The sequence below is a fragment of the Paramisgurnus dabryanus genome, chromosome 1, assembly GCF_030506205.2.
Source record: "Paramisgurnus dabryanus chromosome 1, PD_genome_1.1, whole genome shotgun sequence".
Taxonomy (NCBI): Eukaryota; Metazoa; Chordata; class Actinopteri; order Cypriniformes; family Cobitidae; genus Paramisgurnus; species Paramisgurnus dabryanus.
In genome coordinates this window covers 9,407,738-9,696,095 of record NC_133337.1, presented here as the reverse complement: position 1 = coordinate 9,696,095, position 288,358 = coordinate 9,407,738, and the positions used below count along the sequence as shown (strand labels likewise).

Below are 288,358 nucleotides of genomic sequence, written 5' to 3'. Positions count from 1 at the left end.
ATACATGTGTCTGTATCATGATACAATACAATACATTGCAATAATTTTTTATCAAAAATAAAAAATAGAGCTGAATTTTTTTTACTTTTTTTAAGCCAAAGTCCTTCCACACGTCGGCTTTGAAAGCTGCAGGTGTTTTTAAATTTTCTGCCATTTTCTCACTATCAATATTTTTGCACAGCCCTACTTGCAGCCAGGGCTTGACATTAACTTTTTTGCTCACCAGCCAAAGTGGCTAGTTGTTTTTCAAAGTTACTAGCCCCTCAGCATTTTCACTGGCCACAATTTTGTTGTTGGTAAAATACATTTTATATGATTAAACTTGACTTTGGCATCATAAAATGACTTTAGAAAATACTAGTAAGGTATAAATAGATTAACTTCTAATGAATATATTAAACGTGAAGCAGGGGTGTAGAAAATTAACTGAAAAGATAAACACAAAAACCCTAGACAAACATTTTAATATTTATTGACAACAGCAGTAAATTTGATAAGCTTGATCGTGGTTTCTGTTAAAGGGACACTTCACCCATTTGCATAAACCTTTGCATAGTTAGTACCCCAGTCTGAATGGTCATGCATCGTTTTCTCAGTTGCCACTGAGACAGGAGAAATACAGATTCCAGTGTTGCACTTCCTTCTTTCAATGATGTAAAACTCATCATTTTGCATCATTGAAAGAAGGAAGTGCAATATCCTTGTTGAGGGGGTGAGACTATAAAGACCCCTTTTCTCGGTCAAATAGGCACCAAATTCTAAATGTTTGTTACATTTCAACTACAAATATGATCCACTTTCAATAAAGATTAATGTTTCTACGGGTGAAATGCTCCTTTAAAAGTTATTTAAGACTTTTAATTGCAAATGTCGAGAGGACATTAATGTTGCACAAAGTAGCCTACATTAAAATGATGCACAAACCTCTCCACTGGTGGGTTTCCTTTAATTTCGGACAAAACTGGGATGTGTGCATTCAGGTTTGCGCTATGAATTTCTCTTTGCTCTTGCCCAGAGATCGTGCATGCACTTTAAATCTCTTCAATCACTTCCAAGCTATTGTTTTATCTTTCCCAAAGTGTACGTGTATGCGCTCAGACTGCGTCCTGTGCATTCGCAAAACCATCAGCTCTCTCTGGTAAAAAGGTGGCGCTTTGGTCCGCAACGCAAGCTTTTTCAACAAACGGTCTCAGTACGTTGCGATGGGTGAATTGAGTGCTCATGGGAGTTGTAGTTTCCCAGCGTCATTGCGCATTGTTAACAATTTCGTATAACTTTTAAGAAAACTACAATAAAAAAAAAAAATTCAACCAGCCAAAGTGGCTAGTGGGATTTCATGTCTTACCCGCCACAGCCGAAAAATGTTAATGTCAAGCCCTGCTTGCAGCATATCACTTGGTGCTCTCTGCAAGTGTGTCCACCACAACAGATGCAAGTTCTGACTGTAATTTTTTTGTTCTGTGCACCACTTGCATGTTTCCCTCTTCACTTCTGAGCTGCTGGTGTCTGTGGATTTGTGTCTGGAGGGACAGCTACAGGAGACTGAATCTCTCTCACCAATGCAGCAGCAACTGTTGCATGAGGGAGGTGCTCCTCAATACTAACCCTACACACACACACACACACGCACGCACGCACGGCCGCACGCACGCACACACACACACACACACACATTCTGTTTTCCATGTTTTGTGGGGACCTTTCATAGACGTAATGTATTTTATACCATACAAACTGTATCTTCTATTCCCCTTACCTACCCCATTCCCTAACCCCAACCATCACAGAAACCCTCCTCCTACTTCACACTTTCAAGAAACATCATTTTGTTTGATTTATAAGCTTCAAAATGTCCCCACGAGGTCACAAAAATACTGGTATGGTTTATGGTGTCACATGGTGAGCAAATAAAATTTGACAAATTTGACATCTTCGCAAAAGGAAAAACCAACAACAATCAAGAATGATTTGTCATAGCTTTGCAATCAAAAAATGTCATTATAATCAATGGGGCAAAAACATCTGATGCTGCACAAAAACTAAAAATGTATTAAAGCCAATGTTTTTACCAATCTTTGACATGCCCAAAAATATCCAGTCCAAAATCACTTTTTATATTGGCAATTAAAGAATTAAAAATCAAGGAATTCTTGTAAACTTTTGGTAGTTTTGATCAGTACTGAGGTTGATTAACAGATTTATGCAAAAAAAAAATCTGGTACATTTTTACAGCTGTTTAATTTAGTGTCTGTTTTCATCCACAAGCAACCCGAAAGGGTAGTGAATTTGACTAACCCAAAATACCACAGGGCGGTTGAATGCTTTATTCTGTTTGGTTGAGAAATGCTCCACAGGTGTTGATAATTTTTCTGTAAAATGCATACCTAACCTGTCAAAGGTCTTAAAATAACCACCAGAGCAATGTTTGTGGTAACCGTGTTGTATAAGCAGAATCATTTATAATAATAAATTAAAATAATTCTGATGCTTTTAATTATTTGAAAATCATGCAAACCCACATTGTGCTGCATTACCACCTTGGGTGTGCATTATTTTATAATAATTTAATGGCCCATCATCAATTATTCCTTGCATATTTGCTTCTTTGATTACACTTCTCATATTTTATCATCAGCAGCCACCCTGCTCTCTAGTCTTTTTTCATCAGTGACAAGCTGTGGTCACATTGTAGTAACATTGAACAGAGGTAGACAGAGGGTGTGTCTTAAATGAGGTCACATACCGGGCGAGCAGAAACCAGAGTCACGGTTTGTGTACATTCATAGAAAATAATGTGTTCGATATTTAGATACATGTCGCGACACAGCGCTTCTCCCCCAGTGTGCAATCTCCTTTAATCAGTTCCCTAACTCCCTAGTCGTGAATGAACAGGCACTGAATCACTATACATTTGGGAGACTTGATGTCTAATTTCCAGTGACTTGACTATTCAAGCACGTTGTAAAACACCACCACTCATATTTATCAGCAAAAGGCAGAACCAATATCTCTCTGACTTTATTTTTTTTTTAAATTGGTTAAAGTTCACTATGAAAAACACATGAATTTCTTTCATTTAGTAAAGAGAAGAAAAAAAACAAGTAAAATCTAGTCATTACAAAGGCAGTGCTCTAATACATTAAGATAACATAGAAAATATTATAGAATAATATTACATTTAGTATGAGTTATCGAATTTAACCGTTTAACTTTTTAAATCAAAACAATAATAACACTGGTCTACAAATTTTGGGAAATGATCGACCTCCGAAATAAAATGTGTTAATTCTTACATATTTTGATTTGATAAATTAGGAAACAGATGAAACAGTCCTGGTTGGCTAAAGTTTTCAAGGAATTTTATGATAAAGATTATTATTTATAAATACACAGACAAGTATATTTGCCTACAGAGGGGGAGGCAAAGTGGGAGGGGGTGTGTGATGATCGTGATACTTTGTCAAGGTTACCTCAACAAAGTACGTAGAGCAATGAAAATAGAAAGTGAAATGTGTTCATAAATTTACCTTCACATTGAGACTAAAGATTATTGCCTAACTGTAATTTATTGGTATTTTATTGCAGAGGACATGTGTCTCGGCCAGATCTATGCATCACAAGCCCTTTTCACACAGAGATTATGGAAAATACACGGATAATGCATCCAGGTTTTTCTGGGATCGTTTGATTTGTGGTTCATTCACACTGCCAATGAATTTCCGGAATCTGTGCATGCATCACACACATACCATAAAGATCCCTTAAAGACATGTGATGTATTTTCTCCACAGCGTCTGAAGTTTGCTAATTATCCATGATTTCTCTTGTTAGAAACCATGCGCATGCATTTTAGTATATGACAAGATCATAAGGAGAGGGTGATGCGCTTTTTTGTCATGCTGGTGAATGATCTCAGCTTCAGCGCAGATGGTGACAAGCTCCCTGATCTCTGCTTCAGTCCAGTTTGCTGACATTTCTTAACTTAAACCACAACTTCTGTTTGCGATGACACGCGCCTCCATACTACAGCACACCTCTTACGGTATTGCTTCTGCATCTTTGTCACACAGAATGCTTTCCGTGTATGTTATGGCAATGTTACTTTTTGGTTTTTTATGTTTTGCCTCTGTGCCAATTTTACAGAAATTTTCTCGGCCCAAAGTGCTGTGTGAATGAGGTCAGATTTGGTGGCTTGTGAAAGTTTCAAGGAACAGTCCCATTGTTATGGATTTGCCAGGTTCCCAGATCACACTCCCGCAAAGAGCACATTCACCCGAGTTCTAATCACCATCACTTGTCCTTCATTATCAGTGCACACTATAAAAGTTAGCACCAGTCACTCACTCTTTGTCCGGTCTCGTTAAAGCATACATCTCTACCGAGTGTATTGTGGATACTTACCCGACTCTACTCACCCTGTGAAGTTATCCTTGTACTAACTGTTGTTATCATTGTCGTCATCATCTGTTCTCCTAAAGAAGATAAGGAAAGTTCTTTGTTTGTTCACCCATAACTGTCAAGAAGTATATGTGTGGAGTTACATGTTGTCACCGTTGTCATCTCATCATTATTCATCTGTTTACAAATACCATCTGTCTGTGTGTCTGCTCATTTATAATAAATCAACTAATCTGTTTTACCCCTGTGTCCTCTGGTCTATATACCATAACCGAAGACCAGATCAACAACAACAAAGTCATGAGCACAAACACCCTCCCATTCTTTCCAGGAAATGGTTAACACACTCCGTCAAGCCCTTCTCCGCATTCCCACTACACCACTCACAGCACTGTCTCAGGCTACCGTAGTCGCATCTCCCATGGCTAACACAGCACCCTATTCTGGTCTGTTGGAGGAATGTAAAGGTTTTCTATTGCAATGTTCACTCCTAATCGGAAAGGCATTGCAGTAAGTTGAATCCATCTGGCAGCAAAACGGGCCATTCCTACAAAGAATCTCTGACTTCATGGAATCCATTCAAGAGGCCAGCCAGAAACCTCCTCTCCAGAACTAGAGACCATACAGCTGGACATGACCGACATCCCACTGTCAAAACATCAACTGCAGCTGACCCAAGAGCTGTACATGTATTGAGCTTCTACTGGACAAGCTATTGGCGAGTGTCCCATTCGTCCTCCACAAGCTTTGGTGAGTATTGTTCAATCGAATATTACATTAACAAACTACAAAGGTTAACCCTCTGGGGTCCAACCATTTTGGGACACTGGCAGAGGTTCTGACATACTCTTACATTTGGTCTTTTTTCAGATGCTTTAAACATATTAATGGCAAGTGTCTCTTAACACTGCATTCAGCACAAACTGGGCTACAATATTATATGAGCTACATGTATGTACATGTTTGTATTTTTGAGAGAAAAATGTTTTGAAAAAGCTAAATTTTTAAGTCACTGATATAAGTCCACAAAACCCATACTAAACATGTTTTCACAAGACTTTTCTAAACAGAATCTAGTAGTCTAGAGTTTTTCTTTAAAATGATGTAAAAATAATACTGCCCACTCATTCACATAAAAAAATATTTTGATTTAGAAATTGTAAGACACTTTTTTGTTTAGAGGGGCAGTATGCGAGAAGGATTGATTGACAGCTGAGGAAACAAAAGACTCGGATAATGAGCTGCATAATGAGCCTTTAAGCATGAATGTGAGAGGGAACTACAGTAAAGAATGTGAGGACAAAATAAATGTATACAAGTTTGTTTGTGGTTTATTAAGAAGTTAACAATATAACCAAAATATTTTATGGTAACCACCCAGGACAACTTCGAAGTCAGAAGTCCCAACGGCCCTCATGAGCGAACAGTGTGGGGGGGTACTGTTACCGATTCACCAGGTTTCCAGCTCACTCTCTCATTAAGAGCACAATCACCAGAGTTCTAATCACAGTCACCTGTCCCTTATTATCAGCGCAGACTATAAAACAGGCAGAAAATCCCTCACCTTTTGACGAAATTCCCCATTTTAAAGCAAAAACAGGTGACCCACGTGAATCTTGTAGATTCAATGAGAAACTATTTTTGTGGGGTGGGGGTGTGTGTTTGCGCCCGTTGTTTGTTAACGCGCCGTTCACCTTCATCCAACATGTATCCCAGACATTAGGTTAGTTTAAGTATATGCCGCGCTGCAAAAACGACATCAAAGTACCACGAGAGTGAATCGAGACTCTGCTTTCAAACAGCTCTTGAGCTACTTTGATGTCATTCGTCTTTTCTGTGTACTTCGTCATATGCTTCACATGCTTCGGGACGTAAAGTCAAGTGTAAGACACAAAACGCTGTTAAACTTTAACTGCAGAATTCTGAGGTGTAAATCAATTAAAACAACATATATACACAGACTGACACTGCAAAGTGACCTGAAAGATTTTTTTATTGGAATGTATTGGAACGAATGATGGACATACTTCTCGCTTGTAAGTCACCCCCCCCCATGGTTACTGTAGTAAAGCCATATTAACTACAAAATAACCAAAGATACTAAAGTGATTTGTTTTCGGTGTGCATATGCGCACAAACTCAAAAGCCCATGCACTGAAACGCATTTCAAAAATCATGCGAACACATAATTTCTTTGGGCTTGACAGGAGATATATGCACAAATTATCTTGTAATATCACAGTCTCTGCAAGTATTCTCATAAAAACAGTTGTTTATTTAAGTGAGCAGTTGATCATATGTGTCAGTGTATAGATCAGCGCTTCTCTACCGGTGTTAGCCTCTTATGGAACGGCTGAAAATCCACAAGGGGGCGCATTTGTTCCTCAGACGTTGCACAATAAACATGACATCCGAATATATTCATTATAAATCGTGAATGAAAAGTGAGATTCGAACGAATGTCTGTTAGTGAACTTATTGTAAACACTATTTATATCGTAATTCGGTCAGAAACGTCAAGATTGTGAGATGAAAAAATCGTTTTGGATTAAAAGGCTTGGATATTCCATTTCCTTGGACTTTTGGGGATTTATGAACAATTTGTTATGGACAATTTTACCGAAGCGGATAAAGGAAAGATTTTGAAGGTAAGTAAATATCCTAAATCGGCGCCGCCCGGTTCAGGTAACTAACAACTAGATTACAGTTTTATGACAGCTAAAAATCATATTATGCTTTCTGTGTGCGCTTAATGGAATCCCGAAAGTCTAAGCTTTACAACGATGTGCCGCATGACCGTATATTTTGAAGATTTAATGCTTCAAAGTTACAATGACGTAATGCAGCCTCACGTGCAAGGGAGGGGGTGTGCCGTGTACGGCACAGTGTTCCTTATCAGGTTAAAGGGACGGTTCATCTTATAAGAAAGGCTTATGTTTGTGTCACTTTGTTAATCAAACTACAGAAGACAAAAGGAAAATCACTTCTATAGCTTTAAAAAAATATATATTTAGTTTATAGAATGAAAACAGTGTTATATTAATTTGATACTGTTTCTCTACCTGATCAATACTGATAGATCTTACTTTACTTGTAACTTTGTTCTTTTCGATTTTATATGCTTGTAATTTCTTGATTTGTTCTTATTTTATTTTCCCACATCACTTTTTTGCCGATCTGAAAATTTTTCAACCCATGACTCAAAAATCATAATGTAATTGATTTAACCAGTACTATATTGTAAAATTAAGTCATTTTAAATTACATGTAGGCCTTCAGGTCCACCCTATTCCAAGGCCAACTTAAAATTGTATGGCCTTGCGACTGATGGTCAGATTATGGCAAAATAAAATTATTGCAGATGTAAAAATAGTAAGGGAACGCTACTTGTTACAGCTTTCCAGATTTATTAACCCATTTAATTAAACATGGTTTCTGTTACTAGTCAAATGTTTACATTTGAAATTTACAATCTAAATTTTCCGTCAGAGATAAATAATTGAAATAATGGTCATAATGTATTTTTTTTGCTAATGGTGTTATGTTTTTTTTGTTTCTGCTGGGATGTTGGGTTCCTTCCTTCTTTTTTGTCCTTGGCCAATCACATGCCTTAAGAATAAACAAGTTAAGTTACAGCATGTCTCCTAATGAGGCGGTAAAATTTATTTTGGGGGAGACCTTGCGGCCCCATCAGAGGCCACGTCGCCCCTCGAGCACCCTTCTCACCTTTTTCACCCCTGACCCGTTTTCATGCCTGATAAAAGCCACCACAATTCACTCACTCTTCGTCCAGTCTTGTTAAAGCATACATATCTCCCGAGTTTATTGTGGATACTAACCTGACTCTACTCATCCTGTAAAGATTGTTATCCTTGTTCAACCTGTTGTTATCATTGTCGTCGTCATCATCTGTTCTCCTAAAGAAAGATAAGGAAAGTAATTTTTTTCACTGTGACTGTTAAGAAGTGTATGTGTGGAGTTACCCGTTTTCACAGACACCATCTCATTCATCTGTTTACCAATACCATCTGCCTGTCTTTCTGCTTATTTATAATAAATCAACTAATCTGTTTCTCTCCTGTGTCCCCTGGTCTATATACCATAACACGCATTAAATATTTTTCCTCAGAAACAAAAAATCTTGAAAATCTTACATAAAAAACAATAAAAGAACAGAAATTTATGTTAATGGTATCAGTTAAAGATAGATTTATAATAAAATAGCTTATTGCTATATCACATTTTGCTGAAAAGTTATGAAGCATAACTGCCCTGAGGCTATAAATTGGAAACTGGAGCCAATGAAAACTCAGGGCTTAGTTTTCCTTTATTACTGAGCCAGTTCAGATCAAATTTAGCTACTTTCAATTCCAAAGCTATCAACTTGTAGACCAGTGTAACCAGACATGGGCAGTATTTCAATTAAATGTATTTTAAATACGTATTTAAAGCTGTGGTAGGCAACTCTTGAGAATTGGGATGATTTTGAATGTTTACAATTTTCATGCCCGTCCCACACTACCACTGAGCAACCTCCATTCGAGCTCGTCCTTGTCAGTGCATGTGCAATAGTATTTTTGTGAACGCATACTTAGCAAGCATTACTTACATACTTAGATTAGACAAGATTACTTACAGGGGCGGAGTGGGACCCAAAAATCTACCGGGAAATTTCATAGACCACCAGCCCTCCATGGTCAAAAAAAGCAAATTCTGAAATCTAAAATTACAATAAAATGACTGCACAACAACATGAAATACCAAGTGTTATAACTATTATTTAAAAGATCTTAAAGTCAACAACAGTTCCCTAGTTTTAGGTAAGATTAAGCTTACTATGGTTGCAAAGCAGTTGCTTATAAAATTATTAAGCCTGTTTGGAGAGAGATGTTTTATGTGACAAAATGTCAGTCATCGTGTGATAACGAAAATATAACGCAACTTACATGTTCTGAGCAGGTGTTGTCAGTGAACAGGCTGTAAACTGTTAACTAAGTTACATACACTCGTGAAAAACTGATGCTGATTATCTAGGAAACATTCTCTAACAGCAGTCAAGTTGTCATGGTTTGTGTCAAAATTGTGCATTTGTTGTAACATTAAAACAGGAGATCAGACTTAGGCTACTCTGTGCTGCTCAAAGTGATGCTCGGAGCTCCATTCCTCGATGGGTGTGTGAGGCTATGCTTTTTTTTGGTTCCTATGCTTTTTAACAGTGCTATTTTCTGATTGGCTATTGTGAAGCCTCTTTCTTTTCTTTTTTTTGATTGGCTGATAGAACTCCAGGGGAGACGGGCTTGATAGAGAGAGCGGTGCGGCCAGATACATTTTGAGCGCTGAAGCATATTAAATATATGATAAATAGTTTTTAGGGTGGCCGGAGTGCACGACTAAAGACTGAAAACACGGCTATTATCAGACCGGCCCTCGCGGCCTTAAAACACTACCGGCCCACCGGGAAAAGTCCCGACTGTCCCGATTGCCACTCCGCCCCTGATTACTTACATAACACTCAGAAATACAATCAATGGTTGATAAAGCACAATTACTTGTCGAGAAGAAATGTGGCAAGCTCTGCATCCAGCTTGAACCTTTAAAATCTCATAGATTCCTCCTCCTTTCAAATGCTGGTCCGATATTGATCCTAGTTTTATTACCGTCATGGTCGCTTTCTATCTTTGTTTCCTTCTTTTCCTTGGTTGTTCTCCTAGCTCTGGTTGTTAACCAAATAATTGGAAGTTTGTTAGTGAACACCGTGAACTTCAGGCAGATGCATGTGATATTGTAACACGCGCGGGGGGATCTGTGGCCCGTGCAGGAACTGTGATTGACAGGCAGATTTTACACAGCCCTGCGCTGGTTGGACCAGATGAACCGGCCTGCGCTGATTGGACCAGACTGACCGGGAACGGTGGATTTTTGCAAATCAAATAAGAGGCTCTAGGTAGAGGTAGAAGCACGGATCTTTTTCTTAAACAGTCTGATTTATGTTGTTCTATCAGAGCATAGTATCGGTTTCAGCGAATATGATAAAAAATATCTTACCAACTGCAGCTTTAATTATTTCATCCAGATTTAAGTGTGCTTGCAAAAAGGCACACTTATTGATTTTCGTAAGTTTTCTTATTATTATTCCGCCCTAATTTTTGGCCAGCTCCTGCAACGAGGCCGTTTGACACAGAGACACAGTTTAAACTTTTAAACATTCGGGTAGTTCCGGATTAAGTTGCTTGAGGACATGATGTCACGGATCCATTTTTCTTCCTTCCGCCATACTGGATTGAACAGAACAAAAAAAGATTCACAGGTCACAAATTTTGTCCGAACTTCACGAAACTGAACGTACATGATCCTTGGACCAAGCCTCATAAAAGTTACTAGAAGGATTTTTGATTTTTGGAAGCGTTTGCCCGTCATAGCCCAAATGAAATTTGCATTGAAGCCACCAAAACAGGAAGTAGTTCATATCTCAGTAATGCTTTCACATATTGAAACCAAACTTTGTACATGAACTTGGGTCTCCAATGTGAAGATGAAAAACATAAAAAACGACATAATAGTTTTTCCCAGCTTTATATACAGACAGGTGTCCACAGGCGGTTCAGTGTTGCTGGCAGGGTGGGGGAGGGGCAGCCCTCTGTGTTGAGGCTCTGTTAGTGGGGGAGGGGCAGGAGAGTGTTAAACCTCTGAAGGACCAGTGCAGCGATTTCAATAGGAAAAAATGTATTAACTGAAATTACAACAACATAATTTTCGTTATGCATTATGAGTTTTGGCTGTTTAAAATTATGTAAACATAGGGACGTGGCAAAAAAGGCTTTGCAGTACAATACGTAGGAAAGGTAGTCACACATCTGTGGCTAGAAAGTGTTAAATTCAGGGCACCATATGAAAAGACACTATAAAAACAAAAACAATATTACACAAACAATATGGGGAGTGGACAGTCATCACTCATCACCATTAGTGCTTTAACTGATATGATAGGAACGCTTTCACGTATTGAAACCAAACTCTGTAAATGAACTTGGGTCTCCAATGTGAGGATGCACAACATAAAAAAACATTCTAAAATTTTTACGCCGACAAAAGGAAGTCTTAGACTTATTTAGACTTCCTGCTTAACGGAACGCTTTCACATTTTGAAACCAAACCTTGTACGTGAACTTGGGACTCCAATTGGAGGATGCACAAGATAAAAAACAAAATCGGTGACACCAGAGCAAGCACACTTTCGCAGTTCCTCCGGAAATGCAATTCTAGTTTTGGTCTTATGTTGGCAATGGCAATGTCCAGGTTAGATGAACAAAAGTCAGGTGACACCCTGTAGAACGGGCTCCCACCAAGAAGTGAATGAGTTTTGAACACAGGAGAAGTGGTGGCGCTGCTCCTCTTATAAATGGCATTAAGGTAAAGTGTTTTGTGAAAAATATACAGTCTACACACACATATTGCACACTGAACGGCATTATAGAGAAAATAATTATGCCTTATGAGATCAATGCATGTGTTGATCATAAAATCATACCTATTATGAAACCACACATCTGTCATAACTCCACTGAAATCTCCATGAGAAGCAAGCGTTCACAATATAACATCCATCTGCAGTTTTACACATTTTTAAACATATAGCATATAAGAAATATTGATATAAAATAATCATCAATCCTATTGTTTTTTCAATAATTGTGCACACAGCGCGATTCTACTATGGAAAAGGCATACGCTGTCAGGGCAGTTAGAGTCTTGTGTGTAAAACAAACCCACACATATTACGATTAATATGATTAATCATATATATTATGATTAACTCTTTCACCGCCATTGACGAGATATCTCGTCAATTAAGAGAAACCGCTTCCCCACCAATGACGAGATTTTCTGTCTCTCCGCAATACCGCTATTATCCATCACTTGAAAGGGAAAGAACTCCGTGTATGTTTTAAAGATCGCTCTGCATCTGATCTCTATCAAAAGTCCTTTACAAAAATGGAATTATCTCAGCTTTTTGCTCAAAATTGGGTGTTTTTGAAGAAACCTACCCAGGTTTGATAGGTGATTACAAGAGAACTAATGAAGGTAGGATGAAACGGTTTTTTTTTGTTTGAAAGCAAAGGGTCTGTTCTTTCATCTGATATATTGTTTGTTTATATATTTAAAGAAGAACATTTTCTGGAAGGCGTTAAACTTTTGTGAAAATCATGAAAAATGCTGGCGCTGGCTGGCAAGTTTTTTAAAAAATGCTGGCGGGGAAAGAGTTCAAATGGAATTTTGATTTTGTGACGAAAATTCTCCGTCTGTTATTTTTCCCCCTGGAGTACTAGCATATCCCCAACATTTTCTGCAATAACGTTATAAAAAGACTTAAGATTATTTTGGGAGTATTTTTGTATTTTCAAAATACTAATTATTTGTATTTTATTTAAATATTTTTCACATTAATATTTTGTTTTTTTATTTTGTAACATTTTTATGAGCCAGTATTTGTAGTTTGTAACAAAATATTTTTTATGTATTTGTGCCTACCCCTGTGTCAGGGTTTAAAAGGAGGACAAGAGAACCAAAGCACAGACGATGTCGGGGAGTGAACATTGAACATTTATTAACATTAAACATGAAAACAAAAGCCCACTTGGGGGAAAAACTACATTTAACATGATAATACAAAACACTGACATAACATGATTGACAAGAATCTGATGAAACATTAAACAGAATAAACAATGGAGACTACATTTCATCACACAACTGAACACAATGAACCAGCACAAGTCAAGAGACAAGAAGATATTAAGGCTATGTTTACACGTGGGCGGTTACTTTCATAAACGGACATTTCAACCTCTCCGGTTTCAAAAATAATATCGTGCACACATGTCAGTTTTCAGAAAAGTGTTTATTTACACGTACCCGTGAATATATGCCGTCAAGAGAAGCTCAAGCCCACGTAAGCCAATCACCGGCAGCGCTGGTGGTGACGCGAACTGGTTCTTCATGTTGGAGGGAGGAGTTGTTGCAGTAGGTGATCGATGATGTCAAAGTACCGCGAGAGCGAGTTGAGGAATCATACGTAGAGGTCTAATTTCGAATCACTCTCGCGGTACTTTGACATCATCCGTTGCAGCGCCGCATGAAGTCAAACACGCGTAAAATTGCTGACCTCAGAGCACTCGTCTCTGCTCCTCGACATAATGGAGCAGCTGTATTTGCAAATACAAACACACGAAACATAAATGTGATCTTGGAAGCGTTCAGAGTAGCAGTCACATGTAAACATGGGTTGCACTTTTGACGTAGGTGCGAGCTCTGGCGCATACTCTGTGACGTTGCCTGCTTAAACATCCGTTTGTCTCACTTTACATGCAACCGTGCAACCGAAGATTTTCAAGATCTCCACTCTGGCCGGAGTTCTTAGAAACAATCGGTTTCAGAGGCGAGTTCTCCGTTTGCGTGTAAACGAGGGGCACAAACGAAGGTAAATCTCTCAGTTTTTAAAAATAACCATGTACGTGTAAACAGAGCCTAAATAGGGGAAACTAAACAAGATAACTAGGGCAACACAGGTGAATGGGATAAACTGATAATGAATAATTAACAGGGAGAACAAGGGGGCAGGGACTAGGAACGAGACACCAGAGGCACATGACCTAATATACAAGGCCATGAGCCTCCACATAGAACATGAGGCTGTCAGAACCCTGCCATCACGATAAAACATAAAGGATCCAAAAAGTCTCTTATTGCAGGATCCTGACACCCTGAGTGTAATAAATTACAGACTTATTATGAAAAAAAAAACAAATAATAGATTAATGAGAATAAAAAAGACTGGTTAGAAATACTCAAAATGAATTATATATCTCATGTTTGACCACCAGACAAAGATACATCAGAGCAGCAGGTGGCAAATTTCAGGAGTTGCCAAGATTAGGCTGAAAACACTAGCACTGTCCGCTTGTTGATCGCTTGGAACTTACATCTCTGAATACATCTAAGCAAACTTTTAAATAGGCACCACCTTCACTAATCAATAGTTAATTTGAAGATTATCCATCTATATTCTCACCTAAACTAATCTTAAAACTACATTTTAGGACACCATAACAAAAATATTAAGAAACTGTTATTATGTCTAACAAGTTATCTCTGGAATTAGGGAACAAATGTTCCAGTGCACTGTAAGGATTCTGCGTCTAAGACTACGTTTACAGGTGGGCGGCTATTTTCATAAACGGACATTTCAACCTCTCCGGTTTCAAAAATAACTTTGTGCACACATGTCAGTTTTCAGAAAAGTGTTCACTGACACTGAAGCTCAAAACCAAAATCAGAATCCTGAAAACAGCAACAAATCACTTCCTGTTCCTCTTTTGAACAAGGTCGCACTTTTGACATAGGTGCAAGCTCTGTCGCATACTGTGACGTTGGCTGCCTAAACATCTGTTTGTCTCAGTTTACATTCAACCGCGCAACCTAAGATTTTCAAAATCTCCACTCTGGCCGCAGTTTTTAGAAAGAATCGGATTCAGAGGTGAGTTCTCCTTTTGCGTGTAAACGAAGGGCGCAAACAAAGGGAAATGTCTTTGTTTTTCAAAATACCCATTAGGGTTGTGCCAATAGACGTTAGTATCGTGTAACGACGATCTTCAGACATATCGCCAATGGCAGGCTTTCATGGTGATAGTCATGACGATAGTTGGCGAATGGTTGTAATTATCATCATAGTTTTACATTAACATCCACATTGCATGCTTTTCCTCGCATGAGGGTTTGTGGGCTTCAGTTACGAGGAGAGCTTGTAAAGAGAGAATTCCTTCTTGCATGTACCTGCACTAAATGCGCACGTCTTGGACTCCTTCTAGCACTAAATCCAGCTGCGCTTCTCTCTGTCTCACATGCACGCGCTCTCGCATCTGTCCGAAGTCTAAACATAAACTAAAGTAGTAATCCTTATGTATTTGTTCAGTTTAATGCGTTTCATGCGAGCTGAGGCAAACTTTCTTTTTGTTTAAAATATGACCCGCTGCATATTGGCGCCTCTCTCACTCTCGCGTACGTGCAGAGAGCTGCGCTCTGTCCGAAGTCAGATCACTAGGTATTAATCCTGTTTATGATATGCATTTCAATGAGTTGTAGCAACACATCCCTCGTGTTTAAAATATGATTGTGTTTAAAATATGATTGTGTTCCGCTGGACCAATGTGTTTAAAAAGGCACCTCTGAGAGCACCACTGCTTGACACGTGTAGCCTTCTGCAACAGCACTAAACAAATGCATTGAATTGTTTGTATGTGCACACACGTGTGTGTGTGTGCGCAGATGCATGTTTTTACAGTTATTAAGTACTCATGGTTAGGGTTTTAAGAAGGTTGCGGTCATGATGGTGTTGCTCTTGTTCTTTTTGTCCACCAATCAAGTGACTTGTTATAATAAAAATTAACAAATAAAAAAATGAGTAAAATACTGCCCCGCCCCCCGATACTATACTCCCTGATCAGTGCCTTGACTATGGAACAAGGGAGCTGACTGAACCCACACCCACAGACTTCAGGTAACATCTCGTACCCAAGTCACCTGTGGCCAAATTCGGCATCACTCTCAGGAAGTTAATAGGTAGCACTGGTTTAATTCAAGTGAGAAAATCACCAAATCACTAACTCCTTTGTGTCTTCATCACCACAAGAGTGCTATGTGGGATGATAATGGGAGTGTCAGGACTCTACAGGCAAAAAAATGATCTGATAAGTGAAGTATAAGAGTCTCGGTGGAGCCATTGTCCAAGAATACATTATAAGATGTGGATGGATGTGTCATATTTCAATGTTGCACCATGTAGAGAGTAAAATTCTCATTCTGAAAGGCGAGAGGTGAAAGGAAACTGAACAGCCCAAAGGAAACACCTCCAGTCATAACCAGACCCAGATGTGTAGTTTGACCAAAAACACTAAAGGTGAGAAGGAGGACCATGACAGGAAAGACGGGGAAATGTGTAGCATTTATGCACATTACATTATTTATTGTGAACTACTAAAACAATGGTTTTTGATAAAAAGATAAAAGTACAGTTAATTCTTATCCACAGAGATATTAAACTACTACTTTTTACAACGTAAGCAAACTGCTGCATTTTAGAAACACACATATACAGGAAGCACATGCACAATAACACTCTTATTCAGCCTTGTCTTTGACTGTTATAGCTGATGTGTTAGGTCTCTCCAGTGTTAAGGTGATAATATGCTCAAGGGGAGTTGTATCGAAATGGTGTCAGTCATTCCCATGATGATATTGTCCATTTCTTTCTACAAGGAGTGGGGCTATGGGACATACAGTATAACAATGAAGAGACCGACTGACCCTGCTTTGCTTTGTATGTCTCTTAAACACTCCTCACAAAAACAAACCCCGGTCCCTAAGCGACACAAGTCAATAGCCGAGACAATCTGAATAAACGTTCTGGCCTTGCCCTGGCCAAAGGAGTAATAATGGAGCGTTGTCCTGCTGCATACAGCTTTAACACATAAAGAAATGACAACAGCCTGTTCTTAAGTTTGGTCTTCAGTCAAATAATGTCCAATAGATTTACTTAGTTTTGGTTTTGTGTGCAGTATAAGTGTCGTCCATGTTTTGGTTTCAATGCTGGTTAACAACGGTATTACTATTACTAGAACATAAGGAAAAGCTAAATGTTCCTGTTCTACTTTTAAATAGGTTATTGCAAATTTAGGGATCCTATCCAACAGAACTGCAGACACTCCCAATGCCCTCTGTCTGGTTTCTGTTCAAGCAAGACTTAGGGATCAGGCAAGAATTTTTTTCAAACAAAGAGACAAACGTTTATTATTCACACATTACATTCAAGTAGACAACATGTATGTTTAAATTTAAAGGGGCTTTAAAGTTATTTACGATAAAAAAGCCATGAAAATAGCCTTTGGCACTTTGCACAAAGCGTAACGTACACCATACAGTCTACAGCCGCTATATGTTGGCTTATCAGGAAATAGAAACTCTAGGGACAGTCATGGATCAAGCCCAGTTATGGAACAGAATAAGATATTAAGCAAAGTGACTTGTTTTCACATGACCACAGGAATACTCTGAAGAAAGGGTAATTTAATTTCCAGTCTAGGTTTTTAAAGCCTCTTAGCAATATCTGGAGCGATTCCAGTGCTTCCACTGCCAAGATACTAGTATTACAGGCCTCTAGCCAGACATTCCTAGAGGGAAGACCTTAGAGAACAGAAGCATCGTTCTCCAGACCCAGCGGTGCACATGATCCTACAAAGAACAGGTCCACTTCCCCAACAAGACATTACAAGCATGTTAAACCTTACTGAATGAAATAACCATACTCAAGGTCATTTTGTACATAAGATGGCGCAGCTTGTACCCATGTATGAGGTAAGTTGAGATTGCAGAGTCTGTGTTTGAAAATGTCCCATTGTAGTTGAACATCTAAAGAGTTATATATTTGAGACAAGGGCATAACCTTGTAATTTGAGGAGGCCCAGAAGGAGACTGCACTCATTGAAGCAAAAATACAGTGTGTGATAAAGGCTATCGGGTTGACAGTCTGTGATTGGCAAGTCATTTGAATCCATTCTTGCATGGTTCCCAGCCACTTTGTGAAATTTATTACATCTGTGACATATCAATAGGGTATGAAAACCAATTGGGCTTAATCAAAAACACTGCAGAACCTGTGGCACTCTCAGGGTTTTACAAAGCTTGAACTTGTCTTCTCAAATTAATGCTTCAGTGACACTCTTCAGAGTTGAAGTAAATATACATCAAGGGTTATTTCAGGTTAACCACAGATTATTGTAAAACATCCCAGTGGACACACTAAGATTAACTATGGAAAATTAGAGCAGTCTAATTAGGAGAGATAAGAGTTTGAACTCCCAGAAACATTGACTACAGACCCCAAAAACAGGTGGTTGGAATTTGGACATGTCCAAGAAAAACCTGTAATAATGACAAGCAAAAGAAGTGAAACTGCGGAGAAATATCCAAGCATGTGCAATGCATTAAATTGCCAAATTTCTTATTTGCTTATTTAATGTGATTTTATGGCTTTATTTTATTTTCATAAAAGAAGAATATACTGTATACTGGAGCATCTGAATGTGTTTTTCATGTGTTCTTAAATCATTGCTACAGTTAAAATGGAAAAAAATATTTTAAGGTTGCTACACAGAAGAGTTTATGTGTAGGATAAGCTATAACAAAGACTTTACCTACCAAACATATCAAAGCTTAATCTGCATTACATCCCAGTATTCATTTATTTAGGATAACTTGGCCATTTAGTTTGGGTTTAGGGCACTCTCTTTGTCTGGCTGTAAGAGCTCTAGAAGAAACAAGCAAGTGGTTTTATACTGAGAATATTAAAAATGATAAAAGGTTCCCAAAGAATTCTCAAAAATGACTGGGTAAACCCTTAAGCACATAATGCTTATCTCGATTCACACACTTCCCAATATTAGCATGTAAACCCTCCTGTCTCCTCTCAGTCAATAGCCTCAAGTAATATAGATATTACTTCAGGTGAAAAAAACTGAGTATTTAGCAACAGTGCAGGTCAAACTGACTCACCGAACATTCTCACAGAGGCTAAAACAGGTCTTTTCCTAACATGTTCGTGTTGTAGAGAGGCCTGTTTTATATTACCACCCCTTTTGAGGCTTTTGGTTATTCAGCGTACTTACTCCTAATCAGATCCATACTCACCCAGTAGTGGAGCCAGATAACATATGAGCGCTATATACTAATCAACAGCCTGTCAAGTCTTGTGGGAGGAAGACCTCATGCCCCCCTGAACTTGGTTTGGACAGTGCAAGCAGCTGTGTGAACTGATAGTTTGGCATTTTTTTCTTGGGGAACACATAAGTAAATCACGTCTCACAGTAAGACTGTGCTTAACCAACACATTGTAAAATGCTAGGATTAGACCGTTAGATGCATCAAGTCTTCTACTCACATATGTTCAATTTTACATTTTTTCTTGCAGACAATTACAGAAGATCAATTTGTTTCCAAATGTTCTTTACTAACTCAAAATGTTAAAAAATAAAATCAACATTGAATCTTAAAGTGATAGTTTACTTCTAGTAGTAAATCTTTCTTTTTACGAGGCGATGAAAATACTTTCTTTTCTTCCCTTACATTTCAGTCTCCGACACGTGTTCAAGGGAGCATCACAAGCATGCGCGTGGTGCTGATAACAACTTATGCATGTAAAATGACAGCCATAAAAATATACAAGTAAATAAGACAGTTGCAGTTTTACTGCAAAACAACACCACACGGATTGCAGCAATGGACCAAATCGCTCAGTGACCCCTCTAGGCAATAATTATGTCTATGTGCATGTGGTGCTCGACGCAGGAATTGGCGTTCACAAAGACTGACACAGAAGAAAAGAAAATGTGAAATAAAGCTCTGTTGAGATTTTTTTTGCACACAAAAAAGTATTCTCATTGCTTAATAAATTAAAGCTTGAAATACATGCAAATGGACTATTTGAACAATGTCTTTTAATTTTTTCAAATGTGGTTGCCTTAAATAACTTTGCTGCGCCATTTGATCCCAAAATCCCAGACTACTGCTTGAATAAACGGATTGATGTCCTATATAAGGGCTTTAAGGTTTGAAAAGATACAATTAAATACTTTTTTTGGGAACTCTAATTTTGCTAAATCTATACCTTTTTTGGTCTTCTTAAATATTTCTAAACTAATACAGAGATTCTAATGACAATAGCGTAATACAATAAAAAAGTCAATACTATTATATAACTGATGATTAAATATGAAGAATTTTACTCATAGGCCTCATCTTACAGAACAACTGTCTCCTTTTTCAGTTAAGTACTTCCTGTCAGGCTATTGCTCCATGGGCAGAACGCTGATCAGAAACAGATGCAACAGTAAGTGCTATTCCTGTTTTAGACAATGCCATCTTAATGTTGTGTCAAGCATTCATTAGTTTCATCTGCTCCTAAAAGGTCAGATATACAGTGATTGTCTTTAACAGTCTTCTTTGGACCCTGACCCTCAAATAAGAGCTTATGGAGAAAGTACAATTGTAACGTGTATTTTATATTTCCTGGAACGATATATTATGTAGCTTAGATTTAGCATCTTTCCCACCATCAAAATATACCCCCATTAACTGCACTGGGACTTTCTGGAGCAGATGTGATGGCAGGAGCTTGAAAGCCTTAGGTTGTGCAAATCTCATGGTTAGGGGGCGAGGTGAATCTTTGATGTATGTTCCCCTAGTATTGGGTAATAACGCTGATGTCTTAGGAAAAAGGGAGTTAGGAGGATGTGAATGGTAATGGCTCCTAGGAGCATTTACACCTGGTATTAAGATGTGTTTCGTGCTTGGTACATCACACATTAGATCAATAGGCTGAGAGTAAAAAGAAATCCGGTCGAATCCGTTTTTGGATACATCTGAATGTGGTTGAAAGGACAGTTGTACTTAGCGTCCACTTGTGGCCTGATCAACCAAAACACATCTTAAGGTCTATTTATACCTACCGGTAGTTTTAAAATACATTGAAAAAGACAGAGAGATTCACATTCACACTGATGTACAAACTGACGTATTTTTCTTAAATTTTGGTTCACTAAATGCTGAGTGACACTAAACAATCTAGTGGGAGTGTAACTCCATTACCGCGTGATCTTACCCCTATTACAAATGTAATTGGTTAAAAAAGATCTGAATCCCTAATAACCATAATCTCCTCTTCCACATGGTAACTTCAATCAACTAATATAACAACTTATTTTAGCATGAACTTTATACAAACATGCAGAAGGGTAGTAAACAGGGTGAGTGCTCAAAACATAGCCAGACGGCCAGAATCTTTATCAAGATATATCTGAATCTAATCCAAAGCTATTATAAGAGTTGGCTGCTTCACAAGCGAAATAATCAGGTCTGCACCTCAGAACATGTGGTCAACCCTGACATCTGCCCTTTAACCAGCCACTTGCAAGAGTTGACACATTCATATTTCACAGTAGAAAATCTTAAACTATGATCATCCATCACTCTAGTTCATGGGAAACTGACGGTTTATTCATCACAATATTGACATATCTCTTCATGCATTTCAGTGAAGGTCTGCCTTTTCCGCTCAAATGAGAATCTAAATTCTTAGAAGTTTGCTACTGACCCTTGTCCAAAACAAACAAAATTAAATTATTACTTCCAGCTGACTTGACAATAGATGCAGAACGGCATAGGATAAGGAATGGCCCATTTGTCCAGGGAGTGATGCAATAGCAAGAATGTAAGTTTCCACTTATCAAAGCGAAAAAGGAAAACACAATGGAGATTCTTTAAGCAGCATGATATCAACCAGCTTGGCAGCACGTAGTCCTTTTTAAAATTGTTCTGCTTCAACTAGGCTTCACTGGGATGGATAGCAAATCCTTAGGAGGAAGCGCGCAAGAGAGAAAAAGCCAAACATTTGCATCTCTTCCATTAAAAACCCCGATAAACAAACCCCACAGATCGAACACAGTAGGGTTCATCCCAGTGTCAGTTTTCCCTCAGTGCTTTAAACTAAATATTAGCAAAAACATCAGAGGCGGCAAAAAATAAAAAGCTTTGAAACATGAGGTTAACTCTCAAAATACACAATGTAGATGGTGAGCATGTTCCCACAAAATCCACAGAACCCTGGCAAAAGCCCACATGGTACAAAAGATAGCTACAAAAATACTATTCTAAGTCAAATGAAAGGAAAACACTGAACAGCTGGCACACTAAACTCTGGCCAAAACTACAAAACCCACTGTTCTGGAAATAAACTAATGGATACATGAAACATTGAAACATTTCTCTTGGTCTGCTGAGGTTAGTCTCAACAACAACTAATCTCACGTAGTAACATAACATCAGGATTAGGGGCAATTTACAGAATACCGTTTTTGACTTTTATGCATTTTGGCTGTTCGTTTACACAACAATTGCATTTTGAGGTAAAAAAAAGAACTTTTGAAACGTTTTCAAACACAACAACGTTAATGTTTCCTTGTAAATGACAAAAACACAAATCTGTGAAAAGGGTGTATACACGTTCAGTCTTCAGGAATGTTTTAGTACTAGACAACCATAACATCAATGGCGGCCTACAGTTTCCCCAACAAAGTTAGCCAAATTTTTACACTTTATAGTCCAGGGTCACTTAAATTATGGTACATTTATACAGGACGTAAGCGTTAACGCGTTGGTGCCGCATCAGTGCTGTTGCTCGCGGCAGAAATTGAACATTTCTCAACTTTTCGAGCAGCAATGCGTGCGTCAGCCAATCACATTGCCTTATGCAAATAACCTAGGCAGAGCCAGCCAATTACATTTATGGACGACTGGAGCATGTGCTGCGGCCGATCAATATCTCTTCTTTCTTTGCAACTTCTTACTGAGCCCTCTTTGGATTCTTTGCTGACTCTGCCATGACGTGGGTTTTGAGACTTGCATATTTGTTTGTTTCGTCCTATAGTTAGCTGTTGGCTAACTCCACTACAAGTAAAAACGTAACGTTTGCAATAAAGCAGGTTCCGGTCTCCACAGGCTGGGGGTGGGCAGGGCTGTGTTTTCCAACCCAACCATGAAGCTTACAGAGTGTGGTTGTAGCTGCTAAGAGACTGCTCATGTTGCAGCAACAGTAGGATTTTTTAATCCATTTAAGAGTTGTTCGAACACTGAAATAATTTTAGAGACATTATTTTAAAGTCAAAAAACTAAGTGTTGCTTAGATTGTACCTCCAAACAAAATTGCTTAATGCTTTCGTTGTCTTACATGTGCGTGGTGTTTCTTTACAAAGCAACATCGCCAACTACTGGCCTGGCATGCATTATACATCGTTTTTAGTCATTTTCGCAAATCATTTTAAATAGGAATCGTTTTAACAACAGTGTGCTGTGTACATAAAAAACTTCAATTATTAACAACATCGTTGTCGTTTAAATGAGTTCTTAGTCAGTCCATATACCAACATGCGAAAAAGGATCAATTTACTGTTACCAATAAATAAAACACAACATGCCTCACAATATTCTTTATAGAAATCTGATCCCACACTTTCAGAGAAAAGGTACAAATGTTGTCACTGAAATGGTACCTTATTAAAAGGTACTAATATGTACCATTTAGGTAGCCTGGTCCAACCAGACTCTAATACATTCATTTCATGAGTCTGGCCACGCTCCATTGCATAGCGTTACTTCCGTTAAAGAGGGTCCCCTGTTGAAGTTTAAAACTATTGGATCTGCCCAGAGTCACTCCGAATCTGCCATAACCAATCGCTAACATTTGGTCGTGACGTATGTAACTCAGTCTGGCGCACAACCTCAACGTAATTGTTCTTAGCCACCCCCCTCTGTTCGCTGATTGGACCTGCAGATTTTTGCCGGAGAAAACGAAACTCTACTACACAGCAGTCCCAGACGTTGTACTGAAGCGAAATGAAAATTAAGCGGAAGCACTTAGGAGGGCGGAGACAGGCTACCATTTAGGTACAGATAAGTACCAATGTATACTTTTGAGGTACCAAAATGCTAATTTTTCTTAAAAAGTGTACTTTTTGAAAAGGTACCGCCCTAGTGTAAAGCTTTTTTCTGAAAGTGCATTGCATCATTCAAAAGTGTATATTAACTATTAGTACTGTAGAACTCTGTAATGTATGACTAATCTGGAATGTGTAACCTTCCACGTAATAATGTACATTAACACATACAATCCTGGGATCTGTACTCTGACCTTTTCAGCTTTTTTTTCTCTCCTGTTTTTGTAACAGCATGTCTTCTAATTAGGCATATACTTCAGACTAAAGAATCTCTTGACTACCTGCTTTTTCCTCTCTACATTTACACAAGGTTGAAGACGACAATGTCAAGTTTTGGCAGTAAATGACCACCAGCTGAGAGGTGAACAGGCATAGGGTTTATTCACAGAATTCCACCATAGACACACACAATGCACTGCAAGTATGTGAATGGAGTGTCCTTCAGAGTTACAAACTGTAGACTCTTTCTAGCATTTTTTTTTCATTGTGTTGACATAAGCATGATAAATTAGGGGCTAATGAAGGTCAGTCTGATAACAAAAACAATGTCACTTTAATAGCTTACATCATGTCCTGACGTACGAGCCTGTCAGCAGGACTATTTCTTATCTAAGCATATGCTTTCCAGGCAAGCATCACCAACTCCCCTGGTGCTGATGGCATGTATGAATACAAGATATTCAAGTAGATTTAGGATAAAGAGTTTGCTGGGTTTATTTTTAAGTATTATGGAGGAATTACTTTTTTCATTTTAATGTCTCTTGTCTGGCACATACCCTGGTCTACACAAATCTTGCAGACATGAGAAATTATTCAAATTAAATGTTTAGCACATAACCCTTCTTATACAATTATACTACCCCCTATTGGACACTTCAAGCACAACTGTAACAGGTAAACAGGTTTTTGCAGTAGTTCTGTATAGACAAATTTCTTTCTGTCATACAAACAGTGACCCCAAAAAAGTATCTGTAAGCCACATATTTCAATATATTGAATGTCACTGCGTTGACGCGAGCCAACTCAATAAATTTTTATAAAGGCAAAGTTTGTTTAAGTTTTAATATAAACACACATGGCTAGGCAGGAAGGGACCACAATCTACTTAATATTTAAATGTAATATTCCTCCAAAATTATGCACAGATATGTAAGAGAAAAATGAAAGCATTTTTCATAAAATACTTTAACAAGTGTTTAAAAATAAAGTCAGAGAGATGTTGGTTTTGCTGGCTGTTGATGAATAACAGCTGTGAATTATCACAACCCGCTTAAGCAGCCACGTCAATGGAAAATAAGTGAACTGTGTCCCAATGAGAAGTGAGCTAGGGTCCTAAACAGTGCCCCGAACCTGCATACCCGATATACTGATTTATGACCTCAGGAGCTACGGAGCTGATTAAGACACAACCCATGATGACATCTGGCAGGTGTTCATTTCCTATAAGAGACATTTGCCCTATGGGGTGTCACAATGAGCAGCCCTCCAATAAAAAACCTATATACTGTAATTTTTGGATGTAATTGAGAGCTGCAGGGGTGATGTATTTTTGTAGGCAAAACCAAAAAACTAGCATTTTAACACTTCCGGTTCTATGGTTCCGAAGTCCATGGGTTTTTCCAAATAGAGTTTTGGTAAATAAGATATTTTAAGATATTTTCACGTTTTATACTATAACATAAAAACAGCAGTAAACCTTCTTTTTTTAAGTTCTTACATGTCTTAAAAAGGCACATGCTAACAAGTTGGTACATGGGACTACAGACTACCCACTGGTCAAAAGAATCGATAACATGAGACATGGCTGTCTAATTTCACAAACAGGCACTGAAATAGTATGAATTACCATTTCAAAACATTTGCTAACAAAAACTAAGTTCAAACCCAATCGACTAAAGTGGCAAAGACGACAAAAAGACTGAATGCTTTCATTCCTAGCCTATGAGCTCTCGGGAGTCTAACGGCCATTGTGTTGACTGGGATGTGCCTTGCATGACATTAACGCTAATGGGGCCACTGGATTTCAGCTGAGCGTATGCATATATTTGCCTCAAAGAGAGAAAGGTGTAGAGAGATATAGACAAAGAGGAAGTGAGTGAACGAAAGGGTACATGAGGCTAGATGCTGGCGGATGTAAAGAGTCCGGGCAAAGAAGGCAAGAAAGTGAGAGACAGAGAGAGAGAGAGAGAGAGAGAGAGAGAGAGAGAGAGAGAGAGAGAGAGAGTAGAGAGAGAGAGAACTGCATTGAGAAGCCAGAATCTCCTGAGGCTTTTCCAAAAGCGCATTGATTCTACAAATGGGGTATCTGCAACTTTGCACGTATACCCACAGCCTCTCCAGTCGCCTGACTTCAGTGTGGGAGCGGAGAAGAAAAGGATTGAGAATGAGAGACAGCGAGAGCAAGGGTGGGTAGAGAGGGTGTGAGGAAGGGAGAAAGGATGAAAGAGAGACATTTGTTGCTGTGCGGATGGGTAAAATTTCACGTTGTTGGCAGTGCGCTATATCCCAGATTTCTGATCGGAAGGGGGTCCGTGAATACACATTGTGGATATTATGAATGCTATCATTCATGTATCACCCCATCTGGATTCAGACAAGCAAGGAAGTGTCTGAAAAGGCTGTTGTGATGAATGAGGTCTGTGATACAACACCGTTTGAGTGCGTGTGGGATTGCATGTAGTAATATTGGATGTAAAATGTCCTTGTAAATGTTCATGCTAATTTTTGGCTGAAGAAAACTAGGGATGGGTCGATAAATTGGCCGATGATGCTTGCCTGGCTTCTTAATGAATTACGATGAAATGCCGCAACATCCAAAAGTCAGAGGGCGTGAGAGGCTCTCGTGCAGAAACTCAATATAGGCCACAGAAGAAAAAACATTTACACACGCATCTCCAGGAAATGGCTAAAGCATATACTGCGGCCCTGTCCCAAATGGTACACTTCATCTGTCATTTTTAGGCTCCGAAGTGTGTTCATCAGCGTCCCCTTTGCATCCTTGATGCGGTCTTCGGTGAAGCCCGCACTGCAGCAGGCTTTGTGAACTTAACCAACCCAGAAGTCCTTGCGAAAGAGCAATCAGACGACAGTAGGAGTTCACACTGATTGGCAATTTCTCTTTCTATTTCTGGTGCGATGCTCGAGTCTGTCCCAAAATACAACTCCAGTGCGCCCTTGTGGACTCGCGTCAAGGGTCCCTAAAGTCTGCACTACATGATGTCATCAAAGTGTGGATACTGAGGAAGTCCATAAGTCCGGAGTGTGCCATTAGGGACAGGGCCTATATTTATATTGCTTTTCTTTAAACATTTTCAAGTATTTTCATGATAATAAAGAATATGTATAATGATTTGAAAAGTGTTACTTTTTCAAATGCATGTTATAAAGAACTCAAACTACCACTGATTTTACGATAAGGACTTCCTACTGATCAAAAGTCATAATACATGATTAAGCTATACATAATATCGGCTGTGCGATTCAGAATCACTATCAGACAGTGTGTATCAGCATTTATCATCCCGTCCCTACATTTAAAGTGCGTGTACTAGTGAAGTAAAAGTGTGTGTTTATAGAGCACATAAATTTGCTTAAAATTTAACAAAAATCAAAACATCTAGTACATCATAGCATATCTAAAAATGTAGGATTATCATGCATATGGCTATTTTTCCAGCTGTGATTTGTCACCGTACAGGAAAAGGGAGATTTCCTTATGATCAGCGTTTTAGATCCACAGGCCATACTGTTGTCTGCATCAGCGTTTTTATATTGTCTATGACCTCCACATGGCTTTTCTTCCAGTAATGTTCATCACCCCCCCCCCCCCCCAAATGTTTCTGTATTGCTAACCTCCTGTGCACACCCATAACTTTTCACAGTGACACTGAATCAACATGGACCCATTGTCCTGCACCTCTGTCTATGGAGATGTCAGAAACACACTTTTCATCATCTGAAATTGAATTGATTTAGTGTCATTGAGCTTGCCTGGCTTTGCAGAGAACTCCATGTTTCATTTAAATATCAAAGCACATGAAAAGGTGTCTGGTCACTTTAAATGCTATTAATTTTCTATAGCACTTTTGTCAGGGAATGTGAAGGCTTAGAGGATGCAGAGCAAAAAAAAAAAAAAAACGGGTCAGGAGAAACAATGCTTGCTTTGTCGAGCTTAACCACCATCACACATTCACAAAATACTACAAACCATGACGAGACATCCTCCTTTGAACCTCCCTGCCTGCTCCAGCATTCTTGATCCCAAAATAGGCTAAACTTTAACTATCGCTTCCAAGTTCTGGGTCAAATCCAAGAGACGTGTATTTACAGATCCATATCAGATGTGCTGTAACACACTGTTCTTGACACAATTCTTTCCACATAACATCACATCAGATGACATCACGAGTGCTCAAATAATACACCTACGGTATCTCCTTAACAAAAGTCCAATTTAGAAACTGCTGCTAGAGTAGAAACCACATTTGAGGTTCAGTGAAAAAGGTTTCCCACCATTCCACACGCATTTTCTTCCCACGGTATAATGACTTTTCATAAAGCTAAATTGCTTTATTAAAACTCCTCCCCTTTACTTTTAGGATATCTTGACCTCTTTCAGAAACTAATGACGTTATTTTCATCAGTAAATCACAAAAGAATGGCACAATAACAATCAAAGGGTTTCAACCAGGCTACAAGAGCGTTCAGAATGACCGGTTTTGTGTGAAAGTACAAGAGGAGCTGTTATTCACACACTAATAATTTCAACAAAGGTGGCAGAAATTCAAAAGGCCTACCAGATCCAAGGGGCGCCAGTCTACAAGGCTAATAACCATCCGTGTGAATTTATGAGCTCGTTCACTAAAGAGACGACCTTGTTAACTTCAATTTACATCCGTGCTATTGAAATATCTGCCAAGGACTGTGCGAGAGGTGGTCGGGTATTCTCATTTCCTTTAAAAATGAGCTGACAAGAATTGGAAGTCTTTTTACGTAACTTTACTAAGTTGTGTAAAAAAAACGTTTATCTTTGTGAGGGTATGAGGTGAAACACAAACCAATTTATGTGCTACTTTATCACCTGCTGTTGGTAGGACTAACTTTTCCTTTTGGAGATACAAACCCCATGCTTCTTTATGCAATTGAGCTCAGACTGAATGGATAGGCGTTTAAATTGATAACCTCTTGATGTTTATTTTTGTAATTTTTATAATGTGCACAATTTAATCTGAATGTTTTGTTAAAATATGTTTACATAAGAAACATGGGGGTCAGAAGAGTATATACTATGGCAATAAAACAACGCAAACATAAGGCAGAACACAGAAATTAGGCAGCTGGAGAAATTTACAGCTTATCTGCATCATTACTCTGCTGCATAACTAAACATCATTTTAGGCTTAACATCTAAATAATATCTTATACCAACATGTGTTGATTGATATCCCATCAAGAAACTGTCGATATATTATTTCCCTCTTAAAGTAAACATATCAATGAATTTTACACATCTGGAAACATCTGGCAGAATTTTTTTTCCAGACGCAAGCCCTCATAAATTCAGTGGGAAGTCTTGGTTTACAGGAAAAAATGTAACCTGAATCCTACCTCTCTGCTCTGCTTGATTTATGAATATGATTTATACAAGTATTTAATGCAAATCTATAAAATGACAGTCATACACTTGTTTTCAGTTTTAAAATCCTGAGGTCTCAGGTAAGTCTATGGGTGATGTTTTATTATAGTAAAAAGCTAACAATAATTTTTATACTACCAGGGTCATAAAACTACATAAATTCCTGCCTTTCAATGTTTTTCCCTACACTATGTGGGACATGCTACATACTAGGTTTGCAGGTGTTGTTATATGAACCATATGGTATTTCCAACAGTATTTGATACCTGTGACTGACTTCTGCTAATGAATCATTAAGCCTTAAGAGTATTTCAAACATATTACAGTAAACATAAACCACCGCACAATGTTAAGATAGTTCTGAAAGACAACTTTGCATAAATAAAGCATTTCTCATATAATTTGACTTCTTTAATTTATAATTTGCCTCTAATCTTTTGTTCGTTTTCATCAGTGTTGTAGTACTCGAGACTCGGACTCGGTCTTGGACTCGGTCTCAATACCATATTTTAATGGTCTTGGTCTTGTCATGGACTCGTGAGCATTTTGACTCGGTCTCGACTCGTACTCGAATACATTTGGAATCAGACTTATTCTCGAGTCCACACGAGTCCCTTTTAAAATATATATTACTGTTTCTATAGACTGATGTAAGATTGACATGGACAGTGATTGGTGATTTTTTTGCGCGTATCAGACTGGCGTGAGGTCAGACGGTCAGACCTGAGGTGGTTTTTGCACTGCCATGACTTTTACCTCATGGCAGTGCAATAACACGCACCCGTCCAGTGAGATTTAAGCATTAGAAAAGCCGATGTTACCCAAAAAGAAGGTGGCGCTAAAACACAGAGTGGCACTTCACATAATTCCAGCAGTAAACGAGTCAGCACAATATTGTAAATTTTGTCTACATATATTTCTGTATTATTTATATTTTATTCTTGATTTATATCTTAGAAGAGAAATTATTATGTGGTTGGTGATAATTATTTACGCAATACCATAATAACATTTATTTATTAATAAAAATTATACAGTATTGTTCAAAAGTCTTAGGCCACCATGCCACAATTAGATTTGTTTTTGTTTTGTTGTGGACTCGGTCTCGGACTCAACCCTCTCTGGTCTCGGTCTTGACTCAGACTCGATTGAGCTGGTCTCGAATACAACACTGGTTTTCATTTATCATCATCTCTCTAGTGTAAATTTTTTTTCCTTGTTGGCTCCTAGCTTGATTCACAAATTCACCCAAAACACCATATTCATTTGATAACATCATTGAAGTCAATTTTCTGTGTACTTAACATTAAACATTTTAACAAACTCGACTTACTGTTTACACATCCTTTCAATTTGGTATAATTACCTTTTGACGGTTTTACCGCCGGTAATAAGCCGCCATAACTGTTGCTTGATGAATATCTCAGGTTATCTTGTGGAAATGTGATCATACTGCCACAACAAAAAGTTAATTAACATAAGTTATCTTATTGTAACAAGAAACCGTTAAAGTAAGGCTTTAGTTTATCGGCATTATTAAATTAAATTAAATTAATCACCCTGTGGCGCATTTGTTTACACCGACCGCCAGCTTTGGTCCGTTACTGCGATAGGGCAACAGCGGCGCCATATTGGGAAGGTCAATACTGTCCTAAACACAGAATTAAACGATGCAGTTGTGGGTTTGTTTGTTTTATTTATTTATTGTTTATAAGCACTATTTGTAATTGTAATGATTTATATTTTAAGTGGTTTAAAAAAACTTTTGTCTCTAGTTACACTTGTTATAAAGAATTGTGAACTCAAGCTTGTCAAGCAGTGATTTGGCTTATTTTTGGTCAATAATTGTATAAACTTATGTAATATAGTTGAAAGAACGTACAAACAGCTATACGTTCATTTGTTTGTTTAAATGGCAGTCTTGCCCTCCCTAATATGGCGCGCACACTTTGGCATATGATTTCTACTACGTCATCAAGCAGGAAGTGAAGGTCAGAGAAAGCATGGCGACGCGCAGTGTGTTGCAGTCCGTAAGGACAGCACTGAGCTCTTTTCAAAGCGATTTTATCCAAAGGGGTCTTTTTCAAAGGATAGCAGTTTGGGGAAATGCGCAAACACGTGGACTCAGACACGGTGAGTTTGTTGGTGTTTTAGCCTGTAGCTATAAGAGTTTTGCACAGCATCGTTCACTGTAACTGCCCTAAATGGTAGTAAGATATACTTATACTGTAAAATCATTACTGCTTTGTGGACAATTTCGTTCAAAACGTCTACATTAGAGAATATCATAAATTCCTATATGTTATGTTTTGCAGTGGTGGAGCAGAAGGAGGGCAAAACGACAGTTGTAAGTAACTATACTAGTGTTGTCTTTGGTATTAACAACTACAATACAATACGCTGCATTATTCTGCAGTCCTTGAGCAACTAATGAAAAGTAAACTACCAAGGAAACTTTCCATTTCTTATATGTGTGAGGCTATATTATTATATCTCTTTGATTATTTTAATAGATAGAAGGTGTTATAGAGCCTACATCGGAGGTACCACAGCCCCCCAATCCCACTGCTAAATGTCCCATTTATAGATGGAACCTTCAAAACAAATACAACTATACAGTAAGTGTCATGAATCATGTGATTGTGTATTGTAGTTCTGGAAGTCATGTAAAAAGCTTATCTTACTTTCATGTGACACAGGATGTGCTGCTGCTCAGCCAGTTCATTCGTTCAGATGGTGGGATGCTGCCGAGGCGAATTACGGGTCTTTGTGCTCATGAACACACCAAGGTTGCAATATGTGTGCAGATGGCCCATCGTGCAGGTGAGTTTTTGCCTGAATTAGCTTTTTTATTCACTTCATGTTAAGTAAACCTAATTTAGGATGCAGGTTTGCCCATTTTCTCAAGCTAAAAGTGTGACTTACTTCAACAAGTATTTTATTATTATTTTTAAATAACTATGTTACAAATATAAACAGATATTTAAGTCTTATCCTTGTTTTGAAATTCATATGAATAAATATAACAATGACAACTAAACCAATTCCTTTATCAATTACTTTCCAGGTCTTCTACCAGATCATAGACCACGCTTGCCTGAAGGCCACGTTCCAAAACCCAAGCCCAACCCCCCTCTTAACCGGTATGATATCTACTGTAGTTTGCCTTATATTGTTAGCTTACATGCATCCCACTAATCAAAGTATCTCACGGTCTCTTGCAGGTATCTGACACGTTACTCTGTGAAGTCTGTAAACCCTATCTACAAAAAAGGGCTGAAGTGGTGCAAGAAAAGAATGCCTGTAGGACATCCTGCTTTAAAAAACAACATTAGATACGGTCCGAAGCCACTTTACATAAAGCATTAATGAATAGAACTGTTTATTCAATCAAAACCCTGACACATGCTTCATGGAAGGGACAGAGAGGATTTATGGCACAAGATCTGAACTCTTATTGTTGCTAATGGTTACATGAATGATAATAGATCCAGAGTTGATGAAGATGTACATTCCTGTAATGTCCTAAGATGTGGTTACAGCGTGATTTTGGAGAAAGCTGACATTTATATTATTGTAAAGATGAATGTCTAAATAAAATAGCTGTGTTTACTTCATCAGCAGCTGTTTCTGCGTTTGCATGTGTTTGTTTCTCAGAAAAAGCAAGGTACGGTTTCATAATTGCCATGGGTGAAACACCATTACTTTGACTTTCCAAACACATTAACAAGTTTGTTTATGTTTACCTCAAAGACAATATAAGAAAAAAAATACAGTTACTGTCAGAGTAAATTGCATCTCCACGTCCAAAATACATCAATGTGCCAAGTCATTTGGCTGCTATAACATAAAGGGGAGATCGAGGTTCATAAGTCCATCACCCATGTAGATGTATCCGTGCTGAGGGGTCTGAGGAACGTGGAAGAAAGTGAGACCCTGCCACAATAAACTGCGCAATACACAAACAGTGCCTCCCCGCTCCGACTGCAGACTCCATGACCCTATGATGAGAACACACAGTAAGTGCAGTGCCTGAAAAAAGACTAGCATTATCCTATTCTGTATGATCAAAGGGAAAAATGGACAGAACGGATTTAGCATAAACTAAACCTGGATAATCAAGCGTTACACATAACCACAGACAGAAAGCAGACTCTTAAAGTGCTGAGTAAAATCTGGAAAAGAAAACTGTGTGACAGTGAGCTGGCTCTGCTATGGATGACTATTATCACAATAGTGTATAAAGAAGAGGCGTTATGGAGTCTGTCTGTCTGGGTGGCCCCTCAATCCATCCAGCTGCTGTTATTGGATAGCGACCAGTGCTGCGAAAGCCTAAAGTTCTGAAGTCCTGAAAACGAAATACTAACAATGTTCAAAATAAAACATTCAAATGTCAACAATAATGTCCATTGTCAAGACTCCTTGCATTATATCCAGTCAAAATATTTATCAAGCAGCGGTTCTATAGAAGTATCACGTAAACAGTTTAGAGAGATCATGCACGCTGAATTGCACTTTGAACTGCAGATTTTAAACATGTACATATACTCCCTAAGCACAACAGTTTTAAGTCACAGACTAAAGGTGGGATTGAAAAATTGGACAAGGTCAACTTTCATCTGCATTGACTGAAACATCCCCATCCATCCATTACAGTTTGACTGTAGAGTCATGAGGTTGTACAATATTTTCTTCCTTTCCAAGATCTTGTGAGATCTCTCCACTATTTCCCATTAAGGCCAAATTTATAGAAACCCAAGTGAAGTCGAGGGTGGAGAGCGGTAAATACCTTTCCCAGCCTTCCAAATGAACCCATCCACCTCTGCAGAGATGGTATTAGGTTTTGTCCACCTGATCGGTCAAGGGGATAAAGAGGAAAATGCTCACTGTCTGAGCCAAAATACCTGCTTTACTTTATCAAAGCATTTAGCTTCTAAAGACAAATCACATCAACTTGAGTACTGCCTGAGGTGAGTCACCATCCCTTGGAGAGAGAAATAACATCAGCTCATTTAATGAAACAGCTGAGATGTTTCTAACACACTGGAAATCTGGGCATGTCTCCAGCATGGTGACCATGTCATCGAACTATACAGAGAAACCGCAAGGCTTCATTTGCCGATATTCCCATGAGGAATATTCCACAGAATTCTGAGTTGAGGTGTCTAAAGACATGTTTTTTGATAAATGTAGGGTTAAACCTCTAGTAATCAGTATGTTAAACAACTCAGATTGCATGTGGTTAAAATTCCGACTCGGTCGAACCAGATATTCCACTAGGAACTTTACAGCTGCATCAATATAGCTGTCTATAGCTTGTGCAAGCAGCAGGCAAGCTTCATAAAGCATGTTTGATGAATGCCTTTCAACAAGCTTGTGATTTCGCAAAGAACACCAACGAATGGTTTTTGAATAACGTTTTTCTTCCTTGCTCCCAACTGAGCAACATGGCAGGACGGCGCACAAAGATGTATGAGAATCCAAACCAATTGTTGATGTGGAAACTGATTCTGCGCGAAAAGAAAACAAAAAAGCGAACAACGGAATCATAGTTTTGCAGAAGAACACCCCAGATGTCTACTTGGCTTTGGTTGGGCCTCGGGCAGCTGCCAAATCATATCTGTCATTTGCCCAGGGAAATCCAGCACACATGCAAACAGAAGGTTTTTTACACCCTCTTCATATTTCCCACCACTGCTGAGACTCTCTCTCAATGCAATTTGCATGTCAGCATTGATTTTTGGGTATGCTGCTGGTGTTAACAGGTGTTGTTCACCTTACGTTAAGTCTACGTTGGAGACGAGTGTTCTTGCTTGGATTAAAAAGCAATTTTGTGTGTAAAATTTGGCAAGAAAAAAATAATAGCACATGAAATTATACAAAATTAGAATTACCTTTAGGAATGTCTTCACTCAAAGGGTCTAGGAAGTCAACCGCCGGGTTTAGCTCCGCCATTTCCAAGATGGATTTTGTCTTTAGGTTAACCGGCTTGCGAAAGTGCAGATAGTTGCGCAGTTTTGCGGCTTCTGTGGGTCGTAGACCTGCGATCATGTTTGCAAAAGTTAAAACTGATCTCAGGAGTGAACATCCAGATTAAAGAAAACATGAACAGAACGGCTGATCCCAGATCAAAGTTCCTTTCAAACTGACTGATTAAACATCAATCTTTGGAGAATTATGAATGATGGGATCTTTTGTAATTGAGACTAAGATTTCAGGACACACATCTCAAATGATGCCATATGACCATTGCCATATGATGGGAACATAGTTTTAAATACACACAGCTGCAACTGATTTCCAGTGTATACACACATACACACACAGAAACACACACACTCATATGAACTGCCAAGAGTTTGGCTGTAAGCAAACCTCCAAAGCTTGGGTTTGTCTGCACTTTGCCGCTGGGAGTTTTAATAAATGCTCCTCGTGGCACTACAGATGCATCCTTATCTATGTTAAACACTGTCGTGGCCAACCTGCTTTCCTCATTTACTTTTACCTGTGGGAAAGACAGAAACCTGTTAAATGCGCCAATATAAACATGACATTCATCACTTTTAGTTATTCCATGCCCTCTCTTGTCTACCACCTGTTTAGACTTTATAAAGACAAAATATCTATTATGTCTTTGCATGTTATTGCAAAACAGACACACCCTAATCCTGTGATGCAGAAAAAAATATAGATAGATCATGCACTCTCAGAAAAAAGGGACAAAAGTTGTTGCTGGGACGCTACCTTTTAAAAAGGCTCTAATATGCACCATTTAGGTACAGCTATTTACTTTTGAGGTACCACCATGTACCCCAGAAAATTTAAAGTGAAAAAAGACAAAGCAAAAATTGTGAAATGTCTAATGTAACCAATTATTTAAGCTTTATAATATCACAATTACTATTGGTCTATCACAGTTTAAATGTTTCTTAATACAAATAGTGATATATATTTTAGGAAAGGGGTCCCTTCCTAAAGGTTCATCATATATGGGGGTCCCTGCCATCAAAAAGTTAACCAATGTCTACCTAAGCGGGATCACGATGCACCTTTTAGGTACAAAAGTGGACTTTTAAAGAAGGTACTGCCACAGTGAAACGTTTTGTACCTTCATATACCTTTTTCCAAAAATGACAGATGCTTATTACACCCTTTCTACATCCTATATACCATACGCACCCACCCCTTGTCTCTCACCGTGACCTCTTCCTCTTTAGTTTCATCTCCCTCTCCCTGGGTTTGTCTCTCGGTGTGCTCGTACTCATGGGACGGGTCACCTGTAAATCGCCCCTGTGCTGCAAATTCTGCATCTGCGATCATGGAGTCAGTGGCGGGGGGAAGCAGGTGCCAATCCATGCAGTTCAAACTATTAAATAAAAAAAATGATATAAAAAACATGCTTTTATGAATATAGCACTCTGATAAAAATCACCAAATATTGGAATATACAAGGGAAATGTTTTTAATAAAACAATAAATAAAGTCAATGCTTTTTAAATTATAATTATGATTTAATACTATATAATAGGTTATTTAATTCACATTTCTTTCTGTATATTTTATGATCTGTATGTGTTTTGAGTTTATGTACATGTTTAGCTAAAGACCATTACATTACAATACATTAAAGACAATCACAGTTAAACTTTAAAGAACAGGTATGTGATTTCTTACCTGTATAAAGTCTTTTTATGGTTCATTTCATCTTCTCCAATCCCTTGGGCAATGAAATAATCACCTTTTATGCCCAAAATCCTCCCCCAGAATAAAACACGGCTGAATTTGTAGTTCCTCTTTAGTATGACGAGAGAGGTTTGAAGTGCAGCTCTCTGCTCACTGCTCAAAGTCAAACCATTAATGCAGTTCTAAACGTAGGTTCGGGAGGAGCCTAAACATTCAGGCCTGTCAATCATCATCATCATGGGCGTATATAAGGCAGCCTTCAGGCCTTCCTGTCCAGCTGCTTTCTTTTCCGGATTTTGGCCCCGCCCGTTTCCGGAATCACGTCTACACAACGAGCTCCAGCTCCTACTAACTTGGGAAATATATTTTTAAATACCAATGCAGCAGCTTTTTTAGTACCCGCTCTCACTACCGCTGTAGTTGATGTCAGGGGCTGTGCTCAATATTTTTGCATTTCGGATGTTCTTTTACACGACAACCGCATGCTCGATTGCAAACGCTGTTTGTCAACGGCGACGTGACATCATGCGCTTCTGTTAATTCCGTCTACGCATGCGCGATCGACCCAAAACAACAATGGCGGCCCACAGGACTGTGTTGCACTTGTTTTCGCGTTTATTAATCCATTTTCCATCAAAGCTAACAATTATCGGAGCTTTATAATCCAGAGTTAATCGTAGTGAAACCTACCTTATTGTAAATTCAATCAAACTGCTCGTTTTTTCGTTCTTCTCGATAGTTTATATTTTTCTCACAGCTCTGTAGAAGAATTCGCTACACGCTCCCGCGTTCTTCCATCCAAGGCAACACCGCATTCCACTGGCCCCGCACGCATACATGATATGACAGTCTCCGCGGACGGGCAAGGATCCCACGCAATGGTCTACAACGAGCCTCCGCTTTCGCGCACACGAAGCCGAAAGTATACTAGGGACGTCCGCGTATGCGCGCCGTCCGCATGACGTCATTTTCGTCATCGAGAGGGTCCGCGGCCGCGTGCAGCCCAAAAGGCGAAAGGCATGACGCGCTAACTGATGCACTTTTCTTTGAACCGACAGCATCGAGCAATTGAGTTCAAAAAACCCAACACAAAGCTAAGGATAGAAAAAGTCGTCTGTCGGAACAACCCTATTGTTGTAACACAAAAACTTGACACATATAAGAACATGAACAAAATAACAATCTCATAAATATGTCTTTATTAAACTTTCATTTCATTTACGTTTTTACTTTTCAAGCAATGCAGAAATCGGATTGTAGTTATTTTCCTCATCCAGGGTACATTCTTTATAAATATAAGATAGCCTATCTCGTGTTTTAAATGGCACGTTTCTATACTTCATAGTAAAGACGCATATACATTAAATAGCATTGTATTGTATGGATCAATCAAAGAGATTTGTTGCAGGCTTGCCTGCTCACACGGGCTCGCCACGAGTCCGGTTAAGTATTATTTAAAGCTGATCTTTCTGTCGCTTCATCTCTACCGCAGTAGGGATCTCCGTTTCTCTCCGTTACAGAACCGCCGCTCGCACTATCACGGTAAGCTAGTCCACTTTCATCAACCTAATAAGCATATAATGTTTATTCGTTAAATATATTGCTTCTTCATTGCTTTAAATATTATTCATAATTGATTAGAACATCTCAAAAAAAACGCGGTTCGGTTGATGCTAATTAGTGCTTAATTAACAGGCGACCAAACCCCGGTCTCATTGCTATTCACAATTTGTCCAACAGCCAAACCACAGTGTTTATTAAAACATTTAAACACGCTTCGCAATTTGAAATCGTTCTTCGGTATTGTCTCTCATCGCCGCACCATTAAATTGATATCAGGTCATTAAATATCACGCCGCGGAGTTATGCCAATAAACTTTATAGACTTATGGACTAAAGAAGATTTGTCTGTATTAACTCACCTCGTAACCAACTGCAGGACTTCATCCCTAAACGCCGGTTTCTACTAGAAGCGCACATAATTCTTTACCATCGAATAATTTCCACCTGTCTCACCTAAAGTTCATTCCCTCAGCCGCAGCAGCAACCACAAACACCGCTCCCGCACTTGATTTCATTTTCAATCTCAAGGCCAACAGCAGTTATCTGATCAACCGCAATAGCGCCAGTTAAAATCCATTTCTCACTGCCGCAGCAGTGTTCCCGGACTCCGATCATTCACCAGCCCCAGTTAAACTTGATATTTCTCCACCTCAGTAATTTCGTCCTCTCACGATACTTTGTCAGAGAAAATTGTCAATTTTTTCTATTTGCAGTTGTGATCCCGGTTTCGTCCTATCACCCAGCTTTTAAATTAATTTTACCTCATTGTTTCAGCGATGAATTCAGCCACTTTCACAATAATTCGTCAGAGTAAATTTACAATTTTTCTTCCACAGTAGTGATCCAGCCTCCATCCTAACACCCAGCTTTAAATTTATTTTACTTCATTGCCGCAGCAATTATTTCGGCTGTTTCTCCCTTGATAATTGTCAGAGAAAATAACTTTTTTTTCCCACCACATCAGTGATCCAGGTTTTCTTCATCACACCCAGCTGATTAAATTATTTTTACTTCATTGCCGCAGCAATGATTTTGGCTGCTTTTACAATCATTTGTCAAAGATAATTTTTATATTTCTTTACCGCAGCAGTGACTCCTGTTTTCGTCCTCACTCCCAGTTTCTAAATTAATTTTACTTCATGGCCGCAGCATTTATTTATTTTTCGGCTGGTTTTTCACTATAATCTGGCACAAAATGTTCTAATTTTCTCTCCCGAAGAAGTGATTCCTGTTGGCGTCCTCAAACCCAGCTTTTAAATGAATTTTACTTCATTGCCGCAGCAATGATTTCGGCTGCTTCTTTCACGATTATTTGTCAGAGAACATTTTTATATTTCTCTACCGCAGCAATGATCCTCGTTTTCGTCTTCACACCCAGCTTTTAAATAAATTTTACTTCATTGCAGCAGCAATGATTTCGTCTGCTTTTTCACAATAATTTGTTAGAAAATGTTTAAATTTCTCTACCACAGCAGCGATTTCTGTTTTCGTCCTAGCACCCAACTTTTAAATAAATTTTACTTCATTGCCGCAGCAATGATTTCGGCTGCTTACTTCACTATAATTTGTCAGAATTTTTATTTCTCTTTACCGCAGCAGATCCTGGCCTTCGTCCTCACGGCCAGTTTTCAATAAGCTTTAATTTAAAAAATGTTAGGGGCGAGAGGGAACTTTCCCCTGTCGTCGACAGTCTTAAATATAGTTTATGAACTTCTAGCTCCGTTCTTGGATTTTTTGTTTTGTGTAGCTAAACTTTACTTTTGAGAATTGATCACAGATTAAAGATCAATTGTTCACAAAACGAGAGCACCTTACGTTTGCAATCTAGGGCACAGTCAAAGTTACAACAATGGCTGAGCCGCAGTATTCATGTATGTGGGTGCGTCTCCGTGTACCGGTCGATAGTCTGCAAACGAGCCGCTTGCTCTTGCGTTTGTAATAATTTTTTCATATGAGAGTGCTTCTACATTGCTGATAGCACACATACACGTCTATTTGATGTCTACGCTACATTTTCACCTGCAATATGTAATTTTTGATGATTAAATTGCACATCTGCAATACATGACTCGCCCTTCTCAAATTTCTCACTATACCCGCTGCAGAGATGTTGTGCGTGCGCGACGCGAATGCTCTGCTCGTGAAACTGATCAACGATTTTTCTATTGAATGCCAAATTCGGAAAGTTTGACTTTGGTTCATAAAAGCAAAGCGGCTGGCTGGCAGCAAGCCAATTTGGCGGCAGGCTGCCGTGAAATTTTATTCCAGGTTGTTATGAGATGTTTACTCACCCAAATTTTTTTTTTTTTCCCCAGAGCTCCAGATCCTTATCATGCTTTTTCAGTCGTACCCGTGCTGTCTAGGTGTCCAGAGGTGTCATTTCAAACGCATCCCTGATAGCACACGTACATCTCGAAGATGTCTATTTGATGTCTGTGTTTACATCTGCAAGTCACATTATTTAGATTGTTTGCTCATCTGCAATACGTCTCTGGGACGTTTCCTAAAAGATGTCATAGACATATTAAAGATGTTTTTGATTTATAATGTATGTAAAGTGCTCATGTAAAGCAGCTCTTTCTAAGACCTTTATAAGATGTTTTAACACACCAAATGTATTCCACTTCTCCAGATCTTTATCAGACATCTTACAGTCGTACCCGTGCTATCTGGGATTAAAGGGTGCCGTGCTAGCTGCAAAGCTAAGTGGATCACGTCTTTGGACTTTGATCTCACGTATTATAACAATCGAGAAACACTGCTTTTTTCCCATAAACTGACCGGCCGCAGATGCATATTCTATAACGTCCATATATTTTTTTGTACATATTCACGCTTTTTCAATTTATGCATCGCCTCGCAGAGCCATCTGCAAGGCGATGTAACAAAAAATGTCAGTCTTCCGTTCCAGTTTTAATTTTATTCTTATTCTTTATTCTTTATTCTTATTTGTTGACACTTATATCAAAGAGAAACCCTGGGACCACTAGCTTTTTTATCTGCCCAGTCCCACCCGCAGCAAAGGTAAGCTGCATGCTCCCACAAGGTTCGAGTTGGGTCCCGCTGGTCCCACCGGATACCAACCTCTTAACACAGTTCTCTAAAGTAAGCAGACGAGCCCACAAAATAGTCACAAGATGTTCTTATTTTGCGTTTTTCCTCCTATAGAAATTTATCCTAAATAATATAGTCCGTTGCTCCAAAAAACGTGTTCACGATTGTTTCCAATGTTCGTGTGTTTTTTGCGCAGTTATTTGTCAACAAAAATCTAATGAACATGTTGGCTAATTATCAACCACAATCAGCCTCTAACAACCTTTCGCTCGATACGCATTGATTTCAGCAGCGATTTTGTCCCGCTCATACTACCACAGTATTGATCCCAGCCGATCGCGCTCTTATTTAACAGTTGCCGCAACCTTTTTTCTCACTGCCTTAGTAGTGATCTTATCCCGCTCGCTCCGAAGCCCCAGACAGCGCATTTCCTACTCCCGCAGGAGTTATTATTTGTTTATTTGACAGGGACTATACAAGCAAACACAGTTACAATACATAGCCTGTAACTGATGCGTAGCATATAGTGTCTATAGCTAGAGCTAAAATAAGCCCAAATTTTGCACATTTTTTCCGCATAACTTTGCTCACTGCCGCAGCAGTGATTTCATAACGCTCGCACTCCCGCAGTAGTGATTCAGCCTTGCTCCCCTTTGAGCCCCAGTCTGTTCGCTTCCCAGTAACTCCCGCAGGAGTCTAAAGCCAAACATTTTGCACAGCTTTTTCTGTATAACTTTGCTCACAGCCACAGCAGTGATTTCATAACGCTCGCACTACCGCAGTAGTGATTCAGCCTTGCTCCCGCAGGAGCCCCAGTCCGTGCGCTTCCCAGTAACTCCCGCAGGAGTCTTAAGCCAAAATTTCGCACAGCTTCGTTTGTATAACTTTGCTCACTGCCGCAGCAGTGATTTCATAACGCTTGCACTACCACAGTAGTGATTCAGCCTTGCTCCCGCAGGAGCCCCAGGCCGCACGCTTCCCATTGACTCCCGCAGGAGTCTTAAGCTGAAACTTTGCACATCTTTTTCTGTACAATTCTTTCACTGCCGCAGCAGTGATTTCATCTTCGCTCTTACTACCGCAGTAGTAATTCAGTAAGAGGAAGAAGAAATGGTTTGATGATATTCTACCCATTTTTTGGGGGGGAGAGAGAGGATAAATCTTACAGACCTTAATTACTCGCAGGCTCCTGCTCAACTTGCTGTCCATCAAACACTCTTTTGGGGGTTGAACTTGTGGCTCGAGCCCCAGCCTCAGGTTCGCTCTCTCTGAAGGTTCAGAGCTCAGGTACAGAGCTCCCTTCGAGGACAGCAAGCCAAGTTTGTTTACCATTAATCATTAAGACCTGAATGCGCAGGCGAACTAGTGAAATGCAGTTCTAAACGTAGGTTCGGGAGGAGCCTAAACATTCAGGCCTGTCAATCATCATCATCATGGGCGTATATAAGGCAGCCTTCAGGCCTTCCTGTCCAGCTGCTTTCTTTTCCGACATCCCTCCTCCTCCCCATCTCCTCCTTCACTCTCTCCTTCTTCCTCTTTGCAGTTCAGTTGCAGGGGGTTGAACTTGTGGCTCGAGCCCCAGCCTCAGGTTCGCTCTCTCTGAAGGTTCAGAGCTCAGGTACAGAGCTCCCTTCGAGGACAGCAAGCCAAGTTTGTTTACCATTAATCATTAAGACCTGAATGCGCAGGCGAACTAGTGAACCAGCTGCTAAATCCACAAAATAATGCAAAGCATCAGAATCCATTTCTTATCAATCTATATTTTCAAAAGAAATACCATATGAATCTATATATAGCCTAATAAAACTGTCAGAAGCTTAGTGTTTATGTTGTGAGTTAACTAAAGCTAGCGAGCTCATTTGCCTGCGGTTGCTAGTGTAAACAAAAGCCCTAGTCAGCTGTTGCCATAGCAACGTGTAGCGAACTACAGAACTCCACGATCTCAAACTTTTGAATCTGTCTGTGTTTACAATAATACTATAATATACATAATTATAATAATACATAATAAATTGTGTATGTTTACTATCGCAAATACATTGTATGGAAAACTGTATATGCATAATTTATAAATAGCATGTGATTACCTACAGACAATTATTTTCACAGTTAGTATCAATAAAGTACATATTTTGTGAAATAATAAAAGCATGTATTCTTTGTATTTTCTTATTTTATTTATTTATTTATTACTATGCTATTTACTGTGAAGCTGATTTGCAGCAATTCAAAACTCTGAAAAGTTATAGAAATAAAGTTTAATTAAACTTGTGAATTTAAATATTTAAAGTTAACATTGATTAACAATGAGCAATAATTCTACAGCAGTTTGTAATGTTAATAAATTACTAATAAATGTACTAATAAATAGGATATTTAAAAATAATGCACAATAAACACCCATTATAATAAACTTAAATAACTTTAACAAAGATGAATAAATGGCTGCATATGTTGGATTAGTTAATGTAACAAATAACATATTAATAAAAGAGACCCTATTTTTAAGTGTTACCCAAATTACACACTGTAACATTTTTTTCCAAATGTAAGCAGACGTCTGAAGCGTTACAATGTGATTTTATTGGCTTCTCAACAGAAAAATTAAAACAGGAAGTGCAGACACAGCTGGCAGGATGTGTGTTCAATATGACCTAATACCCCTTGCGTGATACCAACAGATTTACACGAGACACGTAAACTACAGCAACTATAGGTGATGGGAGAAATCAGCTGCCTGTTCAGAATGAGCCCAGCCCACAAAAAATATGGGTTATGGCTGGGTCAAAAATGTACATTTTCTAGGTTAAATACACCCAGCGGTTGGGTATATTCATAATTTAGCCAGCCATGGGTTAAAGGGTTAAATCTGAAACTCATAATTTTAATACATAATATACTTTTGATAAGAAAGACGTAAAGCAACAAAGAAGCATTTGTTGTACTTGCACAAATATATCTTTAAAAAAATGATGGGATATTTTCAATCCACCGTTGGGCATAAATTACAACCCAACGTGTTGGGTTCTTTTTGACCCAAAACTGCTAAAAATGACCCAGCATTTATTTCCACATTTCCTTGTAGTCACACTGAGGCCTAGTCCACACGGACACAGTTATTTTTATAATTGGAGGTTTTCCTTTCTACGGTTAAAAGAAAATTTCCCTCCACACATTTTCGGTTTAACAGAAATCTCTGCCTACATGAACACGCAAAAACACGTGATCACGCACTGTCAAGAGCATGCCACACCAGTGATATAACTCAAATCGTAACGCCACCTTGGCCAATCAGAAGCCTAACAAAATTGACGTCGCAAGGCAAATACCCGTTTACACAACACCACCGCAACCACCGTTTCTTAAAATACTCACCCTGGCAGGGGTTTTCAAAAATGTTCTGTTTCAGTGACGTCATACTGCGTTTCCGTGTGGACGAACGGCCGAACCACGTAAATAAAGTAACAGTCAAAATCAATACTTTTACTTAATTAAATTTTTTAAGACAAAAACATACTTTTTACTCCTTACAATTTAATTTACAATCAAAAAGTACTTCTTTTTTAGAGATCACTTTATTCTACCCATTCCTTGCTCTTACCAAACCAATTGAATTGCGCTGATGGCCAGTTTAATTTAAATCTTATTTATTCTGGAGCCTTTAGACCACACTAAGGAATTGGCCAACAGTTCATCTGATGATGAAGATTTTTTTCTTTGAAACCGACAACACATGAAGTGTGTTCCCATGAGACACGTTCCCTACTATTTGTAGCATCTCTAACATGACTAAGACCTTGTTCACACTGTCAGTCCAAATCTGATTTTGGTGCATATCCAATTTGACAGACTTGCTGTCCATATTAACTGTTCAGATCCGATCTGTGCGTCCTGTAGCGTGCCGTTTTCCAGATTATCTGCACTGTTTCTATGGCAATGACGTCATACTGGCACGAAAATCTGCCTCAACGTCTGACGTGTTTAGGATTTATGTGACGCAACAGCACAATGTAACCAAAAAGCTGCCTGTGACAGGCTTGATAGAGCTTGAAATTTAAGTTAAATTCGAGGTTCTACAAACTTTGAGTAACATGTTGCATACTGAAATTAGTTAATAGTTTTATAGTTTGACAAATAAATGGTTCATTCACTTCATGTTTTTAGAGATTAAAAGCTTAAACAAGAATCTCTAGTTTTTATTCTTCCTGTTACTTTTACTTTTTAGTACAATTGTAATGTGTACTTTTTTACTTTTACTCAAGTATGATCAGGACAGATACTTTTACTTTTAATTAATTAAAATTTACACTTAGTACTTGTACTTTCACTTGAGTAACATTTTTGAGTACTTTTTACACCCCTGACTGTATGTCAGCTGACTCAGCTCCATAGCATGACCTTTCTCTTGCACTTTCCAGCTTTTTCCAAAAACCTTGACAAGCAACATCCGCTACAGGTGTCAAGTACTTAACAGTCTAGTGCTCTTGAAGCAGGTCCAGGGTTGTGAGTGTCAGCGGGCTCATGTGTCTGCATTATCGTGATTAGTGATGGTACTTCAGCGCTGTCAAAGAACGATTCGACACAAAGACCCCGTTGAGTTAGCTATGCAAAAGTGCAATGCACACAGTGGTATACAGACACATGCACTCATTCACAAGAGATTAGCAGCAACAAGATCACACCCGCCTCTGGCTATAACTCACAAAGCATAGGCCTCTATGAGAAGCTTATAGGGTGAAGATTTGGGACAGGAAAGAAATGCAAGGATGAGGCAGGAAGAAAAAATGCGTTGGACACAGTTTTCCATGGTGGTTAGACATCATGTCATGTTTATAGATTGTAGTCTTACCCAGGGGCACCAATGTTAACATCATTTTTGGTATGTGTATGTTTCAACAAAACGTTTTAAAATGTGGATGCCACATTTGAATATACAAAAATGATATATGAGATCTACTGTATGAGAAATTGAGCAAAAAATGATTTAATAGTATTTCATAGTATGGCTTCCAACCAAAATGCATGTGTATTCTGTTCTTATAACTTAACAAGCAACTCAATCTGTGAATTCTTTTTTCCTCATTTCTTTCTGTCCTCAGGCTGCCTCCTCCTTACAGAGTAAACCTTACGAGATGCCTGGCAAGGAAACAAAACGTTCCTAATAGATTTCCCTTAAAGGTTCAGTCTGGGTGAAGTGGAATAAGTTTACCCCCTGGGCTTGGCGAGGGTCTATTACTTTCACCGCGACGCTGCCTCCAAGAATGTTACCTTACGGACCACCAGCGTTGCCATGGGAATAATCCCTGCAGACAAAAGGGAGGGATCAGGAGGGGAAATCAATGCCGTCCGGCTTTGTGGTTGGCTGGCATAGAGATCAGTCATACATACTCGGGGGTCATGAGGTCAGAGGCATTCATCATGGCATGGAAAAAGAGCACGGATCATATAAAAGAAGGAGAGAAGAAGGGAGGATACAAGGAAACAGGATCGTTGGTATAAATGGGGGATGAATCATCTTTGGAGGGATTTTGAGGCACCATGTTCAAGCGCAACAATAATTTGTTCCTGTAGTTTGAAAGACCAAACCCAGCTGGAGATGAGCCATTCACAATATGATGTGGTGTTACATTACAGAATTTAAATCTTGTCCAAAAAGGCCTTTTTACAAGGATGAATAATGCACTTTCTCTAAAAAAAGAAAGGTTTTCTAACTCTCTTAATGGGCCAGTCTTCAGCAGCTGTTTCTAAAATCAGAAATAATAAGGTATTTCTGGATTCGTTACAGCTGCCAACACTTGACTCACTTCACAACTAAAAATGCTCACTACTTTGGAAGTTTTTACAACAAATTTGAATCTCATTAAGCTACACTGAAGTAGGGACCTGAGCTCTATCTAGAGACCAATCAATATTTTATGTTTAGGATTAGGCCCCTTCACCAGGACGGTACCCTTTTAAAAAGTACAACTTTGCACCTAAAGAGGTTATACTTGTACGTCCGAGGTACAGTACATATTGGTACCAAATGTATACATATTCAGTGTTTGAATTAGGTCAAGATTTTGAGGGGTCGCCCAGTTAAGACCCCATCCCAAGGTTGTCATGATTTCACAAAGTAAAAAGTACACTTTATTCAAATCATTACCATCTTTACCCATGAAATAAGTGTGAAATAATAGTTTGAGGTTATTTTTTAACGCCCCTAGCCCTAGAGTTCAAGTCTAACAATCTGTTAATTCCTCCAGAAACCAGCATGAGGCGCACTTGGGAGTAGTTTACATTTATTTCAGACAGAAATCTTTTGTATAAATTTATTGTAAAATTTGGACAAATAATAGACAGTATTGATCTATGGCAGTTTAGCACAATCATTTTAAATTCATGTGGTATTTTAATAAAATTTTTGTGCTTGATAGGGGGCCAGGACCACCCCAGCCCCCTTCAATTCGAACACTGTACATATCTGTATCTAAATAAAATGCATTAGGACTTTTTTAAATGGTACATTTTGGGACCATTTTGACCTTTTTTCCTGACAGGGCAGCTGTCAATCTTAACAATTACCCATAAGAATCTGGAAATTGCTTTGCAACACATCTCGAGTTTATAATTGATTGACCAATTTCACTTTCATTTGTTTCAGAAAATATAAAAGCATTTTATAAAACTCAAATGCACAAAACTGTAAGTTGAATGCAGGTGAAAGTAAATCAAAAACAGATTTAAAAAATGATTTAACCTGAAGGTTTATAGAGGTGCAAACATTGAATTTCACAGAATAAAAATGTATGTATGCTTTATATTCATTTACATGGTAAGCATTTGGTTTTTGGCATTTAGGTTACAGTAAAAATGCACCAAAAATTATTGTGCAAAAAAAAAAAGTAAGTAAACCAGCTGATGAGTACCAAGTAGTCCCATGGTATCATTATCAGATCGGTTTCTGTTCTTAAGAGACTTAAAACCCTTGATTCTGGAGTTTGTAATGGGTAACTGCAGAAACAAGAAGATTTTGCGCTGTCCTGGAGTCACACGAAATCTGTGATTTTCATTCATCCATTATTAGGATGTTAAAGACAATAGACTCACTGTATGGTCTATGAAACGTAACCAGTCATAGATTACAATTCCTTTTTGGGTCTTTCATATGAAGAACATATCAAAAATTACATAAAACACTTTCTTCTCTTTACATAAACAAAAACCAGACATTAAAATTTTCACTTACAATACTTTACATTGCATAACTGTTGAATTTCTTACAGTAATGACAAGAGAAATATATTTCACTAGTCCCATATGACAGAATTAAAGGCTTTTCCCAGCAGTTCAGAAAGCAACAGTGCCACCTACTGATGATGAGCTTTAAACAGCAACTTATCATTCTATTCAATATTCTCTCTCTCAAATAAGTCCTAACCCTAATTCTTAACCCAACCCTAACACAATTCAAAATCCAAACCTAAACCCAAGTCTTCCCCTCAAAGAGCCCTTTAAAGGGGCAGTACAGTTATCTGTAAGAGAATCGGAGGGAGGACAAAGAGAGTAAAGTGAGGACATATTGGCTGGTCTTCACTTTACTGTATTTGTCCTCACTCAGATGGCCATACAGATAGCTGTACTGTACAAGTAGACACACAACAATCCTATGAAATGTTTTTAATTTCTCAGTCAATATAAACATATTTGTATAAAACTTTGATTTAAAACAATTACATTTTTATGCATAACCTGTATGCGAGTTCTCTCAGAAACACACACATTTAGTTTTACACTTACTTACAGTTATAACGTAAAATAAATTGTAACAAGACACCTGAGAGTTCACGTGCACTTTTACACACTAGACCTACCTTGTACTCATTGGTAATGCCGCTTTTGTAAGGAAATTAACATCAGCATGTTGCGACAGCAACACGTCTGTGACAGAAAAAATTATTTAGGATCATTAACAAAAATAATCTAAAATCTTTTGTGTCTGATTTGTTTCGCAAGACTTCCTGTCTGTGTTTAATAATAAACCATATATATATATTCCCACAACTAGCAAAAAAAAACTGCACCTTCCAGCTTTTTGGTCATTTTCTTGAATTAGGAGAGCAGTTGTGGAGGTTGGCAGATGTGGATTGATGGCCTCTGATTGGTTGTGTTTAGTGATTTCATTAGGTATTTAAGTTAGGAGAGTCTTCCTCAGTGCTGAGGATGGACGGGTTTATATCTGTCGTCCCGTATGACTGGTGTGTGCTGCACCTTTCGGGGGCATGTGACGATGAGTCTGGGTTTAGAACTTTGGGTAGATAAACCTTTGGAAAGTCGAAGAGATACAGGTACATTTGAGTCATTTCTAATGTTCAATGCAACTTTGTGCATGACCCTTTTAAGTAATACAGAAATTACAGACAAATGTGAAGCATACCAATGAAGATGAGCTCTCTGTAGCATTTTCATCTTCCTCCTTTACCTAAATATAAATAATAGACATACATTGCGATGACAATAACACGGTAAACAGAAAAGCTATTGGAGAACCTTATTATGAGAGACTGTATTAGTATAAACAACCAGACACACACACACACACACACACACACGAAACCAATGTTAACTTACATTGTAGTTGTGAGGGCTGAGATATTTGAAGTGTCCGAAGCAGGTGTAACTTATACAGATAAAGATGGTCAAGCTCAAAACCACTAATGTAAACAAAGATGTGACTGCCATGAACCCTGCATATAAACACACAAATCATCTGTACCGTACATATCAATGTATAAAACAAATCTTTAAAAAAAGCATATATTTGATCATCCGGTCATTGCATAGTGGGTGTTACCTTGCCGGAGCACAGAGAAGAAGTAAAGCCAGAACAAGCATATGATTGGTGCAGCCAACGCTTGATTGACAGCTCCCAGATGAACTTTACGATCAAGGCAGGCCGGCAAGTAAGCAAAGTACAGGTTGTGTTTGTCCACCAGGTGTTTGAGTAAGAGATACAGCAAACCTGCATACGCAATCTGAATGTTAATATAATGTCATCTACAGTAAGGTAGGGTACAAGGATCTAGATAGATAAATAAATCAGACCAAAAGGGACGATGACAGGACAAGTGATGCTGTAGGCCATGATGACAGTGAACACACACAGCATCCATCCGTACACGGCTCCGTACTGAAACTCGTAAGCCTGATGCTACAGAAAAAAGAGAATGCAAGAAGGGATGTTATAATTCAAATGTACATCAGTTTAAAGCAGTACAAAGAAAATGACATAATTTTCATCAAATTTTAAAGCCACAGCCCAACCTGTTTAACGTATTTCCTCTCTGCAGCTGAATTCGCAAGTGCCAGGCGCACAATGTATAGCAGTAATCCTGGCAAACGCAGCAGCTCCATCCCAGAGCCCACCAGCGCTGCGGCGATCACGTAATTCACAAAGAAAGACCCCTGATCGGGTAAAAACACACACCTAAGATGAGAGAGAGAGAGAGAGAGAGAGAGAGAGAGACAGAGAGAGAGACTTATTTTTAAATTGAAACTCAAGTGTGTTTAACAAAATAGATTTTAAGCTAATAAATTGAATAAAAAAAACTCTAAAAAGACTGACACTTACTCCAACCTTAAACTCCCCTTTGGGTCAAAAACCGAGCGAAGAAACACGTCCAGACTGAGGGGGAAACACAGCAAATGTGAATACTGGTTGAGACAGATCACAATCAAAGCTGAAAGTCAAAGAGAAAGAGAAAGAGAAAGAGAGAGAGACAGAGAAAGTTGCGAGGACTTGTGTCCCTTGTGAGCCCTTGGACTTGAATGGAACCCAACGGTGGCAGCCACATGCATGACACTGCCTCCTTATGTGTGGTTCAATTTTGTTCAATTTTTATATGTTAACTTTCATCATTTGCAATGTTTCTAGTTGCATATTTAGTGATTTTGAGAATAGAAGTGGAGTTTTATTTCCAAAAAAGCTTGCAAATGCTAACACATTGAGGGTTTTGCAACAAAAGGCCGTCAAATTCTTTAAATACCAATAAAATGACTAATGTGACATTTGTGAAAATAAGGCATTTCAATTACTGACTAATAACCTTTTCATTGCCATTAAAGTGAAATTACTGAACCTAAACATAAGTGCCTGACATAGATTTGCAAGATAGCATGTCAGATGCAATTCTGTCATAATTTTTTCATCCTTATGTTCTTCTAAACTGTATGAGTTGTTTTTTTTTATATATAAATAAAATAAGATATTTTGATAAATGATGGTAAGCACACAGCTGATTGTAACCACTGACTTCCATAGTATGATAAACAAATATAATGGAAGTATTGTGATAAATGATAAAGATATTTTGATAATGGATGGTAAGCACACAGTTGATGGTAGCCATAGAATTCCACCTAATTTTATCCTATGGAAGTCAATGGTTACAATCAGCTGTGTGCTTACCATCATTTATCAAAATATCTTCTTTTGTGTTCATCAGAAAAAAGAAATTCATACAGGTTTAGAACAGAAGAGGATGAAAAAATTATGACAGAATTTTTATTTTTGGGTGAACTATCATTTAAATTTATATCTTGCTATTTTTTGTTTTCATATATCTATGTATCTTACTATTTGACTTTTAATTTTGCACTAAAAACATCTTTTCCTTTTAAATTGCACAGACAGACAGAGCGAAAGAGACAGGACATGGAGAGCAAATATTATAGAGAGAGAGACATATAGAGAGGACGAGAGAGAAAGCAAAAGAGATCTTTATTGTATGACTGGTGTGTTATCATATGTTTCTTGTTTTATGTATAATGTTTAGGAATATTGTAAGTACACACAATCATGCCAATAAAGTAACTTTACACTGAAACAAAAAATTGAGAGTGACCTTTTACCTGGAAAGACCGAGTGATGGCAAAATCAACACCATGAAGATCAAAAAGGTGTAAAGTTTGTACAGCATGCTCATGTTCTCACTGGATCTACACACACAAACACACAATCATTATTGAGCATGTTTGTTCACATGTCTCTGTGTATGCAGGTTTAAGTGGTTTACCTGGTCCAGTGGGCTTCCCATAAAGTAGAGTAATAAACTACCGTAGGCAACAGGGAAGAGAAGGTCCACAGAAGAAGGGTTGGGAAGAACTGGCTGATAATGGCATTCTGAAAACACACAGTCTCACCATCACTTCACTTACTCTACCTGTACATACATTTATGTAAATGTTCAGTCACATACATTCAGGGAGGCAATGGGCTTGGTAACGTTAAACTTGTCCATGGTGCTGATAATGATGGAGGGAGTCGTGAGGAAGAGGAGGATGATAAAGAGAAAGCTATTTAGCAGCAGGCAACGCACCCACCATTTCCAACCCCGTATGGACAAATTCTCCCTGAGAAAGAGAGAGAGAGACAGAGATTAATAAAACGTAAATTTAAAAATATTTTTTAAATAACCATATTTATCTTGAAGGATTTTGGTTGAACTTACCAGTAGATGTTGTATAGATGAGGGGCGTACCTCACTTTCCATCTTCGCACCCTCAGCTCTGTGCTTTTAGAGGATGGCTGAGGCTCCCGCCCACACCCACATGTAATTACTCCACCCATTTCTTCTCCCACCACACCCCCAGCACCGCCTCCACAATCCAGCGCATTAAAATCTTTTAGAATACTAAGAAAATAATCACAAGCAAATAAGATGCCATCTGACATAGCAACATGCCTAAGTTAACAACTTAAAACTATAATATTTAAGGGTACCTCTACTTTAAGGGTAACTTAGACTCAGTTAGCACAATCATAATATTAGTCTCATTGTAGCGAAATAACTAGCAGTTTAGGTCAGGCTGCAAAAAGAGAGGTGCCATTTCAACATACGTCACACACTCGGTTGCTCTGATTGGTTGTAGGTCTATCCAATTGAGTGTAGAGGCATTTTTTATCCTGGTTCGGTTGAAACACACCCCATAATCACAGCCCAATGGAGCAGTATCAGACTTAAATTCTGACTAGAATTGAGTATGACAACATCAGGCTAGCTGGGGGGCATTGTCCCCCCTCCAGATTTTTCCTCTGCCCCCAAAAATGTCCAGCCACACAAATAGCTTCCCTTGTTGGCAAACACTATTTATATTAGCTCCCACCCACCAATGTCAATTTGTCAAATTGCTCCCATAATGTTCTCATCAATAGATTATTTAAGCGTTGTGCTCTGTTTTGATATTTCAGCATGGTTGCTGCAGAAGCATGTATGATGAGGGTCAGGCATTCATAAAAATATAGCCTATGTGACTGTAACGTTGAGGTTGTAATATTAAATTACTTCACCAACATCTGCCATACCTTGGCTTTCATCATTATCACTTTATCATATCTATACAAAAACTGTTATAATTCGGGGGGGGGGGGGGGGGGGCAGCTGGTACTGTGCAAAATATCTTAAGGAAAAAGTCTCCTATATCGTTTTTTTCCCTCTTCACTTGCCAACAATGATAAGACACAGAATATAAATTATGTATGAGGGAGACATTTAAAGTAAAACCTTCAGATCCGTTTCATATTTATATACACTCACCTAAAGGATTATTAGGAACACCATGCTTATACTATGTTTGACCCCCTTTGCCTTCAAAACTGCCTTAATTCTTTGTGGCATTGATTCAACAAGGTACTGAAAGCATTCTTTAGAAATGTTGGCCCATATTGATAGGATAGCATCTTGCAGTTTATGGAGATTTGTGGGATGCACATCCAGGGCACGAAGCTCCAATTCCACCACATCCCAAAGATGCTCTATTGGGTTGAGATCTGGTGACACTGGGGGCCATTTTAGTACAGTGAACTCATTGTCATGTTCAAGAAACCAATTTGAAATGATTCGAGCTTTGTAACATGGTGCATTATCCTGCTGGAAGTAGCCATCAGAGGATGGGTGCATTTTGGTCATAAAGGGATGGACATGGTCAGAAACAATGCTCAGGTAGGTCGTGGCATTTAAACGATGCCCAATTGGCACTAAGGGGCTTAAAGTGTGCCATGAAAACATCCCCCACACCATTACACCACCAGCCTGCACGGTAGTAACAAGGCATGATGGATCCATGTCCTCATTCTGTTTATGCCAAATTCTGACTCTACCATCTGAATGTCTCAACAGAAATCGAGACTCATCAGACCAGGCCGCATTTTTCCAGTCTTCAACTGTCCAATTTTGGTGAGCTCGTGCAAATTGTAGCCTCTGTTTCCAATTTGTAGTGGAGATGAGTGTTACCCGGTCTTCTGCAGTTGTAGCCCATCTGCCTCAAGGTTGTGCGTGTTGTGGCTTCACAAATGCTTTGCTGCATACCTCGGTTGTAACGAGTGGTTATTTCAGTCAAAGTTGCTATTCTATCAGCTTGATTCAGTCGGCCCATTCTCCTATAACTTCTAGCATAAACAAGGCATTTTCACCCACAGGACTGCCGCATACTGGATGTAAACCCTAGAAAAAGTTGTGCGTGAAAATCACAGTAACTGAGCAGATTGTGAAATACTCAGACCAGCCCATCTGGCACCAACAACTATGCCACGCTCAAAATTGCTTAAATCCCTTTACCTTCCCATTCTGACTTTCAGTTTGGAGTTCAGGAGATTGTAGTGACCAGGCCACACACCTAAATGCATTGAAGCAACTGCCATGTGATTGATTGATTGATTGATTAGATAATTGCATAAATGAGAAATTGAACAGGTATTCCTAATAATCCTTTAGTTGAGTGTATATTGTACAACTATTATGGCTGCCCACCCAAAATTCCTAACTGCCCCCCAATTCAGCAAGCCTAGTACCAGGCCTACATCTATGGTGCCTAAAATGTAGAAAGAAGTACATTAGATTGACTTCAGTCAAGTCTGATTGTAAAGCACTTACTAAGAGGCCATATATTCAGTCTGCAGGGAAACAAAGGCCATGCCCAGAGAAGACAGTTGTTCATTTTCCTTGAGTCTATTGATCTCCTCCACCAGAGCAGCTTCCTGTGAGCTGTAGTAATCTATAGCATCAACCTACACACAATATACAATGCCAATTTAAATCAATTTCATTTTGAAAATCAAATATACAGCGAATCTTCCTCACAACTTACATTTTCACAACTCTGACAATGGCAACAGCAACACAGGTGGCTGCAGGGTCGCGGGTTGATGAACTCACGCCGCCCGTACCGCTCCAGGATCTTATTGTAATGTTGCAGGTTTTTTTCTGCATGCTTTCTGTTTTTAATAAATAACAGAAGAGGTACATCTATACAAAACTTAAAGTAACACTAAGAAAATTTGACAGGAACAAATCTGAGTTCTCACCTATTTCTGGCGAGTTCGATCAGTTTGGCAACATCATAGCACAAGTTAACACTAGTCACTTGACAGGAAGGGTACGCTTCCCTACATTCAAGTAAACAAGACATATGTTATCATTTACTTTCTGAATGAAACAGTATATTTAACAGACACAGATATTAAATTTTTTACTTAAACCTTTTATGCATATTTAAAAACCTTTTATGCAATATGAACACATTCTGCTTTCTTATTGGTGCTTTGATCTGTCAGTAACAATCTTTGAAATACAAACACTGAGGTGATATGGTATGTAATGTGGTAAATGATTCAGATAGGGGAAAATATATATATCTGAAGGAGCGGTTAAAAATTTCCACTTACACAAAGTGAGTTTTTATACTCTCATTACTGGCTTCGGTGGGAACAGATCTCACAAACAGAGTATTTCTAGCCTAGAAAAAATTATCTTGTGTAAGATTGACAGTAACCAACTGTGTATATGAGAGAAAGATAAACTAGAAAGCAACTCACATTTTCTTTTTTACTCCCTTTCATTTTAGATGTATGGCGTTTCAGGACTGCCACCGTGAGTATGAGATACAGAACAGCAAACACTGTGTGTAGCCAAAGCAGATTATCACTAAGGACGCATAATACAAAATCAGTTTAAAGTCTCTTACATATACAGTTATATATATATATATATATATATATACAAACAAATCACAGAAAGTGCATATTGTACCCTTTCTGAAGATTCGCAATGGTGGTTCTGCCAAAACTGTATGGATTATTGCCTGAAACAGAGAAATCGGTCGGTCTTTAATTTTATTTCAAGTATATATGCAAATCAAGTCAGGTATAAATATATTGCTTTTTAACAATAATGCATTTCTTCAAAGCATCTTTACAAGGATAAAAAGGGAGATAAATTAAATATATACTATATAAAATAGAATATATGGTAGAATGACATTAAAGGGCACATATCATGCCCATTTTTACAAGATGTAATATAAGATGGTCCTAGAATGTGTTATATTTATATATATATATATACAGTCTTGTTCAAAATAATAGCAGTACAATGTGACTAACCAGAATAATCAAGGTTTTTAGTATATTTTTATTGCTACGTGGCAAACAAGTTACCAGTAGGTTCAGTAGATTCTCAGAAAACAAACGAGACCCAGCATTCTTGATATGCACGCTCTTAAGGCTGTGCAATTGGGCAATTAGTTAAAAGGGCTGTGTTCAAAAAAATAGCAGTGTCTACCTTTGACTGTACAAACTCAAAACTATTTTGTACAAACTTTTTTTTTTCTGGGATTTAGCAATCCTGTGAATCACTAAACTAATATTTAGTTGTATGACCACAGTTTTTTAAAACTGCTTTGACATCTGTGTGGCATGGAGTCAACCAACTTGTGGCACCTCTCAGCTGTTATTCCACTCCATGATTCTATAACAATTAATTCACATTTCTTGGTTTTGCTTCAGAAACAGCATTTTTGATATCACCCCACAAGTTCTCAATTGGATTAAGGTCTGGAGATTGGGCTGGCCACTCCATAACATTAATTTTGTTGGTTTGGAACCAAGACTTTGCCCGTTTACTAGTGTGTTTTGGGTCATTGACTTGTTGAAACAACCATTTCAAGGGCATGTCCTCTTCAGCATAGGGCAACATGACCTCTTCAAGTATTTTAACATATGCAAACTGATCCATGATCCCTGGTATGCGATAAATAGGCCCAACACCATAGTAGGAGAAACATGCCCATATCATGCTCCATGCTTCACTGTCTTCACTGTGTACTGTGGCTTGAATTCAGAGCTTGGGGGTCGTCTCACAAACTGCCTGTGGCCCTTGGACCCAAAAAGAACAATTTTACTCTCATCAGTCCACAAAATGTTCCTCCATTTCTCTTTAGGCCAGTTGATGTGTTCTTTGGCAAATTGTAACCTCTTCTGCACATGCCTTTTTTTTAACAGAGGGACTTTGCGGGGGATTCTTGAAAATAGATTAGCTTCACACAGACGTCTTCTAAATGTCACAGTACTTACAGGTAACTCCAGACTGTCTTTGATCATCCTGGAGGTGATCATTGGCTGAGCCTTTGCCATTCTGGTTATTCTTCTATCCATTTTGATGGTTGTCTTCCGTTTTCTTCCACGTCTCTCTGGTTTTGCTCTCCATTTTAAGGCATTGGAGATCATTTTAGCTGAACAGCCTATCATTTTTTGCACCTCTTTATAGGTTTTCCCCTCTCCAATCAACTTTTTAATCAAAGTACGCTGTTCTTCTGAACAATGTCTTGAACGACCCATTTTCCTCAGCTTTCAAATGCATGTTCAACAAGTGTTGGCTTCATCCTTAAATAGGGGCCACCTGATTCACACCTGTTTCTTCACAAAATTGATGACCTCAGTGATTGAATGCCACACTGCTATTTTTTTGAACACACCCCTTTCAACTAATACCCCAATTGCACAGCCTTAAGAGCGTGCATATCATGAATGCTGGGTCTTGTTTGTTTTCTGAGAATCTACTGAACCTACTGGTAACTTGTTTGCCACGTAGCAATAAAAAATATACTAAAAACCTTGATTATTCTGGTTAGTCACATTGTACTGCTATTATTTTGAACAAGACTGTATATATATATATATATATATATATATATATATATATATATATATATACACACATTTCAAATTTATAAATTTATATACTATATATATATATATATAGTAGTTCAATCTAATCAAAATGTTTAACTCCAACATCACACTGTAATAAAGTCTTGTTTTTGACTTTTATTGACATAATGAAAGCTATTTTGGTGCATGTAAGTGACACCTAAAGAAACATCCTACATCATTGTTATCAGACAGCACTACATTTTCTAGTGTGTATGTGTGTATGTATACAGTATGTGTGTTTGTGTGTGTGACAGATACCCAGCAGTTCACCACTCAGATTGACTGGGAGGATGATGGCTACAGACAGTAAACAGATGACACACAGCAGAAAAATCAGGTGCCTCTGAAATGACAGATAATGTATCGCATCCACACCACATCTCTCCTTGATCATAGTTTCACTGTAAACACACACAGAGAGTTCAGTTTTACTTCCCTTATTTAGATTCAACTTTAACATTATTTCACTTATTTGTTGCTGTATTGAGCGTATGACATCACCTTCAACATCCTTAAACACAAAAGCTTTTTGGCTGAACATAGGGCATGTAACAAGTGTGTATACATACAGTGTAGCACCGTAACATCACTTACTCCATTCTGGAGTTAGTCGTTAACTGGAATGATGTTAAACAAGCGCAATTTAACCACAAGAAACAGCTGTTTAATATACGAATTTTTTATTTGAATAGAGATGTGTTTTTTAAATAAAATAACGCCTCTCCTTTTTTTTTCTTTAATGAATAACTCCTCTCCCAGGAGCTCAAGGGAAAGTCAAGTCATCAAAATCAAACTTCAGGATCTTGCCAGAAGTATTAGGTCATCTGGGTACTTTTTGCCTATTGTTTTACTCTGAATACTATGAATTTAAATAAACAACTCACCTCGCCTACGGCTTTTTGCCTACTATAAGGGGGTCGAACACCGGACGAGAAGCACAGCCCTTATGCAACAAACATATATTTCTCAATATATTACATGACAATATATTTAATGTGTCTCCATATATTGTGAAATTTACAAAGTAATATATATCATGATATATTATATAAAAATATATTATATATATGTAAGTGATATATTGCAATATATTATACAATACTGCAATTATTGCCGTTTTCATATATTGATTAAATACATCTCATTATACTATTTAATATATCCCATAATATATTGGAAATATATGAAGTAATATATTGATGCATATATTCTAAATGCATGTAATATATTGAAGTATATATTGGCAATATATGTAGTAATATGTTGATAAATATACTCTTAATGCATGTAATATATTGCAGTATATATTGGCAATATATGGAGTAATATGTTGATAAATATACTCTTAATGCATGTAATATATTGCAGTATATATTGGCAATATATGGAGTAATATGTTGATAAATATACTCTTAATGCATGTAATATATTGCAGTATATATTGGCAATATATGGAGTAATATGTTGATAAATATACTCTTAATGCATGTAATATATTGCAGTATATATTGGCAATATATGGAGTAATATGTTGATAAATATACTCTTAATGCATGTAATATATTGCAGTATATATTGGCAATATATGGAGTAATATGTTGATAAATATACTCTTAATGCATGTAATATATTGCAGTATATATTGGCAATATATGGAGTAATATGTTGATAAATATACTCTTAATGCATGTAATATATTGCAGTATATATTGGCAATATATGGAGTAATATGTTGATAAATATACTCTTAATGCATGTAATATATTGCAGTATATATTGGCAATATATGGAGTAATATGTTGATAAATATAATCTTAATGCATGTAATATATTGCAGTATATATTGGCAATATATGGAGTAATATGTTGATAAATATACTCTTAATGCATGTAATATATTGCAGTATATATTGGCAATATATGGAGTAATATGTTGATAAATATACTCTTAATGCATGTAATATATTGCAGTATATATTGGCAATATATGGAGTAATATGTTGATAAATATAATCTTAATGTATGTAATATATTGCAGTATATATTGGCAATATATGGAGTAATATGTTGATAAATATACTCTTTATCTATGTAATATATTGCAGTATATATTGGCAATATATGGAGTAATATGTTGATGCATATATTCTTTATGTATGCAATATATTGCAGTATATTGTAAAATACATGAGTAATATGTTGATACATATATTCTATATATATGTAATTTATTGCAGTATATTGATAAATATAAATAATTGTCGCTTTTAATATATTGCACGTGAATATAATATATGTGTTTATATATCTCAAAATATGCAATATTATATTTACAAATATCCACCATATTGTATTCCGATTGATATGCAAAAATGTATTAACAATATATGTACAGATATAGTGTCACATGTATGTTTACTATATTGTAGAATATATTTTAAATAATATGTAAAATTATATAGAAATATATACATAAAAATATGTACACACATTTATACCACATATTAACACAGACTAATGGATAATCTATCAAAAGCCACCTTTATTTTCTTTTAATCAGGCACACATACTAAAACTAATTTGAGGTAGAGAGCTAAACAGACCTATTACAACCACAAGAGATTTTGCACATGGTCAGACAATGTGGTTTGCTTTACATTACATAAATGTCTTGCATTACATTAACATAAATTACATTTTAAAAGAGTGACATAAAACAGAAAATATACAAAATATAAATGAAAGCAATTTAAATTACAAAGGTCTATTTATTTCAAACTTTCAGCAGTGCCGTTATACAGTTAAAAATACAATATAAACAAAATGCACAGACAATAATAGATATAAACAAACTTTCAAGGAGCTTTGGCAATGTGAAAAAGCAAAGACATAAATTACCAAAAGAACAGGCCTTTATCCTGGCTAGGAGTCCATCTTGGCTCTTCACTGGTTTAAATTACTTATATACCCATGCTTTTGCACTTCACCTGGTGTCTTAGCTCGCATATTCTACTGTAGATGGATTTTCTAACATCAGCTTTGGCCGTGGAAACTGGTTTAAAACAGCATCTGTGGAACAAAACAACAACGATTACTCTCTCCCTTCTCACTCCTTCCCCTCTGGTTCACAAAAATCTCTCCTGGAAGAGATGCAATCAAAACTGGAAAGCACCACCTCTGAAAACTATGTACCTTGTAAAGCTTGAAGTTTTTCCTGGGTTGAGAGCATGCCAACGATCAGTCTCCTTCTCAAGTTTTACTGGTGGTTAGCAAACAACTTTTAGGTGCATTACCGCCACCTACTGATTAGGAGTATGAGTTAGGACTATAGGTCAGGACCAGAGATGTATAAAGTACTAGGGACCCAGACTTGAGTAAAAGTACAAGTGCTCTATCAAAAAAGTGACTTGAGTAGAAGTTGAAGTGCTCTTTAAGCACAGCACTTAAGTGGAAGTACTAAAGTATTAAACATGTTTTGTACTTAAGTATTGCAAGTAGTTTATTTTAAAATATACTACTCAAGTACTGAAAGTAAAAGTACAAGTATTGTGTAATGTAGTTATTAAAGAAAACAGTCAAAAGTTTGAATATAATATTGTTTATATTATTTCAAATGTTTTAGCTAAAGGACACTCACAATTCCTTTGGCTGTAGCAGGAGTACAAAGACAGGACTGTTCAGATAATTTAGATTAATTTAACCAAATAATTAAATATTAGTCGATATAATGGTAATAGGTACAGTAAAGGTACAAGGTGTTTCAATGAACTTAAGTTTCCTTCTTTCACGCACACTCGCCCTTTCTCACGCATTCTCTCTCTCTCTGTCTTTCTCGCGCACTTTGGTTCTCTATTTGCTTCACTTTGTCCACAACCCCGGCTCATATTTGGGAGTGAGAGGGAGGGAGGGGTCCGCCCTTCACTATCTCCGATTGGTTTAGAACACGATCTGTGTGTGTTTCTAATGTGTATCACCGCTCTGGCAGTGATAATGTGGGTTTGGAATGATTCGTAACATTTGAGTGTAACGAGTAACTATGCAGCACATAAAAAATGTATCGGAGTAAAAGTATTAAACTCATCGAAAATATGTACTGAAGTAAAAGTGGAAGTAGGAGAAAAAATATATACTTCAGTAGAGTACAGATACTGTCTTTTAGTACTTAAGTACAGTAGTGAAGTAGTTCTACTTCGTTACTATACATCTCTGGTCAGGACCTATCAGCCTCATTGTTGCTAGTCACAGGTATGTGTCCTTGTCCTCTCCTCGCGCCTGAATCTCAGCTTCCTACTCAAGCATTATGCTCCATCGCCTTTGGCACGCATTCTGGTTGAAGCAGTCGGTGCTGAGTAGAGTACTGACAAATGTAGAAAATGAAAGAAAGGTCTCTGCTGTTTCAATAAAACTGTTATTTGTGTAATGCAGATTTTTGTCTTTAATATTTTCTTTAGGCTATATGCCATGCATATTCATGAATATGCTGTAGTTGTTTATTTGGAAAGAAAAAAAAATTGTTAAATCATATATACATACATACATACAGTGGGGCAAAAAAGTATTTAGTCAGCCACCAATTGTGCAAGTTCTCCCACTTAAAAAGATGAGAGAGGCCTGTAATTTTCATCATAGGTAGACTTCAACTATGAGAGACAAAATGAGAAAAAAAATCCAGAAAATCACATTGTCAGATTTTTTAAGAATTTATTTGCAACTTATGGTGGAAAATAAGTATTTGGTCAATAACAAAAAAGCAAGATTTCTGGCTCTCACAGACCTGTAACTTCTTCTTTAAGAGGATCCTCTGTCCTCCACTTGTTACCTGTATTAATGGCACCTGTTTGAACTTGTTAGCAGTATAAAAGACACCTGTCCACAACCTCAAACAGTCAGACCCCAAACTCAACTATGGTCGAGACCAAAGAGCTGTCAAAGGACACCAGAAACAAAATTGTAGACGTGCACCAGGCTGGGAAGACTAAACCTGCAATAGGCAAGCAGCTTGGTATGAAGAAATCAACTGTGGGAGCAATTATTAGAAAAAGGAAGACATATAAGACCACTGATAATCTCCCTCGATCTGGGGCTCCACGCAAGATCTCATCCCGTGGTGTAAAAATGATCACCGAAATGGTTAGCAAAAATCCTTGAACCACACGAGGGGACCTAGTGAATGACCTGCAGAGAGCTGGGACTATACTAACAAAGGCTACCATCAGTAACACACTACGCCACCAGGGACTGGAATCTTGCAGTGCCAAGCGTTTCCCCCTGCTTAAGCCAGTACATGTCCTGACCCGTCTGAAGATTGCTAGAGAGCATTTGGACGATCCAGAAGAGGATTAGGAGAATGTCATATGGTCAGATGAAACCAAAATATAACTTTTTGGTAGAAACTCAACTTCTCGTGTTTGGAGGAGAAAGAATGCTGAGTTGCATCCAATGAACACCATACCTACTGTGAAGCATGGGGGTAGAAACATCATGTTTTGGGGATGTTTTTGTGCCAAGGGACCAGGATGACTGATCCGTGTAAAGGAAAGAATGAATGGGGCCATGAATCGTGAGATTTTTACTGAAAACCTCCTTTCGTCAGCGAGGGCATTGAAGATGAAACGTTGCTGGGTCTTTTAGCATGACAGTGATCCCAAACATACCGCCCGGGCAACGAAGAAGTGGCTTCGTATGAAGCATTTCAAGGTCCTGGAGTGACCTAGCCAGTCTCCAGATCTCAACCCCATAAAAAATCTTAGGAGGGAGTTGAAAATCTGTGTTGCCCATCTACAGCCCCAAAACATCACTGCTCTAGAGGAGATCTGCATGGAGGAATGGGCCAAACTACCAGCATCAATGTGTATAAACCTTGTGGAGACTTACAGAAAACGTTTGATGTCTGTCATTGCCAACAAAGGGTATATAACAAAGTATTGACATGAAATTTTGTTATTGACCAAATACTTATTTTTCACCATAATTTACTAATAAATTCCTTAAAAATCAGACAATGTGATTTTCTGGATTTTTTTTTACATTTTGTCTCTCATAGTTGAAGTGTATCTATGATGAAAATTACAGGCCTCTCTCATCTTTTTAAGTGGGAGAATCTGCACAATTGGTGGCTGACTAAATACTTTTTTGCCCCACTGTACATACATACATAGCACATCCATATATTCATGGGCATTGCTAGATATAAAGCTCTACTGGGGCACAGGCCCCCCATTTTTTGCTGACTTTTTTGAAAGCCTGCTGTGTGCAAGAAGTGTGCAACACTTCTATACAATGTCCTTTGCTCAACCCACTATTCTACAGTTCAACAGTTACTGCAAAAGATACATATATACAAGTATAATCTTCGTTATACCTAACATTATTACACATTTCTTGAAACTATGCCTCATATTCTCAAAACAGTAAAGACAATTCCATAAAGTCTCACACAATACTCCAAACATCATATTTTCAGGTCAAAATGAAGCTCTACACTCAAAACCATTCACTCTTACTGAAATACCAAACTTTTCCCTCAGACAACACACACAAGCTTTCAAAAACACACACACTACAATATAGTATTACACACTTGTGCAATCAATTCAAAACAATATATCCAAAACTGGTAAGTTGCTTGTGGTTCTCCCCCTCAAAAACCTTTTCACATGACCAAAAAGACACAATCAATGTATGCATTTTTATTCATTCATGTGCTATACACAGCACAACTGTACATTGTAATATTTCGCCTCAACATCCCGTCTTAGTTCTGGGTCAGGCCAGAGAATCTCATCCACATCACAGGCTATATTGGTCCTAGCCAAACAGCAAGGGTAAAATCCTCTTGCCTGATCCACCCCTTGCATTCATCTGCTGATATGTCTATCTGTATGGAAGGCAATTTGATGCATTTCTTTATTCCAGTAGCATAGTCCAACAGTGTATGCACACTAAAGTTACTGTATAGAGCAGTCTTACTGTAAGTACACCTATCTGTTTTCCTCCCTGAAGGCTCTGAAGATGGAGGCATAAGTAAAGCGACTCAAATTAGGCTTTACTCGTTGCTCAGCCTCCCTCATAGTCATACCATGGACCAGGACATGGTCAACTAGAGTGGCTTGTATTTCACCTTGAAATTGCTTGTCACCTTGCCCTTCATCTCCTTCCTCCTCTTTCACCACGTCCTCCTCCTCTTCCTCCTCCTCCACTATGCCCTCTTCCTCCTCCTTCACCACGTCCTCCTCCTTTCCCTCCTCCTCTCCCTCCTCCTATTCCTCTCCCTCCTCCTCCTCGACCTATTTCTTCATCATGTCCCCTCCCTCCTCCTTTACCATGTCCCCTTCCTCCTCCTCCTTCACCACGTCCTCCTTCTTTCCCTACTCTTCTGCCTCTTCCTCTCCCTCCTCCTCTTCCTACTCCTCCTCGACCTATTTCTTCATCATGTCCTCTCCCTCCTCCTTTACCATGTCCTCTTTCTCCTCCTTCACCATGTCCTTCTTCTTTCCCTCCTCCTCTTCCTCCTCCTCTTCCTCGACCTATTCCTTCATTTCTCTGTGGATCCATTGTTTCAAAGCTCAATGAACAGATTCAGGCCCTTTTATGTATCTATTGAAGGATCTGATTGCTGTGTGTTCAATTTTGACTTTTAGTGTTTCCAGCTTGGTAATTGTTTGCTAAGCTGTGCTGACTTGAGTGAACAGTATTGAATGCTAGTGCTTTCCATATGACCAGATGGTGTAAGCACTGAGAAATGTAAGGATTTGTGTGTAGAGTTTTGAAGTAACAGTTCACCAAAACTGACTCATGTGTTAACCAAGGTGAAAAAGTAGTACACTTCCATAGTGTATTTTAAGTGCTTTATTTTCGCACACTAATTTTGTACTTAAGAAGTACTAAAGACAAATTTTTAGTATATTAAGATGTTCTTAAGATCATCTTAGTGTACTTCACTGTGCTATTTTGAGACACCATAAATATGAACTAAAATGTGCTAAAAATGTATTTAAAAAATGTATTTATGTACCACTTGTAGTAAACTTGAACCCATCTTTGTATAAAAGTTGTGTTCAAGATTAATACAAGTGTTAACTAAATAAGTTTTTTTATACAGAGATAGTATGTTAAAAGTGCATGTTAGTTCATATTCATGGTGCCTCAAAATAGCACAGTGAAGTACACTTAGATAATCTTAAGAACATCTTACATCTGTCTCAGCAACAATTCAATTCTACAGACTTGACAAGGTTTTCCTGAGATTTTTCCTCTAATGTTTCAGACCTGATCGGGTGAGGATGTAGTTTGTCTTACCTCCTTAAAACTCATCATCTCTCTTGTCTGCTTCGCTTTCCCTGCTTTGCACAAAACATGTTCATCTAAAGAAGCCAATAATGATCGAGTCAAAATAAGATTATTATTATTATTTAGAAACTTACTTTAGTCTGGTCATGTTTTCATAAGCTAAGTCACTCGCGTGGCATCACCTTTTGAATGCGGTTGTGTGCAATGCGGATGAGCGCAAGACGTGCGCGGACATGGATACGTGCGTGCACGAGTCAATGCGACTGCTTCGTTACAAGCGTAAATTGGGTAACTACATTGCATATAGATCCGTTTTTGCCGCGATTATCTTTGTAAAGGAATACACTATTTAACTGCTAAAATTTAAACTTGAGATTTACACCGGGGCACAAAAGATTTACACTGGGGCATGTGTCCTGGTTAAAGGGGTCTAGCGATGCCCCTGCATATATTGCAGTATATTAAATCATATAAAGACAAACTATTACATGGAAAAACATAGTGCCCTTTTTGGTCTTGGTTACAATATATTTTGTATCAATATGTATGGTCTATTCATATACTGCAATATAATGGAAAATATACATATTAAATCCTATATATGGGAATATACTGCCTAATATATGACATGATATTTTCTATGCATATATTACAATATATTGGGAAATATAAATATTAAATCCGATATATGGTAATATATTGCCTAATATATTACATGATATTTTCCAATATACTGCAGTATATGTTTGTTGCATAAGGGAGTGTCGCGTTAAATAGTGCAAGCTTAGTAAGATAGTGTCTACTTCTTCATAATGCAAAATATACGTTAGCAGCCAATGTCAATCGCTAACGATTTGTAACAAATATGATGTTATTTAATGTTAAATCATGTGAGTGGCGCGACAGGGATTTGGGCAGAGTTACAGCAGACAGCCGCCACCGGTTTGCGTACATTCATATAAAATAATGTGTTCTATTTTTAGATTCATGGAACGACACAAAATTGCGCTTCTTGAAATTTTAACATGAAATTAGGTGGTTTCGACTGCAGCGAAAGTCTTTTTTGTTAGCGCTTTTGGTAAATGTAAGCTTATTTGTTTAATGAAACTGTAGTGTGATTTTGGCAGTCTGATGTATTCAGTGTAGGGCTGTTCCGATTAATCGTGCAAATGCGCGTTTTCTCAATGAATGAATTTGAATGAATTCAGTGAAATGCCGCCTCATCCAAAAGCCAGAGGGCGCTCTTGTGTAGAAATGCCATTTGTGCCACAGAAGAATTAGCATTACAAACGCTTTTCCAGGAAATGTCTAAAGGGATATTTATATATCGCTGTTCTTCAGATTGTTTCAGGTATTTTCATGATAATAAAAATATTTTGAATGATTGTGTTTGACGAGTGTTGCTTTTTTGTATTCACATTATAAACATCTCAAACTCATAATGATTTTAGATTGATAAGGACTTCCTACAGATCACAGACAGTGTAGCACCGTAACATCACTTACTCCATTCTGAAGATAAAGGAGAGCCAAGAACAACAACCCTGCAAGACATGAGGAAGATACATTTTTAATGAGGATGATGATGATTATGTCATTCCTAAATGAGGAAGATACATTTTAAACCCACCCTCTCGTACTCTGGCTCATCTGTGCTCATCTGTGACGTCATTCTGCTGTAGCGTCGGTTTTTGGCTGTGCTGAACCTGCAGTAAACAAAGTCAAAGGTTTTATGCATTAAATGTTTCTTTATTTTCATTTGTTTAAACCGCATCCATTTTCATAGTAGCATGAATGCTATGTGTGTTTACATGGTGACAGAAATACTATTGTCTTCATGTGGCATACCCTTCGGTTTCTGCAACAAGCGCAAGTCTCCCATAATCCCACAGTTTCCTTCGGATCAGAGTGAAAATCAACAGCAGCACCTGCGCAGAGGTACACAGCACCACCCAATTACATCACACTTCCTAATTTACATAAACCAATCAAATTCAACTAACTAGTATTTCTTACAATATGTTTAAACAAACTAGGTCTCTCTGTCTTGCGTCATGCTTTCATACATGCATGGAGGAACTTACCAGGAAGACTATGAAGTCAAGAAGCAGAACTATGGGCACTCCACCAAAATTTACACCCTTCAGTACAGTGCTCTGTGTGGAACTGAAACAGCTGCTGTTGTCTTTAAGTTCAGTATCATTGCCCACCAACATTGGGAGGCGATCCCACAATGTGGAGGCCATCTGAAAAAAAAAACACACAGTTAACAGGATCGAACAGTACAATACGGCCAGACGAACTGAATCATGTTCTTAAACAGTGACAAGACATTAATAAGAATATTATTAATTAATAATCTTATTTATTAAGAGAGCCAGTTGTATCTACGTATAACAAATGCTTTCCTATAACCTGCCCAAACTGCCTAGTTTTATGGCATTTTATAAAATATATTAATTTATCATAAATTCTATGTAATAAAACCTTAAAATCAGGCTAACAAACAGCACTGCATTGTATGATTTAGTATTTTATGTTTAATTCCAAGTTTGAGATTGTTTTATGTCATGAATTTTCTTTGGGGGGGGGATGCAGACCTCACTGTAGGGGAGAGCGGGCCACAAAGTAATGCTTTTTGGCTTTGGCTCAATCATTCAAAAAATATTTAAGTTTGATTATTTATTTTTTACACAATCAACACACACATCTCTGTTACAAATGAATTTGTTTGTGGGATCTAGTCTACTGTTATCGTACAATTACACCGAGAGTGACAGGAGTGGAAACGTTACAACTTACCCCACAGAGGGTTTGTTGTCACACCTGCTAGAAAGTTATATTTAAACACAATTCAATAAACTTCTGTTTATATACCAAAGGTGGATATTGTTTATAATCTACCTATAATAGATAGATATCTACACATTCATCCATCCATAATCCTTGTATTATGCATTAATGCATAGATTTTATTGAAAGGGCTACACAATTAAGACCAAAAAATAAATTATTAATTAAAATAACTATGAGTTATTACCCCTGATATTGTATTAATAGTTATAATTTTGATGAATACTATTTATATTGTTTTCATTATCATTGTATACCTGCAACTTAATTGTACTGTAACACAGTGTGACAACTTACCACAATGTGTAAAATGTTTTCAGTCCCAGCTATCAGTTACTAGCAGTTGCTGACATGTTTCAAAATAATGTTGTTATGTTTTAAGTAACAAGACAGTGATTAAAATAATATAATGTTGGATTGGTGACTTACACATAAAAAACATCAAATGAAAAAATATACTTTCATGCCTCCGAAACACGCTTTGTTCAATATCTTAATGAAAACACATCAAAACATTTCACAAATTCACACAATTCTAACAGTAAGAGAAAAAGACCAAAAGCACAGATTGCTCACCCTGTATAAATATGAAAAGCAACTGTGTTACAATTAACCCCACGTTAGTTTGTGCCCTGCTCACACCTACTTTACAAATATCCAGAGAGGATTGCAAAGTGTGTCATCATTGCGCCTTACAGTGCTTTAAAGTTGCATCATTTTTTTCAAATCAAATATTCTAGGTGACACAATAAAAAACTGGTGGCAATCAGACGATAACACAAGGCTTTCTTTGTTTCATTTTGTCCTTTAACATAACACCAGTACGTTCTCTATGTGTTTCGAAAAGAAGGGGTGAGCAATGTACTGAGTCAGTGGTTGGAATTCGCAATCTCACTACTAGATGCTGCTTAAATGAATAGCATGATCATGCAGAGACTGCAGTTTTAGGACAGGACCACGGTATTATGACCCTAGTTTTTTGTGACCGTGCCACCTGCCAAAGTGGCTGAAAATGACAGATGAACAACAATCCTGAGGCCCTGCAATTGAAATCACATACTGTGATACTGTACCTAAAACAGTAGTTACTATAGCATAAATATTGATAGTATGAATGAATTTGGATGTACATCACGACATATGTCGTCATAACAACAAGTTAGTCGTTAACTGGAATGATGTTAAACAAGCGCAATTTGACCACAAGAAACAGCTGTTTAATATACAAATTTTTTATTTGAATAGAGATGTGTTTTTTAAATAAACTAACGCCTCTCCTTCTTTTTCTTTAATTAATAACTCCTCTCCCAGGAGCTCAAGGGAAAGTCAAGTCATCCAAATCAAACTTCAGGATCTTGCCAGAAGTATTATGCAAAATATACGTTAGCAGCCAATGTCTGTCAATCGTTTAATTTTTTCCCAAATTCCGTTTTCTCCGTTTTAATTTTTGCAAATTCCGTTTTATCCGTTTAAATTTTTGCTAATTATATTTTTTACCCTTTACTGTTATTTTAGTCATAAAAAGAGTGTGCCTTTAATGTGAATGATTAAAATGTAAATGATTTGGGGAAAAACTGGACAACAGGATTACTTAATGACTATAAAAGATGCATTTACACACGCACATACACACGCGCGCGCGCACACACACAACTCAATTCAATGCATTGTTTAGTGTTGTTGCAGGAGGCTACAACAAGGTGTCAAAGCAGTGGTGCCTTCAGAAGTGCCTTAAACACATCAATCCAGCGGAACGCAATCCATATTTTATACACAATCGCTTGAAATGCATAACGTTATAACTTTACAAACATACACAGGATAGTGATCTGACTTAGGACAGCATGAGCACGCAGCTCTTTGCACGTGCGAGCGAAAGGGAGACAGAGAGCGGCGCCATGATGCAGATTATTATATTTTAAATGCGAGGGATAGTTAGTTTGCCTCAGCTCGCTTGAAATGCATAAAACTGAACAAATACATGAGGATTTGTGTTCGTACTTCGAACAGATGCGCGTGCACGTGTGAGAGGTGCAGTGAGACAGACGTGGATGAGAGAGTGCATGTATCTTTGCGCTCACCGTGAACAGAGTGTTGACAAAACTTACAAAATAACAGTTCTCCGGTCACATAAAAGTCATGTGAGACCTGCTCGGAACTAAGTGCTTAGCGTCGAATTTCTTAATTTTTTCGCTGACGAAAGCAGAGTCGTGGAGAGCCGCTTCGCCATGGTTTCAGTGTTTTGGAGGGGGTCTGAAACGACGGGAGGGGGCGTGTCGCCCAGATTTACTTCCCCCGGTCTGCAGTTCCCCCAGACGTTCGTCTCCCACACAAAAACATAATTTTATTCAAAATATGTAAAATTCCGCGAAATTCCGCGTTAATACTAGATTCCGTGTTAATAAGCCAATTCCCGCGATTCCGTCTGCGATTCCGTGATCGCGGAAATTATAGGGCCCTATGAGTGGCGTGACAGGGATTTGATCAGAGTTACAGCGGAAAGCCGCCACCGGTTTGCGTACATTCATATAAAATAATGTGTTCTGTTTTTAGATTCATGGAACGACACAACATGGCGCTTCTTGTCCGGTGTGCGACCCCCTTTAACATGAAATTAGGTGGTTTCGACTGCAGCGAAAGTCTTTTTTTGTTAGCGCTTTTGGTAAATGTTAGCTTATTTGTTTATTTGTTTAATGAAACTGTAGCGTGATTTTGGCAGTCTAATGTCTTCAGTGTAGGGCTGTTCCGATTAATCGTGCAAATGCGCGTTTTCTCAATGAATGAATTTGAATGAATTACGGTGAAATGCCGCCTCATCCAAAAGCCAGAGGGCGCTCTTGTGTAGAAATGCAATTTGTGCCACAGAAGAATTAGCATTACAAACACTATTCCAGGAAATGTCTAAAGGGATATTTATATATCGCTGTTCTTCAGATTGTTTCAGGTATTTCCATGATAATAAAAATATTTGAATGATTGTGTTTGACGAGTGTTGCTTTTTTGAATTCACATTATAAACAACTCATAATGATTTTGATTGATAAGGATTTCCAACAGATCACAGAGCCATAGTACACGCACAATCTGTGCATGAAACACAGATTCTGAGCCTTGCGATTCAGAATCGATTTTAGGCAGGTCTTTTTAATGTGGAACGCGATGTATCGTCACAGCCCTACTTCAGTGTGAACTTTTTTTTATTCTTTTTAATTTATGCAGTGGTTCTCAAACTTTTTCGCCGTGCGACCCCCATTGTGTACGGTGACCCCCACTTGTGCCCTTCATGGCCCCCCTAAAGAAAATTTATGAGATAAAACACTGTAAAACATAACATTTGAATTAACCAAAACTTATTAAAATATACATTGTAGTGATGTTGGTTAGTTTTTCTGAGGTTAAATTACACAGAAATCATGATAAATTAATGCATTTCATAAAATGTCATAAAACTGCCCCCCCCGGTACCATCTCAGGGCCCCCCCGAAGGGCCATGGCCCCCAGTTTGAGAACCCATGACTTAATGAGTATACTCATATGGCCGGAAAAAGATTGCAGCGATTCTCAACTAACAACATGACCAAAACTTACAACGATACGAACGTTCGAACCATAGACTGTAAAAAAGATGGACAACGCGACGTCGCCTCCCACTATTGTAATGAGTTGAAGCCAAAAATGTCTGACCACGGTCGCCGCCATGTTACGTAAAAACGTCAGTTTGGAGCCAAGGCATGCGCAGAAGGAATCGTCCGTGAAGCCAGAGGCGGAGCCGCGGTATGCCCAAATGCTTGCGCGACCAATTCAACCACGCCAATCATAACGACACACCCCGTTTCTATAGCATCAAATTACAAGCTAAAATGAAACTTACCACAATAATAAACACTTGAACATATATCAGCGTGATAACAACTACTTGAATAGACCAAAACCATCTTTCGGAAACTTTTATTGGAAGTGTAAATAATTTTTTCTTTATAGCAGAGTCCCATTCGGGTGAATGGAGAGGGCGGGGTTTATGACTTGTACTGCAGCCAGCCACCAGGGGGCGATCAAAGAGCCAGAGGCTTCACTTTTCAATGCTTATGGGGCACACCCGGTTCGAGCTCGATGGACAAATTCACGTCCGCCCTTCCCCCCCCCCCCCCCCCATTTTATAAGCCGTTTCACTTGGGGGCAATAAGACAATCGCTCTTTGTGACTTGTGATACAGTATAATATGTGTTATAGGTTCTCTGTAGTAGTACATGATTCTACGGACTACAAGGTAAGAAATTAATGTTTCCTTTAATTATAATCTTCTCCCAGCCCCGCCCTCCTCAGATGCTCTGTAACTTTTTTCTGTCTTGTGACTCGTGACAGACTGAAAGAAAACTAGATTAAACTCACGAGATTAAGACTTCTCTCCCTGTAGAAACATAACTTTCTGTAGAAACATAACTTTCTGTATATTTTCAAGTTATGCATTACGCTTTACCGGCCCTTTTGCAACACTACTAATCTACAGTAGTATTATACAACAGTTTTGTATAATAGGAAACAACTTTACAAGGCATAATTCATTAATTTTCTACTTTCATTTTCACATGGAAACTTCTCTGTATAAGGTTTTCATACTGTACTATTCTATGCTCTACTACCCATGTGCAGTATCCTCATATATATTTTTGGATGACGTGCAATATGTTAGGAAACATACACAACGTATGTTGTATCTTTTGCCAAACTGGCAGCTGGGGACCATAACAGGAACTTTGTTGAGTAACTTTATTACTAAAAAGTCAACATCTGCTAACCTACGCTTTGTTCTACGCAAACACACTGTTTTCATAAACACACAAGACAAACACAAACGTGTCGAAACTGACAGGCATGTATCGACACGCGTGTCCTGTGACAGGGACTATAACACAACATTGTCAAAGTTACAAACTTTCATTCAACTTTCATTATACGGCAGGCACTTCTGAACTTATATGAGTAAAATAAGGCAAAATCATACCTGGGTGGATTTTACTTCTTGATTCTCTCCTCAGACATTAAGCTGTGTCGAACCACGGTGAAAAAATTTTACTTTACAAACTCTTACATCCGCACATGCGCAGAAACACTAAACTCCGCCCAGAGTCTTATTATCATAGACACACAAAATTACACTTTTCTCAAATATTTTATTAACCGGTGCATTTTTCATGTAAAATGTATCTATAAAATTCAGTAAATATAAAATGAAAAAAGCACATTTATTGGTTTCTATTAGAAAAACCATGAAGAATGTTTTTACCATTAAAATCATTACAAAAGTTTCTAATGCGTTTTCTTATTCTATGGGATTTAAATGCGTTTTATTGACACAACATTCCTCCATATGACCAGTAAACACAGACTATCTTCAATTAAAACCCGTATTCTCAATAAATGCATCCATTACAATTGCTGTGATGGTTTCTATTTATTTTCAGCAGAAATGTAAAAAGTTATTGGCCAACAGTACAAGTGCAATTCAAATTGGATATCCTCCAGATGCGTTTATTATTTATACCAGCGCAATAATACTTTGCTTTCTGTTGTTGTTAATGAATAACCAAAATTTCCAAGCAGTCTGATTTAATTGGCGCATCCTCGCATTTATTTTAAACAGATTATGCGAGCCCTACAGGGAGATGGAAATGAACAGCATCTCTAAGCCTTTACAGTGAGTCTAAAGTGATTGACAGGGCGCCTATATCCGTGCAATATCATCCAGCTCACGTTTTCATTTTGCCCTTCGCGACACCATCTGACGCCCAAATTAACCCCCGGCGGCGGCTGCAGGAGGGCGTCGGGTTTCCTAATCAGCTGCTGATTGCGCGACGGCGCTGCGGGAGCGCGCAGCGGTGACCGTCTTTACGCATGCTTTGATTGTTTTCAGTCAGTGTGACAGCTTCTCATCAACGTGGTCAACAGACGGCCACAAGTGCCAAACGAACAGTCTGCGCGCATGCGCACCCGCTCACACGCGCAACCGGTTTATAAAGGTGGTTTATCTACAAATTGCCATAAAGAAGTTACTTATGAGGTAAAGAAGCAGACATTAGTAAACATTGTGACAACACACGAAGTGAACTTTCTGTGTTGGCAGTGTTAGCTGTAAAACTTTATGCTCCTTCCTACATCCGGGCAGAATTTTACAGAAGAGGATGTTGTATGAAATCAACAGCAGGTTTGTGCAGTGTTACTCATGCAGACGTGTTCAAACATCATCTAGTAGGCCTATAGGCAGTATGAATAGAGCTTTAAAGATTGAAGGTTGTGTAGATGTTTGCCTTTGTGTATTGTTTGAATACTTTATTGGTTTGCAGTGGGAATGGAAGTATGCTTGTGTATTTATATTTACATAAATCAATACAATATATTATAGACACGCCGATAGGTAGATAAATAGATCGATAGATGGATGGATGGATGGATGGTAGTCAACCAAACACGCAATGACTAGTTGTTACCACTAGATGGCAGCGCTGCACTTATATATTTTTGGCCCCATTCAGCATCTTTATGATTGTGTAAAGAGCTACAATTTATCATTCCACAAAATATATAGTTTTCTTTCTTTCGTTCTTTCTGTCTTATATAGTCCTATTTTTTATTATATGACCTTATGTTAGATACAGATAATTGATGGTTATTCCACTTTAGTCATCTGCATGATATTCGTAGTGAACTGTCTCTATTTTAACAGCAAGGCGTTCATATACGCTTAATACAATCTGAAATAATTGTTTTGAATAATTGTACAGTATCAGCACAATTTATCATCACAACAAAAAATTATTTATCACAATTCTTAAGAACTTGAAATAATTGTTTTTAGCTGCTATTGTATGTATTTGTTTGTGGTATTTTTACTGTGTGTGTTTTTATACCAGTTTATCTTGTGTATGTTTTTTATGTTTATAACATGTGCCTATTTGACAGTTGCACTGTCAGGAACATCCCTCCCCTGCTGAATAGCCTTGCCAAATTAGCATATAATTATCATATTATTACCATTTCATTATCATACCAGAATCAGCATTAGTAAAAGTGGGTGCCTTACATCCTCCCCCCCCCTCTCTCTCTCTCTCTCTCTCTCTCTCCCTCTCTCTCTCTCTCTCTCTCTCGTTGTCTTTCCTTCTTTCCTTCAGTGTTCCAGTTTCTATGTTTTCTAGATTTTGTATAGCAGCTGTATGTCTGCCCTGTATTTGTCTGTTCAGGCCGCTGGTCACTGTGTCTCCTGAATGAAATGGTTTAATAAAATCAGTGTCTGTGAGCTGTAAACAGGTCGGTTCTGAGGCCATGTGAGTGTATTACACACCTGCAGGTGGTCTAACATCTCTCCAGCAGTATAATTACTTCCCGGTGTTCACAGAAATCACCTCAGACTTACCTCACACCTAAAACGTTTAACAGAGACACCTGCATCTTTCTGTTCACATTCATTGGAAAGGTTAAAACGGCAGTGTAAACATTCCCATATTTTCCTCTTAAAGCTCATATGTATATTAGATTTTATAGAAAGACCCTGGAAGAGTGTCCTAGGTCCAGTTCTCATGCCCCCCTCTCTCTCTTTCTCTCTCTCTCTCGCCTCCATTTCAATATTAAAGACAGTCTTATTTAAGCTTCGACTCTAGGGTGGCCACGAACTGGAATTTTCCCCAAAGTGCTCCAATCCATCACAGGGACAACTGTGGGCCAACCATCCATATATCATTTTTGAGCAGGGAGGAAGGCTGGGGGTTGAACGGAGAGGACGAGAGGCAATGCGGGTGGGTTGATCTTGCCAGTAGGGGGGTACAGGAAATGTGAGGTATAGGATATCATAATCTAACCGCTGATTTGAATTTGTCATAATAAATGAAAACACTCTCTTCCCTAGCCCATCAAAAGCTTCAGAGATCTGAAGCTTTTGATGGGCTATCAATCTATTCTACATATCAGGCACGTGCACAGGTAGGGCTCAACCTGTGCAGAACACATGCCCTTTTTGGAGTTTTTTTTTTTCTTCAACAAATCAATGCTATTGGTAACCCTTTACATCTGTTTGTCTGTCTGTTTTACAATTATATTGATCAAATTAAAGGTATAAAAATTTTTTTTGGATCTGCTAAAACTGTCAGTCAAACCTTTTAACTCCGCCCCCTGAGTGCAACGAATTTAAGCTTCACAGCAGAGCAGCTGAACGTCTTGCAGTTAAAGGCGCTCTAAGCGAATTGACACGTTTTAGACCATAAAACATTTTTTGTTACATACCGGAAACATCTCCTCAATATCTGCTTGCTGCCTGTCCGCTGATCAAACTGTAAAAAACCGCGATCTCTGTAGACAGCCCAGGCTTCACAAACAGCAATATCAACATAGTGGCCAAACCTAGCACCACAAAACAAAACAAAGTATTCCAGCCAATAAACGACAAAAAGGATTTGGGGGTGGGGGTTGGGCGCATTCATGAAAGCACGGAAGGGAAGGGGAGGGGGAGGAGTTAGCTACGCTCCGTCTGTTTGAAAACAGTTCAAACGTCAACAATAACTAACGTCTCGCAAATTCGCTTAGAGAGCCTTTAATAAATATCTTGTTGTTTGAGTACAACATTGTCTTTTTACGAAAGAAACACTAGTATGTCTGTAACGGCTCATGTGTTATGAATTCGAGCAGGGCCGGATTGTCCATATAGACGAGATTGGGCGAGTGGGGACCAAGGGCTCAAAAACTGCGACCAAATGGAGTTTTGATCTTTAAAGGTCCTGTTCTTTCTGTGTTTTTGATGCTTTGATTGTGTTCACAGTGCACAATATGTTCATGTTTGAAGTGTAAAGAAACGCTGTATTTTTCACACAATTTACTTATCTGTATAGCGCTGTTTTCACTGTCCTAAAAATGGGCTGAAGTCTTCCTTGTTATGTGAAGTACCTCCTTCAGAAATAAGTAACGAGTTCTGATTGTGTAGTTTGTTTAATGTGTTGTGATTTGACAGCTTAGCATGCCATTAGCTTAGCTGGCGACTGACGTATTCCTGTGGGCGGAGTTTAGTCAAAAACTGTTCTACTGACATCATTAAAGCAGGAAGTAGAGGGCTGTAGTCCAAACCGGCCGTTCGCTGTAGGCTTTGACAGGCGGATTCTGTTAAATAAAATATATCGCCTGGCAGTGAACTTTGAGCTTTATCATTTTACAAGTATTATTTATGCTATTATAGCAACATTACACACTAACTAGGGTTTAAAAATGGGATCAGAAAGAATGTGACCTTTAATATCCCCCCTATTCCCCCCTCTTCTCAATGATATACATTTACATGTTAACCAAATATATAAAAAATTAGCTCATAAAACCAAACAGAATAGCTAAAACATATTTTTCTTCAAACATACTTTTATTGAACTTTATGTATGCAAAGCAGAGAAAAATGAAAATTAATATATTACACAATTAAATAATAGGGAGTGCAGAAGAGCATTTCACAAACACATGACTCTACAAATAATACAGACAACCACACAGGATGCAAATTGTTAAAGCCAACTTTACATCTAGAAGGCCAGATGCTTTGCACTGTATATTGCCACCCTATCATAAAATGTCATTTTTCATTCATTAAAAGTGAGTGTTTCAATCATTAATAGTGAATAAATATAAAGCTTTTGAGATGATTATTCTGTGCTAATTATTTGAAAGGGGGGTCCCCTTTTTCAGTTTCAGCACATACCACTCAAAAGGTCTGTGCATGGCCCTGTATTACATGTGTTTTGAGCAATGCAGATAAGGGTGACACTTTACAATTATGTTGTTAACATTAGTTTTTGCATATTAGCATTAACATGAACTAACAATGAGTAAGACTTCTGCACCATTTATTAATTAATTTAAGCATTTATTAATACATTTTTAAAATCAAAAGTTGTAACTGCAAACATCAGTTAATGCACAATGAACTGACACAAACAATTGTATTGGCATTAACTAACACTAACAAAGATTAATAACTGCTGAACAATAAATTGCTAGTTCATGTTAGCTAATGCATTTACAAACCAATTTGTAAAGTTTTACCCAGATAGCAATAGCACAGCTGTATAAGTATTGTTATTACAGGGTGCTTGCAAACATCACCCTTAAATAAATACTTATGGACTATGCAGTGTTGGGTGTAGTTACTGTAATTTAATAACTTATTCATTAAAATGTAAGGTATTACTCTTATTTTTCAGTAATTTAATTGCAGTTACTTCTGATGTAATTGAATTAAATACATTGTATGGACTGTAGAACAATTATATATAATACAATAGTGGATTTAACATCAAACTTTAAAGTCTAACATTAAAATGCATGTTTTGAGCTCTCACTTTAAATACTTTGGTGAGTTAATAAGAATAATGATAACAGTTCTTACTATTAACTGGTTGGTTATTAGCATTAATAAGATATTGGTTGTTTATCAATTCTTAAAAGCACCTTTAAAAGTGTGACCACAATAATTTATGTACTTTTATATGATTTATTCGAGCTGTTTTAAGCCTCTCTTTGTATATCATTTACTAAATATAATTTAGATTATAAAGTAATAAGTAAGGAAATAGTTTTTGGAGAGAGTAATTTGTACAGTAATCTAATTACATGATTGAAGTAATCAGTAACTAATGAATCACTTTTTTGAGTAACTTACACAACACTGACTGTATGTATGGTTAGGAATTTGAACAAAATGTAAAATAGTGCTAGAGATCATATCTCAATTTGTGTTGCTTGTTGAGTAGACTGAGATGGATTCGGATTTTGGATGATAACATATAGGAAAAACATATAGAGTTTCCAGTAGGGGTGTGCCAGAGTTTACAAATAAAGCTCAAATAAAGATCCATCCACCAATAATTTAATAAAGAGAAAGGTTGGGAATCAGTAACATAGACTTACATTAAAGAAGGACATCAAGGATTGTGATATCATGGAGACAGCTGTTTTGATTTCGGCAAGCAAACAACTACCTAGAAATGCATTTTTATTTGCATTTTAGAGATGCTTTTATGTGACTTACAGGCATTAAATCAAACCCATGACTATTGCACTGCTAATGCATTACCATAGAAAACCTCATGGCAACACCCTGGCAACCACCCACAACTCTCTAGCATCATAAAGGTGACTGCACATTTTCATTTGGACTTTTAAGAAGAAAATAACAGTTTTAATAAAAACCACAATGCCTATATGATTGACAGGCATCACAACAACAGTGTTTGGGTAACATCTCTTACTCTCTGTTTGCAAAACATGAGCATAAACAGAAGGCTGCGCGGGATCAGGTCGCTGTGGTACAGATGTTTTAATTGCGTTTGTGTCAGTGTGAAACACGATTAGCGTTTCTGCTCATTAAGGAGCTGATGGGCCCCTCGTTCCGACACCTCGCTAATGCGCTAACACGCTAACACCTCACACATCACATTCAGACGCAAAGACTGAAACAAAATCTAATCAGAGAAGACAGCAACACATATACTTAACCCACCGCAGCAATTAGATGATCATTTGCTGAATTCTTTGTGTCTGTGTGTGTGTATGTGCTGTAATTACATAATGGATGGTTGAATAAAGCTGCATTTGGTGCGGTGAGGTCCTCAGGCCCCCACTGCAATGAGATGTTTTCTTCTTTGGGTAACAGCTACACTTATGTGAATTATATGCATGCAATTTGAACTTGGTGCTTTTTCCACACTGAGCATTCTGTTTTCATCTTCCAGGACAGGTCATGAAAAGCTGTTCAGATGATGGCTGATATTCTTCAGTTCTTTATCAAACCCTCAATGATGCTGAACGCAAGGTCAGATTCCTTAAATCATCATTTCCCAGGTGTAAAAGTGCACGAAAATACACTTTATTAGGTACACTAAGGGGCGGTTTCCCGAACAGGGATTAGCTTAAGCCAGGACTAGGCCTTAGTTTAATTAGGAAATATAACTAGTTTTAATAAACATCCCTTACTTAAAACATTACTTGTGCGCATTTTTAAGCAAAACAAAGGGTACTGATCTTGTTTTCAGTTTGGACAGCTTTAAAAAAAAATTAAGTCTTAGACTAGTCTTACCCCTGTCCGGGAAACCGCCCCTAAATGTACTATTTTCACACACTAATTTTGTACTTAATTAGGATTTTTTATTGTCATTCCAAAACATGGTACTTGACCTTGAACAAAATTAGTAAGTGAGGTCCGGTTAAAACCATTCACAATAAATAACTAAACTACACATCAATAAATACAATAAATATAAATACAAAGTAATTAGGACAGCAAGTTCAGTTTGCCAGTTCTGAAATTGGCAGTGTTAAAAGTCTCACGCCTTCTGGATAGAAGCTGTTTTTTAACCTTGATGTTCCCGGTTCTGAAGCTACGCAACCTCCTTTCTGAAGATAGAGGGTCAAACAGTCTATTAGCAGGGTGGGAGAAATTTTTTAAGATGCTTAATATAGACGGTTTCAGCAGTGACAACATAAGCAAGCGGCTTTAGTGCAAAACACGTAACTTCCGGTAAACTCGGCTAAGAATAAAATCCAACAAAATCTGTTTACAGTAGTTTATTTATATAACAAGCAAAATAAACAACACGTAGATTACCTAGGAAACCAAAACATTTGTTATTATCAATGAGGTATTTGTTTAACAGTTCAATTTCAGCAACTATTCAGACCATTAAACAAACAGAAACCAGAAGTAAAGTTAGGACCAGACGCTTGATCGCGTCACCGCACGTGTGTCTGATGAAACGTGCGTCTATACAAAAAATTTGTATTTAGTACAATTTAAAGGATCATTTACTCACCCTTAAAGAAAAACACCACTGTTTTCAATATTTTACTATGTATACCTCAAATTAGACAAATTAATACATACTTATCTTTTTTTAATGTGTACACTTAATCTTTGTATAACGCGTCATGAATGTGTTAGCATTTAGCCTGTAGCCCAATTCATTCCTAAGGATCCAAACAGGGATGAATTTAGAAGCCACCAAACACTTTCATGTTTTCCCTATTTAAAGACTGTTACATAAGTAGTTACACAAGTAAGTATGGTGGCACAAAATAAAACTTGGCGATATTTTTAAGCTGATAAAAATGAGAACTATGTTGCATATATAGGCATGTATTAATTTGTCTAATTTGAGGTAAGAACATAGTAAAATATTGAAAGATTGTGGGGTTTAAGTTGTTATAAACCTGTCTGAATTTCTTTGTTCTGTTGAACACAAATTAAGATATATTGAAAAATGTTAATGACGAAACAGATCTGGGCCGGGTTTCCCGATAACGATTGAACTTAGCACTTAAGAGCGCTTTCTACGAGCTACTTAACGAACATTCGTTGTTCATTTACGTGCGTTTCCCAAAGATGCACGTGAAACGATCGCTCGCAGCTGGGTTTTAAAGGGACACAAGGCAGCATTTTTATGTTAATAAATCATCTTCGTAAGTCGGTATATGGTTAAATGACTCATTACTGTACGAATGAAGACTCTCTCGCCCGCCCCTACCGTCTGTAGGAAGAATACCCCACTTGCAAGTTCGCTGTATCCGACCCGGTGTCCTTCAGTCTTAGATAAAGAACGCATTTACTCCCAGACACTAGGGGGAGCTAGGAGAGAAATAATACTCAGACTTGCCTTGTGTGCCTTTAAGTGCTACTTACGGGTCGCTATCCATTTGTCAAGTGCTGAAATGTCACCAATAGAATGACTTGAATTTGTAGCTGAAGCTTGTTTAGGCTAATGATCTTCAGCCGATGTGCAGTAATATTTTTAATAATATATTTTCATTATTGTTCAATGACTTTTTAAATGTTTTAATAATTTATTTAATATTCTTTTCCGTATTTAGTTAGGACTCGTCGCACTGCAATGCCTTCTGCTTTCTATTATAGTTTAGATTATTATTATTATTTGTTGCTTATTATCTATGTTTATTTATTATTATGGATTATTGCATTTTACCGTAAATATTTATTTGGTTTCTTTAATTAGATACCATTTCCCTTCAAAACAATGTTTAGATTAATTATAGCAGCAATCGGTATGAACCATTTATCAATTTGCTAAACCAACTTTTACCAAAATACAAAAAACTTTTACCAACTTGTACAAAATACGTTTTCCTTCTTTATAAATGTATGTTTAGCCATTTAAATTTGATTTCTCATTTGAATTTTAAATATATTATATTATATATTTAATATAAAATAAACAAAGACGAACCCAATAAATAAATATAGCCTACATTGAAAACATTACATTATCGTCATTGCAGGAGTGCAATTTGCTGGTTGTCCTGTAGGTGACTTTGTAACTCTGTTGTCTTACGATGCACTTATGAATGAACGATTACTCCAGACCACTCGTAGATCTACGATGATTTTCAAGTGCAACTTAAGTAGCACTTGAAAATCATCGTAGATCTACGAGTGCTCTGGATTAATCGTTAATTCACAAGTGCATCGTAAGACAACAGTGTTACAAGGTCACCTGCCAGCAAATTGCACTTTTGCAATAACGATAATGTAATGTTTTAAATGTATATTTATTTATTGGGTTTTCTTTGTTTATTTGTTTAAATTACTTTAATATATTATATTTAAAATTCAAAAGAGAAATACAATTTAAATGACTAAAATAAATTAATAAAGAAGGAAAACGTATTTGGTACAATTTTGGTAAAAGTTGGGATAGCAAATTGATAAATGATTCCTACCAATTGCTGCTATAATTCATCTAGGCTACAGTAAAAAAAATGTTTTGAAGGGGATGGCATCTGATTAAAGAAACCAAATAAATATTTATGGTACAATGCAATAATCCATAATAATAAATAAACATAGATAATAAACAACAATAATAATAATCTAAACTATAATAAAAAATGCAGAAGGCATTTTGCAGTGGGACTAAATATGGAAAATAATATTTCATTATGAACAATTTTAAAACATTTAAAAAGTCATTAAACAATAATAAAAAATATAATAAAAAATATTAGTGCACATCGGCTAAAGATCATTAGCCTAAACAAGCTTCTGCTACAAATTTGAGTCATTCTATTGGTGACATTTCAGCACTTGACAAACGGATAGCGACTCGTAAGTAGCACTTAAAAGGTTTTAAGTTAAAACCCAGCTGCAAGCGATCGTTATACGTGCATCAGATTTGCTTGTTTTAAGATAACTTCAGTTCATCAAAGTGAACTTAACTGTTTAAAGCAAAATTTATTTTAAAGCAACACTATGTAGTTTTTTTTACCTTTAAATAATGTCTCTTAAATTATTTCAGTGATAGAACAACTTTTAACTGGACAAATTGTACTGTTGCTGCAACCTGAGCAGCCACCTAGCTGCTACAAGCACACTCTGAAAGTGGCGGTGGAGGGTAGGAAACACAGCCCCGCCCCTCCCCCTGCCTGCAGAAGAGTGTCTGATACCAGGCACTGTTGTGCTTTTCAACCACATGGGGGAGCTGTAAGTCATTTTTACATTGAAACTACATAGTGTTGCTTTAATACATTGTTAGAAAAAAATATATAAAAAATGCACCCTAGCTGTCACAGGTGCGGTACCCTTTTAAGTTTATACTTCTAAAAAATTCAACATTATATTAAAGTTTATATTAGTAGCTCAAAGGTATATATTGGTACTAAATTTATGCATATCTGTACCTAAATGGTACATATAAGGACCTTTATAAAGGGTACTGCCCAAGTGACAGCTACCATTTTTTGACCAGTTTGTCTGACAGTTTATTTAGTATACTTTAAAACAAATATAAATAAACTTTTATTTTGTACATTTGCCGTGTACAACTTTTACACAAAACGTTTGTGCATAAAAATAATACTTGCTGGTATTTTAAGTATATTTTTAGTACATTCATGTACATTTAGTATATCCAATTTTAATTGGATTTTAGCTTGAGGTGTCCTTTCTATTTTCTCTCGATAGTTGTCATCAGAAACATGAATAAATTGAATATGACAAAAATATGTTTACATTTAGTTACAACAGGGTTTCCCAACCTGGGTTGTTACAAAACTGCAGGGGTTTAAAACCTCAGGAATCATTCACATTAGTCATTATAATGTCAGATTGGGTACAAATTATCTCTTTAAGGTGCACATTTTTACTCTATAGAATGCACACAAATCTTAGTTTTTGTAATTTAACCAATGCTGGGTTGTTTCAATGTACACACAAAAAAAATGCTGCTTGTAATTTAAAGGGGGCATATCATGAAAATCTGACTTTTTCAGATTTTCATCCCAGTAACGTAGTTTTGTTAAACTATTTTTTGTGAAAAAATAGGTCATTGAAATTTGGCTCCCCTGTGATGTCAGAAGGGGATAATTCTAGGGATGCACCGAAATGAAAATTCTTGATCGAAAATGAGGAAACCAAGGCCGAAAAACCGAAACCGAAACACCGAAATAAATTATTATGCCAATTATTAGTACAAATGCATTTATGGCTATCACTGTGTACTAACTTTACTAGGGGTGTGTGTCAGATCACAAAACTCACGGTTCAGATCACATTACAGTTTTTGAGGCACGGATCGGATTATTTCTCAGATGAGCAAACAGGGGGTGGGGAAAATCTAATAATAAATAAAGAAATTGAAAACATTTATAAAAAAGAACAAAGCTGCACATTAATAAGGGCTAACATTAGCATTAGGTACAGAAATCGAATTAAATGAGTCATAACACTGTCTTTATTGTATAAATTAAATATATTATTATTTTTAGAGCTATTTGTCTCTTTGTTAGACTTAAGTAGGTTAATTGAGACTGGTTTATGACTGTAATCTATACATACACTTAAGACATAAACAAATGTTTTTATTAGAAAAAGAATACTTTGGAGATAATTATGTTTATATGTGCCCTGTCAATAACAGAAAGATTTTACGTTCGCTTGTTTGCGTCTCACTCGTGTGTGCACTATTGAGGGCACTTAAACGCGCGCGCACACAGAGAACGAAGGCGAATCCCAAACAGCGCAGCATAAAAATGTTATGTTGTTTTTCATTGCTTTATTCGGCACATGTAATGGACTATACAGTATGAGACACATTTGCGCGACTCTCTCTAAAGTTTACACATCAAGAGTTCCGATCTTTGAAGGGAGTACTCATTGTGATGATCACGTCTGGACCGGACACAACCGCATGTGCCTCTGTGCGTACTTTAGCGCCTTTTGCGGTTAAATACATCCACGCCGCATACATGATGCTTCAGACAAGCACGTGCAGGTCGCGGACTCGCGGTTTCTGTTTGTGTCATCACAACATTTCGGCCGTATTGTTTCGGTGATAAAAGTCATTCGGTGCATCCCTAGATAATACCACCCCTTAATCTGCACTAACCAACCACGACACTGCCATTTAGTGCAGAGAGAAAGAGAGAGAAAACAACACAATTTAGTTTTAATTTCAACAAACCACCATTATGGTGATCAGTGTTTGCATTTCATCAGCTCATTTGCATTTTAAAGGACACACCAAAAAACAGCAAATTTTTGCTCACACCTACAAAGTGGCAATATTAACATGCTATAATAAATTATCTATAAGGTATTTTGAGCTTTAACTTTACATACGTAATCTCTGGGAACACCAACTATTTATTTTTCATCTTAAAAAAGTCTTGTGAAATGTCCCCTTTAACTTTTGCTTTCTTGTTTGAGCCCATTTGTTTTAACGCATTGTTGGATCAAGTATAAAAATGTTTTAACTTAGTTTAACCCTATGGCTGTGTTTGTCCCATTTTGACCCAACGCTCTTTAGAGTGTAGGCTTACCAATGCGTGACATGGTGTTCTTGTGGTGTTCAATGGTAGAGCATTACGTTTGCATTGAAAAAAGTTGTGGGTTTGATTCCCAGGGATCACACATACTGATTAAAATGTATTGCTTGAATGCACTGGAAGTCACTTTGTGTGACAGCAAATATTGCTAGGATACTTTATTACAAATAAGAGCAGAAGCTGTTTGAGACCCTGTAAAAACTTACCTGAATATTATGAATGGCATGCTGCCGAATCTTTCTTTTGTTCCCTTTCTTATCATATCTTTTGCGCCAGATTATTCAGTTCCAGTGTTTCAAGCAGGGAAAGAAATAATACAAAGGAGCTCACAATAAGTAGATTTGCTTCGGCCTGTGTGTGTGTGTGTGTGTGTGTGTGTGTGTGTGTGTGTGTGTGTGTGTGTGTGTGTGTGTGTGTGTGTGTGTGTGTGTGTGTGTGTGCAGGCTGTGGCAATGTGATACGGGTTGAATACACACTCTGAAGTGGACAGATATAAAGAATGACATTTAAAGCGTTGCACTGTTTGTCAGTGCTCTCTCTCTTTCTTTTTCTCTGTAAAGACTATAAGATGCTCGCCCCTCTGTGCAGCTGTCAATCACTGGCATGTCAGACCTGCGAAGACGAGGCAGCTATGTTTATACTGGCAGATGAAACTAAACAAAAACCAAAAGGAGCAAACAAGAACCGGATAGAAAGATGAAGGGGGTGAGGGGCATAAAACGGCAAGAGGGTGTATCATAGACGCAGTGAGGACTCGAGAGACCCGACGGCCTGTCTCTCTGTCTGTCTGTCTCTCACCTGCGTCTCAGCCGTCTGCGGCGTGTTTGATTGACAGCTCGGCAGAGATCAGTGTCTAGCTGATGTGAGGGTGGCAAACCTGGAAATTCAGTCAGAGGGTTTATCAGCGGCGCAGAGAGAGGAGGGGGTGCGGGGGGAGTAGAGGAGGGCAAACAGAGAAAGGAGTGTGAAAGAGCTACATGGAAGGAGAAAATGATGAAGGAACGGGAGGGAGAGAGAGAGAAAGAGAGAGAGCGCACTGTTACTGCCGGTGTAGAATGTGACTGGATTCTTAAACAGCCATACTGAGACTGAGAAACATAGACCACCTATTCATCAAAACAACACATACCTGCACACACACGAGTGAATTACACTAAAATATGTCATGTTTTACCCCAAAAATACGCTATATTTTCCTTAAAGAAATTAAGTCTGTTTTTAGGACCTTTAAGATGATTTTGCATTGTGACATTGTCATGACAGCTATCATAGATGTGCCTGAACATTTTATTGTCACTTAATATTATTAGTATTTTTGTAATTCAGTAGTGTAAATCAATCTAAAGGCACTCTAAAAATTCTGGGTTATTATCAACTGATGGTTGAGTCAAAAAGAGACAAATCCAGTTGTTTTATCTGACCCAGCATTTTGGGTTGAAACAAACCAGCATAGGTTATAAATCACAACCCAGCGGGTTGGGTTCGTACCTTTTTGACCAAACGCTGGGTTAAAAGTAACCCAGCATTTTTTTAAGTGTATAAATGCTTTTAAAGAAATACACTAGTCAGCATTTGAAGTGGATCAAAACCTTTCCTTAAAGTTGTCTTAAAAACGATATCCAATACCCGTTCTTGTCTTAGGACAACTTTGATGAACGTTTTTGATTCACTTCAAATGTTGACTAGTGAAGATATTTTATATAATAATATTTTTGAGTAATGCAAATAAGAATTCATATATAATAAGACTTGGAAGGGGCTTTGCCTGGCTTTCATGAAAATAAGCAAAAATTCATTAGTAGTCAAAATTGCATTTTATTAAAATAAAGTTTTAGATTTTAAGGTGAAATTTGACATTGATATATTCTTGACAGATTTTGTGCGATTTAACCAACACAACCTCATGGCAATTTGCATGTATTTTACGAGGTGTCTAATGCGTATTAGTATGTACAACCACGTCCATATGTTTTTGTGCAATTTGCTTATTTACCCCACAACGGGGTAGGGATGGAATTTCAATATTGTTTTTTCCCTAATAATCGTACATTTTTGGGCGATTCACTTCATACAAATTTATACAAATCAGCCAACTCATGAAAAATGTTACCTACACATAAGCCTGGATTGACACACACACCCATATACATGTGTCTTGCGTGTGTGTTTATGCATACTGTATGTACATATGTGTTTTATTGTGTCATTGTATTTACTTAAATGTACACATAAACATCTGTTTAACAGTCATTTGAAGCTCACACATTGTCTTAGTACAGGATCCTTCCCTGGCAATCACCCTGAGTCTGTTTTATGGCCAATAAAAATCTTTAAACAGCAACACTATGTCTCTGCTTTAAATGGCATTGCCTTTTTTTAAACGGCAGCTTTATAGCACAAGCCATAAAGGCTGTTTAATTCAGATGCGTGTCGCTGATGCTGATGTTGGCATACTGCCTCCCTGTCAACAAATGATGCTTGTGCCATGAAGGGCGGAAGAGAGAGAGAGAGAGAGAGAGAGAGAGAGAGAGAGAGAGAGAGGAAAGAGAGCTTTTGCATTGAATTACAAGCTGTGCTTAAACTCTATGCACTGAAATAAATTCCATTATGGAAACACACAAACCTTAAGTCCAGCTTGTGCCAGAACTTTGATATGATTGCATCTTAGATTAAATAAATGAAGAACAATTTCAATACTTTGAAAACATATCGGCCAACGGCAGAGATGTCATTAATATTTTGTGGAGTAATTTTTCTCTCAATTGGGATTAACTCCAAAAGCGTTTCAGTAATATCATGAAATATTTAACTATGAAACATAAAATAACACCTGATGCTAAAATTAGTATTTTATATGAACTTTCCCTTTAAGTGATAAAAAATGACTATGTAAGGCAAAGATGAAAGACATCAGTGGCGGCTTGTGACTGCTTATCCGAGGGGCGCAAACTCAAAATAAGTGTTTGGAGTGCCATGTGTGTTGCTTGTTTTTTCAAAATAAGTGCCTGCTGCACACGCGTCAAAACCTTTTATGATAAAAGAGAAGCTCATGTTCACAAAATAAATGCAAGACACTCCCTTATTAGTAAACTCTGATTACGCATGAGATTATGTGAGTATCTGGCAAATACGAGCGTCTCTATTATCATAAACCCTCTAGATGTGTCTGCAGCAGGCACTTACTTTGACAAGACACGTGATGCACATAGGATCACTCGAAGCGCAGAATACATACTTTGAAATTGCGAACCACACACATGACGGGCTACATACATGTTGTGACGAACTTCGCATTGAGCGCCCTTGAAAAATAAGTCATCGGCCACCACTGAAAGACATTGAATGAACCTAACTGTCAACACAAACCTACTGTATCTCATACAACAGAGATCAAGTCCAAACATAAGAAAGGGGGCAAATTGAAAATTTTTATTATAGATACACTTTTTAATATTTTTTTATAAATATGCAACATTATCAATATTACATCATACACAGATGTTGTTGATGATGATATGATGTGGTATGGTATGGTATGGTATGGCAATACAATTCACAGCGATACGATGCGGTACCATACCATATCATATTTCATCATATTGTAGTCCGAGTTTTGCTAGAGCAAGCATCCCTCACATTTTCTTCAGAAAATGTATGTATCTATTTGGATGTATCTATTTCGCTTTGGATAAAAGTGTCTGTAAATAAATGTAAATATAAATCTAGTATTATATTATATTGTTTAAATTTTATCCATGTATATAAAATTTGAAAAGTGAATGAGGTAAATATGCAAATAAAGCTGAAAAGTAAAGTTTTGCATTCACATTGCAATACAATTAATAAAAGCCCAGGCTTCAAGCTTTTCTATCTTTTTGTTTCTCTCTCTCTTTCTCTCCCTTCACCTCTCCTCCATTTCTCCCATCAATCGCTTGTCTGTCACGCTGCAGGAGCAGCCAATCTATCATGGGTTAGAGTTTGGGGGCACTGCGACTCTGAGCAGTCAAGCGTCTCCTCCATCATGCTTTCTCTCTCTCTCTTTTTCTCTCTTTCTCTCTCTCTCTCTCTATCTCTCCATCACTGTCTCTCTATCAGGCAGAATGGGTGAAGAGGGTTGATGGAAACATTTAGTGTGTATTTAACGTTTAGTGTTCCTCATGAAGGTCCAGGCCATTTCATGAGCGTTACAACTGAAAGTAATGTGCACACTGTGTCTTCTGGGGGAGGGCACATTTAAACCCAAGCCACTGGGGCTGTGGCGCTGCTTTCACTCCGTATGTGGAGAGTCGGGCATTGGGGATTTACTGGTCTTCAAATCCTGCTTGAGATCTGAGGGTTTTATGTGGGGTTGCAGTGGGAGGGGGATGCCTGTGTCTGTGTGGTTGAAATGAATGTGATATTGAGTCTCTCACCTCTTCTCTGGCCTCTGATTACAAATTGAATTTGAGGGATGTTTTGGGCGGGACTCCGTCCTACCATTCAAAGCCACATCAATTACTATTGGCGACAGAGCAATTGATTTAAAAATCACACTGCATGCAGACGTGCGACATATAGGGGTTGGTCTTAAACACACACACACACACACACACACACACACACATAAATATAGCAATGTATGTATCGCACACACCTACTCAAACCTACATTGACTATGAGACGTCTTTGACATAGAAAGTCAAATAGTGAGTATATATGGATTGGCTTGATGTTATTTAAAAAATATTTGAAGAATAATCAATCAAACCTTCTAGATAAATCCATCACACACAGGGGACAACAGGTCAAAAGCCGAAAGGGGGTCACGACCCTGGATGGTGACCCCCGATAAAAACCACAACCTCTGATTTACACCATGCCCCAGACAGGCGTATCGGTGACCTTAACCATGACCGTAACCATGACGATCGGGTCACTGTTGCCGTGCAGGATAATGAGGCTGATCCTGCATCAGTGCTTTGTGTACACACGCACACCCACCTGATGGGCTGCAGTAGACGTACAGTTCAGTGTGAAGAGTTGATCCCAGATCGACTGTCCTTGTCACAGCCTTGACTTCACTCTATAAGAACGATATCAAAAGCCAGAAGAAACAAAATTAAGTTTTTTCAAGCATGTGTGACAATAAAAATTAAAACACAAACATTCAGAGACACACAGACAGTCTTAAATAAATTTCAGGATCATATTAACCTAAACACGCTTAACAAAATTTAAATAAAAATTATTATTAAAATTATAATCATATGATTTAAATAATAACTTTATTTTATTTGACTGATATAATTATAAAAATAAATAAATATAGAGGAACCTTTAACATCTGTAGAAACTTTCTGTTGCACAAAAAGGTTTGATAACGCTTTACAATAAGTTTGTATTAGTAAACATTAGTAAATGCATTAACCAACATGAACAAACAAGTAACAATATAGTTGTTTAACATTTATTAATTTGTGTTAATGTTGTTTAATATCAATACAGTTATTCATGTTAGTTCATGTTGCATCAATTAATGCTAACAGTTACAACGCTCAATTTTATAAATGTATTAGTCAAAATAAACATGAACTAAGATTAACAAATGCTGAAGAAGTATTGTTCATTGTTAGTTCATGTCAACTCTGCATTAACTAATTGTTAACAAATACAACCTTCTTATAAAGTGTTACCAAAGTTTTTTTCAAGTGTAGAAAGGTTCTTTGGACCATTAAAATGTATGGGGGTTTGGGGAACCAAAAATGGTTCATTGCATCGCTGTGAGTAACTTTATGTGGCAACTTTGTTTTTATGACTGTATAAGAACCCCAGTAAACAATTCTGTGTTTAAAAGAAGTTCAATAGCCATCCAAACACAGCCCAGACGTCTAGGCCAAAACAAGGCAAACTTTGGGCTGTCAGAAACAATTTATAGTTGTCTAACCATAGCCCAAAAATAAATGAAATAAATAAAACCAAACACCTTGTAATCACTGTTGAATTTGCTTACATGTTGTGATGTCATACCTCTTGCAAGTTATTTTGTTAAAAACGAAATGTAGCCAAATTCACGTTTATTTTGGCTAGAAGTGAGTTACTAGACAATCAGGTGAATAGTTAACCTAGATCAGGGGTGGGCAAACTTTTCTTACTCGAAAAGGTTTTGAAATAAAAGAGAAGGGCTGCACACCATTAACCACAAATGTAGCTTTATTTATTCCAAATCAACACTCAGTACTACTGTACTATATATACTGTATAAACTTTCATCTACATCCAGAAAACCACCACAGGTTTTTCAATGCCATCAAAAGTATTATTTTGTTTTTGTTTGTTTACAGGAAGTACAAAGTAGATGAGGAAAACTAGGATTTTGTGTGTATTCAAAGTGCCGCCATTATTGTTTACAGTGCGTGGAATGGTGCGCTGTGATTGGTTAAGCGGATTTATTGCATTCTGCAGAGTAGGAGGACTGGCATAAAATAAAGAATTGACTTTTTAATACTGACCAGATACAATACTGATTTTGGCGGTAACTACTTTTTTTAAAATTGCGTTTATCACGCTTTGGAACCAAACTCTTCATATATACAGTTCTGAAGAAAACATCATAGTACAGTCTTAAGTAATGTATTTTTACAGTTATCACCAAAAGGAAGAGTAACCATGGTTTTATTAGTGTAGTAACCATGTTTTAACCAGATTAATTCCCATTTGTATTACCACAGTTTTACAACAAATAAAATATCATGGTAGGACCACAAATATCACATACCGACTTCTGTCTGATGTTGGTGAAGTATTTTGCTGTCCATTCTGTTTTAAACATGCAACATTCAGTATTTTCCAGTCAAGTGTTTCAGCGCTAGCGACATCTTTGGACGTTGTTTGTATTCCTTTAAAAAAGTCATTCTGGACCAGAATCCTACATTGTTTAATATAATTATAAACTGCTTTGCACCATTTGGCACGCGGCCCTACGTTTGGTCACCTCTAACCTGTAAAATGACAGCTATTGCTTGTTGGGACAGCACTACTGTTCAGTCTCTTAACAATATAATACGGTGAGAGCTAATCTGGGTCAAATTCAGCAAGTTTGTACATCATATATGGATCAAAGTGCATCTGTTTATGTGTTAATGAATCTCAGAACACAATGTTCTTCTCTGAATAATACACAGACAAATACACAACCTCAGCAAGGGAACAAACACAAATGCTACACACTATTTCAACATTTGCATCTTTTACCCCCTTAAGATTCTGCCTGTAACTAAAGTGTCTTGTTTTCTTCCCCCCTCTCTGTCTCTCTCTCTCTCTCTCTCTCTCTCTCTCTCTCTCTCTCTCTCTCTCTCTCTCTCTCTCTCTCTCCAGGGTAATAAGTCGAATCTCTCATTCCATCACACGCTGTGCTACATTGATCAGGCCTGCAGGTCAGATTCAATAGGAGCTGAGAGTGACTTGAGTAAGACCAACACACACAAACAAATACAAATAATTACACATAAACACACGTGCATTCATGTTTCTCATTCACACATTCGAAGTGCTGTGTATTCCTCTTAAGAGGTCAAACTCATGGCCCGTGCATCTTGTAAACAGAGCCTGAGCGCCTACTTCATTAACATTCAAGCACACAAACAAACACTCAGAGACGGAAGCAGAACGTTCAGTGCGTGATGTTTGCACGACTAACTGTGACACGGACACACAAAACTTCAATGATCTCTGACGCTCCGTCAGTTTTCTGTTAGCAAACGCTTAGACTGTAGGACATTGACCTCCACAGCTTCTAATTTATCCCAGAGAGAGAGATAGTTAATTCAATCGTGCTTAAGCGATCAGTGCTTTGGTGCTTTATGGGATACATTTTAGCAATAAAAAGACTTAGCATTTATTGCTAACGCTGAGGGTCATTATGAGACACGCTGACCTCCACAGGCACGCAAATGAATTCATGAAGTATTCTCACGGTCGTCGTAGACACGCGCATTAAAACACAAGCGCAGTCTCGTGAAATAGCCCTCGGTCCATTTGCACTGAACCATGGAGAAGCGAGCACATCTGTTAATACACAAAGTAATTACACTTTCATCACACACACACACACATACAGCTTTTCATTAAACACACTGTTTTGGGCAAGAGAGCCATCTTATTAGCCACTGCTGAGAGGGACAAGATTATGTGTGTGTGTTGGAGAGAGAGAGAGAGAGAGAGAGAGAGAGAGAGAGAGAGAGAGAGAGAGAGAGAGAGAGAGATTATATGAACTGGTTTGTGTATAAGAACATAGCCAAGAGCTACTAGCATGTGCTTCCATTATTGCCATTTTTTCAATTCATTTAATTTCTTTTTGTTTGACAAAGACAAACTGTATCGTCCAACAACCAATATACCAAAGCACCAAAATACCTGTCAAAATACCATAGTTACTACAGTAAATTAAAAAAATAGAGTGAAATGATGTCATTTTGTTCCTTTTCGACTAAGAATTTAATTTCACGAAATAGCAGACAATTACACACACTTTAAACATTTACTTTAATGAATCAAATACTTTAACAAGTCAAGATTTTGCTATAATTCATCAGCAAAAAGGTTCAATGAACGTGTAGATGTTTAAGGTTCTTTATGAAACCAGACAGCTGGAGCAAAAATTAAAAAGTTTAGATTCTTTATTTATGTAAGTGTAAGCTATAACAATAAAATAATGTTTACATAGAGAGACCTGCAATTAAAGGCTTAGTGAAGTGCCTGGAAACGCACAGCATTATTTGATGTAATTTCAGCTGAAATAGGAAGTTAGTGCGGAACCATTGAGAAAACGCTCCTGCTTTTAAAAACAACCAATAGCGTTTAGGTTTTGGCATAGTCCACATGTGACGTAGACGTAGTAAGCTGTTTGTAATACATCGTTCTGTGTAAATGGATCAGATATCGGTCGGATTTTTGTACATTCACACTGGACCTGAGCACAGTGTGTGCGTCTTCCATGACAGTGACACATGTTGTTTTAAACCTGTATGAGTTTCTTTATTCTGTAGAACACAATAGTAGATATTTTGATAATTGATGGTAACCACACAGTTCACAGTACCCATTGACTTCCGTAGTAAAATAAACAAATACAATATATAAATGTATGTATGTATATTATGTATATATATCTTTAAAGAGCACCTATTTTCTGATCCATGATCTTAAATTTCTTTTGGTGTGTAAGTGTGAGTTAGTGCATGATAACTATCCGCAAAGTTACAAATCCCAAAGTATACGATGACGTGAGTTATCATGTCCAACTGAAATCTTTTTGCTTGGACTACAATAACACAAGGATTGTAGGCAACAGTTTTTTTCCTCAGCCGGTTGACATGATGCACATTATCAAAAGTCCACCTGCTTTTGACTCACAGCCTGTAAGTAGTCTATGTTTTCATATTTAAAGAATTTGCTACTGACTATTTAAACCATGACTCGCACGCAAGTTTTGAGCATTGTAGAGTAGTGCTTGTTTACATTTACATTTAGTAATTTAGCCGATGCTTTTGTCCAAAGTGATTTACAAATGAGGTAACAATAGAAGCAATTATATTCGAATTTGATGCTAGCTGCAATAGGAAGCCAATGTAACCTGACAAAGAGAGAAGTGACGTGCACCCTTTTTGGCTGATTGAAGACCACTCTTGCCGCTGCATTCTGGATCATCTGTAGGGGTTTGGTTGTGCAGACTGGGAGTCCGGCCAGTAAAGCATTGCAATAGTCCAGTCTGGACAGGACAAGAGACTATAAGTTGTATAGGATGCTCCGATAGGAAAGGTCTAATTTTCCTAATGTTGTAAAGGATGAAGCTACAAGAGCGGGCGGTGGTATAAACATGCTCTGTGAAACTGAGCTAATCATCAATGACCTCTCACAGGTTTTACGCGCCCCTGGAAGGCGTAATGGTCGAGAAACTAGTTGAACGGAAAGATTGTGATGTATATAGCGGCCATTCCCAAACTGTGGTCCGTGAGGGTACTGCAGGTGGTCCGTGTAAAGGCAAAATAAAATATAAAATAATATATTTTTTAAGAATATGTTTTAAGAATCTGTTGTACTGATGTAATGACCCGTTATAGTTTTAGTGCTAGTAAGCCTATTGAGAGGTGCAGATAAATTCAGGACTTTGTGTAGACATATTTTATTACGAGTATTATGAGGTGGTTCGTGAAAATTCTTGATTACAAATAGTGGTCCACACACACAAACAGTTTGAAAACCCCTGGTATATAGTACCTATGAAGAACTATACGGGGGTGATATAGCACCGCTATAGCACCAAAAATGGTTCTATATAACACTATAGGGTTCTACTCAGGTGCTACACAGGTGTTAGATAGGTGCTACATAGCACTTAAAATGGTTTCCCTATGATTACGAGCCAGTGAACCACTTTTGGTGCTATTTAGCACTGTTTGTTTTTAAAGTGTACGGACAGATGATATGACAAGCAGTTCTGTCTTTGTGAGTATCAGCTGGAGATTATGATCCTTCAACCAGATTTTACTCAGGCATGCTGAGATGCAGGCAGAAACTGTGGGATCGGCAGGCTGGATCGACAGGTGGTGTTGTGTGTCAACCACATAGTAGTGGTAAGAAAAGCCATGTTTCTGAATGACAGAACCCAGGGATGTCATATATATAGAAAAGAGCAGTGGTCCAAGCACTGAGCCTTGAGGTACCCCAGTACTGAGATTTTGGGGTTGGGAGACGTCACCTCCCCAGGATATTACAAATGACCTACCTGAGAGGTAAGACTGAACCATAGTAGCGCCGTTCCAGAGACACCCATAGACTTGAGGGTCGACAGAAGGATTGACAGTGTCAAAAGTGGCAGATCGATCTAGTAGGATCAGTACAGATGATTTGGAGGCTGCGCTTGCCTGCCTTAGGGCTCATTGTCTGTCATCACAAATGCAGACATGGTTTAATGTTTTAGTATCCTAACTTTACCAATCTGTTATATTCTGCACAAAGCTAATTGATCAGCTTGGTCATCTGCATTTCCTAGATCAGATTCCGGCTCACATTGATAAGGTATTGTGTAGTAAACAAGATATTAACTCCTGTCAGGATCGGATTTGGATCTCATTTTCTAAATATGGAAACAAGCGCCACATTTCGGCCAGATGGTAAAGGTATTTGGCCAATCACAACGCACTGGATAGCTGGCCAATCGGAGGACACTGTGCTTCTCAGAACGATGAGCTTTGTACAAAATTGACGCGTTTCGGAAAGGTGGGGCTTGGAGGAGCCACAATAATGTACTGTATGTCGAAATAATGTGTTTTTTAACCTCAAACCATATGAACACATTACATTACACCAAATACACAAAATAATGTTCTTTTAAGCAATGTAATAGGGATCATAATTACGCAATTATACTAAAAGAAAACAAATTGTGGGATTTAATATGGACATTATGCTTAATTAATGCATAATCAATTTCATTCAATTAAAATTTTAAATAGTAAAAGCTTTCCATGGTGTTGCATTGTTGCAGAGCAGCTTTACAGAAAATTATTTGTTGCTATTTAGAAAACAATAATCTAGAAGGAAAAAAGAAATCATAGAAAACAACAGAATTATGAAATACAAACATACTTTAATATTAATTGTAGTCGCAAAACTACTGTTTTGACAACTTTAAAGTATGTCTGCTTTTAAACCCTACAAATTACTCGACCAATAGACATCTAGTGAATGCATTACAAACTGAGGGATCTGTTTGGATGTTTTAATTGTTAATCCACAGTAAGCCGCAGATGCTTTAAACGCGGCACCCATTTCTCAAACAGTTTAGTGAGAAACACACCAGACAGGGAATTTGGGTAGAGATCAGAGGTCTAAGCGGTTGCCATGGTGCCACAGGGTCACAAGGGTCACAGCTGCAAGAGGTGGATTTAGGAGATCTCACACAGACGCACACATACACAAACTCAAACACAACACTGGCCACACCACAGACCGGCCACTCAGGCGTTCTCTCCCTCACCTCTTCATTCTCAAATCTTTCACCTCTTGCCTCTCTGTTGGGCCAGCGAACCACTTCACAATCCCACCCTCCTGCTTTCTCTTTCTCTCTCACACACAGACAAACACCACGAGATGTCCTTGGTCCTTTATGGTAGAGGACAGATGGTGTCCTGCTCTAAACCACTCGATTCTTTTCTCTTTCTTTCACTGGTTTTTATCTGTTCAGGAAGGGGGAGACCAGACTCTTGGGAAAGTGACCTAAACGTAGTCAGCGCTTTAGTGAGCCTGGAGTGGATTTAAGACGGGGGACAATTTGATGTTTGTTTCACAGTTGGTAATTCAGGCTTGGTCAAATAAATATATGCATTTAATGTGCATATGTTTATATAGATAAAAATAGCCACACGTATGCATATTAAAACCCCCGACCCACCAGTTCCCCTAAACACAAAGCACTGAGCCCCCGCTGCCCAAACAAAGGGGTATTATTCCTTTCTGATGTGCAGTTGGACTGATTAGCACACACACACACACACAAATATCTACACAGGTTACCGTTTAGCAGGCTTGCAGATCATCTGCTCTCTGTTCTGACACAAGTTTCACTCTTAACCGGTTAGCTGGTGACGTTATATTCACAGATTTAGCCGTCCTTAGCTGTTAGTGTGGCCATTGGTGTTGAACTTGATAGATTAAGAGCCGTTTTAACCCCTAGTTCAGACAGTATTGATCTGGACTGATATACTTCTGTAGAAATCCCCAGTGTAACTAAACGGGTCGATTTAGTCCGGGTATAATCTGAGGGTTGCCCGTCTCTATTGATCCATAACAGCTTATGAGATGCTATTGTTCTAGAACAGTGGTTCTCAAACTTTTTCGGCGTGCGCGGTATGGTGTGTATGGTGCATCCCTTTTGGCCCCCCTAAAGAAAATGTATGACATAAAACATCCCAAAGATTTGAAATAAAAAGATATTAAATTATACACTGTGGTTTTGTTGTTTAGTAGCCTTATTTTTTTGAGGTTTAATTACATAAAATGTATGATAAATTAATGATTTTTAAAAAATGTCATTAAACTGTGACCCCCTGGAACCATCTCAGGGCCCCCATGGGGCCACGGCCCCCAGTTTGAGAACCACTGTTCTAGAACAAACACCATCTCATAACGATTCCTATACTTATTTTTTGAGGTGGTAGATGGTTAATTCGTATAAATTCGTTTGGCTGTGACATTGGGGGAAGGGTTAGGGGTACTCTTAAACTTTTCTACAATTCACTTGGAAATATTTCAACTGAATTAACTAACTCATAAAATGCGGATTCTGTCAGAATTTTTTTTAAATAGTCCCTAAAAATTATGTCAAATCAAGAACTTATTACAAATCAAAACTTAAAATAGTGGGTTGAACCAAAGGGTACCACCCTAGTGATATCAAAGAGTGCATACCTCAAAGGTACATATTGATACCAAATTTATGCATATCAGCACCAACACAGTGCAAAACTGGACTTTTTAAAGGGTACTGTCAGTGGCAGCTTGGGACCATGTTTTGAACATTTCTACAGCAATATACGACTGTAAAAATGTTTTGCAATGTGGTAAATTAGCTTCACTCAAATCAAAACCATTACGGTATACACAGTCACTAAATTATATTACACAAACAATTTTAATCTTTAAAGGGACACTGCACTTTTTTGAAAATATGCTCATTTTCCAGCTCCCCTTGAGTTAAATATTAGATTTTTACTGTTTTGGAATCTATTCAGCCGATCTCCGGGTCTGGCAGCACCACTTTCAGCATAGCTTAGCATAATTCATTGAATCTGATTAGAGCATTAGCATCATGCTAAAAAATAACAATTTCGATATTTTTCCTAATAAAAACTTGATTTTTCTGTAGTTACACTGTGTACTAAGACAGACGGAAAATTAAAAGTTGGGTTTTTTCTAGGCTGATATGGCTAGGATCTATACTATATTATTTCCGGGCACTCCTTTGGGCCTCCTGCAGCCATGATACAGCAGCAAAGTCCTTGATTATTACACCAAAGTTTTTTTACGCGACAAATGCCAAATTCCAGCTGTTTTTCAGCTGAACGCCAGTTTTATTCAGCTCAACACTTTTGTAGCTGTTATACTTGAGCTGTGAGACAGTTGGTTGTTGTGATACTTGTCCCGCCCCTTTTCCACTGTGATTGGACGGCCGTGTGAGAACTGACATTGACGAGCGGAGCTTTTTACACAAAGTTGAATCTCTTTCAACTCTCGACGCTCAGTGCTGGGCGCGGAAAAAATCCACCAGCTGCTGGTTGTTTTAAAAAACGCTGCACTTCCATTAGAAACAATTGAAAACGTGCGCCGTCCATGGGCATTAAAGTGCATGCCCCCTAAGAGTATAGTTCCTAGCCATATCGACCTAGAAAATTGCAACTTTTAATTTTCCGTCAGTCTTAGTTCATGATGTAACTACAGAAGAGTCAAGTATTAAATTGAGCACAATGCTAATGGTATTATCAGATTCAATGGATTGTGCTAAGCTATGCTAAAAGTGGTACCCCCAAAATCAGCTGAATAGATTCCAAAACGGTAAAAATAAAATGTTTAACTCTAGGGGAGCTGGAAAATGAGCCTATTTTTAAAAAGTGTCCCTTTAAAGGGTATCCAGTTAAATAACTAAGCTACAACTGCTTGAATCAATGCAGTTTGAATGTAAATGTAAAAATAAGAATTAAAGAAGAAAATTTAAAGGCACAGTGACCCTCAAAACATGACCTCATATTTACACTTTTTCAGCGTGCGAGAACAAAATCGGCTGCTGGCAAGATGAGAAGAAACTCCCATGTTCCTTATTTAATGGTCTGTTGCAAATACTGTAAAATCCAATCAGCCATTAAACTCCTGCGGGGGGAAAGCCTTAAACTTGCTTTTCCTATCATGTCATAAAAGTTCAGGGTACGAGGGAATCAATCTAACGCTATCAGGCTGCGATTTAGCCGCCTTCCAAAGATCTTTGACAATCAGCTAAATATCTTAATGACTGCGGATTTCCCCATTACAGTTTTATCATAACTGTCTAAGCCTCTCAGACAAAGATTTACACCCATTATCTAAATAATACCCATAATTACTGTGTTCATTATATTCTCCCACACAAAGCGAGAGACACGGGCACCTCTGGATTACATACTTAATCTGAAGACGAAATGTCATTTTCCCACGCAGTTACACTAGTGCCAAATGTTTGGACAGAAATGTGTAATCCGTACAAATGCACCAAAATTAGAGGAATGTCGTACTTAAGTGTATGAGCTTTAAAACCACAAAAATCATAACCAAATCTCACACCCTATGAAATATGTATGTTATCCGCATTTGTTGTAATAATGGATATACCTGCTGGGCTTTAAAATTATACATATTTAAACATCAGTCCAGCAAAAATAAGGGAAATGTTAGATCTGTATAAGAGTGAAAGCGTGACAGAAGGTGAGAGAGCAAGAACGAGAGTAATTACAATAAAATGTTTATATTTGCACATCTGCAATTTAGTTGAAAGCTGTTGTGTTTCTTGGTACTGAAATTAGTTTTTAAGGTAGCACATTTTATATTAGTAAAGTACAAAATTAGAAATTTGGTTTGCTATTGGTTCAGTGAAAATATTATATTTGGTTTTCTACCCTTCTGTCAATGTAACATCAGTAAATCATAAATTTGCCAAATCCTCACTGTACATGTTTCATGACAATCTGTCAGACACAGATTGTGTTTTTTATGAAAACATTATTCAAATGACAAGATTAGCTGTTGCTTCAGAGTGTTTTATGTTTACAGCCATGTAAAACAGGTGGCGTATATAAGCCGTTGTATCGAGAGGTCAGATCGAATGAGATATGTGATACTATGTATCGCGCCAGTCCTTCTGGTGCATGTGTATGTGTATGTGTGAGAGAGACACCGCAAATGTGTGTTTGGGGTGGCGTTGACCCCAGTTTTGCTGCGCGCGGTGGGAGCTCTGATACAGAGAGCTGAACTGCCCCTCTTTTATTTGGAGCATAATAGGCATCCGCTCACAGCTGACCAACACTATCAAAGGGAGAAGAGGCATGAGGGATTACAGATTTAACAAGCCCTTTGTGCAGACTAATTACATGTGAATGAGGGTCTGTAGGAGCTCATCCACCCCTTATATCTACCACAGGTGAACCCACACACACATTCAGAGTCAAGCATCTAAACACAACATACACAAGTAAACAAAAAAAGTACTTTTACCATAAAAAAAAATAAAAAACGGCACCTGCGGTTGCCAGAAATATTTTGTTAAAATACACTGTAAAATATATAAGCTGTAGTAATGCAGCTGTTTGCCAGTAACTTACTTTAGATTTAAATGTATGTTATTTACTGGGTGTTTGTAAATACTGTTTGTTTGGAGTTAAATGAAGCATTTGTTTTTACAGAATACAACTAAAATAACAGCCTCGTGCAGAGCATTCTGGGAATCAGAAATCCTCATCAGCCTTTTTTTGTTTGTTCCTTCAGATTTTGGTTCCCAGAATGCTTTGCATGAGGCTGTTATTTTATCGTTTTATTTTTTTAAAACAAAGACTTGTTAATGTTTATTATTTTCATTTAACTTTGATCAAACTGTTGCCAGTAAATATCATCATTTTTAATCTACAGTAAGCTACTGGCAGTAAAACTGTAACAGTAATACTGTAATTTCTACAGATATTTTTAACACTGGTAAGCCTGTAAACACCATAATGCAAGTTTTTTGCATTATGGCAAAGTTTTGTATATTTTACAATTCGTAGCCTATACATATTTCATTAAAGAAGCATTATGATAAAATGAACAAAATTATAAAACTCTGTTTTGTATATAAGCCATTTATTTAAGTACATAGTGACCTGTTTCGTCAAAAATTAAGATAAAGTTTTCTTTTAAAAAAAAAAAGTGCTATAAAAGTTTCTAAACACCGATGCCATAGAATTTTTTTATGGATGTTAAAGGTTCTTTAGGGAACCTTTAAGGGACCTTTATTTTTTAGCACTGCAATGACTTAAGAGAACCCAATTGAACCATGAGAAATGAAGTAACTGTTACACAGAGACTCTCTATAATTACTGCTTATTTATTGCTCAGATTATTCACCATTAATTCGTATTCTCTTAAACACAGATTGGTGTAACTATTGCATTGACATAACCGTTTAATAATACTGCAGAAGAAATAAACTGGGCCTGTTCGTCCCTTTAACGGGTCTAGCATCGTTTATGCGCTATTAAGACGTATAATTGAACAGCCATAGTTTGCATATTACTTTATTAAGCTAATGTGTTTTCTGCTTGGCGGTGCACGGTTACGTTTAAGCTTCTGAATCTTAAAATTACAACTCAATTAACATGAGCGCCTTTTCTGTTTCACCAGATCTCGAGCGCTCTTGGCAATCTATCCATTCATGCATTTTCACTTTTCTTGCTATCAACTCTAAATCATGCAAATATTATATCCTAAAGTCAAGGGCTTTTACGGGTTGCAGTCAGCAACGTGTTGATAAATTACATGCAAAATCAATTACCCATTGTATAATTTTAAATTGCATCTTGGCCACTGTGGTATTTGCATTACATATTAAAATACTTTAACATGAACCGTAGAATCTTTGGTTTGACTTATTGAATAAAAATAATATGGGTATAATTGATATCATTATCATATTAATACCTCTGGGTAGCAATATTATAACTATATATCAATGATTGTGTGAATTTTAACCAAATTATTGCAGAATGCATATACTGCACACACTGAAAAGACAGAAATGCATTTGAAGTGATGCAAAAAATGTGCAAGGGTTTGCAAAAAACGCATGTGGGTGTATGTTTACAAAACGTCTTAGCTGGGGTGGAGGTAAAGTCTGCATTCACCTCTCACTGCCCCTGCGGCCCTGTGATGCCCTGCATGCGCTTTTCAGGCTTTGAAATGGGCTTTATGTGCGCGGAGGGAGAGAGAGAGAAAAGACTCGAGCAGCTGTGACGTGGGCGGCGTTGTTTCATTCACCTCTCGCCATGGCAACGGACAGGGGCGCGAGAAATATTCCCCCCTCCTCGAAGCCATGAAAGACAGGGAAAGACTCCAAAATTCCCATCAGAACAGAGTTTTCAGAAACATTAAGTAATCTGTATAATTTAGTAATTTATTAAATATAACGTAATATTGTGAAATATTAATGTTGGGCATATAGTTTACCAATTAGTGTCTCCATGACACTTTAATATTTAAATACTGTTTTAAAAAAACTAAAATAAGACTTTATTGAACTCTGCTGCTCTTAACTCGGAATAACGCATTTAAAACATCTTCTTACCTTTATTCATCATATATGAAACACAATTTTTAAACGATCAAAGTTTTACCATCTGTCTGTATGTGTATTTAAATCTAGTTGATGTGTTAAATTTATTAACTCTAGTACAATAAAGTATTGTTCTCTTTTAAGAAAAATATTAAAATAAAGTAAAATACAGGACACAAACATATGAAACAACCAGAATCTAATTTTATCCAGAATTAATATAACAACCTTGAGATTCCCTGTATATAACTAACTTATAAAGACATAAAAACATATTAAAAACTAATAGCAAAATGAAAGTGTGATTTAAATGAAATGTTAAATTAAAGGCAGGCTGGGGTACCTTTGGAGTAAAGTGGCCCACTGCGCCCTGTCACTTCTGATACCCCTGTGAGTGTTTTCAGATAAGCGCAATGGGATGGGGAGTTCCGTGTTGAATCTACTGTGACCAATGAACGCGCTGCTGTCAGTGGCAACCGCATCTGTCAAGCCTTTCTGGCCAATAAACAGCAGCGCGAGGCGGATCTCAGGTGCGCGCATCTGCATCCTCGCGGCTCTGGCGCGCCGGGGAGCCGCCTGTGGCACAGAGTGGATGTCAAACGCGCGCTCGCGAGCACTATGGCGACTGCGGCGTCCAACCACTACAGCATCCTCACGTCCAGTGCGTCCGTCGTCGCGCACTCGGAGCCCGGCAGCATGCAGCAGACGCCGCCGGCCTATAGGGACGCACAGAGTCTTCTGCAGAGCGAGTACACCACCCTGCAGAGCAGCGGGAGCACGCTCAGCCACGCGCACCAGTGGTTGACGGCGGCTCTGTCTCACGGGGGAGAGGGATCGCCGTGGCCCGCCAGCCCGCTGGGCGAGCAGGACATTAAGCCCACCCTGCAGGGCGACGTGGACGAGTTGCGGCATTCGCCGAGTCTGACGCCCAGGCAAGCGCATCTGGTGCAGCCTAGTCAGATTCACGACGCGAGCGCCTGGCGGGCGACGACCACCGCTCATATGCCGAGCATGACCACCTCAAACGGACAGAGCATGATTTACTCCCAGCCCGGCTACGGGGAGCCGGGCATGCACCATCACGCCCTCAGGGACGCGCATGAGGACCACCACAGCCCGCACCTCAGCGAGCATGGCCACCCGCAGAGCCTTCATCAGGGACACCACGAGCACTCGGACGAGGACACGCCGACCTCGGACGACTTGGAGCAGTTTGCCAAGCAGTTCAAACAGCGCCGGATCAAGTTGGGTTTTACGCAGGCGGACGTGGGGCTGGCGTTGGGCACGCTCTACGGTAACGTGTTCTCCCAGACCACCATCTGCAGGTTCGAGGCGCTTCAGTTGAGCTTTAAGAACATGTGCAAACTCAAGCCTTTGCTTAACAAATGGCTGGAGGAGGCAGACTCCACCTCGGGAAGCCCGACCAGTCTGGATAAGATAGCCGCGCAGGGAAGGAAAAGGAAAAAGCGCACCTCCATCGAGGTGAGCGTTAAGGGGGCCTTGGAGAGCCATTTCCTCAAGTGTCCCAAACCCGGCGCTTCTGAAATCACCTCGCTAGCGGACAGCCTACAGCTGGAGAAAGAGGTGGTGCGGGTCTGGTTTTGTAATCGGAGGCAGAAGGAGAAGAGGATGACGCCGCAGAACGGACCCCTGCCCGGTAACGAAGATTCGTACGGGGAAACATCGCCTCACCACGGGGCACAGACACCTGTTCCGTGAAAGAAGGGGCATCTGCGCACTCAGACGGCGACCTGAATCGATTGTCTCTTTGTCCTGGTCACAAGTCCGTTCACGGTGGACCGACGGTGGTGATGCGCACCTCAGAGGGAGCGCAGCGGGCATTGTTGCCCAAACAATACACGGGCGCGAGCGCGAGAAATGCGCTCCGGTAAACTAAGGCGTTACGCTGCGGGTGAACCTAAAGTGCGAACGTTTTAGACGTAAATATTCTTCTTTAAAAAAAAAAGGTTTTATTCGAAGTCCGAGGATCTGTGAAAGCATTTTATCACTTCCAACCGAAAGCTGTGAAAAGGCGTCAGGGGCGCAAATTCTCCAACGCCATCTTCCCCTCACGACCACAAAAGGTTAAATACTGATTTAATTTAGTGCAATGTCTGAAACGTATTCTCTTCCAAATATGAATGGCAACAATTATTATTATTATTATTATTATTATTATTATTATTATTATTTAAGGCTGCATTAATATAGTTACAAATATAAATGTAAATAGCATGAGACATTCAAGGGTAGTACATCCAATGTTGATTAACAAAGGCTGCCAAGTGCTGCTGTGTGTTGTGCAACCCAAAACAACTCAATTTCATGCAGATCACGGATACACACTGCTGGTGCATAACAGAGCGTCCGTCCAATACGAGGCCTGAGGAAACATTAAAATCTTCTGTACTGCACTGCACCGTGCATCACAGCGAATTATTTGTGGAAATAAATGAATAGCAGGCCAGGTCTATACATTCAACCCAACCTATTGGGCTTATCCTTAAAATTAGATCACATAAATTAATTTGAATAAGAAATGATTGACCTAATGATTACGCATTTATGTTGCGTTTAGTATTTGCAAGGAGCTTTAAATTGAAAATGATTTTGTAAAAAATTTAAGGCCTTTCAGTTTCCACTGATTTAATTTAAGGGAAAATCTAAAAGAAGCTAAACACAGGATATTTTATTTTACAGTAGGCATACAGAAAAAAACAATGCAATGTTTTTTTGCAATCAATGCAGCAAATATTAAGATAATGATAATAGAAATAACAACAAAAACAACAACATAATAATAATAATAATAATAAAAATAATAATAAATGTATCAGCTACAATGGCCAGTTTTTTCTTCTTTTCTGCTGTCTCCATCTCACTGAGTCTTCATTATTATATTAACACATTGATTTTGTGTGTCAGCTAAACGTGTAAAAGCCTCAAAATGTTTGTAACAGTTTGATATTTTGGTTTATTTTAATAATCGTCTCTGGCTTTCTAAAACTTGCGTTTGTTGTTGTCAGCTGTCGCGCGCATTTTCTTTTACGGGAAATATAACACCAGCTGTGTTGCTATTATTTGATGACCTGCATCGAAAAAAAGGACACTGTGCGTAAATGTTTTTATTTTAATTTTGTATGGCTTTGTGAATACTTGTATATTTGTATATTTGTGCACCTAACCTGGTACTGCCAAAGCACAACCTGTCATTGTGCCCTATTGAGACCCTTAATGTCTTTGGTTTTGACAGAAAATATTGCACAGTTTTTTAAAAGACTTTTGTCATTAAAGGAATACATTTTTATATGAAGAAGTGCATCTCGTGAATCTCTGCCATGTGGTTAATTATAGCGAGGAGAAAGATCCGAAAGATAAATCTCACAGATTATGTGACCATTAAGGCAAGTGGAAGATAATATTGCCTCAGGATGACGTGGAGTTGTACGTCCTTTGCAGCATATTATAATTTCTTAGCCTCCTGTTCAGGCACAACCGTTTTACAATTTTATCCATAATGATGACAGATTAGATGGTTCAAAATGTACAGGAAACAGATAGGTAAAAAGGGTGAAATCTTTTGTATTTTGTGGATTTACATAGCGTTCTGAATCAAATAATATATCTTTTTACAATAGTTTATCATTCTGAATCATTTAAATTTTACACAATAAATCTGTTAATATTTTAAATATGTTAAGGCTTCAAAATACATTTAAAAAATGTTAATAATATTTGTGTAGCGTGTATTATTAACAGCTTTAACAAAATGAGTAATAATAAATCATAAAATATTTGTATTATTTTAAAATTATATATAAATAATTTTAGACCGTTTTTTAGAAAATTACTGATTTTATACATTTGAAAGATAGATACATTTGTCTATCAAATCTGTCAAACATCCTCCTCCACTCCGTTTAAAATAAATTATTTCATCTTTTCTGAATCCGTAGGACCGAAACTTTTATTAGATTTCATTTATATATTTTTTTTTGTTTCTTTGTGTATAACGATTTGTGCATCTCATGGCCTTGTACATTTGTACTGCCATGGAAAATTCTCATCCGAATCTGTGAATGTGTGTGTTTGGGAATCAGTGGGTCACTGGCGCATGTGCAGTGAGCGCCATCTAGTGGTCATGGGCCCTTCAATAAGCTGCAGAAGAGCAATGTCCTACACACCATATCAAAAAAGATTAGCTTGTCTATTTAATACGGATTTCATTTTATGATACATAAGGCATATGCTGCAGACTTTGAGGATGTAATCGAGCAAAATATTTTCAGTTAACTGCGGTAACTTTATTGTGCTTGCGCTGCTTTTTATTTTAATAGTTACTTAAACCTACACTGCACATAATTGATTTAAATAGTGTTTGAAAGAGATTCTCACCTTTAAGGTTTTAGTATTGGAGCTGATGGCACATATCTGGCTTTGATCAATTAGTCAAGATTGCTTAAGAAAATCTATATGTATCAATTTAAAAATACAGAGATCCAGTCATGACTGGACCATGACATGGTGGAGTGTATTTTAAATCCTTTTTTATACCACTGATAAGTTAAATTAACTTTACAACAATCATTTATATGGTTTTGATAAATTAATAATTCTCTAATAAACCCATAAAAATATATTATGAACTGAGTAATGTTTTATGTAATGAGTTCATTAAAATAAGCTAAAATAAGCTAAAAATATTGAAGTAAACATCTACATTAAAAGCTGCCAATGTAAAAATGGGTTGTATAAAATTTGGAGCCCAGCTGTTGGGATTAATTTAACCTATTGGGTAAAATATGTACATTTTCAGGCTATTTTAAACCAACCATTGGGTTTACCAAAGCACAGACCTTTCATATTTTAGTTTGTGTAATATATTTTGGACAATGAATTTGATGACCGTAATTACAAATCACAAACAGGACTTAAATTATTACAGTTATATTTCATGAAATATACTTTTGTCAGACAAGTTTAGTTTCTTATGTTACAGGGATCAAAAGTTCATGTACACAAGTCCTCCCACAAGACCTGTTGTGTACAGCACATAATAAATCCATAAAGCCACCAGGTCATGATACATACAACATTGATTCTGGAATACAGCGCAACACAAACATGTGACACAACAGACACGAGAGATCAGAGACATTTGGATCTTGCCCCATCTTTGCATTCCCAGTTTATCCCGTTATTTTTCTTTATATGAGTGGGGTTCTTAGATTGTCATGAATAATAAAACTAGAAATGAAATCTAAGAGACCCTTGGAAATTTGCTAGCAATTGCATGTATTGAGGATTTTGTTAATGCTCCTCTGGTGATGTATACCCTTACAGTAACTCAGTTCTGATGTTTTCCTAATTTCATAAAAAAACAAACAGCAAATCTTTGTAAACCAAAACTACAGATATTTACAAAAAAATATACAACTTAAGAATAAATAATTTGTTGAACATAACATGAGGTCACAAGCATATAGTAGATAGATATACATAAAAATAAAATTCAAATAAAATTTAAAATGTTTGCTTTTGGCATCAGACACAATTAATAAACAAACAAATAAATAAATAAATAAATAAATATATATATATATATATATATATATATATATATATATATATATATATATATAAATGATAATAAAGGTTTTGTTCAGCTAACTGTGACTTATAATTTTTAATTATTATTATTTGAAGTTTCCATGGCATTTGCATGGCACTTTTTATTTGTAAATGACATGCAGCCATTTTTTAAGCCACAGTCATTTTTTTCTGATAAAGCACCTTAGTGTAAAAATCACATAGGCTACATGATCAATCAATGAATTTTGATGTTTGTCTAACAAGGTTTTTTCCTACAAGGGTCCTTTGTGTTTCCATTTGAAAATATCAACACACATTCCATTTATCTTATAATAAGGAATATGGATATATTTAAAATATAAAAATAAATGTAAGGGCATTTCATGTATCAGTAAATATGTGTGTACTGTTTCCATCTTGCTACAAAACGGAAAAAGCAGCAGTCTCTGGTCTTGTATATGATTGGCTGTGTTTGAACCCCTATGAGATCACTCAACACAAAAACATCCTACAGATTTACTCGTGTGTGACGATGACTCGGTGACTCACTCATGCAGCAAACACACACACACACACACTCATGCAGCAAACACACACACACACACACACTCATGCAGCAAACACACACACACACACACACACATGCAGCAAACACACACACACACACACACACACACACACACACACACACACACACACACACACACACACACACACACACACACACACACACACACACACACACAGCATAAGCTCATCTCCCTTCTTCTGTATTCTGTTATGCACCTCCCTTCTGTGTCCGCTGCATTTTTATAGGCAAATTCATTGTACTCTGTCATAAGAATGTTGTGATGGTGATGTAGTACACAAGGGGGCGCTTTTGCATAACACAATGACAAAGATCTGTCAGAAACCAAGTGTCTGCTGTTCGACAAACACAAGCTATGTTTTGACCTACACATTCAACACACATAACAGCTGTACACACATACAAAAGTCATGTATGATTAAGATTCTGTAACGGGTCAGGCTGCATTAAGCAGGCAAAAATAACTTAAAATCTTCTGTTTTACATTGGTAAAAAATAATGCTGATATTTGTCCTCTCCTCTTAATGAATAGTTCACCACGTGAGACATAATGACATCACTGATATCAAACCTGGCATGAGGTGATGAGTTTGAGTATGGGCTTGCTGAAATGAAATTTGAGAATGAAGAGATTAATAATGAATATTTTATGTTTTGTCTTTTCCCTCACATGCACACATCATATGGTTTCAAAAGGCTTATAAGAACATAACACACATTGTACTGATAACTTCAACTCAATTAGTCATTTTGACACCTCCTGCTTACTGCTTTCATCACAATATTTCACTTTCTGTTCAACGGAAGAAGAAAGTCAGTTTAGGAATGACACGAGGATGAATAACAGACAATGGTTGAATTTTTAGTTGAACTTAAGACAATGAACAGAGCTGAGCATGCTGACTACAGTACATAATGTTTTCCAGAATCAGATCTCGAATTATGTCAACATAGATTTAATAAATGTCCCTTCGCTGCTAGTCTTTACTCGTTAAAATCATATCACTTCTCCCCCTCAGCGTCTTTTCTCTTTGGAAATCTGACTGAATAAAACTTTACACATAGATATGCAGTCCAGATCAGTAAAGGCAAAAAGTGTTTTTAGGAACCACACAATATCTAACTACATTTTATCAATCATTACCTAAAATCCTTCTTTTGCACTGACTACCCGTATTATAATAATCATATGTCAGAACGAACGGACACATAGTGGTCACATGTGGTGATGTCATTGAGCACAATGATGATGTCACACTGCGGCAGGAGTGATTCAGTAGAAACGTCATTCACTCCTTTTCATTTCTTGATTGTTTTCTGTTTGATGATTTATTTTTTATTTTGTGCATCCTTACGGATTGGATGTTCCCGGGTCTATTTAATAACATTTCTTTCCCTCTTTCCCCTAATTTTTCATAATACCTTCACTGTCCGCTTTATTGGTCAGAGTCTGGAGAAACCGCTGCTATTTCACCACAGTGACGTCTTCATTTGACAACCCATTGCACTGTTAATGGGTTCGTGGGAGAACGAAAGGGGCGTGGCCATTATCGTAAAGGGGTGTGGTTAACCCTTCAGCTGCTCCATTTCCGACACGTCGGTGTCCATGTCTGAATCAAAAAGAGAGCGTCCAGTGTTGTCGCTGTCTGGAGTCTGTGTTGCGCGGTGTGAGGGAGGGCTTTCCTGCTCCTGGAAGCTGTCGCTGTGTGAGTAGAGACCCAAATCCGGAAGCTGGGAAGGAGAAGCCGGTTCTTCGCTCAGTCCGTCATAATAAAGGTCGTCGACGTCCACGAACCATTCTGGCCAGAATTTCCGGCGGATTCGTTCGCAGTACATGGCCAGGTTGATGAACTCACCTACAGCAGGGGGGAAAAGTCATTTTGTGTGCTTAAAAATTGAAGTGTAAAAATTGTTGATGTTAATATATTTACAGTAAAGTTGAAGCAGCTCACCTTTGATAAGCTGTTCTGGGCGTGTTCCAGGAAGAGTCCACATGGCCTGAGCGAGATGACCAAACACAGCAGCGTCTACAGTTGAAATCTCAGGGCCCATTAGATACTTTTTATTGCCTATAGCAGAAATAAATAGCAAAATAAAAACAAATATTATAGACAAAAAAAACAAAATGCCGGCTGTTGCTTGTTCTCACACGATAGCATCAGGCTTCTGTCATGCTAACACACTGACCCCAGGGAATCTTATGAAAAACTTTCCATTATTTTACTCGAAGTCAACGAAAAGGGATGCTAAACAATTAATCGCGATTAATCGTTAGCAGAATAAAAGTTTTTGTTTACATCACATATGTGTGTAAACTGTGTATAATAAATATGTATATATATAAATATGAACACATTCATGTATAATTTTAAGAAAAAAATATATATATATTTAGTATTTATATTTATATATAATATAAATTATACATAAATATACAAATGTATATACACATGTAAACATTTCTAAAACATATACATGCATGTGTGTACATTTATTTATACAAAGTTATTATACACAGTTCACACACATATATGATGTAAACAAAAACTTTTATTCTGCTAACAAATAATCGCGATTAATCGTTAAGCATCCCTTCACCAAAACATTTTACAGCTGATCACTGTCAAAAAAGTTCAGCGACAACGTCCCAAGGATGACAGCAGCAATGACAGTGTTCCTAATATGACAAAGTGTTTTGATTAATGCCATTAATGTTTATTTTTTTAATCAGTGTATACCAGTAGTCAACTAACCATATAACATGGCAAAGATGAATGCACATTTATATATTGATTCAATAGATTTATAGCATTTTGCGGAAATTTTTTTTTCAGTTTTTATAATAAATCTTTGAAAATCTAATTATGGATTTGAGTTTTTAATGTTATTATAACCTAATGATGCTATGTAAAATGTTTGGGATTATTATGGGGGAAATTGGTCAAAATGGATTTATTGGGTTTTGGAACCAAGATAGTTAAGAAAATACAGCCCACCTTCAAATCTCATCCCTAAGTTTGACGTGTGTTTCCTTTGATATCTTTGGAGATATTTTGCACATTTTATCATCCACCAAAAATAATAGCTTGGTGTCCGTGATGTGAACAATCGGGCAACCCGTATAAACTAAACCAGGGGCCTCCAACCCTGCGACTCTGGCGAGCTATTCGCCCTGTCCCAAATGGCACACTCCGGACTTGTGGTCCTCCTCAGAGTCCACACTTTGATGACATCACGTAGTCCAGACTTTAGGGACCCTTGATGCGAGTCCACGTGGGTGCACCGGAGTCGTATTTTGGGACAGACTCGAGCATCACACCGGAAATAGGTAGAGAAGTTGCCCGTCAGTGTGAACTCCTCCCTTCCGTCGTCTGATTGGTCTGATTGCTCTTTCGCAAGGACTTCTGGGTTGGCAAAGTGCGCGAAGCCTGCTGCAGTGCGGGCTTCGCTGAAGACCGCATCAAGGGGGCAAAGGAGGCGCTGATGAGCACACTTCAAAGCGTAAAAATGACAGATGGGACACCCTACGGACTCGTGGACTAAGCGAGCACGCGCAATTTAAGGCCACAAGACCGAAAGTCAACATGAAGTGCGCCATTTGGGACAGGGCCATTGTCCTGCAAATTTTAGTTCCAACCCCAATCAAACACAGCTGAAGCAGCTAATCAAGGTGTTTGATACAGACAGGTATGTTAGAGCTGAAGTAGGTAGCTCACCAGGAGCAGGGTTGGAGATACCTAGGTTGCATTCAGCCCCGACAAAACGTTGCACAACGTTTTTTAAACAGAAACGATGTATTGAACACCCTGTTCTGATGATGATGCAAGTGTTGCAACTATGGTAGCTGAGAAGGACATTCTTTGTGTTCTCCTTTTAATGTTTCTGGAGCCTGATGGAATCGTTATAAATACGTGTTTAATACTGTAAAATACCCTTAATGTTACAGTCAATGCCCTTGCCATCCAGAATGAAAAACATCATTCCAACTTCAATCCATTTTGCAAGCTTGTCTCGTTAGTACCGCATTTATTTACATGTTGCTGCTGATTGGACTGCAGTTCTGACACACCCAGCAAAAAAGAGAAAACGTATCTCAAATCCCGGTGCACACCTTTCCAGGAAACATGTCGTTCAACCCGGAAACTGTAGCAAAACATTGCACACCGTTTTGAAATTGAAAGTGCTCCAGGACTGAACTAATAGTGGTGTTTAGCTTATAGTTGCATTTTGATCTCTTAGCACTAGAGGGCAGCACAGATTCACTGAAGAATTATTTTGTTACCCTTGTTTACAAGCATGAAATATTAAAGGTGCCAAAGAATGCATTAAAAGAATATGTTCAATTTTTCTCTGATATCTACATAGACGGTATGTGGTTTTATTAAATGCAAAAACCTTCAGAAACAATTTTACATTTTATGTCCATTAACAACCCAAGGATTTCTCTCTATACTGAAAATGGCTGTTATTACCTTATTTGGAAGGGTCATAGATAAAAATGTTGAGCTCTGCTTTGATTGGCTGTTTCACAGCATGACTCATGTTAGTCAGTAGCTGGTAGCCCTTAAAGGAAAACACCACCGTTTTGTAATATTTTATTATGTTTTTACCTCAACTTAGATTAAGTAATACATTCCTCTTTGTTCAGCGCTTCTTGAATGTGTTAGCATTTAGCATAGCCCCATTCATTCCTATGGCTCCAAACTAACCATATGGTTTTATTTTGTGCCACCATACTTTCTCGTGTAACTACTCATGTAACAGTCTTTAAATAGGGAAAAAATGGAAGTGTTTGGTGGCTTCTAAATTCATCCCTGTTTGGATCCTAAGGAATGAATGGGGCCAACACATTCACAATGCACTGTTCAAAGATTAAAAATGCACCATTGATAAAAGATAGGTATGTATTAATTTGTTTAAGTTGAGGTAAGAACATAGTAAAATATTGAAAAACGGTGGTGTTTTCCTTTAAAGCAACAGACCTTATATATTTGAGTCTGTATTAGAAGATGATACAGATTTTTAGCAATAAACAATTGTTTAAAGATTGGAAATGGACCTTTCTGAGTGGTAAGTTTGTGTTTTTTTATAAACCTACAATTTTATTTATTTAATGTGTAATTTAATGTTGGGCCATACATCTCGACTGTAACGTCACACTCAATGTTATGTTGAGATTGGCCTGTTTTTCAACGGTCTTTTGCATGCCGAGCTCTTATTCATCTATGGTACCTTTAAATCAAACAGTAGTTAATTGTACTTAAACAGCATGAAATGTTTCAACAATGCTCACAAACACAACAAGGACTTTCACAACATACCAAGTAGTGTGGCAAGTGTGCGCATGTCTTTCTCCATCTGGGTGTAAACCTCCTCTTTAGAGAAGCGTCCGATCCCGTGGCCGTACATCTCCTGTTTTACGATCCCACCGGTCACCTGACTCAAGATCCACTTCAGCAGGTCACTCAGTGGCCCGTTCGTCGCCAACATCTTCTGCGTCTCCTCCACATTGTCAACCCACTGACAGTACGCGATCGTCCTACATCAAACTGGCACACTTACAAACACATTCTAACAAAAAGTGTTAACAAAAGCTTGACTTGTATGTACTACAAGTTGTTTTGGATAAATGTGTGAATGTAAATACCTAAGAACTGTTTGAACTGAAGTTTTTGTGTAAATGCACAGAAGACCAGCTGTGTCTCACCAGTAAAAGTGCTCCTCCACCATTTTGGTTATGGCACGCGAGATGGCTTTCTCTTGAGGACTCAGGCTGGAGTTGAGATTCACGCCGAGCTTCTCCTCCAGGAAGTCAATGATGAAATCTGTTCCACACGCCTGCTCCTGATTATAAGCGATCCATGGCATTTTCCCTTGAGGAGACAACTTCCCATCGAAATAGTTCTGCAGAAAAAAGCCAAAGAAAATTATCATCTGATTTTCTTATCCTTGTTGTATTTCCCGAAAAAACTTTACTGTGTCTGGGTTGGATACCTGGTAGGGCAGGTCTGCCATCCGAAGATATGTTTCTATCTTGAGGCAGAAGGGGGACAGGCTAGGGACTCCGGTGTTGGGTCGGGCAAACTGATGTAGAATTATGGCATCTGTAGAGTCCAACTCCTGTTCCTTTCTACAGGCCAACAAAGATGGATGATTATCAGAAACATTCATTTAAAAAACCAAATTAAACAACTTCAATTATACATTTCCCACATGACAAAATACTCAACTGTGGTAGTGCTCAGTGGTAGATCATTGTGTTAACATCACAAAAGGACACCGGGAACACATTCTGATAAAAAGTATAGCTTGTAATGTGCTGTAAGACCCTTTGGATGAAAGTGTCTGCCAAATGCGTAACTGTGATAACTTAATAAACATGCAATATTATAATGCGTCAAGTTTGTAAAATCAAATGAATATTTTTATAAACTTAAAACTTTATAACCAACATACATTTCACATTTTTGTTTTTGTATATTTTAGATATTTCAGTAATTTTGCTTTATCTTCCCAGATACAGTGATTTTAAACCTTGTCATAATAAATAATTAAGTATAGTTTCAAGTCAATATAGTTAATATTGCAGAGTACTTTTGTATGCATTTACAAAGTGTGGTCATCACTAAACAATTTTTAAGTATAGTATATTACAATTTACTACAGTATACTACCTTTTTTCTCAGTCGCTTTGGAGCATTTCACAAATCATTCTTAAAATTAGCAAAATAATGTGTGCACTTCTCAGAACCATTTGTACAAACTGTTTAACATCAGCAATAGCCTGTAACTTGTTCAAAATCCTTACTTCATCTCTCAAAGTACATTGTTATTTTAGTGAACATGTCAGTCCCTTCAAAATGGTAAGTCCTTGTGTCATTGTTTATGAACAAGACAGTCAAAATGTTCAGCTATTTTGTCAATATAACAAGAGTAAACAATTGTAGATGTTTCTATTTTTTACGTGAACTTTACGGCTGCAGTTTTGATAATGATGATACAGTTTTGTAAACGAACATGGCTGCACTTTTTCAATTTCAACTGTATGTAGTTATTAATTTGTGTATGTCGAAGAGATTGGACAGAATTCACATTTACACCTTTACTTTTTCGTAAGAAAATACACAGATTATGGTATTGAATAAATCATATTTTAAAGTACAAATACAAAATAACAAAACTAGAAAGGTTCACTGTATAATGTAAAAAAAAAATTGGATTCTTATCCACATCACAACAGATATTTTTCCTTGCAGTGAAGTAGGGTTGCAGTACGATTAATGGTGACAAATCGCAATTTTGCAGAATAAAAGTTTTTGTTTACATCATGTATGTTTAATTATGTATGGTATATATAACTACACACAGATACAAGTATTTATTTAAGAAATATTTACATGTATATATACAAACAAAGTGTTTTGATAAATACATTTCTGATCTGAGAAATGCTCCATAGCGACTGTACAGTATTTTTTTCATATGGGCTGTTTCAAAATGTATCAGAAGCATATTTAGGATCATGGTAAAATGTAAATTATTTTGGCATTTAGTCGCTGTCCGCTTTCTTGGTGTTGAAATTTCCTGTTGTCTTTTATAAATTAATCTCTTTCTTGTAAAATCTAATGATGCTTAAACCTAAAAAGTAATCACATTTTATGCTATTTCTGTAATCAATATCTAACCAGTGAGAGCTTTCCAGGGCCTTGTGTCTTTTAAGATGTTTTGCTGGGAGCTAACAATTGACATTTCTGCAAAGGTCAAAGATGAACCCAGGATTTAAACTCAGACTTAAACGCAGAATTATATTAGCAGATCACAATTTACACTCTCTCACGAGGGGTCAAAAAAGGTCATTCTGCCACAACAACACTATTAAACATGGAAGGCCTAAATGGTGTCCTTGAAATAGCACAAATTAACATGTCAACATATTACCTTGTACCATGCAGCACTTTCACTATTATATTAGCATCCTGGTCAAATCTCATTCAGTTGGCAGGTGTTCATGTATTCCTCCATCAACATAAGTGATGGACCACAAATGGACCGCACTGTGTTTTCACTCATCTCAGACATTAATGTAGCTTAGATGGAAACTTCCATCAGCTGGCGGGTTACATGAGACTCCTTTACCTAACAGAGCCAAATGCTCCTCTTAACACAACCTGAAGGTGTCCGATTAAGTAATTTGACACAACCACATAAACAGTTTCAAAATGACATTGAGATATATGAAGTGGTCAAAAATTATCAAGATATTTTATAACTAGCATATTTAATGACATTGATAGAAAGATGGATATAGTCTTGTGTGTACACAATTTAGCTGACATACAACCTAACTGATCTACAATCTATAATACAAACTACAAGATAGATAGATAGATAGATAGATAGATAGATAGATAGATAGATAGATAGATAGATAGATAGATAGATAGATAGATAGATAGATAGATAGATAGATAGATAGATAAATAGATAGATAGATAGATAGATAGATGATAGATAGATAGATAGATAGATAGATAGATAGATAGATAGATAGATAGATAGATAGATAGATAGATAGATAGATAGATAGATAGATAGATAGATAGATGGATAGATACTTCACAATCTATATCAATATGTTACATACCCAATATGATCTATATGAGCTATATATAAATAATGTAGACAGGTTACATAAAGGTTACCGTAGATAAAGTATAAATACCTGATGACTAGTAGCTCGTGTAGTAAATATGCAGCGGCGGCGAGCAGCGCGCCCCCGGTGATGTAGAGCGTCTTCCTCCACCAGGTGTCGGACACAAACGCAGACATGATCCCTCCGTACTCCTGCAGCGGATAAGCGATGATGTACCCATACAACGACAGATGCTCCTCGGACCCGCATAAGCTCAGAGAGAAGCTCTTATTCCGGCCCAGCTCAAGCACGCACGAGCGGGTCCAAGCGAACCCGATGCGCCAGTACATCCTCTCTCTCCTCTGTCCGCCCTTCGGCCCGGTTTCGGTTCGACAGGGGAGGCTTCATCGGTGCCGCAGGGTGTAGGTGGGGGTGATGATGATGGTAGCCGAAGGTTTATAGAGGACAGCGGGCATGTCGCCTCAGACCCGCGGTTGGGTCGGCATCCTTCCGCAGCCGCTCACCGCCGCTGTTTACCGCACACAGCGGATTGCGTGACGTCAGCGGGGGTTTGGATGCTGATGCTGCGGGGGGCGGTACTAGTAATTAGATTCCACACTGTTATTGGTCGCTTTCATTCGGGGTCGTGTGTCGACTTCAGCGGCGCTGCGAAAACCTGACCGGCCTATGACATCAGGTATCGCGAGAGCGATTGGAAAGCTTTGCTCTCTCGTGGTACTGTGATGTTATACTCCGATCACTATGCGCAGCGCCACAAGGTCAAACACGCCTACAGACTATGGGAGCAAAATGTTTAATAATTAATCGCACAATATTTAGATTTTTTTTAAGGAAAACACTATATACTTAATATGCGTGTTTATATTGACGTTTAATTAATTAGCTTAAATTGTGTAAGTACCAACACTGGGTAATGATGTGACTATCTTATTCTTGTGGCGTTAAACAATAAAAATGAATAAATTAATGGTTCCTTACACAATGTATTATTGACTTTTATGTGGAATATTATGTTTGTTTGTTTTTTTAGAAAAATGGTATATACATAAATTGTGGGCACTTTGCAAACCAAATTGGTCAAATAAATGACTTTATATAAATTATGCATAAACACTTTGAACAAAAAATACAAAAGTAAAATTATCATCTCATTCCCCATACACGTTTTTTAACTATTATGAAATCATGAATTATATGATTGTGATTGTTACTTCTTACATCCACTAAAAAATATTTTGGATAAAAATCCCTAGCATGATTAGTTTGCATATGTCACCTCACTTGGTAACGCAATGATTCCCTTTTAATAACAAAAAGTCAAAATCAGTTTTTTTTCAACAGCAGCTTTTATTCAATAAGGCTTTCAAGCTCCATTAACATACAAACAAAACCCAGTCCTCCCAGTGCTACGCCATCTATTTACAAGTAAACAATACAAACATGGCATCACAGAAAGAGATCTGCATTTATGCAAGTACACTCAGTAAAGATGTGGTAATATTTTAAAGCACTTACCACAGTGAATGACAATGGAAAAACAAATTGCATTCAGGAACACAGGACCTGTCTGTCCATTAAAAATCATTTTATGATACGTGTTCATCATTCTGATGATCTCAACATGGAGGATGGGAATTATGATACCACACCCTTGAGGGAGATGTCCACCACTTCCTCAAACAATCCATAAATTTGGTCATCAATCTGACCAAACCCCTCAAGATTTTTTGTCTTACCCTCCATTAAATTTAATAAGTACAGATCTGAACCATGTGTACTGAAGCTAAATATACATCTACTGTTAAATTCAAAAACAACAAATGAAAATAAAATCAATAACAAAGTACAACAATGCATATAGCACATAATCATACAGTAAATTTATAATAAAAGAAACAATACTAAAGTCAAGGGATAAATGAATGAGAAAAGCATATTTACAAATGTAGTTTGGGAGGATGATCAACTTTTTCACATGTGCACTTCAACTCGCAGTGCCATTCGCACTTACTTAAAATAAAACATCCAATCAGGATTTGATAACACAGTACAAGGGTTCAAAAAGATCGCAGTCATAGCCCTGTGGCCAAACAGTTTACAGAAAGCCACTTTGTAGGAGGACTGATCCGTTTCCCTGAGGAATACAAACTGTGATATGGTCAGCGAGAGGCACACATACATCTGCGATCAAACACACAAACAAACACATACATACATACAAACACATATACACACTCTATTCATTGCTCTCAGACACAGAAAATGATCAAGTTTTCTTTGTCCCCATAGAGCATTCGCTTAAAGAAAGCTTCATGGGACTTTTCAAGGAAGTCAGGACCATGGACTTTTTAAAGATCTGGGAGAAAAAAGCTATGCCTCACACGGAAGCAAGTTTGTGTCTCCATTAGTACAAAGTGTACAACATCACAGCCTTAAACCTGGCAACATATTCAAAGCAGATGTCTTACAGGCCCAAAACCATCGGTTCCCTCCCACCCCCAGAATGATGCGGGTTGCTGTGACTGGTTGAGGGAACGTGCTGGCATCATTTCGTCTGCTCTGATTGGTGGAGGAACCCCGAGGCGAGTAAAGAGAGAATGTGTGTGTGCCAGTAATCTGTTTTCCACTGTCCTCTATGTCTAGATGTCACTCTACCTCCAGTCCTTCACCAGGTGGCGCTCTAAGATTGATTGTATGAGCTGTTTTGACTTCCATTTGAGCTCTGGTCATTCTCACTAAAATAACAAACAAAATATGAATGGGAAAAAACATAACAGTAAATAACAAATTATGACACTATTTCATCTAGATGATGAAATAAGTTTAAAAAAACATAATGAACAAAGAAATTACATTCACTACATACTTCACTAAGATTTTATTTATCTCCAGCCCATTCACATAACAACGTTTTCATCCAAAAATAGGAAAATGTTTATGCGGTTTGTAAACTTTAAAAGTGCAAATCTGTGAAAGACAATGATGTCATGCATACTGCACGTTCAGTCTACAGGCATGTACGAATACTTCACAAACAAAAGAACAATGCCGGCCTACAGGACTTTGTTTGTGTAACTCAAGATGTGCTGTTGCATAACAATGACAGTTGCAAGTACAATACAATAAATAAGGAAACATATAACAAATATTTGGCCTGGCACACATGATACAGCATTTTTAATACACATCCGTGTATACGTAAATCGTTTTGACAACATTATTATGTCTATATGACATTTTTTAAAAACTGATAAACTTTTTTTACTTAAGCCTGAAGTTTGGTACTTGTATACGGTGCGTGTGACACAAATTTCGTTATCAGAATACTACGTGCGCACTGGTGGATTTGTTGGACTTTGTACACTTAAGTCAAATATACTATGCTTTGTAAAGGCTGTGGGACCATACGCTCATGTACACGTAAAAAACTAACTATACTCCAGGCTTAATTCCGTGTCGTGTAAACATTGCCTAAATTTCACTAAAACAACTGTACTACATCATACCTGTTTGGTGGGGGTTTTGGTTTGGGCACCTTGTTGAGCACGGTGGCCATTTCCTTTCTGTCATCAAAGTTCTTCCACTGATCATAGAGTTTCAGTATTACCCTGATGATCTCCAGAATCTGTTATAAAAAACTTGAACAATGAATTTACAGCAGCAATAAAGGTCACGTACTGTTTAAATCTACATCACATGAAATAATATACCAGACACTAAACCTAAAGAACCTTACAGTGAATTCAGGACTATAGACTATAAATGTGTGTGTTCCTGGGATTCGAACCCATGACTTTATAGTTGCTAGCACAATGCTCTACCAGTCCTTATATCAGTTGATAATACATTAGCATTCCCACCTTCTCCATGTCAACGGACAGCTCGGCAAACCACTGCCTGGCATCTTTCTGCTGTACCACACACGCAACATGCAGGCAAGCTGCAAAAGATAAAAGATGTAGCCCCAAGTGACATAACCACAGCATCATATATGCTACTACACTACTTTTCCTGTAATATAGAGCATGCATAATGGTCAGGATACTGACTGTCTGTATGCAGGGAATACCTAGATGGCAATATACAAGTATTTCATTTATTACTTTTATACATTTGGCAGATGTTTTATCCACAGCGTTATTACAGTGCATTACAAGATATTATTCAGTATGTGTGTTTCCTAAGATCAAACACACAACCTTTAGTGCTGCTAACACTATGTTCAACCTCTGCACTACAGGCACACTATTTTATTTTGCAATTCATTTCAAACACAGCCTAGCTCTTAACAACTGAAATCATAATGAGATTACAGCTGAAGTGGAAAAGTAATGTGTGTTTTTTTACCCAGTGCAATCATAAAAGGAGGATAAAGGAGACAGAGATCCGTCCTGTAGGTGTCATTGACAATCCTCCTGCACATATACAAAAACAACTTTAACACAATAGAAATTCATAATGCTCAGTTATGGAAATAGGATGTTAATGTAGTTTATAACATAACTAATGAGCTTTTAAAGCAACACACACATCTAAATGGTCAGATATCACCACATTTACATATTTAACAATTACATACTAAATGTGTCTTAAGTTTTGCCTGATTTAACCCAATTCCATGAACAAATGTAGTCTAAATGTACACAAGAAAAACAAATATATGACCTTTTTCATATGAGTCAATGTGTGTGCTTTTGTTTTGTTTTTTGCCTAAACGAAAACACATAGTCCTCACCACGCCAGTGGCAACAGCATGTCTTCCTGTCCCATGTCCTGTACATACTGCAGTAAAGGTCTGTATGGGTGATACACGATCAGGCAACAGTCCTACAATAAAACATGAAACATCCATCAACCACATTGTATATACGCAAATACAGTAAATATATACACCCTTATGTACTTAGGAATTAGTACAAACCATAAGCTCCAGTAAATAAAATTCACACTCCAAAATCTAAAAAAGAGAGAAAGAAATGAGTCAGGAGGAGCACATGAGGTCACCGTGAAATGTGTCACACTAGTGTGCTAACTAATGGCTGTACGCTGTCAATTATCATCTTCCCACCCATGCTGATCCATTATTGTTCCTCCAGCGCTTTGGACAGCGAAGATGTTTCCCTTACAACGCCTGACTGCCAGTGTGCGATACAAATAAGCCTGCTGGTAATCACGCCGCACTTATCACCAAAGCGCCACATGACCGAAGTCTTTTACCACAGTGACGAGACTTTCCTATGAAAGTGTGAGGGGGCGTGGAATGTCACTCCTGACTGAGTGTCAGAAAACCTGGTGACATGCAGGACGTGACTGAAGACCTTTGAATCACCACAAACGAACACTTAATCCTATTTTGGCACATAAGCCACTGTTTCCATCACACAAATCAGACGGTTACATATTCTGTAGTTATTATTTAGTGGATCTGTAGGGTTTCCAAAATCTCAAAGCTGTGATTAATGTAACAAGAACTCTTCTGAGTGATGAACAAACACTTTTGATTGTAATATTAAAGCCATCTGGTATATGTCACAGTCCTGTTCATGCCAAATCTGTGTGTCATGACTCCTCATGTGTGCCAAGTACTGAGGTTTGACTCACATGGTTCATTCTGAAGGGGAACTCCTTGGGAAAGGCATAGGAGAACCTTGTTTTCACTGTAAAAACATTTCCAAAATGTATTTAGTTGACACGAATAAAACAAATCAAGTTTAAAATAACTGTCATATTAAAAAAACATTAAAATGCAACTGCTTGACAAGTTTGCCAGCTATAACATTTACTTACATACAGACGTTGCTGCTGAAATAAGGCGCGTGTTTGAAACCACACCAAATTCCTGTTGAGAACCGAAAAGACTTCATTACTCTCTTTTATCGGTTAAAGGATGAGAGAAATATTGGACAGCAGACAGTGTGTTTACCTCTACTTTAGAGGCAAGGAACACACATGTGGGAGCCATCAGCACAGGATCTATGCTCTTCAAAGAGTATCTAAACGAACAAGTTTGATTAGAAAAAAGTACTTGATCGAAAGAACAATGCATTTAATCTATGACAAAATAAAGAGGATCATCAATCTAGCAGAACATCAATCTTTTCTGTAGAAATTAAATTGTGACTGGTTGTCTTAAAAAGCGGAGGCGGTAACCATGGCAATGGTCCACTCACCTGGCATAGAACCGTTTGAAGTAGACAGTTGCCGTGGCGATGACCTGCTGCCTGAGTTTCAAGTGTTCCCCCAAGGCCTGAATCACTGCCACAAGATGGCAAGTTAAATTTAAGTACATGCAAACGAGCCTTGCATTAATGTTTATACAGTATGCTATTATATTATCTTCATATTTATTTTATATATATTGTATACATACATATATATTCATAATAAACTGACCGTACGCATTTTCCCATCAAAATAATCCTAATCCAAAATTTGATGAGGCTGTTAATGCATTACAATGTATCCAAAGACATTTGGCTTCGCAGACCCCATTTCCTTTACATTTAACTTTGACAAGATGATGATAAACAAATAAGCTCCATACCATTGGCAAAAAATATCTGTAGTTTCCAGTACTCCTCTTCGGTGAGGAACTTCAGATCTTTCTGTCTCTCCTTCATCAGATCCTGTTTGTCCAGAACCCACTGGAGACTTTGAGAGAACAAACCCATCAAAATAACATTATAATAACAACAAACATTATTAAACGATAGCAACCAATACATCTTCATCAAAATAACCTAAAATACACTACAACAAACATAGGCATTTTACTATCATAATAAAACATCACAACTGCACTATAAGTAGTTATAGCAATAGTTATTATTAATATCATTTAAAGAGGTGAAATCGGATACTGATGTGAACAACAGTCAGGCACATTTATTATATTTACAGTTTATCTATAGACATTAATTCATCTGACGTTTCTCCAGTCTAGAACCATTAGCAAGTCGGCTAAAGCTAATAACACACGGATTACTTTATTTAGACAATAAAACGCTCGAAAACTTATTTCTGTATCACATCATTTACATAGATTTAGTGAATATTTCTGCTAAAAGAAGTTTGCTTTTTCTGTAACCGCTCCGTTGGTAACAGACAAATCCTCAAGAGAAAGATCAAATGTCCGCATTTTAGCTCGTAACTAGCGCTTTACTTACTAATGTGAACTCTGCCAGAAGTTCCCTGCCATCTTGAGGCTTTTGAGGTAGAAATAACCCTTAATTTAATGTTATTTTATGATGAAATGAAGATAAGCTCTGATTAGGTCGGACGAGCAGCGCGACACAAAAAACACTCCGTAGAGTTTAAGTGTGCAGATGAAAGAAGTTCGGGCGGCAACAAAAGCACCTACGCAAAAGTTCCGTAAATTTACGTTGCATGTATAAATATCGTAAATATCTAAATTTGTAAACATTTTAATTTATAAATATTTGCTGTCTCATTTGTTTCAGAAGAATTTTGCATCGTTAAAACCTTTGTTACAGTCTGTATTACGATGTATGTAACTTAGGCTAACGTTACATACAAATATTTGCATTTTAGGGGCCTATTTAAAGTATTTTTTAATAATAGCCTATTATGTAAAATTATATAATTATATTTTTTGTATATATAGAAAAAATTAATTGAATAAAATATATTCTAATAATGCACAATAAAAATCTCGCAATATTTTATTGTAACAAATTATTTGTTGCACTTTATTTCTAATCACGAATACTTTATTTTACAATATTTTTGTAGGCTACATTTAATGATTATTGTAACAAAGAATCACTGCTTTGTATTTACAATATTATTTGAACATTAAAAATAAATATCACCTGCAAAAAAAAAACAATTACCTGCATTTTGGATAGACATATTATTATTTAATTTCAACTAATGATTTATTACCTGCACCTACAAAAACAGACAACCAGATGTTAACATATATTTCACTAATAATCAGAAGCTAAATTAATCTTGATGGTTTTAGACAGTTTAACTGCAGAGAATTTATTTAATAAGAGACTCAGGTTTGTCATCTAGATTAGGAAAGCGCGCTCCTCTATTTTTGCTCTTCGCGTTGTCCCGTCAGATGACTGAGCTCAGGGTTCGATTGAGGTTCGACATTCCTGCTCGAGAGGGCCGGATCACACGAGCAGGTATAAAAGCATCATCATGATTGAGTGCGCACAGAAAGGAACTCTCCTGACTTCAGTAAGAGCTGCACGTACCCGCCGCATTCATCATGAGTCGCAGTCCAGAAAGGTTGTCATCATACCGCCGTCACTTTGAAGATGCCATCACCTGCTCTTCCACGCTCCAGGTGCGCCTGTCCAGCCCTTCCCCTACCCGAAGGACAGCGCGTCACCGCTCCGCGAGTTACAACCGCAGCGGAACACTTGGGCGCGGGGCGCAGTCTGCCACCCGCAGATCTCGCATGAGCAGGTTTGTAAATTGTAGCTTTCATTAATATATAGTCTGACAGATCCTATATATTTACATTAGGCATTTAGCAGACATTGTTTCCCAAAGTGACTTCCAAAAGTCAGTAAAACTTCTATGGCATTGCTGCGAAGCATCCTATAGCCTTTTCAGTAGCGTAATTAAATTTTTAAGCTTGTATGCCTAAGTGTAGCAACCAATTCAGATGTACAAATTAGTTGTCTTTAAAAAATTATTTTGGATTTTGCAAACCAGATTATCTGGTTTGCAAGATTATTTTATCTTTGTAAACCTTGCGGTTCCCATATACAGCAGTGTGAGTATGGGAACACTTTGTCTGGGACTGGGGGTAGCTGGACGTGGTGTGGACCTGGACGCTGCAGCTGCCGAGAACCAGGTTTTCCTCAGCACTCGTACCAGCGAGAAGAAGGAGATGATAGCCCTCAATGACCGTCTGGCGGCCTACATCGAGAAGGTAGGATACACTTACATCTCTCCATTTCCTCTAATCTTCCTCTTGTGAAGACCACCCTGTGACTGGGTTTGTGATCATTGCAGGTACGATCTCTGGAGCAAAACAACAAACTTCTGGAAACTGAGATCGATGCCATTAAGGGCCACTATGTGAAACCTTCTGGCCTACGAATGCTTTATGAGGACCAGCTGAGGGAGCTGAGGAGAATCGCTGACCAAATGAAAGTTCAGCGGGTGAGAGAGAGAGTAACACACCCACATCTACACCCTCCACTCTTTTAACAGACAGACATATAGGCAGTTCAAGATAATAAATGACACTTACAAGGGTTGTCTTGGTAACTGCCACTCATCTGTACCCACTGTAGGACCTGGCACTTGCAGCACGGGACGCCATGGCGGGTCAGCTGGAAATGCTGAAGGTGAAATATGAAGAAGCTGTGGAGGCCAGGAAGAAGGCAGAGCTTGACATAGAGGCTTTCAGGCCGGTAAGTGGGAGGAGTCTTATCTTAAATGTTGATTGTGATCATCTTTTTAACTCTGATTAGTAGAAATAAAGGAAACCAACATTTCTGATTTCCAGGATGTGGATGCAGCGACGTCTGCCCGAATTGCTTTGGAAAAGCGACTGGAAAACCTGGAGGTGGAGCTTGAGTTCCTGCAAAGAATTCACAAAAAGGTGCAGCCCTTGACCTGTATATTATGTTAGTAACTGAATTATTATAAAAAGAAAGAAAACTAGAAAGACTGAGATACACAATGTATATAAATAGACAACATTGCGAACATTGACGAAAGCTAGCAGCCATGTCTTTTGTTGTAATTTATCAACCATTCTTCCTATTAATGGATCAAATAGCAAAATTCACTGTATACTGACAGTAAACATTGTTCCTAATATCATGTCACATTCCTTTTTGTCAGGAAATCGAGGAGTTGATGGCTCAGATTTACGGAACTGTTGCTAAGGTAGATGTGGCCTTCTCTTTGCCTGACCTGTCCAGCGCTCTTAAACAGATACAGGCTCAATATGACAGCATCGCCGCCCAAAACCTGCAGGTACTTGGCACAGACAACAAATATGCTACATCATCTAAACATGCACTAACCTTCAATAACCTTCACCTGTGCTTTTAAACGGTCTTCGCTAGGACATGGACGCCTGGTATAAAACAAAATTTCAAGATCTAAACAAAACAACATCACGGCACGTGGAAACAGCCAGGAGCGTCAGAGAGGAAATCACCGGATACAAGAAAGAGGTACCTGAGCCTCTTAGCCTTTCCCATATAACCGTAAACTTCCTGCATAGCCTTACAAATGTAACCATGTGATTATAGATGCTGAATAAGCAGAGAGAGTTGGATGCTCTTCAAACCAGAAATGAAGCTCTGATGCTTCAAATCCAGGAAGCCCAACAGAAGTACAAGAAAGAAGAGGAGGCGCTAAAGGTGAGGACACGCCCCCTTAGATGTAATGACATATTTAAATAGAAAGATGGTTAAGTCGTGTTAAGACCTATTTGTCTCATAGTTCTCGGCACGTTTCTTAACACCTTACACCATTCACATTTTCAAATTTGTTTTAATGTCCAACTAAACCATATTTCAGGCTCGTATAGAGGAACTCAAGGAAGAACTGAAGTCTTTTAAGGGAAAGATTGCATTGCTGCTAAGAGAATATCAGGAACTGCTCAATGCTAAGATGGCGCTTGAGATCGAAATCACCACCTACAGGTACTACTGACATCCCTTATAGTAATCAAATCTGCAAAAGCTGTTTTGGTGACCATCCTATCTGGTTATGATCTTGTAGGAAGCTGATAGAGGGAGAGGACAGTCGACTGTCCAGCATGGTAGCCACTCTGTCTCTCATGAGCAGCACCTTTAAAACAGGAACGCTCAGTGTTGCTTCCGGAGCTGCGTCCGGCTCTACTGGGGTGGCTAGTAGCCGGGTGGTCAATGGATCCGTAAGCTCAGCTGTTTCTGAGAAGGTTGTGTCATCCTCGAGCAGCTCTGAGGGCAAAACTGTCAATCACGATCATCAGGAGTCAGTTGAAGAGTTGACAGAGGAACAGGCCGTGGAGATGACGGAGAGGAAAACTGTCCTCATCAGGTACAGGCGATTATCTATCAAAACCAAATTGCATCTGAATGTGTGTTGCTCTTTAAACTAATTCCCAATTCTCTTTGGTTTCAGAACAGTTAAGACAGATGAAGACACGATTCAAAAAGACACGCAGGAACGCACCATCACCATTTCAGGCGCTGCAGATGAAAATGACTAAATTCGACCCTTGGAGTCCCAAAGCCTCGCCATTGACAAAGTTCTTTCAGTTGTTTCTTTGTTACTTAGAAATGGCGGCAATTACACCAGCGTTTATACTTGTTGGTTTCACTCATCTTATTTTAAACCAACAGCTGGACAGAGAGCCAATGGCAACATTGTGCAGATCTTAACAGCGATCACTCTGTCCAGTGCTGCTTTGACTGTAGTGCTAAATATTAAAGCATTTAACCTCCTGTGTGTCATTTGACATAACTCGCATAAAATAAACTCTTGACTGCATATAAGATGTGTCGTAACTGTGATTCTTTGATGTTTTTTGTAGACTTTGGGTTGTTTTAAACCCATGGATGGGTAAATATCAAGGGGCTACCTTCTGATCTCTCTGATGAAACCAACACAGAAGTGACTTAAACTGCAATTCATCGACTGGCTGCTAGAGGCTGGCTCCAAAAGGGATTCAATTCCCATAGACTCCCATGTTAAAATGCCCAACTTTACAGCAGCAACTAATATGTTTACAGCCTGGTACAAAAAGTGATCTTGGTCTATATAGCTAATTTTGCCCTTCTTGACAACGGTGAGGGGTGCATTTTTTGTAACTCTTCCGATTCAATTATATTAAGCCTTAAAGTTCTGCATAATTAAGGGCGTGGCCACTTGAGTGACGGGTGAACTGCCACTGCTGTCACTACAGTCGAGCCAGGCGGTGTGGTTTAGCAACCAGCCACCTCAGCTTCCCCACGTTCCGCCTCTTTACCCATTTTCGGTTTTCCATGAGTGATACGATGCCAAGATAATGGCAGGCCATGCCAACTATTGGCTTTAAAAAAGCTCTTCACAAACCTAGGTGTGACGTCACAGACACTACGTCCAAAGTTTTTACAGTCTATGGTAAATATGCATTTATATACATTTATGAATTTGGCAGACACTTTTTTTCGAAGTGACATTACAAGGTATCTATTTTTATCAATATATGTGTTTCCAGGGTCCAAACCCATGAACTTTTGCTTTACTACTGAGCTACTCATGGATGGATAACAACACCCCAGCATAGGTTTATTTTGAAGCCAACGTTTTGTCCAATATTGTTTTTAAATGGCACATTTTATGCAAAATCCACTTTGTTTGGACCTTTTTTAATCCCCATTAGAGCAGTCTCATTAGACTTGCTGGTTTGATTCTCTTGTTAATGTAACATCACACTGATAAAGCCCCAGCCACTGACTGACTGATTATTTTACCCAAAAGCTTTTCTAAATGTGTATGTTAGCACGTTGTAGCGATAAATGCGGCTTAATATACAATGGTCTCAGACACAGGAATCAGATTTATATCTAAAAGTGCTCATTTTCTATTGGTAAGGGAGTAAGGAGCTGTAGCTGTTTTAATTTGACAAGTTTAAAAAACATTATACACTGCAAAAAGTGAAAAGTTGGATCAACTTTAATTGGTAACACCTAAAAAATTTAAGTAATTTTTAAGTTGTTCCATTTTTCTGAAGTTTTTTTAAGTGTACAAGAAAGTCCATTTAGACTAATTCATACACATTTCAAAAAAAAAAAAAAAAATATATATATATATATATATATATGTATATATATATATACACACATAATATATGTGTTATAATATACACATAAAAGCCATAGGCTCAATTTCCATTGTGGTCCTCTTCATTTAAAAATAGCAAAACAGATCATAAACGGAGTAAAATCAAATTGAGCAACTCGCAATACACATTTATAAATCAATCATGAAAAAGCAATCTTTTAAACGTACTCTTAAAAAACTTTCCACTTGTATTTGTTTTACAACAAGGTTAGAGTGCAGGAAATGGTTAACAGAGCTATGGTTTAACAATGTTAAATTGACATTTAAAACTGTTTTTGTATTGGAAAGTATCATCAAACCAAAAGAAACAATGATGTTATGTAAACTTTATTATAATTGTTTATAAAGAACCCTTTAGTGCAAATTTATCTAAAACATCACAGTTAAAACTAACAAAAACAATCTTCATTTCATACCACATCCAATCCAGTTTTCCATAAGTAGACTTAGTCTAGTTTACCTAGTATTTCTACTTTTTATTTATTGCAAACTTTCATTTTTAATTCTTACTATATTTTGCAATTTCTTTCTTCAACTTCATTTATATGTACTTTTTTTATTAATTTAATTTTGGTTGCCCTTCCACCCTATGTAAATAAAAGTAATTATGTGCCTAGGTACATATAACAAAAAATCTTGAATCGTAAATCTGAATCTCATGCATACAGTATTAAACAGGCTTGTATTGGACAAAGATGCTTCCATGTAGATTTTAGATTTGACAAAGATTAGCATTCATAGTAGGATTGTAGTCTCTAAAGTTTAAAGGCTTGAGATCAGCTACATCTCACATATCATGGTTTAAAAGTTTGGATACAGCCATACACTTTCATGGTCATTCATACATTCATTCATGCATACAAATGTAAACTGTAAAATAAGGCATTTCCAAACAAATATTTGTGCCACAAAACCTGTAATTTACTGTAAATATACAGTATTCATAATATTGACATTTTTCAGACTATTTCTATGATTCAATGTCTTAATTTAGAGGTTTAGGCTCATCACCCACTCCACCGGCAAGGCGATACACAGACAGGCTGACCTCATGAGCCAGACTATCAGCACTTTCCTGCAAATAAACATGTTGATGGTTTAATTATTACAATCATACTGGAGAAAGTCAGCATGATATTGCTAACTTTTTGCTATATACATGTTTGTTTACCTGTGTGTCTGCTTCTGCATAGACCCTGACTACATCTTCTGTTCCCGAGGGTCGAACGAAAGCCCGAGCCTGTTTGTACTTCTTCACGAGTGAGTCAATGGCATCTTGCAGACCCTCCGGTGTTACGGCTCTCCTCTCTGCGTCTGTTGTATCGATGACACGCCTATCCGACACCTGAAGGCAAGCCAATCACAATGGTTTTTGAAGTAAACATACACACAAATTCATTTGTGTGCAAACCTATTTTCTAAGTCCACACCTTAACTTTAAGCTGGCGGTTTGGCAGGTCGGTGTAAATTGCACCCCAGTCTTGAACAGACATCCCTCTGATGGCCAACACAGCTTCGATCAGCAGCATATCTGAGATAGCATCACCTACGGTCTGCAGGAAGTAACCAAAGTTTTATTGTCAAACAGGCAAAAATACAACAGCAGGGGTATTTGCTGAGTGATCTAGTTTAGACCTGGTTAATCAGGTTAACTGTATTCTCCAGGAGTTTAACCGCTCGTTTTCTCTCATCGTTTGCGTTTGGATCTTTTACGAGCTCCAGAATTTGATTCTGTGCTGCTTTGCTGAATAAAACCTGAAACATATTCAGAAATAAAACATCAAATGTCTGCTTAAGTTACGACCCGAAAACCTTTTGACTGAAACATAATAAACTTACAGTTCCATGTCCATTGGCCTCAAAATAAACCCCGATGTCGTACTGCTGCGCAGCGTGATGTAGATGCTTTACGCCCGTTTTCGTACAGCATACAGTGACCTGTGAAGCGTGAGAGGTGCTGTTTACGTTACAACCTTGGGTGTGTATTATTTTCGAATACTTCAACGGTCCGTCGTTAATTATTCCTTACATAAACCACAGAGCATAACAACATAGGAAAGTCAAACCAAACCCCAAAACTTTACCTTCATCACATCCTCCAAATAGCGAGTGGAGCTTCCGTTGGCATAGGCCGTCTGAACAACAGCAATCTGGAGGTCCAACCCTGCCTGCACACACATGAACAATATTAAAACTCATACTAAATGAGTACCTGCTTTATTTGTTCCTGTAGCAACTAGAAGAGCATTGCATTAATGGCGAAAAAAGTCATGGGTTCGAGACCCGGGGAACACACATACTGATAAAATGTCTAATTTCTAAATCCAATTTTTAAAATTATAAGCTTTAAGGTTTGATTTTAGTCATTGATTTCGCTTTAATTTGCAATCTTTGATTCAATCAATATTAAAGATCTTTAAGATTATATTTTCTCAGAATGTCCTTTACATTATGTAAGATGATTTTATGTAGAGTAAATCACAAAAAATGGTAGGGTCACATATGTATATAGCTTAAATGCACAGTAAGTCGCTTTTGATAAAAGCTTCAAAGGTTTGTGTGTTGAACCTGTGTGAGCAGCTCTTTGAGATACGTGCTGATAAGGGTGGCAATCTTGTCTCCATCCAGGAGCTGGAAGCGTCCATCAGAATCGGTGTAATAGTAAACAATTCGATCAGCGTCACCGTCAAACGAACAACAGCGCTCGCCTACTCCCATAGTTAAACCTGGAGAACAATGTTGCATTCATGAGATTATTCAGTAAAAAGCTGTTTTTTAAACCAAACTCAGGGTCGCCCTTACAGCATCATCTAATAATGCAAGCACCAATGTTTAACTCTTTCTTTAAAAAGCTCTTTCAATTCTAGATAAGAAGCTCAGTTTACTAGGAGATATCACACAGCTTTAGTTTTGACACACCTTCAGGGGGTTTCTGTTGGACTTTGACATGATCGGCTCCACACAGGTGATTCAGTTTTCCACTACTGCCATCGTTTGAAAGCACCACCTGCAGTTCGGAGCGAATAAACGGCTCCATTTCTCTCATCTTCAATGCTCCAATGCCATTGGCTCCATCCACCACCAGCCTTTTCTGGTCATCAGTACGATTCAGAGCCTTTGAATAATAATGGAAAGGCTGTTTGTCAGTTACGACAGGGGCAATTTATATTTATTACACAGCTCGTTGGACAGTTGATTCTGATTGGCCGGTCGGGACATTTGCAGGTTTGTTATTCCAAGATAACAATCACTCAAAACTAATAACACACGGTAACATGGATGCTGCAAAACATTATGACAGGAACAGTATAATATCAACAAAAATGAAATATAAATGTCTTTTAATAACATATAGGTCAATATATTTACAAATGATTAAACCAAATAGTGTGTTTGTTACATGTGAACGTCATTGTCTTAGGCTATGTTAAAACCGAAAGTAAACGGGTTTTCCTCACCAAAGGTCTGCATTTGTTAAAAATGAGTGGGTCGCGCAGTTACTTTGCTGTAGTAGTGAATGCCACGAAAACCTTTCATCCCATTAACTCGTTCCCCACCACTGACGAGTTATCTGGTCAATTAAGAGAAAACATTTGCATGAATAAAAGTGTTCCGTATTATGTGAATCGGTAATACCGCTATGATCCATTAGATGGCGCACTTACCAAATGTATAAAAAAAACTGAAGCAAAAAAATTATTTACTAATTTTAAACTCTGTATATGTTTTGATAATCATTCTGAATCTGATCTCTAACAAAATTCCTTCACAAAAATGCAATCATTTCAGCTTTTTGCTAAAAATTTTTTTTTATGAAAAATACAGATATTTAAGAGTTTATAAGCAGAGAAAAAAAATATAGATAGGATGAAAGGTTTTTTCCCGTTTTGTTTGTTTGAAAGCAGAGGGTCTGTTCATTCATTTGATATATTTGTATGTTTATATATTTTTAGAAGAAAATTTTCCTGGAAGGCATTTTGTAAAACTTTTGTAAAAATCACAAAAAATCCTGGCAAGCAACTTTTCAAAAAAAGCATGGTGGGGAATGAGTTAAAGATGATCAGTGACAATGGTTTTCATATATTACACAATTGGGCAGTTTGACATTTTGATCAAATTTCCATTTAATTTATGCAATGACAAAAATAAAAGCAACTGTTTATTAAAAGAGAATGAATGTGTATTTTTTCCCATATTAAACCCCTGGTATACAAAAAAATGCTGGGTTGTTTTAACCCATTGTTGGGTCAAATATAAACATGATATGGGTAAATTTAACCCAGTGGACGGGTATTGTCCCTTTCTGACCCAACGTGTGGTTTAAAAATAACCCAGCATTTTTTCTCCCATGATCCACTCAGACAGGTGTAATCTACCTCAGGACCCAAAATACAGTAAATGTGCAAAACAAGACCACTTTTTAAATTCAGTATGAATTGTAAGCAAGTTGTTCTTACGTTCTGTGTGAGTTGAAGGAAAGCATGTGAGAGTTTCTGATAGTAGCCCTCTACAGTGGCACTGCCATAACAACCATGTGTGTTGCAACAGCACACCATATAATGAAGCTGAGGTGTGGTGACCAGACCATAGTCTAAAAAACACAGTTAAAAGTCGATCACCGAATTATTAACAGTGCAATTCAACAACCTTTGTACTGTTCTATATCAATGCAAACCTAGTTTACTTGTACTGTAAAACATGTAAACGTAAGACATCTTCCATTAAGGTATATCCCATTATATATGGTGTAAATATGTTACATTGAAAACTGAGCATTATTCTTATAAATATATTTTATTCACTCATCCTTATTTAAATTTTTTATCCTTTCTCATTTGTGTATCTATCCTTAAATTATTTTTAACCCAGCATTCGGTCAAAAGGCGCCAAACCTAGATGTTAATATAACCAAAAAATGTTTATGGTTGACCATAACAATGAGTTAAAACAACCCAGCCTTTTTGTGTGTGTGTGAGCATACTTGGTAAATAAACATTTATTCATTCTTATATTTGAGCAATATTGCACTTTAACAACTTTTTGTTGATACATTGATGGTTTTAATATTAATATATCCATGCCCTCACCATGAATTTTGCCTCCCAAACATGAAACACCGTCCACAACAGCCTGAGACAGACTACCACTGCTTGGCCTAATAAATCAAACAGAAAACAAAAACAAAATATAGTACATGTTACATACTAATATGAATTCCTATAAATATACTAGTTGTCCAAACACTTAACCCGCCATTTAACAAACCCCTTGGCTGACTAATCTGTTTGATTTACTTCCTGATTTACATGCTGGGCTACTATGGTTTTGCCAGTTTCACTTTTCTTTGAATGCAGTGCACTTATGAAATTCTCTTTTCATTATTTTAACAAGTTTGTTCATTGATGCTAGGTTACCTGGTGTCTTTGCCGATGTAGACGCTGGCTGACTGGCTCATATCGATGGCCTCCTTTTCGATAACATCTCTCAGTGCTGTGAGAAGAGAGTCTTGCTCTGCGTTAGCTAACTGTGTGGCGTAGTCCTCCCACGATGCTGCTACCATCTCTCCCATAGGGTCAATGAGCTTTACCCCATTATCCTCCTGAGGAAGACAACATTAGCCAGATGTCAGTGTAACCGCTGCCTTAAAGATGACAGTAAATATGGACAAATCTGGATGTATTTCATACAGTACCTCTGGGTTATGGGAGGCAGTGACCATGACTCCAATAGTGGATTTGGTTTTTTTGGACCTCAGGGTGGCCAGTAGGCCCATGCGAAACATGATGTGGTCCAGGTGTTTGGCTTGCGTGCGAAATCCTGCCGTGCCGTACTGCAGCGTCAGTCCTTCTGGCTTCGGATGCAGCTTGGACTTTTGGGATACTTCTTCAAACTGAGCCATTTCTTAAAAAAACACACAATTTAACCTTCAAGACCTCAGACCTCTGACTTTCTTTTTTTGTTGATTGACATGAAAGGAAACCACAAAAATGTTTTTTTTAAACAGGATCTGTGTTTTAATTATAAACACTGCAAAGCTGAACTATAAACAATAAACATTACAGAACAGTTAAGCAAATATTTTGTTCAAACATTATGGCACTGGAATAAAAATGAAACATGCAGTTCCAAGTCTTAATAATTAGTATAAATCAAGATACTTAAAAACAAGTAAAAAAATAAGATATGAGACTGTTACAAACATTTCTCAACTACAGTAGCATCTTTATGTATTTCAGCCAGTTCACTATGAGCTACACTGTTAAGTGTAAACATAAATGTAATCATGACATTAATAAAACAAAAATTCAATAAAGTAAGCTTATATCCGTGTTAGAAGTGAATGAATGAAAGAAAGAACAATATCAGAATCAGTCGATATCAACACGTTATCCGAGCGAACGATAGCAAACCATGCAAATTAATGACATTATTTTACTTTTTTTTAAATAGCGTATTTGAGCACAGTTTACTAAATTTAAAACTCACTTTGCTGTCTTTCGGTGCTCGACACTTCCTGGTTCTTCGCTTACGTGGCTGCGGTAACGTCATTTCACCACGCCCACTACTCTGACGTAGACAATATAGTTTTCTTTTGACAGAGTAGTTAGTAGACCGTAAAATAATTTCCTTTCACAAGTAAGACTCAAAAGTTGTTTCTGCTTGTGTTTCATTATAACATTATTTTGATAGCTAGTTGGCAACTACAGGCAGAGTTTTAATAGCTAGAGATATCGATATTAACTAGCTATATGAATGGTAGGAGAATTCACAATGTCCTGCCATATCTTATATTCAATTCACATTTTTTTATATAGCGCTTTCACAGTTTACCCTGTTGCAAAGCAGCTGTGATGGGTATAGAGACCAAGAAGAGACTTAGCTTTGGTCACAATAAACATTTACAGATTATGAACATATTTACAGAATAAGGAATTATATACTGTAAAAATGTATATCAACCCAAAACATTTGAGGAAACAGTTTGCCTAAGTTTAAAAACTTAAATGTGCATATGACTCAATTTAAGTGCATATGTGCATATGGCTCAATATATTTACAGCACTCATACTATGTGTGTTTTAAAACTTAAATGGTTTAAGGCAATTGGTTTCCTCAAATGGTTTGAGTTGAGTTAACGCATCAGGTTTTACAGTGATATCATCTGAGTTTAGAAGATATTGCACTATAGTTGGAGTATCGCAGAATTATGAATTTACAGAATTATCCACGATATGAACAAACATCAAATGAGATTTGAAAATATTGCATTAACTAGTTGGAGTATTGCACTTGCAGGCATATGTCATAGAAGTGATTTACTGTTCATAAGAGAAATGGCCTGAGGAAAGAAACGGTTAGATGTTTTAGTGAATCTCCGTCCGGATGGCAACAGGACTGGTGGCGTCCAGGGTGAGTGCAATTTCCAATCATTTTACTTCTTATCTGTTTATCTGTTTATTCTTGTAAATATAGCTTCACCATCCATTATTTTTATTTTTTATTAGGATTTTATTATTTTATATTTCTTTATTCATAAAGAAAAATGGCTTATCTCCACTTAATTTTCCGCTTTTTCTTTATAATGTGCAAGAGATGTTTTAGAGTGTGTAAATATTTTGCAAGGTCATGATGATTTTTGTATTGTTATTGTGATACAACGAATTTTCTTTTCCTGAATATAAATATATTTATATGCTCTTATACGTTCTGCAATAATAAAAAACGCGGTCTAGGTATTTATTTAATGTCTGTGGTTAAGTTTTGTGTGCAGTGAGAGAAGTTCAACCAATATGACAAACAAACAAAAAAATCTCTGGCCAAAAATATGTTTTAAATATATGCTAAAAGCATTTTGTAGAAAGTAAAGCTTTATTAAATATATTTTTGAATTGGAAAATATATTTAGTTTTAACCTTCATTAAAATATATTTCAATATGTATTTCAGGGGCAATAAATAAATTTCTAATTTTACCACCTATTCTGCAAAAAATATTTATTTGTCATGGCCAAAATAAAAATATTTGTATAAAATGTATAAACTACAGGTAAAATATAAAATTATAAGGATTTTTTAGTATTAAGTATTATAAGTATTTAATTGTAACATTTTCAAATCGGTTATGTTGGTATGCTTGTAACATACTAAGTTTTTCTTCCAAGGCGACGTGAAAATAAATGCTTTAAAATATTTTCTTTTTAAAAATATATATTAAATATATATATATATTTGGTCATTTTTGTATATTTTAAAATATATGTTTTGCCTCTGGGAAGTGGCACAACCGAGTGTAAACCCAGCGGCAAATCACAGAAAAGCCGTTGAGTTTTGCATTGTTTTGCATGTCATGGCACAACACAAATATTCCAAATTAATTATCAGACTGAAAATTTCTGTGTTGCAGACATGCACACAAGGCGACGAAATATATTTGTATTGAACTTTATTTATTTGAAATTATTTGATAAATTTAATTTAATTTTATGCTAAATACATATCTGAATAACATTCGCAAGCTGGTTAACATTACATTATAATAATCTGATTATAATATGCAGATACAAATGACTACAGAGAAAACGTTTAATTAATTGTAGTGACGGGCTGTAGTTTGAATGTTTATCGACTGTGCAAACACATCCTGCTGCTGCAGATGTTTGAGCTTTCCTTCCATTTCAGTACCCTATTAAAGAATCGATCTTCAAATGCCATATTTGTATTAATGCATATGCATACTGGAAAACCATTGCAATGCCTTTCAAAATGCACAGCGTGTAATAGGACTGTGTAATATTGAAGAAACCTGTAGGCTAGACTAAATAACGCGGTGTGGCATTGAACAAAAATGTGTTTTGTACTTACTTGTTGATGATATTCAATAAAGAAATAAATAATAATAAATAACGCGGTATTCGATATGGTATTTGTTTTTCCTAAAATCAATTTATATATTTATTATTGTTGAATAAAAAAGTCAGACATTTTAACAATGTAAACAAAATAATATATCTTAACATTCGCGTGTCAGTGGCTCTAAAACTTTTTTGGAGTGCGCGACCCCTTGTTTGCCATGGGTCCTTTCGTAGACCCCCCCCCCCCAAAGAAAATGTATGACATAAAACATTCTAAACTTAAAATTAGAATAAAACAAAACATATTAAATTATACAATGTTGTGCTGTTAGATTGGCTAGGCGAGGTTTAATTAGACAGAATTCATGATAAATTCATGTTTTTATAAAATGTCATAGTGGCCCACCTGGCAACATTTGGCGGCTCCAACTGCCATAAACTACATTATCCGCATCGACCTGAATCGACCTTCGAACTATTAAAATTAAATAGCTTATTTAGAGTAAACCATTCACGTGCATATCGCGATATGCACATGTGCATTGTTGCTGTAAACTCTGTCTATATATTTTGCAGACCTGGGGCACGTTCAATCTCACACCGGTGCGCAACGTTTTGCTACGGTTTCCGGGTTGAACGACATGTTTCCTTGAAACGGTGTGCAACGGAATCCAACAGGTTTTAGAAGCGTTTTCTCTTGTTTGGTGGGTGTGTCAGAAATGTCAGCCCAATCAGCGGAAAGATGTGTAAAACCACGCGATAGTAAAGAGACAGCTCTCTCAATGAGTTCAAGTTGGAATGTTGTCTTTCATTCTGGACGGCAAGGTCAGTGACTGTAACATCGAGGGTATTTTACAGTATTAAACACACATTTATAACGATTTCATCAGGCTTTAGAAACATTTAAAAAAGAACACAAAGAATGCCTCTCAGCTACCGTAGTTGCAACTCTTGCGTCATCACAACAGGGTGTTCAATGCATCACCGTTTCTGTTTAATAAACGTTGTCCAACGTTTTGTCGGGCTGAACGTAGCCCTGCTGTGCAACAGAACACAGAAAACAAATACGAGGCACTTCACAATGCGCAAGAGATTTTAAAGGTCCCGTTTTTTCGGTGTTTTGAAGCTATGATTGTGTTTACGGTGCGCAATATAACATGTGATCATGTTTTGTGTGTAAAAAACACAGTATTTTTCAAACAATTTACTTATCTCTATAGCCTGTTTTCACTGTCCTAAAAATGGGCTGATGTCTTCCTTGTTCTATAAAATCCCTCCTTCAGAAATACGTAATGAGTTCTGTTTGTGTAGTTTGTTTAGTGTGTTGATTCGACAGCAGCTTCGCTTAGCCAGAGCCATTTGAGCCTATAGCTGGCAACTGACATAGTACTGTGGGTGGAGCTTAGTCAAAAACTCTTGCTTTGATGTCATTCAACCAGGAAGTAAAGGTCTGTAGTCCAAACCTGCCGTTCACTGTAGGCTTTGAACGGGGAATTCTATTAAAGGAAATATATCGTTTGGCATTGAACTTTGAGCTTTATAATTTTACAAAATCTAACTAAAGTTTGAAAAATGGAATCAGGAAAATGGAACCTTTAATACACGTCTGATGTTTGATTGAATGGAGTGGACAGAAACAGTAAAATAGAGAATGAGAGACATAATCATCCTGCAGGAGATGTGGAAAAGACATGACGGACCCACCGGTTGCCCTACCGGATACAGAGAACATCTCTAGTTACTATCGTAACCTTGGTCCCTGAGAAACGGGAATGAGACATTGTGTCAAAGCTGATGCTATGGGAACTCCTCCGTCTTTCGGATTCTCTGACGCTTTATTGAATAACACCTTGTACTTGCCAATGCCGATTGTGACGGTGTATAGGGGTGCGACGTCTGCCACTTTATAGTCCGTCTGAGTGGCAAATACTCAGATTCTTTCGACTGAATGAGCTGATCTGAGCATTGACACGGCAGCTTATGTAATGTCTCGTTCCTGTTTCTCAGAGAGCCGTGGTTACGATAGTAACTGGAAACGTTCCCTTTCAACATTGACCAACCAAAAATAGTAGGATGTGCATTCTGCCACTTTATAGGGAACAGCGTTGCACACTGTAAACCTGTGTGGCGCTAAACAAACCCCGCCATTCCCGACATGGGTTGTTGCCTAGAACGAGAAAATAGCACCTGCACAAACCATTCTACTTCTCGTCAAGCACAAACTCTATTACCTGTTCTCAATCTCCAGACTCAGTACCGGCATACAATACCAATAATGTTACAGGACTGCACCAGTTGGGGGGGTCTGTGTCAGATTAAAGCGGAAGCTCACTTCGAGTAATAGGATATAAAAGTACTCGGGATAAAGCAGGCACTCATAACTGGCTCTCCTCTCTATCACAGACGGAGTGCTTCACCCCAATACTACGCCATCCTGGTGGAGACATGCTTAGCCAAAGGGAGGAAAGTTAATTGCTGCACAGGGTAAGGTTGCAGCCCCATAGTAACATGTCTTCAATGGCTTCACACATATGGGTCTCTATTACAGTATATGGTGTCACCAATCATGGGCAGACTCTGCGAACCCATGACATACAGTAATTTGCGCAGAGCGTGTCATATGTACCTTGGGCTGCATCTGGGCCACATGGGTTTGTGTGCTCAAGCAGCACCAACAGCTTGAAACGTCAAACCTGTCACAGCTCACCACTTTGGATGGCTGGTGGCCGATATAAGTGAAAGAGTCGACTCCACTCTGGGTCCATTCACGGTCTTCTTTGCTTACCACTATCCCTTGAGGAGCCAAGCTCTAAATGCCTCAACGAGTGTAAGTGACGGGCTTTCTGTCCATCACAAGTGCGACAATCTACGGCGACACTTCAGTATCCCGGTGAAGAAAAGAGTATTTGCTGCACAGATGTACTATATAGTGATGAAAATAACGCCCCTGTACGCCGTCATGGTCGGCATTGGCCAGTACACTGATATTATTCAATAAAGCTTCAGAGAAACTGGAAGAAGGAGGAGTTACCATAGCGTCAGCTCTGACGCAATGTCTAGAGACCGTTCTTGAAAGGGAACTCATCATCCCATCCATCAAACTGCCCGGAGTTACTCAAGGAAGAGACTCAAATTCAGGGAAATCTGTTATAAATTGGCATAAAAACTGGCCAATTCTAAATATGAATAGAAATTAACAGGACCATCACCTCAACGGAGAAGAACATCTACATGTGTGCAACCTACATCCCTCCCTACTTCAATGAAGACACTTTCAACATCTTAGAAAAGAGACCAGCTACTTCCATCACATGGCAGTGTACTGATCTGTGGAGCAGTGGCGGCCAGTGACTTCTTTTTTCGAGGGTGCTCATTGCGAAGTTTGTCACAACATGTATGTGTGTGTGGTTCATAATTTCATAATATGTGTTTTGCGTGTCAAGTGATCCTATGTTCATCACGTGTCTTGTCAAAATGAGTGCGCGTCTAAAGGGTTTATGATAAAGGAGACGCTCGCGTTTGCCAGATACTCGCATAATCTCATGCATAATCAGAGTTTACTATTAAGGGAGTGTTTTGCGTGTATTTTGTGAATGTGAGCTTCTCTTTTATCATAAATGGTTTTGACGCGTATTCAGCAGGCACTTATTTTGACAAAACACGTGATACACATGGTTCACATGACGCAACAAACACATATTTTGAAAACAAAAGCAACACAAATGACACTGCGAACACTCTTATTTTTAATTTGCGCCCCTCGGATGGGCAGTCACGAGCTGTTACTGCTGTGAAGATTTAAAGCGGCTGTTTTCATGATCTCATTTTCCAACTATAGTTGGCGTGTAAATTTGCTGTTAAAGCAAAAATAATGGTAGCACAATAATAAAGCTGAAAGTTCATTGCCAAGCAAAATATTTTCTTTACCAGGATTTGCTTTTCAAGGACTACAGTTAACAGCCGCTTTGGACTGCAGCCCTTTACTTCCTGGATATATAAGGTCAATATTCTAAGTTTTTGACTAACCTCCACCCACAGGGATACACCAGTCACTGGCTAAACTAAGCTGCTGTAGAATCACAACACACTAAACCAGCCACACAATCAGAACTCATTATGTATTTTTGAAGGAGGAACTTCATGGAACAAGGAAAACATCAGCCCGTTTTTAGGACAGTGAAAACAGTGAAAAATACATCATTTTCACACATAAAACATGAACATGTTATATTGCACACCATAAACACAATCAAAGCTTCGAAAACACAGAAAAGACAGCAACTTTAAATACCAGAACAGGCGAAGTACCATTCACTCTTTACTCCCAGGGAGACAAAGGTGATATCCTCTCTTCACACTCAAAAAGACTCAACTATGATAAAACAACAAACAAAAAACGGAACACATCTTCTTTATCTGTGTCAAACACTACGTCTGTACATAATCAATTGCAGATTGTGAGGAGATTCGTATGGTAGAAACACCTATAGCTCAATGCTAGGAAACAGCACAGTAGAATTTCATCATCCACCTAAATCCAAACTCTCTTGTTAGTCCACTAACCCCACTGTCAGACCATAGTAAAATCACGCTTTACTATAACAGATCAAAACCTAACCCAAAGATATCAAAACAAACCCACACATGTAGATGGAAACAAAATAGTCCAGATACATATCGAAGAACCAAAAGTCCAAAACCTATAAAATAACTTCTTAGCTACGTCATTCCTATACAACAATGTAGGCATTATTGTAGCAATAGACATAATTAACCAAATATTTGCCATCTCTGCAAGCTTATATAGCCCAAAAAACACTAATAAAAAAACAAACAGGGAGCATGTAAACGGAAAATGGTTTGGCAATGACTGCAAAAATCTTAGAAAAGAAGTGAGAACTCTGTCAAATCAGAAATATATAGATACGGACAATGTAAACACGCATCAACTTTACCACAAGAAACGCAAACAATGTAAAAATACCCTAAGAAAGAAAATAGATAAAAAAGAAAATCAGGTTACAGAAAAGTTAAAGAGAAATTTAACAATCTCTAGAAACAAACCACTTCTGGAAAGATTGAAATTCAATAAAAAACCTAACCATGAAGAATTACCCATATGGTTTTATGTAACAACGTTAAACTGTAGTTACCCAGATAGAGTTTAGATTAATCCAGGACTAGGTCTTATTTATTTTAGGACATTTAAGGACTTATTAAAAGCTTTGTTTAATTATGTTTTAATTAATAACTGTTAGAATTAATCAGAAAGTATTACCTTTGTGCAAACGGGACAGGCTTCGTTTTATTTGAATAAATTTGTTTGTGTGTATTTGGGTTAATGTGGTTTAATTTATTTATTTGAATAATCGAGAATGAGTAGTGTACTGTGTAGTAGACCTTATTATCAGATCCACCCTCCTGAGCAGAGGGGGCGGTAATGCATCTATAAGCTGTATGCAAACCGCCGTTAAAAGAGAAGAAGAAGAAGGCTTACGTTGATCGGATCTGGCGTCTGATGGAGCAGAAGCCAAAGGCCACGGTGCTTAAAACTGCTGATGCAGATGTTTCGCATGCCGTGGTGCTCTTTAGGGCTACTGCTGTAGGCACAATAGAACAGAACGGAGCGATGCCGGGTGTTTTCGACAGGTTTATGCAGCGGCTTTATGTGTCTTACATTGCATGTGTGCCACTAAAGCTTTTGTGCCCACTCTTCCGAGTTTTAAAACATTCTTGCAAAATAAACAACGGACCCCCTACGCTATGGTATTTACCACGGAGCACAATCAGGGTTAAGTAACATGTTTTCATTAACTGTGCACGTCTCCATAGCTAAAACTCACACTTTTCTCCATTTGCTTATACCCTGTCCACGCACTTTAGCGAACTCCCCGCAAACTTGTCCATTAGATGGTAATGCCTGACACATAACGGACATGTAAAACAGTTAACGTTACAATCTTCTTGGCGGTGTTGGTTGGACAACATTTTAAGACCTTTGATACGCGGATTTAAGACATTTTAATGCTAATTAAGGCCTTATTACTATTCAATTCAATTCAATTCAATTTTATTTATATAGCGCTTTTCACAAAAGTCAATTGTTTCAAAGCAGCTTTACATAAATAGAAGCAGTGAAAAGCACAGAAAACGACAGATAGCACAACAGAATACATGATAGCATGAGCAGTTAAATTTGCTGCGGCTATGACTCAATATTATAATTGCACGTATTACTAAAGCAACGTATAGAAGAGGAAGCTAGGTAAAGCCCAAAAAGGCTGCCTCCCCGGGGTGAAAAACCCCCTAGGAGAAAAAAAAACCCCGGGCTTTTATCCGAGGAAAAATAAGTCCTAGGAGGGAAAAACCCTTGGGAGAACGGAAATGGAGATTTAGCGGAGATTAAGCGGTTCTGCCGGTGATCGTTGGTCAGGTATCAGCTGGGCATAACGTTGAAGGACAGCCAGTAGATCAGAGGTGTGCCGACTTTCACATCTACCGGGACTGGGTCTGTTTGTCTCGTCCTCGGGTCGAGGACGAGACAGGGAGAGAAAAACAAAATCGTATTAGCGTAGCGGCCGTTCATATGTATTGAAGTGTCACACAGTGATGTGGTTTAACTCAGCTTAGTTCCAGACAGACTAAATATTGCGGCATAATTATGTTATCCACAGTTGAGGATTTAGCAAATTGGGGGCCAAATGCGAGGGTATATATGGTAAATAAGGGTCACCTTCCGATCTTTAAGAGAAAATGAAACCTGACGACCCGTTTGACTAAGGCCTAAAGCCCCACTGTCGTCGTTAATGCAGGTTCAGTGGCAAACGGGTCTATATTGTATACCATTTACAGGACCAGGAGAAAACGCCAAAAACATCGCAACCCGACCATACGTGCTAACCCGTTTGACTAAGGCCGGAAGCCCCACTGTCGTCGTTAATGCAGGTTCAGTGGCAAACGGGTCTGTATGGCATACTATTCATAAGACTTACGATAGCGCCAAAATCGCAACCCGACCATACATACCAACCCGTTTGACTAAGGCTTGAGGCCCCACTGTCGTCGTTAATGCAGGTTCAGTGGCAAACGGGTCTGTATGGCATACTATTCACAAGACACACGAAAGCGCGAAAAACGCAACCCGACCATACATACCAACCCGTTTGACTAAGGCTGGAGGCCCCACTGTCGTCGTTAATGCAGGTTCAGTGGCAAACGGGTCTGTATGGCATACTATTCATAAGACTTACGATAGCGCCAAAATCGCAACCCGACCATACGTGCCAACCCGTTTGACTAAGGCTGGAGGCCCCACTGTCGTCGTTAATGCAGGTTCAGTGGCAAACGGGTATGTATGGCATACTATTCACAAGACACACGAAAGCGCGAAAAACGCAACCCGACCATACATACCAACCCGTTTGACTAAGGCTGGAGGCCCCACTGTCGTCGTTAATGCAGGTTCAGTGGCAAACGGGTCTGTATGGCATACTATTCACAAGACACACGAAAGCACCAAAATCGCAACCAGACCATACGTGCCAACCCGTTTGACTAAGGCCGGAAGCCCCACTGTCGTCGTTAATGCAGGTTCAGTGGCAAACGGTGGCAAACTATTTAATGCAATTCATTTTAAGTGTTCATGCAGAAAAGGTTTTTATTTATTTATTTGGTTGGTCTGTGTTATGACCGTGAGTGCTTTGTTCCGTGAAAATAACTATTGCGAGTTAAGAACCTTTACTAGACAAATTATGCGAATGCTTTGTTGAAGAGAAAAGTTTTAAGTCTAGATTTAAAATGATCGACTGTGTCTGATTCTCGGACATCGGTTGGTAAATCATTCCAGAGCTTAGGGGCTAAGTAGGAAAAGGATCTTCCACTTTTAGACACTTTTGATAGTCTAGGGATAATCAATAGGCCAGAATTTTGCGACCGTAGTGTGCGTGATGGATTGTATTCTGATAGTAATTCTCTAAGATATGAGGGTGCTAAGCCATTTAAAGCTTTGTAGGTGATTAATGATATTTTAAATTGGATGCGATATTTAACTGGTAGCCAGTGTAAAGATGCCAGAATTGGGCTTATGTGGTCATACTTCTTAGATCGAGTAAGTACCCTTGCAGAAGCGTTTTGAACTAGCTGAAGCTTGTTGACCTGATTTGAATGGCATCCCCCGAGTAGCGAGTTACAATAGTCTATTCTAGAGGTCATAAAAGCATGAATAAGCTTCTCTGCGTCAGATGTAGACAGTATATGGCGTATTTTTGAGATATTTCTAAGATGGAAGAATGCTGTGCGGCAGACGTTGGCGATATGACTATTAAAGGATAAGTTGCTGTCGAACATCACACCTAAGTTCCTAACCGTGGAAGATGGCACCACAGTACAGCCATCTATGTGCAATTTGTAATCTGACATATTATGTTTGTAGCGATTTGGTTCAATAATAAGTACCTCTGTCTTATTGGAGTTGAGCTTAAGAAAGTTATGTGCCATCCAGTCACTAACATCGCTAATGCAGTCTTTTAGTTTAGAAAACGTGTGTGTTTCGCTGGGATGCGAGGAGATGTAAAGCTGGGTATCATCCGCATAGCAGTGAAAACTTATGTTATGTTTCCTGATAATGTCTCCTAGGGGTAACATGTATAACGAGAACAGGATAGGACCTAAAACTGATCCCTGCGGTACACCGTATTTAACCAGGGAGTGATATGACTCTTCCTCATTTACATAAACAAAGTGATAGCGATTGGTTAGATATGACCTAAACCAGGCTAGCGCCTGACCACTGATACCAACATAGTTTTCTAGTCTATTGAGTAGGATTCTGTGGTCTATTGTGTCAAATGCTGCACTAAGGTCTAGTAATATAAGAATTGAGATTTCACCACGATCGGATGTTAATAGGAGGTCATTTGTAACTCTAAGCAACGCTGTCTCTGTGCTATGGTGGGGCCTGAATCCTGATTGGAACTTTTCATATGTACTATTATTTGTCAAGAATGTGCGTAACTGGCTTGCCACTACCTTTTCTAATATTTTCGAAAGAAAAGGGAGATTTGAGATTGGTCTAAAGTTATTAAGTTCTCCTTGGTCAAGCTGTGGTTTTTTAATCAGCGGTTTAATAACTGCTAGTTTGAAAGCTGTTGGAACGTATCCTATTTCTAGCGATGAGTTAAAGATATTTAGAACCGGGGTTGACACTACAGGGAATACTTCTTTAAGTAGTTTTGTGGGAACGGGGTCTAATATACAGGACGATGATTTGGATGATGTGACTAGTTTAGAGAGCTCATCTATTGTAGTAGGTTTAAATGAATCAAGATGTTCGTATGGTAGTCTAGTGTTAAGTGAACTAATGGGTAGAGTGGTGGCTGCCTGGGTAGCTACGATGTTTTCCCTAATAGCCGAAATTTTGTTAGAAAAGAAGTTCATGAAGTCGTTACTGTTGTGTTGAAGTTTACTATTGGTTTCTGTTTGTTCTTTGTTTCTAGTCAGTTTCGCAACTGTGCTAAAGAGGAAACGAGGGTTATTATGATTCTCATTTATAAGCTTGCTAAGATATGTAGATCTGGCGGTTTTAATAGCCTGTCTGTAGTGTTTAACACTCTGTTTCCATGCTGCGCGCCATACTTCTAACTTTGTGCTTCTATAATTTCTTTCCATTTTTCTAGCTGCCTTTTTAAGAGCTGCTGTGTGATGGTCATACCATGGAGCTGGCGGTTTTTCTTTGAATCTCTTTTTTCGAATGGGAGCAACGGCATCCAATGTGTTAGAACAGACATTGTTTAGGTTTTCTATTTCAATATCTAGATCGTCACAGTTATCTGCTACATGTTTCATTTGGGACAGGTCTGGAAGAGTGCTAATAAAGCTATCTTTAGTGGTGGAAATTATTGTTCTGGCTAGTCGGTAGCATGTTGTAGATTGAATGATCCTATCTAGAAGTACAGTGTATGACACAAGGTAATGGTCAGAAACTGCATCACTCTGAGGTGATATTTCGACGTCATTAATATTGAGTCCGAGTGACAGAATTAAGTCTAATGTGTGATTACGAGTATGCGTTGGCCCTGTCACGTTTTGTCTAATATTGAGAGAATTTAGAACATCTATAAACGCACGTCCTAATGCGTCTTTTGGGTTGTCCACATGGACATTAAAATCACCAACAATAAGAGCTTTATCTACAGTGACTACAAGCTCAGATAGGAAATCTGCTATTTCATTAAGGAAATCTGCATGGTGGCCCGGTGGTCTATAGATTGTCGCTAAAGCAAAAGAAAGCTGTTTGTGGTTACGATCAGTTATTTCCATATTTAACAACATTACTTCAAATGATTTAAATTTTAGCTCAGATTTTTGGTTTACTTTAAACATTGTGTTGTATATTGTAGCTACACCACCCCCTCTCCCCTTTAATCGAGGTTCGTGTTTATAATAATAGTCTTGTGGGGTGGATTCATTTAAACTAATGTAGTCGTCTGCTTTAAGCCAGGTTTCTGTTAAACAGAGTACATCTAAGTTTTGGTCTGTAATTATTTCATTGAGAATAGGTTCTTTATTGGTAAGCGATCTAATGTTAAGAAGGCCGAATTTTAAGATTCGAGATTCATCTGTTAATGTATTGTTTTCTAATTTTATTTGAATCAGATTTGTACCAGATGTAACAAGCGGTGCCCTGTATTTATTTGTTCGGGGAACAGATACAGTTGAAATGTGCTGATATTTCGGTAAGATTGACTCGAAGTGCTGGGATATAAGTGGTCTTGACATATCACGGCAGCTAACAGATGGACGGTTAAGCCGATCCGTCTGTTTCCTGACCTGGGCCCTGGATAGTCATACTATATCAGAATTAAGACTATTGATCAGATTTTTAGTGAGTATAGCACTTCCTTCCGATGACGGATGAAGGGCATCTCGGGTTAGGAGAAATGGTCTTCCCCAGAAATGCTTCCAATTGTCTATAAACCCTACGTTATGCTGAGGGCACCACTTTGACATCCATCCATTGAGAGACACTAATCTACTATGTGTTTCATCTCCCCGGTAGGCGGGGAGGGGACCAGAGCATATTACATTGTCTGACATTGTTTTTGCAATTTCACACATCTCCTTAATATTATCTTTGGTGATTTCCGACTGGCGGAGCCTAGTGTCATTCGTGCCGGCGTGAATAACAATCTTAGAAAACTTCCGCTTAGCATTAGCCAGCACTTTAAGTTTGGATCTAATGTCAGACGTTCTGGCTCCCGGTATACAGTCGACTATGGTGTTTGGTGCCTCAATGTTAGTGTTCCTGAGTATAGAATCTCCAATGACCAGGGCACTTTTAAAAGGTGTTTCAGCTGGTATACTCCTTAGGGGATCGAATCTGTTAGAAATTGTCGTTACGTTATGGGTCTTAGAAGGACGCCTTATATGACTATGCCGCCTAACAGTCACCCAGTTTGACCGCCGACTTGACTCTGATGACGGAACCGAGCCATGTGTATTTTGATAAACACTATGCGCGCTCGATACAGTATTTGTAATATTTATATTAGCATCTGATGTCGGAACCGAGCCATTAGTTTTTTCGCTCGATAGATTATTTGCGACAGTAACATTAGCGGTTTTGCTATCCTCAACTAGCGTTCGGATGCGCGATTCTAGTTCAGCAACCTTCTCAGTTAACCTTAATACTTCAATACACTTAGTGCATGTAAACCCCTCTATGCTAACAGCAGAAGCTAAACTATACATGTGGCAAGTAGTACATGTTACAATAACAAGCGGAGTCTTACCGCTTTCATGCTGGGCGATGGCGTCTTCGTTTACCCGAACGCGGTCCCCGGAGCTGCATCGCGTGGGGTGTTCGGTTGTGACATGCCTCGGTCGCCTGCGAACGTCTGGGGCCAGGGTGATGTTTGGCTTGCCGAATCTACGAAGGCCGGGCAGCGGTTCCTCCACAGCTTCCCGATCGCTTTCATGTCGTTCACGGTCCGTGAAGCTGCATCGCGTGGAATGCATGTTTGTTGCTCGCTTGTGGACGTCGGAAGGCAGGCTGAAGTGGGCGCTGTACCTCGCCTTGGATCTGCTAAAACCGGGAAACAACTCATCCACAGCTTCCCGCTCCTACATACTAGCATACTACAGAATTTAAGACTTTTTAAGGATCTCGGACACCATAAAAAAGACCAGGCAGCCCCCAACCAGTAACAGTTTATGGTTAAGCTTCCCTTTGGGACTTCATCTAAATCTCATAGTAATCTATGTGGTCACTGGTAGACTTTTTGTTAAATTATTTTTACTAAACTCAAGGTTTTTTATGTTAATGTTTATTGGAAATGAACTTAGCTGCTTCAATAAGAAAAGGGGGTCTTAATGGAGGATTTTTGTGTCCAGCCGAGCACACACACACACACACACACACACACACACACACACACACACACACACACACACACACACACACACACACACACACACACACACACACACTCTGGTTTCCATGTTATGTGGGGACATTCCATAGACATTTTATACTTATATATTTCTGCTACTTCAGATTTTTAATAAACATCAATTTGTACATTGGTATTTCTATCTTTGTGGGGACAATTGGTCCCCACAATGTGATAATTATCAGGTACACACACACACAAACACACACAGCACAGTGCCACATGGCTTTGACCCCCTAAACGGCTTTAATTTCTTGTGTTGGGTAAACTGCTAGCATTGTTTCTTGTCCGAGTCCTGGGTTGGATGTATGAGTTTGGTTACTTTGCAACTTACTTTTTTACTTTGCAGCCAGAGAGGAGGTAAAAACAAGCAACAGACTCATCTCACCATTAGACAATCATCACCTCTGATCAGTGAGTAGAAATTATAAAAGATTTGCATTTTTCCTTTAACTATTTAAAGTAATTAAAAGCAAACTTACAACATTCCAAACAATGATATTTTGCATGACATTTTGTTTTCTTGCTTAGTGAGACAGCCTCCTTTAAAGTGCTTAGGGATATAAATGTTTCTGTGTAATTTTCTTAAAATTAAAATTTTGCTGTAAAGTGTCTTTGGAAAAATTCACATTAGGGAGAACTTGAGATATGTGAGCAATTGCATATATATCCAGAAGGTCCAAAGGTCTGTCATGAAATGAGAAAGTATTTTTTGTGTAATTTAAATCAATTTGGTCAATACTTTACAAAACACTTTACAATACTTTACGTTATATTAACATTAGGCTAAATCTACACCCTAAGAAAGGATGTGTTAATTTTTTTTACACATGTGGTATGCCATTTAACACATTATGTGTTGATTTTGTGTTCAAATGAATAAAAGGGACAACACAAGATGTGTTCCAAAAATAACACAAAGATGTGTCTAGTTAAGGACAACACATGTGTTGTCCTTAACTAGACACAAAGGGGTGGTTTCCTGGACAGAGATTATCTTAAACCAGGACTAGGCCTTAGTTTAATTAGGAAATGTAACTAGTTTTAAAAAACATGCCTTACTAAAACTTACTTGTGTGCAATTTGACGCAAAACAAAGAGTACTGATGTATTAAGATATGTCAGTGCAAGTTGTTTTCAGTTTGGACAGCTCTTACATTTTTTTTTAGTCTATCCCATAGTATATCCCAGTAGGACTAGTCTAATTCCTGTTTGGGTTTTTTAACACAACCGTTTTAACAATGTACTAACAATAATAAACAACATTAGTGTTTGTTCATGTTAGTTTACTGCATTAACTTATGTTAACAGTGTTTGATATAAAATTAACATATCAATTAACATGATATAAATAAACATGAGGATAGTAAATGCTCTTTAAATGAAAAATTTAAATTTATTTCAGACCTGTTTTTATGCCCTTCCTAACAGCAATAAAATCTGACCTTTCATACAAAGGAGTCAACGTCATAGATTTGTATATTGGATTTATTAACACAGTAATTTTCCATTAACACCGTAATTTTAACTCTGCTAAATTTGCTGTGTATTGGATTAGTAATCTAAAAACAATGCAGAATCCAAAATATTTCTTATTTATTTGATATCATAATGGCCAGGTTTTTAAAGACAAGGCATAAATCTAGTTCCAGACTAAAATGCTTTGAGCTGTCTTAACTGATAAAATTTAGCCCTGACATATCTTAAAATATATTTCTCAAGATGCACACCCGCCATCTTTATTCTAAGTAATATTTATAAATGCTACTTAAAGGTACACTCCGCTTTTTTTAAAAAAAAGGCTCATTTTCCAGCTCCCCAGTTAAACAATTGAGTTTTACCAGTTTGGAATCCATTCAGCTGATCTGCGGGGCTGGCTGTACCACTTTTAGCATAGCTTAGCACAAACCATTGAATCTGATTAGTCCATTAGCATCACGCTCAAAAATGACCAAAGAGTTTCGATATTTTTCCTATTCAAAACTTGTCTCTTCTGTAGTTACATCGTGTACTAAGACCGACAGAAAATTAAAAGTTGCGATTTTCTAGGCTGATAGGGCTATGAACTATACTCTCATTCTGGTGTAATAATCAAGGACTTTGCTGCTGTAAGATGGCTGCAGTAGGTGCAGTGATTTTACGCAGGGCTGAAAATAGTCCCCTTGATAACTTTCAATAGCTGGCGACTATTGCCCTGTCCCAAATGGCACACTCCGGACTTGTGGACTTCCTCATAGTCCACACTTTGATGACATCATGTAGTGCAGACCCTAGGGACCCTTGACGCGAGTCCAAGAGGGTGCACCGAAGTTGTATTTTGGGACAGACTGGAGCTTCACGCCAGAAATGGGAAGAGAAGTTCCCCATCAGTGTGAACTCTTTCGCAAGGACTTCTGGGTTGGTAGAGTGTGCGAAGCCTGCTGCACAAATAAATGAAGAAAAGACAATGGTGTGTGTGCAAATGCTGGCTATTGCCTTTGTGTAATTGTTTGTAGTGTAGTTTCCTGTCTCAACATTTTCACGCGCATGCGTTGTCGTACGTGGACGGTCAAATTTTGGGCAGTGCGCGGATGCCCTCAGACCCTCCTGATGATAAAAAAATGACCTCATGCGGACGGCGCGGATACGCAGACATCCCTAGTACACCTTCAGCCGGGCGGTTCTCAAGGTAGAGGGCGGGATTCTCTTGGTGCCAGAGGGGCCCCAGTTTTATGACATTTTATAAGGTATATGAATTTATCATAAATTCTGCGTAATTAAACCTCAGAACAATTAGGCTACTAACCAACAGCACTTCATTGGATCATTAAATATGTTTTGTTTTATTCAAATTCTAAGTTTGAGATTGTTTTATGACATACATTTTCGTGGGGACAAAAGGATGCACCCTAGACAAACCAAAAAGTTTGATAACCACTGATTTAAGCATTGTCTCTGAAACCGGGCCAATGTTTCTTTGTTTTACATGTTTCTAAATCATAAGCCTCTCTATTGACAGATTTCAAGTCATTGAGAATATATTTGGAGCTCATGCAAATGTGTGTATGCTCTGCAAAGAACTGAATTGACCGCTGAAGAATGGAGGTCTCCAGACGACAGCCCAAAGCTGAGCAGTTGACAGATGAAGGGACAGAGAAGACAAAAGATGAAGCGGTTCATCTGAGGAGGAGTATAGGTCTGCTGCCGTCCATTTCTTTTATCATTGGCACTGTGATTGGCAGTGGGATCTTCATCGCTCCTAAAGGTGTTTTGATGAATTCGGGCAGTGTTGGAGTCTCTCTTATTGTCTGGATTCTGTGTGGGGTTCTGTCTCTGTTTGGTGAGTGATGTCTTCAGTGCTTGTACCCACACTCTTAGAAAAAGTACAAAAGCTCTCATTTTAGTGTGAGCACATATTGGTGCCAAGCCTATACATATCCATACCTATATGTTACATATTGGGGGCTTTTTAAATGGTTCTGCCCTAGTGAAAGCTTTTGTACTGTGTGTAAATATTCAACTATTGTGAAATTCACTTCTTAATATGCTACTGCTTAAAATGTCACCTCATTGGTTTGTGTCTGAGGTCTCTCCGGTGTTCTTGTCCAGGTGCTCTGTGCTATGCTGAACTGGGCACAACCTTTACGAAGTCGGGGGGTCACTACACCTACCTGTTGGAGACCCTGGGTCCTCTGCCTGCCTTTCTGCGGCTTTGGACTGAATACCTATTAATCAGGTGTGCGTACACTGTCTTTGCATTTTGTTGTGTTTGCTGAATTTGTTATGTGAAACCACACACTTACCACATTTGGTTTCAGACCTGCGGTGAGCTCCTACATGTCTCTAGCATTCGGACGTTATGTAGTCGAGCCGTTTTTCATTCCTTGTGCGGCTCTGACCGTTCTGGTCAAACTCGTCAGCATCTTTGCAGTCTGTAAGTTGATTTTTCAGACCAATGCATCAGTAAGGCTGGACTTTAAGGGGCAGTTTCCCAGGCAGAGCTTAAGCCTATTCCTAGAACAAACTTAAATTTTAGTGTTGTCTTGATCAAAAACAACTTGCTCTGATATATCTTAAAATATATCAGTGCAAGTGTCTTAAGATGCACATCAATAGTGTTTATTTATAAATTATGCTTTTAAAAATGACTTAAATATCCTAATTTAACTAAGGCCTTGTCCTGGTTTAAACCACCCCTGAGAGTCTACCATACACTGTAAAACCCGAAAATTCAGAGTACTCAAAAAGTTTGTGGAAACCAATTACCTATAAAGATATAAGTAAACCGAATCAAAAGTTTTAAGCAAATAATATTTTTAAATTACAATTAATCCAAACTTAAAAGTTTATATTTCATTGTATTTCATATTAAAATACACTATACTTAAAACTAAGTATAGTAATGTTAAAGTAGTGTTTAGTGGGGAAATAAGTATTGAACGTGTCAACATTTTTTCCAATGAGGTTTTTCACATAACGATTTCACCAGACATCAGTATTACCTCAAGTAATCAACAGATATAAAGAATTAACAGCATTAAAGGCAGGGTGCATGATTCTTGAAAAACACTTTGGAAAAGGGAGTCAGGCCGAGTACCAAATCACACTTGTAGCCAATCAGCAGTAAGGGGCGTGTCTACTAAGCGACATCGTAGCCTGGGTTGCGTATGTATGGGGCGGGTCTATCAAAAGAAGGTCCAGATTCTGTTGCGGTAGGGATGTGTTTGTTTAGGTAATTTGAAATATCAACATTGGCTTTTAGAGATCATGCACCCCGGCTGTCGCAATAATGGCTATATCGACTTATCGCACGATAAGTGAACATGACCTGGGTACTTTTTTTGGGGGGAGAGAGAGAGAGAGAGGCGATATATTGCCATAGTGTTTACATGTGTGTTTGTTTTTATAACAATGAATGTCATTAGCATTTTAGCTGATGGTGATTGCCTGTGTCATTTCTGTCTACTGTCTGTCTCTGTAGAGTTACACGCGGTGACCTCACTCATTAATTCCAAATTATACTAAGGCCTAGTCCTGGCTTAAGCTACCCCCTGTCCGGGAAACCACTACCTAGTACAGGTGTGGGCATTCCTGGTTCTCAAGGGCCACTGTCCTTCAAAGTTTAGCTTAAGTTTAGCTTCAATGTTTAACAGGCCTACACAGCGCCTTTAAAGTCCATAAATAAAGTTATGTGCAATAAAGTTGAATGACACAGGAAAAACTATTGAACACGTAAAGAAAAAGCTACCAAGCAAGGAACCAGCTGAAATCCATAAGTATTTAGAAAGTAATTACATTCCTGTTTGTGCAAATTATTACCAGCTGGGTTAGTAAATTGATGAGCTATAAAAATGCTTTTCGTTACCAAGGTGTTACATAAGAAACATCTCATAATGGGTAAAAGCAAAGAGCACTCTCAAGACCTTTCATCACAACCACCACAAGTTTGTAATTATAAAGGGTATGAATTGACATCACTTTTCCATGTGACCACGCTGGAACTCGCCATGTTGAGTGGCAAACTTTCAACAAATTTTTTGAAAAGAATAAAAAAAAAGTTCAACAAAATGGCTGGTTTTCATAGTGGCAGTAAAACTGACTATTATCAGCTTAAATTAAATTTAGTTGGACTTGATAGCAGAGGTGGACAGTGCTTAGTTACATTAGTTACATTTTCCAAGCATCTCAGGTGTTCAATAAGGAGACATCTAAAACATTCTGGGAGAGGGTCCTCGAGGACCAGGATTGGGAAACACTGCTCTAAAGCATATTATCATACTGTGTATTCTTAAATATTGCATATTAAAAATTATTTAATACCTAATTACATTAAAATTGTGTACTTTTACTTGAGTAAAAGTATGTTAATGTACTACTACTTAAATATTAAATGTAAAAGAAAAACTTGCATTTAAGAAATGTAATAGAGTAAAAATTATGATGATATGCTTTGGAATGTATGTTTTTCAAAAACAAACACAAATAAAATACAAATACTTGAAAAAATACTTTTAAGTAGAAAGTAAAACCTCTGCTTGATAGTGACCCTAGCAACTTATCAACCCACCTGTGTTCTGTGGACGTTGGCATGAACGATCCATTTACTTCTCCATTCGTTGTTTTTTGTCAGTCTGTAAAACAATAGCTCTGAATTCTTGTTAATCTGTTAGTACAGTCTATCGCACAACAGCTGTTTCCCATTTTGACGCATTTTCACAGTGTTTTCGCTGATTTCACACTGTGTGCTAATTCTGCCGCTCTTTCTTTTGCCACTCATTGGGTGTAACCGCAGTCACTTTCTCCAAAGGTGACATCACATCCATACCCTCTATTTGCAGTGTTTAAAATGAGTCTATTGTATCGAAATTACTCCGTTTAAAGATATAAATAAAAATTTTGAGCTGGCAAAGTTCTTTGACTCATTTTATTTGAGTTTGTGGAAATCATTGAACCTACATAAACTCTTTAAGTTGAATAAACTTTTTTTATTGGTTTAAAACTTGATGCAAACTTTTCTTATTATACAGCATTCGTGGTGGTAGTAAACTGCTGGAGTGTGTCTTTAGTTGCTCGTACGCAGGTGACGCTGACGGTCATCAAGCTGTTCGCTTTGATTCTGATCATCATTCCAGGAATCATGGCTTTGGTTAATGGTGAGAATCATATTGAATCATACTGTTTAATCTAAGGCAGTACATTACATTTACGCACCTGGCAGATGATCCTGTGTAGCTCAGCATTGTGTTAGCAGTGGAAAAAGTCATGGGTTGAACCCAGGGAACTACCAAATGCATAATTGTAAATGGTTCAATCGATTTATTTTATCAGTATGTGTGTTCTTAGGGTTTAAACCCATGACGTTTGCATTGCTAACCTAATGCTTCACCCATTGAGCCATAAGAATTCAATTCAGGGTCTTTCATAAGCAGGAAATTAACTTGATGTTTTCATTATTTGTTACAGGCAAAACTGCAAATTTCCAGGATGCATTTGACTCTAAATCTTTATCGGTGACCAAACTTCCGCTGGCTTTTTTTTCTGGATTATATGCATATGGTGGATGGTTGGTATGAACTGTGACATATTTAAATCCAGAGGAAAGGGTTTAAAACATCTACTTAATTGTTTTTATTTTTGTTCACAGGTTTTATTTAAACTTCGTAACTGAAGAGATCATTAACCCCAACAGGTATTTAAAACAGCTTTGCAGCATGATATTAGTTATTCTTAAAGCAACACTATGTAGTTTTTTTTACCTTTAAATAATGTCTCTAAAATTATTTCAGTGATAGAACAACTTGTAACTGGACAAATTGTACTGTTGCTGCAACCTGAGCAGCCTCCTAGCTGCTACAAGCACACTCTGAAAGTGGCGGTGGAGGGTAGGAAACACAGCCCCGCCCCTCCCCTGCCTGCAGAAGAGTGTCTGATACCAGGCACTGTTGCGCATTTCAACCACATGGGGGAGCTGTAAGTCATTTTTACATGGAAACTACATAGTGTTGCTTTAAAAGTCATGAAATTTTCTCAAATGTTTTTGCTCTTGTATGTGTCACAAGGTGACGATCTTTTGGGCGGAACCGAAAGTCGGGAAACTTTGGTTCCGCCCGGATGTTTCCGCCCAGACCGGGAAGAGGAAACACCGGACATCCGGTAGCATCACGAGGGCTGTAATCAGCGAAATAGAGTGCAGCTGTGGGCGTTTAAGAGAAACGCCGGTTGATTGGAGGATTACAGCACACAGAGGAGTATTTTAGACCAGTGTAAATCACAGTTTGGGTGTCTAGTGTGTGAGTTGAGGTACGGAGCTGTGCTCGTCCGGTACACGTTGGCAGTTGGTTGCACTTTCTCTCTTTCTCTCTCGTAGTTCTCAGTGGATGCTATCGTAAGAGGAAGCCCTGTGGGTAGGAGCAAACACGAGATTGTGACACGCTTGGAGTAACCAAGGAGGAAGGAAACGAAGCAGTTTGTAAACTATTTTCCAGGAGGACCGCTGTGAGTATTGGCTCTGGATTTAACTGAAACATAACTACTAACCTGTGTATTATCGAACGCCTCCAGGAAGGCGGCCCTACCCCTGATCTAGCGTGGTAGGTGAGCCGCAGGAATAAGTGGATTGAGCAGCCGTAGCAGCAGAACCAAAAGCTCCGACCGTAGTACCATCGCCCCCATCCGACCTTAGTGAAGTGGAGGACGTCGGACGTCTTGTGTGTACACTTGTAGTGTGGTGGGTGAGGCTATGTCATTTTGAAAAACCTTTCACGTTGAAGTGGTGCTGTGTATTTGCTGTGGGTTGCTGTGCAAGTGCTGTGTGTCTTGTCAGACGTACCCCGCATCATCCTTCTACTGAGGAGGAGACGGAGAGGCTGACGGTTGTGAGTAACCTTAATTATTGTGTGCTGGGTGCGATTCAAGTGTAAAGTGACGGCGTGGGTTTTGGAAGGCGCCCCGCCTGTGTGTCGACAGTTACAGAGTGTGGCGGTGAAGACTTGGAAGCTGGCAGTGCATGTGTGAGTACTACCTCGAACCTGTATATTGCTATTTTACCTGTGTGTTCTATCTTGTGGCAGAGCGAGAGGCGAAGTAGTTCCGCCGCCCCGTGGCCTCTACAAAGGGGCGCCCCTGTCCGGTATTCGATCGGCCTACGGGCATTGAGGATAGGGCAGCGCTCGGCCCGGTGAGACGGTGTGACAGTTCGCCCCCTGCTGATCAGTGCATCCGCCGAGAGGGTTTTTGCCCCCGGCGACCCCTAGGAAAACAATCGTCGTTGCCTTTCTGTGCAGGTCAGCTGTCGTAAGCCCGCCCTCGTATATTGTCGAACAGAACGCCGTACAACGAACTGAGAACAGTCATACCTGCCCCGAGCTGTCAACCGCAGAGAGGTGAGAAGTATCCAAGTTGCACTAACTGTGTTATTGTGTCCAAGCTGCCTGTAAAGGAAGAGAGAACGAGAGTGAATGTCAGTAGAACGAACTGTGAACAGTCATACATGCCCCGAGCTGTAAACAGCAGAGAGGTGAGAAGTATCCAAGTTGCACTAACTGTGTTATTGTGTCCAAGCTGCCTGTAAAGGAAGAGAGAACGAGAGTGAACGTCAGTAGAACGAACTGTGAACAGTCATACCTGCCCGAGCTGTAAACAGCAGAGAGGTGAGAAGTATCCAAGTTGCACTAACTGTGTTATTGGGTCCAAGCTGCCTGTAAAGGAAGAGAGAACGAGAGTGAACGTCAGTAGAACGAACTGTGAACAGTCACACATGCCCCGAGCTGTAAACAGCAGAAAGGTGAGAAGCATCCAAGTTGCACTAACTGTGTTATTGTGTCCAAGCTGCCTGTAAAGGAAGAGAGAACGAGAGTGAACGTCAGTAGAACAAACTGTGGACAGTCCTACACGCCCCGAGCTGGAAGCAGCAGAGAGGTGAGAAGTACCCAAGTTACACTAACTGTGTTGTCGTGTCCAAGCTGTCTGTAAAGGGAGAAAAGAGACGGGAGTGAATGTCCGGAGAGTGACCTGTGGGAAAGAACCATACTTACCAAGAGCTAACAGCAAACCGACCGGTGAGGACGATCCTAGTCCAGGTTACGCGAGCCTCTACGTCCCAGTCGAAATCTGTGGAAAGAAACACAAAGTGGAGTGAGAAGTGAAGTATCGGCCAACGTGACACAGGTACCGCAGTTAGAAGGAGAGATAACGCCCCAAGTTCACACTATTTTGTCTTTGCCTCCAGGAGAGAAGAGGAGGGCGCCACGGATAGCGGAGTTGGCAGGAGCCTGTGTCCCCTGTCCCCTCTCCCCTTATATCTTGGTCACCAGCCCCTGGAACCCCCGTTGCCCTCTTCCCCCTTCTGCCACTTTTCCGTGCTGTGGTCTGCCTGGAAGGCAGAGAGGCAGCTAGTTTTAATTGCCCCTTTCCCCATTCCCCCAGTTATTTTAAATATTTAAATAAAGTTTGTTTTAATACTTACCTGCTCTCGTGTTGTTTGGTCATTGGGTTTGGCTTTGGGGACCTCCTCGAGGTGGAAGTTGAGAAGGGGCGTGGCGTTAGGTTTAGTAGCCAGCCCCTGGCCGTGACAGATTTTGGCGTAGTCGGCAGGATTCCACCTCGAGTTGAGTAACCAGGGTCGCCCAATGACCGACAACGCGGGGCCCGCAGCCCCACCCCGTGCCACGTCCATCATCATGGGTAGCCCATGGATGCAGAAGTATGGAGGAGCGGAGTCAGAGGTCCGACTGACAGAGTGGAAGGCCCAACTAGAATATTTGGCTGACCTGCAGGGCCTCAGCGCCGCCCAGCGGCTCCAGTTTGTGTTAAACTCCCTAGAGGGAGAAGCCCGGCGAGAAGTGCAAGCCGCCCCTGAAGCAGTTAGAGCCACCGCCCAGACCGTATTCCAGTTTCTCACCGAACAATATGGTGACCACACCCCTGTAGCTGTCCTTCGGTCCCAATTTTTTTACGTTAAACAAGGCCCCCGACAAACCATTAGAGCATTTGCCCTGAGGCTGCGAGAGCAGTTTACCCGATTACAGGCCCGACGCGACCATGGGCTGGGAGACGGGGAGAACCTGCTACGTGACCAGTTCCTCCTGGGGATGAAGGAGGGCCCCGTGAGACAGAGCCTGCGGGTCCAGTTTCGGAGGGACCCCGGGCTCACCTTCGAAGACCTTAGGAAAGAGGCATTGGCCTTGGAAGGTGACGAGGTCGAAGTCAGCGAGGCTCCAGTATGCGCAGCGGTAAGCGAATTGGCACCCACACCACCTGAGCGGGCGGATTGGAAGCAGGCCTTGAAGGCAGAATTGCTGAAAGACGTCCAGGAACAGATATCGGAGCTGTCTAAAGCTCTCCTGGGAGAGTTGCGCCAAGGAAGGGCGCGGGAGGAACCGAGGCCGGCCCCCCGAGAACGAATATACTCGGAGCGAGGCCGAGAGCCGCCCGGACGTCCAGTCCGCTTTAACCGGCCCCGTTTTGAATGGGATGACCAAGGGCGGCCTATTTGCAATCGCTGTGGTAAACCAGGACATATCAGTCGCCAGTGTGGGCCTCGTAGGGCATCGGAAGGGGGTTTTTAGATCGGCCGGCCACAGTGGGTCGTGTGGCCGGGAACCCTCGGGAAGACCCCAGAAGAAATAATCCCAGGCACCAGATGATTGGGCATAGCCCAATAGCGGAGGTAAAAGTGTGTGGCAAGACAGTACAATGCCTGGTAGATACGGGCTCTCAGGTAACGTTGTTTGCAGAAAGCCTTTCACAAGAAATATTTGGGAAGAAAGGAGCACAAGGGGCAGAGGCCCCCTGGTTGACGTTGCGGGGTGCAAATGGCCTGGAGATCCCTTATGTCGGTTACCGACTAACGGACTTGGAAGTCCATGGGGTGTTAGTCCCCCAAAAAGGTGTGATCATTGTCGAAGACAGGTGTTTGGGTGCCCATCGAGCCCTACTAGGCATGAATGTCCTCTCTGAATGTTGGGAAGAATTATTTCAGGCTAGGCCTGGCCCCAGGATTCCACCTGCCGAGAGGCCCAAATGGGAGCGTGTAGTTGCCGACTGTCGTCGAGTCCAGATGGCCCAGGTCCGTAGAGACCGAGAAGAGGTAGGAAGAGTGATGTGTCGTTTTGCTTTGTCTATCCCCCCTAGAAGTGAGGCTATTGTGTGGGCGAGAGTGCCCCCTCGAGAAGTCGACCCGGAGGAGTGGGTATTGGTCGAGCCTCATGCAGACTGCCCTCAAGTGGAGGTAGCACGGGGCCTAGTGGCGGTCCGCCAGGGGAGAGTCCCCGTGAAAGTACGAAACGAACACCCCTATGCAGTCCACTTACATCGACACCAACGGCTGGCCCGACTAACGGCGGTCGCGCCCCATCAGGTGAGGGAGGAGAGAGACGTCAGTTTCCGTCAGGTGTGCCCCTCCGTGATTGAGGTGGCCCTGACACAGATGGATGCCCCCATGAGCAACGGCCAGAGTGAGGTGCCGGAACATCTTGAGGGTGAGTCGCTACGAGGGAAAAATTTGGAACCAGTACAGACACAGAAGCTCCAGGCGCTTCTTCGAAAATGGCAGCATGTGTTTGCAAGTCATGAGGAAGACTATGGGTGCACCAGAGTGGTGGAACATCATATCCCGACTGGGGACGCCGGGCCGAGCAGAGAGAGATATCGGCCGATTCCACCTACCCTATACACAGAGGTACGCACACTCTTGCAGGGCCTGTTGGAGCGGGGCATTGTTCGGGAGAGCAGTAGCCCGTGGGCGGCCCCCATCGTGCTTGTACAGAAGAAGTCAGGGGCCTGGAGGTTCTGTGTGGATTACCGTAAGCTTAACCTGGTAACCAAGAAAGACGCCTTTCCCCTACCGCGGATCGAAGACTCCCTTACCAGCCTCACGCAGTCCGCATGGTATTCCACTCTGGATCTGGCCAGCGGGTATTGGCAGGTGCAGGTGGCCAAGGCAGATCAAGAGAAGACCGCCTTCACGACCCCGTTTGGATTATTTGAGTGGGAACGGATGCCCTTCGGGCTTTGTAACGCTCCGGCCACGTTCCAGCGACTGATGCAGCGCTGTCTTGGAGGTCAGTTGATGAAGTCAGTTTTAGTATATTTGGATGATGTGATTGTGTATTCCCCAGATTTTGATTCCCACCTTCAGCACCTCGAAGAGGTCTTTCAGGCTATGGAAAGGTACGGGCTAAAGCTGCAACCTGATAAATGCCATCTGCTGAGGCGGGAAGTTCATTTCCTGGGTCACGTGGTCAGTGCCGCAGGGGTGTCCGTGGACCCCGGGAAGGTCTCTGTTGTGAAAGACTGGGTTGCACCCAAAACCGTAAGGCAGGTACGATCATTTCTGGGATTTGTGGGGTATTACAGACGATTCATCAAAGGCTTTTCAAAGATTGCTAAACCTCTTAACCAGCTGTTGGTTGGTACAGGGCGAAACCGGGGACGTGGGTCACCCTCAATCAACTGGGACGACCCTTGTGAGGCTGCGTTCCAGAAACTAAAGCAGGAACTGTTACAGGCACCTATTTTGGCATACGCAGACTTTACTAAACCCTTTGTTCTGTACACAGACGCAAGCAACCTGGGGCTGGGGGCCGTATTGGCCCAACGACATGAAGGAAGGGAGCGGGTGATCGCCTATGCGAGCCGAAGCCTCCACCCAGCGGAGAGAAACGATGCAAATTACAGCTCGTTTAAACTGGAGTTGCTGGCCTTGAAGTGGGCCCTAAGTGAAAAGTTTAAAGACTACCTTTGGGGTGCCAAGGTGACGGTAATTACGGATAATAACCCTCTGGTGCATTTGCAGACGGCGAAGTTGGGGGCCGTAGAGCAGCGGTGGGTAGCCCAGCTGGCCAACTTCGACTACCACTTGCAGTACCGACCGGGGCGCGAGCACACAAACGCTGATGTCCTTTCGAGACTGCCGGAGATGGACGACCCCGGGAGCCGGGGAAGAGGAGAGGAGAACAGCCCGAGGGAGGATTATATGATAGGGGCTGTGGATGCCCCAGGAGGGCAGCAAGAGGCCGTCCCTGGGAACTGGGGGTGGGACCCCTGTCGATGGATGGAGAGGCAAGCCCGGGATCAGGATGTGAGTCAGGTGAAGACGTGGGTGGAGCAGGGGCGACGACCGACGTCGCCAGAAAGACTAGCCCAGACGGAGACGGGGAGAAAACTGCTGGGGCAGTGGGACAAGCTAGAACTGCAGGAAGGAGTGCTGTGCAGAAAGGTCAGTGACCCGAAATTGGGCGAGGAGGTGCGCCAGATTGTGGTGCCCGCCGATCAGACGACAGCATTAGTCTCGGCCTACCATGATCAGCTGGGGCATCAGGGACAAGAGAGGACCCTATCACTGCTGCGCAGATTTTTCTATTGGCCAGGGCTGGAAGCCACGGTTCGTAGTTTGATCCAGGCGTGTCCCAGGTGTATGCTGTTCAAATCTCGGCGAGAGGCTCGAGCGCCGATGGTGCCCATCCAGGCTAAAGCCCCCCTCCACATTATGGCCATGGACTTCCTGACTCTGGGCCGGCCGCAAGACCGCTACCAAAACATCTTGGTAATCACCGACCTATTCACCAAATACGCATGGGCAGTCCCCACCCTCGACCAGACAGCTAATACCACCGCGATGGCCCTCTGGAGGAACGTCTTTCAGACATTTGGATGCCCGGAGTTCTTGCACTCGGATCAAGGGGCCAACTTCGAGTCAAAGGTAATCCGAGAGTTGTGCCAGTTGTATGGGTGTACTAAGACCCATACGACGTCGTACCACCCCCAGGGAAACGGCAGCTGCGAGAGGTTCAATCAGACCCTGTTGGGGTTACTGGGGACCCTGGATCAACGGCAGCAGAGCGACTGGGTGAGTGCCTTACCGAATCTACTACAGGCATACAATAATAGTGTACATAGTACGACGGGGTATGCCCCTACTTACCTGATGTTCGGCAGACATGTGCGGATGCCCACGGACCTGGTCTTAGGAGTGGTAGCCGGCCAGGAGGAAGTAAGCGTGACCGAGTGGGTGGGACGCCATCACCAGCGGCTACACTTTGCCTATGAACAGGTATCGCAGAGAATACGGACAACAGGAGAGAAGAACAAACGGTTGTATGACCGGACGGCCCGGGACGCCCCCCTGCTACCAGGAGAGCGGGTCTTGGCGAGGGACAACAGGCGCCAAGGCAAGGGAAAGTTAAGCGACCGCTGGGAGACCATCCCGTATGTAGTTTGTAGGCAGCAGAGACCGGGACAGCCGGTGTACACCATCCGGCCGGAAGGAAAGGCCGGCCCTGAGCGGGTGGTACACCGGAACATGATTCGCCCCTGCCCCAACTATCCCGAAGCCGCAGAGGAAAGGGCTGTGGAGCCGGTGCCGGCGGTCCCCTGGATGGAAGGATGGGCTGTGGTACCAGGCCGACCCGTGTTGGCGTTGCCCCCGGCTGCCCCGAGAGGGCAAGAGTTGGCACTTGAGCCAGCTGAACCCCCGGCCGCCCAGAGGCAGCGAGAGTTAGCACCCGAGCCGGCCGAACCCCCGGGACAACCAGAACCGGCACACGAACCAGCTGAACCTGATTCACCCGTGAGACGCTCCCAACGGGAGAACCGAGGCCACCCCCCTGCCCGCTACGGTGAGTGGACAACCCCGAGGCATTCTAGGGACTAGAATGCATTGGCGGGGGAGGATGTCACAAGGTGACGATCTTTTGGGCGGAACCGAAAGTCGGGAAACTTTGGTTCCGCCCGGATGTTTCCGCCCAGACCGGGAAGAGGAAACACCGGACATCCGGTAGCATCACGAGGGCTGTAATCAGCGAAATAGAGTGCAGCTGTGGGCGTTTAAGAGAAACGCCGGTTGATTGGAGGATTACAGCACACAGAGGAGTATTTTAGACCAGTGTAAATCACAGTTTGGGTGTCTAGTGTGTGAGTTGAGGTACGGAGCTGTGCTCGTCCGGTACACGTTGGCAGTTGGTTGCACTTTCTCTCTTTCTCTCTCGTAGTTCTCAGTGGATGCTATCGTAAGAGGAAGCCCTGTGGGTAGGAGCAAACACGAGATTGTGACACGCTTGGAGTAACCAAGGAGGAAGGAAACGAAGCAGTTTGTAAACTATTTTCCAGGAGGACCGCTGTGAGTATTGGCTCTGGATTTAACTGAAACATAACTACTAACCTGTGTATTATCGAACGCCTCCAGGAAGGCGGCCCTACCCCTGATCTAGCGTGGTAGGTGAGCCGCAGGAATAAGTGGATTGAGCAGCCGTAGCAGCAGAACCAAAAGCTCCGACCGTAGTACCATCGCCCCCATCCGACCTTAGTGAAGTGGAGGACGTCGGACGTCTTGTGTGTACACTTGTAGTGTGGTGGGTGAGGCTATGTCATTTTGAAAAACCTTTCACGTTGAAGTGGTGCTGTGTATTTGCTGTGGGTTGCTGTGCAAGTGCTGTGTGTCTTGTCAGACGTACCCCGCATCATCCTTCTACTGAGGAGGAGACGGAGAGGCTGACGGTTGTGAGTAACCTTAATTATTGTGTGCTGGGTGCGATTCAAGTGTAAAGTGACGGCGTGGGTTTTGGAAGGCGCCCCGCCTGTGTGTCGACAGTTACAGAGTGTGGCGGTGAAGACTTGGAAGCTGGCAGTGCATGTGTGAGTACTACCTCGAACCTGTATATTGCTATTTTACCTGTGTGTTCTATCTTGTGGCAGAGCGAGAGGCGAAGTAGTTCCGCCGCCCCGTGGCCTCTACAAAGGGGCGCCCCTGTCCGGTATTCGATCGGCCTACGGGCATTGAGGATAGGGCAGCGCTCGGCCCGGTGAGACGGTGTGACAGTTCGCCCCCTGCTGATCAGTGCATCCGCCGAGAGGGTTTTTGCCCCCGGCGACCCCTAGGAAAACAATCGTCGTTGCCTTTCTGTGCAGGTCAGCTGTCGTAAGCCCGCCCTCGTATATTGTCGAACAGAACGCCGTACAACGAACTGAGAACAGTCATACCTGCCCCGAGCTGTCAACCGCAGAGAGGTGAGAAGTATCCAAGTTGCACTAACTGTGTTATTGTGTCCAAGCTGCCTGTAAAGGAAGAGAGAACGAGAGTGAATGTCAGTAGAACGAACTGTGAACAGTCATACATGCCCCGAGCTGTAAACAGCAGAGAGGTGAGAAGTATCCAAGTTGCACTAACTGTGTTATTGTGTCCAAGCTGCCTGTAAAGGAAGAGAGAACGAGAGTGAACGTCAGTAGAACGAACTGTGAACAGTCATACCTGCCCGAGCTGTAAACAGCAGAGAGGTGAGAAGTATCCAAGTTGCACTAACTGTGTTATTGGGTCCAAGCTGCCTGTAAAGGAAGAGAGAACGAGAGTGAACGTCAGTAGAACGAACTGTGAACAGTCACACATGCCCCGAGCTGTAAACAGCAGAAAGGTGAGAAGCATCCAAGTTGCACTAACTGTGTTATTGTGTCCAAGCTGCCTGTAAAGGAAGAGAGAACGAGAGTGAACGTCAGTAGAACAAACTGTGGACAGTCCTACACGCCCCGAGCTGGAAGCAGCAGAGAGGTGAGAAGTACCCAAGTTACACTAACTGTGTTGTCGTGTCCAAGCTGTCTGTAAAGGGAGAAAAGAGACGGGAGTGAATGTCCGGAGAGTGACCTGTGGGAAAGAACCATACTTACCAAGAGCTAACAGCAAACCGACCGGTGAGGACGATCCTAGTCCAGGTTACGCGAGCCTCTACGTCCCAGTCGAAATCTGTGGAAAGAAACACAAAGTGGAGTGAGAAGTGAAGTATCGGCCAACGTGACACAGGTACCGCAGTTAGAAGGAGAGATAACGCCCCAAGTTCACACTATTTTGTCTTTGCCTCCAGGAGAGAAGAGGAGGGCGCCACGGATAGCGGAGTTGGCAGGAGCCTGTGTCCCCTGTCCCCTCTCCCCTTATATCTTGGTCACCAGCCCCTGGAACCCCCGTTGCCCTCTTCCCCCTTCTGCCACTTTTCCGTGCTGTGGTCTGCCTGGAAGGCAGAGAGGCAGCTAGTTTTAATTGCCCCTTTCCCCATTCCCCCAGTTATTTTAAATATTTAAATAAAGTTTGTTTTAATACTTACCTGCTCTCGTGTTGTTTGGTCATTGGGTTTGGCTTTGGGGACCTCCTCGAGGTGGAAGTTGAGAAGGGGCGTGGCGTTAGGTTTAGTAGCCAGCCCCTGGCCGTGACAGATGTTCTTGTTAGAACTCTTCCATTGGCCATCATTTTCTCCATGGTTACGGTTACTGTGTGTTATGTGCTGGTGAATGTGGCTTACTACACCATGATGACAGCAGATGAGCTCCTGATGTCAGATGCTGTGGCAGTGGTCAGTGGTGGATTGCAGACACTGGGGTTTCACTAAATCATAGGATTAGGTTTGGGGTGTATATGTGATGATGATTATGTAAATGCATTTCTTGCAGACATTTGCCGGTCGTGCTCTCCAGGGTTTGGCACCGGCCATGCCCGTACTGGTCGCAGTTTCTTGTCTTGGAGCTTTAAATGGAGGATTTTTTGGTTCAACCAGGTAAAGGTCCCACAGGCTGTCACCAATACCCAAAACTTTAATTTCTTGGAATTCTTCTGCCATTCCCAGAAGTAAGACAGAAGAAGTAAGTTTTGTTTGCAATGCTCTTGGTTAGTGACTTTTAGCTTATTTCATTTCTTTAGGATGATATTTGTGGGAGCCAGAGAGGGTCACATGCCAGGCATCTTCTCCATGATCCATATTCGCCGACAGACACCGCTACCTGCTATATTGTTTCTGGTACAATCACATGCATTCACCCATTTATCCACCCATGTCCCATTCCTCTGTCTTATCAGATTTTTCTCCTGGTGTTTGCAGTATCCTCTGGTGATCATTATGATAGCAAGAGGAGAGATCTATGAACTGATCAATTTTGCATCTTTCTCACGTTGGTTTTTCATCGCACTGGCAACCCTGGGGATGCTCATCCACCGATACAGATTCCCAGAACATCCAAGGCCATTAAAGGTTCATTAATAGGACTGAATAAATTAATCATTAATATTTAAACTAAGTTAAGTTTACATGATTCTTAAATCTTGGAACTGAATATCTGTTTAGGTTCCTCTGGTAATTGCCGTGATCTTCACCCTGGTGTGTTTCTTCATTGTGGGTTTGTCTTTGTATTCTGATCCCTGGAATACGGGGTTGAGCTGTGGCCTAACCCTCGCAGTTGTACCCTTGTATTACCTTACAATGAAGACATCGTGTATTCCTAACCGCTGGAAAAAAACCTTCAGTGAGTGTTTGTTGTTGTTAGCACTATAAATGAAAGCAACGCACTTAAATGCATTGAATAATGGGTTAACTTCATATCATTCATATTGGAGTTAAAGGGATGGTTCACCCAAAAATTCTGTCATAATTTTCTCATCCTCATGTATGAATTTCTTTTTTCTGATGAACACAAAAGAAGATATTTTGATAATATGGTAAGCACACTGCTGATTGTAACCATTGACTTCCATAGTAGGAAAATAAATATTATAGAAGTATTGCAACAAATGATGGTAAGCACACAGTTGACGATATTGAATTCCATCATATTTGTTTTTCCTACTATGGAAGTTGATGATTACAATCAGCTGTCTGGTTACCATTATTTATCAAAATATCTTCTTTTGGGTTCATCAGAAAAAGAAATTCATACAGGTTTAGAACTTATTAATATGTGTTAAAACTAAAGATGCACTGATACTACATGGTACTGGCTGTTTTTAAACTACCAACCGATAGCAGAGCATAACCCTGCTTTTATCATCCGATACCGATTAATGGCTGATATATGCATCTTATGCTTTTATAGTATAAATATTTTGGCATCAGCCGGCAAGGCTCGAGTCACTGACCTAATCTTACTTTCTTCTTCTCTAGACTATTTTAGCCTACAGCTGCAAATCCTTCTGGAGGTGACACAGCAAGAAGTTCAGACCTACTGATGGAGTCATCCTACAACAGTCATACAAGCTAAAAGGACTGCGAAAAATGTCAAGACTTTAAAGGAGAGTGCAGAATATATTAAAGACTTCTGTTTCAAACATTTATATTCAAAGACTGACTGATTATGTCATCAGAATATTTGGGTGGTTTTCCGGACAGGGATTAGCTTAAAGGCGGAGTGCACAATGTTTGAAAACGCTTAGGAAAAAGGAGTCGGGCCGACTACCCAAACACACTTGTAGCCAATCAGCAGTAAGGGGCGTGTCTACTAACCGACATCCTTGCCGGGGTTGGGTATGTGTGGGGCGGGTCTAACAAAAGAAGGTCCAGCTCCTATTGGGGTAGGGGTGTGTATGTTTAGGTGATTTCAAATGTCAACATTGAAAATAAATCAAAACAGAAACACTCACTGATGGTAATTTTTTTTAGAATAGTTTATAAATGTATACAGAAATGTAATTTGTTAGTTTATTGCAAGGTTTTAATAGGCCTTAGTTATTAAAGATAAGGTTAAAAAAATGATTTACTTACTCTATAAAATAATGTATATTAAACAGATAAAAACCACTGCTTATATATTTTCAAGTATTAATATACATGAAATAATTGAATTCAAACAGTACATTTACAGAAATATTGTACTTTTTTTAACCTTAAAATAGCTCTGCGGCCCTCCAATGAAATGTCAATCTCAGAAATGGCCTCAAGCCAGTTTGAGACCCGTGTTAGAGCATAAATAAAGCCTGCAAAATTATAAAGCTCAATGTTCAACTATACACTATACCAGCTACACAATCAAAACTCATCATGTATTTCTGAAGGAGGGACTTCGTAGAACAAGGAAGACATCAGCCTGTTTTTAGGACCGTGAAAACAGCGATATACAGATAAGTAAATTAAAAATACCAGATTGCGAGGAGATTCATAGAAACACCTATAGCTCAATGATAGAAAACAGCACAACATCTACCCTAGGGTCAACTATTAAAGAGGACATTTCACAAGACTTTTTTTAAGAATCTTTGGTGTCCCCAGAGTACATATGTGAAGTTTTAGCTTTAATACTACATAGATAATTTATTATATCATGTTATATAATTGTCACAATTTGCCATTTTTGGATGTGTCCTTTTAAATGCAATTGTGCTGATCTCTTCTCACAAATAAAAAAAGCTTTTGAGAGGGGCTTTTACTCAGCTGAATCAATGCAGCATTGGCGAAAATGTACACTAACAACAAATTTGCTGTTAAAATAATCAGCAACATACATACAGATTTTTTCCCAGAGTCGCGGAGTGAGACAATAGAGACTCTATGAGAAAAAGACAAGTGGAACGGAACCACAACCAGAAAATAACCCAAACACTGTATAACATTGCACAAAATGACATGAATCTATTTACCTTTTAAGTATACTTACAGATATAATCTAACCTTTTTTAATGTGTATTTGTAAAAAAAATTTAAGATCCTTTTTACCATGCCAACAAAGCCATTTTGAATCTTGAGAGAGAGAGAGCGAGAGAGAGAGCAGGCAGCCCCTAACCAGTAACAGTTTATGGTTAAGCTTCTGCATAACTCCTTTGGGACTCAATCTAAATCAAATCTCATAGTAATCCATGTGGTCACTGGTAGACTTTTTGTTAAATTTTTTACTAAACTTTGAAGGTTTTATATGTTAATGTTTATTGGAAATGAACTTTGCAGCTGCTTCAATAAGAAGAGGGGGTCTTAATGGAGGATTCCTGTGTCCAGCTGAGCACACACAAACACAGCAGGGACACAGACTGGAACACACACACACACACAGCACAGTGCCACATGGCTTTGACCCTCTAAACAGCTTTAATTTCTTGCGTTGGGTAAGACTGCTAGCATTGTTTCTTGTCCGAGTCCTGGGTTGGATGTATAAGTTTCCAGGGTTACTTTGTAACTTACTTTGTTACTTTGCAGCCAGAGAGGAGGTAAAAACAAGCAACAGACTCATCTCACCATTAGACAATCATCACCTCTGATCAGTGAGTAGAAATTAGAAAAGATTTGCATTTTTCCTTTACTATTTAAAGTAATTAAAAGCAAACTTACAACATTGCAAACAATGATATTTTGCATGACATTTTGTTTTCTTGCTTAGTGTAGCCTCCTTTAGAGTGCTTAGGGATATAAATGTTTCTGTGTAATTTTCTTGAAATTAAAAATTTTCTGTAAAGTGGCTTTGAAAACATTTACATTGGGAGAACTTGAGATATGTGAGCAATTGCATATATATCCAGAAGGTCCAAAGGTCTGTCATGAAATGAGAAATTATTTTGTGTAATTTAAATCTACGAATTATATCATCAGAATACCAATTTGGTTAATACTTTACAATACACTTTACAATACACTTTGCAATACTTTACGTTATATTTGTTAACATTAGGCTAAATCTACACTTTAAGAAAGGATGTGTTAATTTTTTTCAAATTTTTTGTGTTATGCTATTTAACACATTATGTGTTGATTTTGTGTTCAAATAAAGGAACAACACAAGATATGTTTAAACATGTGTTCCAAAAATAACACAGAGATGTAGTTAAGGACAACACATTAAGAGGCAGTTTCCCTGGAAAAGGATTAGACTAGTCCTAGACTAAAATAAATGTAAGAGTTAGTTATATTTTCTAATTTAACTAAGGCCTAGTCCTGGTACTCTTAAAATGGTTAGGTTAAAACAACATATTAATGGGTGGTTTCCCGGACAGGGATTATTTTAAACCAGGACTAGGCCTTAGTTTAATTAGGAAATATAAATAGTTTTAACAAATATGCCTTACTAAAAACAATACGTGTTTGCATTTTGAGGCAAAACAAAGGGTACTGATGTATTTTATGTTATGTCATAGCAAGTTGTTTTCCGTTTGGACAGCTTTTACAGAAGATTTTTTTTTGTCTAGGACTAATCTAATCCCTGCCCGGGAAACCACCCATAAATGTGTTGTTTTAACATAACCATTTTAAGATAATAAACAACATTTTTACTAGTGTTTGTTCATGTTAGTTCACTGCATTAACTTATGTTAACAGTGTTTGATATAAAAATGGATTAGTAAATGCTGAAATTAACATAAGGATAATAAATGCTCTTTAAATTAAAAATTAAAATGGATTTCAGACCTGTTTTTTATGTCTTATGCCCTCCTTCCAAACAGCAACAAAATCTGAACTTTCATACAAAGGAGTCATCGTCATAGATTTGCATATTGGATTTGTAACCTAAAAACACCTTAAAACAATGCAGAATCTAAAATACTTCTTATTTGTTTTTATATCATATTGACCAGGTTTCACAGACTAAAATGCTTTGAGCTGTCTTAACTGATAAAAACTATCCCTGACATATCTTAATATATATCAGTCTCAAGATGCACACCAGTCATCTTTATTCTTAGTAATATTTATAAACGCTACTTAAAGGTACACTCCACTTTTTTTGAAAATATGCTAATTTTCCAGCTCCCCTAGAGTTAAACATGTGATTTTTACTGTTTTGGAATCCATTCAGCTGATCTCCTGGTCTGGCGGTACCACTTTTAGCATAGCTTAGCACAATCCATTGAGTCTGATTAGACTATTAGCATCACGCTAAAAAATAACCTATGGGCCCTATTTTAACGATCTAAGCGCATTATCTAAAGCGCACAGCGCAACGTCTAAATGGGCGTGTCCGAATCCACTTTTGCTAATTTAACGACGGGAAAAATGGTTTGTGCGCCGAGCTCATGGTCGAAAAGGGTTGGTCCTATTGTAATGGGAGTATTTTGAGCGTAACGTGCAGTAAACCAATGAGAGTCACAGCTCTCATCCCCTTTAAAAGCCAGTTGCGCTGGCGCTATGTCTAATCCCTATTTAGATGACGAACTTTGTAAACTGAAAAACTAAGCAGAAGAAGAAGATCCTCAGTTTAAGATTAATGTTAAATAATTGTGTTGTTTTTCACTTGTATTGAAATTGTTATTTTTTTATTAAAACCTTTAAAATCCGTTTTCTTTTAGTCCTGGAAGTAAAAAAGCAGGCTTGTAATTGCTTTAAATGTATGGCTATGTAAGTATGTAAGAAAAGGTTTGTACTCTAAAAATACTTTATTTGTAACAAACAGGAGATAAAGAATTTACAAACGGCTCTCCTCACGTTTTAGCACTTTGGACAGCGTTTTTTTTTTAGCAAAGAGGTTTTTTTAAGCATTACTTAAAAATGTTTCTCATCTCACCATATCCGCAGGTACCGAGTCATCATATACAATAAATCAGTGAGGTAGCATTAAAAAAAAACATTTTAAAACAGATGCATTTGTTTAAAGCAAAGTATTTATTTACTTTCCAGGCTGCAGGTGAAGCAGCTCTTTGTGCCTTCTAACGTCTCATAATTAGTCCTCATTTATGTCCAAGAGACTCAATAATAATCTTTTACATTCAATCCTTTAATCTTTCATATTTAAAACCATTTTTGTGCTGCTGCTGCGCATTCATGTACTTTGTGATAAGCAAACCCGCGTTGTAATGCGCTCTTTAAATAACATAAAAACACATTGCGTCTATTTTAGTTGCCTCAAAATAGCAACGCGCCAACAATGCGCTTGAACACACCTCGTTTTCAGACCTGAACGCCCATGGGCGCAAAAGGGGGCGCAAATGCATTTGCTTTTTAAACAAAGCGGCGCTAAACGTGAAAATTAGGGTGGAAACTAGCGGAAGACACTTGCGTCGCGCATTGCGCTGCATTGCGCCGGGTGTAAGATAGAGCCCAAAGAGTTTCGATATTTTTCCTATTTAAAACTTGATTCTTCTGTAGTTACATCGTGTACTAAGGCCGAAAGAAAATTAAAAGTTACGTTTTTTTAGGCCGATATGACTAGGAACTATAGACCGTTTCATCGGACGCACGTGCGGTGACGCGATATGCGTCTGGTCCGAACTTTACTTCCGGTTTTAGTTTCTTAATGGTCTGACTAGTTGCTAAACTGGGCCGATAACGATTAAACTTAGCACTTAAGAGCGCTTTCTACGAGCTACTCAACAAACATCCGTTATTCATTTACATGTGTTTCCCAAAGATGCACGTTTAACGATTGCTCGCAGCTTGGTTTTAAGTGCTACTTACGAGTCGCTATCCGTTTGTCAAGTGCTGAAATGTCACCAATAGAATGACTCAAATTTGTAGCAGAAGCTTGTTTAGGCTAATGATCTTTAGCCGATGTGCACTAATATTTTTTATAATATTTTTTATTATTGTTCAATTACTTTTTAAATGTTTTAAAATTGTTCATAATGAAATTTTATTTTCCGTATTTAGTAACGACTCGTCTCACTGCAAAATGCCTTCCTAGATTATTATTATTATTATTTGTTGTTTATTATCTATGTTTATTTATTATTATGGATTATTGCATTGTACCGTAAATATTTATTTGGTTTCTTTAATCAGATGCCATACCCTTCAAAAAAAATTTTTTACTGTAGCCTAGATGAATTATAGCAGCAATTGGTAGGAACCATTTATCAATTTGCTAGTACCAACTTTTAGCAAAATTGTACCAAATACGTTTTCCTTCTTTATTAATTTATGTTTAGTCATTTAAATTTGATTTCTCATTTGAATTTGAAATATATTATATTAAAGTAATTTAAACAAATAAACAAAGAAAACCCCAATAATTTATATACATTTAAAACATTACATTATCGTCATTGCAAGAATGCAATTTGCTGGCAGGTGACCTTGTAACACTGTTGTCTTACGATGCACTTATGAATGAACGATTACTCCAGAGCACTCGTAGATCTACGATGATTTTCAAGTGCTACTTAAGTTACGAAGCTTTTGGGAAACGGCCCGTAAATCTAAGATGATTCGTACGATCGTTTTTACAATCTAATTAGCCTTACGATGCTTTTGGGAAACTCGGGCCTGATCTCTTGAACAAATCCCTTGTCAAAAATAACAAATGTTTTGGTTATCTAAAGACCTAAATAATCTATGTTTAAAGTACTTTGTTGTTATTTATTCTTAGCGGAGTTTACCGGAAGTTTCTTGTTGACCACGAAAGCCGCTTGCTTATGTTGGAATTGCTGAAACCGTCTATACTCTCATTCTGGTGTAATAATCAAGGACTTTGCTGCAGTAACATGGCTGCAGCAGGCGCAATGAAATTACACAGTGCCCGAAAATAGTCCCCTTGGTAACGTTCAATAGCTTTAATGGATTATGCTAAGCTATGCTAAAAGTAGTACAGCCAGACCTGGAGATCAGCTGAATGGATTCCAAAACGGTAAAAATCTAATGTTTAACTCTAGGGGAGATGGAAAATGAGCCTATTTTTAAAAAAGTGGAGTGTCCCTTTAAGTGTCGTAATTTAACTAAGACCTAGTCCTGGCTTTTTCTAAGCCAGTGGTTCTCAAACTAGAGGATGGGGCTCTCTTGGTGCCAGGTGGGCAATTAGGCTAACCAACAGCACTACATTGGATCATTTATTATGTTTTGTTTTATTCAAATTCGAAGTTTGAGATTGTTTTATGACATTAATTTTTTTGGGGGGGGCACGAAGGGATGCACCCTAGACAAATCAAAAAGTTTGAGAACCAGTGATTAAAGCATTGGGGCCAATGTTTCTTTGTTTTACATGTTTCTAAATCATAAGCCTCTCTATTGACAGATTTCAAGTCATTGTGAATATATTTGGAGCTCATGCAAATGTGTGTATGCTCTGCAAAGAACTGAATTGACCGCTGAAGAATGGAGGTTTCCAAACGACAGCCCAAAGCTGAGCAGTTGACAGATGAAGGGACAGAGAAGACAAAAGATGAAGCGGTTCATCTGAGGAGGAGTATAGGTCTGCTGCCGTCCATTTCTTTTATCATTGGCACTGTGATTGGCAGTGGGATCTTCATCGCTCCTAAAGGTGTTTTGATGAATTCAGGCAGTGTTGGAGTCTCTCTTATTGTCTGGATTCTGTGTGGGGTTCTGTCTCTGTTTGGTGAGTGATGTCTTCAGTGCTTGTACCCACACTCTCATATTAGTGTGAGCACATATTGGTGCCAAACCTATACGTAGATGGTACATATTGGGACCTTTTTAAATGGTTCTGCCCTAGTGACAGCTTTTGTACTGTGTGTAAATATTCAACTATTGTGAGATCCCCATCTTAAAGGCACACAAGGCAAGTCTGAGTATTATTTCTCTACTAGCTCCCCCTAGTGTCTGGGAGTAAATGCGTTCTATATCTAAGACTATACGAGACTGAAGGACACCGGGTCGGATACAGCGAACTTGCAAGTGGGGTATTCTTCCTACAGACGGTAGGGGCGGGCGAGAGAGTCTTCATTCGTCATGTAATGAGTCATTTAACCATATACCGACTTACGAAGATGATTTATTAACATAAAAATGCTGCCTTGTGTCCCTTTAATATGATTTTGCTTAAAATGTCACCTCATTGGTTTGTGTCTGACGTCTCTCTGGTGTTCTTGTCTAGGTTCTCTGTGCTATGCGGAACTGGGCACAAGCTTTACGAAGTCGGGGGGTCACTACACCTACCTGTTGGAGACCCTGGGTCCTCTGCCTGCCTTCCTGCGGCTTTGGACTGAATACTTATTAATCAGGTGTGTGTGCACTGTCTTTGCATTTTGTTATGTTTGCTGAATTTGTTATGTGAAACCACACACTTACCACATTTGGTTTCAGACCTGCGGTGACCTCTTATGTATCTTTAGCATTCGGACGTTATGCAGTTGAGCCATTTTTCATGCCTTGTGCGGCTCCGACCATTCTGGTCAAACTCGTCAGCATCTTGGCAGTCTGTAAGTTGATTTTTCTGATCAATGTATCAGTAAGGTTGGACTTTGAGAGTCTAACATATTCACTGTAAAACCCGACAATTCAGAGTACTTAAACATTTTGTGGAAACCGATTACCTAAAAAGATTTAAGTAAACCGAATCAAAAGTTTTAAAGGTGCGGTGTGTAATTTTTAGAAGGATCTCTTGACAGAAATGCAAAATAAAATACAAAACTATATTATCAGTGGTGTCATAATGAACCGTTATGTGTTTATTACTTTAGAATGAGACGTTTTTATCTACATATATCGATGGTCCCCTTACATTTTTTGCCGCCATGTTTCTACAGAAGTCCTTAATGGACAAACTTTTTTTTTTACTAAACTTAAAAGTTTATATTTCATTGTATTTAATATTAAAGTACACTATACCTTTTTATTGAACGTTTCAAAATTTTTTCCAATAAGGTTATTCACATAAAGATTTTACCAGACATCAGTATTACTTCAAGAAATCAACAAATATTAGGAATTCAACGCAATAAAGTCCATAAATAAAGTAATGTGCAATAAAGTTGAATGACACAGGAAAAAGTATTGAACATTAAGAAAAAGCTAGTCACCAAAGCAAGGAACCAGCTGAAATCCACAAGTATTTAGAAAGTAATTATATTTCCTATCTGTGCAAATTATTACCAGCTGGGTTAGTAAATTGATGAACTATAAAAAGGCTTTTCATTACCAATGTGTCACATAAGGAAAATCTCATAATGGGTAAAAGCAAAGAGCACTCCCAAGACCTTTGCCACCTTGTTATTGCGTAACATATTGATGGAATCAAATACAGATGTATTTTAAAACTTCTGAATCTTCCTGTAAGCACCATTGGGGCAATTTATCCGCAAGTAGAAGCAACCATTCAAGATTCATGTTGACTTCACACAGTTATCATTTTAATTTAACGTTAAACTAAAGTAAACTTGCAGTGCCAGACTCTTTCTTAGCTTAACTCTTTCCCCGCCATTGACGAGTTATCCGTCAATTAAGAGAAAACATTTGCATAAAAAAACGTGTTTCTGAAGAAGTTTTATGTTAATCTGCAATACCGTGATTATCTGATTACCGCACTTGTCTGAACTGAAGTCAAAACATTTTTTACTAATTTTAAACTCTATGTATGTTTTGATAATCGTTCTGAATCTGATCTCTAACAAACTTCCTTCACAAAAATGCAATTATTTCAGAAAAATACCCATATTCATGAATTTATAAGCAGAGAAAAAAGATAGATAGGATGAAAATGTGTTTCCCGTTTTGTTTGTTTATTGTTTGTTTGAAAGTCGAGGGTCTGTTCATTCATTTGATATATTTGTATGTTTATATATTTTTTGAAAAAAAAATCCTGAAAGGCATTTTGTGAAACTTTTGTGAAAATCACAAAAAATGCTTGCGGGCAACTTTTCAAAAAATGGCTGGCGGTGAATGAGTTAACTGGTATTTTGCTTGGCATAAACCTCATCACAACCACCAAACATTTGTAATTTTTTGCAGTGTTTGTTAAAATGAGGCTGTTGTTTTGATATGGCTCGGTTTGGAAGTTATAAAAACTATTTTTGAGTTATCAAAGTTCTTTGACTCGTTTTATGTAAGTTTGTGAAAACAGTTAAATCATTGAACACACATAAACCCTTTAAGTTGAATAAACTTTTTTCACTGGTTTGAGTAGAGACTTGATGCAAACTTTTCTTATTATCCAGCATTCGTGGTGGTAGTGAACTGCTGGAGTGTGTCTTTAACTGCTCGTACGCAGGTGTCGCTGACGGTCATCAAGCTGTTCGCTTTAATTCTGATCATCATTCCAGGAATCATGGCTTTGGTTAATGGTGAGAATCATATTGAATCATACTGTTTAATCTACTGCAGTACATTACATTTACGCACCTGGCAGATGATCTTGTGTAGCTCAGTGGTGGAGCATTGCGTTAGCAGCGGAAAAGGTCATGGGCTGAACCCAGGGCACTATCAAATGCATAATTGTAAATGGTTTAATTTATTACTTTTATCGGTATGTCTGTTCCTTGGGTTTAAACCATAGACTGTAAAAAACATGGATGTAGTGTCCGTGACGTCATGAAGCCAATAGTAGTTGGTGCCTGCCGTCACCATCTTGGCCGTGCCTTGCTCGCGGATAACCGAAAATGGGTAAAGAGGCGGGGAGTGGGAGAAGCGGAGGTGGCTGGTCACTGAACCCACACCCGCCAAGCTCGATTTTAGTGATATCAATGGCTGTTTAACTGTCACTCCAGTGGCCATGCCCTTAATTGTGCAGAACTTTAAGGCTTAAAATAAATTAAACGGATGAGTTACAACAAAATTGACCCCCTCACATTTGTCATGAAGGGCAAAATTAGCTATATTGACCAAAATCACTTTTTGTACCAGGCTGTAAACATATTTTCTGCTGTAAAGTTGGGCGTTTTAACATGGGGGTCTATTTGAATTAACTCCTTTTTGGAGCCGACGTCTAACGGGCAGTCGATGAATTGCAGTTTCCACATTGGCTTCATTAGAGAGATCAGAAGCTCGGTATAAACAAATGACATTTTCATTGCTAAGCTAATGCTTTACCCACTGAGCCATAAAAACCCAGTTTTGCCATTTTCAATTCAGGTTCTCTGCATTCATAATATTTTCATTATTTGTTACAGGCAAAACTGCCAATTTCCAGGATGCATTTGACTCGGAATCTTTTTCGGTGACCAAACTTCCGCTGGCTTTTTATTCTGGATTATATGCATATAGTGGATGGTTGGTATGAACTGTGACATATTTAAATCCAGAGGAAAGGGTTTAAAATATCTATTACTTTAACGTTTTATTTTTGTTCACAGGTTTTATTTAAACTTCATAACTGAAGAGGTCATTAACCCCAACAGGTATTTAAAACATCTTCGCAGCATAATATTAATTATTCTCCGTCATGAAATTTTCTCAAATGTTATTGCTCTTGTATGTTCTTGTTAGAACTCTTCCGTTGGCCATTATTTTCTCCATTGTTACGGTTACTGTGTTTTACGTGCTGGTGAATGTGGCTTACTACACCATGATGACAGCAGATGAGCTACTGATGTCAGATGCTGTGGCAGTGGTCAGTGGTGGATTGCAGACACTGGGGTTTCACTAAATCATAGGATTAGGTTTGGGGTGTATATGTGATGATGATTATGTAAATGCATTTCTTGCAGACATTTGCCGGTCGTGCTCTCCAGGGTTTGGCACCGGCCATGCCCGTACTGGTTGCGCTTTCTTGTCTTGGAGCTGTAAATGGAGGATTTTTTGGTTCAACCAGGTAAAGGTCCCACGGGATGTCACTAATACCCAAAACTTCATTTCTTGGAACTCTTCTGCAATTCCCAGAAGACAGACAGAAGTAAGTTTTGTTTGCAATGCTGGTTAGTGACTTTTAGCTTATTTCATTTCTTAAGGATGATATTTGTGGGAGCCAGAGAGGGTCACATGCCAGGCATCTTCTCCATGATCCATATTCGCCGACAGACACCGCTACCTGCTATATTGTTTCTGGTACAATCACATGCATTCACCCATTTATCCACCCGTGTCCCATTCCTCTGTGTCTTATCAGATTTTTCTCCTGGTGTTTGCAGTATCCTCTGGTGGTCATTATGATAGCAAGAGGAGAGATCTATGAACTGATCAATTTTGCTTCTTTCTCACGTTGGTTTTTCATCGCACTGGCAACCCTGGGGATGCTCATCCACCGATACAGATTCCCAGAACATCCAAGGCCATTTAAGGTTCATTAATAGGACTGAATCAATTAATGATTAATATTTAAACTAAGTTAAGTTTACATGATTCTTAAATCTTGGAACTGAATATCTGTTTAGGTTCCTCTGGTTATTGCCGTGATCTTCACCCTGGTGTGTTTCTTCATTGTGGGTTTGTCTTTGTATTCTGATCCCTGGAATACGGGGTTGAGCTGTGGCCTAACCCTCGCAGTTGTACCCTTGTATTATCTAACAATGAAGACATCGTGTATTCCTAACCGCTGGAAAAAAACCTTCAGTGAGTGTTTGTTGTTGTTAGCACTATAAATAAATGCAATGCACTTAAATGCATTGAATAATGGGTTAACTTCATATTATTCATATTAGAGTTAAAGGGATAGTTCACCCAAAAATGAAAATTCTGTCACCATTTTCTCATCCTCATGTTGATCTAAACGTGTATGAATTTCTTTTTTTTCTGATGAACACAGAAGAAGATATTTTGATAAATGATGGTAAGCACACAGCTGATTGACTTTCATATAGGAAAACGCTAAATTATGAAGATATTTTGATAAATGACAGTAAGCACACAGTTGATGGTACCCATTGAATTATACCGTATTTGTTTTTTCTACTATGGAAGTCAATGGTTACAATCAGCTGTGTGCTTACTGCTTACCATCATTTGTCAAAATATCTTCTTTTGTGCTCACCAGAAAAAAATTAACTGTTTTAAATACAGATTTAAAACAACATGAGGATGTGAAAATCATGACAGAATTTTCATTTTAGGATGAACTTGTGTTAAAACTAAAGATGCACTAATATTACATTTTTCCAACGATACTGATTATTTAGAATGATATCTGCAGATACCAATAGTGTGGTGGATATAATAATTTACTTGAAGGGGTGTTCACAAGAGTGACATGACACCTTTCGTAATCATGACATGTGTCATGAATCACACATGAATGAAGGAGATTGAGTGTCATTCGTTCAGTTATGTACTTTTTAATGCAAATATGACATTGTTTTTGTAATGGCAACTTGACATTAACCAATAGATCATCACTTTTTACTATAGTGATACAAATTGAATTTGTTATTAAAATGTCATTAAGCGTTAATACTCTGTCATATGGTTTTATAACAGCGTCATGAATATTTTTCATAATTAAAATTAATAAAATTGGCCAATTCACCTAAAATTAAATGAAAACAGTAAAATAATGGGTTAAGCCATGCAGCGTTGGGTCCATATCACAAAAAACAGTTATTACATCCATACCGCTTAAAAACAGTTTGCGAAAAAGAAAACATATTGTGCAAAAACAGTTAATTACATTAAATTCATTTTATGTTTTGTTTTTTATTCTATGTCAGAAAATTTCAGACCCCTCTGTGTGAGGAAGAACAAGTTCTGTTAGTTGCCCATTTTTTTATGTAATGTGCATATAAACAAAGTTAAGTATAATCTTTTGACATGTCTGTTGCATTTTGTTAAGGTACTTAAAATTATTTTACAGAGTATTAACACTTATTGATATTTAATTGAAAAGTTACATTTGTACCACTGTAGTTGAGGTCAAGAAAAATATTCATGATGCTGTTAAACTACTTGACAGAGTATTAACACTTAATGATATTAAAATGACAGTTTAATGTAATGTTAACATGTTTATGACAGATAGCAGAGTATAAAAAAACCTGCTTTTACCATCCAATACCGCTTATTGGCCGATATATTGGTGCATCTTATGCTTTTATAGTATAAATATTTTGGCATCAATCAGCAAGGCTCGAGTCACTGACCTAAACTGACTTTCTTCTTCTCTAGACTATTTTAGCCTACAGCTGCAAATCCTTCTGGAGGTGACACCGCAAGAAGTTCAGACCTACTGACTGAGTCATCCAACAACAGTCATACAAGCTAAAATGACTGCAAAAAAATGTCAAGACTTTAAGAGAGTGCAGAATATCAAACTGTGTATCAAACTTTTGTATTCAAAGACTGATTATGTTATCACAATATTGGGGTGGTTTCCTGGACAGGGATTAGCTTAAGCCAGGACTAGACCTTAGTTTAATCAGAAAATATAACCAGTTTTAACAAACATGCCTTACTAAAAACTGCCATGCATTTTGAGGCAAAACAAAGGGAACTGATGTATTTAAAGGTATGTCAGTTCAGGTTGCTTTCATTTTCGACAGCTATTATTTATTTTTAGTCTAACCCCTGTCCTGGAAACAGCCTCATATTGTTCATTTCTGAGTATTATTTTTCCATAATTCACAAAGAAATGCACAGGTGTTTTTATGAAGTATCCTTTAATTCATAAGTAGGATGTAAAATAGCAAAAGAAACCAAGTTGTATGCTTTGTCGGATATGATCATAAGCCTCCAGAGATTCTGGTCAGAGCCATTCTAACAGTACAATCCAATGGCAAAAAGATAACAATGGTCACATTTCAATACGATTTTTAAACAAATGACAGAATATCTCACACATTATGATTTTTGAATGTCAAGGTCTATGAATGTGAAAGTTGGTGAACAAAGATCTTACCAAGGCCAACAAACAACTTATACCTGTCAGCTACGTTATGTTTATGATTTATTGCTTTGTGTATATATATAATCTGAACTCTACACAGGTTTACCTTCTAATCTCTCGATGCATAGAAATGCATTCACAATAAAAGCTTTAGAATAAACCACATTCCTTGGTCATATCCAATAATGTCTTTTTGTTCCTGATGCCAAAACTTCACGAAAACAGCAGCAAGGAGTCACTATTCTGACATGCTGGTAAATATGACAACGCACAGTATGTGATGTAATAAATGGCTTGATACAGTTCAGATTTACCCTAAAACAGTAAAAAGTGCAACAAACACATGACCATTTGTGATTTACTAAAAAACCCCAATTATAACAGGACAAATGTGAGATTTTCCATACAGATTATTTTCTTACCAAGAGTCATTTTTACTGTTAGCCTAGGGCACTCAAAATCATTTCTAAACAAAGTAAACACTAAAATTATTGCAGGGTAGTGTAAATCATTAATACTAGTTATTTTGTATGTCCACTTTACTTACATATTTTATAATACTCTCTCTCTCATATATATATTACTTGTGCAAATTAGATTTAGAAGTACATTCGTCAACAACATTTTCAAATAAAGGCCTACACACCTGAAACAGCACACACAATAAAAGGCAGTGAAATGACACTTTTGAAATGAAGAAAACACTTATAAAATAGAAGAAAATATCTACAACCAGATCAAGAGTAAGTAACGAGGCAGTGAAGATAGCGCGAGCAGCTCGGATAAGATCTGGAATGCTACAGAATTCCAGTTACTTAAGCTCGGGGATTATTTGAGACCAGCTAATATTGGCCATCCCGAGATCATCGTCCTCCAGCCCGGAGAAGCTGATGTCCACCAGGATTTTACTCAGGCTGTCGTTCAAGGTGTCCAAGACGAGCCCCTCGGTGAACGAGCGGTTGGCGGCACCCACTTGCAGTTCCCTTGAGCATGCAGGGGTGGAGCGTCTCGGTGAGGGCCGGGCACAGGTGAGCAACTCTCGAGGAGAACTGAAAAGGGGTAACTCCTTAAAAGGTGTGCTGTTGAAACTGAACGGCGTGTGTTGGTGTCGTTGCGGGGTGAGTTGTGGCCCGCTGGGTGTACGGATGGGGCTGAAGTCCAACACGTCTCCTTTCCCAACAGGGGTGATCTTCCAGGGCTCCAGAACTGCGGGTGGCTTGCTGGGAGTAGATGAGGACGGGTGGCTGCTCTTGATGGGGGTTTTAAAAGTATACTCTCTAAATGGGCTGCTAGGTTCGAGTTTAGCATCGGGCAGAGAATCCGGGTCCTCGCGGGTGTCCTGGAAAGCGGAGGCATCGGAGACCACGCCAGAGTCGAAGAGAGTGCTATCGGGGTAAAGCAGGACAGGTTCCTCGGTGGCTGGCAAGACCAGCCGCTGTTTGCGACGAGAGCTGCTTTTCTCCCGCTGCCTGGTTTTTGGGGTCGGAGCTCTGGACGGCACAGGACTTACAGACACACAAATGGACTCTTGCTTCAGGGTTTGAGTAACAGGAGTACACAGCATCACAGAGGTCACGTCGTTTTGCGAGACCTTTCACAACACAAAGAATTAGACAATCCTGCTCAGGACAGCTTGTCCAAGAAAACCAGATCGAGCATCTAAAACCAGCTTGGGGGATTCATAAATAGTCCATATAATTAAACCAAGATAAAAAAAATATACTTAAATGTAAAGTTCATCCCTGAGATGCTCAAACACAGTTATGCTACAGAATTCGATTAACTTACATTTTTTGGATAGTTTGAGTCCAGCAAGTAGACAAATTGAGATCAATACATGGGTTTTTACCTTAGGGGCAATCCGGACCCTCTTGCACCCCCCACTGGAGCTGGGAGTGGAGGAGCTTTGAGGGTGGAGAGGGGTGGATAGAGACACAGGGCTGGTGGAGGGCAGGAGGAGTGATTGAGTCAGAGGAAGTTGGATGGGAACCAGATACGAGTCGGTCCGAGGCAGCAGAGGCTTTATCTTTCTCTCTGAACATGAGTAGAGATAAATCACCACCAAAAACATAACCAAATCACATCAGCAAATGTTTGTCTTTTTGTTGGAAATGTTGTGAAGTAAATTCTTCTGGTGCCTTAAATTTAAGGCAGTTAACATTTTTAATTAAAGCGCTACGTAACTAAACTCTCTTTAGGGAAACCGTGCAACTCAACTGCCATGTTTGCATCCCCAACAGGCAGTTATTTCAGTCATACAAGACTACTTGAAAGGGCAAGAGATATCTCTAAAATCACATGGTAAAATCCAACCACATATTTGCAACAATCAATCAAACCTGACATGAACTATACCATAACTTTTGCTTCCTAAGCTCAAATTGCGCTACGAAAATAGTGTTTTAGAGGTCGCATCGGGAAATTGCCTCTGATATTGTCTTCTCTGTGAAATACGGCTCTGTGTAGTAAATGCTGCTCCATCTGAAAGCAGGTGATGAAGATTTAATACTTATCACTGAACCAGCTTTACTGATGAGACACGCAAAATCATTTTTTTGCCCGGCTCTAGCCTTAACCCAGTGTTTTGTAAAATAATTTATAGGGGCAGTTTCCCTGAAAAAGATATATGCAGTCTGAAAGATATATCTTAACATATAATTAGTCATGGATTAATCTAATACCTGCTCAGGAAACTGCCCCATAGCCTACAAAAAAAACTTTGTGTAGCATTACTCATTATAATTGTAAAAGAAGAATCGCTTTATTTAATACCTAAATGTACATTTGTTTTTTTCAAACACTCACCTGTGCCCATCACTTTCTTCGGCTCTGATAAAAGTCTCTTCTGTTGCTATGGAGACAATGAAGCTTAGGTTAGTTTAAAATAAACTACGACATTCAATTTATAACCATGGTCTTAGGGCTGACTGTCTGTGATGAAACTGGACATGCAGAAGATAAAACAACAACAACAACAACAAAACAAGCAGTGGTCTCATGCTAAAAATGCTCCCTTCCTGCTGTCTGAAATTGGCTGAAATAAAACAACTGATTCCTGTGGAATAGAGACTCATCCCTGGCTTGCACCCTCTCTGAAAGATGTCTGTAAGCGAATGAGTTGGAATAGGAAAAGAGGTCTTACTTGTTGGAAAACAACTTGTGTGGTCTGAGGGCAATTGGGGGCCACGGGGTCAACCAAAGGCTGTGAGGTGAGTCGGGAAATGAGAAAGATTTGAAGGATTTCAAACAGTAACAGACTTTTTGGGAAAAGCCCAGTTTGTGAAAAACTGTACAATTATATATTTATTTTGTTTAGGGAGGTGTAAAGGCAGATACAAACCTTAAAGACCTGATCCAAAGTGAGACAGCGGTTTGCTTCCGGTCGAATTGTCCAATAGGAGATTTTGCCATCAGGAGACGTCTCACGGATAAACATGTCATGCAATGAAAGATTGTGACGTATGGAGTTCTACGGAAAGAAAGATATGATAGTTCACATAAAAAAAACATACATTAGTGGTTCCTGTAAATTGTATTTTCGATTATTTGTTTTTGTCATCGCTACCTTCCAACCAGGTTTTGCAACATTTCTGAAGTACGGGAAATGATCTTCAATCCAGTTGTAAATTTCCTTCAAAGTCATCTGTCTGTTATTCTTACTGTTAATAGCAAACTGAATCATGGCCATGTAGGAATACGGTGGTCTCTCAGACTGAGGGTCCTTCACCGCTTGTTGATCTTTTGTTGGCTGATAAGTAAGAAAACAATTATTTAAACTAAATTATGGTTTCATTCACAGTTGAAAGTGTATTGAAAATATAAACAAAAGATTTTGATACAGACAGACAGTCCTATATCCAATCCAGAGTGAATTTATGTTGTGCACCTGTTGAGAGTCGCTTAGATTTTCTTTGCTATGGCATTTCTTATCCGGTTCTGATCCCAGCCCATCTGTGCTCATATTTCCCAGCCACTGGATGTTGGTCAGACTATCATCAAGCTGAAGGCACTCGGTCTCTTTTTTCACTAATTTCATGAGAGAGAAAAATATGTATAACTTGAGTCACAAACTACATAAATTCACAAACTTTGTCTTTTAAACACTTACAATTTTTTAAGGAGGTCTTAGCATCCATGCTCCCATCTGTTGGCACGTCTCCCTTATGTCCAGTTAGTGTCATGCCACAATTTCCAGGAACGGCTTGCACAGAAACGTGTCCCAGAGTTTTAGTCTCCTCAAAACCGGTGCTACCACTTAGCAGGATAAACTTGTTACGCCCCTGTGGTCCACACTCCTTCCCTTTGGCTGTCAGGGCACTTATGACACTCTGCAGATCGGCTTCCTTTGGTATCACCACCACCTGTGTGTCCGGCATGGTGGGGTGATCCATGATGCGAATGCCATCAGGGATGCAGCGAGCTGTGGAGGGGGTTGGGGTGAGCTTAGGCTGTGGCCCTTCTGTCACATCACATCCTGTATCAGATTCACTCTTCTGAAATGGCAGTTTCCTCCTCTTTAAGATGATGGGTCTCCTTGGGCTCTCCCTCATGGTTTGCTCTGATCACAGCAAATGGCCTTGCCTGATGACTGTCTAACAAAACAAACATAGGTTAGTTACTATATCACTCGGTAAGAAGCACGTTTTTAACTTGTTTAACAATACATTTGTGTAAAGCCTTCAATTCAACATATAAACTGCTACGTAAGATACGTAAGCAGACGGCAAGCATCCAAATTTCGCCCCAAAACAGACTGATTAGATATAAAAATCCATGCGAACATATTAAACACAAATATTAAATAGAAATCTCACATATATTTACTGATCGTGGACAAATCTTACAGAAAGACGATCGGTTCACCTAAAAACAACGTTTTTGTTTAACGACTTTTGATTGACGGTTTTAATTCCAGAACGTACGTAAGTGACACCGTTACAAACTGATTACATTCGATTATTTGATATGTTTTGTTATGAACATGGTAGATCCATTGGCAAGAGACATCGTACAATGCAGGTATGAAATCTCATCTTGAAAAAACGTATTATTAAGTTAATTATGTAAGTTATTTTTGCGAGATTAATAATCTTTTTAACGATCATTCATAGAACGCTTAACTGCATTAAATAAATCAATATAACATTAAAACATAAGATGATTAAAATATAATCGATCCTCCATTATTATCTGACATGCGGCCTAGCGACTCATCAGCCCAGCTAACATACAGTACATTTTATCATTCTTTAAAAAGTTACATATCAAATAGCATAGATCAGATCAAACCTTCATATCATGTCAGCCGTGCAGACGCTGGTTTACATAGGTTAAATCTGGCAGTTTTGTACTATAACAGTGTAATTTGATGGGCAAAAATGTAAAAACAAGTCCCGGGACTTTTGTATCCATTCATAGAGATTTTGAATTTTGGCGCAGTGCTGCAGCGCGCAGTCACGTGATCACGGTGTGACCAATGGCGGAAGCCCGTGGGCGGGGTCATGGAGCAGCAAGCGTCGCTGTTTCCTGTAGTACCATATTTACTTCCGCGAGGGTGCGCTCGTCGGCTCAGAAAGCCGAAAACTGCTACGAATTGTCCATAATCGGAACGTCTCACTGTAGCGATAAGTACACAAAAGTATAATCTGTAGAAAACTATTTAAGCTAAGAATGAATAACTAGCTGTAAATGGAAAAACCTCTGCAGCGATCCCTTTAAACGATCGTTAATATTGCCCCATTCAGTAATCACAAATAAAGGTGTTTGGTCCGCCTTGCTCAGCGCTTAGAAAAGTAACAAGAATCACGTGACAACGTTGTCTCCGTGTAGCTTTGTTTTTCCTCTTTACTTTTGTTACACGATAATGTAGTTTAAAATAAGCTGCGAATAGTAATATTATAAGAACGTATTATTTGGATCTATTCTACCTAACCCTTAAAACAACGCCGGGGCCACTAAGTCCGCCCAATTTTAGTTAGCGCGTGTTATTCTAGTCTCTTAGATTTTTGTATGAAGGAGGTGGAGAGAATGAATGGACGGGAACTTTTTCATGCACCGACTTAAACAATGTTTCAGTATTTTTTGTCAGCTGAAAATAGTTTAAACAGTAGGCGAATGGGTTGAGATACAAAGCTATGCGTAAGTATATATCCAAGGCTCTCATTTCATGTCTGGAATTGTAACTTAACTTACACGGAAAGCTGAATTTATGCGCGCGAGAAAATGAACTGTGTTTCAAACATTAGATTAGATTAGATTAGATTAGATTAGATTAAATGTGACTTTTTCAAGGCCCAACGATCAGTGTTTGTCTTATGTCTGGATGAAATATTTCAATGCATTCTCAAAATTAATACAACAACGATACTGATTTATTGTGCTGGATCTTGTTTTCAGTTTACTATGTCCTCTAATGCCCCGTGCTTCACGTAAAAAGAGACTGTTAACCCCAAACAAGTCTCAGCTGTTGTTTAAAGAATCACCTATTAATGGACCAAAGCATGACTGTGGACCACAACTTCGGAGCGCAATTTACCCCAGGACATTTATATCAGACGAACAACAGAGAGGTGGTGCACCATGTATATCTTGGGTGAGTGCATTCTTGGCATACTAAACAAAATTTTGTGTTATTATTGTTTTTGAGCTAAGGTATGATAATGAACCATTCTGTTTGTAGGTGTCTCCACAGTTTAGTTCACATGATATCAAAGAGGTCAGTCGAGGAAAGGGGAAAAACCTGTCGACTACGAGAAATAAATCAAACACAGTGACAGGTTTGTCTTCGCATCACGACAGAAGGAGGGCTGTCAGTAAATACGCTCCCTTGTCTTTCGAGACAAACAGAGAAGTTTCACAGCACCTGCGAACAAACCTTCGTACAAAAACATCCACTTATGTAGCCGAAGAAGTGAGGTGTTTAAGAGGCAGGAATTATAGGCCGGTTACTCTTTGCAATCTTGATAAAGGAACTGTAGAAACCCCTAAAAGGACATGTCTCCAGAAAGAGGTGAAAAGAAGTACGGCTGCGTCTGTGGTTGGATCAGTTACTTCCAAACGTACAGAGGTTACCCTTAACCCACCTGTTCATATAAATGGGAAAAGGACATTTGAGGCTTTTGGAAGTCAAACACCTAACACATCTTCAGCTCTTGCACCCCCGGAGGTAGAGACACCAGAAATGCCACATTGTTTCAGTGCATCTTCACCCAGTGGGATTCATCTCATTTTCCCCCCAAATCAGGCGAAGACTCCTCCACATACTCCAAACACAAGCGTCCTGGTGAATGACACGCCAGAGAAAGACTATGGGCTGAGGGTAACATGGAGAAGGAGAAAGGGGTTGATGAAATTACTGCTAGACAGTGGAAAGCTCCTCTTAAAAGATGCAGTAGTTGCAAATGAGTGGCTTTAGGGCTTGAATTTATGGATAATGTTATAATTTATGATTTGTTTCATAGTCATTTTTGTTCAGTACTTCCAGATAAACTGAGATAAATTAGTTATTGGGTGTCTGTGTGTTTATTTAGGAAACTGATCATTTTGGGACAAAATGTGTGATATGTGATCACTTCAGAGCTAAAATAAAAAAGTTTTTAATACATATTTCAAGCTTTATTTAATAGAAACACTTTTGCCCTTATATGATGCTGGACATTAATTATGCAATCAACTGTGTAATGTACATACAAATCTGCGAATAAACCAGGCGACTTTTAACTTTTCATATCCAGTTTTGAAGGACTTTTAACTTGGCGAGTATTTTCCCAGGCGTCGTTTGCAGAAACGCAGCAGCGACCAATAAGCATGTATTTGTTTACTCGGTTAATGTGATCCGTATGTTGTGTTAAATTATTTTACATCAAAGTTTAGTTTAAATTGTTTAAAATATTAGATTATTTTGATGTTCAGTTTAAAATGCATTTATAATTTAAAAAACAATAATGAGGAGCAGTTCGTCCGTGGCTGGCGGCCGCGGTTCGTGCTCGTTTCGGCAGACAAGTTCACCTACGTGTCCATTAACCTCTATGCTGGACACCGCCACTGAATATTTGATGGTGAAGAAAGACTTTCAAGCTGCTCTGGACACATGTGAGAAAAGTCTAGAGAGTTTGGCTTCTGCAGAGCAAGAAGAGAGTTGGTGGGTTAGACTGACTAGACTCCATGATAAGTCTAGTTTGACAGAAACCAGTATTTAGTTTTGACAGTAGCAAATACCAACCAGTAAATTATGACTAGTTACTTTAACTGTGTTTTAGCATGCGAGTGATTATTTAGCAACATTTGGTGTCCAAAGTACTTCTTTTTTCAGCCTTTTCAAATTGGTATTCATGCAATGGATGACAAGATGTCACAGGCCATACAAATATAATATTTTAAGTAAAACTTGTCTTATATAGATGGAAATCGTGTTGACAGTCGTGTGTGTGTGTGTGTGTGTGTGTGTGTGTGTGTGTGTGTTTCTCTCTGTGTATGACAGTTTGCCAGTTCGCTTATTGTTAACACTGTTACTCTATCTTGATAAAGGAGTTTGACTTTGACACTGACTAATTTGGACAACAGGAAATCATGATTTTTCAACACATTTTTTCAGAAAATATATTGTTAAGGCATGCAACATCTTGTCATCCATGACAATGAGTATCAAACTAATCAAATGTTTACAAATTTAATCATTTTAAAAAAGCACACACAAAAAAAGCACACACAAAAATGACTGGACACCAAATTTATCTGCAATTATATAATCATGTGTAAACTAGATCAAATTGACATTTGTGCATTTATATTTCTCTCCCATCCTTTACAAAATGTGTTTCTAATAGTAATATATATGTTATATTCTCTTTCAGATAGTTTTTGAAATGTATGATTTAAAGCAGGATTTATACAGTATAACAAGTTTATCATTTATTGTTTAAAACACTTCATACTAACTGTTTGTTTCCCAGCTTCAAGCATGGAGAACTGAAAGCTGCTTTGACTATAGTTGGGATTCAAGCGATGGCTGAGCTCAATCAGTGGCGTGGAGTTCTTTCGTGGGTTTTACAGCAATATGGAAAAACTGATAAAATTCCTGCTAAGATTATCCAAATGTGGTAGGAGAGATTTTTGTTAAACTGCTTATTAACCTCACAAATACTGTATAACTTTACATCAAGCAGAGAAATCGTCTAATGGTAGGTGAACTGTCTTTCCCAGCATTCTGCTCTATGTAAAAGTGGGTGAATTGGCAGTGATGAAGGATGCAGTTGATGATTGGCTGCGCTGCTCCAGTAACATGAGCCAATCAGGGTTTAGCACAGTGTCTGAGCTCTATTTAATTCACATACTGATACCGATGGGTCACACGACTGAAGCCCTGGAGCTTCTGGAGAGTGATGTGGGTCGGGTCGCGTTCACTGAGGAACAGAGGCAAGCTGCCCGTAGTTTGGTGGACTTTCAAAATGAAAAAAATGCAGCATTGTCTAACCCAAATCCTGTGACTGTGACGACAGGGACTACTGCTTCACAAGGTTTTTCTTTTATTTATTTACTTTGAGTCAAATTTAAAAACTTTGAAAATGACCACAAATTATATTTTTAATATTTTTACCCATCACTGATGCGCTGAACGTGCATGTGTTTGTTTGATTGACAGATAAGTCGAGCCAGAGGCTGAATTCCGTAATAAAGTTGTTGCATAGAGGTCTTTCAATAGCCAGTGTGAGGATTCGATCCATCTCTCTGCGAAGAGTTTTCCTGACTTTAATGTTGCTGTATCTGCTTCTTATTCGTATGGATCCGGGTAAGAAGTTTGGAGACAGTGGTCTGCCTTTCACTTTATGTAGTGTCCTCAATAATTAGTTTGATGAGGTTTATGAAGTATAATGTAATTATATTAATAATATTTCTGTCCTCTTAGCTCTGCCCTCAGCATTCCCTTGGCTGCTTCACTTGCATAGACTTCTTCAACAGGCATGGAATACCATGTTTGGACCCTACTACAAAGCCCATAGCCGGAGTTAAATTCTTACTTTGTCTGTGAACTAACCGTGAAACCAAAGCAGCGTACTCATTTTAATAAATACTCTATTGGAAAGACAAGGTCTGACCCATGGTGCAGTTCTTTTTATATGTAAATTTACTTATAACCTAAATAAAATTGTTTACAATACAATGTACATAAGATTATGAATATTGTAAGCAAATCCATGTAATTTTATATAATAAAGTGTAAATGTCACAGTTGTTTTTGTGTATATGAGTTTATGTGGACTTCACATCATCCCAGGATGTGATTTTGAACTGTACATTTATGTCATGTAACGCTTTATAAAAGCTTTAATGAGTTATAAACAAATATATGTTAAGCAGATCAGCTCAACAGGACATGAAAAAAATGAAAATGACTAAATTAACTCTACTATTTTGTAACTTTTTTTAAACTAAGCATTTTGTAGTAGTGAAATTTAACACGGTTATAAATGGAAGATGTTATTATTAACAACATAAACGCGTGACATTGCCAGAAACCAATGCGTTAATCGAAAGTGAAAGTAAGATAACAGTTTCGTTTCATGTTTTAAGTCCGTTGATTGTTAGAAACATAACAAGATACCTTGAGAAGAGTAATGCTACAGACCTTTCCTATGTTGATACCAGTCGGTTTCTCCTATTTGTTGTTATCTGAAGCGCGAGGCTAAATCTTCGTTGTCTCTATAGAAACAAACCTAACAGATTTTATTTCATACTGTGGATGGGATTATCTTGGATCAAAATGGCTTTCTATAGTGTTCGAGTTCTTTCTTTTCATTCACCCTATGGTGAGTTAACAGAGATAAAGTGGCAGAAGATTTTATGCTTTAATTACAATAAATATTTTGTATACATGTTTAGATAGGTTACAATACGTAGGCCTTTATCACTAAATAATCTTACAACTGATGAAATGATTTGTATGTTTTCCTGAAGTGAGAGGTCTTACCAACGACAGCCTGTCCTGCTGCATTAATGCTTTGCTTCAGTCTTTCAATGTCACCACAGAACTGATCGAGATACTGAACAAGTAAAACTTTATTATTTCTCTTTCTCTAGACTAGTAGATTTATAACAACAAACAATGGGACCTTACAAAGCTGCATCAAAATACAAATAGGTGTTACTTTGTAGATCATTGCATTAAAATAGTAAAGGTGAAAGGTTGTATTCTCAGGGAACAAACACAGACGAATTAAAAAAAATATAGCTTGAATCCTTTAAAGAAACAGGCTTTATCATGACACTTAGCCATACTTAATTAAAAAAGATGATTCCAAATAAAAAATACCTTGTTTTTGTTTAAAAGATGGCATCCATCAGATCAGGCTGAGCTCAATAATGTACCCGGGCAGCTGAAGAAAGCTTTGAATGACATGAAAATTTCATCAAATCCATCTCCACACATGCATTTCCTGAACTGTCTTCATCATCACTCCATACGCCGTATGTAGTATGTTAACTCTTTGATTTGTTAAAGCATTAACAGATACATCTGATTTTATGAACTAATGGAAGTGCACTCAGCAGTCTCACTTCTTAGTGTTTTTAATTCTTCTGTAGGATTTGATGTACATGATGCAGACGAAATATTTCACACTATTCTCAATCTTACCCAGAAACAGATGGCAGACAAAGACATGGTGAGTTTTCATTAGACTTGAACCATGCAAGCAGTTGCGTTTGCCCATATTTTACCTACAGTATAACTATGGGTTGAACCCAGCATTATTTTAAGAAGAGTGTACTATAAGTAAAGTAAATTACTTCATCCAAGAGTTGTAAACACCATAGCAGTGTGACATGACATCATCCACACAATGTTCATTTAGTTTTACTTTGATTCCACAGAAATAAAATTTTATATAGCTAAAAAAAAAATTAAAACTTTATTTAAAAACGTAAAAAAATCGTATCTCTGTATATTATTTTTGTTGGGCCAGGCTCAGGAAATCCGGAAGCTTTTTGAGATAAAGGTGGAGACCCAGGTGATGTGTAAAACATGCACATACATTCAAAAAGTGCCCAACTCTTTGTTTAGCCTCCCCTTGGCGATCCGAGAAGAGGAAAATGACCTGGTAAATATGTCAAACATTTATTAATCACATTACAATGAATGCCAGAACTGTTTCTTGTCATAATCGTATATAAGACCTTGTATATATTTGCTTTATAATTAAGTAAATAATCTTAAAATGTAATTGGCACGTCAGACAGATTATCTTGGGAAAATTTCACTCTTTATGTTATACAGAAGAGCTGCATTCATTCTTTTAGCCAGAAGCAAACCCTGAAGGATGATGATGAATGTTACTGTGACAGGTGCTCAGAGAAGCAGCCCTCCACTCATGTGTGTGCTTATTTTTGCCATTTTTAAAATTACATTTTTTAACTTTTGTAAAGGTAACAAAATGTCACAATGTTATGTGGTAGGTAAATATTTTGCCAACAATGCATGTAAAGCATGCATACTAGAATTTTACTGTGGTGACAACTTTACTATGGTTTTACTGTTATTTATTTTTATTTCCATTCAGCAACTAAGACTTGTCTCGCTGCCTGGAGTGCTGTGTGTCCATCTCAAAAGATTCAGAAATGATTGTAGATTCACCAGAAAACTCGAGAACAAAGTGACATTCCCTGACACACTTCAGAAGGACATTTTTGATGCAGGACTTTTGGAAAATGTACATTTAATCGTTACTGAACAAGTTTCAGTTCACAGTAATATTATAACTCTGCCCTATTTATGTATGGATGCATAAACTTGACCTTTTTTTAAATATTTGTTTTCCTCAGGCTGAGTATTACAGTCTCTATGCAGTAATAGTGCATATAGGAACTGCCTTATTTGGTCATTATACTGCTTATATCCGGCCTGATCAGGACTGGTACTATGCTGATGACAGCTATGTTCGAAAAGTAAGACATAATCATTAACTTATTAACTTGAATTTTATGTGCATTTTATAGACAAGTATTTATTATTTTATCAATTCTTCTTAGGTCTCCTGGTCAGATGTCCAGGGCACATATAAAGGGTACATTAACAATAATGCATTTTTATTTTAGTTAAATTGATTTTAGTTAATTATTTATTGCATCTTGCCTTTAAGACTCTGGATTATTTCTCTTCAAATATATATTACATTTTTGTTGCAGGAGGTCTTCCAAGTTTTGATTATAATTTTGTACAATTTTTTTTAGATGCAAGACGGCCTACTTGCTTTTGTACAGAAAAATGAGCCGGAGTGCATCTGAATAACTGAGAGGAACTCTGCAGACAATGAGGACTTTTATTTATACCTCTATATCTCTAAAGACATATAAAAGATATAATTAAACATATAAATTATTTAAATACAAGGACCAAAATCTATTTATAATTATATTTTCTATATAGAGTAGTGTGGTGTTCTGTTTAGCATGTGGTGTTAATAAGAAAATAATATATGTATTTGGTATGGGTTTATAAGTGTGTGCGTATGTGCATGCATGCTTGTATATGGCTTTATATGGATCATATATATTTTTTAGGTTGTTTAATAATTAATAATTGTTGAATAATATTACAGCATTGCATACTTTTACAATATATTTTAATATAAAGAATGCAATGTTTGGAAAAGATGTTGCTTTTTACCTGTATATTGTATTCATGCATTACTTCAGATCTTTTCTCACAGTAAATATATTTTATGTAAACCATAAAATGTTTTTGTCTTCATTTGTCCAAAAACACTCAAGTTAATTTTTGTTAAAATGCTTGTGTGGAAACACATTTCAGACATTTTCTGATACACACGTAGGGGAGGTTTCCCGGACAGGGCTCCTAGTCCCAAAATGCATGTTTTAGCTGCCTTTATAAAAAAAAGTCAAAACTTGACTTAGCACTGCCACTGACTTATCTTTACATATATTAATGCCATTGTTTTGTCTCAAGATGCACACAAGTATTGTTTTTGTTAAGGTTTGTTTGTAAAATATATATATATATATATATATATATATATATATATATATATATATATATATATATATATATATATATATATATATATATATATATATATATATGTATAAAACCAAGGCTTAGTCGTGGATTAATAGCATGGGACTTTTATTTTGAAAAACCATCAAGCCACCTGGCCTTTATTTTGAAAATCCACCATGCTATGGCGTTTCCCTCGCACGTCCTAAACAAACCCCACTGATATGAACTTGACTTGTAGGTGAGCAATGACATTGAAATTGTATTAACGCACATTTTTATTGCAGAAAACTTTTCTACCGATGTAAACCTTACAGTTTATACTTATTAATTTGATTGTCCTAATAAATATATCACCAATAATTGTGTGAAATGCTGTGTGTCTATGTTTCTCTGGATGTTTTGCTATTATAGTGCATAGGGGCATTACGGTATATTGTGGTATATTACATTGTATTGATCTTTTGGGGTTTGTCTCAGGATCAGGAGAAAAACCTTATAATGGCCAATCCATTGAGAGGAGAGGTGACCAGATTGTATAAAAATGTAAGGATCACCTGACAGTTTCACTTCTCATATTTCTTATAATTTGGTACATTATTAGTACAGTGGTAATAATGTAACGTTAAACATTAAATAAGTCAATGCATGAAACTAAACAAGATTATGGCTAATATAAATTTTGTTTACTCTCTTTAATAGCTTCTGTATCTTGGCCGGGACTATCCTAAAGGAACTACATACTTTAGGGAGCGTCTAAAAACAGCTTTCATGAAGAACAAAGATGTCACTGATCCTGAGAAAATTAAACATCTGATTGACCGTGGAGAGTTTGTGATTAAAGAACTTGAGGCGATGTATTTCCTGAGGAAGTACAGAACATTGAAGAAACGCTATTATGAACCAGAGCACTAAAATCTTTTAAAACTCTCTGTGCCAAACTATAAATGTATGCAGAATCAAAAGTTCAATTCAGTTTCAGCAAATGTCTTTTATATATTTGGATGCTTAAAATTTTCCATTTTTGGACAAATGTTTTTTTTACTGCTACTGTAGTAAGATTTCAGAAAGTTTCCCCATGTGTTTGTGTTTGTATATAAAATTAGAAAAAGAAAAGTTGTGCAAACATTTTCATCTTTATAATATTTCTAAGGCAAACTCTGAGTAGATATCTCCATATCACAGAAAGCATGGTTTGATTTTCCAAGCGATATTTCTAGCTCTTGTGCAAGATCAAGCTTTCCCGCAGTACCTAAAACCTGTAAATGCAAAAAAATAGAAAATGCTCATAGTTATAAAATATTATAAGTGCGTATGTTTATATGTACATGTATATATGCATTAAAGTCTGTATTTACCTTTTCTTTGAGTGTCTTGTAGGCTTTGTAGCAGGTGAGATCGTCTTTTGATAGGGTAAGCCCAGGCTGCAGTTTTAGCTGTCTTCCTCCTTGGATACAAAGTATGGCATCAGTTGTTCAGAACAATGGATGTAGTGTGCCTCACATGCCAAAAACGCATCTGTTTTATACCTGAAAATATGCTGACGATTAAACCTACGCTTATGACGGCCAAAGTACCCATCGGACAGAAGTACAGGTATGAAAGAGAGTACAGGTTATCAGCCAGCCAGGGTCTGTTGAGAAAATCAATGCATGGTTGTTACTTATTAACCTATTGAACATCATGAATGATATTAATGTTCGATATAATTTCACCTGTCTAGATTTTCCTCTTTTAGTAGAGTGTAATCTGTGGTTTTCTCTGTAGGGTTGGTAGTCCAGTTTAAGCCATCTAACAGGTTTGTAAGGTTACAGCCATGTGTTGAGAGATCCAGTGGTTTGCTGTACTCTGGTAAAGGGTCGTAAATTTGTGCTCCAATGCACACCCATAGAGACAGAGCGAGCCCAGATACAAGCCCGGCTAATCCTCCCTTTAAAATCAAATAGCATTTAACATCTTAAATTGTCTGCCTGAAATTACAAACACCTTAAATCTCATAAAATTCAATAGTAACTCTGCTTACCTTTGAGTTAGCACAGGGAAACAGCACAGCCAGAGAAAAAAGGCCCAGGAGAGGACCGCCAATCACTCCAACAATACTAATAGCAGCCTGTTAAAGGACAAAACGGGTTAGAATTTCACCTGTATTTGGTGGTTATTCATGCACTTCTGTGTTTTGTTTCACACCTGTAGCATCCCGCCCATCAACGATGCAAGACCAGCCATTGCAATGCACACGACTCCATAAAACAAGCCTGTGATAGAGATGATGGTCAGATGGGATACTTTAAATGGATTTGATTCATATTGCAAAGATTCACTCACTCATGGCCTTTGAAGCCCAAGAGAGCTGTTTATCTGACAGACAGAGATATGGTTGCATCAAATCGGCTATAGTTACCGCAGCCAAAGCGTTTACACTGGAGGAGACCGTACTGTGATAAAACAATGTAATATGTCATTAAAAACAAAAAATTTTCAAAGCACTACTGATAATAGGATGTCATAGGGGTCTGTAATGACATGATGGTGTATCTGTGCTGTTTTCCTATTAGAGGACAAACCTTAAGGTGCCACTGTATGCTGATGCCACAAACAGTCCTGGCACACCAGGGTATTTCTTCAGGATATCTAACACCAGGTATGGCATTAGCTTGTTGCATATTATAGAGAGATAAACAGTGTGTCAGTGAAAGTGTTAGGCATTAAGGTAGCACATGACTTTTAATGCAACCAAACAAAAAATAGCACTATATTAATATAAACATTAAATCTACAATGACATTTTATCTATGGGCTATTGGCCATACCTGGTCTTGAGCAGACACCATATTTGCCATCCATGGGTCACAGTTTTTATAAACTGAGTATAAACACAAGCCACTAAATACAGCACATACTGTAATAGCCACAAGTGACAGTAAGTTAATGTATAAGGCCCTGGATAAAAACAAAACACACAGAAAGAAAATTAAGATGTCTTTAGTTCTTTCTATTCTGATGAATTAATTAATTTTTTGTGTACTACTTACATCTGGGCATGAAACAGTGTCTTGCATGATATGTATCTCTGCACCTGAGCTTGGTTAATGCCATAGACGCTGGTCCAGAGGAACGTTCCTCCCACCGTGATGGTCCAAAACGTGTGTCTCCTCAGAGGGCTGGGATCAAAGCTGAGAAGGGCACAGCATTATTGTAGTCAGGTTTTGATAATGCTCATTGTTGTACCTGTCAGACATCTCATAACTCACTCCCATAGGTTAAACCGGCCTCCGTGGGTGGAGTCATTGATGATTATGGAGATTCCTCCCTGAAGCTGCACCGATTGGATGATGACGGCCAAGAGTCCAGCCAATATGATTCCCACCTGGAATACATCGGTCCACACCACTGCCTTAAGTCCACCCTGCCAGGATAGGGGAACAGTCAGTTATGACCTGCTATTTAGTAGATACGCTATGTCTTTATATACTTTATACACTTTTTGGATAATTGAATGGTCATATCGACATTCATTTTCTAAACGACTAACTACATAAGTCTAGCATTGTTTAATAGCATGGCACATGGTTTGATTTGTCTAATGCAAATAAATCTATGTTTATCAAGTGTCCAAATACCTTTGGTCAACTGTGTACACTCTGTGTAAAATGCTGGGTTATTTTTAACATAGTGTTGAGTCTAAAAGGGACAAACCCAGCCCGTTGGGTTGTAATTCAATCTATCCTGGGTTGTTTTAACCCAACAACCCAATTGTTGTGACAAATATAATTTTTGGGGGTTAATTTTACCCAGCACCTGGGCTGGTCTTTTTTGACCCAAATGCTGGGTTAAAAATAATCCAACCCTTTTTAAAGTTAAATGCATGAACTGTTGGGTTATTTTTAACCCAGAGTTGAGTCAAAAGAGACATACACAGCTGTTAGGTAAATTAAGCACGGTAAAATGATAGGCACATAATACACATTTTCAACCCATCGTTGAGTCAAAAAGGGTTAAGCCCAACTCGTTGAGTTGCAATTTAAAGGGAAAGTTCACCCAAAATAAACATTCTGTCATCATTTTCTCATCCTCATGTTGTTCTAAACCTGTATGAGTTCATTTTTTTCTGATGAACACAAGAGAAGATATTTTGATAATGGATGGTAAGCACACAGCTGGTTGTAACCACTGACTTTAATAGTAGGAAAAAAATATTATGGAAGTATTGTGATAAATGATGGTAAGCACACAGTTGATGGTACCCACTGAATTCCATTGTATTTGTTTTATCTACTATGGAAGTCAATGGTGACAATCAGCTGTGTGCTTACCATCATTGTGTTCATCAAAAAAAGAAATTCATTCAGGTTTAGAACAACCTGACGATGAGAAAATGATGACAGAATATTCATTTTTGGGTAAACTATCCCTTTAAATTGCAACCCAACAAGTTGGTCTGGACCCTTTATGACCCAACGATGGGTTGAAAATAACCCAGCATTTTTTAGGAGTATTATAAATGTGCCTGTCATTTTACCATGTTGATAACTCAATTGAGACCATAAGAAATTTTTACAAATTTGTTGTTTGTGTTTTAGTGATCTTACTAATGTACAATAGAGGGTACAGACAACTCCAGTTGATATAACAGCACCCCAGAGATCTACACCTGTGACTGAGGAGTGGAGAAAGAGAATGTAGATTATCAATGACACTTGTTACACTACGCACTTAACCAACACTTGATACAATGTACAAAAGCTGTCAATGGGATGGTACTCTTTAAAAGGTTTTTAATACAGTATGTACATTTAGGTATCAATATGTACCTTTGAGGTACTAATATGCGCTCTTTAGGTGCAAAGGTACTTCTTGAAAGGGTACAATCCAAGTGACAGCTTTGTACCTTTATTTTGAGAGTTATTAAGTGCCAGACAGATAAACTTTATATGCATTGCATAGTTTGTGTGATTTGCAGAAGTGTAAAAACTTCTACCGTACCTTGATTTAAAGCCAAAGCCGGAGCATAAATGACCAGACCTGTGTAAAGTACCTGAGAAAAGGTTATATTGAATTCACTGCATTGAATAACACTCACTATATGAATGATATTGAGATGAAACTTACTGTCTGTATTATAAACAAAACTGTTCCAAAGAGTCGAATTACTTTATTGAAACGCATCTCCAGGTACTGCCAATGTAGAAAATATTATAGAAAATAAGTTATATTGCATATAGTTTAGTCCAGTAAAGTAGATTGATTATGGCATTATTTTTACATAATTATTATGTTCTGCTTTTAAGATCCTTTAGATTTAGATATTTAAAAAGATTTTTAAGTACAATTAATATATTTCAATTCAGTCTTTTTGGTATCTTACCTCATAGGTGCTGGTTATCCCCAGTCTATAAAAGATTGGAAGAAAAATCTCAGAGCTAACAACCACCATCAGTACATAAGCAAAGCAGATGAGCATGAAGATGGCTCCATACTGATACACCTCCACCGGGGTGCCCAGAACTGTGATAGCTGACATGAAGCTGGCCGTCAGGGACAAAGCCACAGGTACTGCTGTCATACTCCGTCCACCCACCAGAAAATCTGCAGAGCTTCTCTGACCTCCTCCAGTGAAGGCAAAGTACAGCCCAATACCTGCTGAGATGACCAACATCAAAGTAAAGACCACGTAGTCCCATGCACTGAATGATGTTGAGGACAGTGTACTTGTCATTCTGAGTAGGATTTGTTGATTTTACAAAGTCTCTGCATGTGGGTCTTAAAAATGTTTTGGAGACTCTCAAAAATTATCCATGAAAGCCGAATGCTTAGTCTAGAGAGGGTTCTGCTATAAAAACTGTCTTTGCAGTGTGGTCAAAAACAATCTGGATGGGTACCTCACTGCTCTTCAAGATCATGGGTGGTTATTGCTCTCTGAGTTACATACCTGCAAACCAGCCCACCCTGTCAAGGTATTTTGGACTGCAGCCATTTTTTAAAGTAATTAGGCTGCACAGTGAATTTTACCAGCCTAACTGTTCAGTAGCCTAAGTGTTGCATGTTTTTTAAACACTATATCAATAATAAAATAATAAAATATGCTAGGTAGACTAATTAATGAAAACATATTTTTTTTTACCTTTTAATTATATTTTTGAAATATTGCAATGTCAGTGTTTAGCACCATTAAACTTAACCAAGTTTGACAAATGTGTTGTAAGTTAAGTAATAAAATCAAATACAAAGCAGACTCAAACAATAAAACTATACAATAACTTTAATAAAATACAATGCAGACCCACATAGCAATGTTGTTCCGGCCCAGCTCCGGCCCACACAACCAGTTTTCCTCGGCCCACATACAACGAAGAATGACGGCCCTTCAATGGCCCAGTTCTGGATTACAGACAATAGCACATAACTGGCCCAGACCTGGGCCAGAACAGGCTCTACAAACAAGCCTACGATGGCCCTTACAGCCCTTACAGCAAAATCCCCAGAGTTAAATAAACACTGCTGGATGTATATATTGTCCCAATCTTACAGAGTGTTAAAAAGTAACACTGAAGCAGAATTAAAAGCTCTGTTATCCTCTCTCTCACCATCTCTGTCTGAAACCTAAAATTGCATTTTACATCTTACTTGTAGAGTCCTTTTCTTACTTTAGGTTTAGATTTTGTTCCATTTAAGGTCACCCTTATTGTGATTAGTGTTTGTTTTAGTTGGACTTGACTCTTCACTCTTCCCTTATTTAGTTTTTTGACTGCTTTAACTCTGTGTTTTAAGACATGTTGTTTACAGCAGGGAAAAATCTATAGAGCAACTCTTTGATGGTGGTTAGCACTGTTAATAAAATCATCTACTAGAAAACGTATGTATTAATTTAAAGTATCTTTCTCTGACAATAATGTGATACTACAGTATGAAATCCAGCTCTCTCATAGCAGTTTGTTATTCTGAAGAATTTTGAAACACTGACACTTAAACTTAACCGGTTTGTTATGTAGACACACAAACATCAAGAATCAGAGTATGAATCACAATGATGGTGACAATAAAATGAAAAACTTCATGCTGCAATGCATGCTGGGTATCAACAAATTACAAATCTCATCCAGGACTCCCATCATGCACTGCAGCATGGATAAATAATGAACTTTTTACTATTTTCTTTGTCACCATGGTTGAGATTCATACTCTGATTCTTGATGTTTGTGTGTCTACATAACAAAACGGTTAATTTTAGGTGTCAGTGTTTCAAAATTCTTCAGAATAACAAACTGCTATGAGAGAGCTGGATTTCATACTGTAGTATCACATTATTGTCAGAGAAAGATACTTCTGATAAGGGTTCAAACATTAAATTAATACATACGTTTTTTAGTTGATGATGTTTAGACTTTATTAAAAGTGCTAACCGCCATCAAAGAGTTGCTGTACTGTCTGTTCCCTGCTGTAAACAACATGTCTTAAAACACAGAGTTACAGCAGTCAAAAAACTAAATAAGGGAAGAGTCAAGAGTCAAGTCCAACTAAAACAAACACTAATCACAATAAGGGTGACTTTAAACGGAACAAAATCTAAACCTAAAGTATGAAAATGACTCTACAAGTAAGATGTAAAATGCAATTTTAGGTTTCAGACAGAGATGGTGAGAGACAGGATAACAAAGCTTTTAATTCTGCTTCATTGTTACTTTTTAACACTCTGTAAGATTGGGACAATATATACATCCAGCAGTGTTTATTTAACTCTGGGGATTTTGCTGCATGAGGGCTTCCTGGGGGCTAAGTAAGGGCTGCAAGGGCCATCGTAGGCTTGTTTGTAGGGCCTGTTCTGGCCCAGGTTTGGGCCAGTTATGTGCTATTGTCTGTAATCCAGAACTGGGCCATTGAAGGGCCGTCATTCTTCGTTGTATGTGGGCCGAGGAAAACTGGTTGTGTGGGCCGGAGCTGGGCCGGAACAACATTGCTATGTGGGGAGTTTTCTTCATATGCCAAGTCAAAAAGATACGTTTTAGCTTAGACCCAAAAACAGAAAAAGATGCAGATATAATAAAAATGCTGCAGAAAATACCTGGTCACCTCTACAATTATTAAGTATTAAATAAAACAAAAGTTGCTGTTTTGTTTTTCCAACAAGACTTAACAATTTCAAATGATCCTTTTTTAAAACTGAAAGACAATCGAGACTTTTATTTTGAAACGTAGTTAAAGTCAGCGCGTTGCCCATAATGCGTCATTCAATATGGCGGCCTCCTAACACGGCATGTGTATCAACAACTTCAAAGCATTGATTTCTATTTCTGCTAGTTTATGATTTGTGCGTTTTAATGGTGTGATAATACAGCAAGATGAAGCTCAAAACAAAGCCCTCGTCCCATAAGTCAGAAAATACTTTCCGAGTAAGTATCATTTAAAAGTGAAAAAACCTGCACGAGCTGGAGCCTGGTCATGCTGTTCTCTTTTGAAATTTTAATGTTATGCTATATATGCGTATGACACTTTTACTTTTGAAACCGGTACTTTGTGTCACATAGAAATGTCATAGAAATAATATTTTTTTAAATGTGCGAATTTATTTTTAACAGATAAGTTTCATAATACTTGTTAAAGCATAGATATCTCTGCAGTAAGCTCAGAATCTCAATTTTGTTTCAGTACCTCACGTTTTCTGAGAGACTCGCAAATGTAAACATAAATGTCATCCATCGCATTGATCGGACTGGAAGTTATGGAGAGGTATGTTGCCTTCAGATCAGTGTTTCTGTTGATGTTGTACAAGATATGACTTATTAACAATACTAATATGATCCTTTAAATGCATTTAATATATTTTTGCCTATTATTGTCTTAATCAGGAGGTAGAAACCTACTTCTTTGAGAGCCTGACAAAATGGAGAGACCTGAATTTGACAGAGCACTTCAGTAAGTGATATTGCTAGATGTTGGTGTGACATGTCTGGTGTTTATATCAGCATTTATGTCCATTATATATGCAAGAGCACTAATCCAGCGGTGTGTTTTACAGCAACATTTGCACGAGAGGTGTCAAGCAAGTGTCAATCCTTCAACATGCTGGTGTTTCACCAAAATGCCATTGTGGAGAGTCTGAAGACCCACCTGTCTGTGAAGAACAGCATGGCTTTCCAACCTCTATTGGAGTAAGGGCGGGTTTAATAAAAACATGCATGTATCAGTGTTTGCAGAAGTCTATATGGTGTTCCTGTAGCTCAACTGGTAGGGTATTGCATTAGCAGAGCAAAAGGTTGCGATTCATAGATGCACTGTAAGTGACTTTGGATATAAGTATATGCCAAATGCATAAATGTACAGTATAGGGCTCTGTTTGCAATAATTAAAAAAATGAGTTGGGTGCAAGACTGACTGTTGTTATTATTGTGAAGATTGACTAAGTTTCTTTCTCTTTCAGTCTTGTTGTGCAGCTCGCCCGAGACCTCCAAAATGACTTTTATGTCCACTTCTCTGATTTCTTCCTCATCATCACGTCTTTGCTAGACAAACAGGACACTGAAGTGCTGGAATCGGCCTTCACCTGCTTGTCGTACCTTTACAAATATCTCTGGAGGATGATGGTAAAAGATATGGACAAGATTTACAGGTAAGAAAAAAGATATATCAGTTAACATTTTAATTTTTTTGCTGCATTTATGTATGCTTGGATGTTTGTTTTATGCATTGTAATAGTTATTTTATTAAAAAAGAGAAAAAATAATTGACGGCACAATTAAGTTTCAATTTCAACAAACCACCATAATTGCTATCAGTGTTTGCATTTCATCAGCTCATTTGCATTTTAAAGGACACACCCAATAATGGCACATTTTTGCTCACACCTACAAAGTGGCAATTTTAACATGCTATAATAGATTATTTATGTGTTATTTTGAGATAAAACTTCACATATGTACTCTGGGGACACCAAAAGCATAATATGACTCGTAATATGACCCCTTTAAGTAAATCTACTTTTAAAATTTCAAAATTTTTATTAATATGTATGTAGTATATATGTAGACATCTAATAAGTGGAGTCCAATCAGGGTTTATTTTAAAATTATGACTTTGTCTGGCTGTTTATATGTCCAGTATATGTTTTAAATGTAATATTTTGTCTTCAAATCAGTCTTTACAGTAAACTTCTGGCCCATAAGAAGGATCACATCCGCAACTTTGCTGCCGAGAGCTTCTCTTTTTTAATGAGAAAGGTGAGTCCTCAGTCTCCTGTGTCATTTTAAAAACTAAACCAAAATTCAGTAGTCGCATCCTCTGTTGTTATATATGGGCTCAATGTGTTTGTCTCTTATCTCACAGGTGTCAGATTATGATGCTCTGTTGACATTCATGTTCGTAAACCTGTCTGAGCATCCTCAAAAGGCCAAAGGAGTAGGTCAGCTGATCTTTGAGATGTGTCGCGGAGTCTGTAACATGTTCCACTCCTGTGCCACCACTGTAAGATCATTGTTACTTAAAACCCAAGACCATCACACAATTAACATTTGCTCGTCTACATTAGCAATGCGTTTCTTATCAGGCTCTTCCAGTGGTATTGAAGAAACTTGGACCAGCAGACAAGCAGGTCGTCGATTTCAACTGGGACTCCATTAAAGAAGCTCTGGATCAAATGGTCGAATCTTCAGCCAACTACGTTGATAAGGAGCATCTGCTGCTGCTTTGGGACTCTTTACAGGTGAGGAGACCTTCATCTGAATAAAGCTTTTGTTTAAGGTGCAGTTCTTATTAAACTGTATTTGATTTTTTTTTACTTTTTTGGCATGATCCGTGTATTGTATCGCGCAGGACGCTATGAAAGAAGTACTTGGAAAGCTGGAAGTTAGTGATGCAAACCAGGTTAATGAACACTTGGAGAGGCTCTTGTATATCTACCACACCCTGGTGGAGCATCGCAAAGGAGCAAAAATCACAAAACCACAGTCGGTCTGTGATGTAAGTGTGCTTCTTAAAAGATTATATTTTATATTCTTAAATCTTATGTCATGCATATATTTACATGTTTTTTTTTTTGGTGTATACAGACACTTCTTCATCTAGTTCAGGCATCAGGACTTTCGTACTCCTGCTGCAGTCTGCTATTGCAGGTTGTCGCTTCTTTTCTTATGGGGGAGAATCTGTCATTACCCGCTAGCAGTATTCAGGAACTAGTTAAAAAGGTATGTTTAGTCTTAACCTGCACAAATGTTATCGTGCATCTGATTTTCGTGTGGTCCTGATGATTTCTTTCCTCTCACTCAGGTCTTCAGCAGCGGAATAGACCGAGACCTTATTCTATCATTTGCCAAAGAGATGTTTGACATGAAACAATTCGAGAAGGTCAGTTAAGCGCCCTAATCAGTAGGGTTGTGGTGTAAAAGTGTCTTTTGTAACTCTGACGTATGTTCCTGTAGTTATTCCTGCCCAGTTTACTGGTGTATCTTGAGCGGATCTTCTGCAGCAAGGACTCTGTGAACAAGCAGTTGGTTATGGAATTGCTGGTCAACTTGATTATGTCCAAAGCTCCGCCCCCCACCGATGGCTCCATGGCTTTTGAGAAATACCCACTGGTCTTTACTGGGCAGCCACTTAGGTAAGCTCGGAAATGCTTGATATACTTTATAGATGAATATTAATGATGTAAATATTTGACCATTGCTTATTCTGTTTTAGGTCAACTAGACCTGAAAGAGACCAGTCTGTTCCTGTTTCCCAGCAAATTCTGTCCCTCATAGACATCCCTGCAGAGCAACCGCTCTCTGATCTTTCTCTTCCTTGGGCCGCGTTGGTCCTTCTTCCACATGTCAGGTAAAAGACATCTTCATCCAGAATCCTCTAGTTGTCAAGTTGCACGCTGAAATTTGTAGGATGCTACTGTGAATGTCATTTGTTTATTTTAAGATTTTGTATAAAACAAGATATTGTTTTGCAGGCCATTAGAAACTGCAAGTGTTATACCGGCAGTGACTGCACTACTGAATAGATTATTAGATGAGGTGTGCAGTGAAACCCTGTGCAGAGGTTTGTGAAGTATGTGCATAGGTTTAAAAACGTTGTAATGTGTAGTGTGTTTCTAATACCATCCTCCCGTATCCTCAGGTGGGCTGTTTGTTGCTCGACAGGCCCTTAGCACCCTTCTGAGCTTCAGTGAGACAGTGGCGGTGTTATCATTGCTCCCAGTAGAGCTGGTCAAGAATATTATAGAGTATGTGCATCAAAACAAGCATTTTTTTGTATGAAAGTGTCTTTCTTGTTAGATTATAATTTTTTTGTGTGTGTGTGCATTACAGGAAATTCCCCACTGATCTGTCAGCGCTGCTGTTAGGTGATCTGTACTACACTAGACTTTCACTCAGCGGTCGTTCCTCTCAGCTGTCCCATGATTCCTTGTTGGAATTAAACAATGTACTACAGTCCAATTTTTCCTCCAACATCTCTAAGGTAAAGTTTTTAACCCTTTAGTATCAAAAAATAGTTGTGATTTTACATAACCTTAACCGTTGGTTTGTCTTTGTTCTCCACAGATTCGTCTGCTGAGTCTAAGAATTATGTCAAACTTTGAGGCTGATCTCCCAGCGCAGGTTTGTTGAACATTACATTATGGTTTTAAAAAAGGCCATCTGCAGATGTTTTAATAACCTAAGCTGTGTTTTCTTCAGGGGGAGGACAGCACAAGTGTGCAGACGGTGTTTCGTATTTGTCTGCAGGCTGAGCAGATTCCAGCCACCGTGCAGGACTACAGAGAAAAGCTGCTGCACCTTCGAAAACTCCGTCATGACCTGGTGCAGCCCTGTTTGCCACGTGGACCCTTCCATGAGGTATATTTATTCATTTAGCAGACGCATTTATCTGACACTAGGGGCATCGCTAGACCCTTTTTACTGGTGCATGTGCCCCTTTGTAAATCTGCTGTGCCCTAGAATAAATATTAAGTTAAATTTAAACAATTAACTTTAATATTAGTGTATTTATTTACGTTGATAATCGTTCCACAAAGAAAACTGAATCCGTATGCATTGCAACTTTGTAGTAACCCAATTCACTTTACAAAATACTAACCGAGAACACAAAAACTAAAGGCCATGTGCAATAGGTCTCATACACACTGCAAACTTTCAGGATTGAAGTGATTCCCATAAATGATTGTACAATGTCTGTACGGAGCAAGACTCACTCCTGAATTGTGTTTTCTCAGCAATCGCACTGCCAAATTCGCGTCTTTCGCATCGCCCCACGCTAGTTCGCATCTATTCAAGCATTTTCATTGACTTTGTATGCAATCTACTTGCGCAAATCATTGAATTTCGTGTTTGGTGTGCACGCTTTTATCTTTCATTTGAAAAAGAGGTGGCAATTTCTGTTAAATGGTTTATGATTACTTAAAAAGTGTCGTCTTAGTGTTTTTGTTGTTGTTTTACAGATTCCTCTTCGCTATCTCATTGCGATGCTGTTTGTAAATTTTCGACCTCTGTGGGATGCTGTTATTGATCTTTTAGTGTAAGTGTGACACTAATGCTCATTTTCTGGGGTGTTTTTTTAGCTTTATTTCTTGAGCTTTGCTTTCATGTGTTTTCATTGACTTAGGTCACATGCTAAAGAAATGGACAACAAATCTTTCTGGAAGGTGTACTACGAACATCTAGAGATGGTCGCTGGTTTAGCCGGTGAGTTTATTTGAAAATAAAGTGACCGACCAGTTTCCTGTCCCAGAGTCTTTAATATGAAAGGGTTGTTACAGTACAAAATATATTTCATGTGTCGTTCGTTTCTCAGAGGAAGAGCTGCAGATGAACAACGATGAAGACGACGACGACGAGGAGGGTGGTGGAAAAAATCGGGTGCAGATAAGAGGCCCGGGAACAGACGTGATTGACAGCGGTGATGTCGGAGTTCTGTTCCTGGAGCAGCTGGACCAGGCAGCAGACCCAAGCGAGCGAACAGACTTCACAAACTTTCGCAACCTTCTGTGGAAAGCCATGGCCCAGTTTCCAGAAAGAGTGGAACCACGTAGTCGAGAGCTCAGTCCATTATTGCTGCGTTTCATCAGGTGTGTTTTGCGCATGTTGTCCAACAAGATGAACTCTGTTTTATACATTTTGAAGTCTAAATGTGTTAGCCTAACCTTAAGCTGCAAGCGAAGTACAGCACTGTCTCTCGAAATCAATGTCATCACCACCAAGCTCCCGGCAGCTCTTTCAAACTTTATTAAACACATTTAATAACATGTTTCCTGATAAGGAAATACTCTGAGGATGAATGGTTGTTGGGAATTGTGTCCATGGTGCGTTGTTTTTAAAATCTTTATGCATGAAAACGTTTAAAGTCCCCAACAAAGTCTAGTCCCTTGTAGCAACTTGTTAGCAACCACCCTTTTAAAGATATGTAAAAGCTTAAAAAAAGTCCTGAGTGTGGGTATAACTGATGTGTATTATGTCGTGAGTAAAACGTGCAAATATCTTGGGCCTATGTTAACCTAAGATCTTATTTAAGGAGTTTAACCAAAACCCCATTCAAAAAACCCATTGACTTCTGGACTATTAAACTGGCTTTTGGGTTTTGCCTACAAAAATACATCTTCCCTATGTCAATTTTATGGTCTTTGTTTACTGGCAGTAATGAGTTTTACCCGGCCGACCTGCTGGTGTCTCCCACCCAAGACCTTTTAAAGAGGAGCAGATCTTCAGAACAAGAAATGGGTGAAGATGAAGATGCTGACATGGAGGAGGAAGACAATGAGGAAGATTCCAAACCATTCAAGAGAAAAGTGCCAAGAAGAGCAGCAGCCAAGTAAGACGTGATCTGATCCTTTATTCACCTGAAGGTCCTGCAGCTGGATGCCTGTGTATGATATACAAGAATAATATGTTTGGTTTTTGTTAAGATCTGCATTGTATTTTTTGCAGACAGCTCATCGCTCACCTGAAGGTCTTCTCCAAATTTACCAACCCCAAAGCTTTGTATCTGGAGCCGAGCTTGAACAAACTGTACACAGAGGTAGGGTTCTTCACCCAAAAATAAAAATCCTGTCATCATTTACTTACCCTGTATACTTTTCTTTGTTTTGCTGAACACTCGAGGGAATATGTTTGTAATCAAGCAGGAATCAGGAACTCCGTTGACTTCCAAAGTAGGAAAGAAAAATACTATGGAAGTCAATGGTGCTTAAAAAACGGTTTGGCTACAAGCATTGCATAAATTAACTTCCTTCGTGTTCCGCAGACCAAAGACATTTATACTTTATAATTTAATCTACATTATACATTTCTATAAATCCACAGTTGCTGTGTCATAAAGACCAACAGATTCAGAAAATAGCACTGGACTGCTTGATGACATACAAGGACCCAAGCATTCTGCCCTACAAGTAAGACCTCTGGCATAAAGCACCAACATTCACATTTCCACATCAGATTTGTTTTTTTTTTTATTTCAGAGATGATAATAACGCTGTTTCAGTATGAGATGGAGTAACTAGGTCACGGTCTGAATGGAGTGCTTTATGTCCTGAGCAGATACTGATGGTATCTACAGCAGAGCTCTTGGGTTTCATGTAACTTTTACCGGACTTCTTCTGTTGCCTCAGGAAGTCTTTTAGTCTATTAAGATATTCATTTCACAAATCTAAGTTGCTCACATTTTTGTATTTGGTGCAGGTACAAATATCTGAAGGTACTCTCTATGACATTTCAGTTTTTATTAGGACGTGTTTTAAACAAGAAAACAAGACTTTGTTGTGATGCTTTTTGACTTTTAAACATACATTTTCTAACTTATTTTAGAGATCCTGTAGTGGTAGAGTATTGTACAACAATGGAAATATCATGGGTGTGATTCCCATGCAACACATGTATTGCTCAATGCACTGTTTAAATGTTGTTTTGGATAAAATTGTCTGCCAAATGCATCAATACCATTTGATGGAATGTGAGATATTCCTCAATTTCTTTTAAATGCGCATTGTGTAATTTTAAGAAGGACCTATTGACAGAAATGCAAATAAACTATATTATCATTGGTGTATAAAGACCTTACAAAATCAATGGCATAGTTTTTATTATCTTAGTATGAGCCGTTTTTATCTACATACACCATGGCTCTCCTTGGAAGTCGCTGTCATGTTTCTACAGTAGCCCTAAATGGACAAACACTGTTTCATTTCCATGTTGTCTCAGATAAAGACATGTTTGTGGTGGCTATCGTAGCTTCAGGATGCGTTTTCAAAGGGAGGGGTGAGCTGTGGACTGAGCCAATAGTTGCAATTCACAGTCTCACCGCTAGATGCTGCAAAAATTGTACACAGTCTGCAATGATAATTTAATGCAATTTGTCATCATTTACAGAGAGAATCTTGAGAGGCTTTTGGACGACAAGCATTTCAAAGACGAGATCGTCCACTTCAACATCGCAGAGGAAGGATCTGTAGTGCAGGCGTCACATCGACCGCAGCTTATCCCCATGCTTATGAGGTTTGTTCACATTGATAATACGTGTGAATAATGTTGTGTCCCTTCTAAGTGTAATTGAGGAGGTGCTGTGAGTGTTTATTTGCTTCCCCAGGGTTCTTTATGGCCGGATGCGCACCAGGATTGGTAATAAGTTTCAGGGGAAGGCAGGGACGGCATCACGCTCATCCATAGTCCTGCGCTTCTTGGCCGGATGTCAGCCAGAGGAAATGGGCATGTTTATAGATCTTCTGCTGGAACCTGTCCGTCATCATAGTGAAGGTATGCACATGAAAGGGCTTGCGTTGTATCTAATGTTGCACTCAAATCCTCCTGGGAAGATTGGAAGTCTTGGGTGTTGTCACATGATGCGCATTCAAGTCAATTTGTTCGAGAAAACCCTGAGCACTTCATATTTATTTTTGAACATTTACTGACAAATATAGGAAGGTTTTAAGCTCTGCTGCAACAAACCGAGATACTGATTGCTGCATTAGGTGTGTAATTGACTCAACTTGCACACAAAAGGCAGAGAGTTTGATTGTCAGGCACAAAAACAACAAATACTAACAGTGTCCAGACATCATGTTTCAAACATTAAGTATATAAAACTAAAGCCAAACACACATCCACACCATGACGATAGTTCAAAACTTCATCAGGCATCCCTCTCACTCCTCTTTCTGCTGTTGACCAGGAGCATGTCTGGCTGCGGTGGAACGGACCGTAGCAGAGACAAACCTGTCCGCTGTTCTCCCTCTGGGTCGACAGCACAGTCTGCTCAACGTCATAGACGTCCTCATCCATAAACTGGGTCATCTCATCCACATCTACCTGCCCAAAGTCCTGCAGATTCTGCTCTGCCTCACAGCCTCTGTGTCGTCTGTACTGGATCAAAGGGAACAGGTGATGAACATCTTCATATGAAAATTCCTCTTACAGAGCGCATGTGTTATGTCTCAGATGTTTATACTGTCTGGTTATTATATTCCTGTAGTTGAAGCCTGGTTGCCTCAGCCCACTGAAGAACTTGCGTCGTCTCGGGGTTCTGCGTGTGCAGGACTTCTTCGATGGCTTTGAGTCCTACAGTTTCACTGCAGATGAGTTGGATGCTGTTTTTGAAGCGGTGGTGTGGCCTCAGGTAAGCGTAAATAGAGAACATTTAATTCAGTCAAGACCAATGTTATCAAAGACAAACACTCAAAGGCCCATCTGTACATACTGTGATTTTCCCTACTGAAAAGACCAGCTAGAGGGGTTTTAGAGGGGGTTGGGACACTTTTTAAACTGACCCACTGGCTTAAACAAGCTTGACTGGGCTGGAAGGTTGGTTGGTTGGTCTATCCTGATTTAAGATGGTCTTCCCAGCCTGGAAAAGCTGGTGGGTCAGCTGATCTCCCATCCTGACTAGCTAAGACCAACTTGACCTGCTAAAAAAGTGTCCCAAACCCCTCTAAAACCAGCCTGCTACACCAGCTAAAACCAGGCTGGGAGACCTGCTAAAACCAGGCAACCAGTTTAGGTTCAGTAGGGTTGTCTTCATGTACTTCTACTGGAATGATAACAGCTTGTTTTATTTCTTTGTTGACTTTGTTGTCAACAGTGCATACAAGGGGGCTGATCAAGTTTTTAATGATAATGATGCAAATTTCCATGTGTTGTTTGGTCATCAGGTGTGTCGTCTGCCGACTGAAAGCCCTTATGCACCCACACCCCTCTTGAAGCTTATACATGTGTGGAGCCAAAATCCCAGGTGACTTATTTTATTTATTGTGTTAAAATGTTTTAGTGTAATTTGATGTAAAAAAAATTAGCATAAATTGCATCAGCTTTGCAAAAGGTCATAGGGTCGATCCCAACAGAGCAGACATACAGACAAAATGTATAGATAAAATCATCTACCAAATGTCTCTTTCAGGTTTTTTCCTTTGCTTGCTAAGCAGAGGTCAGGCCACCCCGAGTGTGACGTTCTGCGCAATGTTTTTGCTCTCTTGTCCGCCAAAAACGTGTCTCCCAACACTGTGACCATGGTGATGGACATAGCCGAGTGTTTGCTGACCACTCCTAACTTTGAACCCATGGAGAGCGAGTCCGAGCTGATCGTGAACAACTGCGTGATCCCGGAGCCCGACCAGAGCTCTGACATCGCTAGTGACATCGCAGGTACTGAGAGCTAAGGGGTCATGGGTTGTATACGTGTTGGGTTCGTTCGATGTAATCTTGTTTTGATGTCTCTCCAGACTCTTTGACGGTGGGTTGCCGCCTGCTGCTTCCTCACATTCCCGCGCTGCTCCGATATCTCAGCGGAGTTGTGAAGAACTCTGAACGGCTCAAGAAGAAAAAGTTCAGACCTCAAGTTAATAAAGAGCTCAACATCCTCTCCAAGTAAGCCCATCTGTCTCTGTTCATACACACGAGTATCCTAACAATTCTTCTGCTTTTTTTTTGTGGTGAAACTGTATTGTTTATGTGGCTTTGTCCTGTTTCAGGATCAGCAGGTTTGTGACCGATCAGGAGCAGAGCTCTATGCTTATCAGTTTACTTCTGCCTTACCTTCAAAAGCCAAATACTGCTCAGGTGTGTCAACGGTTATTAATACATTAAAATTGGCCCACACAGATTTGTTTTAAGATGGGTCAGAGCTTGGTCAGATTGAATAATTAATTGTAAAACTTCTCATGAAATTGAAACAACTAATTTCTCCTTAAGGAAACTGAGCTGGACATCCTCGGTACAGTACAGAACTTACTCCGTCAGTGTTCGGAGCCCGGCGTGTTTCTCAAACCCCTCAGTAAACTTTTTTCCATCATCCACAACAAACTTCCACGTCAAGCTCTGTGTGAGGTGTTCAAGGTCAGTTTTCACTCATTTCTTAACATCAAAACATTCGCATTCCTCTTTAAACCCCTCCTAATGGACCTCTGCTCTCCAAACAGACCCTGTCAGACATGGACGGCAATCTTACGTACATCACAGATGTTGTCGTTCAGGTAAGTACTGACTGGGCCAATAAGAAATCTTTATTAAATCATCCTCATGTTTGACTGTCTCTCTCTTCATGTTTGATCTGCTCTCCAGCTCAACTCGTTCGACAGCCGACATCTGGATGAGATTCACTTTGATGCTCGGCTGACGGCTTTCCAGAAGGCCACCAAGTTTATTAAAGAGATGAGCACGCTAGATCTGAAATACCTGAACACTGTCATGCACAACTGCTTCCATTCAATACAGGTGATATATAGTAATCCATTATTTTTCATACTTTTTCTTTATTTGAGTGGTACCTGACCTGATTTGAGTTTGCCTAATTTGTTTTTTTCCCTCAGATTGGAGATATGTCTTTAGCCGACTGCGCCACCATGTGCCTGTCCACGATAATAATGCAGCTCGCTGCAGTCGGATGCCCAGAGGCGGATTACAAAGAGATCGTGCAGTACACAATACTGGATGCAGTGCGCAAGGGTTTAAAAAACAAGACTGAGGTACGAACGCACAACATTTTGGTCTTATGCATGACTCATCTTTTAAATACATTTAAACATCAGTGTCTCCGTTTTGTTTTTAGAGCGTAAGAAGTGAATACACTGCAGTCCTGGCCTGTCTCATCAAGATCTTCCCGAACCGATCAGAGTTTCGTGACTTGGTTCAGCTGACGGATTACAACGATCCGGAGTCGGATTTCTTTGAGCATATGAAACACATCCAGGTAATATCGGAGCGCTTGCTTTCGCCGTCCATCAGTAAGGGGCAAAATGGGAAACTTGAAAAGTCCAAATCCTTGTCTGATATTGTTTGTGCGTGTTTCAGATACACAGGAGAGGTCGAGCGCTCCGGAAGTTCGCCAAGCAGCTGACCGACGGCACGATTGTGATGTCATCACGCTCCATGCAAAATTACATCATGCCTTATGCCATGATCACTCTGTATGACGAGAAACTGCTGAAGGTTTATTTCCATTAGATATGTTTGAAAATTTTACTTTAGAGCTGCACCGAATGTTCAGCAACTGAAACTTTTTCAGCCAAAAATAGCATCTTTGATATGCTTCAACACTGCCGACATGTTTAAAATTTTTGCTTTATAGTTTCGGTTGTCGAACATTCGGTGCATTCCTACCTCACTATGTCACTGGTGTTGGTTTTAAACTAATTCATTGTAATTCTTCTCAGTATGAACCTATGACAACGGCCACAGTGGAGCTTATTGGTGCCGTGTGCAGACGTCTGACCTGGTCCAAGTATTTGTTTTACCTGAAACATTTTGTCCATGTACTACATACAGGGATAACAGAACAGAAACTGGCTGTCAGGTACTGGACAATGAATTGTGTCCTTTTGTCACCGAATTCTTTCCTTTTAAGTTAAATCATTGCCTGACTCTCTTTGTCATTGTAGCTTGCTGGTGACCGTTCTAGAGGCGTTCCACTTTGACTACAAGACTCTCAGTAAAGAAATCGAGGCTGCCAAAAACAGGAAGACAGGTTAGTTTGTCATAACATTCACCTTATACTTCCTGTTCCCCCACATGATGCACAAATAACTCAATTGTGGTTGCTTTGTATCAGAACAAAGCGTTGTAGAGGAAGGGCCTGAGGATGAGGCGGCTGAAACCGCGGAGACGGACGAAAGCGATGCTGAGGATGCAATGGAAACTGAGGATGCAGCTGCTTCCACGGCAACGGATGTCATGGATACAGAGACACAAGGCTCTGTCAAATCAAAAAAAGGCAAAGAGAGTCAGGTGAAAACAACGCCCCCTGTTGTCAGCAGCGGTCTTCCACAGAGTCAGGAAGATCTGGAGACTCTCCTTGCATCCATTCATAACACGGTCACCAAGAGCGTCCTGCCAAAACTTCACAAGTGTCTCACTGCCAAGGTCAGACCACAATCATGTTCCTCAACCTCATCTGAAGTTTTAGATTATAAATAAAGTTTTGATTATTGTAGACATAACACATCATCCCAACAAAAATTAAACCACATTTGAGATGACTTTTCCAGTTGAACGATATAAATCCTTTTCAATTTAAAAAGCGAGCTTAGAGTAAACATAACATTTTTGTCCATTGGTTATCTTCATGCTCATGCCTTGCTCTGGTTCTGTGGTAAAGCCGTAGTGCTGTTGTTTATGTATTACAGGTAAAACGGGACGATGAACACAAATCTGTGAAGTCTAAGGAGGTGAAAGATGATGAAGTGCTCAGAGTGCCCATCGCCTTTGCTGTGGTTCAACTCATGAAGACTCTGCCGCAGGACATCATGGAGGAAAACTTACCTGGGTAAGCAACTGAATGTGCCCAGAGCCGTTGCAAACATTGCCCCCTAGTAGCACCACTTCCATAAAGAGACTTAAGGGCGATTTATAGTCGTGGGTAGGTCCTACGCCGTAGCTACGGCTATCCGTAGCCTGTGCGTAGCTCTATGTAGCCTGACGCGCACCTCACAAAATTTGTAACAGCACGTCGGCTCTACGCGGACCGCAATCGCTGTGATTGGTCCACCAGAACCCCTCCCGTCAGGTAAAAAAAACTGTGTCATAGGTATTTCCGTTTGAGACGGTGAAAACAAAGATGAGCCAAGTTGAGGAGTGATTTAACTCAAACTGCAACATAAGTCGCTGTTTATTTACTTCCATCATTGCTGGTCTTCTCAAATTGTACACAACAAGTTGCTATTTCTTCTTCGTTTGTGGGTTAACTTGCCAAGCTTCTTCTTCTCTGACGGTCGCTCTGCTACTGTGGTTACATGTGTGGATACTGCCAACCAGCGGTTTCGCGTGTGTTTGCACATCTACGCGGAGGACGACGCAAAAGTATAAATGAAAACCGACGCGGAACCTACGCCGTCGCGGCTACGCCGTAGGACCTACGCACGACTATAAATCGCCCATTAGGCTGCGTCCGAAACCGCATACTGTATAGTAGGTACTGAATTAGATGAAGTGGCGTTAAAACAGTAGGTACTGTGTAGTATGAATCCGGGTAGTATGAATGAGATTCGGACGTACTACATCCGCCATGTTGCTACATCACGTGACATACGTCGTCATCACGTCATGTCATTTCAGCGCGAAAACGGCCGCATGCCTCTTCTTCTTCGTTGGATAACTCCTCATCCGGGGCATCATGGGATAGTGAAGCGTCCATCGTATGCACACTGCAAAATCTAACCGGAAGTAGTAGGTCATCCGAGTACTTTTCGCATACTGGTTTTCGAATACTATGTATTCGGACATACTACTCAAGTTCAAGTTCCTTTATTTTGTACCCTTAGGTAAATTAGGTTTCAGCGGCAAGTTCAGAGTTCCTCACACAGACAAATAAAAAACAACAATAAAACAACAACACTAAAAGGACATCATAAGAACAGTAATATAAAGTAACAGCATAAAATATATCAATAAATAACAATTAAAAGTAAATAAATAAAAAGAAAACAAAAAACCCTTATTACGCCTTCAAATTATTCATGTGGTTAATCACAGCTGGGACAAAGCTGTTTCGTTTTGTTGTGCAATGTGGTACTCTATATCGTCGATTTGATGGGAGAAATTGAAACTCATTATACAGGGGGTGATGCCTATCTCCTGTACTCGCCTCGCCTACTGCTTTTTGCGTACTATATAGTATGTAGTAGGCGGTTTCGGACACAGCACCAGATTGTGCTAGCGACACAAAGATTGTGGTTCAACCCCAGTAAACACACGCACACACTTTGCATTGGATACAGTGTACCATATTAGTTGATGTTGAATTTTGTTAGGGATTCAGGTTTTGTAAAATTTCACTTTTGTTGATATCTACTGAATTCAAAAACATTTGGCATCTTTAACAGGAACTCGAGTGTTTGAGGAAGAGGTTCTCTGTTCATTGTTGCTTTTTTAACTGTTTTGTGATCTGCATCTGTTTAGTGTTTTGCTAAAAGTGTGCGTTCACCTGAAGAGCCGATTCCAGGAGATCCGTGATATTGCTCGAAGCACTTTGGTGAAGATCATAGAGACTCTCGGACATCAGTACCTTCATTATCTTCTCAAAGAGATGCAGGCCGTCCTGATGAAGGGTTATCAGGTAAGATTGCTCTTTAAGTGTGTAATAAGTGTATGATTTAACACCTTAAAATCCCAGGGTACCATGGGAGGGACACTGCATTATTTTACAGAAAACTTCATCAAATACAACACACATGTCACATATCTTTGCAAAGCTGAAATTCTTGTGATTCAAATGATGTAGACCGTTTAAGATACAATAAACAAAGCAGGTACAATTTGTGTCCTTTTTAGGCATTTTTTAAAGCCTTTTTCAGGATTTTCAGGGTTAAATATGTTTTGATATTATAAGATGTGGTGGGCGGTATGACCAAAAATGTCCCATTTTGCAAAAATGAGTCATTGTATTTTAACCGCAACTGTATATTTCATGGTATACATTGTTTTTAGTTTATATTGCTTTTGAAATAAAAAAATGTGCAGAAATTTGCCACTTTTAACTAAATGCTCATTATAGCTTTAAAATTTGGGCGAGTTAGAGTGATATTGCAAAAACCTATAGGCAGGATAAATACTAATATATGAGAGACGGATCTGTAGATATAGATATTATAAATTACACTGAATGGATTATTTAAACGTTTCTCCGTCACACTCAGTCTAACATGTGAACTTCCATGTTAGCCACGGCCACTTATTTTCATTGCCGGAATACACAGAATATAAAAATCTGATACGTCTAACATTTTATTTTTTGGGTAAAGGGTTATAATGTCATACCACTTAGCCCTAAAGCAATATATAATTTTTTTTTAGGTCCATGTGCTGACCTTCACCGTGTACCATTTACTCTCCATCCTGACACCAACCTTGACCGGCGGAGATCTTGATCCGTGCATGGACATGCTCATTTCGGTATATGACACCATCAGTATTGTCTTTCAATGTAAACAGCTGTAGATTGGGATTTTTTTTAACTCGCTCTGCCTTAACCAGATCTTCAACAATGAGCTGTTTGGAGCCGTTGCTGAGGAAAAGGACGTCAAAGGGATCGCTTCCAAACTGATGGAGGCCCGGCACAGCAAAAGCTCAGACTCGTACGAGTTAGTGGCGCGTTTCTGCAGTCAAGAACGCGTTGTTCATCTCGTCCTCCCGCTCAAAGAGGTAAAGGACAGCAGATAAACACCCATCCCCAAAGAAGCTAATAGGCGAATATTAAAGAGATTTCATCTTTGTTTTTCAGATACTGGAGAACACAGCCAGTTTAAAGGTGTCGAGGCGAGTGCATGCTGTGTTGAGGAGAATCGTGTCTGGTCTTCTGCTCAATGAGAGCATGAGCCCTCAATCCATCCTACTGCTCAGCCACGGCCTCATCAGCCAAAGCCTTCCACTCATCACCAGCAAAAACAAGTACGCTACTCTACACGTGCACGCCCAAATGTCACCAGCATAACCAGCACGCTGTGGTTTTAAACAATTTAATCTTTTTCCAGAGAGAAGGTCCTTCCTCCTCCAGATCCCCGGCTGCCTCCGCCCAGCTGCTTGCTGCTGATGCCGACTCCAAAGAGGGGCGGAGTGAAAGCCGCCATTAATAGCAAAACCAACACACACATCCTGGTGGAAACGGGTCTTAGCGTAAGACAATATCTCCTTTAAGTGTTCCTATAGCTTTGTTTGCAGAGCATTGCATGAGCAGCACAAAGGTCATGGGTTAGATCCCCAGAGAACGGTATACTAAAATATATACGTATAGACACTGCAAGTCTCTTTGGATAAGAGTGTCTGCCAAATGCATAAATATAATGTGATTAAGTGTCGTCTTTTAGCATTAATTGTTATATGTTTACATCGTGGATGAGAGCTTGTTGTAAGCCTAATGGTTACCGACTTAATTCACATGCACCGGAGCATTACAAATATGTTGCAGGTTGTAAACATACCCCAAGGATGTTCGCTTGTGTTTAATAATATTTTTTCTCATTGACTTCTCACAGTTGCTCCACTGCAGTCTGAGGTCTTCAAAGGTGAACTCATCTGTCCCATCAGTAATCGAGATGTTGGATCCGTTCGTCTCGCTCCTGCTGGACTGTGTTAACTCTATGCACGTGAAGGTCTGAAATTTTCTGTGACTCGAGTATTTCAGTGAAAACTATTTGCTAGATTTAGTGTGTAACACTCTCCTGTGCCCTGCAGGTCATTTCAGAAGCCTTGCAGGCCTTCATCTGGATCCTGAAGTTCCCTCTGCCCGCTGTGGAGCAGAATTTCGATCAGCTGACCAAACAGCTCTTTGTTCTGTTGAAGGACTACAGCAAAGTGGGAGCCGCCCGGGGCGAGAACTTTCAACTGGTCCAAACCTGCTTCAAGGTATCAGACTTCTTCTCTTTTACAAGATGTGTACATCCTTGTTTTGGACTGTAAATGTGAATAAACCTCATATGTTTTTTGTTTTTGGTAGGCCATTACTGTTTTGGTGAAGAGTGCTACGCAGCATATATCAGAAACTCAGCTGCAGGTGCTTTTGGGATACGCTGAGGAGGACATTTATGATAGCTCTCGGCGAGCCACTGCATTTGGACTTTTAAGGGTAAGTTTAACCCACATAATCTGACTCGGACATAATAAGCATACACGTGTGTGAACTTTCTAATCATGCTGTACACTTATTGTGCATTCATACCAGATGCGAATGAAGTGTTAAGTCAATGCAAAGACGTGGTAGACATCTTGCGGCACAATTCACACGAATTAAGCATTTTGGGCGAGTATCCGACCTCTTGGCGGATATTTGCGGTACAATAACCATTCAGGAATTTGCTCTAGTAATGACGTGATTACGATGTAGCGAGTGGAGGCAGAAATACGAAACAACAATGTAGGAGAAAATCACCGTCGCTGTATGGGGACACCCGGAGCTGTACGACACATCTTCGTACTTTTATCTTGTTTTGAAGAAAGTGAGTGAGGAGGTCGGACAATCAGATAAGTTGTAAAAAACGCTCTTTAATCAATTTGAGCTATACATATACATATACATATATATATATATATATATATATATATACACATCGTGAAACTACAAGATAGCTAAAGCCGGCAATTTGCGGTCTCACATCTAAATTTCACATGCGAATGATGGGAATTTCACACGCGAATGATGCTAGTTAACTCAAAATATTCAAGGGTCCAACTTTTTTAGTTGCTTCATTCGCACCTAGGGTGAATGCAGTTAGTCTATAAGCATTTTAGATATGGCAATATTTTGATCATGTTGTGAGCAAAAGCGTGGACTCTCATGTTGCAAGCTGTGTATTATTGTGCTGTCCACCCCGAGCATTATTGTCCAGGGTTAAAGCTTGGCTCCCTCTGATGGTCCTGCAGGCGATCCTCTCCAGAAAACTGGTGGTGCCGGAAATGGAGGACGTGATGAAGAAGGTGGCCAAGCTCTCCATCAATGGGAACCACGAACAGGTCCGCATACGATGCAGACAGGTATGCGGTTAACATTTTCTTTCCTAATCTTCACTTTACTTATGTAGAAAAAAATGTCTAGGATGATGTTCTTGCGTTGTGTTTTGAGTGGCTTATGAGTAAAAAATGTCTTCTGTTTTGGCTACAGATCTACCTGAAGTACCTGATGGACTATCCACTGGGGAAGAAACTGAAGGGTCATTTTGACTTTATAGTTGCTCAGATTAGGTACATTTACAGAATATCATTTTGTTGTCTATCATAGATGAGTGTTTACTTCAGATACGACAGATGAAAGTATTTTTGTTGTCTCTTTGCAGTTATGAATATGACACCGGCAGGCAGTCTGCCCTTGAGATGCTGGCTTTTATTTTCCAGACGTTCCCTCAGGTATGGTCTCGCTTATTTGTATAAACTTCTTAATAATAATAATAAGAGACACAGCTCTCTCTTATGTTTGGAAACTAAAGCCCAGAGTATAGTGTTTTTTACGTGTGTTGGAGCATACGGGCACAGTCGAATGTACAGGTTGCAGAGCATAGTTTATTTGACTCGCACGCATGCGCATTGCGACAAAATCCAATGCATCTCCTGCATAATTGTAATCAAATCAAGAGACGTAATGCTTTCTGTTTGTTTTCTTTTCAGAAACTTTTGCACGAGCACTGCGGTCTGTTTTTCGTACCGTTGTCATTGACGATATTGAACGATGACTCAGCATCTTGTAAGAAGATGGCTGCCCTGGCCGTCAAGTCACTGTTGAATAAATTGGATGTGCAGCATCAGAATTCCATGTTTAGTCTTGTCAACAACTGGCTAACAGGCGAGAAGGTCAGTAAAGCTAAATTACACCTTTACTTTTTTTCTGCTGAAAGTTCTAGCTTTAACCATTTGTGTGTGGGCAATATCGTAGATGGCTCTACGGCGACTGGGAACTCAGATGTGTGGGCTTTTCGTAGAGGTGGAAGGAGAAAAGTTCACCCGAAGGCTAGAAGCCCTGATACCCCTGATAGAGAGAGAGATCCACACAACCAACTTTGAAGATGTGAGCACTGCTTTTGTGTATTTAAATGTGCTTTTGAAATTTGTTTTCGCCACGATTGATTTGTTGATTTGATCAGATCGAGGAAGAGGAGGATGAGAAGGCTGCAGACCGACTGCTGTTCGGTTACCTCACTCTTGTCGTCAAACTCATCAAAGATTGCAGTTTTCTGGAGCTCCATAAACCTGCCGACCTGCTCGAAAACATCTGGGGTGCGAATATTCATAAATACATGGTTAGAAAAACAGAAATAACCTGAGAGATCAATGTCATCCCTGTATCATCTCTCTCCAGGTCATATTGATTCACATCTGCGGTATCCTCACTCTTGGGTGTGGCTGACTGCATCCCAGATCTTTGGTTTGTTGTTTGCCGCTCATAAACCTGAGGATCTTCTTACATTGTGGAGGTCTCAGGACAACATAAAAAAACCCAAACAGCCTGTGGCTGCGGTTTTTCTCTCCAGCAATCTGGATAAAAAGGCAAGGAACCTAAATGCATTAAATGTACACATCGATAAGATTGATCTTATGTCTGACGTTATAATTTCTTCACCACGGTTTAGATGAGAGAGCTGGTCTTATCTTTCTGTTACCAATTGCAGTCAAAGTTCCTGGATGTTGCTTCTGGGGAGCAGGTAGGAAGTATAACCAATCCAGCTTGAGCAACCCTGTGATGTCACTTGTCAGCACTAATATGCCTTTTTGTAACCATATCCAGGTGGTAAAGAACTTGCTCTACGTGGCCAAGGTGATTTATCTCATCTCACCGGAGTCAGACATCGCAGACCAAACCGAGAAACAGGAGGAGGTAGAAGACATCGAAGAGGAACAAGAAGAGGTAGAGGGTGCGGAGGAAGAAACGACACAGAATATGAAAGATGATGAAGAAGAGATGGATAAGGATCATCTAGAGGTGCAGGAGCTTGAAGAGCAACAGAATGAGAACCGGCCTCCAATGCTCCTCTGGGTCATGAAGAAGCTTTCATTGCTGGCCAAAAGAGAAGCAGCCAACACCCCTAAAGTGCATTTGAAGGTTTGTGTGGCTTGAGATGCAATTTTTAAACTTAACCTGGATGTATTTGATCTGGTGCTAAAATATCCATTGCTCTCAGTAAGTTATGATCTCTGTCACTTTTTTTTTTTTTTTTTAGAGAACTTGTGTGTTTAAGTTCTTGGGAGCCATAGCTGTGGATCTCGGCAAGGATCGGCTCGGACCTTACCTGACCACTATTATTGCTCCGCTTTACAGAGAGCTGGACAGTACATATGCAGACCAAGGTAAGATCGACCTCAAAGAGGTTTGAACTAACATTAGCATTGAATTCTGTTGATCTTTATTATTGGCTTTCATCAGATCCCACGCTGAAGAACCTGGCTCAGGAATTAATCGATTTGTTAAAGAAGCTGGTCGGTCTGGAGCGTTTCTCTCTGGCTTTTGTCGCTGTGCAGAAAGAGGCAACACAGAGACGAGCTTCCCGCAAGAAACACAAAGCCATGCAGGTATGGGCTGCCGCATTTGAAGAAAACTTTCAATTAGATTTCACATTCATGTTTCTCCTATAATGGGACCATCTTTTTAATTGCAGGCTGTTGTTAATCCTGACATCGCTGCCAGAAAAAAGGTGAAGAAGCAACTAAAGAAAAATGACGCCAAAAAGAGGAAAATTCAGTCGGTGAGGTCAGGACATAAAGCAAAGAAACACAAAGGCAGCAGCTCTTTGAGAGACTTGGCTATAATGCAGTGAATCCATTTTCTTGCTGTTTGTTTTTTCAAGACCTCATCCTCAAATATGTAACATATAACATGTGACAGTTTACCGTAACCCCATATTTTCTGTAAAATATATGGATTTTTGCAACATTTTAATAAAACAAAGTCTAGGCATTGTTGTTATACATGATGCAATACGTCTTGACTGCATATTTATTTCACAGCCATACGCAGAAGCGCTGTACACGTGCAAATATAAATATGCTGTTACAAATCCAATGCATACAAATGACAATTAGTCTTAAATATCTAACCCAGTAAATATACCAACTTAAACTCATGCCCAGCTGCACTGATTATTCAGGATCAAGAAAAAGGCCATTTGAAGAAGCGAACACCTCTGACGTTATCAAGTACAAATGTAGTGAACATTGAAAAATTTCTACAAAGCATCAATACAGACAAGCAAAAGGGGAAAAACTATTTTATAAGTTGAACTGTTGAGTCCGAGAACTGTCTGATCATTCGTTCGTTCTGACAAATGGACACAACCACTTGACAGCGCAGCGTCTCTGTTCTGGGAGTAGCGTGGTCTTCAGACAATAGGAAGAATGACATCATTGGTCCAAAGGGGCACCCAATAAGAAGTCTCTGAAGTTCACAGATCAAAATCAGGGTATTTACATATAGACGTCTTGTGTGCATTTACTGCTTACTCTTCAGGGACTCCACAAGCCTGCAATGTGAAACATTTGAGGAAAGATTAAGTATTTCGACCTGTAAGTATCCATCATGGTATGCACATATATACACAATGTAAGGATTACCATTCCATTGCCTCATCCAGACCAGTTCCCTTGGTAGCAGATGTCTTGAAAATCTGCCATTTTTTGTCTTTCAGTGCAGGTAAGCCGAGAGCGTTGGCTACCTCAGTAGGTGTCATGGCTTGTTCCATATCCTGTTTGTTGGCAAATACTACCAAGATGGCTTTCTTAAGCTCCTCCTCCTGAGAGACAAGACATTATCATCCACTTGTACTGACAACAGACCGTTACAAGGTATTTATCCAGCTATATGACCAACCTCCAACATGGCCACAAGCTCAGATTTCGAGATGCCCATCCTGTCGCGATCACTGCTGTCCACGACATAGATCACAGCATCTGTGTTGGAGTAGTAGCACCGCCAGTATGGCCTATGAAAGGAGATCAGATCTTTAGCTTGGTTTGCGTCTTAAAACATTATGGAGAAGAAACAATGGGGCTGATGACAACCTGATGCTCGTCTGTCCACCAAGATCCCACACTTGAAATTTTAGGTTCTTGTACGTCACCGTCTCCACATTAAAACCAATGGCTGTGCACATTTGAAAACATCAAATTAGATAACATTGTATCACACATACAAACTCTTTATCCATATACAGTCCAGTGTGAACTCGATACATACTGGGAATCGTAGTGACGACCTCTCCCACTTGCAGCCTGTAAAGTATGGTGGTTTTCCCAGCTCCATCCAGACCCAGAATGAGAATTCTCATCTCTCTGGTGCCAAACAGGCCAGAGAAGAGGCTGGAAAAGAAGCCCCCTAAAAAAGATACAAACCACATAGAGATCTAACAAGACTCGTCATCGCATACAAATTTGGTTTAGAAAGATGAAATTCCGCTGTGATTCTTAACTAAAGTGCGCATTGACTTGCTGCTGCTAGTTATTGAGTGGGTGTTAAAATACACATGGTAAGTAAATGGAGTGTTTGTATCATCGTAAAACGAAATTATGACTATCATTACAAAATAACAACATAGACAAGGCTCTAAAAGATTAAACAGCTTTATCTTTTTTTGTAATTAATGCGTTTTTGTTTTCTACTATGCTAACAAACAAATCCATTAGCATACGAGAGAGCCAACTTTATTTTGTAAACAAGCAAAAACGTAGTTTAAACCTTTAAGCTAGCTACGCTACGTGACTAGTCCGTAATGTTTTAAAAAATGTGTTTGTAGTTTATGTAAACATACCCATTTTATATGAAATCCTTTATTATTTCTTCCTTCTGATAGCTGATGCGTCTAAACACTTCCGTGTGCGAGCTCCAGAACGACGTGTCACACAGACACGTGACGTAAAGCTGTAGTCGCTCTCCTGTTAATTCAACGTCTGCAGATTCGACACTCATTCCGCAAACAATTAATGAATCAGCCGATGATGAGAATAAATAGTTTTGGACTAACAAAATAACAGTTTACAATGCGTATTTTATTTAGTATTAATAATTATATTTATTTATTTATAAGTAAATATATGTCGTTTCATATTTAGTTATTTTACAATATGCCAAAACATAAGTTTGACAAAAACATTTTTCCCTTACAAAAATTAACCATGTTTTAATTCTGGTAAAAGTGTAGTAGGCCTAATTATGTTTTTTTGGTGTATTGATGGCAGTGAGTGAGAGCATTTGTCCAATACAAACTTCAATACAATTCATAGCTAGACTTTATGTCAGGTTGTGCAGTTAGGAGGATGGTGAAATCAGCAAAGCTGCGGTTCAAACCTGAAGAAGCTGTTCCCCATTGCTGACTAAAAATATAATTTAATTACACCAGATCCAATTTTGTTTGTGTGATCCAATGGGAGGAATGAGCATGTGAACTTGCTTGAGTGATCCAAGGTTCAAGACCAGTTTGTTGAAGTTTTCTTGTGTATTCCACAGATAAAATAAAAATAAAACTACCAGAAGAACTCTCTGTGACCGGTAGGACCTGATGGGTCAGGGGGTTTGCACATGTAACTGGTTCATGTGGTCCAAGGTTCAAAGCCAGCATAGGTCTGTCTGTGTTTCTTATATTTTAAATAAAAGATAAATTACCAGGAACAGTGTTTGTGGCATGCAGGAACCAGTGGTGTGAATGTGAATGCTGACTCTTGCGCTAGAGAGTTTATTTTGTAGTGGTTACTTAAGTCGAATGGTCAAAAATTTTGAGGTGCTAACCCCAGGTGGATGTTTGCTGGAAACTCTGGGGGAGACACACTCCAACGCCTCCCCCCTTTCGGATACACCCTCCAGCCTACACATGCAGGTTAGCCACCCTGGGTTTGAACCCTGGATCGGATCATCAGTCCTGCACATTTATTCTGTTTCTCTTGGTAATGTTATATCTTTTTCCCTAAATCTGGACTGTAAAAAGATACCACAGAGCACTTAAAGAGTGACAACCTGGGCTTGAACCCTAAAACACCTGATCTAAGTGTTAGTGCTCTACATTCTGAGCCACTGGGGCCTTCAAAGATAGACTAGTTCTTCTGGTAATTTTCTCATTTCTGGTCAAATAGGCTGCATTAGATATATTATGTGAGCTTGAACTTTGGACCACATGTTGTAAGTTAATACCACAAAGCCAACGTGTCTTGTGTGTGTCACTGTTCGTTTGGTATACTGTATGGATTGTTTTATAGTTTTTAATGTGGAATGCATAAGAGATAATCCAACACCTATCATTAACAGCCTGACCCACCTGTTCTTTTGGCCAGTACTTATACTGATGAACCACTGATTTTAAGTGGCATGTTCAGTTGTTTCTATTAAAGAACCGAAACCCTACAGGATTTAAACCAAGGCTTTTGACCACTAAAGCCAAGTGTTCAACCCCTAAGAGTTGTGATGAGCAGTGGCTCAGGGGTTTGCCTTAAGTTTGCAGTGCTCGTTAAGTCGTTCGCACAAGATTAGAATTGGAGTTAGGGTTCACAGGGCTTTGCTGTTTTTTTGTGCGTGATGTTATTTATGATTACAGAAGCTTAAAACTGTGGGATTTGAAGGGTTTCAAGCATCACAGGGTGTTTATTGGGAGTTAATTGACACACTCATGGTTAAACCAACAACTTTACCACTGAGGTCCATGCAATTGTGCATAACACTGGGAATTTCTTGACTTCATTTTGGCAGTTTTTTTATTACCAATCTCACCAAATCTTATGTTCTTTGGGAGTTACACCTTGGTGGTATCAATCAGCACCATGTGCAACTAGTTGTGTTATATGAACACTATACTGTATACTGTGTATGTCAATGCAGAACATCATATTAAAATGTGCAAAATATATAACTGACAGAATACAATGCCCAAGCTACTTTATTAAGTTTTTGCTCTGGTGTTGAACTCTCATACTTTCAAGTTTGTGTCCATTGCATTTTTTGGGCCCTCCTGTGGCGCTTTGATGTTATGCACTGCTGAATCCTCCTGTGGTGTTGATAGGAAAAAGCTTGGATCTGTCACATCACCCTCTGGAATTTTAAGGGAGACACTCTCATTCTTTGGTCAGGATACACAGACAGGATAAAAATCACAATGTGTACGCAGCTTTCACCTTTTAAAAAGAAGGGGAGAGCAGGGACAAAGGTACCATTTTTCAGAAAAACTTTACAAGATAATGTTTAAGACAGAGATATATTTTTGCTGTGGTCAGTAACTCACAAGTGTGGTTTATCAATACCAGGTGGAATTTTGAAAAAATGTAAAACGACTTCTGTATAATTTCACTTTAAACATGAGTAGTAAATTCATTGTTACTTTTAACCCTGACAGCAGGGACAAAAGTAACACACAGCTGGGTCAAAAGTAACACAGCAAAACAAGATGGATTTTTGTGTTAGACTTGTTTTTATTAAATTTCCATGACTATGACCTCATTAATATGTAATTGCAAACTTTTTTTTGTCATTTAGTTTTGTAAAAAATAATGAAATTAAATTTTTATTTTAAATTTCAGTTTTATCAAATAAATTATAATTTATAAAGCACTTAAACTGTAACAACTGGCCCCAAACCCTATCCCGCATGTTCAAGATGTCAACACTCATACCTCTGAACCACTTCTCCCTCCAGAGAGGTGTGGATTTTCTTGGTATATAATCTGAATACGTTTTAGGAAAATGCACATGTAAGAAATGACACAAAAAACTCTAATTTCAGAAAGGTAGACTTGTACCCTGCATGGCTCAGATTCAGTGTTACCTATAAATTTACAGGCCAGACACATAGTTAAAAATTAGCCAATAAATGAACCAGTTTACCAGATGAAACAGGAAAGTACAGAGGTTAAACTGCAACCAAAAAGTCTAGATTAACTGAATTGCATGAGTATCCCTATGCTTTTAGCCATTTATCTGCACTCAACCAGAGACAATCAGAGAAGGTTTTCTTTAGTTAAAGGGCACTTATTATACAAAATCCACTTTTAAGGTGTTTGGACATAAATGTGTTTTGGCAGTATGTAAACACAACCACCCAACATTAAAAAAAAATCTATTAACCTCTTATTTTATAATCCCCATTTAACCAAAGCAGTTTCATTAGACATGCTGTTTTGATTCTCTTACCAATGTGATGTCACACTGCTAAAGCCCCGCCCACGGCCGCTGACTGACACTCCTGTTTTATCATAGTTTCTGCCCTTAGTGAGTTGGATGCTGTCTGCTATTTTTTCTGTGCTTATTTGCAAAATCATATGCATTTTAAGGTACACACACACACAAAACACTACGATTTTGCTCCCACCCAAATAGGGGCATTTTGGACATGTTATAATAAATTATCTGTGGGGTATTTTGAGCTGAAACTTCAAAGAGACATTCTGGACACACCTGAGACTTATATTGCATTTTGTAAAAATGGGCATAATATGTGCCCTCAAAATTTGTATTTTCTTAAGAACAGAAAATTATACATGCAAGAGTACAAAAAATATACTTACTAAAACAGCTTTATAGTTTTACTTTGTTTTTAAGTTTTTACACTTTGATGTTGTTAAGCTTAATTCACTTCAGTCTACCATTCCATTTGACTTCATGAATATAATTCAAAGAGTTAAATCTTTAAATGTAATAATTTGTATCAACAAACCTAAGAGTACTATCACCATCATAACTTTCAGAGAAGTCTGCTTTCAATCCTCAAGATCGTGAAATTCTGCTTTTGCTTTTTCCTTAATCTGTTACAAGATTTATGTTCAAAAATGTGGAAAGACATGGCTGAAGGATTAAAGAGGATTAGAGAGGCTAAAAATTCCAGCTAAGATGATGCAGAAGTGAGTTCAAACCCCAGCAAGATCATGAAATGATGCTCATGTTGGCTCAACTGTAGGAAAGACTGAGGCTCTGCTGAAAATTGACCTCTGTGAGTAGCATCTAGCTACTCAATGTGTTATCATAAAAAGCCTATGGACAAAAAGTTTTGAGTTCAAATTAGACCTTGTTACCTGCAAAGTTTTCCTTATTATTATTATGGATCTGTGCTGTGCTGACTATATAGTGCTGTGCTGATGTTAGTTATATCAACCACTAGAGGGAGACATTATACTACATGTGCAGTCTGTATCCTGACAAAATATCATAAATCTAGTATTTGTATATGATATTAATGAATAAATAACTTACAAACACTGGAAAAATTACATCAACTTATTATTTTTAAACTGTATTCAAAAATAAATAATACAAATTATAAAAATACATAAGTAGTAATATGAAGTAATTATGTATTTTAAATGAATAAGAAACATAGCTATTAGGATATTGTGTATATTAATGCATTTAATTTATTGTTTTCTTGTTTCTAATGTGTGTGTCTATATCCCGTTAACCAGACTAAACCAGCAGTGCTTAGATAAAACAGCTCTGGTTTTCTTTTTACCTCCTTCTGGAGAGCCACTTCTATTTAAACAATGTCACTCCCATTTCACATCCATTTGTTTTGTCAAAGCCAGACAAAACCCCACAGACCTTTAAGTGGGCAATTCAAAATTCTGAAGGGAAAGTTTTCACAAGAAGAAAAGCAAAGGAAAAAGTTATTACGTTCCTTCACAATAGCTCTGGTTGAAGTTGTGGCTCTTCTGATCTTCTCTCAGCTGGACTTCTGCTTTCCAGTCTGTTTCCTCTGATCTTCAGTCATCCAAGAGGCCTCTGCCAGCCGGCGAGCTGTCAAAGTAACCCTGGAATCAAACGCCACTCCGTGCTCAGCTATGATCAAAGAAGCACAGGTGAGGCAGCCACAGAGACACATACAATTGGCATCTAAAAAAGTAAGCCGTCCACCAGCCGCCCCCTCCTTCCCTTCAGCTTTTTTATCTTCTGACTCTGACACACACTAGCGTGGTGCACATTGATCAGTAAAAGCAAAGTGATCGGGTTTTGAAGATGTGGGGGTAAGTTTGTTCTCTTCAAAACTTTTGGACAAAGGGAACGCTGGGATAGAGGTGAGGGTGCTGGGTAAAGGGATGTTTGGATTGCTGAGATGTTTGTAATGGTATGTGTCTGTCCATCCCTCCCTTCGTCCGTCCAAAAAAATCCCTCTATCTGTCTATCTATCTGTCTGTCTGTCTGTATGTCCAAAAAGCCCACCCACCCCTTGATCTATCTGTCTGTCTGTCTGTCTGTCTGTGACCCACCACCCCCTATTAATCCGTCTATCCATCCATCCATATATTTCCCAAAACTGTTCACTCATGCTTCAAAGCTAAATTCCTTTCCCATATAAAGCATCAGTGCCACCAAAATGGCAAATATCCTTCTCAATTGCTTTGGCTCATTTCTTCAAACAGACCGGACGTTCTCAACACTCTTGGTGCTTTTGTCAAAATAACGTGGATGGTTCGGCACAACACCATGGTTCACCTGCAAAAGCTCATACCTCTCCTAAAACAATTCAATCATGTTTCAAAACTAAATATCCTTCTCATTTAAACAGTCAGTGCCCCCAAAATGCTTTGTCCATTTGGCATTGTGTAAGCACTGCAAGTCAAAATGTTTAGATGTTTTGTCACTATGGCAGAGGACCATTAAAATATCCCTTATGTCCACCTTTCAGTCTTAGCGCCCAGTCCTTTATTGACAATGGTTACTGTACTGTTTTTTGTCTAAGTAACAGAACACAATTGTGTATAAAACTGAAAAATAAAAACGAAAATAGGATTTTAGGGTAAGACTAGCCTCCATGGTATTACATCCCACATTGCACTCACACTGTCAAGGAAATTGTAACCATTATCATTCACACACATAAAGTAACTTCCATACATCAGAGTAAAATGAAAATGTATACAGCATAATATAGTGTAATATAAACACACAAACACAAACAATGAAACTTATATGCAGCCTACAGTGCTGTAAATACAGTTTTTCTCAATTGCTTTGGCTCATTTCTTGAAACAGGAATGACATTTTCAAAACAACATGGACAAACCTCCAAACCACTTGGCAATTGTTCACAACAGAATTGAATTTCTCATTCATTTCATCAAATTGCAAATGTCTAAGTACATGTCTCAATATATCAGTACATCTTTGAAAATGATTAAGTACAGGTAGCCTTCCTTTAGCACAATTTCCAAGTGAATAGATCTTGTTGAACTAAACTGTTTGGTTGATTCTCAGTCTAATGGTTGTTCGCTTCAAAACATGTCAGTGTCATTTCATTGTATAAGTCATCACATTCACAATACTCTGTTCAATTGTCAAAATTAGTCAAGAACGTAATACCATGAATACCATATATGAATCCTTTGAACATTTGTTACATTTATTATAGCAATTGACAGTCAGGTGAAACTAGAACTTGACTAACGTAGGAGGAGTTTACGCTTTTTAAGAGAATAATGGCATTGGAAGGAAAGAGACCCCTCACATCCTTGTGTTTGTGGATGAAGCTGGCTTCAACTTGGCCAAGGACAGAAAACATGGCCGTAATGTTATTGGCCACCGGGCCACAGTGGATGTCCGAGGCCAGTGAGGGGCAATATAACTATGTGTGCTGCCATATCTGAGAATGATGTGGGCACTCACATCCCCGGTCTTGGCCCATACTATACACAGAAGCTCCTAATATTCTAGGACCGCCTCAATTTTGATTTGATCCCTAAAAATAAGAAAGGTCTCATAGGGCCTCACCTACCACAATATGTCATTGTATCGGACAATGTGAATTTCCAGTGTAGGGGATGGTTGCGACATGCATGCTGTTTCTTCCCTCATTGCATCGCACAACGCTGTGATGTGGACCAGAATCTGTGGCCAGAGAGACAGGTGTGTGTAGATGGCCATGAGGGTGAGGACGATGGCCAGGATAGGGAAGGTGAGGACAGTGACCAGTGAAGAACTGTTAGTTGTGAAACTCCAGCTTTATTTACAGCATTGTAGGCTGCATATCATTTCATTGTTTTTTGTATTTTTATTACAGTATATTATGCTGTATATATTTTCTTTTTACTCAAATGTATGGAAGTTACTTTGTGTGTGAATAAAAGTCGTTACAATTTTCATTGGCAGTATGAGTGCAATGTGTGATGTCAAACCTTGGAGGCTACTCTTACCCTAAAATCCTATTTCTTTTTTTCCCCAGTTTTATACACAATTGTATTTTGTTAGCTATACAAAAAAACAGTACAGTAACCATTGTCAATGAAGGACTGGTCTAAGACTGAAAGGTGGACATAAGGGATATTTCAATGGTCCCCTGTCATAATGACAAAACATCTAAACATTTTGACTTGCAGTGCTTACACAATGCCACAGGGACGAAGCATTTTGGAGGCACTGACTGTTTAAATGAGAAAGAAATGTAGTTTTGACAAATGAGTGAACTGTTTTGGGAGAGGTATGAGCTTTTGCAAGTGAGCTATAGTGTTGTGCTGAACTGTAAGACTGTTTTGCCAAATGATCTTAGAGTTTTGAAAATGTAATTTCTGTTTCAAGAAATGAGCCAAAGCAATTGAGAAAAACTGTAAAACTGAAGTTTCACAACTAACAGTTCTTCCCTGGTTGCTGTCCTCACCCTTCCTCTCCTGGCCACCATCCTCACCCTCCTGACATCCACACGCTGCTGTCTGTCTGGCCACAGATTCTCATCCACATCACAGTGTATTATTCTCCCTTGCGATGCAACGAGGGAACAAAACGGCGTGCCTGTCGCAACCATCCCTTACACTGATCTCCTGTAATATCCTAACACGCAGTGTTCATCATGGAGCAGGGACCTTTGATTTTGAGCCCTATGCTCATATATCTCCACCTCCTAGAGGAGAAAAACTCAGTAGGATTAAGGGAAAGGAGAGTAAGGTGGTAGGAACACCATGACCATCCTTGGATGAGTAGTGAACAAGTCCCTGATTAGCAGGCCATTGTAGAAATTCACATTGTCCCATACAATGACATATTGTGGTAGGTGAGGCCCGACGAGACCTTTCTCATTTTGAGGGATCAAATCAAAATGAAGGCGGTCCAAGAAGATGAGGAGCATCTGTGTATAGTATGGGCCAAGACTGGAGATGTGAGTGGCCACACCATTCTCAGATATGGCATCAAACATAGTAATTTGCCCCCTCACTGGCCTCGGACATCCACCGTGGCCCGGTGGGCAATAATTTTATGGCCACGTCTTCGGCCCTTGGCCAGGTTGAAGCAAGCTTCATCCACAAACACGAGGATTTGAGGGGCCTCGTTTCCTTCCAATGCCATTATTCTCTACAAAAGCGTAAACTCCTACTTTGTTAGTCAAGTTTTAGTTTTACCTGACTGTCAATTGCTGTAATAAATTTATCAAATGTTCAAAGCATTCATATATGTTATTCATGGTATTATGTTCTTGACTAATTTTGCCAATTGAACAGACTATTGTGCATGTGATGACTTATACAATGAAATGACGCTGACACATTTTGGAGTGAACAACCATTAGACTGAGAATCAACCAATCAGTTTAGATCAACAAGATCTATTCACTTGGAAATTGTACTAAATGTAAGCTACCTGTACTTAATCAGTTGCAAAGATGTACTGAGCTATTGAGACATGTACTTAGATATTTGCAATTTGATGAAATGAATGAGAAATTCAATTCTGTTGTGAACACTTTGGTTCAGAGGTTTGTCCATGTTGTTTTGAGAATGTAATTTCTGTTTCAAGAAATGAGCCAAACCAATGGAGAAAAACTGTAATGTAGGTTTAATCATTTTTGGTGTCTTTGTCCTAACTTATATTTTTAAAAGAAATAAAATGAAATGATGCTCGTGAGATTAAAGATTATTGATCATTTAAACAGAAGATGGGATGACTTCTCTGTGCTTGATACATGACTGCTGTTTCTTTTCCATATTGTTGATCTGAGGAAAAAAAAGAATTAAAAATTGTTTGTAATATTCTGCTAAGTATTAAAGGGGACAGAGAATGAAAAACCATTTTTACCTTGTCTTTGTTGAATAATGGTAGTCTACCCGCATTCACAAACATACAAAAAGTGCTAAACATGCTAAACATCTCAGTCTCATAGAAATTCCTCTTTTAGAAATGTCAGCCAGAAAACAGCCCAATCTGAAAAACTGATGCTTATGACATCACAGGCATCTAACTGCCCCTCCACTTTAAAATAATTGGCTACATTTTATGAGTGGCAGCAAAGTCAGCCAATCAGTAATAAGATTGCAAGTTAAGCCAGTAGGGGGAGCCAAATAGGTGCAAAACCACTTGTTTTAAATCCCCCACCCTAATAGAGCTATCTGAGAGAGGTTTTTAGGAAGCTTCTAAGGCATTACAGACCCAAACAAAAACATTTTGTCTACATGTCACATCACAGAACAATGATAAATACCCCGTTCAATCATTCTATGTCACCTTTAATTTTGATGAAAGACGGCTGTTCAAAGAAACTTTTACATATGTATGATTTATATACACACAAAAAATCCTGGATTATTTTCAACCCAACTTGGGTCAAAAAAGGGACAAGCCCAAACGGCTGAGTTACGGTTGAACATGTGCTGAGTTGTTTCAATGCTGGGTTAATTTAGGTGAGTTGAAAATAACCCAGCATTGTATGGAGGACGTCTTTAAAATATAAAAATGTACAAAACAAAATGTTTCATGATTACTTAAAAATCCCCACATATCCTATAATTGTTAACTAATTGTTAATATATTAATACAGTATATTAATAAGTCTTAGGCCACCATGCTACCATTAGATGTGTTGTTTTTTTAAATGTTATAGTATTATCATATATTATAGTCATCATATATAATTATTTCTTAGGCTCTTTATTAGAATACAACCAGAAATTACAGGAAATGTGTATATAGTATAAAAAAACAGTATAAAAGTATCAGCTGAAGTGTCAAGTATTTAGGGTAAACCACTTGAGCAATAGGCAGCTCTTAAACCTTAATGAAATTAAATCCTAATTTCTAATCGAATGACTTCAGTCTCCTCAAAAAAGCTCAAGATGTGTTTCGTGCCAAGAGAGGTCACACTAAATACTGACTGATGCCTGAAGAAGACATTTAGTTCTGAACATTTTTGTTTTGATTTTGCGTACATATTTTCTGTTTAAAAAGGAGTGAAAAATAAATATGGATGCTTAAACAACAAAGCTGGTGATGGTGGCCTATATACATATATATATATATATATATATATATAGACTCTGTCCAATATAAATCTTTATCTGTTTCCTCTTTTCTTCGTCCATTGAACCGGGTGCAAATGGGAAGTCTTAACTACCTCCTTATCTTGCATAATGTCGTTGAATCTTATTCATAGATATTCATTTTTATGAAATGCATGATGTAATGAAATGTTGCATTAATATCTGTGTTATTGAAAATAAAATAAAATAATATAATTTGTAATAGGCAAAAAGTGTATATATATATATATATATATATATATATATATATATATATATATATATATATATATATATATATAATTATATACGTATATATATATATATATATACTTTTTGCCTATTACAAATTCTATAATTTTATAATGATGTAATTTTATTTTCAATAACACAGATATTAATGCAACATTTCATTAAATCATGCATTTCATAAAAATGAATAACTATGACTAAGATTCAATGAAAATATACAAGATAAGGAGGTAGTTAAGACTTCCCATTTGCACCCGGTTCAATGGACGAAGAAAAGAGGAAACAGATAAAGATTTATATTGGACAGAGTCTTGCCGACAAACAGAAACAGACAGACAAACAGAGATCAGAGATACAAACAAGAATCTGAGCATCACACCTGAAGTCACCGATCACAGGTAACTCATTTATTTATTTATTTAATCTACACACATTTACTCGACTCATCCGTTAATCAATAATAGAAAGACATTGATTTTGTCTTTTCAACAATATAGGGTAATATTAAGATGCAGGCTAAATGTTGTTGAGAGAAATCCAAGCAAAATTAAGATCACTTCTTAGATTTCATCTAATATGGGGGGTGGTTTCCCAGACAGGGCTTAGTCTTAACTGAAAACTGTTATGACTGACATATCTCAAAATATATTAGTGCCATTGTTAGTTCACAAGATGCACACCAGTATTGTTTTTTTTTGTAAGGTATGTTTATAAAAACATCTTAAATGTCCTAATATAACTAAAGCCTAGTCCTGGATTAATCTAAACCATGGCCGGTAAACTGCCCCTATATTAAGCTCTGGTGTCACTTTGTATTGAAACAATACATTTATTTCCTATCACAGATAAGGTTGGGATCAGGCCTACTGGTCAATTTGGTAAATCAGCAGGAAAAATAACAGATTTTGGATGAAAAGGCAAAACAAAACTAAAACTTAAATATAGATCGAAAAATACAAAACATACATACATACAAATTTGTTTTGCTTCTTGTGATGCAAAGGTCTGAAGTTTAAAAGTAATAGGACAAGCATAGACAAAATATCATATTTGTAAATAATTGATTTTTCACTCTGGATTATTTTCAACCCAGCGATGGGTCAAAAAGGGGGAACCTACATTTCAACTCATTGTTGGGACAAATATAAACATTTTCTAGGTTAATTTAACCCATCGGTCCCTGTTTGACCCATTTGTTTATACTTTACACATCTTTCTTGTATGCATTAGTTTAAACCTCATATTAATGTTATTAACGCAAGCAAATCTTCCTTATTACCTGTATAATAGAGTTCACTATGATCATGGGATACAAAAGAATCAGAAAAATACTACAAACATCTTTTGATATGCATGTTTTTATATATCTGGTACATTTGATATAACTGCTCTTCAGAAATAAATTTTCAATACAATCTGTTTACAGAAAGTGACAAACTTACTCCGCAAACATTAAAATGATAAAAGAAAGAAGAAGCAACAGTCGTCATCACGTTCAACAACAAACAAACTTCCCCTATCTGGGTTGCATTACATATGCTTGTTTGATATATTCAGGAAACACCATTAATCATGGGATTTTTTGCACCCATCTCTTTGTGGTTTTGCACTCACTTTAAAGAATACATTTAAATCGGGCACATGAGTGACTGTCACAATAACAACACGTGGTATGACTGTGCAAAAAAAGCAACAATTATTTACAATCAATAATTTAACTGTCAAAGCATAAACCAGATCAAGCATAAAGCAGGAGGGACGGGCCCTCGATGGGCATTAATGCTGAGCACTTCAAACAGTCGCTCATGTAAATCTCTCAAGAGACTGAAGGAAAATAGCGAGAAAAGACTGAACGTGTGAGGAAATATCAGCGATCGAAATGAGCACATGGAGTCCAGCTCAAGAATAATGTCATTTGTGAAGAGAGAGAGAGAGTATGAGTGAGAAAATAAGAGAGATCCACAGGTGTTGATCAGTGTCAGGGGGTGTGAAAGTCATTTGTGCGGTGATATGGAGAGAAGAGGCCAGGTGAAAATAGAGAGGGAAGATATATGACATCTGAATGACAATGAGATAATGGAGATGTCTCTGAAAAGAGATATAAAGACAAAAGAGATTTGGAAATGGGCAAAAAGTTGGTAGGACCCAATGAGGACAGGACTTTACCCATAATGAAAGTGTTCACTTGTAAATATGATCACAGCTCTTGAACTGGCTTATACCCTAAAATACAGAAGTGTCCGATTTCTCTATTTTACAGTGTTTTTAAGCTTTTTAATTGAGAAATTACGGTATCCTGTGATACTTAGTTGCAGTTTTCTTAATTAAATGAAGTAACACTTTATGATTGCACACGCTCAGAAATAAAGGAACAAATTTTTTCACTTGGATACCCTGTAAAAATGGCCTTATATATACCATTATGTACAGATGTGTACATTTGAGATACCTTTAATCCTGAGAGGGTACTTGGTTATCATGAACTTACAATGAGCAATATAGTTAATTAATTTTTTGTTAATGTTAGTTAACAGTGATGCAGTTGTTCATATTATAACATGAACTGCACTGTAACTGTTAAAGTACCAATGGAGTTTATATTAATTCCTCAATTTAATGTCTTTTTTGGTTGTCTATTATTTTAAGCAGACATATGAGGCAGACTGAAAGCAAGAGATTTTGTCAAACATTATAAGTTGAGACCCTCCCTCCCAAAACAATTTATAAAATGACCACTTTGTGAATGGCACTGAACTGATAAGGGCCGTGTGCACGAGTAAGATAGAGAGTGAAAGAGCCGTGTGTTTTGTTTTCAGAGGAACTAGTGCAGTGTGTCGTCCTCATCTCTGATTCAGATGTGATTCATAAGACAGCGGTTGCTCAATATCTGACAATCGCCCACCCATCTTAAAGGTCAGTCACAAGATCACAAATGTGGACACGGTCCTGTCTGAGTGATGACAAAAGAGATGTGAGAAGATGAAGGATGTTGTTAAACAAATTAGGCATCTTGTGCACTTCAAAAGAAATCTGACCTTTTGGTTATAATCTGGCTTAACTGCGTTTAACTTTAAATGACCAATTACATCTGACTATAATTCAATAATATTTTTACACATACATTTTGTTTTGTTGATAAAAGGTGACAATCCATTTTAGCAAGTGCTTTTTAAATCATGTATTTGTTTTTTAAAAAGCTGACTGAACATGTGACCATCTACCAACCAAAACAATAACCATTAAATCAGTGTATTTGTTAACATGAGTTAATGCATTAGCTAACATTAACTTACAATACTTCAACAGCATTTATTAATTTTAGTTCATAATTTCAGCATTGACTAATACGTTGTTTATTTTTTATTACATTTGTTAAAGTAACTATGAGATGACATAAACAATTGTACTGGCATTACCAAAGTTTATGAAATAGTAATAACTACTATAATTACAAATGTTAACAAACGTATAAATCTTTAAAAGATGTTTAGCTAACAAAGAGTAAAAGTTTCATATTAGTTTCGGCCACATTTTGTGCAGTCTAAACAGTGACCTCTTGTGGACATCTGATAAACTGCACTTTAAATCAGTTTCAGCTGTTTCCTCAAGTGTAATAAATTCACTAAGTCCAGATAAATTCCTAAAGGGAAGCAGTTATTTACATTCTGGACTTCATATAATTTAATGACAGTGAGTGAAATGACTTGTTGAAACGAGGCGGCTGTCAGACCTTTCCAGTCTGCAGTGTTCTCATGCCAGTGGAGTGATTAAGGAGCTCTCCAAACTCTCTGACGCCAAGAGCTCTTAAAACTGAGCTCAACTTCCCCGAGACCCTCTTACTCTCACATCACCGAACCAACATCTCACCCGATACAAGGTTCAGACACAAGTGAGGCTTAGCTCACCTCGTCCAATCAGTGACAGCGGAGAGGTTCATGGCAAGGTGAGGCATTGCCCAATCAGAGATGACATTAAATTCCTGCTCTGGCCTTGGGTTTGACTGTAGTTTCGTTTGTGGTGTTTTAAAAAAAAAGGAGCATGGACCAGACGGACACAAACAAAATTCATCCGCTCTCTTTGTCTTACATTAGATGTCAAGTGTTATTTATTTAAAGGATAATCTTTAGAGATTGTCCAGTTGTAATTGAAGTCAAACATGTGTATAGTTGTGTAGTTGTATGTCTATAGTACTGAATAACCACACTTGTTAACTTTAAGTTAAGTGACTTCATTCATCCACTAAAAATGACATTGGGAAGCTGGTTAGGAATACTATGAAATGTTTGTTTTGAGAACGGGAATGATACTTTATCTAATGCAATGAATTTAATGCATTCGCAGGTGATGTACTTTCTTTTGTGAAACTATGCAACCTGAATGCATGTTTGCTGATGGTCATTACTTTATATGCCCAATATTTTCTAGTTATTTTTTTCACAACAAATAGATAGAATAAATTCGTAGGGACAGCGATAAAGACAGGACAAGGCCTTAGTTATATTGGTACATTTAAGTTTTAAAGGGGACATATCATGAAAATTTTACTTTTTCCATGTTTAAGTGCTATAATTGGGTCCCCAGTGCTTCTATCAACCTAGAAAATGTGATCAACCCAGTAACTTAGTTTTGGTAAACCATTTTCTGCAAGCATGGAAAAAAATAGCTCATTGAAATTTGGCTCCCCTTGTGATGTCAGAAGGTAATAATAATAATACTGCTCTTTAATCTGCACTATCCAACCACTGTACTGCCATTTAGTGCAGAGATCAGCTCATTTGCATTTTAAAGGACACACACAAAAAACACCAAATTTTTGCTCACACCTACAAAGTGGCAATTTTAACATGTTATAATAAATTATCTATATGATATTTTGAGCTAAAATTTCACATATGTACTCTGGGGACACCAAATATTTATTTTACATAAAAAGTCTTGTGAAATGTCCCCTTTAACAAGCATACCCTACAAAAAACATTACTGATGTGAGACAAAAAGAAGTCAGTGAAAGGTGTTTTCAGTTAAGACAGCTCAAACTTGCATTTTGGTTGGGAACTAGACTTACGTCTGGGCAACTGCCCCTAAAACATTAATATTTTTTGCAATTTATTCATTTTTTGTCATGATTTCAATTTTGTAGGGGTGTGGTTTTGAGTGTTATGATTTCTCTATGCATTTTACACTTCTGTTTATAATATTATTGCATGTAACTATGACGTAACTGGCTATGACTTCACCGGCGTCCAGATGCTTTAAATCATTGGCAGATACTTATTTGCACAGGATATCTTAATTCATTAATTTTTTATTTTATTCATTCTTTAATTATTTATTCTTAGGGTAATTTATTTTCACTTTTCAAACATTTTCTTCCTTTTTATGGAAAATAAATCCCTTTTTGATGTGATATGGGATAAAAACGGGAAACAAGTGAGGTCGACAATGGGTAACTTTAAACCAGGGATATCATGTCAAAAGCCGTGAGCAACATGTGCCCCTAAAGATGTTTAATTCTGACTGTCTTTTTTAAGCTTTATTTTACAATACTAGTGTAAATAGTGTGTGCCAACAAGTTACGCCACATTCAACAATACACTCCAAATGAATAAAAATATAAAAGAACCAAAATTGCAATCTTGTGGAATTAGGGGGTGCTGCAGCACCCCTAGCCCTTTTACTTCCCACACCCGACTTACAATGTACACTTACTGAAGTAATGATATCATTAACTGTAAAGGCCAGTTCCCTAATGGATTTCACAAAAATTGAACAGTGAAGAAGTGAAACTAAAAAAAAGTTATCAGTTTAAAAAACAACAACACATGAAATAACTTGGTAGTACTGTAACCAAAGCAGTGATTATTCAAAATCCATGATACAGTATGACAGGATCTGTAAAAATACCTTGTAGAACTATATTTAATATACAAGTCTAATATTTAATCCACTATATGACACATATACTGGAAACATGTACTATACTGTGTATTAGTAATGACCCAGCTGTAATGGCTTTCAGTCGAGTGTTTTCAGATTTGAGACGCATTGCTTCATCTCTCACTTTATCCATTATCTGGGCTCACTGACTCGGGACCTGAGCACAGGCCGAGCCGGCATAGCTCTGCTTAGCACCAGATGAGGGCCAGCGAGTGCAGAAAGCCAAGAATTAGCTGTGAAAAGAGCAAATAAATAGGTGCTTCTACTTGAAAGACCCGCAACAAAGGCGTCTGAGGACCGGAGAGAGGGGAAACGAGCGTTTCGTCTCTCGGCCCAGAGCTAAAAAGGTGCAGATGGAAGAGCAAAACCCCACACAGGGTCGTTTCTGATGGGAGAGAATTTAATGAGGCCCGAGGGAGGAAAGGCGAACTCATCAGACTGAAACCCATCCTCTGAGATCTCCCACAGACACGCACCATTCATATCACATAGATCACAAACACACATACACAACGAAAATCTTCCTTCAGACTTAAACATTTTTAACAAGAACAGCTCTGGATTTATACGCCTGTGAGGTCTCTTCGCACTGGGGTTCATTTTACCTGAGGCTACGATTTTGAAGCATATTCTGTATTTCCTACACTACACACGCAGCTAACCCTTCCTGCAAGACCCATAAGCCTGCAGGCTTTTACTCTACACTGTACATCACTAGTTAAAGCTGAACCTATTGAAACCCTGATGTCATCCGAAAATAATACTAAAAAGGATCCCTTTGCAATTACAAGAAATACGAGTGAAGCGGGTCCAAGCGAAACCTGCTTTTCAGGATGTTGTTGTTCTGTGTGGTTACTTACCAATGCATGTTTTGACCATTTTATTTGTTTACCAGGCAAAAACTGCTTACAATAGCACATCCCTCTAATAGCTGCAGGATTTGTTGTGGGTAGCATTAACAAAAATTACCAAAATAGCATGAGCAAAATTTGAAATAATAATAAGTATAGTGCCACCTATTATGCAAAAATCGTAAAAAAATAATAATATGAAACGTGCAATGACAAGAATGTCAAATGCAGTAGCTTGCAGAATAAGATGTACGCGTTTACCAGCATTCCCCTTGTATCCCAAAAAAATTCCAAGTGTAGGCTTTTACTGTTCAGTTAATTGAAGTAAATGGAAAATGGCTTGGGATTTATGACCCCTGAATGTGTCAAACAGTGCCATTGGTAAAGGCACTGACAAAAGCCCTTAGTGACATTACTTTGCAAAAGGAGGCCTTATTATGGTATTAACTCTATAAAATGCCCCTGTTGTTTGGGAGAAATACTTACTCGCCTCATAATGACAACATATAGTGGCCCAGTGTGGACGCAGACCCGAGAGCAGGGATAATTGTCTCAAATAAAGGAAGCTAAATGCAGCTCCGTCCTCGAAATGCTGACTGATGGACAGGGGCATTTTTAGCAGCATTGTGGACTGTCTCTAAATCATACTGGTGTCTGGGACATTCAACTGCTGCAGCGAGAGAGCGAGAGAGAGAGAGCGAGAGAGAGAGAGAGAGAGAGAGAGAGAGAGAGAGAGAGAGAGAGAGAGAGAGAGAGAGAGAGAGAGAGAGAGAGAGAGAGAGAGAGAGAGAGAGAGAGAGAGAGAGAGAGAGAGAGAGAGAGATTTAACATCACTTATACCATGCAAACCAGTAGAGAAACACTTGCCAATTGAACATTTTTATAGTTCCCTGGTTCCTACATCACCCACCTTTGTTGTGTTACCTGACCACTGGACTGATTTCACATACGTGCTCCAAACACTATCCACCTTATTTTTGACGTAAATGCGGGCGCCGCCATATTTGAGTAAAACTTCTGGTGAGCCACTACAGCTAATGGTAGTCCTAATACGAGTCTGCCGTTTTGACTGGCATTTTAATGCTCATTATGAAATCCAGGAAGACCGGCATAAAACGCAAACGAAAACAATACTGAAAACATGTAAAAGTATTTTAATATGTTTATTGTGGTTAGTTTAAATAACTTACAATGTGTTGAATGAGAAGCATATGTTACTGCTGCTGTCGGATCGCTTGAAGCTTGATGTGTCGCCATAAAAACTCAAACAAGTAGATTAAAAATTGCTGTTTAAAAAAAACTCACACCAGAGGGACAGTTGTGTCATTTTAAACTATCACCTGAAAAGGTTAAAAACAAGAAGTCTTGGTATATTCAATGTATTAAACACTCGACTGACTGTCCCACTGTAGAGATACTGGTATGTCTCTGTGCTTTTATATTTGCGCATTGAAGACCCATAACCCCTGTCCCCCGAGGAACAACATAAAATGATTCAATATATCTTCATATGATGTATCAGGACACTTTTTAATTTCATCCTCACACTGGCTCATAAATGAAATTATGTTCGTAATCATCATGGAAAACGCAGGTTCCGGTTCAGTGACAGTATTCGCGCAAAGCGTCATGGGGCGTAGGAATAGTGTGGATAACGCAGAAGGTATTCCCATAGTGTAGCTTTAGCGACGCAGCACGAGTTCCCTTGAAAGGAACAAGAAAATTTTTGAAAGAAGATATACTGTAGTTTATTGCAAACTGTATTGTCCTCATACATACATACATACATAAAGAGGCTTTTAGTGTCTACTGTAGTTTTGCTCCTCGGTCCTTCCACAGTTCTGGCACTTGGCCTAATCTCTCTGATTCTTCCTCCAGCGGGCCCTGAACCGTCATTTTGTCTGTCAGGTTAATTTGCCCTTCATCATTTAGGAAAAATGGCCCAAATCACACGCTTCCTGTCATGTTCTTATAAGCCCATTATGTTGGAGGTTTTAGAGAGCTGAGCGGCATCTGTCGCCATCGGCAACAGTCATGCTGCAGTCTCAGGAACAAAGTCCTCTCATCAGGACCAGTGGTGATTTACAACAGAATCAGTGTGAGATCAACACTGAAGATTAACAGGCCAGTTTGCAGCTTGGTACAGGACAAAAATCTCATTAGCACAAAATAATTAAAGACTAAAATGTTGCAACACTACTTTTTGCACACAATAACGAATAAATATAAATACATCTTCAATATCTGAATCATTTGCAACAGAAAACCACAAAATAAGCACAAAAATAAAGCCTTATGTAAAAAAGAGTTCAAACATATGGGCTGTGTATGAACACACTCTATTTATGAATTAAATGACACAACACTCACAGTATGGCAAATTCGAGATATTTTCAGGTAAGACAAACCAAACAAATAAGACAGTTAATGAAAGTATGGAAATCTGGAATGTATGAATGAGTGATGCTACAACACTGAGCTGAAACAATGATGCATCACATTTTTCAATGTCAGATTATGTTGTGTTTTCAGTGTCCAGCATAAGGAAAGCAGTAATGTTTCTGCCATTCTCCAGCGTTGATTCAGCCCCCATGACAAACCAGCAGAATCAGTGGACCAAACCAAATGCAAGCTACAGCAATCAGTCGTCCCTGTGGCCCTGGCCATGCACTCATTGGAAGGTAGGGTCAATCTCTAAAAAAGAAATCACTGTTACCGCAATAATTTATGTGATTGCTCAATAACAGATTTTTAATTTTTAACCAAGAAAAGTTGTGGATTGCAGCCTAAAGGGACACTCCACTTTATTTTTTGAAAATATGCTCATTTTCCAGCTCCCCTAGAGTTGATTTCTACCGTTTTGGAATCCATTCAGCCGATCTCAGGGTCTGATGGTACCACTTTTAGCATAGCTTAGCATAACTTAATGAATCTGATTAGACCATTTAGCATCGCACTCAAAAATAACCAAAGAGTTGCAATATTTTTTCTATTTAAAACTCGACTCTTCTGTAATTAAAACGTGTACTAAGACCGACAGAAAATTAAAAGTCACCCTCATGTCATTCCAAACTTGGAAGATCTCCATTCATCTTCAGAACGCAATTTAAGATGTTTTATATTTAGTCAGAGAGCTTGCTGACCCTCCATTAAAAATCTATGTACGATATACTGTTCATGTTTAGAAAGTTAATAAAAACATCATCAAAGTTGTCCATGTGACATCAGTGGGCCAGTTAGAGTGTGTTGAAGCATCGAAAATACATTTTGGTCCAAAATTAACAAAAATTACGACTCAGCATTGTATTCCATTGTCTGTTGTGAACTGCATGCACGACACTAAAATCACGTGATTGCAGTGACGTGACTGACGTGTTATCCTTTAGACATGTTTACAAAGTTTTTTTTATTATAATTTTTTTTAATTTCTTTGTTCTGATGAACATGTGGGAAGATATTTTAAGGAATGTTTGTAACAAACCCATTCATGAGCCCAATTCACTTCTATAGAAGGAAAAAATACTACTATGGAAGTAAATGGGGCTCATGAACGGTATCCGGGTGTATCTGCTGACATAAGTGCTGTGTTACTGTAACCATACGAGCCACATTTTACAAGGGTTTATTTTGACTATGATAAACACAAGACTATGATCTTGGCCATGATCCATTTATCTCAGTGCTAACTATCAATATGAAAGATATCTTATTTATGATTTGTCTACCATGGGTTATGATCAGCTTAAATTGGTCATTGCAGCATTAATTTTTAAAATGTAAAGTTAAAATGAATACATAGATTTTTATCAAGGCCATTTATACAATGTTTTTAACTGAAACCGGAAACGTTTAATGCTCTTTGGCTGTATGTTTACACGACAATGCTTGTAGTACGACATCACTTGTGGTAATAAGGCTACATCATTATCCCGAAGCTTTTTTTGTATTTATCTCTCTGTAGAAGAATGTGTACGTGCGCAGGTGTGTAATGTTGCTTTACAAAGTAATATCCGGTAACGCTTTAGATTACAGCCCGGAAAGTACTACGTAAGTACAGCGAATTTACAGCATATGTTTCTGTAATTATAGTTTACTTATGAAGTACGTACGTGTAATTATAAGGGAACAATTTATAATATTTGGGGAATAAAGGGGTAACAACCAGGAAAAATACAAATAATATATGCAGTGAAGTACTGCGTAAGTACAGCGAATTTACAGCGTATGTTTCTGTAATTATAGTATACTTATGAAGTACTTATGTGTAATTACAAGGGAACAATTTATAATATTTGGGGAACAAAGGGGTAACAACCAGGAAAAATACAAATAATATATGCAGTAAGTATTTTAGATTACTAAACAAAACGTAAAATTCAGTTAATGTGTTTATGCTATTTATTAGTACGATACAATTTATTTAGAATTTTCAATAAAGGTTACTTACCTTAAGAAAGAAAAAGAGTACAGGAATTTGTTGGGTCATCAAGCAAAATTAAAAATAGGCAAGGCAACTTTGGAGAAAACAAAGCAAGCAAAACTATAACTACACTCTTAGAACAAATGTGTTAAAAACACATTAAATGCGTTGTCCCACAATCCACCCATCTCTGTGTTATTATGGAAACAACACATTTTGTGTTATATTTTAACACAACTTGTGTTATATTTTAACACAAAATCAACACAAAATGATATATAATGTGTTAAAATTACACATAATGTGTTAAAAACTTAACACACAAAGATGTGTAAAAAATTAACACATCCTTTCTAAGAGTGTATTTTCTGTAGTTACTGTTTTGTGTTGTTACAGTCTAAGTCGAAATGTTTTACCCCCTTGTTTCACGTAGTTACAGAGTAAGTACAGAATCTGCGGGCTGTAAATTAAAGTGGCACTTGTTACCCCCTTGTTTCATGTAGTTACAGTGTAAATACAACATCTGCGGGCTGTAAATTAAAGTGGCACTTGTTACCCCCTTGTTTCACGTAGTTAAAGAGTAAATACAACATCTGCGGGCTGTAAATTAAAGTGGCACTTGTTACCCCTTTGTTACGAAAATATTATTAATTGTTCCCTTAAAATTACATGTATGTACTGTATAAGTACACTATAATTACAGAAATGTATGCTATAAATTCGCTGTACTTACGCAGTACTTTACTGCATATATTATTTGTATTTTTCCTGGTTGTTACCCCTTTATTCCCCAAATATTATAAATTGTTCCCTTATAATTACACGTACGTACTTCATAAGTAAACTATAATTACAGAAACATACGCTGTAAATTCGCTGTACTTACCCAGTACTTTCCGGGCTGTAATCTAAAGCGTTACCTAATATCCCCATCGACTGGCACACATTATACATCTTTTTAAAGTGTTTTCATGGCTTTTTTTGACAGCATTATTGTGTGTACATGAACATTTTCAAAAACTATGGCTCACAACACTGTTAAAGTGGTAAAATGTGGGTTACAGTACATCTGTGTTTTTGCCACATTGCCTGTGTTTGAAAGTGAGGTGTATCTCATTGAAGCGTACTGTCCTCAGAGTATACAGTATACACCCATCACAACTTACCTCCTTGTATAAGGAAAAGTGGTTTACGATCAGAGGAATTACACAAGACTAAGAGTGAATAGAGGGGCGCGGGTGCTGTTTGGACCCCATCTGACTAATAGGGCTAAAGCAGACTGCATGCAGACCACCCACCCCGACTGACCTGAGACTCAAACTCAGAATGACAGGAGGGTGGGCCAGTCTAAAGATGTGCAACAGGGACAGGCAGTTTTAAGCCCGGAGTATAGTTGAGTGTACAGAATGTAAGGCTTTCAAATTTTAAGTCTCCTGGGAGAAAGCCAAAGCCGATCACGTTTACTAGATGATAGAGAAGAAACTTTCCAGTATAGGAAGGTTTCTATAAAACAACTCAACTTTGATCCAATCATCAGAGGCCTTGATTAACTATCAAGCAAAACTTTCCAAGATGATCCACGATCGGGGACTGATCAAATCCTAAAAGGCTGTTCCTGTTATTTCGGGGCGTGTCTTATGTTAGTCCCTCTTTGATCTGTGAGGGTCTTTCAATACTAATAGGATTAAGCCAGCGTCTTTTAAATTCGATATATTGTGTGTAAAAACACGATGGAAAGCTCGGAAACCTGTTTATCTGTCTGACCTCTCTGGATTACCCTCCTTGTCCAGATGCTCCAGACATGCCCTCCCATGTTCCTAGTAAAAAATATAATGATTCACAGGTCAAATGAATACATTCCTTTGGCAGATTGTGTTGAAGCTTTTTCAAAGGATACGAGTGAACCGACATATTGACATGGTGCCAATGCCCAATATGGCCCAAAAGCATTGTTTCTTCCAATGAAAAGACAATAGAAATACATACATTTATGTGTGCTCCCAAGGTATTAAACTAGAAATTGAGCTAAAGAAAACCTGAACATTTAGAGACATAAAAAAAATCATTTAAAAAGCACTCTGGAGTACCTCATCCTGATTGACACTCCATGTTATTCCCAGATAACAAATAATATATCTGCGGATTATTAAACCAAATTGTATGTTTGTCTTGTTTGAACATCTCATCTTGGCTTAAAGCCACTGGAAAAAAATGATTCCTCATGGAAAGTTTGCAGTTGAGCTAATACAATATATTCCTAAATCAATAACAATAAATCAATATTTAATGTCCAGTAATTTACTTTGTGGCAAGTAGCCGAGTAATAAGCAGGATAATGTTCATCCAACCCGGCTGGCAGTACTTCATCCCTTACTTAAACTCAGGTGTGAGTGTGTACAGTATATCACCGTCATGTTAGCTGATTTGTGTTTGGGCAATAATAAAACATGTCAGTTGAATCCTAATTTAGCTGTCAAGACTAAAATGCAGATTACATTACTAACTGTATTATCCAATCAAGGTGAATGGAAATGACATTCCCTTCTATAATTGCTTTGGCACAAGTGGAACAGAAAACCTGGTTAGACCTCCAACGAGTCTAACCAGAACATCTGGCCACAAACAAGATTAAAGCAGTACATGTAGCAGGTGTCTGCCAAAATTCCTGTCTTATTTAAAACGCCCGGCCCATACCAGCCCTGTAATCCTATTAGACCTAATCGAGTGAAGTCTGGAGTCTTTTCCAGTTAAACCAAGTTCAGCCACTAATAGGATTCAAGGGAAAAAGGTTCATATGGAATATATGCAAACGTGGGTTTGTATACTATAACTGTGTCCTGAGGCTCCTCTGTGGGTCTGATCTGGCCTGAAAGTCCTGGGAAACTGGGAACTTTGGGAAGATCTGTTTGGACTTGCAAAGACTATGTTGATCACTATATGTTTTACATTCTCCATATTTCTTTCATTTTAATGTAACAGTATAGTTAAAAATTGTGCTCGGTTATGAATGTTAGGGCACGTTTTCTGATAAAGGTCACAAATTATTTGTGTAAAAAAACAGTAGAACTATAGATATTCAACTAAAGCCCTGGGTATAGTATGTTTTTATGCCTACGCGAGAATACGTACACAGTAGAACGCACAGCTTTGAAAAGCATAGTTCATTTGACTTACAGTATACACATCCAGTGACGTTTGACGCATGCGCATTGTGACAATTTGCAGTACCATTCGTGGGCTACATACTACATACTCCTGGACAATACTTTGACATTAAGTTTTCTTGTGGTTCAGTTAAGTAAAGCGATGCATTAGCAATGCAAATGGTCATGGGGTTGAGCCCCAGGGAACTGCTCAATTGTAAACCTAGAATGCACTCTAAGTTGTTTTGAAAAAAGTAAATGTATTCTTCATTATTACATCTAATACTTGGAAAGTTAATCAACTTATTCTTTATATATACTGTGCAAATTTATTTAGTACCTTATAAATATATTCACTAATATAGAAAGTAATTGATGAGAAACGACGTGCATGGGTTTCAACCATTAACTCTGGCTTTGATTGTATTAAGCGACTGAAGAGACTTCACAACACCCGCCCCAGTATTTTGTCTTAAAAGATGCTGCCCTGACCTTTGTCTTCTGATCAAAGTGAGACGTTTCTGTGTTTGATGTGAAGATGTGTATTAACCAGGGCCACTGTGGCCCTTAAGGCTGTATCACCACAAGACCACAAACCGCCTAAGGCTACATCTTAGCGCCATAGCTCGGCCTCCCGATTAGTCACTGGCGTCTTTTTGGACATGTTCCTCTGTGAAGAACCTCCAAAGCAATATATCTCGATTTAGGATAATCCGGCATGAAGACTGACTTTGACATTTCTTTATCATGCCCCATACATTTCACTGAGGGTGTATTTAGAAGCTGAAGTGAACTGCTTATTTTAAGGCAAGTAAAAACTCTCAGATCCTCAGTCAGGGCTAATGTCACATCTAGAGGCGTCACTAGACCCCTTTAACTGGGGCACGTGCCCCGTTGTAAATCTGTTACTTTTGATTGTCAGTGTATTCATTTACATTGATATTAATGGCACAAAACATGCCAAAAATGAATCTATAAGCATTCAAACTTTAACCAAGAATACAAACATGCATTTTAAAGAATAGTATTTACATTGTTTTCATTTTATTATCATTGCATGCTTGAGGCTTAATTGTAACACTGTGTGACAACTAACCCCGCTGTGTAAAAATGTTTTCAATCCCAGCTATCAGTTACTAGGGTTGCAGACATAGTGTTTTGAAATGTTTTAGGGAACAAGACAGTGATTAAATAATATAAGGTTGGATTTGGTGACTTACACACCCAACTTAGAAATTGAAAAAAATTTAAATTTAAAAAAATCACTTAGCAGGCTTTTACCAAAAAGTAATAGAAAAATGAATGGGGCCCCAATACATCTTGCAAAGTCTACATATCTACAATCTACATATTGCAAAGCCCCTGGTTACATCTTATGCAACATGGCCTTGGGTATATTATACCAGTGGTTCTCAATTCCAGTCCTCGGGCCTCCCCTCTCAGAATGTTTCAGATGTCTCCACCTATTAAACACCTGATTTCACTCATCAGGCTCCTTAATTAACACACTAACAAGCTGATGAACTGAATCAAGTGTTTTTATATATGGAGACATCTCAAATGTTCTGGAGGGAGGGGGGGGTGAGGACTTAAATTGAGAACCACTGTATTATACTAATGTGACCCACTGATTGTGTCCCTAACACAATCATGAACATCCATTCAAGTTGTAGCTGAAAGTTGTGAGAGATGGCAGTTTTCCCGCGAGTGGGCGTGGTTTTAGCGCAGACAGCCGACATGCCCCCGGGTTTGAGAGCAGAGAATGATGCCTATTTTTCGAAGATTTCAATTTTACATTTATTTTATATTCTTGAAGTTTTTTCCTTCATTTAAATTTGGTTGGGTGGACACAGAACACATTTAATATCTGATTTTACAGGGACTTTACTGGTAAAATAATGATTAATATATAAAATATAAAGACCAAATACGTAATTTATAACTCGCATAAAGAAACCAAAGCCCATTTTTGAAGGTGATTAAGATGTTTTGCATTGTGACATTATGACTATTAAATACACTGACAACCCAGACGTCATTACCGTAATGGATTCTCTGCTTTGTTGTATTTCCCATTGTTCTTAATGATGATTCTCATTAGAATAGACAATAAAAATAATCCTAATGATTCTACAACAGACTTCATTTTTTAATCAAACAATAACCTCTAAAATGAGGCTACTATTTTCAAGTTTTATGCACCACAATAACTGACATTTATGAAAAAGCACCACTAAAGCTGTAGGGTTTTAAAATGCAATGACTCAAAGGAGTAAATACATCGACATACATACCAATGACCAATACGTTGTACATCAAAACCAGGACAATGGATCAGAGACAGCCCATGCTTCCTATAGGAACTCAGATAAATGTCAATCAAGAACAGAGAAAGACATCATTAGTTACATAGCGTTCCCTAATCTTACTCAGATTACTCCGCTCATTCAATTGTGGAGAGCTAATCTCTACAATAATGTTTCTGTTGTTTTGTGTCAGTGAATGGGGTTTCAAAGCTCACAACATGCTTAATATTAGTAAATAATCCCTTTGTGGAGACCAATTTGCTTAAACCATTACTATCTGTCATGTTCTGGTATCTATATTTGGAAGATGCCACACACGTAAATCCCACAAGAGGAATCTTATAAAGCCACAACCTCACTCTTAAAATTTAATGGGGTGGTTTCCTAGACAAGGATTAGCTTAAGCCAGGACTAGGCCTATAATAGTTTTAAGCAAAATTCCTTACTAAAAACATTACTTGTGTGCAGGGGCGTCAGTTTGTGTTGAAAAGTGGTGGGGACAAAAAATCAGATAAAAAAACATTATAGCAGGACGGGAAAAATATTGAATAACGGCGCATCAAAAATGGGCATAGCGTAGGCTAGTCAACAACACAAAAATACTTAGCATAAATCCCTCAACAATGTCGACTAACAGTACCTACAACACCAGTTCAACCGAACAGTGCCAAAGCACCATACTGTAGAAAACAGCAGCACGTTCAGTCAATGATTACAATGAAATTCATTATTATGTAAAAGAAAACACACCATAAGCATACAACGCAACATTTGTGACCCTGGATCACAAAAACAAGCCATACACTGCAAAAAATATTAGTATTTTTGTCTTGTTTTCAGTAGAAATATATAAAAGTTCTTAAATTAAGATGCTTTTTCTTGATCAGCAAAATGACCTAAGAAAATAAGTCTAGTTTTTAGAGCAAAAATACCAAATGTAAGTGATTTTGTGCATAAAACAAGCAAAAAAAATCTGCCAATGGGGTAAGCAAAAAAATCTTAAACATTTTTCTTAAACACAAAATTCAAGAAAATTTCAAGAAAAAAATTGCTTACCCCATTGGCAGATTTTTTTTGCTTGTTTTATGCACAAAATCACTTAAATTTGATATTTTTGGTCTAAAAACTAGATTTTTGCTCATCAAGAAAAAGCATCTCTTTTACTGAAAACAAGACAAAAATACAAGAAAAAAATTCTTGAAAATCTGACTTTCTTACTTAATATTTTTGTCTTGTTTTCAGTAGAAATATCAAAAAATTCTTAAATTAAGATGCATTTTCTTGATGAGCAAAATGAAGTAAGAAAATAAGTCTAGTTTTTGAACAAAAACTATACAATTTAAGTGAATATGTGCTTAAAACAAGCAAAAATATCTGCCAAAGGGGTGAGAAAATTTTGCTTATTTTAGATTTTTTTTCTCACCCCATTGAAAGATATTTTTGCTTGTTTTAATCACAAATTGACTTAAATTGTATATTTTTCGTCTAAAAACTGGACTTATCTTCTTTGGTCATTTTGCTCATCAAGAAAAAGCATCTTGATTTAAGAATTTTTTGATATTTCTACTGAAAACAAGACAAAAATACTTAGTAAGAAAGTCATTTTTGCAATGTAAGTCGTACAGGTATTGTGTGATTTTTCAGAACATTTTAACCAAATACTTTCAAAAAGTGGTGGGGACAAAATCAGCAATTTCAAAAAGTGGTGGGGACATGTCCCCAGCGTCCCCAGTGTAAATGACACCTATGCTTGTGTGCATTTTGAGGCAAGCAAAGGGCACTGATGTATTTAAAGATATGTCAGTGTAAGTTATTTTCAGTTTGGACAGCTCTTACATTTATTTTAGTCTAGGACTAGTCTAATCTCTGTCAGGGAAACAGCTGCATAGTGTTTTACATTGCCATTTCTCTCTGAATGGTTCCTCAAAGGAGAACCAACAGTAAACCATTTCTTCCTTATAAAGTTATACAATTTATAAAAAGTAAGAAATGGTTCTTGTAGAAACCCTCGACTTAATCTTTGAGGAACCCAAACTAGCTCTTCTATGGCATCGGTGAGAGGAACCTTTAACCACCTTTATTTTTAAAAGTGTTGGATCAAAAATAACATACAATCTTATAAAAGCTCCCTATTGTTGTTTTTGGGTTTCAATACCACTAAAAACAAAAAGGTACAGTTTTCTTAATAACATAGACTGCATGATACCAAACCAGACCACTTCAATAAAAATAAATACTTCTGTCAAGAAATTACTTACAGTATGAATTCTACAATGATATCTTCATCTTCATAAAAACCCTTTACATTTTGTTTTAAAAAAGCTGTTAAGAGCTATAATAAAATGTAAGAAAGAAATGTATGTTATAAGAACCTTTGAACAAATCGCTTATTGGAAAACCAAAGAATGGTTCTTCTTTAGCATCACTAAATAACCCTAGAAGTGCTGGTGTTGATCCTAGGCCAAGCACCAGCACCATTTCAATCCATGTAATCTGGTGCCCATGTAATCACTCACAATCTTCTTACCAGTCCAAGACCCCCCAACTATTCCCAAAGTTACAGCGATTATAAATCACAAAGGAGAAACGAAAGAAAAAATGTAAGAATTGGAGTAATTGGCATAATGCAAGGTAGTTGAGCACAGCTAGAAAGAGTGTCAGGTTTTGGAGAATCGCTGGCATTCTCAAAGCTGGCCAGTCTGCACGATTAGCCATCTGAACTCTGAACCCAAGCAAAATAATTAATGAAAAACAGAGAATGAAGTCGAAATGTGCCGAGCCAGTTGAGTATGGGAGGAGGAATAATACATCAAAGCGGGTTTGTAATTGGCCCTGTGGCTTTCATTCCGTGGCCCATTTCTTTCAATTCATTGACTCAAAATAATGGGTTCAGGTTCATTATCAACAGGTTGTAAGACTAGGACTGCTAAACTTCAACAAGGCTGTGCTACTCGCTGGTGTTGGGTTGAAGGCTTTTCGGTGCCCGTAGATGTAATGAACGGTGAAGTTGTGCCATAGAACAGAAAGCAAAGTTTGCAATATAAGAGTGATTTCCGTATCATCAATATGCTGGAATATAACTGGTGCGGTCCGGTAAGTCTCTTTAGCTTTATATATTCGAGTTCGTCTGGGGTTGGACATTGTTTGTGTGCTGAGTTTTTTAAAAAGGATACCGCAACACATTAGGAAACAAGTCAAATGCAAGATTAAAATCTTAATGCTCATTGTAAACGTATGCATCAAATAGTTCTTACTGCATCAAAGTAATCTGCAATTAACAATCACATTATTAACCCTCTGTGTGATGCCTAATTTGTGTAATGTGTCAGTATGATGTTACGTTTGACAAAGTAAATTCAAGACTGCTCATTTAAAATGTCATTATGTGCTTCATATTTTTTACTAACAGCCTCATAACATAAGCAGTCAAGCCTCTAATGTAGCGTGTGTATTGAACATCAGCCATAAATTACAACAACAGAAACCACATAACAAATGAATCCAGTGGTTCTCAAACTTTTGGGGAAATGAGATGGTACCAGGTCCCAGTTTTAAGACATTTTTTTAAAAATACATTAATAGTTTTTGTTTATTTCAAATTCTAAGTTTGAGATTATTTTATGTCAGGAATTTTTGTTGGGGGGGCAGGAAGGGATGCACCCGACACAAGGGGGGCATGGCGAAAAGTTTAAACCACTGAATTAATCTTATGTGCAATTTTAGAATTAAAAGAATTTGGATATATGTAAAGGGATTTTATACAAATTAAAGTAACTCAATTTCATTATATTTTGATCCATTAGCTATAGGTTTATGTACAGATGTTATACTAAATAACCCAGTTTTCCCTGAGTTTGAACCCATGACCTTTTTAATTTGCTAACGCAATGCTCTACACTGAGCTATACAGGAGCAATGAAAAACATTGCTGTCTCTTTTACACTAATTTAATTAATCACTTAATCTTTAATTTACCGTGACCTATTCTTAGATTTGAAAAAAAAAATACAGTTCAAAGCCAACAGCTAGACTTGAGAAGAATAAAACTGATTTCCAAATTGCTGTCTATGCTTCGTATGTAAACAAAAAGCATGTGCATTTGTGGTGACTCACTGAAGATCACGTATCCTTGCATATCACAGTTAGCCCTGCTCACGAGCGTTCCCCCACAACACAGGTCGAACTTTAAGCTGCCAGCATGTGATGAAGTAAAATACCTCAAATACAGATCATTACAAACCTAACACGCTGAGATGGACAACCCCCTTACCCCAGGTCCCGATACTCTGTACCCCTCTCCAAATCAGCTCCTATCTCCCACATGGGTTTTACAGACTTTGTTGGTTTTCTCATACCTGGGTGTGCTACATCAGATACTTAATAACCTAATAGGTTTTAAGTCAGCGCAGGAGAACCCTGCGGTGATGAAAGGAAAAGTGTCAATTCGTGTTAGTGTCACCAAAGTCTTCAGCTGAGAAAAAACGAGATGAAGTGAAGGCCGCTCAAGAATGTGGGATTCCCTCCAACTCACTGTGTTAATGTTCGTCATTAGCGTGGTATAAGATTAATTTCCTTACGTTGGTTTGTGAGAATGCAAATGACATTTGGGGATGTGAAACTTTCCATTGACAAATTAAAAAATCACAGACGAGGACCTAATTCTTTCTCAGCATTAGGCTACTGACTTAGCATAAACCATGATATGAGTACATTTTTAATTCATGAATCTCATTCTTTTGATACTATATATAAATATATGTTTCTTCATGTTACCCTTTAATAATCTATTCTCATTTCCCATCATTCTCCACTCTCCCTCACCTCATCGTCATCATCAATCCTCCTCACCTGTCAGCTATTCCCTCATTTACTCCACTACATATACCCTGCTGTTTTCACTAGTCTGGGGCCTAGTCCACACGGACATGGGTATTTTTATAACTGTGACTTTTTTATGCATTATCAGGTCACTGAAACCGAACATTTTTGAAAATCCCTGCGAGGGTGAGGATTTTAAGAAATGCCAGTTGTAGTGTTGTCATGTATACAGTTGAACCGGAGTTTTTGCCTTGCGACGTCACTTTTGTTCGGCTTCTGATTGCCTAAGGTGGCTTTACGATAGGGTTATATCGCCGCCTGCTAGTGTAGCATGCTCTTGACAGCGCTTGATGGCGTGTTTTTGCTTTTTCATGTGAACGGAGATTTCTTTTAAACCGAGCATGTGTGGACGGAATTTTTTTGGAGGGAAAAACTCTGGTTATGAAAGTACTTATTTGGACTAGGCCTAGTTCTGTTCTTATTTGTTACATTGTTAATGTGTTGTATATTTCATGTATTTGTATATTAAGTAAGGGATAATGTAGAGGGGCAGCCGGTAGTTATCGGGAAATAAGCCCCGACAGTGTGATCAGGACCCGACGCGAAGGGTCTTGTATCACACTGAAGGGGCTTATTTCCCGATAACTACCGGCTGCCTCTACATTATCCCGCTTATTACACGGCTACTTGTCACATAAGAAAAAAACCAGACATGAATATGAATTTGAAACATTTTATTGGCATATTTGTTTTAAATTAACATTTTTATCCTTCCGCGAAACTTTGCACAGATGCATAAAATGATCGTAATACCTTATTAAGATCCTCTGCTTCATACTTGTCTGTCTCCATTTTTTCTCTTTTAGCCAGTCTCAGAGAAGTTTTAATGCCCATTCTGTATTTTTTTGTGTGTTGGCTTCGTAGCTGTCATGCTCTATTTTGACAAGTTCAGTCTCAGTAAGCTGTCTGTGTCTTGTCGTGGTTGTCCAGTGTTTGTTACAAGATGGCGCCAAACAGTAATCTTTATTGATCTTTATTGGCGCGGAGCGATTTTACTCGTACAAGTAGTACCGGCTATGCGTTATTACTTTGGAGCGGTTATTATTTGAAAAGAACGAACCTGCAAATGTCTCAACTGACCAATCAGAATCAAGCATTCCAGAGAGCCGTGTAATAAGGTTCTATATTTACATGGGTGTCTTCCTTGCCAAGGTTAACTTGCTATCAACAAACCCTGAACTTTTGGTTGATTAAACCAAAACTGCTTACCAATAAAATGTCTGATAAGAGTTAGTTAGTCAACCACCCTAGTGGTGGGACTGTTGATTTTCACTCAAGTAATATTCTTCTCCTGGCTAATAAAGTGGTTGGTTACAGAGAGTTAATGTGTGCACACGGGAGATACATAAAGACATTTTTAAATTCAAATATATCCGGGTACAGGCCCAGATTTTTACAGTGCAGTAATTACAAGTATACATTTAGTGTCCCAAGTAATTTTTTTTCAAATGGTTTTTTAATTAATTCAATAATCAAAGGTGATTTTCTGCTAGACAACGAGAATCAAGGCTTCTGTCCAGAGGATCCAAAAAGACAGACAAGACCTTTTTTATTTATTTCTAAATACAGGAGCCCAGTCTCTTCCACTGTACGATCAAATTAAACTCATGCTTTGCAAATTAATCTATTTGGGCTGTGGAGGGCTGGGTCTGTAAAAGAAAATGCCACTGATTTAATTTAAAATGTGGAACGTAAGAATCAGTGTATTAATCTTTAAAACGTTAAAATTCATCAGATTAGGTTGTATTGGAGATATGGTCGTAAATATCAAAAGAAGAGAGGTTTCAAAATAGATCAGGTCCGCCCTTCTGGAATGTTCACGTGCTGATATTTATAGTTTCTGTGAATAAACCTTTGTTTTCAGCAGTTAGCAGATGTCCTGAATGTGAAAATCTGTTTGAGAACAGCTTTGTAAGTAGATGGAGTTATGAACAATAAAGTAATTAGTTACAGTACTACACTCCCAACTTGTACTTGTATTTACTAGTAAATTACTTACTAATTACTTTAAAAAAGTAACTGCATTAGTAATAACTTTCCAAAATTCTTATCAACCTTGACCACAATCGAAATTAAAATCTTTTCATATCTATCAAGATTAACTCATCAGTAACATGCTGTAAAAATTTTACTTTTCAGGATCTTTTAATACCAGTTCTAAAGCATTTCTCATTATTTTTAGTCTGTGTAGCTCAGTGAATTGCATTAGCACCGCAAAAATCCTAGTGAACACATATTATTAAATATGCCTGAATGTTAATACCTCTGAAAAGCCACTGTTACAAAAGTAACAGGTATGATCCTCACCTCCATTAATTCCTTAACATAATTATATTACATTATTTTCTATACAAAAATTACATATTCGCTACCAAAATGAACAAAGTACAGAAAACACAAATCAGTACATGAAATGACAGACGCAGTCCTGTGTTAACAATCGTAACTCATATGGTGATAAGGACACAAACCCCATTCAGACGCTCATGCACGAGCGTGTGCGTAAAAGAAAGATTTATGTGCCGGCACTGACTGAATTCTTTTCCACTGTATTTGACACGGCCATGACTGTTTTAACATGTCACGCATCTTAAGTCACAAACAGACTGACACACTAAACCAGACAAACACTTGTGGCTCTGTGAATGTCCACATATGCACATGGACCCTGAGTAGATACTAAACACTGACAACATAGACTTACACAACTCACACGCACACTTGAACAAAGGCCTTGAGGAGAATACTGAAACAAGCGCTTCTTTGTTATCTTTTAAACCGTATATTATTAGTTCGGCTGAGGTCAAAGTTGATCGAATTTTCTGCTTAGACTTCATTAAACAGCTATTGCATTATTTCATTTGACACAATTAGATTTCAACCGTAATGAATATATCTCCAGCAAAAGCTTTTGAGCGCTGATTTGCAATTTTAAGCTCACAAATGCCCTTTATGTGCCAAAAAAGGAGAAGCGTTAAAAATATTTTATATTGGACCAAAGGCCCTAGGTAACTTAAAGCGATACATCAGCCAAAAATGAAAAATCACCCCATGATTTACTCACCCTCAAGCAATCCAAGATACACATGTCCATCACAGTTCAGATGAACACATTTGAAGTTATTTTAGTAAATGTCCTTGCTTTTCCATGCTTACAATGGGAGAAAACAGGGATCCGTGAACAACTTCTGACTTTAAAGGAACAGTATGTAGGATTGTGGCCAAAACTGGTATTGCAATCACAAAACTTGTGGCTAAAACTGGTACTGCAATCACACAGATGGTGGCAATACACAAAATGACAACATAAACATCAGTTGAGGGCTGCAACTCCACTTTTTAAATGACAATATCCTGGCCGGACCACTGTTGTCAGTGATATAAATATTTGAAATGGAAATAATTTATTAATGTCTAGTGACATATCAGGGCCATTTTATGATTAATTGATATACATTTCTTACATACATACTATTACATCCTTTTAATCCCCAAAAAGTGCATTCATCTTTTACAGAATTAATCACCACGGCTTTAAGGGGTTCATAAAGGTATTCTGTGAGTAATGCAATTTTGTAAGAAAAATATCCATATTTTAAACTTTATACATTATAATAACCAGCTTCCGGTAACGAGCTCATCTTGGACTCACGCAATTGGATGAGCGAGAGTCATTGCGCAACTGTGCCCATGGCAACTTGCGCTCATAAAACTGCATTGTTGTCCAAGATTGCATTGTTACCAGTTATTATAGTTAATAAAGTTTGTAATATGGATATTTTTCTTACAAAATTGCATCAATTACCTGCAGAAGACCTTTAACTTCTGTGAAGTGTGCACTTTTTTGGAGTTTAAAGTCAGAAGTTCCCTGATCCCTGTTATCTCATTATAAAGTTTGAAAAGCCAGGACATTTACTAAAATAAGTCAAAATGTGCTCACCTAAAAGATGATGGACATGTGTATCTTGGATTGCTTAAGGGTGAGTAAATCATGGGGTAATTTTGACATTTGGCTGGAGTATCGCTTTAAGGCTGAATGCATAATTTTGGAAGAAAAGTGTAACTGCAGTTTACACACTTGTGCCATACTATAAAATGCAAATGACCTGCGGCATTACCATCGACAACCTGCCTATCTTTTGATAGCTCTAATCTTGCGTTTCGTAGCGCTTGTAAATCAGAGTATAATGGCACTTTCTGTAAATTTCTTCGATCAGATAAGTTGAAAGTCTCTGTTTAAAGACCTAATTTAATCCCTGATCTCAATCTTCCCTTGACATCTAAAATAAAATGGATTGATTGTGTTCACATCTCAAACAGAGAGACCAGATAATAACATAAAAGTGCTGGTGTTTCTAGTCTAGTCATCTGTAGTCTGGTAAAAATATGCCTTTATTACAGATTTGAAGCGTATTATATCAGTATGTGTTTATGAATATAGTGTAAAGTACTTGCCAAGAGAAGTATCACCAAAACCCATGACCCAACTAACTCACCCAGCAACATGCTATGGACATGAATAACATCTCAAACAAGGTGGTTTGTTTGAGAGGACGTGTTGAATTACTTTTCCAAGCAATAAGGCTTACAATTTTTATGTGATGGATGATAAAACGTGCAAAAATCCCCTACAGTTACCTGTACATTAATGGAGGAATACTGGCCATATCAAGGGATGAGAACATAATGGTGACTTAGTGGGTGCTTTGACTTGGACCAGTAATTAACCAACTTGTCATGTCCTACCAACTACTCAAAATGCCTTAATAGCCCCATAAACTCACCCTGGCATCGTGGCAAGAAGAGCTATGACCTCTATTTAAATCATTAAGTCTCCTGTTGGAGAGAATAAATAATATATGTTTTATTGTTCTCTATAACTTTTTTTATTCTGTATATACACACTCTTAAAAATAAAGGTGCTTCATGATGCCACAGATGATCCATTTTAAGGTTCTTTAAATGTTAAAAAGGTTTCTTTAAAAACTTTTGACTCAATGGTTCTTTGAGAAACCAAAAATGGTTCTTCTATGGCATCGTAAAGCACCTATAAAAGTGTACTGTAATGACTATAAGTATATTGAAAAAATAGGAGTTGCAAATCTTGGATAATTATGAAAAACACACAACTGTTTTGTTGTTAGACTTAAATCGCAGTACTGGGCTAGGGGAGAACCCCCATCATACAGTTAAAATGAGTGTAATATTTAATTTATATATGAATCATTAAAGCCTTCTGGTTATTATGCATTCCTTTTCTACTTGGATAAAACAGCTCTCAGATGTGCGAGCTGGACTTTGATGTCTCGCCTCAGAAGCACCCCAACTCTTACAGGAAGTAGCTCATCTTTTAAACATACTGTATGTGTGACTAACAAAGGTGAGCCGGGCCCAGCGAGAACACAGAAAAATGGCCAAGCAGGACTCTCTGTGAGGGGGTAAATAGACAAACACAGGCTATAAACACTAGCAAACCCACTCACATTCGGGTTCAAAGGCCTTCTGGTCCATTACTGGTAACTTTCCACAGCATTTCCTTTAAAACAGGAAACAGGGAGACAAGAGGAAATGCTCATACCCATCACATCCATGTCCTGGCTAATTTAGATCCCTTAGATATGTTCAATCTTTACCAAGCATCTACTTATAAATGTAAATGTGCTGGAAATGAACCTTAAAATAAAGCAAGATGATGCATTTGAAATACTAGGTTTATATTCTGCTCTAGTTTATATTACGCCAGCATTAAAATCCTTACCATTAACACAACGAATTTGACTTATAGGCAGAATGGCACATTTGCAATGTGTGTACAGTAAAATGAACAGCATTGCAAAATGAAGGAAGACAATTTTTTATTTATAATGCAAATTAAACAAGAAAACATTAAAAATAGTGAAGTTTCCAAAAGCTTGGTGCTGTCCTGTTAGACAGAGAGACATGCACTTTTGTGCCCTCAAATATGTGCGCATGTGAACTTTTTTAGTTCAACTGAATACTTGTGTGTGTACATATGCTGTATCTGGTTTGTTTGATTTATATTTCTTGTGTGTGTAAGTTTTAAAGAGATAACCTATCACAGGAATTTGCTGAATAAGCCTTTAAAGATGGTCGAGCAGGAAATAACCAAGAACAAATAACAAGCATCATCCTCCGTGTGTCTAGCACCTGAAATTCTGCCTCCGTCAGGCTTTTAAATGACCGCTAGTCAGAACAATCCTGTCGAGAGGAAGCCGTATAGCTGAGAAAGCCGATGTGTCATGCCTTCCTTCCCGGGCCTGCGATTCTGCACACACAGCTCCGGAAAGCCACAAACACACACACAACCGCACTTATCCTTCTGCTATTCCAGTCGGGTTTGCGTACAAACCGGACTGACCGATTCCAACTTCACTGGATTGTGTTTTGAAGATAAAGAGCTCTGAGTGTCTGGACACCTGCTGACTGACCTGTTACTGGACCATGAGCCGGTGCTGTTTGGTTAAAGTCATCTCGCTTACTGAGATTCAACTGATGCCGGTATGTAGCTGCAGAGAGATGAGAGAGAGAGAGAGAGAGAGAGAGAGAGAGAGAGAGATTTCAAATACTGGTTGTATTTATCTGTGCTTAGTGTATTTCAATGTTCCTGATAACTGATAATTGTGGTAAAGCAGAGCAAAGCTATATTTACAGTACCTTGCACTTTAAATTGTACTGCTGTAACCCTGAATCTATACAAGTGTTGTTTTTTAAGAAAATCCTTCTAAACCAGTAGTATATTGAACTAGACTCCTAAAAGGTTCTTCACAGTGATTAAATAGATTTACCATTTTTGGTTCCTCAAAGAACCATTCGGTCAAAGGTTCTAGAAGAATCATTTCTTGCATACCCTTTTTTAGGAGCCTGTAGTGAAACAGAAAGGTGTCTGCAGATGTTAAAAGTTCTTTATGGGACCATTTAGCCAAAAATGGTTCTTCTATGGCATTGTGAGGCAATGTGGGTCAGTTCAGAGGGAAAACATTGCATTGAAAATCACTTTGAAAACCAACATCTGCCAAATTAAAAAATTTAACAAAAGAAACGGCAAGAGAATAACTTAAAATCCACAAATCACTTTGAATCTTTCATTTTTTGGATGAGGAACAAAGTTTGATATGAATTAGATGTATTTGTATGTGTGTGTGTGTGTGTGTGTGTGTGATGTTTTACTTTCTCTTCCCTTTAGAAAGTGTTGTGGTCTAACAGCATTGATTCTAAGGAGGAATATTCATTACAGCATTTGTCTGAAAAACCAACAAGAGCATTGAATTTATTTATTATTTTTTTGCAACAGAAAGGAGTAAAATTGCACATAAAATTACACAGTTTGACCTTTCGATTTATTTTGACATTTCTGTGCCCGCTATGACTTATCTTGTGGGCGTTAAAGGTTTTGTCCGTAATTTCTAAAGCCGATAAAAATCGCCCCCCGGTGTTTCAAAACTCAGATTTTCTGAAGTGAAACCAGAACTTGACTAACCCTGAAATAAAATGAAGCAACATCAACGTAAGAACAACAGATTATAGCTTGCCATTCAAGGCACAGATGCAGATTTTCTAGGCACTGTACACACACACTACAGCTCATGATAAGGTAAAGGAAATCTTTTCTCATTTATGGTGAATAATTTGTTTTATTTCATTTCAGAGAATTTCTTTTCATATAGTCATTTCACTTAATGTATTATTTAGCTGTAAAATATATGTTTAATTATTTATTCATCGTTTACTGTTAACAGTTCCTTTGTTTATTACCGTATACATTCTTAAAAGAAAAGCTGTCACTAGGACAGTACCCTTTAAAAAAGTCCTAATATTTACCATTTAGGTACAGATGTATACATTTGGGTACCTCTGAGGTACCCATTATGGTAAAAAACTGTACTTTTTGAAAGAGTATTGCCACAGTGACAGCTTTTGTACTTTTATCTCTGAGATAGTAAGCAAGATTGTGTCACATCAGGACTGTATCTCTCGAGTCCTGCTGTGGTTTACTGTTAGCAGATGCACGTTTCCATACGTTTTTGCCTTTATTTAATGGACAGCAGGAAAGGAAAGTACGGGTACAGGTTCGGAAAAGGATCTTAAGTTGAAATTCGAACTTGCACGATATGTCAAAGCAGAGCTTACTACACCATAAACAAAAACTAAATATTCAAGCAATAATGCAATAAAAAGAACAGAAACAACAACAAATGAAACCTTTTAGTGCTGTTGATTTAATTTGTCTTTATTATGTTTTAATAAAATGTATCTTTAGAAATATAAGGTAGTCTACCATATTTGTTTGTTCCTAATATGAATACTTTCAAATAAAACGTGTATACATTTGTACTAGATGGTATACGTAGCCTATACTTCTTGTTTTGAGAGTCAGTTTATGAATGAAGAGGAATGTTTATTGCTTTACACTAGAGGGTGCTGGACTGCATTTCCTGAATAGTGTTACAAGTGTATTATAAGCTCATAAACTACATATTAAATGTTTAGTTACTCCATACGCCTTTTTTCTAATAAATAGACTTTATAACTTAATATAATTTTAACTTTGCACGTAGGCCGCGTATCGACAGGGCTGCGGGAACAAAATCATTTCAGCCTCAATTAAATTACAGGCTGGAATAAGTTAATAGACGTATATCCTCAGTTTACAACAGATAAGGGGCGAATCAGAGCTGAGCCATTCCTTCCCTGAGCAGAGTCGAGGTCTCGGACACACAATGACTTCTTTCACCTTTGACTGGGATGAGAGAGATGTTACACTCAAGGTCTCTTTTAAGGACAAATCCAGCGTGTGTAATGAAAAGAGCTTTGCAAAGGCTGATAAACAGCAAAAGACCTTCGTTGAACTGTTAAAGATAAAGTCAGAGGGGCAGAGCAGATCCGATTTGGTTCGTGCCTCTTTGAATTAGTCTTTTAGGAACTATTTCAATGTGTATGGGATCAAATTTTCCAGAAATGCTACACTTGGGTTATTTTCAACCCAGTGTTGGGTCAAAAAGAAATGAACACAATCCATTGAATTCTATTTAACCTATGCTGGGTTGTTTTAATACGTATAAACATTTTCTGGATTAACTTAACCCAATGGCTAGATTGGTCCCTTTTTGACCCAACGCCGAGATCAAAATATAACCAGCGTTTTTTTTACCATGTAAGCATCATCCAATAAAGGTTTCATCCAGCAAGATAAGTTACCATTAACTTCAAATTAGATTTTAGACAGTGGTCAGTCAAAGTTCACTTTCAGATTTTTCCAAAAAACTTGGCCTGCCATAAAAGTAACTTAACAGTATTGTGAGCAACACAATAACAGGTTCTAGTTATGGCCTCTGTCACCCCAAATAAATGGCCTATTCCTATTTTCAGCTTTACGATACTATTGTAGACTAAAATTAGAGGAGCGACCAGTTCACGACAGTTAGTTTTTGAGACAACAATGTTGACTAGAGAGTCTTGTCCAAAGATGGGCCCCTGGGTCATTTGGAAACCGCAAAGAACAAGCTGTATTTGTCTCTGACCCCCTAAAGCAGAAGTGGCCAGAGAGGGAAGTCTGGGATTGGCCACTTCACGCAAACAGAACTGGGCGGTCCCATTGCGTTAGTGATATAGGGAAAAGACACTAGCCCTGCAGTCATCAAACCTGTCAGATCTGTAATCCGCTGGCCATCTACTGGGAAGTACGATAGAAACCAAAGGCCTGGGATTTAGTACAAATTAAGCCATTAAGGTCCTTCTGGTAGCTGCTAATGGTTTTGGATCCTAACTAAGTGGAAAACAAGGGATCGACAATGCCACATTTAACTGACTGTAGTTTCTACAACATGAGAGACGGAGGTCGAGTTTCTACCGTAAGGATTTGCTGTGTTCTTCTTTGACTTCTTGATTTACGCAAGACGATAACTGTTTCATGCGTTACACTGATTGAAGGAAACTGAGATTGTTGTTGTCGGATTGCTTAAATTGAAAATTGCGTAATAGTATCTGTTTATGCTAAACTACATTGTAAACTCTGATGAAATGAAAGATACAGACATATAGTTATTGTTTTCTCTTTTTTCCAAAGGTTCAAAGCCACCTGGAGAACTCCAAGTATCATCTCCACCAGGCCCAGCAAGTCAAACAATATTTGACTTTGGGCAACAAGCACGCCAGCCAGGCCCACCCGATCTCCCACCCTCACCCGGGACAAGTCCTTGGCACAGTGTCCGTCATGCGCAATGGACACATGCCACCCATGACCGACGGCAGCACGCCAGGGAGTCCCGTCACCCTGCTCACGCTGGCTAACAATCACGAGAGCGAGGTATCTCCTCTGATCTCATTTTCTCTTTTGTGCTCATCAGTAAGTTCAAACATTCAGCACTGATCACGTTTAAAAGCGTCAACTACTCTGATAAGAGGTGGTTTACTTACTTACTTGAGATGATGAATGGCCTTTTATTGGATTAGAGAGACGGTTTATTTACAAGTTTCTCGGTTATACACTGACTGTAAGAATTGAAACCAGCAAATTCACCTGAGAAACGCACACGCTCTAATCACCGTTTTCTTTCAGTTTCCAATGGATGAAGTTATCGATGATCTCATTAGCCTTGAAACCGGATTCAAAGATGGGGGTTTGGATTGCATGGAGCCAGGCATCATGATGCAAAACAACGTAAGTACAAGTCATCATGTTTTCATTGTTACTTCCCTTCATTGTGAAAGTCATTTAGCAGAAGCGTTTTGGTTGTAAGAAATCTTACAACCGAGGAAGAGCTAACAATACCAATATTTTAAGAGTAAGATAGCGTATCATGAAAACTACTAATGTAGAAAGTATTTACTTTTTTAAAATAAATAAACAAGAAGGGGTTTGTGTGGTTGCAGAGGTGCATGAAGTCTTCAGAGACACTTTGAACCAAAATATAAGCTACTTATTGTGTTTATAACACAAACACGTGTCAGGCTTTGGTATGCTAAAGGTTTTTGCCTTTCCGTGGGTTCACGCTGAGTCCAGCTGAGAGTCAAAGATCACAGTTTTTAAGGGATGGGGGGCTTTAAATCTCAGGCTTTAAATGGTGGAACAATACAGATTAGTCTGTTCATGATGTGGCCCTACAGAGAGGTATGTCTTACGTGTTAATGAGTGATTTATGGAACAGTCCGCTATATGCTAGCATTTTTAAAACAGAAACGAAAAAAGAAAAACAGATGTGGTCAAAAAGTAAACTCCACCTTGAGCCAATCGATGCTAAAATATGACCGCATTCTGCTGACAAACTGCAGTTCGGCTAGAGCGCTGATAAAACCCTTAGCTAAGCATTTGTACATATACGCGGCCCAAGTGTGTGTGTGTGTGGAATAGAAAGAGAGCAGTGTGAAATTGTTAAGGTTAGACTGACGTTCAGGGCCGGACAAAGAATCACTTGAGACATCATTACAGACCACCTGAACTCACTGGAGAGGTATGCGATGCCGAAAAAGACGTATAAAACAATACAAAAAATTGCGTGCGTGTAAAGCAACGCTTCATAAACTTTCTCAAGTGCCAGATGACACAAAAAATTTCTACCTAACACATTACTTTTACATTCGTGACCCGGTTTATGCAAACACAGCTTAAGTCATTTTTTGTGATGTACTCTTTTCTACATAAAATCATCCATTGTTGGAAAATATAACCTTGATATCTTTATCAAAGACTGAAATCAAACTTTATCCTGGATTTCACACACAGGGTCAAATTTATGCATTTGGCAGATGCTTTTATCCAATGAAACTAACACTGCCTGGGATTAAACCCATGACCTTTGCATTGCCATTGAATGAGTTACAGAGTCTACCTCTCAACAATGAGCTGTTCTTTATGCCTACTTTTTAAAGGTGCCATAGAATAAAAAAAACTGTATTTACTTAAGCATAGATGAATAATAAGAGCTCTTTACATGGTAATGACGTATCGTGAGCCTCAAACGCGTTTATTTCCTATTTTTTATGTAAACCTTGTGCACGCAAAAGACAGGTGGAAAACAGGCCAAACTCAACATAACAACAACTGTGATGTCACAGTCCAGATGTACGCCCTAACATGAAATTGCACATTAATTCCAGTGTTGTTAAAATGCTAAAAAAAAACAAAGACGACGACGTAGAAGTATATATGAAAACCGACACGTATCCGCCATAGGACGTACACACAACTATAATGAGTCCTTTAGTGCTATATGCTAGTTAATGCTATATGCTAGCGCTTAGGCTGAAGTTCTACTATTGACGCTACGTACAACGTTTTGCAGGTCCATACATTTCTGGATAATTTTTGCACTTAATAAAGTTACATACCATCTAATATCAAAGAACAATTGAACAGATTATATCAATGCATTCCTTGGCACCTTTAAAATCAGTTGATTGACTTGTGGACCACTTCAAATCTTTTATGGACAAAAAGTGATAGTTTGAGAACGACTGATGTAAAGAATGATAGGAATATGGAAGGGAAAGGAAGATGAAGGCCTTGGATGTGATACATTGAGACAGAGAGAGAGAGACAGATAGAGAGAGTTGTGTATTTGTGTGAGCAGTCAGGCATTGGATTGAGCTAATATCTTCTCTCCCAGTGGACTTGTTCAGAAATAAGACCGTGCTTAAACGGATCAATTCGTTCTAATTAGTCATACGGTGGTACGCATCAAGCCGCCTCCCCGTGTTAACATATCTGCTAACATGATGGGAATGGATTGAAGTGATTACTACGCGAGCAGTCAAGAGACTGTGGCAATCTTTCATTTTGATAAGCGTGCTCTCTTCCTCAGAGATAATGGAGAGTGTGTAAGAGCGGTGGAAAAACCAGCAACCCGTCTTTCTCTCTGTGATGCTATGACCTCTGTAATCTTACAACATACATTTTGAGAAGGCTTCTTGTAGCTCAAACATTGTGTTAGCAGCACAAAAGGTTGTGGGTTCAATCCTAGGAACACACATATGGATAAAAGTGTATAGCTTGAATTCACCTTTAGTCGCTTTGGATAAAAATATTAAATTCATAAATGTCAGTGTAAATAACACCAAGAAATTATTTGGAGTTTTATGTGGTCTTAATATTTTGATGTTACTTTAACTTAACAGATTAAGTACTCGTTTTAACTTTATGCTGCTTATTTTTACAGTGTGTGAAGTGGTATTTTTATTTTATTTTCTAGCAGTGTTGTAGTTGAGTAAATAATAATTTAAGCTGGCAGCAACAGACATTTAGAGCTCATTTGAAACAAAGTGCACAGACAAAAAGCCCATTGCTTAACTCTCAGTTGCTCTACTGCCCCCTCTAGTGTCTCTCAGAGTCAAGAATTTTCATACCTTCATATCTATCTATCTATCTATCTATCTATCTATCTATCTATCTATCTATCTATCTATCTATCTATCTATCTATCTATCTATCTATCTATCTATCTATCTATCTATCTATCTATCTATCTATCTATCTATCTATCTATCTATCTATCTATCTATCTATGATTGTATAAATGTCTCCTCAAGTCTCACAGACTCATTTTATCCTCTTTCCTATGAAGGTGTCCCTGGATAGCAGCATGCTGGAGATGTACGGCGGTGACCAAGGTATGACCGCCTCTCACGCTGGGCTGACATCCCCCTCATGCCCCACAAAGGTCTCAATTAAAAGTGAATTCAAAGGTACCATACATAGCTTGGCATGGCTGCCAATTCAAGACCTGTGCTGATAGCCAAGGCTTTTAATATAGATAGATAGATAGATAGATAGATAGATAGATAGATAGATAGATAGATAGATATAGATAGATAGATAGATAGATAGATAGATAGATAGATAGATAGATAGATAGATAGATAGATAGATAGATAGATAGATAGATATGCCCACTCCACATCTGGTATTCCAACTGGCCCGGGACGTGAAAGCCAAACACAACCCTGTATGTTTCATGTTATTACCCAGCTGTCTTATTTTAAGAGACAGTGCGCTCTGTGTTTAGCGCACCATTGTGTTTCACTCATTATTCATTATCAATGCTTCAATAAGCAGAATATGGTAGCATGTATTCTTAGCATGATAGACACGGCACAAAGGTCCCTTTGTGGAGGCTTTATTTCTGATGAATGTCATGCATCAAGTAAAGCTAATTGATTCAGGAAATAGAAAGGATGCCAGGAGAACTCTTCACTCCAGCGAGAAAATAAGCCCATCACTGTCTCGATGCTATAAGGACGATGCACAGGGCTCTTGTTTGGTTACGCATGGCTTAAATGATCTTATTGAATCAGCAGAAACGAATTGAGAAATCCAATCACTGCTTCCAATTAAATAATTTGGAAGAATGCGAATATGAGCGCAGAGGCATTTCGCCTTCCTCCACCCGCTTCACAGATTTAAACCATTAATCGCAGGGTCAGGAAGGATTTAAAGGAGATCCGCTGCTTTTTCACAATGTAACAGCTTATTCAAAGAAAAAACAGGACTTGCTCGGAGGTCTGTTTGGTGGGTTTAATAGAGTTAGTTTTGTGGGTGTCATTAGATGCACTCTGTCGAAAAAATGGTCGATAAATGTGCTGAAGCTGTCATTGGGACATGAAGTACCTAATATGTACTTTTTGGGGTACAGATATGTATTCATTCTGACTAATTTGGACCTTGAGGTACTAATATAATATAACTCTTTAGGTGCAAAGGTGTAGTTTTTGAAATGGTACAGCCCCAATGATTATTTTTTGACCATTTTGTCTGACAGTACACTGAACTTTCTGGGAAGCATTTGAAACTAAAGGATGTGAATGACAGCTTTATAACTGCATCAAACATCAGCTTGTTCTTGACTTTTCTCTACATGCATGATTGGTTTCTGCAGTTAACAATAACCTTTGCTGTCCTCTTCTCTTACAGAACCTGATACAAGAGTCATGGCCAAAGAAAGACAGAAAAAAGACAATCATAACCTAAGTATGAGCTTTCTTCATCAAATAATAAATGATAAAAATGATTTAATCCTTAAGTTCTGTTTAGCACCTGACAAGAGCTTTTGATAGAGGATGGTGGTACCCAAAGGTTCTGTTTTGTAGCATAATACAATGTTGTACCTTGTTGATGTGTCGTCGGACAGAGCCCGTTTCAATGGGGCCCTGTTTGTTTTAGTACAAGTTTATAAAAAGCAAATACGTTAAAAAAAATATGACTTGCACAGATAAAGTGTTTATAATTAACACTGCAATATAACATAAAAGAAATAAGAATGGTCAGTTTTGATTTTATTGGAACTGTTTTGTACCCCTAAAATTAAACTGGAACAAAATTGTTCCTAAAAGGTACACAAGAGGTCCTCTGGGTATAATATTGCACCCCAGAAGGTAAAACATTTTAATGTGTTGTATACCCATAAAGGTACAAAAATGAACCTTTAAGAGTGCCACCCCAAAGACAGAAAGTTTACAATTTTGTAAAAAACATTTTAGCTTTTTTACAGTGTAGGTCAAAGGTAAATATTTAAAGAAATAAATGTAGGGAAGTTAATTGAGTGAAGTGATAATATTATTTTTATATGTATATCAGTCCCCAAACAGAAATACTCTTTCCAGAACTTGAGTTAAATATTTAATCTTTAATATAATGCTGCTTAAACTTACATTTAAAACATTTATGTATTAATGTAACACATTAACGTCTTTTGAATATTAATGAAAACATTTCACAATAAGGTGGTATTTGTTGACATTATAATTTACATAAAGATTCATCAATTCTGAATTTATTTTTATTGTTAGTTCATGTGAGCTAACAAATTTACTGTACTAATGTTTTAGATATGTTGTCATACCTTTTCATCTGGGTTTTGATTTATTTGTTTTCATCATTTCTAGTTGAAAGACGGAGACGATACAACATCAACTACAGAATCAAGGAGCTTGGAACGCTGATTCCCAAATCAAATGATCCGTGAGTTACAGATTTTACTGGATTCACACAATAAAAGTCAGACTGAACTCCATCAGACTGAGATGGGCTTAAAAAAGATATCAAAAACACACAGAAGTTGAAAGCTCATTTTTCAAGAAAAAATGTTCAGTGTGGCAAAGTACCCGAGAACAGACCACCATCAAAATGATGAAAATGATGTTCAGGGCAAAATATGAACCATTTGAACTGAAGTTGAAGTATAATGCAGACAGGTAGACCATCGCCTGGCTTAATTGAACTTTTTATCGAATTTAAATGGACGGCTACTGCTGTCACCTTGCCATTAGCGCAAGATAAAAGAGATTATTAGCTCAGATCAGGCCAACATCTTATTATTGCACTGAAAGAGACAATTTCACCACACTTTTCTCCTTTTTAAAAAGTAATGGTATCAGGAGCGGCCGCGCTTTACCTCAGCTTCCCGGGCTCAGTTTTTTTGTTCTATTTCGTCCGACACCTATTTTTGCTCAGGGATTAATTTTGCCATACAAGGGGCCACAGAATGGACTTTTTTTGCAGACGTACTTAACTATTCCATTAAAATTCCCATTCAAAGGCAAGCTAATGTCCGAGAATGAATAATTGGCCATGTAAATCACAGTTTCTCCTGGAGAAAAAGGAGACCCTTGTGAGGCTTTTCTCTGTGTGTGAAAGTTCTGCTGATGCAAAGCCGGTGTTGAGAAAGGTTATCTTTTACGTTTCTCCGGCAGTGATATGCGCTGGAACAAAGGGACGATTCTCAAGGCCTCGGTGGAATACATTAAGTGGCTACAAAAAGAACAGCAGCACGCCCGCGATCTGGAGAGCCGACAGAAGAAACTGGAACAGGCCAACAGAAGACTTCTGCTACGAATCCAGGTAAAAAGAACAAGCGAACAAAGAGAAACGTGCTATGAGATGGTGTGACAATGAGAGGAGGTAAAAGGACAAGGTGGTTATCACAGTATGCAAAGGAAAGAGATGTACGCATGCTGTGAGAAAAATACTAGCTTACAAGATGGTCTTAACTATGGGTACAACTAACTTGCAAAGCTACTTTTCATTTAGTAGCCAGAAAAGAGAAAACATCATTGTAGTTATTTATTTGAGACAACATCTTGATAAATGTGTAGTAGCAAAATGGATTCCAGTAGCTCAAATTACCAAAGCAAATAAACGTCATGGGTTTGGTTCACAGGGAATAAACATACACTCTCAAAAAATATACTATCTAGACTGTTTTTAATCCAATGTTGGGTCAATGGGGTCGAACCCAACCCATTGTGATGTAATTTAACCTATGCTGCGTTGTTTCAACCCAAATTGCTAGATTCACTGTTTAAAACATTTGTTGGTTTAACTTAAAAAAGTACGTTACCTTAACTCTTTATCTGCCAACGTTTAAAAAAGAATTTATTATTAATGGAATATTATTTTAAATTTCACAGAAGTTGAATACTTTCCAGAAATGTTTCTTCTTTAAATATATAAACGTAGAATATATCAATTAAAGAACAGATCCTCTGCTTTCAAACAAAATACACATTTTAATAATTTGTTCTCTTTTTATCACACTGTAAAAAAAACTTTGCTGCCTTAAAATTTTTTGTTAAATCAACAAAGATTTACAAGTCATGTCAACAGAGATGAGTTGTCACAACTTATAAAATATAGTTGAGAAAAGTAAACTTAATTTTAAATATTCTTTAGTTATAACAACTCATTTCTAGTCAAGATAAATAATAGTAAGTTGAAATGACTTGTAAAATTTTAAGGCAGCAAAATATTTTTTACAGTGCACCTCTCAGATATGGTTAGGTTTCTTAAACAATGCAACATTTTTAGATAATTGCATTTTTGGAAATGACGTTTGTTAGCGATCAGATTCAGAGCGATTTTCAAAAAATACACTGAGTTTTTACTGTTTTTGAATCAGTTGTTGCTTCCGTTTTTTTTTTAAAGTTGGATAAGAGCGCCACCTAGTGGATAATAGCCAAAATATACATTGCCATAAAAACTTGTCAGGGAAGCATCTCTCTTAGATAACTCATCAATGGCGAGAAAGGAGTTACAATTTTGAGTTTATTTCACTTAAAAATATTAACGCAAAAAAGTTAAACAAGTGTAAAATTGTCAACTAATATTTTTTTTAATTAAATTAAGTCAATGTCGCACACCTGTAGGTTATCGGTAGGTGCGTAGGAAAAGACAACGAAGTCCAAATGTAGACACAAACTCAAAAAATCCGGCACTCGTCATTAGCAACGATTGTTTTGATCGTAAGTTAAATTAACTCTTTCCCCGACATTGACAAGTTATCTCATCAATTAAGATAAAACACTTCCCTGTCAATGACGCTTCCCTGACGAGTTTTTATGGCAATCTATATTTTATGGCAACCATAAAACCGAGCAGAAAAGGCAACCGCACTGCTTTCCTTCTTCTTTCCCATGCTTTTGGACACGACATTCTGGAATGTTTTTCAACTGGCTGCGGCTCTGACTATCTATTTGACAGTGCGTCTACATTCAAAAATAACAATAAATAATATAGCTTTTTCAATTGTTAATGCTACACTCTAAGAAAGGATGTGTTAGTTTTTAGCACATTGTTTTGTGTTGTCCTATTTAACAAATGATGTGTCATTTCGTGTTAATTTTGAGTTCAAACAAATAGAAGGGACAACACAAGATGTGTTAAAACAACACAAAGTGTGTTGTTCCAAAAATAACACAGTGATGTGTTAACACACTAGATGGGTTGTCTTTAACTAGACACAAGATTTTATTTTAACAAATACGCTTTAAGAGTGAAGTTAATGCCAATACTGTTGTTTATGTTAGTTCATTGGGCATTAACTAATGTCAAGTTACGACTTTTGATTTTAAAATGTATTGCTAAATGCTGAAATGAACACGGACTAAGTTGAATAAATGTTGTAGAAGTAATGTTCACTGTTAGTTCATGTTAGCTAATGCACTGACTCATGTTAACAAATACAACCCTATTATAAAGTGTTTAATCCATAAAAATAAATAAATGAAATATAAATTGATACTAATATAATTGATATGAAACTTTAAATAATTATGTCATTTAATCTAAACAGAGAGCAGACACTCTTCCCTGTGCAACTGAAAGCACGGCTCATATTGATGTTTGTAACTGGCTCTCTGTCACAGCTTTGAAGCATGTTAGCTTGAAGTAATTACCTGATTAATAAAAAGCCAGCTAAAGTTTCGTCGAGAGAGGAATGGGCCTGGAATTAGATTATGAGGGCTAATAACTTTGAAGAGCCGAGCTTCTCGTCTGAATTTATGCATTGCATTCTCACAGTATTGACATATTCGCGAAGCGGGCACGAATCGTCTTCACACATGCAAAGACACGGCAATTAGCCCTGAAAGTAATTACCCCGAGGCTCGCTATCCAAAAACTAATGCTAATAATGCCTCAATTGAGTGTCTGAAGATACCCACATTGAGAGGCAACACACTAACTCATTTAAATTGTCTCAGCTACACATAATGTGTTGGAGTAATTGCAAAATATGAAACAATGGTGCTTTGCGTAGACACTTACAAGAGTCCCAGGTTAGCAGCTGAACTGGTTTTGTGCTCTGTGGTTCTGGCTGAAGGCAATGTTTCCTGGATAACTTATGAGCCAACCCAGTATCACGAAATTGCGTGACTATTTCACGCATGGACCAGCGTGACAATGTCACGCTTTGCCGCGTTTGAGCGTGAGCATGTCACGCTTTCTGTTTGTGTCACTGTCACGTATTGGTTACTCAACTTTTTTGTCCTAATTTCTTACCATTGTCGCTTCGGTTTAGGGTTAGATTTACATAAAATGACACCCTTACCTAAACAAACTCTAACCCCAACGTCAGGTTACAATTGGTTAAAATTTAGAAAATATAAAATAATAAGTATTGTATCTTGTTTTTTTATAAACCAATACTTAAAGTGACAAATACTTAAAGTGACATATAACACAAGCACCAAATCTAACCCTAAACCGAAGCGACAATGGTTTGAAAATAGGACAAAAAAGTTGAGTAACCAATACTGTACGTGACAGTGACACAAACAGAAAAGCGTGACATGCTCACGCTCAAACGCGGCAAAGCGTGACATTGTCACGCTGGTCCATGCGTGAAATAGTCACGCATTTTCGTGATATAGGGTTGTATGAGCGGCCTGCTGGCATACACCTATCCAACACATCATTTACATTTGTCAGACACTTTTAAGAGACAGTGGATTCAATTTATACATTTGTTCTCATTCCAATTAAACCCATGATCTTAGTGTTGCTAACATAGAGAAACACAAGAGTTTGTTTTTAACCTGAGAAAACAAGACAGTTGAAGATTTATATAATGGAAACGGAGGTCCAGGTCATTACTAATCCACCCACCCTTGTGTTTGTATGTTTGACAGGAACTCGAGATCCAGGCTCGTGCCCACGGCCTGCCCAGTATGGCCACTTCTATGGGAGCTGTGGAGGTTTCACCTCACCTCCTAAAGCAGCACCAGACCCAAGTGACCACCCATGCGCCCACTCAGCCGGCTCCGCCACCCCTTTACCCTCAGGATGACCTAAGCAACCCTGAATACATCCAGCGGGCACAACTGCCGTCGACCGTGGTTGTCGGAAACGGCGGAGAATCGAATGATGGCTCCAACACCTTCTCCGACCCTCTGTCTCATTTCACCGACTTCTTCAGCAGCAGCCTAAAAGAAGAACAACGACTGGATGAGATTCTGATGGACGGCTCTCTATCACCTTTCGGCACAGACCCGCTTCTGTCCGCTGGGTCGCCCTCCGCGTCCAAGGAGAGCAGTCGAAGAAGCAGTTTCAGCTCAGAGGAGACGGACGAACTCTGACCGTCTGTACGACGACCTTTGCCCTTTCATATGTTTTTAATGCTGTGTAACTGACCTCCCGTTTTCCATTGGATTACAGAGATGATGGACGACACAGCCATCTTTCGCCAATGTTGAGTCAGACACATCTAAAAAGGGAGATTGACTGATCTACTGACATTGATCTACTGTACAGCCGGTTGAAGTGTATGAAGACAAGTGCAAAAACACTGGGTACATACATCCACTGGATTATTAAATGTATATTTCTAAAAAAAACAAATGGCATTGTTAATATGGACCAGTTAGGGATCTTTTGTGCCTTATCTTACGCTGGCTAACTTTTATACTTTTGACACTGTACGCAATGCAAATGTTATTATGCCTAACATTTTTCGATGTTTTTAATACATAATGTATTTTTTCAGAAACATTTGCTTATGTATTTATGTTTTTAATCCCTGAATTTTGTACAATAAAAAAATATACAAAATGCCAACGTTACCAAATCTTAAAAAGAAGAACAAGTTACAGAATCTAACATATTACTTTTTAAATATAACTTTGGGCGTGTGTGCAAACACAATAAACCCATTTCAGATAAATGTTTTTCATTTGTTTCCCTATTGCAGGTCCATCAAAGCTCTTAAAATTCAATGTCTTTTTTTCTGAAAGCTGCATCAGTTACACTCATCACAAATGCCTGAGTGTTTTACTGGTTGTTAAACTTCACCTTA

General features: G+C 38.4%; 19 protein-coding genes across 34 annotated transcripts; 11 read left to right on the top strand and 8 right to left on the bottom strand.

Moving 5' to 3' along the window:
• The first annotated feature begins 31,601 nt into the window (after positions 1-31,601).
• On the top strand, positions 31,602-33,256 carry mrps18a (mitochondrial ribosomal protein S18A). Its single transcript, XM_065265698.2, has 6 exons — positions 31,602-31,764; positions 31,947-31,978; positions 32,145-32,249; positions 32,331-32,454; positions 32,699-32,774; positions 32,856-33,256. Exons 1-6 carry the CDS (start codon positions 31,635-31,637, stop codon positions 32,998-33,000), a joined length of 612 nt encoding a protein of 203 aa, XP_065121770.1. The 5' UTR covers positions 31,602-31,634; the 3' UTR covers positions 33,001-33,256.
• A 154-nt stretch (positions 33,257-33,410) lies between these two features.
• Positions 33,411-43,811, bottom strand: rsph9 (radial spoke head component 9). The gene is made up of 6 exons (XM_073811431.1): positions 43,626-43,811; positions 37,306-37,496; positions 36,829-36,997; positions 36,007-36,136; positions 35,526-35,672; positions 33,411-33,632 (listed from the first exon to the last, which is right to left on the bottom strand). The coding sequence occupies exons 1-6, from the start codon at positions 43,674-43,676 to the stop codon at positions 33,472-33,474; spliced, it is 849 nt and encodes a 282-aa protein (XP_073667532.1). The 5' UTR covers positions 43,677-43,811; the 3' UTR covers positions 33,411-33,471.
• Positions 43,812-48,228: 4,417 nt separating this feature from the next.
• Positions 48,229-75,194, bottom strand: tmem63a (transmembrane protein 63A). The gene is made up of 23 exons (XM_065265888.2): positions 75,102-75,194; positions 69,331-69,492; positions 69,095-69,174; positions 68,877-68,952; positions 68,753-68,790; positions 59,216-59,358; positions 56,997-57,048; positions 56,783-56,891; positions 56,633-56,703; positions 56,273-56,353; positions 56,056-56,182; positions 55,842-55,975; positions 53,421-53,603; positions 53,169-53,322; positions 52,986-53,092; positions 52,822-52,908; positions 51,542-51,595; positions 51,235-51,397; positions 51,016-51,121; positions 50,765-50,932; positions 50,542-50,657; positions 50,348-50,392; positions 48,229-50,234 (listed from the first exon to the last, which is right to left on the bottom strand). Exons 2-23 carry the CDS (start codon positions 69,490-69,492, stop codon positions 50,094-50,096), a joined length of 2,397 nt encoding a protein of 798 aa, XP_065121960.1. The 5' UTR covers positions 75,102-75,194; the 3' UTR covers positions 48,229-50,093.
• A 31,568-nt stretch (positions 75,195-106,762) lies between these two features.
• pou3f2a (POU class 3 homeobox 2a) lies at positions 106,763-109,860 on the top strand. The gene has a single exon (XM_065265663.2). The coding sequence runs from the start codon at positions 106,938-106,940 to the stop codon at positions 108,036-108,038; it is 1,101 nt and encodes a 366-aa protein (XP_065121735.1). The 5' UTR covers positions 106,763-106,937; the 3' UTR covers positions 108,039-109,860.
• A 2,132-nt stretch (positions 109,861-111,992) lies between these two features.
• faxca (failed axon connections homolog, metaxin like GST domain containing a) lies at positions 111,993-121,902 on the bottom strand. The gene is made up of 6 exons (XM_065265815.2): positions 121,223-121,902; positions 118,495-118,630; positions 118,208-118,404; positions 117,822-118,039; positions 114,453-114,569; positions 111,993-114,356 (listed from the first exon to the last, which is right to left on the bottom strand). The coding sequence occupies exons 1-6, from the start codon at positions 121,480-121,482 to the stop codon at positions 114,067-114,069; spliced, it is 1,218 nt and encodes a 405-aa protein (XP_065121887.1). The 5' UTR covers positions 121,483-121,902; the 3' UTR covers positions 111,993-114,066.
• A 562-nt stretch (positions 121,903-122,464) lies between these two features.
• On the bottom strand, positions 122,465-128,479 carry ccnc (cyclin C). The gene is made up of 12 exons (XM_065265687.1): positions 128,320-128,479; positions 127,698-127,804; positions 127,324-127,408; positions 127,077-127,146; positions 126,941-126,992; positions 126,755-126,810; positions 126,075-126,110; positions 125,889-125,980; positions 125,501-125,568; positions 125,014-125,093; positions 124,660-124,778; positions 122,465-123,888 (listed from the first exon to the last, which is right to left on the bottom strand). The coding sequence occupies exons 1-12, from the start codon at positions 128,349-128,351 to the stop codon at positions 123,834-123,836; spliced, it is 852 nt and encodes a 283-aa protein (XP_065121759.1). The 5' UTR covers positions 128,352-128,479; the 3' UTR covers positions 122,465-123,833.
• An 802-nt stretch (positions 128,480-129,281) lies between these two features.
• Positions 129,282-132,629, top strand: ngs (notochord granular surface). 2 transcript variants are annotated; one of them, XM_065265675.2, is made up of 11 exons: positions 129,282-129,595; positions 129,905-130,067; positions 130,151-130,300; positions 130,435-130,554; positions 130,650-130,745; positions 130,991-131,125; positions 131,218-131,328; positions 131,407-131,517; positions 131,678-131,802; positions 131,882-132,181; positions 132,266-132,629. In XM_065265675.2, the coding sequence occupies exons 1-11, from the start codon at positions 129,396-129,398 to the stop codon at positions 132,351-132,353; spliced, it is 1,599 nt and encodes a 532-aa protein (XP_065121747.1). In that variant the 5' UTR covers positions 129,282-129,395; the 3' UTR covers positions 132,354-132,629. The 2 variants fall into 2 exon arrangements, with proteins under 2 accessions (XP_065121747.1, XP_073672023.1); XM_073815922.1 differs by having other exon boundaries at positions 129,283-129,595; positions 132,271-132,629.
• A 1,651-nt stretch (positions 132,630-134,280) lies between these two features.
• pgm3 (phosphoglucomutase 3) lies at positions 134,281-140,528 on the bottom strand. The gene is made up of 13 exons (XM_065265820.1): positions 140,456-140,528; positions 139,662-139,870; positions 139,384-139,568; positions 139,057-139,124; positions 138,427-138,560; positions 136,889-137,084; positions 136,538-136,695; positions 136,054-136,137; positions 135,809-135,907; positions 135,605-135,724; positions 135,400-135,522; positions 135,141-135,314; positions 134,281-135,044 (listed from the first exon to the last, which is right to left on the bottom strand). Exons 2-13 carry the CDS (start codon positions 139,866-139,868, stop codon positions 134,955-134,957), a joined length of 1,638 nt encoding a protein of 545 aa, XP_065121892.1. The 5' UTR covers positions 139,869-139,870; positions 140,456-140,528; the 3' UTR covers positions 134,281-134,954.
• A 786-nt stretch (positions 140,529-141,314) lies between these two features.
• LOC135746992 (cystine/glutamate transporter-like) lies at positions 141,315-175,209 on the top strand. 9 transcript variants are annotated; one of them, XM_065265652.2, is made up of 14 exons: positions 141,315-141,379; positions 155,619-155,683; positions 158,327-158,588; positions 158,858-158,984; positions 159,067-159,182; positions 161,776-161,901; positions 162,212-162,311; positions 162,393-162,437; positions 172,956-173,079; positions 173,177-173,280; positions 173,424-173,520; positions 173,602-173,751; positions 173,845-174,022; positions 174,658-175,209. In XM_065265652.2, exons 3-14 carry the CDS (start codon positions 158,348-158,350, stop codon positions 174,720-174,722), a joined length of 1,473 nt encoding a protein of 490 aa, XP_065121724.1. In that variant the 5' UTR covers positions 141,315-141,379; positions 155,619-155,683; positions 158,327-158,347; the 3' UTR covers positions 174,723-175,209. The 9 variants fall into 9 exon arrangements, with proteins under 9 accessions (XP_065121724.1, XP_065121725.1, XP_065121719.1 ...); XM_065265647.2 differs by having other exon boundaries at positions 141,337-141,379; positions 158,268-158,588; XM_065265654.2 differs by lacking the exon at positions 141,315-141,379 and adding an exon at positions 148,295-148,362.
• A 1,383-nt stretch (positions 175,210-176,592) lies between these two features.
• Positions 176,593-189,049, top strand: LOC135745718 (cystine/glutamate transporter-like). The gene is made up of 13 exons (XM_065264081.2): positions 176,593-176,741; positions 181,415-181,735; positions 182,234-182,360; positions 182,443-182,558; positions 184,293-184,418; positions 185,244-185,343; positions 185,427-185,471; positions 185,560-185,683; positions 185,781-185,884; positions 186,021-186,117; positions 186,201-186,350; positions 186,444-186,621; positions 188,167-189,049. Exons 2-13 carry the CDS (start codon positions 181,495-181,497, stop codon positions 188,229-188,231), a joined length of 1,473 nt encoding a protein of 490 aa, XP_065120153.2. The 5' UTR covers positions 176,593-176,741; positions 181,415-181,494; the 3' UTR covers positions 188,232-189,049.
• foxm1 (forkhead box M1) lies at positions 188,641-194,313 on the bottom strand. Its single transcript, XM_065265646.1, has 9 exons — positions 194,174-194,313; positions 192,993-193,476; positions 192,771-192,910; positions 192,450-192,632; positions 192,225-192,353; positions 192,027-192,086; positions 191,690-191,735; positions 190,734-190,918; positions 188,641-190,475 (listed from the first exon to the last, which is right to left on the bottom strand). The coding sequence occupies exons 2-9, from the start codon at positions 193,432-193,434 to the stop codon at positions 189,696-189,698; spliced, it is 1,965 nt and encodes a 654-aa protein (XP_065121718.1). The 5' UTR covers positions 193,435-193,476; positions 194,174-194,313; the 3' UTR covers positions 188,641-189,695.
• Positions 194,314-194,477: 164 nt separating this feature from the next.
• On the top strand, positions 194,478-196,611 carry rhno1 (RAD9-HUS1-RAD1 interacting nuclear orphan 1). The gene is made up of 3 exons (XM_065265809.2): positions 194,478-195,022; positions 195,281-195,476; positions 195,564-196,611. The coding sequence occupies exons 2-3, from the start codon at positions 195,297-195,299 to the stop codon at positions 196,296-196,298; spliced, it is 915 nt and encodes a 304-aa protein (XP_065121881.1). The 5' UTR covers positions 194,478-195,022; positions 195,281-195,296; the 3' UTR covers positions 196,299-196,611.
• A 34-nt stretch (positions 196,612-196,645) lies between these two features.
• On the top strand, positions 196,646-199,041 carry pex26 (peroxisomal biogenesis factor 26). Its single transcript, XM_065265812.2, has 5 exons — positions 196,646-197,024; positions 197,836-197,982; positions 198,086-198,399; positions 198,525-198,671; positions 198,789-199,041. The coding sequence occupies exons 1-5, from the start codon at positions 196,828-196,830 to the stop codon at positions 198,890-198,892; spliced, it is 909 nt and encodes a 302-aa protein (XP_065121884.1). The 5' UTR covers positions 196,646-196,827; the 3' UTR covers positions 198,893-199,041.
• A 395-nt stretch (positions 199,042-199,436) lies between these two features.
• Positions 199,437-202,787, top strand: usp18 (ubiquitin specific peptidase 18). 3 transcript variants are annotated; one of them, XM_073815921.1, is made up of 10 exons: positions 199,437-199,689; positions 199,838-199,931; positions 200,211-200,347; positions 200,465-200,544; positions 200,845-200,979; positions 201,156-201,251; positions 201,439-201,588; positions 201,701-201,823; positions 201,908-201,942; positions 202,064-202,787. In XM_073815921.1, the coding sequence occupies exons 1-10, from the start codon at positions 199,623-199,625 to the stop codon at positions 202,080-202,082; spliced, it is 936 nt and encodes a 311-aa protein (XP_073672022.1). In that variant the 5' UTR covers positions 199,437-199,622; the 3' UTR covers positions 202,083-202,787. The 3 variants fall into 3 exon arrangements, with proteins under 3 accessions (XP_073672022.1, XP_065121707.1, XP_065121706.1); XM_065265634.2 differs by having other exon boundaries at positions 199,438-199,689; positions 202,109-202,787; XM_065265635.2 differs by lacking the exon at positions 201,156-201,251 and having other exon boundaries at positions 202,109-202,787.
• A 246-nt stretch (positions 202,788-203,033) lies between these two features.
• On the top strand, positions 203,034-204,254 carry lyrm5a (LYR motif containing 5a). 2 transcript variants are annotated; one of them, XM_065265762.2, is made up of 3 exons: positions 203,034-203,133; positions 203,373-203,438; positions 203,595-204,254. In XM_065265762.2, the coding sequence occupies exons 2-3, from the start codon at positions 203,394-203,396 to the stop codon at positions 203,805-203,807; spliced, it is 258 nt and encodes an 85-aa protein (XP_065121834.1). In that variant the 5' UTR covers positions 203,034-203,133; positions 203,373-203,393; the 3' UTR covers positions 203,808-204,254. The 2 variants fall into 2 exon arrangements, with proteins under 2 accessions (XP_065121834.1, XP_065121835.1); XM_065265763.2 differs by having other exon boundaries at positions 203,049-203,129.
• slc5a8 (solute carrier family 5 member 8) lies at positions 203,810-208,914 on the bottom strand. The gene is made up of 15 exons (XM_073816276.1): positions 208,258-208,914; positions 208,002-208,067; positions 207,876-207,927; positions 207,482-207,549; positions 206,144-206,298; positions 205,925-206,065; positions 205,703-205,832; positions 205,457-205,545; positions 205,218-205,327; positions 205,080-205,147; positions 204,916-205,002; positions 204,608-204,822; positions 204,422-204,525; positions 204,251-204,339; positions 203,810-204,151 (listed from the first exon to the last, which is right to left on the bottom strand). The coding sequence occupies exons 1-15, from the start codon at positions 208,606-208,608 to the stop codon at positions 204,041-204,043; spliced, it is 1,836 nt and encodes a 611-aa protein (XP_073672377.1). The 5' UTR covers positions 208,609-208,914; the 3' UTR covers positions 203,810-204,040.
• Positions 208,915-211,129: 2,215 nt separating this feature from the next.
• On the top strand, positions 211,130-232,728 carry utp20 (UTP20 small subunit processome component). The gene is made up of 62 exons (XM_065265890.2): positions 211,130-211,279; positions 211,536-211,616; positions 211,736-211,802; positions 211,906-212,038; positions 212,308-212,496; positions 213,022-213,103; positions 213,210-213,347; positions 213,430-213,585; positions 213,696-213,842; positions 213,932-214,066; positions 214,149-214,226; positions 214,301-214,479; positions 214,560-214,694; positions 214,819-214,907; positions 214,986-215,091; positions 215,177-215,327; positions 215,411-215,467; positions 215,546-215,704; positions 216,307-216,383; positions 216,471-216,550; positions 216,660-216,933; positions 217,500-217,673; positions 217,790-217,880; positions 218,165-218,250; positions 219,227-219,352; positions 219,444-219,610; positions 220,026-220,234; positions 220,326-220,469; positions 221,002-221,081; positions 221,247-221,491; positions 221,569-221,713; positions 221,818-221,905; positions 222,038-222,181; positions 222,265-222,318; positions 222,407-222,559; positions 222,655-222,810; positions 222,894-223,034; positions 223,136-223,273; positions 223,498-223,637; positions 223,723-223,808; positions 223,893-224,203; positions 224,467-224,606; positions 226,238-226,394; positions 227,132-227,230; positions 227,312-227,479; positions 227,559-227,725; positions 227,809-227,950; positions 228,310-228,426; positions 228,509-228,679; positions 228,771-228,899; positions 229,694-229,804; positions 229,932-230,011; positions 230,104-230,173; positions 230,432-230,614; positions 230,697-230,828; positions 230,905-231,037; positions 231,120-231,307; positions 231,391-231,462; positions 231,546-231,860; positions 231,979-232,105; positions 232,182-232,327; positions 232,414-232,728. The coding sequence occupies exons 1-62, from the start codon at positions 211,229-211,231 to the stop codon at positions 232,570-232,572; spliced, it is 8,448 nt and encodes a 2,815-aa protein (XP_065121962.1). The 5' UTR covers positions 211,130-211,228; the 3' UTR covers positions 232,573-232,728.
• arl1 (ADP-ribosylation factor-like 1) lies at positions 232,713-234,688 on the bottom strand. Its single transcript, XM_065265891.1, has 6 exons — positions 234,559-234,688; positions 233,988-234,125; positions 233,813-233,894; positions 233,622-233,733; positions 233,366-233,544; positions 232,713-233,274 (listed from the first exon to the last, which is right to left on the bottom strand). The coding sequence occupies exons 1-6, from the start codon at positions 234,560-234,562 to the stop codon at positions 233,244-233,246; spliced, it is 546 nt and encodes a 181-aa protein (XP_065121963.1). The 5' UTR covers positions 234,563-234,688; the 3' UTR covers positions 232,713-233,243.
• Positions 234,689-245,516: 10,828 nt separating this feature from the next.
• tfec (transcription factor EC) lies at positions 245,517-288,120 on the top strand. Of its 4 annotated transcripts, XM_065264417.2 has the most exons (9): positions 245,517-245,643; positions 254,566-254,714; positions 276,865-277,104; positions 277,357-277,458; positions 280,358-280,403; positions 281,704-281,760; positions 282,675-282,750; positions 283,482-283,629; positions 287,196-288,120. In XM_065264417.2, exons 2-9 carry the CDS (start codon positions 254,589-254,591, stop codon positions 287,640-287,642), a joined length of 1,242 nt encoding a protein of 413 aa, XP_065120489.2. In that variant the 5' UTR covers positions 245,517-245,643; positions 254,566-254,588; the 3' UTR covers positions 287,643-288,120. The 4 variants fall into 4 exon arrangements, with proteins under 4 accessions (XP_065120489.2, XP_065120491.2, XP_065120493.2 ...); XM_065264419.2 differs by lacking the exons at positions 245,517-245,643; positions 254,566-254,714 and adding an exon at positions 272,996-273,299; XM_065264421.2 differs by lacking the exons at positions 245,517-245,643; positions 254,566-254,714 and adding an exon at positions 273,998-274,392.
• Positions 288,121-288,358: the final 238 nt, after the last annotated feature.

Excerpts from the sequence above, each read along its gene's own strand:
- rhno1 (XM_065265809.2), top strand. The coding sequence starts at position 195,297 with ATGCCCCGTGCTTCACGTAAAAAGAGACTGTTAACCCCAAACAAGTCT. Across the intron at positions 195,477-195,563 it reads GTGCACCATGTATATCTTGG|GTGTCTCCACAGTTTAGTTC; the intron begins GTGAGTGCATTC and ends TTCTGTTTGTAG.
- tfec (XM_065264417.2), top strand. The coding sequence starts at position 254,589 with ATGTTTCTGCCATTCTCCAGCGTTGATTCAGCCCCCATGACAAACCAG. Across the intron at positions 254,715-276,864 it reads GGCCATGCACTCATTGGAAG|GTTCAAAGCCACCTGGAGAA; the intron begins GTAGGGTCAATC and ends TTTTTTCCAAAG. Across the intron at positions 282,751-283,481 it reads ATTCCCAAATCAAATGATCC|TGATATGCGCTGGAACAAAG; the intron begins GTGAGTTACAGA and ends TTTCTCCGGCAG.
- foxm1 (XM_065265646.1), bottom strand. The coding sequence starts at position 193,434 with ATGAGGGAGAGCCCAAGGAGACCCATCATCTTAAAGAGGAGGAAACTG. Across the intron at positions 192,911-192,992 it reads TAAGACCTCCTTAAAAAATT|TGAAAAAAGAGACCGAGTGC; the intron begins GTAAGTGTTTAA and ends TCATGAAATTAG. Across the intron at positions 192,087-192,224 it reads CTTTGGATCAGGTCTTTAAG|CCTTTGGTTGACCCCGTGGC; the intron begins GTTTGTATCTGC and ends CTCACCTCACAG.
- slc5a8 (XM_073816276.1), bottom strand. The coding sequence starts at position 208,608 with ATGACAAGTACACTGTCCTCAACATCATTCAGTGCATGGGACTACGTG. Across the intron at positions 207,928-208,001 it reads TTTTGTTTATAATACAGACA|GTACTTTACACAGGTCTGGT; the intron begins GTAAGTTTCATC and ends ACCTTTTCTCAG. Across the intron at positions 205,546-205,702 it reads TGGTGTCTGCTCAAGACCAG|CTAATGCCATACCTGGTGTT; the intron begins GTATGGCCAATA and ends ATATGCAACAAG.
- pex26 (XM_065265812.2), top strand. The coding sequence starts at position 196,828 with ATGAGGAGCAGTTCGTCCGTGGCTGGCGGCCGCGGTTCGTGCTCGTTT. Across the intron at positions 197,025-197,835 it reads GCAGAGCAAGAAGAGAGTTG|CTTCAAGCATGGAGAACTGA; the intron begins GTGGGTTAGACT and ends TTTGTTTCCCAG. Across the intron at positions 198,400-198,524 it reads AGGGACTACTGCTTCACAAG|ATAAGTCGAGCCAGAGGCTG; the intron begins GTTTTTCTTTTA and ends TTTGATTGACAG.
- tmem63a (XM_065265888.2), bottom strand. The coding sequence starts at position 69,492 with ATGGCCTCCACATTGTGGGATCGCCTCCCAATGTTGGTGGGCAATGAT. Across the intron at positions 56,354-56,632 it reads AGTATAAAAACTCACTTTGT|GGAAGCGTACCCTTCCTGTC; the intron begins GTAAGTGGAAAT and ends ACTTGAATGTAG. Across the intron at positions 53,604-55,841 it reads ACTGAATATATGGCCTCTTA|TATTCTAAAAGATTTTAATG; the intron begins GTAAGTGCTTTA and ends TTATTTTCTTAG.
- mrps18a (XM_065265698.2), top strand. The coding sequence starts at position 31,635 with ATGGCGACGCGCAGTGTGTTGCAGTCCGTAAGGACAGCACTGAGCTCT. Across the intron at positions 31,979-32,144 it reads AGGAGGGCAAAACGACAGTT|ATAGAAGGTGTTATAGAGCC; the intron begins GTAAGTAACTAT and ends TTATTTTAATAG. Across the intron at positions 32,455-32,698 it reads GCAGATGGCCCATCGTGCAG|GTCTTCTACCAGATCATAGA; the intron begins GTGAGTTTTTGC and ends ATTACTTTCCAG.
- utp20 (XM_065265890.2), top strand. The coding sequence starts at position 211,229 with ATGAAGCTCAAAACAAAGCCCTCGTCCCATAAGTCAGAAAATACTTTC. Across the intron at positions 223,809-223,892 it reads TGCCAAAAACAGGAAGACAG|AACAAAGCGTTGTAGAGGAA; the intron begins GTTAGTTTGTCA and ends GCTTTGTATCAG. Across the intron at positions 229,805-229,931 it reads TCCGCATACGATGCAGACAG|ATCTACCTGAAGTACCTGAT; the intron begins GTATGCGGTTAA and ends TTTTGGCTACAG.
- pou3f2a (XM_065265663.2), top strand. The coding sequence starts at position 106,938 with ATGGCGACTGCGGCGTCCAACCACTACAGCATCCTCACGTCCAGTGCG.
- lyrm5a (XM_065265762.2), top strand. The coding sequence starts at position 203,394 with ATGGCCAATCCATTGAGAGGAGAGGTGACCAGATTGTATAAAAAT. Across the intron at positions 203,439-203,594 it reads TGACCAGATTGTATAAAAAT|CTTCTGTATCTTGGCCGGGA; the intron begins GTAAGGATCACC and ends TCTCTTTAATAG.
- LOC135746992 (XM_065265652.2), top strand. The coding sequence starts at position 158,348 with ATGGAGGTCTCCAGACGACAGCCCAAAGCTGAGCAGTTGACAGATGAA. Across the intron at positions 162,312-162,392 it reads TTATATGCATATGGTGGATG|GTTTTATTTAAACTTCGTAA; the intron begins GTTGGTATGAAC and ends TTTTGTTCACAG. Across the intron at positions 173,521-173,601 it reads TACCTGCTATATTGTTTCTG|TATCCTCTGGTGATCATTAT; the intron begins GTACAATCACAT and ends TGGTGTTTGCAG.
- arl1 (XM_065265891.1), bottom strand. Across the intron at positions 233,895-233,987 it reads GGTCGTCACTACGATTCCCA|CCATTGGTTTTAATGTGGAG; the intron begins GTATGTATCGAG and ends AAATGTGCACAG. Across the intron at positions 233,545-233,621 it reads AGCTTGTGGCCATGTTGGAG|GAGGAGGAGCTTAAGAAAGC; the intron begins GTTGGTCATATA and ends CTTGTCTCTCAG.
- ngs (XM_065265675.2), top strand. The coding sequence starts at position 129,396 with ATGAGTCGCAGTCCAGAAAGGTTGTCATCATACCGCCGTCACTTTGAA. Across the intron at positions 130,068-130,150 it reads TGGCGGCCTACATCGAGAAG|GTACGATCTCTGGAGCAAAA; the intron begins GTAGGATACACT and ends TGATCATTGCAG. Across the intron at positions 131,518-131,677 it reads AAGAAGAGGAGGCGCTAAAG|GCTCGTATAGAGGAACTCAA; the intron begins GTGAGGACACGC and ends ACCATATTTCAG.
- rsph9 (XM_073811431.1), bottom strand. The coding sequence starts at position 43,676 with ATGGATTCTGATGCTTTGCATTATTTTGTGGATTTAGCAGCTGGTTCA. Across the intron at positions 37,497-43,625 it reads ATTTAGCAGCTGGTTCACTA|AACTGCATTAATGGTTTGAC; the intron begins GTTCGCCTGCGC and ends ACCTACGTTTAG. Across the intron at positions 35,673-36,006 it reads GACAAACCCAAGCTTTGGAG|GTCTACGACCCACAGAAGCC; the intron begins GTTTGCTTACAG and ends ACATGATCGCAG.
- faxca (XM_065265815.2), bottom strand. The coding sequence starts at position 121,482 with ATGTACTGGCGCATCGGGTTCGCTTGGACCCGCTCGTGCGTGCTTGAG. Across the intron at positions 118,040-118,207 it reads GTGGAGGAGCACTTTTACTG|GACGATCGCGTACTGTCAGT; the intron begins GTGAGACACAGC and ends AGTTTGATGTAG. Across the intron at positions 114,357-114,452 it reads CCCAGAACAGCTTATCAAAG|GTGAGTTCATCAACCTGGCC; the intron begins GTGAGCTGCTTC and ends CCCCTGCTGTAG.
- LOC135745718 (XM_065264081.2), top strand. The coding sequence starts at position 181,495 with ATGGAGGTTTCCAAACGACAGCCCAAAGCTGAGCAGTTGACAGATGAA. Across the intron at positions 182,361-182,442 it reads ACTGAATACTTATTAATCAG|ACCTGCGGTGACCTCTTATG; the intron begins GTGTGTGTGCAC and ends ATTTGGTTTCAG. Across the intron at positions 185,684-185,780 it reads TGTCAGATGCTGTGGCAGTG|ACATTTGCCGGTCGTGCTCT; the intron begins GTCAGTGGTGGA and ends CATTTCTTGCAG.
- usp18 (XM_065265634.2), top strand. The coding sequence starts at position 199,623 with ATGGGATTATCTTGGATCAAAATGGCTTTCTATAGTGTTCGAGTTCTT. Across the intron at positions 200,348-200,464 it reads TCATCATCACTCCATACGCC|GATTTGATGTACATGATGCA; the intron begins GTATGTAGTATG and ends ATTCTTCTGTAG. Across the intron at positions 201,589-201,700 it reads ATGCAGGACTTTTGGAAAAT|GCTGAGTATTACAGTCTCTA; the intron begins GTACATTTAATC and ends TGTTTTCCTCAG.
- ccnc (XM_065265687.1), bottom strand. The coding sequence starts at position 128,351 with ATGGCAGGGAACTTCTGGCAGAGTTCACATTA. Across the intron at positions 127,147-127,323 it reads TTCAAACGGTTCTATGCCAG|ATACTCTTTGAAGAGCATAG; the intron begins GTGAGTGGACCA and ends TTGTTCGTTTAG. Across the intron at positions 126,811-126,940 it reads TTCAGCAGCAACGTCTGTAT|TGAAAACAAGGTTCTCCTAT; the intron begins GTAAGTAAATGT and ends ATGTTTTTACAG.
- pgm3 (XM_065265820.1), bottom strand. The coding sequence starts at position 139,868 with ATGGCTCAGTTTGAAGAAGTATCCCAAAAGTCCAAGCTGCATCCGAAG. Across the intron at positions 139,569-139,661 it reads CTGCCTCCCATAACCCAGAG|GAGGATAATGGGGTAAAGCT; the intron begins GTACTGTATGAA and ends TGTCTTCCTCAG. Across the intron at positions 135,908-136,053 it reads ATTTGGAGGATGTGATGAAG|GTCACTGTATGCTGTACGAA; the intron begins GTAAAGTTTTGG and ends CACGCTTCACAG.